Source organism: Tachysurus vachellii, chromosome 7 (assembly GCF_030014155.1).
Source record: "Tachysurus vachellii isolate PV-2020 chromosome 7, HZAU_Pvac_v1, whole genome shotgun sequence".
NCBI classification, from domain to species: domain Eukaryota; kingdom Metazoa; phylum Chordata; class Actinopteri; order Siluriformes; family Bagridae; genus Tachysurus; species Tachysurus vachellii.
In genome coordinates this window covers 8,800,955-9,089,312 of record NC_083466.1, presented here as the reverse complement: position 1 = coordinate 9,089,312, position 288,358 = coordinate 8,800,955, and the positions used below count along the sequence as shown (strand labels likewise).

At 37.9% G+C, this 288,358-nt stretch overlaps 9 protein-coding genes across 14 annotated transcripts in view; 6 read left to right on the top strand and 3 right to left on the bottom strand.

The window, feature by feature from the left end:
* Positions 1–66,433: 66,433 nt before the first annotated feature.
* Positions 66,434–72,743, bottom strand: adcyap1b (adenylate cyclase activating polypeptide 1b). Of its 2 annotated transcripts, XM_060874166.1 has the most exons (5): positions 72,348–72,743; positions 71,812–71,916; positions 70,594–70,728; positions 70,081–70,185; positions 66,434–69,275 (listed from the first exon to the last, which is right to left on the bottom strand). In XM_060874166.1, exons 2-5 carry the CDS (start codon positions 71,913–71,915, stop codon positions 69,092–69,094), a joined length of 528 nt encoding a protein of 175 aa, XP_060730149.1. In that variant the 5' UTR covers position 71,916; positions 72,348–72,743; the 3' UTR covers positions 66,434–69,091. The 2 variants fall into 2 exon arrangements, with proteins under 2 accessions (XP_060730149.1, XP_060730150.1); XM_060874167.1 differs by lacking the exon at positions 70,081–70,185 and having other exon boundaries at positions 72,348–72,724.
* Positions 72,744–82,136: 9,393 nt separating this feature from the next.
* On the top strand, positions 82,137–114,757 carry yes1 (YES proto-oncogene 1, Src family tyrosine kinase). 2 transcript variants are annotated; one of them, XM_060874116.1, is made up of 12 exons: positions 82,137–82,486; positions 95,463–95,753; positions 98,033–98,132; positions 98,509–98,607; positions 98,988–99,091; positions 99,226–99,375; positions 103,052–103,207; positions 105,678–105,857; positions 106,648–106,724; positions 107,490–107,643; positions 108,976–109,107; positions 112,045–114,757. In XM_060874116.1, the coding sequence occupies exons 2-12, from the start codon at positions 95,471–95,473 to the stop codon at positions 112,251–112,253; spliced, it is 1,644 nt and encodes a 547-aa protein (XP_060730099.1). In that variant the 5' UTR covers positions 82,137–82,486; positions 95,463–95,470; the 3' UTR covers positions 112,254–114,757. The 2 variants fall into 2 exon arrangements, with proteins under 2 accessions (XP_060730099.1, XP_060730100.1); XM_060874117.1 differs by lacking the exon at positions 82,137–82,486 and adding an exon at positions 87,594–87,659.
* A 3,178-nt stretch (positions 114,758–117,935) lies between these two features.
* clul1 (clusterin-like 1 (retinal)) lies at positions 117,936–127,457 on the bottom strand. 3 transcript variants are annotated; one of them, XM_060874144.1, is made up of 9 exons: positions 127,409–127,457; positions 123,547–123,676; positions 123,296–123,446; positions 122,534–122,704; positions 121,323–121,740; positions 120,092–120,214; positions 119,780–119,994; positions 119,499–119,692; positions 117,936–118,698 (listed from the first exon to the last, which is right to left on the bottom strand). In XM_060874144.1, the coding sequence occupies exons 3-9, from the start codon at positions 123,362–123,364 to the stop codon at positions 118,683–118,685; spliced, it is 1,206 nt and encodes a 401-aa protein (XP_060730127.1). In that variant the 5' UTR covers positions 123,365–123,446; positions 123,547–123,676; positions 127,409–127,457; the 3' UTR covers positions 117,936–118,682. The 3 variants fall into 3 exon arrangements, with proteins under 3 accessions (XP_060730127.1, XP_060730129.1, XP_060730128.1); XM_060874146.1 differs by having other exon boundaries at positions 123,543–123,676; positions 127,409–127,451; XM_060874145.1 differs by having other exon boundaries at positions 123,547–123,672; positions 127,409–127,438.
* Positions 127,458–131,677: 4,220 nt separating this feature from the next.
* Positions 131,678–183,211, top strand: LOC132848455 (collectin-12-like). The gene is made up of 23 exons (XM_060874171.1): positions 131,678–132,170; positions 134,700–134,750; positions 151,677–151,799; positions 159,178–159,264; positions 159,379–160,422; positions 160,513–161,013; positions 161,726–161,868; positions 162,028–162,137; positions 162,230–162,313; positions 173,790–173,890; positions 175,583–175,667; positions 175,788–175,863; positions 176,521–176,616; positions 176,701–176,847; positions 177,244–177,334; positions 178,504–178,699; positions 178,864–178,958; positions 179,172–179,260; positions 179,504–179,591; positions 179,696–179,750; positions 179,887–180,037; positions 180,226–180,359; positions 180,943–183,211. Exons 1-23 carry the CDS (start codon positions 132,164–132,166, stop codon positions 181,133–181,135), a joined length of 3,747 nt encoding a protein of 1,248 aa, XP_060730154.1. The 5' UTR covers positions 131,678–132,163; the 3' UTR covers positions 181,136–183,211.
* A 4,462-nt stretch (positions 183,212–187,673) lies between these two features.
* On the top strand, positions 187,674–193,405 carry tmem236 (transmembrane protein 236). Of its 2 annotated transcripts, none has more exons than XM_060874068.1 (4): positions 187,674–188,054; positions 188,723–188,795; positions 189,598–189,721; positions 190,532–193,405. In XM_060874068.1, the coding sequence occupies exons 1-4, from the start codon at positions 187,801–187,803 to the stop codon at positions 191,125–191,127; spliced, it is 1,047 nt and encodes a 348-aa protein (XP_060730051.1). In that variant the 5' UTR covers positions 187,674–187,800; the 3' UTR covers positions 191,128–193,405. The 2 variants fall into 2 exon arrangements, with proteins under 2 accessions (XP_060730051.1, XP_060730050.1); XM_060874067.1 differs by having other exon boundaries at positions 187,676–188,054; positions 190,529–193,404.
* Positions 193,406–206,482: 13,077 nt separating this feature from the next.
* cacnb2b (calcium channel, voltage-dependent, beta 2b) lies at positions 206,483–221,923 on the top strand. The gene is made up of 14 exons (XM_060873420.1): positions 206,483–206,596; positions 209,532–209,609; positions 213,565–213,687; positions 213,785–213,924; positions 214,088–214,149; positions 214,375–214,397; positions 214,609–214,689; positions 215,477–215,535; positions 215,696–215,805; positions 216,071–216,079; positions 216,600–216,751; positions 218,021–218,116; positions 219,117–219,287; positions 220,654–221,923. Exons 1-14 carry the CDS (start codon positions 206,579–206,581, stop codon positions 221,368–221,370), a joined length of 1,839 nt encoding a protein of 612 aa, XP_060729403.1. The 5' UTR covers positions 206,483–206,578; the 3' UTR covers positions 221,371–221,923.
* A 1,205-nt stretch (positions 221,924–223,128) lies between these two features.
* mrc1b (mannose receptor, C type 1b) lies at positions 223,129–242,864 on the bottom strand. The gene is made up of 31 exons (XM_060874065.1): positions 242,696–242,864; positions 242,017–242,403; positions 240,655–240,834; positions 240,404–240,556; positions 240,163–240,276; positions 239,861–239,998; positions 239,156–239,335; positions 237,540–237,697; positions 237,291–237,407; positions 237,074–237,189; positions 236,801–236,949; positions 236,467–236,666; positions 236,103–236,227; positions 235,096–235,168; positions 234,826–234,979; positions 233,398–233,433; positions 233,130–233,296; positions 232,964–233,022; positions 232,766–232,866; positions 232,054–232,196; positions 231,033–231,135; positions 229,983–230,134; positions 229,052–229,069; positions 228,829–228,934; positions 228,504–228,730; positions 228,225–228,390; positions 227,769–227,927; positions 227,498–227,614; positions 227,088–227,255; positions 224,384–224,422; positions 223,129–224,129 (listed from the first exon to the last, which is right to left on the bottom strand). The coding sequence occupies exons 1-31, from the start codon at positions 242,769–242,771 to the stop codon at positions 223,915–223,917; spliced, it is 4,296 nt and encodes a 1,431-aa protein (XP_060730048.1). The 5' UTR covers positions 242,772–242,864; the 3' UTR covers positions 223,129–223,914.
* Positions 242,865–250,734: 7,870 nt separating this feature from the next.
* On the top strand, positions 250,735–279,740 carry si:ch211-106h4.4 (MAM and LDL-receptor class A domain-containing protein 2). Its single transcript, XM_060874056.1, has 51 exons — positions 250,735–250,889; positions 256,047–256,163; positions 256,327–256,455; positions 256,542–256,641; positions 256,817–256,979; positions 257,116–257,359; positions 257,452–257,574; positions 258,027–258,154; positions 258,236–258,470; positions 259,484–259,746; positions 260,256–260,346; positions 260,555–260,695; positions 260,849–260,980; positions 262,011–262,138; positions 262,247–262,415; positions 263,635–263,754; positions 263,867–264,021; positions 264,148–264,243; positions 265,045–265,135; positions 265,335–265,457; positions 265,548–265,650; positions 266,049–266,199; positions 266,346–266,562; positions 266,875–267,001; positions 267,116–267,245; positions 268,198–268,276; positions 268,416–268,580; positions 268,903–269,028; positions 269,397–269,612; positions 269,719–269,838; positions 270,123–270,275; positions 270,463–270,542; positions 270,727–270,897; positions 271,014–271,193; positions 271,322–271,430; positions 271,528–271,650; positions 271,812–271,911; positions 272,245–272,407; positions 272,726–272,840; positions 273,451–273,594; positions 273,687–273,874; positions 273,969–274,134; positions 274,469–274,687; positions 274,954–275,132; positions 277,002–277,233; positions 277,345–277,504; positions 277,637–277,751; positions 277,840–277,957; positions 278,779–278,878; positions 278,973–279,039; positions 279,164–279,740. Exons 1-51 carry the CDS (start codon positions 250,817–250,819, stop codon positions 279,176–279,178), a joined length of 7,152 nt encoding a protein of 2,383 aa, XP_060730039.1. The 5' UTR covers positions 250,735–250,816; the 3' UTR covers positions 279,179–279,740.
* Positions 279,741–282,249: 2,509 nt separating this feature from the next.
* The window catches only part of plxdc2a (plexin domain containing 2a), an 11,077-nt gene continuing 4,968 nt past the window's right edge, over positions 282,250–288,358 (top strand). The window contains exons 1-10 of the mRNA XM_060874064.1: positions 282,250–284,450; positions 284,551–284,691; positions 285,917–285,986; positions 286,073–286,195; positions 286,299–286,417; positions 286,501–286,600; positions 286,705–286,806; positions 286,999–287,080; positions 287,258–287,318; positions 287,413–287,581. Coding sequence (XP_060730047.1) covers positions 284,307–284,450; positions 284,551–284,691; positions 285,917–285,986; positions 286,073–286,195; positions 286,299–286,417; positions 286,501–286,600; positions 286,705–286,806; positions 286,999–287,080; positions 287,258–287,318; positions 287,413–287,581 — 1,111 coding nt within the window. The 5' untranslated portion in view covers positions 282,250–284,306. The remainder of the gene's footprint in view (positions 284,451–284,550; positions 284,692–285,916; positions 285,987–286,072; positions 286,196–286,298; positions 286,418–286,500; positions 286,601–286,704; positions 286,807–286,998; positions 287,081–287,257; positions 287,319–287,412; positions 287,582–288,358) is intronic.

Genomic DNA, 288,358 nt, shown 5'->3' with positions numbered 1-288,358 from the left:
TTATAATTCACAAAGAAATACAAAAATGAGCCACAAAGATCTGGAACTGAAAATACCCAAATGTGGAGAAATAAAGGATTTGATTATAATCATCACTCAAGCATGGTGGTGGTAGTGTCATGACTTGGGCTTGCATGGCTGCTTCTGGAGCAGGATCACTCATACATGCACACATGTAATTTATGATTGTAGCAGCAGAATGAAATCTACAGAAACATTTACAGAGAAACACATTCTAAATACACTGCCAACACAACAAAGGGGTAAAAAGCTGAAGGTTTTAGACTGACTTTCAATCAGCAGACTTTAACCCTTCTGAGCAAAAATTCTCTTATTAAAGAGGAGATTGAATGAAGAAACCCCCAAAACAAACTAGACTGAAAGAGGCCAAGTGGTGGTCCATGAGTGCTTATATTTCCTATTACCATATTGGGATGTTTCACTGTTTGTTTCACTCTACCGCTCTGTGTCGTCCATGTAGAAATCCACTTCCTGTTTTAAAGCCATTACTACATTATTAGACATCACCAACTGACATGGCACATTTTCCTGAATGTAACATTTGACATAAAATATGAAAGCTCCTCACAAGAAGATGAAAATGAAGAAGGGAAGACAATTTCCCACCTTAAACAGAAATGTCATAGGCTAACTAACCAGCTAGCCGACTTGCTAGAAACAGACTGTATTTTCTTCTGAATCTATTTCTACTAGCAGACTAAAAATAAGCAAAACATTTGGCTATAATTTTCTGTGAAATTTCGGTTAGTTAATATTCATTTCGTATTTATACGATATTGTGTGTACAGTATAAAAACGGTATCGCACTCACAATCATGTGGTTACACTGTTTATCAGCATGACAGATTAGCAACAAAGTAAACTGAATTTACACTTAGCACATATACTGTATATTTCACATATACTGTAGAGAACAGTTAGCGCTCACTTAATAAAAGTACATTATATTGTGAGGTGATTTTAAAATATAGCAGTTTTAAAAGGTGCAGTAGCTTCATGTGCCTTGGAGGAAGCCTTGGTTGTTAGCTACCTACAGTATGATACAATAAGGGAGAGGAACATATATATAATATATATAAAAAAGCAGCTGACAAAACAGAAATCCCAATAAGCCTTTATGTACACTTTATGTAGTTTTATGTAGGCTTATGTCAAAAACCGTGAAGGCTTACCCCATCCAATGTCTAATAGAGAGCACAGATGTTTGAAAAGTAGCTGGTTAGATAGGGATATATAATTGAGAACTCACAGTGAAGCAAGATTTAAAATCCTGAGGGGACTCTTAATTTAATGCCACCGCCTTTCACCCTTTTAACTAAACACAACTGACTCCACTCTGTGCTTGACCAGGACCTCAGGTTCTCCTTGGTGAACAGAAAGAGCTTTTCATAACAAGATTCTGCTCCCTGGTTGATCCACAGTATATTGTGTTTATATGGTAGGTCAAGAGTTTGTGTGAGTTTAGTGGAAATGTATTTCCTGATGTATATTTCTGTTTAGAGTATCTAGGATACTCAAGAAAGTATGCGGACCTGTGTTCTGTCAAATGGATGAGAATTGTGGCATCATTATTATATGAAAAACACAGTGATATGAAGCTTTTAGCTCACGGTTTAGCAATTTTATTTAGTGTTTTCTAAACCAACAATTTGCTTTACTAGGAAAGAATCCGAATGGATTTGTTTGTAGACTACATTTTCTGTGGGCTTGTTGATGAGCTGCATTTAGTATTACATTTCTCAGTATAATTGAGCCATATGCTTTGACGGAAAATGGCAGCATTTTAATGAGTCTGGTTGTTTATTTTTTCTTTCTGGGGATTCACTCTAACTAATAAGTATGCACGTCCACCTGGTTATATATTTTTTTGTTATAATTATATATTTTTTTATAATCTTTTCCCCCTAAGTATAGGCATCTCAAGTCTCAAAAAAATAAATAAATAAATAAAAAAAAGCCTCCTGAATGCAACCAGCTCGATCAATGACTCCCTGCTCTGTTACCGGCTCCTTGCCAATCACTAAAATAGCATGTGAGCATTTGAAGCTTGATTTATCTGCCACTATTCTTAGACTAGACCTTTCTCCTGACCTAAAGAGAGAAGAGAGCTGATGAATTAGCATCTATCCAACAAGATGTACATTGTCTTGAGATCAATACTGACTTTTCCTCAGCTGGGCAGCTTAAATGCATTTTCGAAGAAGACTGCCAGTCGTATATGGATCGCTTAACACCACTGGCACTCTGTCTTTCTTTTACCCGCAAGCAGCTACAAAACTGTATAATGTTTCAGCTGGCTGCCAAGTAAGTGCAATATCTGCATTCAGAGAGGAAGTGTGTGACTGGACTGAAGTATAACAGAGTTCATGTTGTTCCCCTGTTATTTGAAGGAATTGTTTTTTCAGCATGACGGTTATTGTGCATCCGGAAGTAGTGACTCACTAGTAATGTCGCAGCATCACTTTACAGGGGATGTCTGATGTGTGAGAGTGGGCTGACTTTCAACAAGTTTGAGAGAAACTGTGTGGTAGTGAGAAGCGAAGCATTACTCAAAGAAAATATTTCTAGAATATTTTGTAACTTTGACGTACTTTTATCCTTATATTGTTGTTTACGAACTGCCAGAGGATGTACAAAGGAGAAAAAATATTTCCTTGTACCTTGCAAATTTCATTTGCAGAAAGTGGTAGTTTATGTTGCTGCTGCTAATGCAAACTTGCTTCTCAACTCTGCTCATTAAAAAAAGCCCTGTGTGTGAGCAGAGTGTTGCTGTGGCATCGCTATAGTCTTCTTATCTTCTCGGTAAAATCAGCCTAACGCAGGAAATGATCTATACAGATGCCTTATCTAAAAGCACAGAACAAACCTGCAAGGCAAATGTGCTATTACACTGACTGTAGATCCATACAACAAATTATATCTCTCTAATAAAACGATGATATTGAAGTCATCCAACAAACGTAATTGGCAGTGGTGTCATGGCACTGCTCCTCAATGCTCTGTAATGCACCAGTGGGACTTGGACAGAACGAAGCCTTATTAACAGAAACATTCAACATTTTATGTGTTTTATTGGTTGGAAAAAAAAAAGATGCAATATACATCCAAGAAATATTTGTGCCTCCCACTCAGGCTGTTTTACCTTTGAGGAATTTTGGACACATACAGTATGCAATTATTATGAGCTAGAGGTAAATATTATTATATTGTGGATGGAAAGAATTGACTTTTATTACAGTGATCACTACTAAATCAGCTTTATGGCACTTTGCAGTGTTGCCCTCAGCTGTCTAACATGGATTAATGTATTTTACGGCTCTCTTTCATTCTTTATTTTGAGCAACATTTCCTCTCTTTCCATTTTGTTTACTGGAGAGTTAAAATTTTTTAGGCTAAATATGACTCCAGCTTCTGTCCTGAATCACTGACAGTTTACTCTGTTGAGGGACCCAGATCACCACGCCTGTGAATCTAACATCTGCTGTCAGTGCTGTCTCTCTCTTTCTAGTGTCCCATCAGTCCCAAGTAATGCAGTGTAACAATCACTGGCCTCATTAGTTGTGTCTCTGACATTTGGCTTGCATTTATAAGGTGCAATTAAGTAAAATGTCTCCTTTCCAAGCCACAGAGGACCGGATGTTATGTGAAATTTTAGCAAAGACAGGTTTGCACTAATATTGTGTTAAATGCCACAAATTAATCACTTTCTTTTTCGGTTTCCTGTTGTTTAGAAAGAGCTAAAGAACAGACTTGCATTTCTCTCATTAAAATTACACACATCAAATGAGATCTAAATTAAATCATGGAAATGTAAGTCAATTTAAAAAAAAAAAAAAAATTCGAAACTGAATTTATGATTAGCAAATTGGCATGCATATGTCTTGTGACTCACTGTCAGTTTCTCAAAGGAAAAGCAATGCTGCATATCGCTGGTGTATTACCGGGATTTTTTCATTTGATTATTCTGTGATTCATGGAGAGGAATAAACACCTAATGAGGAGAGTCCCAGTTTACACGATTTAATTCATGAGAGCAACTATTTAACAAAAAGTATGAGAGCTAAGTACGGGAATTCGATGGAACTGGAGCTGTTACAGACTGTGGTGGATCTGGTTGAATTGCTTTACAATCGAATATATAGAGTAATTTTCCTTTAAATGATCTTTTTATGCAATATAAAAAGCATAAAAATGCGATATTTTCTTAAATTATATTTTATTGCTACATGAACACAAATCTGTTTCTGGTTGTTGTCTTACAGAAAGCCGGCTTCATTTTGCTTTTGTATTATAAGATGGACAAGCACCACTCCATAGTGTGTTTGATTCTCTCAGAATGTTATTTGACTTGTCAGGGGTCTCAGTGGTTGGTAGTGCCACTCATAAATAGTGACCTTTTCATGTAACTCTCAATATTTCCCTCATGCTTTTAGTTCTTTGTCTTGCCTAGACCCGTTGAAAGGACATCCATTATTTATTTAACTACGACAGGGAGAATGCTTTATAAATTGGATTTCTTCTACGTCTTCGAGATGCGGGTTATAGATCAATCCCCCATTCAAACCGTGTTTCTTTCACTCACGCTCTGCCCTGTGTACATTGCCTAAAAGCATGAGTGAATTTTCTGAATATGGTCTTATTGAATGTATTCATTTAATCATAATCTCATGTTCATGGTTACTGTTAGAAGATGTTAATCAAGACACTGTCGTGTATGGCTACAAAGCCTGAATATGTAAATAATTATGGAGCAAATAAAAATAGCAGTATGTTTCTAGAGAAGCAAAGCATTCAACCGGCTTTACCTCCTACAGCTTCAAAAGCACTTTTGCCTACACAGCCGATGAGGGGTTTCTGTTCAAGACAACCAATTTTGTTGTCTAATCCAAACCAATCTTCTGCAACTTTTACTCCCTTTTCAATAATTAGTTTCTCCATGGTTTCTTCTTGATCTTTATGCAAACGAATGACAGCAGAAATTGCCACGGTTTTATAGTATTTTTTTTCTCACAATGACAGACATGGAATTAGAAACCTAATAAGTACAAATAAAATAATTTAAATGATCCACAACTACTAAAAATTAACTATAGTGAAACATATTACAATTTTTGGTGAAGTGGGATGTTTGGATGCTGCCAGCTCCTCTCACTCTTACGCATTTAGTTTTGGTGACAGTGAAGAGGCTGGCTGTTTTTGTTCCAGTGTGCCCTCATGTCTGTGTTACCTACTGACTCATCCTTTTTATTTATGTTGTTATGTTGTTATAGTTAGTCTTGCTCGAGTCCCTACTAACACTCTGCACACTATGCACATTGTACTTTAACCAGTCTAACTTCAAAGCAGCACATTCCACAGAGACTGGCATTTTAGATGCCACTGAAAAATTACAGGCTGCTAGATCAGCCAAGCTGCCGTCATCCTTGACCTTTTGGTGGCGTTTGACAAAATCAAATACAAGCCTCTCTTGTCCAACTGCAGGAGTCTCGGAATTCTTCAGTATTGCAATTGTTTGTTTCCTACCTGGGAGGAGGTTTATATCAGGTAACATAAAGGAGATTGACATCTGCTACATGCAGATTCTCCACTGGTGTCCCACAAGTCTCACTACTTGGTCCTCTTCTTTTCTCTTTTTCTATATAATCACTCTTCTGGCAAAGTTATATTCTCACATAGGTTCTCTTACCACTGCTAAGCTGATGACACTCAGCTTATCTTCTCCTTTCCTTCTATCAGTTACCATGACTTTTGTTCGGATCTCAGCATGTTTGGCAGACATCTCATCATGGATGAAGGCACCTCAGCTGAAACTCAATCCCAGCAAAACTGGACTGTTGGTCATCCCTGGTGATTCATCCCCAGGTCATGATCTTCCAATATTCTTGGATAACTCTAAGATGTTCCCTTCAGGAAAATGGACCAACACCCTCAAAGCTCTCATACCTAATACTTTCTCTCTCCCTCCCTCTCTCTGTCAAGTCACACATGTTACACCTGAGATATAAGTGCTACTGACCCCTTTCTTCTCCCTAGACCTGCCTGATCGATCCTGATTCCTGAGTCTCATCACTTGGAGGCCACTCACTGTTGCTGAGGAAGTTCCCACATGGACAGCTTGGAGACACATGAGATTAATGTGGATGATACCGCTTGTACCACAGAAACCAGATAGCTTGAAGATAGCTTTGGACTGAAGTTGATAGGAACACTTTTGGTACCATGGATTTGGACTATAATGTTATAATGTTAGTCTATTGTTAAAAGCACTATATAAATAAAATTACTTTCATTTGAATTCAGTGTTTCATTCATTCATACATTATTTGGCTCAAAATGTAAATGTGAAAACAAAGAAAGAGTTTTTCATTGTCTATTTTCATGCCAGGGGGGGGCACGGTGGCTTAGTGGTTAGCACGTTCGCCTCACACCTCCAGGGTCGGGGTTCGATTCCCGCCTCCACCTTGTGTGTGTGGAGTTTGCATGTTCTCCCCGTGCCTCGGGGGTTTCCTCCGGGTACTCCGGTTTCCTCCCCCGGTCCAAAGACATGCATGGTAGGTTGATTGGCATCTCTGGAAAATTGTCCCTAGTGTGTGATTGCGTGAGTGAATGAGTGTGTGTGTGTGTGTGTGTGTGCCCTGCGATGGGTTGGCACTCCGTCCAGGGTGTATCCTGCCTTGATGCCCGATGACGCCTGAGATAGGCACAGGCTCCCCGTGACCCGAGGTAGTTCGGATAAGCGGTAGAAGATGAATGAATGAATGAATTTTCATGCCACACACCTAATTATTATTAGTTTTAATTAAACAAATATTGACTCATTATACATTTTTTCTTTGTGTACTACATTACATTTTAAGTTCACCCTGGATGTATAGTAAGTAAACAATTTTAGAATCTATATTCTAGTAAAAATCATTATTCTTTTTTCAAAATATGCAAAAATATTCTTTGGATGATTAAAATATTCCTCAACTGCAGTTGAAATGGTGAAAAACAAGCAACATCTTGACAAAAAAAAAACAAGATTGAAGACTCTACCTGTTACTTCTATATGTTGGTTAAGTTCATTCTTTAGGAAATGTAAGCTTGATGTAAGATGTAGACTGTAGGCAGCAGCATCAGAAGATATCTAATTATAGAAAATGTTTGTGTGTGTTTGTGTGTGTGAGAGCGAGAGAGCAACCAACTTCGCTCTTCTCTTAATCACACAATCTCACATGGAACACTGACTGCTTGTTAGCTGACCACCTCATTATTCTCAGGCAGCATGCTTCAAGTACTCCTCTATAACCCGATTTTCCCACGCAGCATCATGGAAACAGACAAGTGAATTATCAGACGTGCCTAGTGTCATTATCTATAATTAAAATCCTTTTTTTTTCTTTTTTAATAAGTCATGTTTAGTTTTTGATGCATTAGAATGTAATGATTCATTATAAATGTTTAATATATAGTACATACAGTGCAATATACAATCAACTTTATTAGGAAACGCTAAACACTTGTCATACATGCAGCATTTACCCAATCAGCTAATTGTGGAAGCAGTGCAATGCATACAGTCATGCAGGTATTGAGGCTCGGTTCACATCAAACATCAGGATGGAGGGGTGAGTATTTTATAAACTGCTCATCTCCTGGGATTTTCATTTTTCATGCACAACAGCATCAAAGTTACACAGAATAGTGCAAAAAACCCCAAAACAAAACATTAAACACCCAGTGAAAATACGTTCTACAAACAGAAACATTGATGAGAAAGTTCTTAGGAGAATTGCCAGACTGGTAAAGCTAACAGGAAACCTACAGGGACTTTCTGAATCTAAAACTGATTCCAAACATACATCTAAGCTAAAAAACAATCAATGTCAATTTTCATGTCTTTTCATTTCCTGTCAGTAATAATAATAGAACAGAGACAGATTTATTTTAGCTCTTCATTATATTATGTACCTTTTCATTATGTTAATATAAATTATTAATGTTTAAATGTTTATGTACACTTAGTTAGTATTTGATGGTATTTTCTTAAGTAATTGTTAGAACTAGTATCACACACTTGGGATCAGCATCCATAAGCTTCTCACGACATTTTTTTCCCATTTGTCCTGACAGAACTGGTGTAACCCATTCAGACTTGTAGGCGTTCTTGCTCAGACATTTTTCTTTCAGTTCAGTCTATACACAGAAAAAATAATAAAGGATTCAGGGCTTTTGACGTTCACTCCAAAGAGTTATGCTTAGCATTATTGTAGCCATGGAGGACCCATTTGGGGCCAAGTTTTAAATTTGTGTCTGATGTACAGTATGAAGTTCACCAGTTCTTTTTCCAACAAAACACCTCCACAAAATGATACTGCTTCACATGGTGTTCTTCAGATTAAAAGCCTCAGGCATTGTTCCTCCCTACATAACCCTCAGCTTTGTAGGCAAACAGTTATTTTATTTAGTTTCATCTGACAAGAGAACACTTCTCCAAAAAGCTGCCAATCAGCTGTAATCTTAATTTTAAGTCTTAATTTTCTATGCTGGTTTCAGAGTAGGGACTTCATTACATGACAGGCGTTTAGGTCCATGGTGACATGGTTCCTGATGTCTGTTAGTCCATCACCAGTTCCACTGTTATTGTTTTGTGGTTCAACCTTTTGGAACAACATTTGTTCATCTCTGGGAGTAAATTTGTACCTTTCTCGTGAACCATCCAGTGTTTATAGTTGAAAGATTTTTAGATTTGCATACATGTGTTTCTACAGATGCTCATAGTAACTTTCTTTTGTTTGGAAATTGCTCCCAAGAAGCAACTGTACTTGTAAAGGTCCACAAATCTTAGTTCTTAATTGCTTGGAAATGCCCATGGTATAAAGAAGATAAATAAACACTTCTGCTCCTAAAAAACTCAGCAAAATCAGAAGTCATGAATTTCATGAATCGTGAATTTCTGGAAACTTTCACACTATTTAAATATTTCAAATTTATTCAACTTGGAATCGAATTAATTGTTATAAAAATGACAGATGTAACTTTTGGCCTCAACTGTACACTCTTTACAATCATATTGCGCATCCAAGAATGTACAACCACCTTCAGATGGACGAGCACACTGGATTCCAAGAACATGACTGTAAGGGCTACAGAGGTCACTGGCTCAATAATACTTGACAGTTTTGTTTCCTGATCTTTTTTCAATCTTTCAGTAAATGTATATAGTAATACATACTGAAGGTACAATCCTGTATCTTCTGTTTTTATGCATTGTGCTGCTGTGACATGGTTGGCTGATTGTTTTATTGCATGAATATGCAGATGTGCATTGCAGTGGCAATACGGGAATATATACATGTAGGCACATCTCACTTTAAAATACTTACACAGCCTTCAGAGTGCAGATATTTAGGTTTATTTTCCAAGCGCTTAGTTTTGCTTATGTTTATGGTATTAGGCATATTCGCATTCATAGTATTTCATTCTGAAGCTAAATTATTCTGACAGTAGTCTAACAGTAATCAATCATTTCAATGTCTTTCAAAGTGCTTTTGGATTCAGTTTAGTAGTAGTGTTAGAGGAGAATTACTTTTGTTGAGTTCACAATATATGTTTGATCGAATGAATTATTTAAGAATAACATCTATTTTATGCATCCTGAAGAATATCGTAAATGTCACATGGCTTGTCTTATTTAAATTGATCTTGATTTTTAGTACTGTGTGTGTGTGATGACAGGCAAGATTGTAAAAATGTGAAAAACTCCCTGTCTCTACAGCACAGTTAGCTCAGCACAGCACTCCTTTCAGATGGGGGGAAGCTGAGTGAGATTTATTGGTGTAGTTCGCTCATGGGGTGCTGGGTATTTGTTGGCTAATTCGGCCGCATGCCCTGCTCAATTGGGAGGCACATAAAGAGAGGTGTTGAGGGGGAGAGACTGGTGGGTGGGTGGTTGAGGGTGAGTAACATGGATGTAAGACTGGGAAGGGTGGTGCTGTCCCTGCTTTAGAAAACAGGTCTCGCCTCATTAGGCTGTGTAAATGAAGGCTGCTCTCTGTTTGGGTCAGGAATCCACACGCTGAGAGTAGGCCACCAGGGAATTGGTGCATGCCTCCGTGAAGAATGACAATGAATAAGCCTCAACTTCATGTAATTAATGCGTTCACGTGCCAGTTAATTTTCCTGAATTTGTTCCGAGTTCTTGAGAAAATGGGGAGTGGGCTGAATTTTGATTAGCAGCCATTTGCTGATGCGTGACTGAGAGGGAATCAGCTCATATGCTCCATGCCCACTCAGATCTGTATTTTATTTTAGTTAAGGGAATGGTGCAGAGGATCTTACCCTGATCTAAATTGTACATACGAATCTGTCATAAGTCAATTAAAATCTCAGCATGCCCCTTTTAAATTATGTGGCCTGTTAATTAGGCTGAATGTTTACCAAAAGTGTCATGGGCCTTTTTATCCTGACTTTGTCTTGTAAGAGAGCTGGGGTTTGATAGCTAATTACTGGCACATGAAACAGAACATGGGTGGCACTTTGACATACACACAGCGGAAATCGTGCAGCAGGAGCCTTAGCCGAATTACAGGCAGGGGATCAGCAACAGGAGGACCTGCTTCCTTGACTGGCTTACAAAACTCCACCAGAAACTCGCTCTTATCAGTCTGATAGAAATGCCATACAGTCAACTGCCAGCTCATCTGAATGTCACCGTTTACTAGGTTTTATTAAAACATTCCTAAATCTTATGTGTCTATTTAGGTTATATGATCAACGGAAACAAATCATTTGCTGGTTGAACAAATTACTGAACATAAATGCATTCATTTCATGTGTGTTTTATAGTTATATTAAAGGTACTGGACCGTCTCCCACTCTTTTTGCTAATGGATCACTGATTTAACACATTGCTTGATGATTTTAACACCTTCATAGCAGATTGGCCTGACAAGTACTGTATCAGTTAATGTTCCTGCCTATATAAGCATAAATAATTATTGACACCGACTGTGAAGTACAGCAAAATGGAATGTGGGAATCTGTCTGTGTGGAGTTTTGCAAGTTATATTGTGTCAGTGTGGGCTTCCTCTTGCTTCTTCATTTTCTTCCCACCACCCAAAACATGCTGGTGGGCGGATTGGCTGTCCTTAATTTCCACTTGGTGTGAAAGAGTGTGCTAATGTGCATGTATGGTGCCCTGTCATGGATTAATCTCTTATCAAGGATATATTTTCTTCACCCAGCTCCAGATTCATTATGATCCTGACCAGAATAAATCAATTACTGAAGATACTGAAGATTAACATTAAAATCATAGTATCTAACTAAATATCTAACCTAGATATTTTACCTAGATATTTTGAGCTAAAAGTTGTATGATTTTATTTGAACACTATCTTTTCAACCAAAAGTGGTTTTTAAGTATTGATTTTTCCCCTCCCTGCAATTTAATGGAAAATTCTCAACTCTTTCAGACATTTTAAGGTTGTGGATGTGCTTAATGGTATTTGTGGGTCAAAAAGCTGCTAACTTTGTTATATTTAAAGCTCTTTGGTTTTCACCATGGTGATGGCTGACAAATAGATTTTTCACAGAGCTCATATTTATACTCCAGGGAAGCAGGAATCGATCAATAGAAATGACAGAAAAAACATATATGCTTTGATGGATGACTAGGACCATGACAGGGATTGTGGACTGTCCTAATCAATATTAATGTCATGATCACAAGAGTTCTAGAGCAACCTATTTCACTTTCTGGATTAACATTATACAGTATATATATACGTATATATATATATATATATATATATATATATATATATATATAGTTCATGGACATACAATTAGGGTGAAGCCTTGATGATATCTAATATTCCCTAAGTTGATGTGTACAATCCTTAGCTAGGGTGTCAGTGTTGTGTTTTAGATTTTGTTTTGATTTCTCTACAGTCTGTAATATTGATTTACAAAAAAAAAGAAGTAAATACACAAACAATGAAAAAAGAATAAAATTAAAATTAAGTTAAAATGAATGAAATGTGGGGGGCACGGTGGCTTAGTGGTTAGCACATTCGCCTCACACCTCCAGGGTCGGGGTTCGATTCCCGCCTCCACCGTGTGTGTGTGTGGAGTTTGCATTTTCTCCCCGTGCCTCGGGGGTTTCCTCCGGGTACTCCGGTTTCCTCCCCCGGTCCAAAGACATGCATGGTAGGTTGATTGGCATCTCTGGAAAATTGTCCCTAGCGTGTGATTGCGTGAGTGAATGAGTGTGTGTGTGTGCCCTGCGATGGGTTGGCACTCCGTCCAGGGTGTATCCTGCCTTGATGCCCGATGACGCCTGAGATAGGCACAGGCTCCCCGTGACCCGAGGTAGTTCGGATAAGCGGTAGAAGATGAATGAATGAATGAATGAATGAAATGTTGAAAATTTAAGGTATAAAATAACATTGAATTGTAAATTATACAGTTGTATGTATAGCATACACTTCTTGTGCATGTTATTAGGAAAACTTTAATATTACTTTCAAGGTAACGTGTTACTTTGGCATGGATTCCACAAGATACAGTAACTGGGAAGGAAGCTGCAGAACACAACTTATTGCCATGTTCATGAAACTAGTTTGAGATGCTTTTGCTTTGTGAAATGGTGCATTATTATGCTGGAAGTGTAATCAGTAGAAGATGGTCAATTGGTGGCCATGAAGGGATACATATAATCAGCAACAATACTCATATACAGTAGGCTGTGACATTCATGCAGTGATTGATTGATTGATTGATTGATTGGTATTAACAGCTGTGGCCAAACAGCTGTGGCTTCTGCTAGGTTGGAATGAATACCTGCTCCCACACCAGCTAGGTTCTCTAGGTTTTTATTTTATTTTATTTTATTTTATTTTTTTTTTTTAAGAAAGGTGCAATAAAGAAAATCCCAAGAGATCAGCAGTTATTGAAATACTCATAACAGCCCATCTCGCACCAACAATCATTCCACAGTCAAAATCACTGAGATAACATTTTTTGTGAAGTTTAGCCAAAACTGCTGACTCTATGCACTATCTGCATGACTTTATGCACTGCACTGCTGATACATGATTGGCTGATTAGAGTGTGTATTAATTGGTCCTAATAAAGTGCTCAGTGGGAGTAGTTATGCTAAACAATTTTACACCTATAGCTACGATGCCTGAAATATTTTATGTTGCAGTTCTACACGGTGTAATAGTATTTGTATACAAAATATTATACATCTAAATTTTTCTGCACATGGACCTGAGTCCCAAATACATCAGTGGCATTAACTATTACCTTATAGCTTAGAATACAGACATTAGCCTAAAAACTGGGTTTATAAGTAGTTGTATCTAGAGATGACATAAAGAATCAAATTTTAGCATTTTAGCAATCTTTCATTCCAGTAAACACACTGATTATATATAAGTTTAGATAAATATTTAGCTTACATTTGTCTTGGTAGGAAGGTGGGACGTGCTTTGATTTCCTTCTGTTTTTGCATTTTAAAGAATACATCAAGAGTTTGTATCTCAATCTGTATTGGATCATGAATTTTTCATCACCATGCTTTGAGACACTAGGGAAATGAACAAAGCCAAGGTGAGCTGGCAATTTCATCTATTTATCTATCATTTATTTATTCTTTTTTTTTCTTCTTCCTCTTTCCTGTAGGGCTAATTTTTCTTTCCTCATAGAAATGCAAAAGTGAGATGCCTTCCTCAATATCAGGGCACAGTTTCATACCTGCAGTTTCACTGACTTTCACCACAGCTATTGGAAGTAGATGGTACAGTAAATAAGGCTTGAATGTCGTAATTTAGTGTGGGGCGGGCAACTCTCATCAACTTCCACCACTTGGCATGTGCAGTTCTGGCTGACCTTGTCTTGGTACTGGTGACTAATATCTGAACTCTGTGAAAGGCTAAAGAAAACTGGCATGGCTCCATTAGCTGAGTTCCACAACTCAGCAGTAGGCACTCACACTTAGCCAGAGGATGCTAGGCATGACTGGTGACAGGGAAACTATCCAACCAAACCAAGCCAACATGATATTCCCGATTTATAAACCTCCCCAAGACTAGCAGCATAATATCTTCATTTCTTATCTTTTTCTAATAGCATTGATTTTTTTTTTGTATTGGAACTCATTGGTGGATTTTATTCTGCATCAGAATATTTGTTGGAAAAAATAAATACATTTTGCATACAAGAAAAATAATACACTTGATACCAGTATTTAATACGACAGTTTTTTTTGTTTTTTTTCCTCAACGTTTTTCTGCCACTCAAGACTTGAACAGAGATGGATCATTCAAGATCAAGACAACAATAATTTACTTTATTTGACCATATACAAAGTCTGGCTGATCTTATAAATACACAAACACAATTTGTTTATATATTTTCATACAGACTTTTTACATAATGTTATAATATTGTATTTATTTTGTTTAGATGGTGCTGGACCGTCCCATTGGCAAGTAATGACTCTGAATGTACTGTAGCTGCTGTGAAGTGATATCCAGTTTTCCATTTGATTTTTCTGGCTTTAAGCTTTAGGACTCAAGGTTATTGATTACTATTAATACCTTTCTGTATTCAGGGAAACAATAATGCATCTCTGTTACATATAAGTAATAAAACAATGTCCCCTTTGGTTTTGCCTTGGCATGAAGCCATGTTAATTTAGTTTTAAATCATGCCTTTGCCAATGAAATCTTGAGAAGGCAATCCGTTATTAGAGTATTTGCACAATGAGCCCAGGGAATCACTCGACATCTAAGTTTTTGAACAGCATGAACAGCATCATGAACAGCATCAGTGCCAAGTCAGACAGATGTACATCTCTGCAGTTTCTCTCCCTTCCTTTATTGGCACCCAGTGCTGCACTGGCAGTGGGATTTAGCTGTGGTATGGCGCTCCAGACGAATGAGTCACACGCTAGCCCTGTTACACATCAAAATCCCATGCTCCACCACAACAGTGAGCCCAAACCGCAAGGTGAATATTTTGGACACCGATGAAAATAAACTGTTTTAGCTCTATTTTAATTACAAACAGGGGAGCTAGAAAAGCACTGATAGAAGGCACTCATTTGCCATTATCCAACTGTGTTCTCACATAAGGACCAAGAATTTTGCAATTTGCGTATACATTATATTGAAAATGCAATTAACCAAGCCACAATGACTGAATATTCCTTAATAATCGTTCTATTGGTGATCATTGGTTTTACTTTGTACGGAATGAGAGATGAGAAGCATCACATGCTAGCTAACTATTTGGTTTCGTGGATTTAGTTTGTGAATAATGAGTGGGTGTGTTTATGGGTTCATTATTGCACAGCATTATCCCTCTGTGGTCCCTGCTTATAATTCACTTAAACCATGTTGTTCTTTACTATTATGAAGAGTAACTACTGGTTTTATGTCACCATATATTTATGTGATTTAGGTAATGCAGAAGCTTCACTAATATCTTTTGGATTCAGCAATTAATATTTATTATATTTTAGTGGATGTATTTAAACAGTGCTTTCTCAGGCATGAAACACTAGTGTGAGCTCTGCAATACTCCACCAAAACTTTCAGCCTTGGTGGTATCACTATGCTAAACTCGTATTGTTCCCATGGAAACAGGTTATTGCTACCTGAAACAAAGATGGTCTCCAAAGGCAAATGTACTGACTTCAACAGGTTTTCTGCATCTTTGACTGTCAAGACCTCTGTTTGTCAGAGAGGAGTAGAAGACTAATGGAGTGATTTTGTCTAAAGTGAAAATACGGGCTGTCCTCCTTCAGATTACCTCAGCAGTCCCCAGCTACAGAGCTATATACAGCCTTGTTTTTCATTGTCACATCTTGCCTCCTAAGTTCATGCATATATGTATATAGTATATTACCCAATTAAAATACAAGTTGACACAGATTAAATCTCTAACTGAAATATCTGTTTTCTGACAAATTATAGGTGTATAATGCTCTGTATCTGTTTTGTGCTTAAAAAAACATATCTTTCCTCTCTGTAATTAATGTTGCTCAGAATACAGATTTATGTCAATATGTCAATAATTTATCAATTTCTAATTTTTTCTTTTTTTTTTTTTACATTCCAGAAATATCATCAAAACATAAAAAATGATTAACATTTGCTGAACACAGTACTAGAATCTAGTATAAATCTTGGCCACACTCACATTGTATCAGCAACATAACCTTCTGTCTTTTCAGCAGCTTGTCTGTGTAATACCTTTAAACTTTTCTAAGAAGATCTTTTAAGATCTTTTTTATGAACAACAAAAACAAGCACGGGTGAATGTACAAATTTTACAATATTTTTAACATAAGTTTAACAAATTATTTTGGAAAACCCCTGCTGAGTATGCAAGCTGTGTAAATGATATGGAGCAACAATTTAAAATGTGAATGCAGCTGAGCAAGGCAATGTTTAAGATAGTTTTAATCTCCCTTTCGTACAATGTTAACAACAGCAATTAAGAAATGCAAACCACTTGTTCCCCTAATAGACAATAAAAAAAATATGAAAGTCTCTACATTTTCCACTTCTTTTGTCTTTATTTCTTTTTGCTTATATGATCTTATATTATTGCCAAGTACATTTTCTGTGTGTATGTGTGCAGGGTTTGAGGTTGTGTGCATTTTAAAATGATCTGGAAAATTCTTTCTTTTTTAATAAAGAATGGTGAACCCATCTGGAAACTAAGTCTCTTGAATACTGAGAAGCACAAGAGTATATGGTATAAAGCCTGTTTGTTTTACATGTCAGAGTGTGAGTAAATTCTAAGCATTGGTATTCATTACTTGAGCTTTGGATAATGTTAACGAATCACCTTGTTACGGACACCTTATTAGACCTTGTTTGCCAGACAACAGAGATCTGGTGTTACTGCTCAAACTATGTTGCTAGGCACCCACAAGCAGCAAGTCGAGCAAATGACATAAGCTATGAAGGAATTGGTCCAGGTCTGCTAAGATATCACAGGCTGCTGCGAACCCTCATTTCATAGTAAGCAAAACTACAATGATTTGTTAACCAGTATTAACCACAGTGTCACACTCCCCAGTATAACAAAGTGAACAATCTACCTAATAATCCCTCTCTGTTTTTGGACCTCCACTGAGATGAGGCCGACTCTGTGATAATCCTGAGACATCTACAGATCTACCAGCTCCAGTTGGACTCTGTGATACTTGTATATTTGTAACCACACCATCTAGTGTCACCCAAATGAGGATGGGTTCCCCTTGAGTCTGGTTCCTCTCAAGGTTTCTTCCTTTACCAATCTAAGGGAGTTTTTCCTTGCCACTGCTGCCTGAGTCACCTCAGACTTGCTCATTGGGGACAAATACATATACATACATACATACATACATACATACATACATACATACATACATACATACATACATACATACATACATACATACATACATACCTACATACATACACACTGTGAACTATATATATCTTGAATTTTTATTATATTAATTCTTTATACTACTCCTTATGTTTATCTTTTGTTCTATGTTTATGTTCTGTAAAGCTGCTTTGTGTCAATGTCCATTAAAAAGCGCTATACAAATAAACTTGAATTGAATTGAATTGAATGTTATCCTGCTGTGCATCTGAACCCCTACATTGCATAGCCTACCACCTGTCCTATCCTGAGACAAAAGTCATAGAAGCTTACATCACCAAGGACCTGCACTTAGGATTTATCTGTTGTGCCAAATCAGGAGAATAAGCAGCTGAATCAATTTGCAGGGTTTTACTAAGGATCATGCACACATGATGCAAATGATCCATGTCAAAAGGCAAATATCAGCAGTCCAGAAACAGGGTCAGAGCGCAAACAATAAACTATGTATGTATGAAGGGGAGAACACTGATTAATACTTCGTGTGGTGGTGACGGTGGCGTCATTTAAAAAGTCCTCAAAAGCGGAAGTGAATGTGTGAAACGGATGTGGTTACAATTCTAGGGAGAACTCCCTCTGGTGCATTGGAGGGGAGGTTGTTGCATTATACACCCCTTAACATTTCTGTTATTAAGCAGATCATGCACTAACCATAGCAATCTTAGAGATCAAACTGGTTCTTCATCAATTTATTCCTAAAAAACATATAAACTGATCTAAATCTAAGAACAAATGAACTGAAGGTGGTGCCCCATGATGTCCAGACACTATGAATATCTGTTGAAGCATTATCTACTGGACAATGCCTCTTTCTTCTTCTAGGCCTTTGTAAATAATGCACTCAGTTTATACAGATGATGTTCTTTTGATTCCTAGAACAAGAACACATAAAACATGTCAAGTCCTATCTAACATACTAGACATCGAATTGAATAGCTTCACCAGTGCTCCATATATTTTTTTGGGGTATATTTTCAATGAGCAACATATTAGGATGAATGACCCCAGTCTGCAGCCTACAGAATCACTACAAATCTACAACTCAGTGACAGTGCTTCAGTGATTTCCTGCGTTCCTCAATATCTATAAAAGGTTTATCAACCCCTTCCTTATTGAAATAGAAAACTAAGATGTTAAAATGTCGTGCCAAGCCCACTGATGCTTCCACCTATGCCTTCACTTTGAGACACCTCAAACTTTTTAACGCTGAACTCAGTTAGTTTTCCTGGACGTCAGAATCTCCCTCACTTTCTTAGGTATTTAAACTCATCCAAATGTTTTAAGCTCCACTAAGCTCTACCTGGTTCTGCTTTATCATTATCTGTAGGCTTGGCACCAAGAATGGCAAATCAGATACTCTCTCCAGATAATTGAATTTCCAAAAGAACCATTTCTAATCCTTAAGCCCACTTTTCATGGATATGGATGAAATGACCTCTGCTAAAGCCAAGCTTGGGTAGAAAACATTTAAAATTCCTACATTATGCCATAAGACATTATGCATTTCCAGTGAATTCCAAAATACTGTACAATTTTTTTCGTGGTGGATTCTGTCATTTTTTTCGCGGTGGATTCATTCTGACATAATTTCAGGAGTGGATTATTGCATCTCGCTCCTGGCAGGTCTACCTCTCAGCACCCCTTGACCTCTGCAAATGGTCCAGAGTGCACTTTCACAACTTCTTTTCAATCTTCCTAAGGTTCTGCAAAATCAAACTGTTGCTACATCCACACTGCACCATGCTCTCTAGCACTACTTGACTGGTCTTCTCTGTCCTGGGATATAGCTGGTGTAATAAACGTATAGATATCTGAACAGCTGACTCGCTGGCTGTCTTCAACAGATGCACAAAGATCAAAGTTTTCCTGAAGTTTTTAAAATAGCACTGTAAATCTTTTAAAAATAAAACACAACAACAACAACAACAAAAAAACATTGTCGTCTATGTGCTTTCCTTGCTGTATTTCTTTCCAACAGAGTTTTTAGACTGATTGTATTCTTAGTCTGTGACCTACTGAACCAGTATTGATGTATTCATTGATAGAGACTTCAAAATCACTTCTGTATTTCACTCTGGATAATGGCATCTGTCAGATGCCATAAATGTAAATGATATAGGGGCGTGAACACATCGAGAACCTTCAATGTAGCATCCATTCCCAGAAGATTAACATGGACAGGTATTATAAACCATACCCACAGCTAGATATCTAGTCAGAAAACTTGACTTCAAATGAATGACAAAATACCATAGTTACTTTTTGTAATACTGTATGAAAAGTTTACACACCCCTGTTAGAATCTGTTACCAGTAGTTTTCAGGTTAAAAAAATAAAACAAGGTAAAGCAAGTCAGAACGTTTTTTTTACCCTTAATGCGAAATTACTGAATTTATATTTTTAAACATTTTAGAATTTATAATAGCCTGGAGACAGAGTAAACTAATTACATTCATCTCAAGATCATACATAATTAGCATACAGCTATTTTCAATAAAATGATTTTGATTAACATCAAAATGATGAACTTTTTTCTTTGGATTTGATTCACATCCTCTTGGTTTCTTGGAAGCCATTGACTTCAGAACTTCAGCTCTTGCTGGCAGTGTTCAATGGTTTATTGGTACATCTAATGTTTGTTAATTCTTTTATACCACTCTCCTGATCGATATCGATATCAGGAGAGTGGTATTAAAGAATAAAAAAACGTTAGATGCACCATTGAACTATGTATAGGCCATCACCACCAAATAGAGAAAATGTTGCCATCACCAATCAAGGTGAATGACATCACCAAGAACAGGACGTCCCTCTAAAATTTATAAAAGAGCAAAAACAAAAACTTACAAGAAGCTGCAGGAATATCTGACATGTACTGATTATTCTCTGCATGTGACAACAATCTCTATCACAAGTTTAGGCTATGCAGTAGAGTGCCTAGACAGAATCCCTTTCTCACAAGCTCATCAAAATTACCCCAAACCATGTGTCAAATTGTGTTATGGTCTGATAAGACCAATTCCAAAAGTAATAATATTTCCAAAAGGTATAGTTTGATGCAAAAAGGTCACCTCACCAAAAAGAACACCATGTCTATGTTGGTGGCAGCATCATGCTTTAGAACAGCCTTTCTTCAGCCTGAACTGGGGCTTTTATTATGGTGGAGTGAATCATGAATAGCTAAAAATACCAGTCAATTTTAGTGCAAAACCTTCAGGTGTCTGCCAGTATGTCGAAGATGAAAAAGAATTTCAATGTTCAGCAGGACAATTGCCTGAAGCATACATCCAAATCAACAAAGGAATGATTTAACCCTAAAAGAGTGATGTTTTTAAATGACCTAGCCAGAACCTAGACCCGAATACAACTAAAATCAGTGCGGTGAGCTAAAGTTTAAAGGTGTACCCACTTATGCAACTAAGTTACTGTTTTAGTTACTGTTATAGTTTTTTATTTGTTCATCTTTATTTTTACAAGTTGTAATCTCACGCCGATGGTAGAAAAAATTCTGACATTGTTTTTCTTGATACTTTTTACATCTCTGAAAGGCCATAATTTCAAAGGTGTGTAGACTTATTCCAGCCATTGTACGAGGACAGTGCAAAATCTCACCAACATTTCATATTTTCTTACTTATGTCTGTTCAGCATTATTGGAACCAGATTAATGTGATGCAAAATCACACAAGCAAGCCTTAATCAAATGATTCCCAATGAATTACATATGATAGGTACCATAGTGCCCAGATATGATGTGTTAGGTGTTTCTGTGAGCACATGGAAAAGGATTCCACATACTCACACGACTCTTGTTCTCTCATAAAGGCCACTGACACTTTTCTGTTTGTGTCCAGCTTGAAAAAGGTCATGCAGGGAACTGATGCTCTACTTGAAATGGTGAATGTGAATAACAATCTCACATAGACAGTATGACATTATACCAAATCAATGCGACATCATGTTAGTGACATTTAGGTGCATTGTCAAACCTCTTGGAAGTGCAAAAGGTGCAACCATACTACTTATTTCAAGTGGCTAACCTCTGCTAGTGGGATGCTATACTGTATCATTGTACAGTGAGCAATGCCTCCTCAGGGAACAATGCATAGGAAAAGAACTATTATAGTTCACATGCTTTGAAGATGGCTCTAAAGATCATGCCCTATTTGAGTGTGTGTGAATGTGTGTGAGAGGTTTTAAAGCTTTCTTTGGCAAGGACTTTATCTTGTACAAGCCTGCGTGCATTTTACAGAGCCAACATTTCTTCCTTCTCTGCATAACCCCACCATCAAGGCAGTGATATTATGAAGAGCTCTAGGAGCTACAGTAGGATCATTATCAATTAATGTGCCCTTTGGACAGGTGTTAACACAAGCACTGCAGGAGAAGCAGCATTAGTTACACCTTCTTTGTGATTTGTTTTTAAATTTACAATTCTTAATCATTTAATGTTGATTTCCTTGATGCATATTCTCTTTCAACTGCCTACAAACATCCTGAATCTCAAAATGTTCTCTGTAAAGCTTGTACAGTTACACCCACTTGCCTACTAAAATTAGCCAATGTTTTATGCATGGCATGTAAAAAATTTAAAATATTAAAATTTCCTATATTTAACGTCATAAATCTTGCAAAAATGTAAACAACTAAAAATAAAAATAAAAATAAATCATACAGTAGTCTGTGTATATGCTGTGATTTCTTTGTCTTACATGTAACCAAGGCATTTACTGAGTTTTTCATAATGAGATTTATTTTTTCTGTCTTATATTTAAGTGTGCTGGTGCCAATAAATATCTTACTCTTACCTTTAATAGTAAATCACATTCAGGGTAATAGTGAAATTTTTGTTTAAATTAGTTACAGTGTAGGGGGGTACGGTGGCTTAGTGGTTAGCACATTCGCCTCACACCTCCAGTGTTGGGGGTTCGATTCCCGCCTCCGCCTTGTGTGTGCGGAGTTTGCATGTTCTCCCCGTGCCTCGGGGGTTTCCTCCGGGTACTCCGGTTTCCTCCCTCGGTCCAAAGACAGGCACGGTAGGTTGATTGGTATCTCTGGAAAAAATTGTCCGTAGTGTGTGATTGCGTGAGTGAATGAGAGTGTGTGTGCCCTGCGATGGGTTGGCACTCCGTCCAGGGTGTATCCTGCCTTGATGCCCGATGACGCCTGAGATAGCACAGGCTCCCCGTGACCCGAGATAGTTCGGATAAGCGGTAGAAGATGAGTAAGTGAGAGAGTTACAGTGTAATCATGAGAAATTGCACATACTGTACAATGATTATTATACATTTCTGTAGGTATAATTAAAGAAATTGCAAACGTATACTATACCTGTCCTGGTGTAAATTGATACCTCACTTGGCTAGGCATGAGAGATAGAGAGACAGAGAGAGAGAGAGAAACACTGCAAATGGAAAACATGACCAAAGCTGTGATCATACTCAAATATTACTTCACTATGCGTGATGAGAAAGGGAAGACATAATCCCTTGGGCCCCATGATGCAGCTCTGAGCTGAGATTCTGCACGCAAGAACATATGCGTCAGCTGCTAGAGTCTGGGGACATAAATGCTCTGTTCAGATAAGTCACAAACTGATGCATGTCAAGGTGTCACTCTGTATTGATCTTATTTTGAAAGCAGAGGCTTGAAAATAAAGACAGCTATCTGTGGCACCGGGAGCCTGGCTAAAAACAGCTCTCTAGCTAAATAATTGATGGTACCAGCAATTGTCAGTAGTTACAGACTGAGTGCTGATGGATGTGTCACTTCCTACTCCAAAAGAAGCACGGTGAGATTCAGAAGGTTGCCTTTCAATAGGTTATCATAAAGCAAGAAAAAAAAAACATTTGCTGACAAGACTTGAAAATTTAAAATGACTCAAGATCATACTTGAGTTGAGATACTTCTCACCAGGTGATGAAAAACCCACTTTTAAACTTCTTTCAACTGATTATTATCTATAAGATCATACCAACCCTTGTAAAATGTCTCGGGCTTGTCATGTGATTCTTCATGACACTGACTGAGATTATAGCAGGCCTATGAGCTGCATATGCTGGCAGTTCTAAGAAAAACATTATTCATTTTTAATCCTTCTGACAAGCCCACGAGCTGAGGTTTGATGCAAGAATACAAATTTCACATATAATTTTTTCTATCTGGCAAATTCGCAGAACACAGTGTAGAGATACTACCACATTCGATCCTAAGCTTGGGTTACTGTCAGTGCAAACAGTAGCCTATTCTTATAAGGCTAATATTATAGGTATGATGACCAGTGATAACAATAATAGAAACAGAACCAACACCTCACTTCTTTAAGAAATGATATCAAAGTATCCAGGTGAATAAATTCTACAACATGGAACCATTAAAACTGATAGAACCTGTTGAATCATTTTCAACAGTATCTGGCACAAGTTAAATACTGCAAAGATAAATGAATGGATAAATAATCCATAAGTAGCAGTGTTTCAGTGGCAGTGCTGTGATTTAAACAATGCTACATCTCAGATTATTATTATTTCCACACATTTTTTATGCGTATTTTATATATTTATTTGTAGAAAGTTAAATTACCTGCCAATAAAATAAGGAAAAGTACAATATGCCTCAAAATAGGCTTAATAATGTAATGTTTGCTTTATTGTACTCTTATAATAGGAAATACATTTTTCAGGAAAAGCTGATTTTTTTCCCTTGATAAAATGTCATTTTTCTGCAGTGAACTCAGAAGCTTCAGCTTACTAGCATGAACCATTATGCTGAGCTACCATAGCTACCACAATTAGTCGGATGCTTTGTAAAACTCATCATCATTACCTTACCCGACAAACAAAAGGTTTCATCAGTCGTGAGCTGCTGTCACTCGGCTGACTGCTGTGGGACATCAGCTGCTATAAAGATCATGAATTATAGAAGAGGGCACACTCTGGCCTCAAAGTAGTGCTAACAATTAATTATTAAAGGACCATTTGCTGGAAATATATGAACGGTGCTGTAAGGCTGTTACAAAGGGACGTAGCTACGACTAGAGATGTACACTTGTTTTATAGAAGTTTGCAGATTGTAAACAAAACTGATTTGCCAGGTGAAGCCCCTCAAGGGGCAAAGAGCATCTATAACAATAATAATTGTGAAGGCTTTATGAGCGTTAAATGTATTCAGATGGCATAATGCCCACATTAGAGAAGATGTATCTATATCGGTGGAACTAATTGCATTTAAAGATGAGGAGCTGAGATTTTTTTTAATGTACATTGCATTAATACACACATTATTGTTTTATTACCAAACATCGCCTTAAAGCCTGGATAATCATCATTTATGGATCAACAAACTGAATGAAGATTTTGTCATTCAGATAAGTGTTATTGAGAAACAGCAAATCAATGTTTAGAGATGTAATAAAGCAATCAAGCTTGGCTCGCCGAGACAGGACTGACTACAGTAAATTGCAAATACCATTAATTTCTCTACAATATGACACAAGTGTAGATGTAGATGATGTCTGTTCATCGTTTAGCTCTGTGGAATATCTGTAGCTCATTTTGTGTTGCATTATTATGGGCTAATACATATTTTATGAGATGGGTTATTAAGAGCACTTCTCTGGCACTTTATATTGACACTGATCATTTCCTATGTGCATTCATGTGTGCCTATTAAAGCGATGCCTAGTCAGTAATTCATTGCTATTTTGTATTGAGGAAAAATGTTGGAGAATAACAATAATATACAAAAGTCACTGATATGAGACTGATATTGAAAATAAAAAAACATTTAGATCCAAAAGGAAAAAAAAGGTTTTTTTCTTTTTCACTGTTGCGTTTCTTGCGGTCATAAATGCACAAGCTGTACTGAATTGGGTGGAAAAGTTCAAAACAAAGGGTAACATTCAAGATTGATTTAAAATCAGATTTTGGTGCAAAATTGCTCATGTGCTGCTGACTTCCTGAGACCCCTTAGACTAGGGCAGTTTTAAGACTAGTTTTATAATATTAAACTTTGGTATTATGTTTCTTTGTGCTCTGTAAAGCTGCTTTGAGACAATGTCCATTATTAAAAGTGCTATACAAATAACTTTGAATTGAATTGAACTGAATTGAAATTAAATTAATTTAATTTCGCACGGCTGTGGATCACTCATTTTTTTCTATGATAATGACAGAAAAATCTAAACTTAAATGCTGTACATTTATTTTTTTTCCACTATAAATTGACATTATAAAATAATGTAAATAAAATATATTCCTGTGTTCAGTATGTCAAGGGAATGAGAGTAGCTGATTTGTTTGAATATCTCAGCACTCTTGATAGTGTATTATTTAAGCCTATTTATTTATTTTTTTCATTTGTGCCACTCTGCGTCGAATGGAGGCAGGTAAATGGAATATTAATGATATGACAATTATAAAATAATGATTAGTCATTAATCATTAATGAAACTGTATGACAACTATATCGCATCACTTGCTCTTGCAAAACCTTTCAATTCCCTTGTTTTTGACAGCGTATGACAGTCTAGTTGAAATTCCAGCAGAAACACATCCCTCATATTTACACAATCTATCGACTAACTTGAAGCTGCTGTGAATTACATCTTTGCCTGCAGGTGTGTAGATTCCAACACCTAGATTGAACCATAAACTCCATTTATCATTGTTGTTGAGACATATTTTGAAATAAATCATAGGAGAAGATCACAGTCCCAACCAGCATCACTATATCTAGTGTAATATAGAAGGAGGCGTGTCTTTTCACAGTAGGCTGTTCATAGCACCATCTGCACATACATACGTGCATCTTAAGTGCTGTGAGCTGCTGTGGTGAATTATTTAGTAGGGCAATAATGTGAGAGGTCTGTTTGGAGGCTGATGGCATTCATACTGAGGAGTAAACACACCTTTAGGTGAACAATTTCATATGAAGCCTCACATATGTATGACTCAACCAGCAGTGAACCACCATCTCCACCCCATCACCATGATGTTTACTGCATACTAAACAATCTGATATAAGGGCTTTAATGTTTATTGAATTATTTTTTTTCCAGGATTGACTTGAAACAATTGACCCTCCCTTAGATAGCTTCCTTTTAAAGATACATGACATATCACACTAGCAAGTGCTGAAGGAAAATGTGCCTTATGTTCTGCGTATGTAGCTCAGGGCTACCGTCTTTTTCAGGAGGTAATAAATGAGAACTCGACTAAGGTGTTGGGGTTAAACCTAAAATACCAGGAGACCCAGAAATCTCATTTACTGCCTTGATCTGTCAGTGTCATCAGTGAGCTACAAGATTAATGTCCTTAATGTGCTCTGCGTCTGCTGCCATGGGCCTTCTCATCTTGGGCATAAGTGGTGAGAACAATGGTTATAGTATATTACAAAATGCAAATCAATTTTTGATCTTTTCACACAGAGTGACACTAGGTAACACTAGGAAGTGAAAAGAAGAAGGAAAAAAATCACTATGTTCACCATTTAAAAGGTGAGTTATTCCATTTTTCATGTGTATTTTTAATAGAAATTATATATATATGATATAGTAGATTTGACTGGATATAATTTCATCTATTATTTTCTAATCTGATAAAATCCGATTATTCTATTGTTTATTATTATACTTTATCATCTGAAACAATTCTAATAAAACACGCACAATATTTAGACAGACAGAGAGAGAAAATCTCTTGATTTGTCAGATTAACACATTTTGCACACTCTCTCTCTTCTCACCATTGTCTGGCATGTGAATGATATTTGGCTATGATAAATTAGATTTTTTCCAATAATAATAATAATAATAATAATAATAATAATAATAATAATAATAATAATAATAATTTTTATTATTATTTTTATTAGTGTTTTTATTATTATTATTATGAAGCCAAATTTTAATAAAGTATATTGTGTTTAATGACTCTATACATACACAATATGTCAGGTGGACTGTAAACATTCAGATGTATTAATAAAAGCATAAATGAATAGAAGCACAATATAAATATTTGTATTCATCATGTTTTGGAAACTAACTATCAAATATTCCTCATAATCAATTATACAATCAGCTCATAATCAAATTCGGTGTTTTTTTTTTTTTTTTAATAAAAGCACCAGACTGCATCACTTTACCAACTAGGTTGATGGTCATGAAGATACTAAAAATATACATTACGTCAGTATTATACTTTGTATTGCATGTCCCCTTCTTCCATTTTAAAATATGGTTCCTTTCTTTGCCTGCTATTTATAGGGTGGTACAAAGCGGCACATTCCTGCTCTGAAGGAAATTGGGTGTCTGCGACAGGGGCATTTGCACTGCTTCTTGTTCCATCAGATGCACTTGCCTGCTGTATTGCTGTACCCTCCGCCTGTCAATTTGTCCAAATCACATATGTCCAACCACACACATGCACATATGGTTGATGTCCCATGAGAATGCAATATATATGCATGTAGTGTCCTCAACTCTGTGTCATGGTGGCCTCTGACAGCACTGTGTGTGAGTGTCCGTGTGTGTGTGCATGTGTATGTGTGTGTGTGTGTGTGTGTGTGTGTGTGTGTGTGTGTGTGTGGGCTTTGTGGTAAACTTAGTCAATCCTGCTTGATGTGACACTTCTGCCTCCCACATTTCTTTTCTCACGCATGTATTATTCATTTTTTCCTGCCATGTGGAAGAAGGAGTGTGAATTGTATGTCAGGGGGTCTTAATTCATCCTGTTCAGAGTGAAAATTAACTTCTTATCAGTGCCTTTCCATTAAGTGATCACTGAAATTATAGCATAATACTGTAAATAAGAATTTTTAAAACAAATAGAAAAGATAAGATAAAAATAAAAATATCAGAGACTGTATTAAGATAATGCGTAAATGTGACGTATTGATGCTTCAACAAGGCTTTCAGAATAATAATACAACAATGTTTTAAACGATGTGAAGTCACATAGCGACAAGTAATTACACACATGGTTTACAACAGAAGACATTAAAGTCTTCTAGATAAAAGGATGAACTGGTAGCTTGGTGTCATGAAAGTGGATGAACAGATGGATACATACGCAGGTAGGCACACAAAAGGACTAGGAAGTACTCAAAGGAAAGGCAAATGGTCAGGCTAACAGGCATAAACTAGTCAAGTCTTGAGGGGTACACAGTAAGCAGGCTATAATAAAAAATACAACAGAGCAAAACATGCAGAGAACAAAAGTTTAAAATTGTTACTGTATAGGCCTAATGCTGGAGCAAGACAAAATGGGAGCCTGGGTTTTTTATGAGTAAGTGACGTGACATACGGCTAAATATGGTGACCCATTTAACCCATCCAAAGTGCACACACACAGCAGTGAACACACACACCGTGAACACACACCCGGAGAAGTGGGCAGCCATTTTTATGCTACGGCGCCCGGGGAGCAGTTGGGGGGGTCGGTGCCTTGCTCAAGGGTACCTCAGTCGTGGCCGGCCCGAGACTCGAACCCACAACCCTAGGGTTAGGAGTCAGACTCTCTAACCATTAGGCCACGACTGCCCATTATGGGAAGACAAGTGATCATGACGGGTTATCATGGAAACTTCAAGGCATTTTTTTGCACATGGTTGGATCCATTTGGGCCATTAAAGGAAAATAAATAAATCGAAATTTGTTTTGATAATCTAATCACCTTGAACTGTTGATGAAACCTTTCTATCCTGATGGGTGTGGTCTCTTCCAGAGTGACTCCACCAACTCATCCACAAGGTACAAGAAGTCATGGAAACGTTTGATGAGTATAAGAATTAGGCTTAGATATCGTCCCAGTGGAACACCTAGGTCATTTTTTGTTAGTCCTATTGGACTTGTATATGTAGAAAAAAATGAAAATATTTTGCAATATTGTATCTGAATCTCGGTTGCTCAATATTTGTTGTTTAAAGAACTGTTGTAAAAAAAAAAAAATCTGGTTACCTCTAAATGTGGAAAAGGACATTTTTATCCCAATAAAATTTTTAATTAAGAACATTGAAATTATGTCAGTGTCAGTGAAATTATGTCAGTGTTTTTAATGTACGTTGTTTTTTATAGCTTTAAGCCTACTGCTATTTTCAGAAGTCCCTATAGTCCAGTATTCATTGTATGTTTTATAATAATATCAGTTATAATATTAATATTAATTATTAGTTATTAATATTAACTGATATATTAATATCAGTTTATAAAAATACAAATAACATTTAGAAAGCATATTTATAATCTAGATCTTAGCTGGAATCATCTTAGCTGGAATCTCCACTACAAGATTATTGTTGTAGTTTTTAAAGCACTACATAATTTGGCGCCACCATATCTTTCAGATTTGTTGTCGGTATACACTCCGTCTAGGTCGTTGAGAGCTGAGAACCAAAATCTCCTTGTGACTGTGAGAACAAATTCTAAACACAAAGGGGACAGAGCATTCTCACGTGTTGGTCCTTTACTATGGAATGACCTTCCGCACTCCGTCAAATCGGCAAAGTCGCTGCGTGTGTTTAAGGCCTTGTTAAAAAACCCATTTATTAGAGGTAGCATGGGGGGCAGTCTGAGGGGGCTTGGCCTTTGGGTTTTAGCTAGTGATAGGATAGCGTTCTGTTGTTTTAATGTCTGCTTGTTTTTTTTATTTTTCTTATATTGTATTGCGATTGTATGCAACTCTTAAATTAAGTGTTTTATATGACTTTTTGTGAAGCACCTTGGGCAACGTCAGTTGTATAATGTGTGCTATATAAATAATAAAAAGAAAGAAAGAAGAAAGATTTTATTTGGTCCTGCATTGACAGGGCAAATCAAGCAAATGCCTCTCATTCCTCTCACTAAAAGAAAAACACTAATGGTCAAATAATGGCCGATTCATTTAAAGGATGAATGTCCCATACGATCGTAGGTTAATTAGACATTTTACTACTTATGTGATGCAAAACAACACAATGAGGAAGAAAACCATTCTGGCTCCAAAATAGTGACTATTACCTTTTAAGTCAATTGTCCAATGTTAATAAAAAACACAATGCTAAAATTGTTCGAAACCACAAAGGTAAACCTATTTAAATTAACAACATGAAGTGAATCAAAAGAAGTGTGTGTCACAAAACTAGCATGGCAGATCAGCTGGATTTTGAGTAACAGGAATAATATGTACACTTGTGACCAAAATGTCACTTGGATAAAGGCAGTCCACGTTTGCGTGACCCAGTGTTTATTCGGTGTGATTGAGCTAGTAAGGAAGAGCCCTCATTGCTCCTCTTGTGTATTTCATGTTTAGGGCAGTTTTTTGAGCCAATCAAGAGTTCACGGCTTAAATTTCATAATCCTACTTTTTGCATGTACAGACACGTCCACTGCCCACAAGAACACCCATCTCAAAGAAATTAATCCATTGATCCTTTTCCTCCATGTCAGTCATGGCACAATTTAGAATAAGATTTCTGGGATTAGTGCGATACTTGTTTCTCTCAATCAATAATTAAAAAGTCATATTTTAAGTAAAAAATGTATTTTTTCAAATAAGCCAAAAGAAGTGACTTTGATCAAGGATATATGAGGTTGTTTTTATATATAATATAAATAAAAAAAATAAATGATATATGTTTAAGATGATGTGTTTGAATAGTATTCAAATTACCAATAGTTCACTTCTTCTTTGGGAAGAGAATATACCTCTAAATGTTAGATCTATGGCATCATCCTAATGAAACATAACTCATATATAAAATGTCAATTTTATTCACACTGCCTATATTTTGACAAACCCCAATCAGTCGACCAAGAATAATCTTAGACAAAGTGGTCTTCGGGTCAAGTCATTGTTTTTCTATAAATAATTTATAAATAACATGACAAATAAAATGCTATTCAAGTCCTAAGTCCAGACTTGTTTGCAAGAGGTTATCATTAAAAACCAGGTAAAGTCAGCATAATGCAGGATTCCATGGATTTATACAGTTTTGAAAGGTGCTGAATTATGACTATAAAAACTAAGTTCAAAGTTACCTGACATTTTCACTAAGCGTACATGTATATCAGTTCAATCTGAATATGCCTTGAAGTGTGGAACTTCAAATGCTGAAACTTTTCTTTACTTCTGATATTCTGCATGTTGTTGCTAGCAACATTATCTTTGAATCTGAATCTTTGAAGGTCAGATCAGCAGTCTACCTGAATGACCGGTGACCTTGGAAATGAAAATCAACGCAAATTTGCTGAATGTTAATTGTAAAATAATTGGTTTATAATTTTAATCTTTAAGCCTTTGACCTGTCTATTCAATCAATGAAACTCCAATTGAAGGCATAATTCCTTGATGTCAAATTCAAAGTTAGCATATTTGTGACTCATGTCCAAATCCAGACATGTGAGTTTAGTCCACAAGACTAATAATCCTTGCCATTTTCCCTGTGATATGTTTCAGATCCACCACGATCATGACCTATTGAATAAATGAATGATAAATAAGTATATAGTCAAAGTATGTGTAATGTGTAACTGTGTAAATCTTTATTAAATCTGTAAAGAAGCATATTTAAATCCCTGGAGTTGATAAGAATAACAGCAACGATCAATCCATGGCTTGATGCAAATTTCTTTGACCTTGTCTTTTATAATGAGAAAAATTGGATTTGAGTTAGGACTAAGCTTGTAGTGTTGATTAAACACAAAGGCCTGTAAAACTAACAGACTTCTTAATTAATTAAGGAATAATCTAAACAGACAAATAGGAGATAAGACAGCATGTCATTGATTCCCAACGGAAGATGTGTTACAGCAGCATAGAAACAATACAAATACCTCAAGACAGCAAAAGTAAAAAGAAATAAGTGTGAAATGTTTAAGATAAAGATATAATGAATATAAAGCAATAGCGCTGTACAGCTGTGTTTGTCTGTAGACTCCTGTAAGCATCATCCTGGCTCATTCATTATATTTGACAGCAACAGGATAATATTGTTAGCATAACCTTTTCACACAATCCACACTGAAGCTATCAGTAATACGCAACACAAACAATTACACAGCTTTTTTCTTATATTTCTCCACATTCAGTTCATGTTGTTCTTCAATTCGAGTCAGCAGAGAAAGGAAAAATACAGTATATGCGAAAATAATATTGTTATAATGACAATAACAGAGCACTTTTTATTCTACAGTGGACTTGCAAAACATGAAAAACTGATATTAAAGTATTTGCATTTCTAGCATTTGCTCTGTATCACCATAATATCAGAAAACTTGAAAGACTGTTTTAATAAAGTCAGGAAGTCAGGGCAGCTAGTAAATAAATATAATACACAAATTATAATGCAACAAAAAAGTAATCAACTTTACCATTTAAGATGTTTAAATTAAAGAGTTCAAAAACTACCAAACTGATTTTTGAACACTAGGGCATTTCTTGCTGTTTACACTTTTTTGTTTGTGGAAATTCATTGCAGTATTATGTGGATACATATGTACTTCATTGTTAAGCTTGAGCTATAATGAACAAAAAAGTAATTAGTAATTAGTGTTTATTGCAGGTTTTATTAAATTTACAGCTAAATGATTCCAATACATAAAGCAATATCCAAGTCAGGATAAATCAGGGCAAAAGACCTGGCTCATAAACCAAAGAAGAGAACAAGAATTGTTGTGTAATTGAGTCCAGGATTGTGTAATTAGTAGAATGGTGATCATGATGGAGTTTGTGATGGTGTTTGAATTTTGTGGTCTTCGGTGGCCATGTTTGTAAGCCATAGCTACAGTACACAGATTGCAACCTCACACTTGTTCACTTCTCTTGTCATGTCATCGACAAGTCAGAGGAGCTGGCAATTGAAGGAAACAGGGAAGGCTGATGGCTACAACACACTGGAACAAGGGTGGAAATGACTGAAAGCTAGCATCATGATGGGTACATACATAATAGAAAAGCGGGATACAAAATACAATCATGCAGCACGATCAGACAATGTTCCAAAAAAACCCAATAGTTCAGTATGTTGTAATGACATTTTGAAAAAATGCACATGACAAATGTATATTGACCTGTGACGCCTGCAAATAGATGTCATGTCTAAATTTTACTGCAGTTTCCTTTAAAGGGGGGAACTGATGTCACCTGCACCTTTTAGTTTCTGTATGGATCAGGAAAGGGCGAACTAAAAGCAATTATTATGCAGTGTCACTCCCACTGTAGAATGTTTATTAAAATTAAAAACTCTGATTAAAATTTGATTCGCTATTTGAGAGACGTCTACTCTGATAGTTAATACTCTGTTGGAGATGCTGGTACAGCATGCTCTCCAAAGGACTGCTCGCATATTCAACACGCTTCCCCCACTCAAATATTAATTTCAGAAATTTTCACATATAAATCTTTCATTATCTCTATATTTCCTGTGTTTGCAGGCATTACAGGCTTGGGTGGTCACCCATATTGAAATTAGATTTCAGCATTGATTAATAATAATAATAAATAAATAAAAAAATAAAATAAAATAAAATAAAATAAAATAAAATAAAATAATAATAATAATAATAATAATAATATTAATAATAAATATGTTTCATTTTTATAGCACATTTTTAACAACCAAAGTCACTTAGAAATGCAAAAAAAAAAAAAAAACCCAGAAAAAAAACAGAAAAAAAAAAACAAAATAATGACAAACAAATAAAGGAAAAATCAAACAGACAGAGAGACTCCTTCAAACGTTGCTCTGGTTTAATTTCAGCAGCGTAGATGTTTATAGTCCCACATAAGCTCATGCCAAAGAGATCAGAAGATTCACTCAGTCCAGAGCATGTGGGTGGACAAGCATCACTCACAGGGAAATCCGCTGTTTAAAGCTTGAGTCTGGAGCTCCATCACAACTGACACAATAAGGGCAAGTTTCATTAATGACCAGTTGCATTAAAACAATACATGAGAAAAAATACAACAAACATTCAACTGTGAAAAATGGGGGGAAAAGGAAGAAATAATAAAAGAACATAAAACTTGGAGCAGCAGGCAAAATGTATTGTAAGAAAAACATTATTATTATTATTAGTAGTAGTAGTAATAGTAGTATATAGTAATAATGTATTGTATAAAAATTAATTGTAATGAACCTTCTAACTGTTTTCTTTATTCTGGACTATTTCAGTTTTATCTTCCATTAAGTTTAGCAGAGACTGTTCATTGAGAGGCTCTCTTGATAAGAGTGATTAGATAGTGAGGGTGAGAAATATAAGTTAGTTATCACATTGTCAGGAGGCAGAGATGGATTGTAGACCATGTCACTCATGTTTGTAGGCCATGGTGTTCTTTGGGAAATTGCATCTGGTGCTGACAGAATTGATGTGACAAGCATCAGCACTGTCTTAATAGAGTAAGTATACAAAATGAAAGGTAGCAGCATGATAGGTACAAACAAGATATGAATGTAGAATAAAAATTTTAAAAAAGCAAAATGATCAGTAAACATAAAAAAAAGCTATAGTGCAGTATCGAAGTAATAAACTCACTGGCTTATTATAGAATAAATTTAAATGAATGCAAGTGCAATGGGTAGCGGCAGATGTTTTGTTTATGTTTTTGTTTCGCGTCCACCTCCTCAAGAGAGTCAATTGGGCAAAGGACACAGCTACCAAGCAGACAAGGTCAATAAATAAATAAATAAATAAATAAATAAATAAATAAATAGATAAATAAATAGATAGATAGATAGATAAATAAATAAATAAATAAATAAATAAATAATACATGGCTGAAGCCGTAGAATTGTAAAATGTACACTGCAGATTCCAAATGATCTCTTTCTCCTAGTCAACGTTGGCCTTTTCTGTATGTGGCCTCATACAGATTTTTTTTGCTAGTTTATTTTTAAGAATTATACTCAGGTATTTATAATTGGGTAACATTCCTTGAGTGATGATAGAAGTGGAAAGGTTATGAAAGATAATGATCCATAACAGTCCCACTGAGCATATACTGTATGCTACACACCAACCTCTTGGACATTCCTAATGCTTCAGGATTCTGGAAATGATGAAGCGGTCCTCTGTAGTTTAGTCACATGGCAGTGAGATCTGATTTGTGTTGAAGTGTTGAAGTTTGATTCTTTGAGGTCAAAGAATATGGCCCTAATAGTTTTCTCCAAATGAGAAAGGGTTCTGTGCAGCAGGTAGATATGCATCATCGATCACAGTGTGTTGCTGGTATGTAAACTGCAACAGGTTCATTGGTGGGCTAGTTAGAGGACTGGGTTTGTGTGAATTTTTCATTGTCATCATCAAGTGTGACGCTAATGCTAATAGTCTGTAGTTATTGCGGTCTTTTGAGTGTGCAGTGTTTAGAGCACCTTCCACAATTTCACTCCTGTCTCACGTTAAAAAATGTCTTGCACATATCTTTTCTGCACATGCCTTAAGCACCATGTAGCTGATGTCATCTGGTCCGGTGGCCTTTCTCACACTGATTCTCTTCAGTTCTCTATTCAACTGACAGGCTGTGATGGACATCATGAAGGAAAGTGATTCAATTTCAGGAGGATAGTGAGTGGGAGGGGCAGAGAGAAGAGCCAACACATACTGAAAACAAGATCAGCTTGTTGCCCCTAACCACACCCCCTCATCCTGCTTGTCAATGGATGTGTCTATGATATTAATAATTTCCTTCCATACGTCAGCCACATTCTTATTTTGCTGTCTGTCCTCTGCCTGTATTCACCCCAGGCTCTCTGATTTTCCTCTTCTGTATTCATTGGTGTTCCTTTTCTTTCAAAGGTTCTCATTTTGCAATTCAAGAGAGTCGCCAGTTCAGAGGTGACTTAGGGTTTGTTGTTGGCTCATACAGAATTTAACAATGCTGTGTAAGACTGTTACAAGCCTTCCTATGTATCTTACAGAGTTTTGTCAGTTGTCTCAACCTTGCACTACCTTCAGCTGAGGACCTCCATACTATCTTTGTGGTTACCAGTTGATGCTGTGAAACAGAGAACTGTACAGTGACAGGGGTAGAGGTAGTAATTTAACATTTGAAAAATACAAGCCTAGTCATTGTAGCAGTCTGCATACTAACTAATCCACTTTCAGGGAAACAGAGTTAAAATTATAATAATAAGGAAGGCTGGCTGCGATTTGCTGGGTCAGTATTTGGCCCATGCCTGTTGATAGCTCCTCTTCTGTGTGTTAGAATATGGTATAGGTCCTTTATTAGAACCACAGAGAAACATTTAGCAAATGATGGTGCTGAAACCATGCATTCTTGTTCTTATTTTTATTCCTATTACTGTTGTTGTTGTTGTATGTTATGTATGTTACCTGTACATGAGCCTTATCAAGATATTGAGTTTGAGTGAATGTCTAAGTATAGGTAACTTGAAAATAAATATGGGGTGCAACAAAATAAGAGGAGCTTCACATATTGATATGATGGCTTATGGTCAACTTGACTAATCTTATAAAATAAAAGTTGACCATTTAAATATAACAAACCATTAGACTACGGATATCAGATGACTCACAACATGATTCTGCAATAACTTTTCAGGTGATAGGGTTTTAAGCTGAAATCGATCTGATACCAACTAACTATAGACTGATGATTGTACTGGTATAGTATTGGTGATGTTAAGTTGGTTAAATTGGTTAGACCTGCTCTCAACCACCAGGCCAAATTCAGCACTTCCGGTAGATCTGTTTTAGCACCATCTATTGGGCCCTTAGAAATTGCTGCTATATTGTTTTTTATTTTTTCTCATCCTTCTCACTCCTACTGTGTGTGTTGTCTATTCTGGGCAGATACAGCTCAGTAATAAAATGTGTGGGCAGGAGCAGGTCTTAAAGAGAAGGAGATAGGATTAGGTGTGCCTGAACATTGCTATGTACATTCAGGCACAGAGGGATCTTTAGCATCAATACACATGCTTAACATTTAAAAAGGACACACACGCTCTTCTTCCATTATATGTTATTATACCTTTGTGGGTATTTCAATTTACTAGTGTTTTACTGTAGATAATTGGTTAATTGATGCTTTCTACACCAAATCCTAACCTTAATCTCAATAAACAACAACAAATATTCGGCTTTTTTGAACATATAAAAACATTCCCGCAGAATACTCTTCTTTATTAGTCGTACTTGACCACATATAACACACATTTGTACAGACACTCAGAATGTTCCAGGGGCAACTGAATTTTTATTTATAACTTTCTAGATATGTCCAGTATCCAGTGCATGAGTGTCAGCCAGAGGGATAGAGTGCACAAGTAGAGAGCAGAAATAAGAGATGTATGAATGTAATTTGAGGCCAGAGGTTCACTGTGGCCTGAGAGCTGACGTTGTTTATTGGTCTGGCTCTCAGCCCTTGACGCGTTAAGCACAGAGTGTGATGAGGCTATGGTGATTAGCGGAACTGGCTACAGTGTGTGGGACATCAGTGGAACACCAGTGGGCTCGGCTGTTATCGACAAACCATGCCGTTCCTGCTTATAAGGAACAGGGACTTAGTACATCCACCCACACACTTTCATACACGCTGACACAGACAGAAGACTCAACTCTACTGTGGTCTTAATGACCAGACTTATTATAGGTGTCTTTATTTTGCCTGCGTCATCATTTGCAAATGCAAACAAATGTTAGCATATATAGGAGGTGTTGTCTGCTCAAACATCTGGATTTTTCAACATGTTTTAGCCAAATGTAGAAAAATTTCTTCAGCAATTTACATTTCTGCACCATACACAGTTTTGTTACTGGAATACCTTTGGGGGGGGAAACACAATTTTATGATTACTCATGTTCAAGGTTTATAAGAAAATATTCAGAGAGAGTAATAGTTCTTTTTTCTCCTTCTTCACGAAAACACGTAATTATATTCTTTTCGTGTATTTTATTGTTTTGTTTTTTCCACTATCATTGTTGTTGTTCAGATTTTAGTGGGCTGACGTGTGTTACCTTATTTGATTTCTCCAAGGGGAGTGCCTGTCTCACATGTGTCTGACAGTTTGTACAGCTAAATGGTGCGTAAAGCTGTAAAAAAGAATGTCCGCTTTCTCTGGGTTTGCCACCATCTCACAACGAACTCACAACGGAATCCAATGCCCGCAGGATTCCTCCATTCCCTCAGATTTCTCATGTCAACTTTAAGGACAAAAAAGGAAGAAATCATTAAACTGGCTAGTCATCCAACAGGTCAAATGGGGCCATGGTGAGTTTCATTTATCGGTGTCAAATAAGCACACATCTTGTTTGAATTTGTCAGGTCTGCACAAACCTTGAATACCCCCTGCTACAAGCTTGCAATTCAGCTGAAATATTTCTTGTCAATTATTTTCCTCTCCGACTGTGTGTGGTATTATTATTTTTTTTTTATTAAACCTATTAAACATTTTCATGCCAGATGTGGTTCTCTGAGAATATATACTGTAATATATAATATATACTTCACATATATACTGTAGTGCTGCCACATTTGCCCACTTTAAGCCCATATGGATTCCTACATTTTTAATGAATTTTATAAATGTATATAATGCATATATTTTAACCATCGTGTCCTCATTTTTCTTGTAATATTTAACATCTTCTTTGTGATTGGATACAGCTGTCCCTTCCTGTTCTTATTCCTATTTAATATTCTTGATTTCCTGCTAGTTTTGAAGTCTTGCTTTTCTCCGTAGCAGTGATTCTCAAAATGTGGTCCAGGACCCCCAGGGGTCCATGAAGCAAAGCCAGAGCTTTGTGATATTTTTGTTATGTATTTATATTTAAACATCTATAGTTATTAATCTGTTGGGTTTAATAGAAATTTCACAAATACAAAAATTCAGAAAACAATATACTGTAGCAACAGCAGTTTTGCATAATGTGAACTGCCATTGAAAAGATCAGGAAGAAACAAATGCTCTAGCATTCCAATAAAAATACAACAACAACAACAAACCATTATGAAGAGAGTCTCATATCCAACCAAATAACCCAGTAGCACTGGTAACTTGAAGTCAACCGCTTCTAGTACCATTAGATTAAGAGTTCCAGTACCATACATTGGTATCAAGTTCAAAATATGTCCTCAGCTTTTAAAGATTTTTTTTCTTAGATTTCTGCTTAGATAAAGTCCTACTATGACAGTTCATCCTACTGGGACTTCTATAGACATGCCAGACAATGGCAAGGCTATTTGTCTGCACTTAGGGGGTTGACATTTTGTGCATTGCCAGACACCGTTATCCGGACCGCAGTAATGGCAGCTGAGTGGTTGTGGGATTTGGACTCACAATCTTCTGAGCAGTAGATCAACATCTTGCTCAATAAGCTAATTAAACGATATAGTTTCCGTACACCTTAATTTAACAACTTTGTTACTAATCCTTATGTAGTCAATCCCTTCATTTAGCAGTATGCTATGTTAAATATTTACATTTACATTTACATTTACAGCATGTGACAGACGCCCTTATCCAGAGCGACGTACATAAGTGCTTAAATCTCTAACATTGAATACATTAATGCTGGCTCACTAAGTTACATACTTAAGATACCATGAGTTTAAAACATTTGTTCAAAGTTACAATGAAAGTGTCAAAGGTGTTTTTTTTTTTTTTAAATATGTTAAGTATGCTATGTTAAATATGGTGCCACTAAGGAAGGCTACCTACATTAATGCTCACAAACTGCATTACAAATTTTGCAATAAGTTAGCCCATGGACATACAAGATCCAAGTGACTTTACTCACCATAGCTGTTGCTAAAGCTTTTTCACTGGAGCATGAGCCACACAATTTTTTTTCTAGGAGCATTTTTTCTAGTGTCCTAGGACCATTTTCTTGAAAATTCAGAGATCAGAACAGTATCACTGATATTATTTTAACTATGTTCAACTATAAATATAAATTGTAATGCCAGCTGAAGCGAAAATACCCTGTCCAACCTCTTCAAACTTTGACTTGCAATCGGATAATAATTGATGATAATGATAAAACAACATTGTTCCTGAGGATATTGGCAAGGTAATTACTAGGGTTTTTTTTTTTATTGTTGTGTTAACGACTAAAATGTGAGTTTGTATTTAGTTTAATAAGGACATCCCATTTTTCAAATCTAATTTACTTCTCACACATTTGATCCCACAATTTTATCTTGTTAACTGCTAAAAGAATGATTGCGTATCTCTTGTAATTTGGCATTCTTCCACAAATTATGTGATTTAGTCATCAAGAGTGGAAGCTTTTTGAAGTGATTTGGCCATTTAAGGGGTTAATAAGCTGTTAATGTTGTTAGTCACTGTGTAAAAAATACCATTGTAAATCAGAGTTGAGATGATACAAAAAATATGGAGTTTGAAAATGGCATCAACCAGACTGTTATGATACTAAAAAAATATATTTAGGCAATTTTAGCAAATCTCTTTAAATTAAATAAAAATTTGAACTAATGAAATGATCTGCAGCACATACATTACATTACAACAATGTGTATTCAATGTGTATTACACAATGTGATTAAATAAATAAATAAATAAATAAATACCACTTAAAGTTGCTACAACTGAATGCAATTGAGTGATGCTTTTGCAAAAAATCTTCTTCCTGGGGCAACTTACCCTTTTAAACATAATTTTTTGGGGGTCTACAGGACCCCCTTTACAGGACCCCCTTACCCCCTACAAACCCCCTTATTTTTTTATCACTACTGCCCCAGTAGTGATAAAAAAAATAAGGCATCACATCAGTGCTCAGCATATAGTTAGCTAATTTCCCGTCTACTGATAACAACTGGATAACCATAGAGCCCAGACACAGCAAAGACCTCAGTGCTTACAACACTTTTTGACCCACCAAGTCATGTCTAACGCACATACAATTACAGACCATGCTGTACAGATTCCTAGTGTTTTATCTCTACTACACAATGACATTAGACTTCTACACACATCAAACCTGCAGCACTGGTGATTATTGGTGACTTCAAGAAGGCTAACTTGTAGAAACATCATGTTATTTCTTTCAACAAATAACCTGCAGTGCATGGGGAGTAAGGATGATGGATCAATGTTAACTTCATTCATTCATTCATCTTCTACCGCTTATCCGAACTACCTCGGGTCACGGGGAGCCTGTGCCTATCTCAGGCGTCATCGGGCATGAAGGCAGGATACACCCGGGACGGAGTGCCAACCCATCACAGGGCACACACACTCTCATTCACTCACGCAATCACACACTACGGACAATTTTCCAGAGATGCCAATCAACCTACCATGCATGTCTTTGGACGGGGGAGGAAACCGGAGTACCCGGAGGAAACCCCCGAGGCACGGGGAGAACATGCAAACTCCACACACACAAGGTGGAGGCGGGAATCGAACCCCGACCCTGGAGGTGTGAGGCGAACGTGCTAACCACTAAGCCACCGTGCCCCCCCTCAATGTTAACTTATTATGTTAGAATTTCATACACATTTTGAAATGCTATAACTCAATAAATACACAAAGCTATATTCCAAGTTAGACCACGCACAATGTATAAAACAATTCTCACAAGCCATGCAACAAGTGTACTGACGATGCAGACTGTGAGATGTTTCAGTTCAGCCTTGATGATTTTACAGTAGAGATTATAGAGACTATTCTTACATGCTCTGTCTTTTTCCAGTCAGAAGCCATGTGTAGATAGATCTGTTCTGAAAGCTCCAAATGTGCACACAACTGCCTACAATGCAGGGCTACAGACCAGCAACACGGATGAATACAAAGCAGCTTCCTATAACTGGGGGGAAAAAACTAAGAAGTAAGCAAAAAGTAAATGTAGGAACAAGATTAAGACCCAGTTTCAATAGTTAGTCTCCAAGTGTTTGTGGCAAAACAAGCAAACTGCTGCAGACTTCAAACCTAAGCCCTCCATGCCTGGGTCAAAAACCCCTTTCTGTACTCCCTCTACACCAGTGAATATCTGCAAGACTAAGGGGATGAGTATTGATTAAGGGGAGAAAGCAGATCACACCCCCTGATAAACGAGAGGAGCAACAGTCAAGAGGGTAAGCAGCTTCAAATGGGCTTCACCTCAAGAAGACCCCTCCTTGTCAACATTCACAAACAGCTTTGTGACATGAGTGTGTCAGTGTGTCTAACATCTATGGGGCTGAGGAGGGTCTTCTCACGGGGAGCATCATCACCTTGTTTGGAGGTTACATGTACCAGGACTGAAAGGTGCTGTCCATGAGTGATGAGCAGTGAAAAAATCCAACAGGGCTTCTCGCCCCTTCATCACAGACCTCTACACCCAACTATGGAGGACCAGGTCAAGAGGATTTTCAAATATTTTCACCATCTTTGACAAAGTCTCTACTCACTGTTCTCATCAGGAAAACAGTACCAGATCCTGAGGACCAGCAAAGAAAGACTCAGAGGTTTTGACTGAACCTCTCTGACTGAACGTAAATACTTGAGAGGGTCTGAACATTACTGTGGCCTATACTGGTGTGACATATACTGGTGCAAAACAAAATAACATATCTGGAAACAAAAAAAAAACATTAGAAAACAAAACAACAATACAGAAAACAAAATAAACAATCAGAAAAGAAAATAAACAATCAGAAAACAAAATAAACAATCAAAAAACAAAATAACAAAATATGAAAACAAAATAACAAATCAGAAAACACAAGACAGACAAACCGGAAAAAGTAGGTATAGTTTGCTAATGGATGTCTTACTGTTGATTGGATGATACATCTGTCACTCAAACTATACAGGCAGTAGGAAATTGTGTATAACTTTATTTCCTGTGCATGTGTGGATTTCTGTGTTAACATTAAATCTAAGAAAATAATAATTTCCATTGTCAAGCAAGAAAAGGAAGAACATTCATATGCCGTGATTTTTAATATACTGATAGCATATCATGGCATAAAGATTAGTTTACGATCTCTAAAAACACACCTGAAGTATACAGGTATGTTTCGAACACAGCTCTAGCTCAGATTAAACGATGTAAGGAATGCTAAAAGAGCAGAGCTGCTTGGACAAGGAGAGTTGTTCATTTATTGGACAATGTGGTTAGCACTTCAGCAGAATGCTGAGTCTTTGTGTTTTGGTGTGTTTTGACATGTCTTCTGGTTTCTCCGTTTTATGTTATACCTGCATTTGTGACTAAATCATCTCCGTGGAGGCACCCGTTTCCTGACAGAAGGACTCAGAGACTATTCAGAGGCACAGACCCAACAGGATAGTCTAGCACCTAACAATTTTTGGAGAGTCTATTCTGGACTATTCTTTCTGGCCCTTTGGGAATTCTTTTTCTGGACTTTGGGTTTTCTTTTGCTTCCATGGACATCGCTCTGCATGTGTTCCTGTGGGGAATGCCAATGTTCTGCTTCCTGTTTTCCTGCACCACCTTAATTCTTGTATGTGGAGAATGTGACAGGCCTGAATCTGTCCTTTTTTCTTTTCTTTTTTTTTTAATATAGATATACATTATATATTTTCCTGCACCTGTGGGGGAGATCCTTAGTTCAAGCATTTGGCAGAGGATTTTTCTCTCCCTCCCTCCTTTTCTGGACATGGATCTGGACATGATCCATTTTTCTCTCCCTCCCTCCATTTCTGGACATGGATCGCAGCTTGGCTGTGGATGTCACTCCGTGCTTCTGTTGGGCTGTGGACATCGCTCTGCCCTTCTGTTGGGCTGTGGACATCGCGCTGCCCTTCTGTTGGGCTGTGGACATCGCTCTGCCCTTCTGTTGGGCTGTGGACATCGCGCTGCCCTTCTGTTGGGCTGTGGACATCGCTCTGCCCTTCTGTTGTGCTGTGGACATCGCTCTGTCCTTCTGCTGGGCTGTGGACTTCACTCTGCCCTTCTGCTCGGCTGTGGATGTCGCTCGCCCCCTCTGCTCAGCTGTGGACGTTGCTCTGCCCTTCTGCTCTGCCCTTCTGCTCGACTGTGGATGTCGCTCGGCCCAACTGCTCGGCTGTGGATGTCCCTCAGCCCTTCTGCTCAGCTGTGGACATCGCTCGGCCCTTCTGCTCAGCTTTGGAAGTCGCTTGTCCCATCTGCTTGGCTGTGGATGTCGCTCGACCCTTCTGCTCGGCTGTGGACATCGCTCGACCCTTCTGATCAGATGTGGACGTCGCTTGTCCCTTCTGTTTGGCTGTGGACATCGCTCGACCCTTCTGATCAGCTATGGACGTCACTCGTCCGTTCTGCTCGGCTGTGGACATCGCTCGACCCTTCTGATCAGCTGTGGACGTCGCTCGTCCCTTCTGCTCGGCTGTGGACATCGCTTGACCCTTCTGATCAGTTGTGGACGTTGCTCGTCCCTTCTGCTCGGCTGTGGACATCGCTCGACCCTTCTGATCAGCTGTGGACATCGCTCGGCCTCCTCTGGCTACACTTGGACTATTCCCTGTCTGAACACCAGGGGGATGTATCTGGGAGGCTTTGTTTATCTTGTGACATGTGTCTTTGTTTTTGCTTTGTGCTCAAGTGTGTTTGCCCCACCCGATCCTTAATCTGCCTCTAAAAACCTGTTACTTGTGTCTCACTGATTGTTCCACCTATTTATACCAGTTGTACCTATTTATACCATGAATGTGCACATCATGAATGTGCACATGATTTATTCATTTTCAAGAATTTTCCCTGTTATTACAGTCATATGGCAGATGTGTAGAGGGGTGTGAGCCATTGTGGTCCTTCTGTAGTATCCTGCTGACATTTAGAAAAAGCTTGATGTTCTTGCAACATTAATCTCTCCTATTTCCTTTTTCATAGACTACTTAATTATTGTTGATGGTTAGTATGACAGTGGTGTCACCACCAAACAGGGTACAATGTGGTTTCTAAGTGTTGTGCTCAGTCAAACAGTAGGTAAGTAATTAAGTAATGTCTACAGCAGAGGACTCAGTAGACCAGTTTGGCAGATTTTGGTGTTTAGTGTGACAGAGAGGGGTGATCTATAGTGGATCCTGACTGTCTGAGGCTCTGAGGTCTGAAAAGCTCAGACCAGTTGAGTGGAGTTGGTGGACCAATGTTTTAGGTATGAGGGTGCTGAATACTGAGCTGATGTCAATGAACAGGATTTTAACTTAAATGAATTTGCTCCAATGGCACAAGATATGGCAAAAGATATGGCATATGATCACATTCCTCCAATGTCTGGTGAGTAATAAATTGTGCCCTTCTAAGCAACTTCAAATAGAAAAACTCAGCATCAAATAAAAAGTGGTGCAAAAATACAAAAGAAAATCTTTGGTGGTGCGGTGGTGATCCTGGCATTAGGTCACTGACTGAGATTCACATGCATTTAAACTCCCTGAACACCTTACTGGGACCAGCTTTATCTACTAATTATTGCAATTATCTAATCGGCCTGTCATATGGCAGCAATGTGATGCAAAAAATCATGCAGTTATTAGAATGGGGGAAAAATGTGATCTCCCTTTTCATAAGAAAAAACATTGAATGGTTGTTCTGCTCTTCTACTGTTTTGAGCTGTGAAAAATGCTACAATGACTCAGATAACCACTTTGTACAACTGTGGCGAGCAGAAAAGCATCTCAGAACGCAATAAAGGTCAATAAATAAAAGAAGTCAGCAATTAAAAAAGTTATTAAAAAGAGCTACCATCTTTATCATTTTGAAGGTTTTTGTGTACTTTGATGAACTTCTAGTACATTAGGAGCTTTATGCTACTAATGGAGACACCATTGTTGAGGTAATCTTAATAATCCCAATGAAAGACTAAGTGTACTGTAAGTGTGGTATGGACAGACTCTTTGTGACACTCGTTGCACCAAGGAGAACACAGATGTAAGGCATGGAGTTGGGGATCGAGTAAACTGGGTCCTCTTTATTTGAGTTTTTCACAAGGTGAGTAGGAGAAGTAAACAGTATAAACAAGTGCTCAGGCAGAGGTTACGGTGCAGTAGTGTTTGTAGCTTTTGCTGATTGTGGAGGTTGTGATGGTGAAGCAGCAAGCCAGTGAGGCAGATGCCAGATGTGTGGCTTGGGCTAAGCAGATCAGGGAGCATCATCCTCTTCACTTGGCTAACTCTCTCTCTCTCTCTCTCTATATATATATATATATAGAGGTATACCCAGGAGGATGAGGAGTTGGTGGGCACTCCTGTTTGGCACTATTATGTTTTGGTGCACTTTTGGCTGCTCCACCTTGCAGCCACACTCAGATGCACAGGCATTGGGGCTGAAGTGTCTTTGTTGTTGTTAGCACCACTGGTTCAGAGAGGAAAGGAGCAGTTTTGTGCAACTTCAATAAAGTGGTGCATGAGCCACTGTCACAGCTCCCACCTAGCAGCTGTCATGCCCAGTGGGTGTAGATGAGGGACAGGCTACCTGCATTCTCCACCAATGAGACACTCAAGAGGAACACAGATGGAAGTAAACTTGGTGCTTTTTATTTGTGGTTTTTGAATAGGATAAGTTAACAGTCAGCATAGTGCAGTGCAGTGGTGCTGGCAGCTTTAGCTGGTGGTGGTGGTGGGTGTGCGGGTGGGGCAGCAAGACAGTGAGGCAGCGAGGCAGATTCCAGGACCATGGCAAAGAAAGGGAACATATGAAAAGAAAGGGAAAATGCAGCACATTAGTTACTACCTGGAATACCACCCCTTACCTCCCTCTACTGCTGTTCCTGGTTCCCTCCAGGAATCTGAGGAGGTGAGGAGTTGGTGGGTGCTCCTGATTGGCCCATAAAATTTTGGCACACTTTTAGCCGGTTCGACTTGCAGCCACACTCCAAAGCGCTGGCCTTGTTGTGCGGTCATTTCAGCACTTCTGGTTCAGGACGTCACAACTTGGAATGGAAATTTTAATGATGCAGTCAGATGAGGATGCTTTTCACAGCTCCTCTAACCTCTTATGCCAAGAACACAATTTAAGATTACCTTAGGGTAAGCATCTTATTGCAGATGACAGTGTAGAGACAACACTCAAATGAGACATGGTTCCTGACATAAGCAAAATCATTGTAGTGACAAAAAATAGGGCAAAGTATGGTCGTGGTAATGGTCAAACTGAAGAAGAAAGTAGGCTGCAAAGGATTTGCCACACAGTCTCTCTACTGGTCTCTCAAGCACTGTGGCATCCATTTCCAAATACACCCCAGAAATATTGATTCACCATATTTCCATATGGTGGTGCTTATTGACTTCTTTGTGTAAGGCTTCTGTTTATATTTTTCCACCCCAGAAATAGGCTCCACTCCAGCTGAAGAAAAGCTACTCAGCTCTGAGTAAGAACGTATCCGTCTGAAATTCTGTTATTAAAGTCAGTTTCTCCACCTCTTCTGATTGAACAGTCTGTTTGCTGTATTTTAGGATATAAAAAGTGGAGAGAAATGAGAAACAGTTCTATGTTTAGTTTTAGATGAAGGTGCTACCTCTCATCATCTTCCCTCCAAGGACATGCTGATTTGCACATAACTCTCAGTTGTTTCCCCTATTCCCATTTTTTAGCTCATTGCAAGGAAGGATACTTTCAGTGTCTGAACAAGCTGGCATCTGGGATCATTTATTGCATGTTTCTGCTTTGGTATTTTGAATATTCTATGAATTGTAGCTTTTGTTCCTCTTTAAATCAACGAAGTTGCCTTTAGCTGTTGGGAAAATTTGTGATCTTTTTTGTAACATTGACTTTATGTTCATATTTGAATGAATTTAATTATAAAACGTGTTTATCTTCACTATGATTTATAGAAAAGGGAAAGATTATGGCAGTGATGTTTAATATCACTTATCACTTATGTATGTAGTTATTTAGAGAAAGATTGTGAAACTTATTTGATATAACTTTGTCATGTTTTAGAAACCAAAATATTATAGGCAGCATATATAGTGAGCACCTGCGATGCAACACCATCTTTGACTAATATCATTTACTAAAGAATAGTGAAGAAGCGTTTTTTTTAAGCATTTTTTTTTAAGATTAGAGTCAATATTATAGTCTATTATTAATTAGACTACAATCTACAACCGATAGTTGTTGTACCGATTGCACCTTGCCCAATGTTGACAATTATTTTCATATTGGACTTATAATGTTAAAACCAGCAAGAAACAAAATTTCCACATTACCTGTGCCTCTTTTCATTCATCATAAATGTGTGTGGCATTTCACTGTCTCAAACTCTCTTAAGATTTCATTTTGCTTGAAGGAGAAGTGTGAACAAGATAAACAAGTTCACCATCAGGAAAAAAAATGAGCTCACAGTGTGGCTTGACGAGCCATTGCTAGGCAACATTGCTTTGCAGCCATCTGTTGTGTGTGCAGCCATTGTTGCTCCCGGGAGCGTGCTTGGGGAATTCCTCTAAAGTAAGATTCAGTCAGTAAATGGAGAGATTTACAAGTCAGACATGAAAAATCTCTAACACTTCTAGAGGAAAACATCTTTCTTTCTCTCTCTCTCTCTCTCTGCTGGGAGTATCACAGTTTCCAGGATGAAGAATTTCATACGTGTTTTGGGTTTTGGTTACAGATCTCATGTGTGTTGCGCGTTTTGTTTTTTTTTTGTTGGTGTATGTGCTTTTCTCATCTCAGGAGGCTGAAACCATAATGGGTTTAAAGAGCATATAACAGATGACCTGTGGTATTTTAATACACTATTTAAGAACTGGACCAAAAAAAAAGGATAAAATTTAAACATTGTAGACAAATGTCCTTTTTTTTATGATGTTCAGACTATTATGAACTGGGGAAAGGTATACTTGATTGAATATGCCATGGGATTTTGTTTGTTTAATTCACAATTTGCTGCAGTTCACCCTGATTAGAAGTTCCCTGCTGTTTTCCTGTTTAATTGTGTTTTCTGTTTTTCACCTTTCTTGTGCTACCCATCACACTGCTCTGCTACTTCTGGTCCTTTCTGGCAACCATCTTGAGCACATACAATTGAATCAAATCTCGTCACCATTTTCTCCATTGGTGGTAAGACTCTGATGGTTAAAGTGACATAACCCGTACACTGACTGAGGGAAGAAAGTCAACTAGATCTTCTGTCCTTCCAACTGTGTGCAGTCTGCTATTCCTCCCACTGAGAGTGCTGTAGCTTCACCTGTCCTGGGACCACATGATATGCCGACAATTCTCCCCAAGTACCGATTCTTGACAGAGGTCTTTAGCAAAGCACAGACCAGCAAACCACTCAAATGATTGTAGCATAGACCTGCTCCCTGCTCCCTCCATTCTGTCCTTTATAATCTGTCAGAGAGCGAGGCCATAGAGCAATACATCAATGGCTCCCATTGGCATAATCCGTACCTCTTCTTACCCCCTGAAAGTGCCACTTGACCACTTCTTGTACGTACATGGTCCTCCCTTCCAGCCTCAGCAAGGCACTATAGATCTTCTAAGCTCTTTTACATAATGTCTTTTTTTTGTCAGTGACGTGGGGATAAAAACGACCCAAATGCAGGATATCATTTAAAAAAACAGGATTTATAAAAAAAAAAAAAAAACACAGAACAGGAACACGGACTCAAGACAAGACGACAACCAAAGACAACAGAGGATTCTGCGCTGCTCAAGGCAAGGCGGCTCAACTAAATACTAATCACAACAATCAGACACATGAGGATCAGGTGTACAGAGGCAGGGAGAAAGAGACAAGGGCGGGGCAGACACGTGACACGTGACACAAACAAATGCACATGGCCAAAGTCCGGGTTGAATCCTGACATTTTTGGGTACATTCTGACTCCCTTGGTCTTTGAATTCTCTTTCACTCAGTTTGTTTTGACCACTAATACCAAAAACATTCACCTCAGCCCCAGTGTTTATCCTGTCAGACCTCTCTGTGTAATTCATTGTGATGAACAAGAACAAAAACTTCATATTTGTGCTTTTCTTTCTACCTGTCTTCCTCCAAATGCAAATATAATGTTGAGAATTGTGAGTTGATAGCAGTTAGTCTGTCACTGGAGGAATGGGGACAGACAAACACCTATTCATTGTGGACCAAACATTGATTCATGGTGTGGACCAATTGTGTTGTACCAGTCATACACTAGATCTGGTGAATTGACGCTTACATTAGCCAACCATGGACACAGACTACAGGGGCTATTTTTTCTTTGACTCCTTGTGCACCCATTGGAAAGCCTCTCACCATCTACCTGCAGGTTTGCTTGGACTGCCTCCCTCTCTTGATAACACCACTATCCTCACCATTTTTCAACATTTATGCAAGGCAGTGCATTTCATAGCTGTCCCTATCCTTCTCACAGCCCATGGACCAATAATCAAACATGTCTTCTGCCTGGAGGAAATCAACCTGGACCTTTTCTCTGACCAGGGACCACAGATTATTTCTCAGCTATGGAAATCTTTCTGGAATGTACTTGTGTGTCTGTACGTTTGTCTTCTGGTTCTCGCCTAAAACTAATGGGCTGGCAGACCATGCCAAACCAAGATCTAGAAGCCAATAACAAATAATCCCTCCACTGGTATGGCTCTCTTTTAATGCTTTTTAGATTATCTGCCTGCCCCATTTCCTGTCATGGAGAACAACACTGTGGTTTTACCAGCTGCAAGATTTGGAGAGAGGCCCGCTTAGCCCTGCTCCCCTCAGTTGACCACTACCGCACCTTGCTACCCACCATCAAACTCCTGCATCCAATTAACAACCAGGTCAGAAGGTTTAGATTCCCTCTAATGATATCCCATTTGAGACCTATACTAAACATCTCTCTCCTTGCTACCCGAGAGTATCATTAACCCATCCACTGTAAAGCTTAGATTACCTAGGTCCATGAGAAACCAACCTTCCTCACAGCTTAAACCAGGCCATGTCAGCTCTCAGCCATTGCTTCACCATACTTGGGGCTTGTGGTTAGAGTACCACTAACCCACTATCAATCCCTGGCCTTGACAGTAAACTAAGTCAAACATGCATGCCTTTCACTCCACCACCAAACCTACAGGCCCTCAAACAGCCAAGCACCCATTATATTGTATGCATATTATATAAAGTAGATAATATTTGGGGCATTGAACTTATAAGTGTCCTTGTGTAAAGGCAGTATTTAAGTATCAAGTTCTATGGAGGATAACTAATAACAATTAGTTATGATTTCTAAAACAATTTTTCACTTTTCATTTTCAGTTTCAGTTTCTTATGCCTATTGGCATATGAGAAAGATATCTTTCCTTTGAGACTAAGATGGAAATGAAATTTGTAAGGTGAATGAGGTTATGAGAGATTGATTTGATTTCCCACAAGTTTAGTTCCGCTGACAAAAACAAAAGTCATTTCTATAAATATATTCATTCTTTCCCAAATGCTATGACATTTTCAACATTGCCCATTGTAGTCCATTTTTGTAAATAATGTTTAGAATACACTGATGAGAAGTCAGAAGCCTCTTACCAGTAAGAGCCTTTGTCAATAGACTGAGAGCTTTCTCATTTAGACAGGACTAATATCTTTGTTTATGTCCTTTTGCTTTCACTGCGCTGCTGGAAGTTCTTTTGATTCCATGGCTTGCTGCATCATTGTGCAATTTGCTATAGACTCAGGAGGAGAAAGAAAAGGAAAGCATGCCTTTGGAATTTTGCAATGGCTGTGATTAGTATTCTGGAAAAGGGTCCCATCTGCTGAAGTGAGGTGACTAGCTAAAGGGGGGGAATTCCCCCAGGGGTGCTGGGATTAACCACTAACACCAGTGACACGGGGAGCCTGTTAATAAGGGAGCACACTTCTCACAAGACCACTGAAGTGACAGTCTGAACATGCACACACACATACACACACGCCCGCCCCACCCAACCCCCAAGCTCTGTCTCACATCTATATTGGATTTATACATGGGCCTCATCTGCTGCAGAACTCACAACAAAGAATAGCATCCAAATATTAACGGGGAAACCCCCACCATGCCCCCTGATAGTGCCCTATGAGGCTATAATATATTAGGTGGGGCCACATAGCAGATTGTGTTAGGTTTAAATTGGGGGGTCTCAGGTGCGAACATGGCTCTCTTATTTAATTAATGTTGGGGAGGAATTACCAAGTCATTGATACTCAAATGTTCTGGTCGTTAAACATTAAAAATATTGTTCTGTTTGTGCTATATTTACAGATTACTGTACTGTTTCAAACTGCTTGTCCAATTTATAACACATCCTATGTTATGTGTCATTTCTAAACATTGTTTTAAAAACCCTTTGACTATGTACTGAAAAACAACATACAGTAGGCAGTACACCATTTTTTGTATGATGCTGACATCAAACTCACTGTTCCTCATTAGTGTATGCCTCATCTGCAACGCATAGGTAATCTGCCACATGTGAGTCTAAATTAGTATAGATTGTTTTCCCTAAAGACTGCATAATTAACATGAATATAGAATGTCCTCAATTATATTGACAGCTCACATAAGGTCTGGTAAGAGATTCTTTATTTGGGATGTTTATGGTGGTCTTAAGTTTAAAAAATAATTTAAAAAACGTTAATAACAGATAAGATGCCACAGGTTTTAGCTAAGACATAACCTGAGTCACTTCCAAATCATTTTAGTCAGCTTGCTGGTAAATGATAAATATGACCAGAATGCTGAATTTCAGCCCAGCTCTTGAACTGAAATGGAATTAACCCTGGTGCTGCTTCCTGATGTCTCATCTGCAGCCTGCCGCATGGCATGCTTAAAAATAGAACTTTGCTGACAAAGGTTGTTGCTCATGAACAAGCAATCAATACATTTGCTACTGCATTCAACAGGGGCATTTGTCTTAGCAGGGCAAGATGTTTAACCCTGTTGGCATAGCTTTAACTAGTTGCAGTCTAGTTCTTCAGTTCACTATTAACAGCCTACTAATTTGTGATTGGAAAAAAATATATATCACAGACATAATGTTTGTGAATGAAGGGGCTTTTACTTTCCCTAAGCATTTTTGGCCAAAGAAAATGGCACTTTTTGCATTTTCCACCTTTTATTCTATAAGGAAAGGGTATGACCGTTGACATTTAAAAGTTCAACTGAAAGCTCATAAATCAGATCTTGTATTGAACGAGTATGTGCACTGGCTGACTGAATTATCTTTTAAAATTAGAAATGTCTGTAATGTGGGTGTGAAAGTATTAAATATTATTTCTAATAGACTTCAAGCTGGTTAGATGTTTGAGATACAGTACATTTGTTAAATCAATTAATTATTGTGTTAATAAACAGGAAACTGTGGCATTATACTCATGTATAACAAAAAAGACTTGGGAAAATGTATTTCCTAGTACAGTTTGACCAAAACTCACATATTTGCTCACATCAACTACAAGGACATTTACTTACCCTCCTTTGAGAACACTGACGTCCAGACCTTGTTAGTTTTGAAAGGTTTTGTTGTCTTTGGTTTTACCTCCCATGTTGTCGATAGACAATCTCCAATTGTTAAATTCAATAAAGAAACATTGACGTCCTGGATAACTTGAATATTCTCTACTATGCAAAAAAAAATCATGCATTTCAAGACCCAAACATCAGTGATGACACTACGGGAAGAACATTAAGGATGGTTCCTGATCGTGCAATCACAGATATTACAGGCCATCATAGCTATGATATAAATATGTCATTACTTTTAAAACATACGATATAAATGTCGATTCAAGAGGGCAGTTAGTATTTTGTAAACTACTACAACTAGACAAATCAGTCTGCTGTGTGTGTGTGTGTGTGTGTGTGTGTGTGTGTGTGTGTGTGTGTGTGTGTGTGTGAGTTCAATCTGAAAAAGATTTGGATTTTTTTGGAGATGTTTTTCATTGGTCTGTGGATGATTTGCATGTCTCCTCCATGATTAAACTCAAACAGTCAGAAAGCTTTGACAGTAAAAATGACTCCTGAGTTCACAGCAGGTTTCTTCCCAATAATTGCATCACCTGGCTTCCCCTGTTCTGGCACCAATGCATGGAGAAGGTTTTTAAATGAATGTTCTGCCTAAGGCTGTCAACCCAACACACATACCAGCATGCTAAATAGCATGTCCAAAATAGACATATTATTTTAACATAGTGTTTAGCTTACAACTGTGGGCTTTATAATACAACCTTAAAATCTTAATTTTTCAAAACAGACACTACAATGAGCTTGTACTGGTATTACACTCCAATAGGTGTCAACAATAACAATTTAGATTAGATTTAGATTATAAAGTAGAATTTAGAGTATGTTTTCATCCTGGTGGTTCTTAATCGTTAGAGCTCTTATAACTGGTGTCCATGCAGTCAGGCACCTCAAAGTGCTGTAAGAAATATAAGCTGTATCAGCTTTAAAAAAACATGAAATGGAAAAATGACAGCATTTTCCTTTCAAAGATGAACCCCAGCTCAAGAAAGTCTTCAAATAGATGTGCAAAATGTGATCAAACAAGGCCATGCAAATGTTGATTATTGAATCCCTGATATTTCATGCGAAAGAGCTCCTTTGCCAATGGGTATAAGAGCTAATCACTGACAGTCAGTAACCATCATTTAGGGATTAAGTGGAAATTAGCACGGAGCTATTTTGCCATAAAGCTCCGACGCTTAACACATCTTACTGTACAGTAATCCTGCTCTTATGTATGGTAGATGCTATTGTAGTGAAATCTATTACAGTATGTAAAGCTGGAGATAAGTATTAAATAATTTAGGGCTCAAATGACAAAACAATTTACAGAACATGTAGAGACATGTCTCACCATCAAGTCTCTTGTTTAGTTTTTGCAATTGACGTCTTTAATTCACCTCAAAAAACTTTTTATATATTTTTTGTTGCACTTTTTCTTTTATTCTATAAATCTTGAAGCTCTTTTACTCTTATCTACCCATGAATGTTCGCTATACTGACTAGGTCTGGTTTAACTGATTTTAAAGCATGAAATGTAAAATTATCACCCAATTCTGTGAACATTACCACAAAATGTAAAATCCTTTTTTGTCATTTATGGTCAACAGACCTCATTTCCATCAACTAAAGGCATATTTATTATATAAAAACATTATTTGACACAGTTTGACCCAAAGTACAACAACAGGGTTAACATGTAGAAAGGAAAAACTATTAAGGAAACTGCCAAATCATCATCTGGTGTAACCTGCTCATATACAATTAATTACCGCTGTAGTTATCGGTGGGTGTTTTAAAATGGATAAGCCAACAGAGTTTAGTTAACCTGGAACCCTGCCTGTATCCCACTAAAAAGTTACAATATGCTGAAACAAGCAAAAATCTCATATGAAATGTATCTGTTGCCTCTCTAGAAGGCATGAACTCAATCATGGTGATCATGGTAACTAGCTAGATGTATGTATTTCATTCTGTTTTCTTTGCAAATACCAGGTTAATCTTCAATAATTTCAATAGGATATATTGGTTATTTATACAATATATATTTCCATTATACAATAATTACTTCAACTGGTGTAGAGTTATTTTGAATGATGTTTTGAGAAAAACAATATACTTGATTTTAACAGTTTAAATAAGTAATAAAAGTTTGTTTTTATATATAAAAAAATTGTCTTTTTTACTATTCAATGCATGAGTACATTTATAAGGAGCTCCATTTTGACTTGAGTACATTTTTGATGGATACTTCTACTTTAGTAAATCAGTATAATTTTATTTATACTTTTTTGATCTTTTCTAGTTTTTTAGTTCTTACTACTTGTCCACGGTTCCTAGTGTTTTCTCACCCTTCTATACTCAGTTGGAAACCTGGCAGTGCAGTTACAGAGTAGAAAACACCTTTGAACACTCTTATCTTTATATTACTGACCACATAATCTTCACTGTAGGTGTCATGCATAGGGAGAATATCATCCTTCTAGTATTTCACACCCCTGGTTACAACAACATAATCTTGTATTAGACTGCTAAATGGTGAGATCATAAGCCAGGGTCACAGAGCATGCATCGAAAACGTGTTGATTTCATGTTCATGTCATGTGCTTTTGTTCACATCACCATGTTGTTTATGTGTTTCTGTTCATGTGTTCTATATTAATCTTGCATGTAACATGTCTATTTATATCCTGCTGTTTATTGTTTTAGTGCAAAATCTAGAAAACTAGTGTTTTCATTACAGATAAATCCAAGCCTTTTGTGCCTAGATTTTACCTTATGTGTTTTATGGCATTGATTCTTGCCCATGTTGCTTGGTTTTGATTATAGATATTTCTTCTCTGATGTTGCCTGCCTGTTCTTTGACCTTTGTTATGAACCATGACCATTATTATTCGATTAACCCTAATAAGTTTCCACACACAGGGGGGCACGGTGGCTTAATGGTTAGCACATTCGCCTCACACCTCCAGGGTCGGGGTTCGATTCCACACACACTTGTGTGTGTGGAGTTTGCATGTTCTCCCCGTGCCTCGGGGGTTTCCTCCGGGTACTCCGGTTTCCTCCCCCGGTCCAAAGACATGCATGGTAGGTTGATTGGCATCTCTGGAAAATTGTCCCTAGTGTGTGATTGAATGAGTGTGTGTGTGTGCCCTGCGATGGGTTGGCACTCTGTCCAGGGTGTATCCTGCCTTGATGCCCGATGACGCCTGAGGCACAGGCTCCCCGTGACCCGAGGTAGTTCGGATAAGCGGTAGAAGATGAAAGTTTCCACACTTGAGTCCTGCCTCTGTCTCAGGAATGATACAGCAAGGTCAGTATGTGTTGCAAAACTAGGTAAATGTTTTGGTTGTTTGCATTCCATATTCCCCACATTTTTTAATCTTCTTCAGTGGATTCATGTAGCATTTATACTGTCTGATTGGCTGGCAAAGAGCTAAAATATTCGACCGATCATCAAGCGATGGTGAGTGCCAAAATTAGGAGTTTTGTCAATAGGTACAGTCTAATTTGTTGTTAAACAGAACAATCATGCTAAAGTCTATCAAAGAAAATTGTGTTGGAGGTGCCAATCCTACCTCCTCATTGAGATGAAAGATTTCCTAAGACTGCAGAATTCTTCAGAAAGAGGAAATGCATATAATCATCCCAGCAGTTATAACATTAACCGAAAGAGCTGATATTCCCACTATGTACAGTAAGATGAGGATTCCTTTGGACATTCCAGTCATCACATTATTCAACTTGGATGTCATACTTCCATGACATTTTCTAGGATCTTCCTGAGTGGTAGGACTCGGGCCATCAGATTATAGAGATTGGATAGGATATGCTGGACAGTCTGCTGTGTGCCACATCAAAAGCTTCAGATAGTTCAAACAATATAAGGATTGAACATTTGTCAGCCCTTCTTGCAGAACAAAGAGTGTTCACAGCTGCCAACAGGAAAGTTGGGGGAAAGTGACAGCTCACTTTCTACTGGTAACTTTATCCATAAATGCATAAAAGCAATGATTGACATTAGACTATGTATTCTGCTGTCACTAATACAGGATACACATCTAAGTTGGAATGGTTTTCATATCCATTTCAGAAATACAGCTGTATATGGTGTCCAAGCCAAAGAAACAAACATCTGAGTAGGTGTAAGCTCTATAAAAGCGTGTGATATTTTTGTATGATAAACTGTTAATGAAGACAGGATGAGCTTTTCATCTCTTTGAATTATTTATAGTTTGCGGTATGAACGTAGGTAATTGGTTGAACTTGACTTTTCCCCTATAATGACTACTGTGATGGCAATGTTTGACAAGCAGAAAGAGTCTTTTTTTAGACCAGTGACTATAAATGTTTGCTTCTTTCTCAAGCCTTCTTCCACCAATTTCAGCTGCTTGTGACAGTTTGAGTTTATTTGCAGCCATATGGCAACATATATGGCAGTTTTCAGTTGACTTTTGTTTCTTAATCATGAGTGAGTCTGGAAATGTGTTTCCGTGCACATCCTGGCTCAAGTCAGGGAGTCTTGTTCATTATCACAATTTTTCATTCAAGAAATCAGTATGATGTCAGGTATTGGATGATGTGGGTGATAATGGGAGAAGGTGAGGAAGAGGCATGCTTGTTTTATTTTTATTCACAAAGAAAGATAAGCACATGCCCTTCAAGCTTGGTAGATAGATAGATAGATAGATAGATAGATAGATAGATAGATAGATAGATAGATAGATAGATAGATAGATAGATAGATAGGCTCACCTGCCACTTTATTAGGAATACTAAAACTAAATCTATTTCTGTTTATGATCACTTTCCCTTAGAATAGTCCAGAATTCTAACATAGCGTAGATTCTACAAAGCATGGGAAGAATTGCTTTGAGACTCTAGTGCATGCTGACATGAAGAGGTTTAGCAAGTGCACATTACTCTTTAAATCTCCCATTCCATCACATCCCTAATGAATTTAGATCTGGTGACTGGGGAGGCCATTAAAGTTCACTGAACCTACTGTCATTCTAATGGAACCAGTTTGATATGACATGCATTTTGACATATCAGTAGTGGTTATATAATAATGTGATAAAGAGTTATAAAGGGATGCTATGTGGATATTAACAATATTCAGATAGATGATTGATAATTTACTGGTGAAGTGAAGTGACATGACATACGGCTAAGTATGGTGACCCATATTCAGAATTTGTTCTCTGCGTTTAACCCATCCAAAGTGCACACACACAGCAGTGCACACACACACCATGAACACACACCCAGAGCAGTGGGCAGCCATTTATGCTGCGATGCCCGGGGAGCAGTTGGGGTTGTTCGGTGCCTTGATCAAGGGCACCTCAGTCATGGCTGGCCCAAGACTCGAACCCACAACCTTAGGGTTAGGAGTCAGACAATATAACCATTAGGCCATGACTTAAGGTGACCACGGTGTGACATCATTACAACGCCAACAGCAGCCTGACCTATTAACACATTGCAAGTTGGATCCATGGATTCATGCAGCTCAAGCCAATCTGCATGCAAATCATGTGACTTATCAGACCAGGTGATACGTTTACAACCTTTAACTCTCCAGTTTCAGGTTTCTGTTCTTGGCTGACAAGAGTGTGTAATCCATTGTGGTCATTTAACTGTAAAACACAATACCACCAAGTTATGTGAATTTATGGGTACTTGAGTTGAAAAGGAATCTTCAAGTTTAGTTTACTCACATTTTAAGGCAGCAGGTGAACTTTCTGTTGTTGCCAATCCATATTAAGGTTCAATGTGTGCATTTTCTGTTCCCTGCAGGTGTAAAGAGTGAATATTAAAGTGTCCATACTGTCAGCTTGAACTAGTCAGGTCAGTTTCTTCTGACTTTCTTCTGAAGTCATGAAGACAGCAGAACTGCTGCTCATATGTTTTTTGTTTTTCTCACCATTCTGTGCAAACTCCAGACACTGTTGTGAATAAAAATCCAAGGAGATCAGATGTTTCTGATATACTCAGCTAAGACAATCTATTTAACCAAAGCTGTTCACTAATATCTGCATGATTTATCCATTGTTCTGCTGCATGTGTTTGTCTAGTTGGATAATTGAATGACTAATGTGGATGTGGTAGCTTATTGCTTAAGGTGTTGGACTACTGATCATAAGGTCATGGGTTCAAATCCCAACTGTCCAGCTTTTCCATTTTCTTGAAGAGGAAGGTGGCAGAATTTTGTTTATTTTCACACAAAGAAGCACTGAAGGACTGGAGAAATAACAAAACTGTTGCAACAACATGACAGACAAATAGGCATTATTAATAACAGCATAATATAAAATGATAAATAGATGAAAGATGCAAATATAAAAATACAAACAGTGTAGTATTATTTGCTTTGGGGACTGAGCTTTTACAGTGGACTGTGTTTATGATGTCTACAATATTTCAAAATTGTATTGAATAAAGAATGTACATGAAATTTATTACTGGTAATTCAAGCTTATTTTACCAAAATTGGGAGGAAAGCAGTGAGCCATCTGTATTGGTTTTATTTTTTGACATACCAGCGTAGAAGGAATGTATTACCAACTATAGGCCGACAGCTTAATGCATCCCATATGGATGACAGATCAGCACCATGGAGAGCTCAGGCAGCACCTGAGCTGTTGTGGTTTAAATGTCTCAACTGCCAAAAAAGTGCAGACACGGCCTGCTTGTTTCGGAAACACACTTCATAAGTACATAGTAATTCATTATAGCTAAATATAGAAAAAATTCTGAATCATCCAACGGCTATAGGTGTCCTTGTTTACTCCTAGTTGTTTGTTGCATCTGAAACTTTATGATTTTAAGTTTATTAGTGATCTTGCCAGGTTTTTTCCCCCCTGTTCTGTTTTCCATAGATGCATTTCATGTCAGATTTTGTACCTGCAGTTTAGCAAGTTTAGTTGAGTTTTTCATCATTTGTTTCTAGCTGCTGTGTCTCCTTATAACACAGTGACAAATGCATGATACAAATGCTGCCAAAATTAGATATTACTGTTTGATATGCAGTTGGCAATTATGCTGATATCATGCTGCATTTGGACAGTAATGTGTGTCTGTGTGTATGTGTATGTTTAGTTGTTCCTCTGGAGTGTGGTACATGCAGAATAATATTAATATTTATTCTTTGTTTGTTTGTTTTTTTATCGAAGACCTATCTTTCAAGGTCAGGTTTAGTAATTCAGATCCAGTCAGTGATTCTGGAATTAATACCGGCTTTATACTTCTGTATTCCATTTTGTTTCTTATTACTGTACGAAGCTGTATCTCTGGGTTCATTTGTAGTCTCTGCACAGGCACAACAGGACCAGTCTTAATTGGAGACTTGTTTCCACTCTTATTGTCTGTCACTGATATGTAACAATGTGAGGATGAAGGAAATGTTAATGTAAGCAAACAAGGATATAATGGGGCTGAAAAATGCAGTAAGATTAAGTCGAGATAAGATTAAATCTGTCAAGGAAATAGTCTTACCAAACATAAAAAATATTAAATATAAATATATGCTAGTAGGTACTTGTAAAGTCTAATGTGATTTTAGTATAATTAATATTTTATAGGATTTTTTAAGTATGCTTAGAACTTTTTTAATCGAATAAGGTGCTTTTCTAGGAATAAATGAAAGAAATGTAGTGATAAGCTCAGTAGGTTCACACTTATTTCTCAATCTTGTAATATACCTTTCTTCTTATTACTTAAGAGTTCATAGTTACTCAGTGCTGTGATTTATAAGAAATAACTGAAAAATAAGCCAAGTAAAAAGACAAAGAGGGCAAGAGGGTGGCCTGGAGTTAGTATGTCTGTCTCACACATCCAGGATTGTCGATTTGAGTCCTGCCTCTGCTGTGTGTGGTGTTCACATGTTCCTCCTTTGCTTTGGGGGTTTCCTCTGGGTTCTTGGCTTTCCTCCCAATCCAAAGACATGCATTGTAGGCTCATTGGCATTTCTTAATTGACCGTAGTGTGTGAATAGGTGTGGGAATGTGTGCGATTGTGCCCTGAAATAGACTGGCATCCTGTCAACCCTACCCTGCCTAGTACCCGGAGTCTCCTAGACTAGGCTCCAGGTTCCCTGTGACCAAGTAGGATAAGCAGTAGAGATAATGGTTAAGTGAATGTTTTCTCAAAGAATCTCTCAGTTATAGAGGTTACAATAAAAATTGCTCAATTATAGAAGCTAAACCAGTATTTGATTGCAGTTGTACAGTACTACAGCAAACAGTGATATATGAAGCAAATGTAGAGAAGAGAATACAATGCCATGGTTGAATTAGTGCCAGTGCCATTTGTTTAACTTAATTTTAATTGCTGGTGGGGTGACAATTATCGAGCAGATAGATATGAGTTCAGGATTTTGTGTCTAAGAGCCTGTGTCCAATAGAGGCCAGGGTCTACATATAGCATGAGTAAAGCAATGGTACAAATATTGCTATACATATGTTTAAGTATATTTACTGGTGGGACCCAGGCTGACAATAGAGAAAGATCCCACTGGCAGATGGGATATTTAAAAGAGATTTCTTTGGTATTCCCTAAGTTTGTGGGGATATCACAATCTCTGTGTAACCATTCAAAACAAGTATATAAGCTAAACCCAGTCGAGAAAAGAACCTAACTGTTATTGACAGTAAGAAACCATCAAATCATTGTTGTTTTTTAAGCTATAGCTAACATTATGATTTTTATTTGTTTTCCACATCTTACAGTATGTATCACCTAATATCACACTGTGTTGTTTACTGGTCTGAGTTAGAAATGACTCAAACGTTCAGTATTATTAAACTAATTCCAGGCTGAATCCATTAGGGAAGTAATCAAATACAAAATGTTTTTTGAACAGAGATAAGATTCCTGTTCTGCAATCTCTGTAATATATCCAGGTTCTCAAGATCAGCTGAGAACCAGCTCAGGCATTCTGTAAATCCAAATGGCAAAATTGAATTAGCACCAATCCAATTGGCTAACGTATCTTTACTGCTGGTGTGTTGTGACCATGGTCAGATGTTAGGTCCCTTGAAATGTACTGAATATTTCTTATTCCTACCCCAGAGCACTGGATCAAAATACACCCTGATCCAAACTCTCAGGGGAATTCTGAGGCTATGAAAGTGATTATGCTGTCAAGTCCTAGTGTTAAGCATGACTCTTATTTTCCAGTTCATGCCCTAGCCTGCCTGAAAATGTACAAACATGCTATAAATAATCATTCATTCATGCCATTTAGATGAAAATACTTAAGTTTGACAGTCAATATGCTTATTTTGTGTTCTGACACAATGTGCAATGTGTCTCTAACCAAGCGATAGGACAAATTCAGGTTAAGTGCCTCCTTGTTTAGCAGGCAAAGGGTTGACAAGAAGTCACTATTCATGCGTGTTATGCTTCATCACTCTTTCCTCTGTGTCACTGTCTCTCTTGAGGAAGGCCAAGTGTCAGAGACAGTGCAGCACTTGGGGTTGGATGTGAGAGCAGCAGGAGAGGAGATCCCAATTTGGACTGCTGTATATCAAGCTCCATGCCACCAAAGCAAAGACCAGCCTTTGGGCCCATTTAAAACCATCTAATAAATTCATGACACTACAGGGACATTACGTCACTGCTAAGTAGTGTTTGTATTTAACAGTACAGTAAACTCAATATTTAGGAGTAGAATCAGAGGGTAGCTGGTTGCATCACCCCACTTTTTACCTTTGACATACTGCTCTCTGAATGCAAATTACTCCCACTGGGAGAATGCACACGTACACACGCGCACACACACACACACACACACACACACACAAACACACACACAATTGCATGCATGCGCATAATCTAGTTTTTCTCCAGCAAGACCAGGCGAGACTCTGGAGGTGAGTTAGAGGAGTTCCCTTTACAGAAATCCCAATTTTACAGCCTTCCATCAAACATTTGAGACCTTAGGATTGGAGTGTGTGTGTGGGGGGGAGGTACAACAGTAAGATGGAGTCTCCCCACATGGCGCCTGACTGGCTGCTGTTTTCACAGCTTTAATTGAAGGAAGAAAGGTTCAGAATGAGCCACTCAGCTCCTTCCTCGCCAGCTCAGACAAAAAAAAAACCTGAATGATGTATTTGGAACATGTTTATGTAAAGGTGTCAGTGGCACTACATTGAATGTGTGACTAACAGATTAAGGTGAATGTGGGATATAATAGATTTTAGCTTTTTGTCACTGAAAGGCATAAAGTGGTTAATAGGTGAAAAAGACCACTTCTTCCTGTGAGGATCATTCCTCAGAGGGAAAAATAGCTTGCACACAATTCAACTCACGTAGGGAACAAACCTTGGATTTTACCAAATGAAGATTTGGTGAAACATCTTTCCCAAGTTCTCCAGGAGCGGTCACATGCTTGATCACGCATAGGTGAACGCACATACACTTGCTCCTCTGTGGCCTGTTGCTCAGCAACACTTCCCTGATTAGGTTAGCTGGCTATGGGAGTAAGGATCTGGTATCTATGTGGAAAGCCGGATCAGATCACACTAATGGAGCTGCAGTCACATGCTCATTCCTGTCCCATGGGTGGTAAAGCACTCTCCGAGTCTAGATCTCATAAAGCCCAGACTCTCCAAAGGCCAATGGCAATGCAATGGAACAAATATTGCTATATTTATGTATAAAGCATATTTACTGGAGTGGAACAGGCTGCCATCACGGAAAAATCCCACTAGCAGATGGCTTATTTAAAAGAGAATTGAGAATTGTTTAAATTTGTTTTTCTTTTGCATTATGTGAATCTTAGGGAGGAAAACACAAGCTTAACATTGAATGAATACCTGCACCTGTGTAAATAGCTGTTATTTTCCATGATATAGGTGATTTTGCCTTTTAATCAAACAAAATGAATGGACCAGTTTAAAAGCGATGCCAAGATGTATTAATATTAAGCCAGAAGGCATCCATAAGAAATATTTGGAATATATATATATATATATATATATATATATATATATATATATATATATATATATATATATATATATATATATATATATATAATGGTTTTACCAAGTAATATTAGTAATATTAAGCAATATTAATATTTTGCTGGATATCCCTGCTATATTTCCATGAACTTTGATTTAGCTGAGAGCCAGCCTGTGCACTTTACAAATCCTGGGTTTTCTTCATTCATTTCTTTGTATTCAAGTCCCCTTTTGGAGTAGGAAGCATCTGATGGAGCTTTCAAAACCCAAATCCTCAGTTCTCAACAGAAGCAGATGGCGCTTCTGCCACATGTAGGCTTACTCTGAGTGATTTCCCAACCCACTGTGAATACAGTTTCAGCAGTCTGAGAGACTGATAGACTCATCCCAGGGTGAGAGAAGGGGGAGTGAAAGGATGAGAAGGAATGGAAGTGTAAGGGAGATAATTCCTGGTGAGGTCAGATACTGATACTGGTGTAAGTGGTAGGACTGCAGTAGGGTTATAATAAGGTTAATTTGAATTCATTTACTACTTGTGCAGGCTGATGGGCATTAAAGAGGTCTTTCTTAACCTTTAGGACTGACAGCAGCTCTTGGCATGGGAGAGTGAGTCAGTAACACATTGTGACTGTATGATGAATCCTAGATTGCAGCACAGAACACACATGATGTGTAACATATAAAGCATATGTTCATACTGCTCATTATTGTTTGTAGAAGTGTGAGAAATCACCCTGCCTCAAAGAAAGAGGATGTAGTAAACAACACAAAATAGTCAGTGCAAAGCCTTAAACTTCAATGGTGCATTAACTTCACTTACCTTTTACGCTTAGTTCTTTGTTACAGTCTTTCAGAAATGGGTTTGAAATTTGTCTTTAATTTAGTCTTGAATTCAAAGCTTTAAATATCTAGTTGAACCATCAACCCCTTCCTTATAGCTCCCTCTTGTCTTGCAACTTGTTCATTATTTCAACATTGTGACGCCTGATAACTATTAATCATAAATACCCCCAAATGTGCGTGCACAGGAAATAAGCCCCATGATAAGTTCTTATCAAGTTCTCCAAGCTCTTCTTAAAAGTGTCTTTTAGAAATCATGAGATTATTTCCAGTCTTGCATATTACATTGTAATACAGATTAATCATTAATACCAAGATTGTTATTCAATTTACTTCATTAATGATAATCTGCATGAAATGTGTCTGTGAAAGCATGTTTTTCAGCTTGTGTATTTTGTTTACTCTCTCTCTCTCTCTCTCTCTCTCTCTCTCTCTCTCTCTCTCTCTCTCTCTCTCTCTCTCTCTCACACTCTTTCTGTATTTGTCTTCTCTGTTTGAGCATATCTGTATTTGTGTGTGTGTGTGTGTGTGTGTGTGTGTGTGTGTGTATTTGTTTGTTTGTGGACATCTTCCACCAGACAGACTGGCATATATGAATGTTGTGGAACAAGTACATGTTGTTGGGACTCTATCACACACTCTTTGTGTATTGGGCCAATCCTTCTTACTCTCCTGTCTGATGCTACTAACTGCAATAAGTGAAGAATAAGTGTCCTAAGGCTCTTAAGAAAATGACAAATTAGAAACAACATGGAATATATTGTGTATATCTCCTCTAAGATTCTTCTACTGTGTTTGTTTAGAAAGATTAGACATGGATTAGAAAGTGTGTTGTTTACAAAAATTTATTCATACAAATCTTACAACACTTTTTTCAACATTTAAAAACGTCACCCCCTAAGGAGTTATGGGTTAATATCTCGACTTCACATTTGCTAATATTCACTTCTCACACATAATATTTCAGATATAGATAAAACTTTCACATTAAGGCTTTTGGCGCTCTTAGAAATGTACACAAGTGGCTGGGCTGTGGGCTGCACTCCATCAGGCTCTTTGCTAGCTGACAAATAACCCTCAAGCGATGCGACAAGAAACAACACAAAATCAAGCTAGGCTTCATGGCCCTCTACGTAAGCTTGGGATATGATGAGTCAGTTTACTGAGAACAATGAAACAGGAACACTTTACTTTGCCACAACAACACATTCATTGAACTTATAACAGCCTAGAGACAGTTAATACTTTTGCCATTTACATCAGTTCAATATTAAATTGGATCACAATGTAACGCTGGCCATGCTCTTGAATGGAATTAGATATCGGCCCAGCCAAATTTTGAAAAAAAAAAGAAGAAAAGATGGTTAGTGAAATGTAAGCTAATAGTCTGCAGCATTATAGGGCCACTAAAAATTGCCATCCATATTAAGTGGCGATTTTTTATTTTGTCATACGTTGTAGCAAGGCACCAAAGCCAGAAGCCATGCTGTCTGTCACATACCACTGTCTGGTTCATATTTTACATGCTCACACTCTTGCAACACGCTCACACACATTCACACATTGCTCTCCCATGAAAACATCTACACTCATAGAAATCCTAGGAACTGATGCCGATTTTGGGGGTTTGGGGGTTAACTGAGTTCATGTCTGAAGTGAAATTATTGGGGAAATAAGGGACGAATGATATGTATAGAATACACAAACCATCAACTTTAGTTTATAGACAGAAAAAAAACCACAATTTGAATAGTACTGAGAGATAAAGGATATTCCAGTATTTAAGTGCTGCATAATACTTATCACTGACTTAAACCTACAAGGGTTCAAATGGATTAAGGGATGCTATAACTTTATCTGAACATCTGACCAGCTCTCTGTATGCTTTGGTTTCCTGATCCTCTGTCCATGCATCACTCCTATTACTTCCTCCCTCTTTCTTTAAAGAGATGCATAACGCAAATGACTTATGCACATAGAGAACATAGAGGTTAATGGATTATCAGAAGTAATAACAAGAAGTGTTAGCCAGGAATGCAGTAACACTGAGCTGGAGTCTATAAGGTGTGTAGGCAAGTGTACTACTATATCTATACACTGGACCTATAACAAAGGACATTTTAAAGTTCATTTTTTTAAACTCATTCATTTTTTTTTCTCCCGAATAAGAATTCATTCCAGTGATTAAGTACACGTGTCTATTTTTCCCAACACATACACAACTTCTACATTTTCAAACAACATCAACAGAAAACAAATCAGATTAATACAAAGATAGAAATGATGCAAACCATGACTAGGCTCACTGCATACATGCCTAAAACTGATAAAAATGACATGCTATATAACACTTTTAAAAGGCCATCATGCATGCACTTGAAATTTGTTTTTGTGTTTTTTTTTCCTGAAAGGGGGGGCAGGGATACCATTCGTTTCCATTCATCCTGAAGAACTCTGCAGTAGGCTGCATGAACATGTCTTTAGTCTTTAGGAAAGCATGTCTAAGAGATACAACAGAAATATCTCCAAATAAAATAAAAACAGCCATTCTCGAGCATATGGAACGGAACAGGGTCCGTATTACATACAATGCACAGAGGATTGTACATGCATCATGCATGTAGATGCAGGGAAGATGGGATTTTAAAAAATAATAATGAAATAAATAAAATGACAGCACTAATAAGCTAAATTCCAGTGTCAATCATTTTCAGTCACAAATCCTAACTTTTAAAACTCAAACCATTAAAAAAAAATGTTGCATTTAGTCAGACAGGTGACTTGCATGTCTAAAACACTTACACAAATGTAGTTGTGTAATGAGGGACTCATGTTGGCCAGTGTGTATCTCTCCCTGACCCCTCCATAGGATCATTACAGCCTGTGCTTTTTTTTTTTTTTTTTTTTTTTTTTTTTTTTTTTTTTAATTCATTATTTTTTTTTTAAACAGAGTCAGCCTTATGGTCACTTACATCCCAGGGCCAACTTTGCACAAAATAAAAACTCTATTCATTATTCCTTTTTTTTTTTTTTCCCCTTACAAAAATAAAGTATAACATTCAGAACTTTGATTGTCTTTTTTAAAATCTATTTATTTTTCTGCATATGATGAATTCGAAAAAGATATCAAGCGCATAACGTTCAAGGTGCACATTTGTCATATATATTAATATATAGATATATTTTTTTTCTAGTGTTATTATTATTTTTTTTAGTTTCGTTTCCAACATATAAAGCTATATACATTCAACTGAACGATTGGTCCACAAAGTAGAACTGTGCGGTCTCAAGTGCTTTTATACAAAAAAAGGAACAAAAAAAACATGTTCTTACTAAAATATTTTTAATGGCTTGACTTCGTACATAAAATACATGTTTAAAAGAACACAGGCGAGATCCACCGACTGCTCAGTTTTAAGTTAGAATGACTTTTGACCGTATGATTGAATGGACACAAGGGAGGGCAGTTGCTCGATTTTGTCTCGCGCGCTACAAATAAGCAAAGCGGCGTCCTTTGTTTCTAAACCTCTGTCTGTACCTTCTTCCCAGAACTGCTGCAAGATATTTTTTTACTGCCATTTGTTTCCGGTAGCGGCTGTAGCTGTCCGTGAAAATGCCGTCCGAGTGGCGCTTGGACAGTGGCTCCGAGTCTTCTTCATCCTCCTCTTCCTCACTGCGAACACAAGCGCGCGCGTTAGTTAGCCTAAAGCTAAAGAAAATGCTAGCAAGCTAACAGGTTGAAAATAAAACAACAATAATAATAATAATAATAATAATAATAATAATAATAATAATAATAATAATAACAACAATAATAACAAGAACAAGAACAACAACAACAACAACAACAACAACAATAATAATAATAATAATAATAATAATAATAATAATAATAATAATAATAATAATAATAATAATACAACAACCGGTTAAGGAGATTCGATAAATGTCCACATATTTCGATAATGGTATCACCGAAAAAAAAAGAGCTTAGGATACAGAAAGCTTTATAATTGATTGTTTTTAGGCTAATAATGAAATGTATCCTGTTCACGCGCCGTTCTATTGGCTGCGTTTGCAGGTTAATAAAAGGCTCCCGAGGATCAACAGCTCGCACCGTGGATAAGCTATTGAACTTTTTTTGTTCTTCATTTGTCTACTCACAATTTAACCCAACCCATGTGGCACACCCGAGCTAGTGCAAAGACAAAGAGACACCAAATACCGGGGAGGAAAAAAAAGGGGAAGGGGGGGAGCGAGAGAGAGAGAGAGAGAGAGAGAGAGAGAGAGAGAGAGAGAGAGAGAGAGAGAGAGAGAGAGATGGGGGGGCAATCAAAAATAAATAAATAAATAAATAGATAGATAGATAGATAGATAGATAGATAGATAGATAGATAGATAGATAGATAGATAGATAGATAGATAGATAGATAAATAAAGATGACGGCAGGTAAACTCTTAAAATGAAGTCCCCTTACCCTACGCGAACTGCCGTGAGAGAATGCAGATATTTTCGGGCTGATAACTGAACCAGGATGTCCCTCAAGGCTCTATCTAACAATCCTTCTGCATGCGATTCGGCTCTGAGGTAAAACGCCAAACACACACAGGGGTAAAGCAGAAACAACAAACACCAAAGGACAACGTTCCGTTTATGTTTACGACTTGTTTTACGCCGGTCAGCGGTGAAACGAGCAAATCAGAGTAGCTCACACAGAGTCACCAAACACTGCTGTCATCTTTCTGATCAATCGATCTGTCTCAGTGTCACGTGCCTGTCTCGATTTCTGTCTGTCTGTCTGTCTGTCTGTCTGTCTGTTTATTGCATTTCTGCATCTACATTATGACCTTAATCACAAAAAAACAAAAAAAAAACGCGCATCTTAAAATAAGAAAAAACAACAGTATGAACGCGAATACATGAATGCATGTATAATACTTAGGTTTTGGGTATATATATGTATGTGTATGTATGTATATATATAGCTCACCTTCTCTCGGGCGGGTAATACAGTGTAAATGCATCCTCCGGGAGTGCAGGAGCACTGCGCGCGCTCATCGTGTCGGGCTCATAGGAGAGCTCATTTAACGAGTTTTCCTCGTCCCCAAACACGTCGTTTTCTAGCCTAAAAACCGCAAACAGGAGAGAAAATGTATTCCATTTTAATAGCACCACTTGCCATTTGTCATATAGGCTATATATATATATATATATATATATATATATATATATATATATATATATATATATATATATATATATATATATATATATATGTATGCAAGTAAATCGAAGTAAATCGAAGCAAAAATAATGTGTATATATATATATATATATATACATATATATGTGTGTGTGTGTGTGTGTGTGTGTTCTTTCTTTTGCTTCGATTTACTTCGATTTACTTCGATTTACTTGCTTTAACGGTGATATTTAAGGATTTAAGGAGAAATAAAACATTACCCAAACAATAATAAAAAAACTGAAAGAAAATAAAATGCACAATTGAACGATGCAAATTGACGCAATGCTTAAAATACAGCGTCTAAAGGTCTACAATATTTCTACTTAAACGAAATTCACTTGTAAAAAAAAAAACACTTTCGTTATCACGTTTATATTTATACTGTTTTTAATGCTGATTATTATGATTATACGCTAGAGGCATTTTAATACAACACACTCATATTAGCCTTGCTGCTTGTAGCTTGCACGTTGCGCTAGTATGAAAGCCTGATGCACAATAACGAGTTCACACCGTCTTCCACTCACACCAGCTTCCTATTCGTTTACTGCTTGTGTTTGCAGTGTGACGCCACTCGGCCGTCATTCCAGATTCATTCTCATTTTCATATAGGCAAGTCCCCATAGAAATATACTGTCTAAACCCTAGCGTCAACACTCCGGGGAAAATGCTTTGCTTCCTGTAGAAACAACTTGGATTAAATTGGCAGTCCTTTTCCAACAAAAAAGCAAATCTATTACGGTGGGTATGGACCATTTTACAGCAAAAATAATCCATGAAAAAAAGAAATATTCGGAATAATTAATTGCTCCAAAATAAAATTCGCATATTTGTGTCTTCTCCAAAATAAGATAATTAATAATTAAAAAGATCTTCGAATTCTGAAGACCAGTTGATAGTCTTTAAGACGTAAGATTGACCAATAAAAGGAGAAAAGACAGGATTTTGGCAGTGTGTACGTACCTCATGTTGGGGAAGCCCATTCCGATGGGTGTGCATTGAGCGCTGTAGCGCATTAAGATCCCGTAGATGAGCAGAGCCAAAGTAGCTCTACTAGATTTGGCCATGCTGTAAAGGGAACGCGAAGAAAGTTAAATCACTTATACGCTTCAACTCAACACTGTAACACGCCTTAAAATGTAGTCATTTTTTTCTTTGTTCTTGTTGTTTGCTTTTTTTTTGCACCGTTCTATCGCCAATTTCCAAGCTTTCTAATAACGCAATAAAACTTCTGTCCTGACACGTCCTACAATTTCCAAACGACGTTTCTTTAACTCTCTAAAATCCGCTCGGGTCTGAAAACTTTAAGGAGAGCCTTGGAACGACGCACATTCAGTCCTTCTCCGTAAGTCGACAAAAATGCTAGTAATAAACTAGAAATACACACACAAAAAAAATAAAAATAAAAAAAAAAACATGAAGAATCCTGGAGTTTGTGTTCCTTCAAAGCACGATTTTGTGGCTTAAGCTGAAATGAAACAGGCAAAACGGTCACGTACCTACGGCAGGTTGGACAGAGAGCGAGGCTGCGGGACGCGCTTCGGGTGCGGCTGCTGAGCGTGTGTGTATGAGTGATATAGAGAGAGAGGGAGAGAGAGAGAGTGAGAGAGAGAGAGAGAGAGAGAGAGAGAGAGAGAGAGAGGCAAGGTAATCTTTCTCACGGCACCTCTTCTCTGAAGCGCCACCGCCGTTTCCTAATGGGTTCGTCCTGATCAACCGCGTTTGACTTTTATACAATAAGTAGCTTCGAAAGCAAACAAACAAACAAAACAAAAAATAGCCTTTGCGAACAAAAAATTGTCGGTGAAATTCGTCGTTCACGGCTTATTCGTTCGTCCACATGTCCTTTTTTGCTCAACTTTCACCCCCCCTCCAGTTTCCTCTGATTTTTATCCATGAATGGAGACTCTTGCCCTTTTTTCAATAAGTCCCATTAAGTATGCCTCAGACGTCATCAGCCCCTTCCTCCCGGAATATAAGTGTGTAATTTCTTCCTCATCGACAGATAAGTTACTCTGACACGCCTCAAATGGAACTTTTCCCTTTTAAACTCCATTTTTTAAGGCATGAAACAAATTGCATTTTTTTTTTAAATACGACAGGAAGCTGAGATGGCACCATTCTGGGAAATTACGAAATTGCATTCTCATCCGTCTTTCCGTACAGACATTTTTTTTTAGCATTTAATCCTATAACTGATTAATAGTATTTAAATAAACTGACAGAATGAATTAATTAATTAATGAATACAGAATTTAGCATAAATAGGGCAAACACAGGGAGCTGTCCACTATTGTGGTGCTGATGTTTCGACGCAATACTGTAGTTCATTATTTATCTTCCTAAATTGTCCTTCAGTTCTTATTTAATCGTTCATTAAACAATTATGGGTTTTAACCTTTTCTTAATCGGTAGCACTCTGTTGTATATGCTTTACAGAAACTCAAGGGTTTCTTAAGTGAAAAGAACTGTTAAATGTCTTGGTTTCTCTAGCGAACGTGTAGAATAAATCGCCCCTTAATCGGATAGGTAATTGCATTAAAATGATAAATTATGCTTATAGATTATACATAAGACAAAACCACTGATCGCGTACGGCAAATGGTTTCAAATAAATACTGTCATTAATAGGGAAAAACACTTTTTTTTAACTTAAGTGTAAACAGGCCTTGCTACAAAGACAAGTGCAAAAGTAGTAGTTCCACAATCTTGATTTCACCCCAACCAACAACTTCAAACAGTACTTAAATTCATATTGTTTGCATGCAACCCTCCGCATTTAACCTGTGCTTCTATATATTCAATACATTCTTTAACTCAATGCACTGACAAGTGAATCATGCGATCCGATAACAATAATTTAATAATTCACGTCGACGTCTCGTTAAATGTGACGTAGTATGACGTCAAAAGCCATTCATCCCGTCTGCCGTGCGTGAGTTCGGTACAGCACGCTGCATTGTCAATATTCGTGGATTTGTGTGTGCGTATATGGCGTATATATGGCGTGACACATTTAAACGTTTCAAGAGCGCCATCGTGCGGTTGCAGGTTGGGCTACGGTTCGCTGTTATGAAATTGCATATATGAATGCACAGAGTACAATTTCTCATCTCTGGTAATTGAGAAACTCTTGTTGTGCATATTTAAATTTTTTTGCTGATGCCAACAATATTTGATTAACAGCTAATTAATAAGCCCCGTTGTGAGCTGTTGTGGATGTGTAAGAGCCCAGAAAAACACATAAATTGATGGTGCAGTGGGTACTCCAGGACTAGGTTTGGGACTCTGTGAAATCTAATAATTTCCTCCTAAGAACTGGAGGTTTGTCCACCATTTCGTTTCAGCCTTCAATTTGCGACATATAAAAGGCTCATGATTCAAAGCAATTTAGTATTGTCGTAAACATAACAGCTTATAGCTTCTGTAAGTTTTTGTGTTTTTAATTGTTCCTTAATTTATAATAATTTATTAGATCCACATTCAATAACGCAAAAATTCTTGAAAGGTCTCTTTTTGCTAGAATATGTCGTCTATGATAACCTTAAAGGCATTGGTTTTAGTTTGTGTTTTTGTTTCATACAGCTTTAAAATAAGTGTTTTTCATATTTATAAATGATTATTAGGGCTTCAATTCACTTTAAATAACATTGGTTTCGAGATTTGTTGTTTGTTTGTTTGTTTTTCTTTGTTAGCACTATCCTGCTTAATTCTAATAAATATAGAGCACACTGCAATCTCCATCATTTGAAAATCTTAATCAGGTTCACTCGAATCACTCATATCACAGCTTGCCTCTCTTTCTTCTCCCTGTTTTAATTAAGGGCCATGCTCATCAGTTTTCTCAAAGAATGTTGGGGAAGAAGCAAGGGGAGGGGCATGAAAAAAATGAGCCAGGATGAGTCATTGTTTCAGCCCACATATGGGCCTAGGCTAAGAAATTTGTGCTGCAAATGTGGTTGCTGATGATGTGTGTTCTGAGACTGACATATGTTACGCAGTGTTATACATTAAAGAAGGTTCTTGTGTGAGGACTAGGCTGAACAGGTTTAAATGAAACATATTCATCTGAATTACTCATACAATTGTGGATTAACCAATATATTCATAGATTATAATACCAAAAGATGACTGATGGGGTGTCTAATATATGGGGTTGCAAGTATAATGCCATTATGAATCTAAGAATCCATTCTTATTTATTTTAATCCATTCTTATTCAATTTCAACTACCACAATCAAATTACACACCTGTTCTCTGCTGATATGACTACATACGGCAGTGCAGACAAACACGTAGGTTCCATCTAACGTAAGATTTCTTCAGTTTGTCTCACTGGTGTTTAGTGTATTGCCTTAAAACACATGGTTTCTGTTTCAGAGTAGAGCCACTTAACCATCCAGAAAGCTCTTTAGAAAGCATTTTTGTGTGTAGTGAGCTTGTGTGCCATCCACCAGTTTAGCGAATAATGTTCATTTTCTAATCCATTATTGTACACTATTAGGTTGTTTTTAATCATTGTGGAATTCTTTTTATTTATTCAAGTCTCCAACAGTAATTATGTATATACCTACATTATTATATATTATATTATATATTATTATATATTATAACTTGAAGACATTCTATGTGGCATTTTTAGGTAAGGAACATACTTGAGATCATTTTACCTGCACATGAAGATAGTACACACTTCAAGTTTCCAACAACCCATTAGAAACAAGTGCAAGATAGTTTCCAAAGTGCTAGTATTCAGGTGTATTATACCATCATCAAGGCATATATGTGCTTCTGTACGCCTTGAACCTTAATTCATTTTGCCTGCTTGTCATGCGTGACAAGCTGGTACTTAACTGGGATTGTAAGACCAGAATCTACACAAAACCTGTATTTTTTAAATAGGGGTAAGATTGCAAAATTTATTAAAAAAATAAAACCCTTTAATTAGTCCTGCTGCAAACCAGTTCTCTTTAAAAGTCATATAATTTGCATAATGGTGTTAACTTGCTTTCGAATAAAGTGTCATCTGATCTGAAGTGCTTGTGGAATCACTCGGTTATCTGAAGGTGAGGGAACAAAACATGTCTAAAACAGCATTCTGCAAAATGATCATTCAGAATTGTTTGTGTGGAAAAAAAAATCCCAAATTTTCAACATCAAACCTATGATTTCAAAAAACTGGAAAGAATTCTGCATAATTCCACATTGTAATACGGTAACCCAGTAAGTTCAGGAAATTCTTATTCAAGCCACAATTTAAACCATTAAGCCTACAAAGTTATGAGTTGAAACAAGCTAATTTTACTTTTTTAAACAATACACAAATATAATTTCTTCACAATTACAGAATAACAACAGTATAAATGTGTTACTGTGATTATTAGACCAGCAGGTTGTGCTAAAGGTAAGTGAATTACAGCATTTTAACACTGCTGTAGGTGGGGCTACAGGACTATATACAGGGACTATCGTTTGTGGGCACTGCTACTGCTGATAATTTTATGTACAGATGGTCTGCCATAGTCAGCTATAGGTTCAATAAAAACCTTAACAGTCTAGTGTCGAAGCCCCAGTGACAAAACTGGTTAATTCTACCACTTCATAAATAATAAATACATTTTTAAAAAATGTTATGTTTGAAAAGACATGTAGGTATAGAAGAACAAAAACTACATACATACCTGAGTTAATTTCAGCATGAACCCATGTTCAGCCCTTGATATTTGTTGTAACTGATAAAAAAATAAATAAATAAATAAAAACTGGGCAAAAGAAATTATGTAAAAAGTAATTAGAATGAATACTGTAACAAAATTCATGACAAATCCGATCAATCTGCAAGATCACAATTAACTATAAAAAATGTCAACTATTAGCTATGACATATATTATTATGAAGAGCAAATAGAATGCATATTTATTTATTTTTTATGCTTACATAACAATGAATTCCATTTCTAAAATAACACTGTATAGAGTAGAACTGTGTGTGTGTGTGTGTGTGTGTGTGTGAGAGAGAGAGAGAGAGAGAGAGAGTGTGTGCATTAATTTCTACAATAGAAATTCAAGTAAGAACATGAGTAGTATAAAGACAAGTCCCAATCAAAAAATTTTTACATTGTGTTCAAAACATTTTTGAACATTATCCTCACTAAAAATAAGCCACATAGCTTCAGTTTATTTCATTCTTTATTAAAAATAAATAAATAAATAATAGGGCACCATAGAGATAAAAGGTATTTAAGATACTTACCAAAATTGAGGTAATTATGCTAATATAATAGTTAGGGTAGTAGGTGGCTTAAACGGTTAAGGCTCTGGGTTGTTGATTGGATTATCAGGATTTATTCCCCAGCACTGCCAAGCTGCCACCATTGGGCCCTTGAGCAAGACCCTTAACCCTCACTGCTCCAGGGGCCCTGTATCATGGCTGACTCTGCACTCTGACCGCAACCTCCAAAGTTGGCACATGTGAGGAAAGCATTTCACTGTGCTGTAATGTATATGTGGCGAAATAAGGGCTTTTATTCTCTTTATTTTAAAAAACGAGGCTTAACAATAAAGAGCTGATGATAATGTTGACAGCAGAGCTTAATATTGTCTGTTTGTATTGAAATGAATTCATATATGTCCTTTCCTTGTGTAACCATTATATTATGGAAACATCAAATACAATTGTATGTAATACTATACATCTTATCTAGGTGTGATTGTGGCTCAAAGGATTCAACTCCTCAGAAGCTCTCCTTGGCCTGCAATGCTCAAGGATTCTGACTTACTAGTAAGTTGCTTTAGTCACATATTGTACTGCTAATTAAATTAATAATAGAATATTAAATATTAACCAATAATATAATAGAATATTAAATAATAATCATTCAAGATAAAATGTAAAACATACAGTATGAGGTCAATATTAAATATATATTTATATATATTTAAGAAATGAATAGCTTACTGAAGTATAAATTAATAATGTATGATGACTGTGTTTGTGAAAAGGAAAACTAAAAAAAAAAAAGAATTTTTATCTTTACTGCTATGACCACATTTGCTATGATTTTTATCATCATATTTTGCATGTTATTATATAAATATTATATTATATATAAAGTCACAGCTTATTATTCAGTTACATCTGTAATTTTTAAACACATTGTTCAGTAATTACTGTGGATTATATAAAGTATGTAGTTATAAAACTAAAGAATGTTAAGTCTCAGAACAGGTTTTGTGTTAAAATGTTCTTTGTCCAAGCTCTTTCCTAAATATTTCTAGTGATACCAGCCTACAAGTGTTTTCTACGGATCTGCACACGTGCTAAAATAATGACAGAGATGACACATCTGGGTGAGTACACAAGTTTTATATAGAAACATAAAAAAAAATTGGGCCTGCTCCTCATAGAAAAGCAAGACAGCAGTCACTAAGCACTTTCTAGTCATTTTACAGTTGTAAGTTCGATGTAGTTTTCTCAGCTGGTGTCTTCATTATTATGTCTAGCAGGTTGAGGAAAAGCATTTAAGGTACTTGAAGCTGTGAGGGCAGCAGAGTAAAACAGAAGGTTTCATTTAGAGACATAAAATAGGGGACAATGACTTGTAAGGCTGAAATGTAGTGTTAGTTTTATTCATTGGGATTAGTGGTTATTAGCAGACATTAGCTTACAATATTAAATATTTCATATCTCTATAGGGCTTTATCAAATGTATGCTATTATGATGTTGTGTGCCTTGCTAGATGACAAACAGATCTGACATCTTTAACCTTTCTCTATGTCTAGCAGACAAGTGCTTATGCTTAAAGGGTGCCACCATTATTCCATTTCCCAAGACACCATCTGTCTCCTGCTAGACTGATTCCTGCCCCTTTGTGCTGACCTCTGCTATTATGAAATGCGTCAACCAGCTAGTTAAATCCTATATCTGCTCACATTCACCATGCCCCTACGGACTCTCTCCAAACAGATTTACAGACTGATTCACTGGCCTGATGATGCACATGGTTTTCTTACATTTGGAAAACAGGACACATACATAAGAATGTTTGCCCATTAATTACAGCTTGGCCTTTAGCACAGTTGAATCAGTCAAAATAATTACATCCCCACAACACCCTTGTGTAGTAAGGATGCCTGGGGGATGTGTAGTAAAGATGCCTGTCAAACATCTAATGCTGTTCCATACAGATGATCCTGACTGGTTGTGTCACTGTAAGGTATGGCAGCATGGATGGTTTAACATATGGGCTAAGCAGGGCTTAAGCCCTGGGGCCCAAACATGTTCAAATCTCACTGACAAGTAGGGGAGGAAGAAAGTGTGAGAAGTTTACTTAGTGTAGATCTTTCAATAGATCAGCAACAACGAGCTAATCAACATACTCTCACCAACAGCAAGAAAAAGGAGTATATATAACAAAATATTATCAAAGCAATTAAAAGAAAAACAAAGAACTAAAACACAAGCAAGCAGTCAGGTAATGTCAGGGCTCCAGTGTGCAACCTTTAACTTCACAGATCTGCATCTTAGTTCAGATCTGTCTCTGTTACAATTTGGTCAGGCCATCTTAGCCCCAAGACACTATTTAGCTTTAATCCAGGGTTGGTGGTGAAAGAAAAGATTTAATCACAGGAAGCAATCTTCCAATTTTATTTGTGGCATTTATCAGTCATACTGGATGAGGAAGGCTTCAATATCACATCAGACGTGTGCCTAACCAGAACAGCCGGTCACAGAAAACCAGGCTAATGATCAGTTCTTATGTGGACACTATCAGGGCTACTAAGTAGACTTGAGTCCATTCTCACCACCAGGTTTTCTCTATGTTTATACACGTATCCATTTTATATTGTAAATTAGTCACTTTACAACCACTGACAGCTGATAAAACATTGCTAATCTTGTGGCATGCATCTGTCCAGGAATGGGCATTGTTTTGCTGGGAAAGCTTGGAAAAATCCATGTGGATTACTTTGTGAGTTACTTTGACACGTACCACGTTAACTAAACATTGCTGCAGACCAAGTACAGCACCTCTTCATGGTTACAGTATTCCCTAACAGTAGCTGCAAAAAATAGTTCAATAATGGATTTAAGAACATGATAAATGTGCCTCCAAGTTCCCCAGATCTCAATCCGATCGAACACCTGAGGGATGTGCTGGGCAAACACATGCAATAAATGAAGGCTTTACCTAGTAACTTACAGGACTTTAAGGATCTGCTGATACCTTCTTAGTGCCATATACCACAGAACACCTTCAGAGATCTTTTGGACAATATTACCCTAGACAATATTACCTCTAACCCTAGACAATATTAGACATATAGCTTTAATGTTGTGGCCGATCTATGTCTGTAAGCTAGTTTAATGTCAATTACATCTGTTCTTAGGACATCCACAGCATTACGATTACATTTACATCTACAGGATTTGGCAGACGCTCTTATCCACAACAAAAGTGACAGCCCTGACATTTCATGAAGCTGGGCTTTATATAAAAGTGATGAGAAGATAGCAATCAAGATTTGGCAAACACATGGAAATCTCTGGAATGAGGATGTCTAAAACAGAACTTTTTGGCCTTGGTACAAAGCATTTGTAAGAAAACTGCTCATCTCCAAAGGAAAACCATCCCCATATTCAGGCATGGTGGCATTAGTATCACATTTTGAAGATGATCTTTTACGCAGAAACTGTAAAATAAACAAACAAAAAATACATAAGAAGAAGAATAAAAGAATACTGAATGGCAACATTTGAGTCACTACATTTCTCACTATATGATATAATGAGTGTGATAACAGCAAACAAAGCAATATGTACATTTATTAAAATGTATTATTAATTTGGTAACATTTTCATTTGTAAAGGATTCAGCATCTGCATACATGAATAGTAACTTCATATTTCCCATGTCATTCAGTGTGAATGTAATATATAATATAATCTAATGTATAACATATTGTGCCTTACATACATCTGCACTATTTTATTTATGTGTATCTACATATACCCTACTGTACCTTCTGTATCTCTCTCTCTCTCTCTCTCTCTCTCTCTCTCTCTCTCTCTCTCTCTCTCTATATATATATATATATATATATATATATATATATATATATATATGTATATGTATGTATATTTCGTGGACCTGTTTATTCAACTTGCACATTTTCTTTCAATGCCATAGCCTTAGAACCACTTACTTGTACTTTTCAACAATGTCCACACATCTCTGCACTGCTATAGCCTTTATATTTATTCACTGTACATATGTTTACATATATATCTATATCTCAAATGCTGTACATATGTTTACATATATACCTATATATTACATGCTGTACATATGTTTACATATATACCTATATATTACATGCTGTACATATGTTTACATATATACCTATATATAGTACATGATGTACATATGTTTACAAATATACTTATATATTCCATACTATATATAGGTATATATGTAAACATATGTACAGCATGTAATATATATATATATATATATATATATATATATATATATATATATATATGTATGTGTATATATATATATATATATATATATATATATATATATATATATATATATATATATATAAAATTACATGCTTTACATATGTTTACATATATACCTATATATATTACATGCTGTACATTTTGTATTCTATTAATCTTTCTATTATTCTTTATATTAACCTTGTGTTCTATGTTTATGTTCTATAAAGCCGCTTTGAGACTATATCAATTGTAAAAAGTGCCATACAAATAAACTTGAATTGAATTGAATACTATGCAATGACAAAGTTCTATCTATCTATCTATCTATCTATCTATCTATCTATCACATAATAGTGTAATATCACTACTAGTGTCGTTTAAACAACAATATAGAAGTTTCCCTCTGAGTCCCAGTGGAAAAGGGGATTAAAAAACAAAGCTTCATTAAATGTAATCAACAGGCAGGGGGCGGTATAAACATAATTTATACATTCACCAAAACGTTCCTTACGTTAAAATACGTTCAAATTTGCTGACAAATCATATTTGCTTTCCACTCGCCGATTCGGATAGATATTCTCCCCGGAAGAGATTCCCGAGGCGGCCATATTGTGGGATGTTTTGGCCCAATCCCAAATTCCTCCATATGGGACATGAAGTGCGCTAGAGTGGTTTTAGAAGCCATTGTTTCACAGGCGACGTTGCACACTTCTGCAGGGGGCAAGGGTGCGGTTTGGACTACAGCCATTGGTGCAAGTTGAATCAGGGTAAAAAAAAAAAAAAGGAAAAGGAAGCGTCCGGCTTTGGGAAGCGTTCACAATTCCTTAGGCTGCCTTTTTGTCATGCTAGCATAGCCATGCAATCTCTACCGGTTCCGGTTTAGGCTGTTTTTTTTTTGTTTGGTCTCCATTTCTGTTCTCTTGTTAGTGACGCGAGCGGATTTCTGTAACGGATTTCATCAACAATAACCTCCAGTTTGGGTTTCGAGCGTGTTCAGTGAAACATGGAAACACCAGCGCGGCAGAAAGGGCTTGTGATTTAGTAGTGAACAGTGTTGCACTTTTCAGTGTGTCCCGAGTCTGTGGAAGTGAAAAGACGTATGAAAATAAAACAGGTTTGTGTGAAGGTAAGGAAATGGGAACTTGGGGGCTTTGGAAGTCAATCTGTTGTCTGGTTTATTTTTAATACTGTGGTTTGGATCCATTTGTAGTTTCTCATCGAGCTAATAGTCATTTTGGTGAAATGTGCGTCGAAAGTAGTTGTGGAGAAAATGGTTAAGGCACGTTGTCTCACTCTGTCTCATTTTGTCTCTCTCTCTTTCTATCTGTCTCTGTCTCATTTTGTCTCTCTCTCTTTCTGTCTCTCTGTCTGTCTGTATCTCTCTGTCTGTCTCTCTATTTTCTCTTTCTGTTTGTCTGTCTCTCTCTCTCTCTCATTTTGTCTCTGTCTCTCTGTCTCTTTCTGTCTCTCTCTCTCTCTCTCTCTCTCTTTCCCTGTGTCTGTCTGTCTGTCTCCTTTTCTCTCTGTCTGTCTCGCTGTGTCTCTCTCTGTCTGTCTCTCTCTCTGAGTCTCTTTGTATCTCTCTGTCTGTCTGTCTGTCTGTCTGTCTCTCTCTCGGTGTCTCTCTGTATCTCTCTCTCTCTCTGTGCATCTCTCTCTCGCTCTCTTGCTCTCTCTCTCTCTCTCTCGCTCTGTGAAAGTTCATGACCGAGTTCTTAATGTCCATGCAAACATTAGGCCCAGGGAAGCAGGGGCCTTGTGATAACGCTCCACTGTTGTTGTTTTTACTCTTTCTCTCATCTTGAACAGTAACATCATTTCAAATCTGGGTCAGTTTCCTCAAGATTCCTTCAGGTCCAGAGGATAACAGACATTGACAAAATACAGGGTTGATCTCAGTCTCTTTAAAGTTCTGACACTGTGGACTATTAGATTTATTGCAGTTATCCTGATCACTGCCAGGGAAATTGTTAGATACATTATGCACAAACGCATGCACACACACACACACACACACACACTTTGCATGCTCTCCCTTAGCCACTTTCACAGTCATGCTACACAAACGTGTACACACACAACCTCGCATCCTTTCAGTAACATTTTCTCTCCTTGTTATCCAAGAAGACTATGAGTTTGGCTCACCAGCTGAGTGGCAGCTCTCTGTCCTAACATCAGGCTACTTTGTGACAAGCAATGAACTAACTATCCAATAAGTCTCTGAATGGAGCAAAACTCTTGCCAGTTTCAGAGCGGCTGCACTTTCCATTCGGTCTAAAAAAAAAAACGAGGCCACTTATTTGAGGGGAAAAAAGCGTGTAGTGTCCCAGTTAAGCAAGATCTTAGTTAAACATATATGAAAGTGCAACTTCAAGTCAGATGGGTTTCAAGCAAGGGACCGCTGAAGAACAAACACAAAGAGCTTCCCGAGTCTCAGCTTTCTGTGATTTTCTCAGGCTTTCTGGTGCAGTTTTTACGCTTGAATTTCAACGTCCTTGAACCTCCTTGTGTTGCTAATGCATAGTGTTATGAGCTCTATGTTAAGTGCTGGAGTTGTTGAGGACTAGAGGCTCAGCGGTGGCTGAATCTCTGTTGCTTTCTAAAACGGCCGCTGTTCTGTGTCGCTCTGCAGTCGATCATCTCGGACATGAAAAGAAGGACAACAGATGAATCAGAGAACACCATAAAGGGTGATTTCCAGGAGTTAGGATTTAATAGACGAATAGAATGAAGCTGTACACTGTTTATTTATTTGTCAAGTGATTCTTTCAGACAGACGCAAACTGCTCCTACACAATCCCTCAGATCGTTTCCTGACTCATTTGGAGCTCTGAGTCCTTTTAATCAGATGGTCTGAGCAGCAGCAAGGCAAGTTCGAATAATGAGAGGCAGAATGCATTTACCCTGACACACATCTGTTTATTATGGAGAGCTTATGCAATGCAGTGCCCAGCCTTTCCCTCCTTCCTTTTAAGTTTTCCTTTAACTTTCTCTCATCTTCCATTTTGTGATCCTCCTTCTCCCCCCTCACCCCATCGCTCCAGCTTTTGACAGGCACAGCAGGTGGCTTTTGTGGTATGAATGGACTCGGAAGGAAGTCCCCCCCACTTTCTTGGCTCTGATTGGCAAGTAGCGGCAGGATGCCATGGCGATTCTGCAGTGCTGTGAGAAATGGCAGCTTCATTTACAGAGTTGCACGCGAAGCCTTGCTCTCGCGCTCTGTCTTTCTATTTACAAACACCACGTAATCCAAGCAGCTCCTCCGTCGAAGCTGATGGTCTGATTCAGTTCATCGCAAGCAGTATTACAGCGGGAAGAGCCGTGTGAAAGAAAGGATTCTGTTTATATTGCAGCTTCTTTGAAATTTTTGGATGCTGAGTACAGCTGTAATTAAAAAACACTTCTCTAAATTCTCAGATTAAAAACTGTCCACGGAGGTTAATGCGGCTGGCAGCAGAATTAAAGGGATTAAGCTTGTGGCTTAGATTATTATATAATAGCATGATGGTTTTGCATTGGTTTGCTGCAGCATCGAATATCTGATCTTATTCAGGTTGGCTCTGGCTTTTTTAGAGGAAAAACGCTGTGGGATATATAGCAGCACTTCTCGCAATTACTACATTCGTCTTACCTTGAAACCAAGAGCTTCTTAGAAATATTCTGCCATTTTCAACCACACTGTCTTCAAAGCTACAAAGTAGGGGAAAAAAACCCATGGACTCAACCCACGTTCCCTTTTTGTTAGCCAGCTAAAAGTGATGCATATTTTCCTCTGCAAAATATGGAAATACTCAGCGTTTCAGCTTTAAGAAGCCGTTGTATACAGCAGGACTCGAGTCACTTGCTGAACTCAGAAGTGCAGAAATCACCCCAAGTAACGATTAAAGGGATTGCGAGACCGTTTGTCGAACGCAGCATATAACCACAACAGTGTTCTTACAACCAGATTAGGCTGTTTGTCGGACTAAATAAAAATCAGTACGTCACAGCACACACTGCGGGAAGATTTTGATCCGATTGGTCTTGATTTCACTGAGGCTTTTCTGAAAAGTAAAGTTTTAACTTGTTTCAACTTTGGCAGCACTCGACAATAAAGCAAAAAAACAAAGACAGAAAACCTGCGGGCAGAAACTCTATTTAAAACACTGCATCCCATAGGATTACATCTAAAATATGCCCCGCAGTTGAGAAAAGCAAGGCCAAGTGTGAAAGCAGCCTAAATCATTATCTGATTCCAAGTTCTTGTCTGTACTTGTTCTGTGCACACACTCTTGCTGGGCGAACTGAAGGAGAAGTTGCCCTTAATCTTTGTCGGTTTCTGTGGTATTACTGGCACAGAGACATTTCTTTCTTGTGGTATCCGTTGTCTATGTGCGCGTACTCGCGTACCCAGTTTGCTCGAAGCGCTGTCTCAGCTGCGTGCTGTAATAGAGGTCTGTTCAATCCTGCCGCGTTAAGCAGCAGCTTCCTCAGTTTGCTCCGGAAATTCTAACTAAACCGCTTTGTCTATTGTCCAATCAGCAAACCATTCTTTCTCACTTTTGCTAATCACCACGGCTTCAATATTCGAGCACAGATTAAGTAAGTACTCTGTAACATGGTTCACAACACTCCCTGAACGGGAGCGTCGTTCTTTTACTGGCGTCTCTGATAAGGCAGAGCTGGCTCGAACGGTTTCACATGACACGTACACACACCTACTTTTTGTAGCTCTGGCGCAAGCGTGTGCTTGTGTGTTATCTCCTTATGGTTTCTCCCTTCGGTCTAATCTTCAGGAGTTGAAATGCTGCTTATTTGGGTTGAGGTCTGCTGATTTACCTGGCTGCTTTATGACCAGCGTGTTTTGAGCTCTTGTTCCTCCCAATTAGATTGGATACGTCGCTCTAAAATTTGGCAGACAAAGTTTCTTTAGAGTTCTGACTTTTTTTTGTCACTACCACCACCATATTTCACACATGAACCTGTATGCTTTAGGTTATGAGTAGATTTTTTGCCATTTTCTGTTGACATGCCTGAGACATTTCTGTGACAGTGGCCACTTCAACCCAACCAACAGCAAGAAACAAACTAAACTATCTATATATAAATGATAGGTGACTCGTTGCTTAGTTAGAGTGAACGTTAAGGTAAGGCATGCTGAAGCAGCGTCTCTTGTCGAAACTTGTGGTTACGGAGACAGGGGAAAGTCCGTAACCTAATAGGATATACAGCCGCTCTTGGGATTAACTGGAAAATTGTTTGCAGGAGTTCTATCTAAGCTCATCTACATCACACTTAATCACACTCCAGATTTAGGAATGAAAGAAGTTTACCGCATAGTAACAGGTAAGAAATATACCACATAGTAACAGGTAAGAAGTTTACCGCCTAGTAACAGGTAAGAGGTTTACCGCCTAGTAACAGGTAAGAGGTTTACCGCCTAGTAGCAGGTAAGAGGTTTACCGCCTAGTAGCAGGTAAGAGGTTTACCGCCTAGTAACAGGTAAGAGGTTTACCGCCTAGTAACAGGTAAGAGGTTTACCGCCTAGTAACAGGTAAGAGGTTTACCGCCTAGTAACAGGTAAGAGGTTTACCGCCTAGTAACAGGTAAGAGGTTTACCGCCTAGTAGCAGGTAAGAGGTTTACCGCCTAGTAGCAGGTAAGAGGTTTACCGCCTAGTAGCAGGTAAGAGGTTTACCGCCTAGTAGCAGGTAAGAGGTTTACCGCCTAGTAGCAGGTAAGAGGTTTACCGCCTAGTAACAGGTAAGAGGTTTACCGCCTAGTAACAGGTAAGAGGTTTACCGCCTAGTAACAGGTAAGAGGTTTACCGCCTAGTAGCAGGTAAGAGGTTTACCGCCTAGTAGCAGGTAAGAGGTTTACCGCCTAGTAGCAGGTAAGAGGTTTACCGCCTAGTAGCAGGTAAGAGGTTTACCGCCTAGTAGCAGGTAAGAGGTTTACCGCCTAGTAGCAGGTAAGAGGTTTACCGCCTAGTAGCAGGTAAGAGGTTTACCGCCTAGTAGCAGGTAAGAGTCAGCAACCAATCAGGAGAGAGAAAAAGTCTGATTTGGTGTGAAGCTAGTGGATGAAGGGAGATTGATGTTCTGTGTTTAAAAAAAAAAAGTTTAGAAGTTTAACAAAGAGAGCTCTTGATAGCTGGCTTTTAACCACCGGGAGGTGTCTGTACACGTCTCTGTGTATTTTAAACTTTGGCACAACAGGTGAGGGTGAGTCATCTGGCACATTTGCTTGAGCTCTGCTGTTTAATATGGGTGGCTGCTTGCGAAAACCCTCCACATGACACAACTGTAGTCTTCTCTACTGGTAACACATTTTCTAGTAGTTCTGAAAACTTCAAGTTATTTTCTCCGAACATAATCTGGTAACTGGGTAAAGAGATCGTTCTAAGATTTTCCAGGATATGTAGGAGGTTTCATTTCTTTTCGGAATGAAACTACAAATCGAAACGAAGCTGCAGGATGTATGTTGTCCCGATATGGTCTGTATGTTTTTATCCCACTTTATGGACATGTTCGGCAGCACAGGTTTCATAATCACATCCTGCCACACCTTATGTGCACTAGGGGGGTAGTTACCTAGCTGAGTTGAGTCACAACAAACAGCTTTTTTAGCAAACTCTACAACTGGACATGTTGCAAGCATCACACTGTGTGTTGCCAAGTAGATTATTCAAATTAAAAAGTAGGTTTTTCATTTTTTTAGGTTGTATTTTTGATGATTAGTATATACCTATGTTCCATTTCACCAGCCGTGCTGAGTTTATCAGTGGTTATCAGTCAGAGTTATTGCTCTGACGCTGCCTGCTGTGACACAGCATATACAGCTCTGTAATGATTAACCAGTGTCCTCTCGCTGACTTCAGGAAGGGTCGTGTGCAGACGATGAGCATTTGGCTTTTCCTCAATTGACTCATTCTGTTTTATTTTATGTTCTCACTATCGTCATTCTTTCTAGTTAGAAATAGAAACTTCCTGATGTTCCTTTACCTACCGAATAAGTCATTGAAACGTTTTTTGGAGGCAGATTCTGCTCACGTTACTTTGAGATTTCGGGTTGGCTGTAGATTAATCACTGTGCTAATAAACAGTATGGAGTTATTATTTATGGAGTAGATGAGCTATTAGACTGAACTACTAAACTACTGACATTAAAGTCACTCGGGAAGCTTTAATAAGACACGTATTTAATGTTTCTCCACAAATGAAGCGTATCATGGTACCGAACCAACCAAACCAGCCTTGGAAAATACAACATATTACAATTATACTGTTCTAGAATCATCCATTTTTACTTCTGTCTATGACTTAGGAAGTGTCACATGTATACATGTGCACTCCAGACAGGGCCGACATTATCAGGACTGAGGAAAAGCACCGACGTGACCCATCAGGATGCTTATAACCGTCACACGCAGCACCTGTAAATTAGGCACTGACCTCAGGACCACATGATTCACTATCATACTTCACTCCATCGTCAAGTGAAACACAAACTCCACGGTCATCCGTTCAGCTCACACACTTTCACTTTGTATTTGCTGTGAACTTAAAAATTCTTTTCTCAATTCAAAAAATCCTAACCTGTTAAATCCGTTTGTGTTTGTCGAGCGTCAGTCTCGTTACATCAACGCGAGGAAGTAGAATAAACGTGACTATGGAGCAGGGCAGCAGAACCTCTTTCTCTAATAGATCTTAGCTCTTCTTTGTCATGCTGGTCATACAGATAACGCTCTGCTAGTCTTCCACATATGGAATGAGCTGGGTTTAGATGGAGAAACTCAGGGCGGTGAATTGGAGCACATGAGCATGTCGTTTATAGAATTGTATTCGGTTTCCAACCCAATTTAGGATTATTTGCTGTCTTGACCTAAAAAAGATAAATGAAACAAGATCTAAATGCTAAGGCTAGACACAACAGTAACTGTTTTTTTAAAAAAAAAAAAAATCTGTCAATGAGATTCTTTAATGCGCACTAATGCATGCCATATTTCTGCTCACGCCCAACTTGCATCCCTTTTAAACCCACAAGAGAAATCATCAGTCTGTGAAAATTAGGAGTCAAGAAAGGAGTTTTTGTTTTCACGTTTTTATGATCTACCTACACTATCACCGTTGGAACCGTACGTTCTGACCGTATGGTTTCGGCTTGCATCCGTTTGCTATGTGACAAATCAGCTCTGCAATCAGTGCCCTAGATTGACCGTAATAACCTAGAGAGACAGTGCTTATTAATTTGGGATGGTTATTTGATTCTGACAGAAGTAATCTGGATCAGTCATATGTCCATGACAGTGTGGAATTTACTGTATATGAACCAAAGCTCAAATGTCTCGATGAAGCATTAATGGGGTTGGTGTCGGACTTTAGTGAATGAAAAGCAGTAAGACGGCACGTGGCAAAGATATTTAGGGTTTGTTTGACTTCGCTAACTTATGCTTAGGGCTGGGCGATATGGCTAAAAACTGTATAATGATATCAGTGTTTCATATCGGTCGATATCGATAATTATTGATATTTTTTATGACCCGTTTAAAATAAGGACCAGGAGAAAAATATATTACATTTAAACATTTTTATTTTAAACTTAACCTTCCTCTGACCATTATCCCCTCAGTTATTAAGACAGAAATGTCAACAACTATGGAAAACTCAAATAATTAAAATGTAAACATAAGTCGAAAGTCACAATGAACACTTAACAAATATCTCTTAACATTTAAGGTGCAAAATAAAAAACTGCCATACTGGCGAGCTGAATTTTTCTCTTTTATTTACAATTTCCTCGCTCGCTGCTGCACTCATTTTCTGCTTATCAGTCGGCGGTTACTGATGAGGAATCCAGCAGACCAGCACGAGACAACAATATGGTGCAACCAAACTTGTTTTCCTCCGACAAAGTATAAAAAATATCGAATGTTTTATCGAACACATTTTTTATTGATGTCGATCACGTGTCTATCGCGATACATATCGTTATCGGTTTATCGCCCCCTACTTATGCTAAAGATCCTATTTTAATGCGCTTTGGAATTTTGATATCACAATAGATCAAGAACATGGATCAAGAACACGATTCCTGATATTTACCTCTAGACGTCACACACAAATGTGGAAACGTTACACATTTTGAACATCAAATGATCACCCAATTTTTTTAGGTGAGCAGAAGTATAGGAATAAATGGTCTTAAAGTAAACACCACTTCAAGTCTGATTACATAGCTCTTGCTTGCAATAACCACACCAAGCAAGTGACCCACTGACCCACCAAAACTGCCTCATTCTTCCTTCATGGTGCTTTTCCAGTCTTGACCAACAGCTTCTTTAAGTGTCTTGTTGAGGAGGTGAACTGCAGCTCAGCTGGGTTAAGTTCTGCTGATCGACTTGTCCAGACTAAAACCTTCCAATTTTTTTTTCCCCCTCCATGAAGTGGTTTGTTGTGTTGGCATTGTGTTTCGAGTCACCGTTTAGCTGCACGACGAAGTTCCTCACAATTATTTCGGACACATTACTCTGTAAAATGCAGACTGAATGTCTCCTTGGAACGGTTCTGCTACCATCATGAGTTACATCATTGATAAAGATTAGGGTGTCTGTTACAGAAGCAGCCATACAAACCCAAGCCCTGACACTACCACCACTATGACTGACCAGTTTACCTTATGTTTTGTATCATGAGCAGATCATGTTTTCGTCTTTCCATCACTTTCGTAGACGCTAATCTCGGTTCCAGTGTTTTTTTTGGCTTGTCTCTTTTTTTTTTTCTTCTTTGTGCATTCACACTTGGCCATCTGAGTCTTAGTGCTGTGGAGTGGTTTGTATCTTTCTGCTCTCAAAGTCTTCTCTGAACACTGGATTGTGATACCTTCACCCCTGCCCTGTGGAGGTTGTTGTTGATGTCACTGACTGTTTTGCGGCTTTTTTTCTTTCTCTGAAAGTCACAAATTCTTTGCCACCAATTGCTGCTGTTTTCCTTCGCTGACTTGTTCCGTTATGAGACTGACTTTCTTTCTCTGAAAATCCCAAAGTTTTGTATTCACTATACCCAATGCTTGGGCAATGGCTCTGATCAGTTCTCCCCATTTTCTTTGCTTTACAATTGCTCACTCCTTTCCTACTCACTCGCTGGTTTATTCTTTTGGTTTAGAATCAAATGCAGTCACATGTTCAACCTCTGCTTTTTTTGGTCTTGTGAAAAACGAATGGGTTTCAGCGTAAAGCAGAAACATGCGCATCGGCCTCACTGGTTCAGTACTTCAATAGGGGGTCCATGTATGTGGGCCCCGAAACTTTAACACATGAACTGTACGACTAATTTAAAAATGTGCTATAACATTTAATCCAAGCAGTGAAATCCTCCACAGGGATTGTTTTAGAATGAATTGTGTATGTGTATTGTTCCTGTTAGTTTTGATAAATCTTTAACGGCTTTTCCATACGTTAGGGTCGTTTACAATTTAGCGGTTAGTCATCGTGTAGTCCAGTTCACGACTAACAACTTTTTTCCCTTTGTATCCACTCTGTTTCATTTTAATATAAGTCAGGAATACTGATAAAGTAGGAGATATAATGAGCGATCAGATATCTTATATCCTTAAAAAAACAACAACAAAAAACGTTTCATGATTTTTCTTTTTCTCCAATTTTAATCACAATCCAGGGAAGTGCACTTTGTCCTTGTCTCTTGAAAGCAAATAGAAACCAACTATTGGCTGAGTGTAGACCAGGTTAAATGAAGAATATTAAGATCTAGATAATGCCATTTTATAAGATAAGATATACCTTTATTTGTCCCACAATATGGAAATTTCTCTGTTACAGCAGCAAAATAAAGTATTTATTTTGTAAAGACATAATATAATATACAGTATGTACAAAAACATAAATGTATAAAAAGAGTAGTGATTGCACATTTTTCAAAATTTCTGTTATTGTGTATGTTTAAAATACATTGTTATTACGTTTAATACGTTTATTATCGCAGTCAAATTCAGTGACTTTCATTTGAACCCAACTAAACCTCCTAATTTGGAAAGCTGAAGACTAAAAAAGCTCTCATCAATGGCAAGAAACTCGTATGCATTCGATAGGAAGAGTCGAATCTTAAGAATATTAAACTAAGAGGGTGCGATTATTTCTTAAAATAAAATTAGATAAAGTATTCCCTGGATGCATGCTTGATATCAAGCCGTGAGAGTAAAGTACACGGAGAGGACATGTCCTCATCGCCCTTGAAAATGCAATCTGGCAGAAGAAGAAGAAATCGTTTTATATAACGGCTCACAATATAAACCGATCAAAATGCTTTCTAAAAAGATCACGTTAATCCTCTCACCGTGTTCCTCAGGGTTTGTCGGTAATAAAATGTCTCCTCTGTGATTAAACTCTGGCATCTGTATGAATAGGAAAAAGGCACGAGCGCATTTCTGCTTTCTTTTGTATGTTTTCGGGGTTTTGCCCAGTGCAGCAGATGCAAATTGAAGCATCTATCGTTGGTGATTTTGTACATGTTTTGCAACCTACGAGTTTCATTCATAATCCTACCAAAGTTTGTCTGTCAAAGGATCAAGTTAGAATCATAAGATGTTTCCTGATTAGTCAGGAATCGTACAGCATCTAAAGTATCCCTGTCTTTCTTCTGATATAATTTACTTTTAAATACAGTGACCTAAAGTGTTTGTATCAGTGGACAGAGTGTCCTGTAAGGGATTAACCTATCAGACTAGGGGGATTAAACAGGGGTCAGGAGATCTGAGACGAGGAACCCAACACGGACGTATAGGCCACATCATGGAACTACATGAAGTTAGCCTTTTGTTTTATCAATAACTGACTCTTGATGTTGTCAAGGTTTTTTCTTGAATCCTCTATGAAAGTTGGTGGATTTTCCTGCTTGTTTAGTCCATGTTTTTGAGTTGAACGTTTATAACGATCTTAACATCTTACAATGTAAAACGTTCTCATTATAACAGTGTTGTAGTTACTGAGTGGATTTCTTTTCAGCTGTCAAAGTGATATTTCAATGTACAAATGCATCACATCATCGAAGTGCATCACTTCTCCTTTTCTGTGGACTCTCCTCGCTCATATCTGTCTCATTTCATAACTCTCAGTACGGACATCACGTACGGCATTCTGGATGGCCGAAAGAAGATGATGATGAAGTAGTAGAAGATAAAAATGTCCAAATGTCCAGCAGTGTCAGTGAAACCTGGGGAAAGCTACCATACAAATGTTTGTCACTTGTTCCCATTTATTTCTTCTTGCTGTTTCCTACCTGCCTCCTTGTTTAATGGAGAAGAAAGCTCGTCCTGTTGACCGCTGAACACTCAGGGCTTTACTGAAGATCGTTTTGAAAGTAACGGCTCTCCGGAGTAGTCCGAGTAGTCGTGTATAGCTGCATGAGGCAAACTCCCAAGTATACAGTGTTCCCATGAAGACGGCGTTCTGCTGCTTCAGAGCAACTCCTTATTAGAGCCTTTAAACATACAGCATGGATGTTATCTGATGTACGTAACTCAGAAGTTCAGATCTTCTAACTCGCATGCTCGTTGCTGTTAAAAGCTTCAAACTCTTGTTTTTAATCCAAGAGCTTTTAAGAATATGATGTTCAATCTCAGAGGAATGTGCTTGGTTTCTTCTTTTTATATGCACACAATATTCATTCATTCATTCATTCATCGTCTACCGCTTATCCGAACTACCTCGGGTCACGGGGAGCCTGTGCCTATCTCAAGCGTCATCGGGCATCAAGGCAGGATACACCCTGGACGGAGTGCCAACCCATCACAGGGCACACACACACACTCTCATTCACTCACACAATCACACACTAGGGACAATTTTTCCAGAGATGCCAATCAACCTACCATGCATGTCTTTGGACTGGGGGAGGAAACCGGAGTACCCGGAGGAAACCGGGTACTCCCCGTGCCTCGGGTTCTCCCCGTGCCTCGGGGAGAACATGCAAACTCCACACACACAAGGTGGAGGCGGGAATCGAACCCCGACCCTGGAGGTGTGAGGCGAACGTGCTAACCACTAAGCCACCGTGCCCCCCATGCACACAATATAATCCTAAGAAATAATGTGGAATTTTCTCCCTGCTCTTACGCTCCCATCTTGTCTGTTCCACCTTTTTTAGTTAGTTATTTATTTTTTAAAGAAGTGTTTGAGGTTTATAGATGTTGATGATAGAACAGTAGAAATACTGAACACACAGCAAAAGCTTATCCAAACGTCGGCTCAGAGTGTGACCCTGCCGTAGCCGCGTGCGCTGTGTCATCGGCTAAAATTCATTAAAAACATCCATTTAAACACATGACCCGAATTTGCCATGTAAGAGTACAAAGATTTTCAGCTCCTGTGTTTTGTACATGTGGCCAAACTTTTATCACAATGTGGATCCTTTTGTATCATGAATCTATATGAAAACATTATCTGTGATAGAACTGCATGCATTCATGGCTGCTTTTTTTAATCATATTGTGAACTAAACATCAACAAAAGACAGTTTTTTTGTTTTTTTTTTTCTTCTGTAACTTTCTTCCTTCATGTTTGATTCGTTTCTGTTCCAGCAAACTTCCTAAAGCTCCTGGCTATTACCTCATTATGAAAAGTGGCTGTTTGTCTCAATTTGTGTTACACATGACTATTTTTTTGGCTCCTCGATTTCAGTCTCTACCTTGTCCCTTGCTGTTATTTGTTCATACATTTGAAAAGCAATCGCTCTGTCCGTCTGTTTCTAAAGCCTGCTTCATGCTTCGACAGAGCTGCTACTGAAAATGATGATGATGAATCTAAAAGTTCGAAGCACTCGATCTAACTTTTACATCGAACGTTAGTCTATTACTTCCACCTGAGAAACAGCTGGAAGTTGTGTTTCTAATCCATTAAAGTGAAACCGTGCTGATTTGCGTTATCTGCTTATGATTAGACTTAAGTTTCCTGCTACGATGTCAGCATAAACAAGAGCCGAGGCTTAACTGAGAAAAAAGAAAGGAAGTCAAAACGTGACCCTGTGCAACAAACATGGCAGTTGGTGTATTTTAAGTGCAGAGCTGCGGTTCTTAATTCGAGGATCTTAACCTCTCAACATCTCTCTCCAGGCTTGATAATGGGCTGTGTCAAAAGTAAAGAGGACAAAGGACCATCGCTGAAGTACCGACCAGATGCTTCTAACCCCACCTCTGTTCCCTCCCACATGGGTCACTACGGACCAGACCCCACCCAGATGGGCCAATCACCAGCCCTCAAGGGTCCCAACAGCAGCTACAACAGCCACGCTTCCTCCATCACTCCGTTTGGCGGCTCCTCGGCCACCATCACTCCATTCGGCGGAGCCGCTTCTTCGTTTTCCACCGTGGCCGTAAACAACCCCTTCCCCGGTGGCGTCACAGGTGCGTGGTTGAGGATCGTCATCTTGTACAACATATGAACAACAGTTATAAAGCATCTATTTATAAATATTTATCTACAAAGTTAGCTTGTCCTTCATCTAAAAAGGATTTGGAAGAGTCAGTGGGCTTGAATTTTTGGGCTACACTTTAGAACAGGGAGAGAGTTTGTGTACGAGTTATTTTAAACGGAATCAACAGTAAACATGTCCAGTGTGGAAACCACCAAATTTTAAGATAAATGCTTGTGTCTACATTTCCTATACTTTTTTTTTCCCTTCCTGTTGCATTATGGTTACCAGACTGTCTTATGTGAGATGTGATAACCAGAAGCTTCAAATCTTTTTTTTTTTTAATCTGTGCAACCTGACTAGAAACACAGTGGCGAAGGCTTCCATGTAAAAACAAAGTCCAGGGAATATTGATCTGGCAACACACTGAGGCGTAGTGGGAGGTTAGGGTTTATCTACAATGAAACACACCAGCATGTTTTGATGTGACAAATGTTTCACATAGTAAGGAATAATAGAAAGAACCGTCTAAAGATGACATTTTACTTCGGTTGTAAAGATAGGATGTAGGAAACGGTTGTAGTAAGGAAAGGAGTCCTAAAACATTCCTAGTTAACAGTTTGATGCACAAAACACGCACACACGAGACAAAACACATTTTATCTTGATTAAATGGATTAAAACGCAGTTTTAGAGCTTGGTCATTTCCTCAAGATTTTTTCCAAAAGTAGGTGTTTGTTACTGTTACATCAGCGATTTGTAGCGCACGCCTTACGGGGGCCAGAATTTATGCACATGTCTCCACTGACGCAAATCCTGTACTAATATGTCACGCTCGATTCCAGTTGTGTGTGTGTGTGGAATAAAGAGTGATGCTAATGTGATTTTGTTTCTGTTCAGCTTTCTCTATGAGAATCGCTTCATTTTTTTTTCAGGCAAGACTGTTAGTGAATAGCTCTATTGATACTGCTCGTCTCTTTTCAGCGCGTTTCACTGGAATATTTGTTGTAATGTCATGTCTGCACCCAGAAAGAAGCGGCTGATAACTAAACCTTTGTCTGACATGCATAAACCTCGCAGACATCGCATTCATCGCGTTTAGTGAGTGAATTCAGCCATTTGGTGCCCAGGGACATGAGGGATTCAGAGGTTAGCCGTGCCATTTACAGTTTTCCAGGCTACTGGAAGAGTAAGAGCGAGAGCCTCTTTGTCTCTGAAATAGCTGGAAATCTTCACTACGTTCCAAAGAGCTCCAGAAACGGAATGGTCATGTTGTCTGTTGTTGCGATTTCTGCGCTAACTTTGTTAAAACACAGCAGCTTAATGCTTAAAAAGACCCATGTCATGTACACTGATACTAGCGGCGTAACGCAGTGCTGAGATCTGGATCTGCTTATGCTTTAAATATCTGTATCTGTGTTTGGCTTGAAGTGAAAACTTTGCTGATTCTTTGTTCCTGTATGAGCAGAATTCATAAATACATAAAAAAAAAATTTTTTTAAATATAAATTTAATATATTTTAAATAAATATTGTACAAATAATATTTAATATTATTAAATAGGGGGGCACGGTGGCTTAGTGGTTAGCACGTTCGCCTCACACCTCCAGGGTCGGGGTTCGATTCCCGCCTCCACCTTGTGTGTGTGTGGAGCTTGCATGTTCTCCCCGTGCCTCGGGGGTTTCCTCCGGGTACTCCGGTTTCCTCCCCCGGTCCAAAGACATGCATGGTAGGTTGATTGGCATCTCTGGGAAAAATTGTCCCTAGTGGTTGGCACTCCGTCCAGGGTGTATCCTGCCTTGATGCCCGATGACGCCTGAGATAGGCACAGGCTCCCCGTGACCCGAGGTAGTTCGGATAAGCGGTAGAAGATGAATGAATGAATGAATGAATATTATTAAATATATCAATTCTTTTTTTTTTTTTTAAATAAATAACCTACCTGCAATTATTTTTTTAATCGGTCAGAATTTTGTGATTAATTTTTATTGTTGCTGTGGGGGTTTTTTTTTTTTTTTGCTTATTTATTTATATAATTGCAAGCACAGAATTCTACTTGTGAAGAGACACGTGTAATTACTTTCTATCATACCTGAACTCATGTTCAATGTACAATAATCGAAGAGGACTTTGGCTGAATGTGTTTTTTTTTTTTTTTTTTTTTTTTTTTTTTTTTTATAAAGAATTTGCTTTTGGGATTTAAGTGAATTATAGCGAATACTGTGAATTCAGTGTCTTTGTTTTTTTTTTCCCTCTCTTTATCGTTTTTAGGTGGTGTGACCTTTTTTGTGGCCTTATACGACTATGAAGCCAGGACATGCGATGACCTCTCGTTCAAAAAAGGCGATCGATTTCAGATCATCAACAACACGTGAGTGTGTAGTGTGTGACTAGGACTAGCAGTGATCAGGGTTTGTTTCTGCTTTGGCCTGAAAGACGATCCATCAGCCTGAAATGAATTTGACAGGATTTACTTTACTTTAAGCTGCTATCGCATTGCAGAGCGTTACAGAAGGATATCTGGGTTAATGCTCGTCTTTAGCGGGCCGTCTGTTTAGTCGGGCCTCTAGATTGTGTCTTAATAACTGCATGATGGATGAATTCACTCTGCTGTTCATGAGGTTTTGTTTAAATGCTTTGGATACCCAGATGTCATTGCTTTGCTTTTTTTTTTCTACCTTGCTGGCATTGAAAGGCTGTCTGTGGATGTATATTAATGCTGTTTATGTGCTGGCTCACTTCCACAGAGAGGGAGACTGGTGGGAAGCCCGTTCCATCAACACAGGCAAGAAGGGTTACATTCCCAGCAATTATGTGGCCCCTGCTGACTCCATCCAGGCTGAAGAGTAAGCTTCTCTTCTCCTCTCCTCCTGCTCTCATGTCATGAGCTGCCACTTCCATCCTCACTGTAATTAAGAGCGTGTGATCGACATCACGCTACAGCGGTCAGGCACTCACAAAACCCCAGGAGTGCACATGACAAGATAACAAATGGGTCTCTCTCGCTCGCTCATACGTATAGCACTGCGTGCTAATAGCAGTGTTGTAGTTTGAACGTTTAATGCTGGTGATAAATAACAAACACACAGGTTTTTAAAAGGCTCTGCGTATGCTATCAGTGTTATCAGTTGTAACCTTTACCTCACATACACATAGATTTCACTATTTTATAAGCTGTCAACAGGCCAACAGTGCAGCATCTGTGACAGTAGGTTCTGTTTTTCAGATGGTACTTTGGGAAAATGGGACGCAAAGATGCTGAGCGACTGTTACTGGTTCCCGGAAACCAGCGAGGGGCGTTTTTAGTCAGGGAGAGCGAGACAACAAAAGGTGAGCCCCAGTCTGGAAACTTTGGAATATTAAACGTGGTATGTAAATATTAACAGCCGAGTTGACTTAGCACGGTGTGTGTCGTGAACATTTTTCTTGTGTAAGAACGTGTGTGCATTCGTTCTTTCCGACAGGTGCCTACTCCCTCTCGATACGCGACTGGGATGACCTGAAGGGTGACAATGTGAAGCACTACAAAATCCGCAAGCTTGATAACGGTGGCTACTACATCACCACAAGAGCTCAGTTTGAGACACTGCAGAAACTGGTCAAACACTATACAGGTACAGGATTGCCGCACAACACGTTAACAGTACAGTAAACATGACGTCTGTGTGTGTGTGTGTGTGTGTTACCATTTTTGTGGCCTTATACGTCTATGAAGCCGGTTCAGAAAAGGCGATCGATTTCAGATCATCAACAACACGTGAGTGCATAGTGTGTGTGACTAGGATCGCAGTGATCAGGGTTTGTTTCTGCTTTGGCCTGAAATACAATCCAGCAGCCTGAACTGAATTTGACAGGATTTACTTTACTTTAAGCTGCTATCGCATTGCAGGTTGTTAACTTGTTAAAGGGTTGCAGGTGTACAAGTAGTGACCAGACCACACGTTTAAAACATCCCTCACTTCCCTTACGCACGTGCACATATTAACCTCATGCTTTAGATCTGTACCTAATAAAATGATCATTTTATCAGGGAGTTAGTCAGAAACTTAGTCAGTTTCCCTATGGAGCATAAAGGAATTCAGGGCAAGAAGGATAAAAAATAGAAGTGTGTATGAAGGGATTTTATTTTTGACCATATGGGTTTCCTCCCTTATCTCTGGTTTACTCGTGTAATAAAAACTCTAGTAGGCAAAATGACCTCTAGGTGTAATTGGGTGTGTGTCCATGGTGTTCTGTGATTGACTTCACATCCCATCCAGGGTGTTTTCCTACCTCACACTTGCTCCTAGAATAGGCTGTGGATCCACCATGACACTCACTCACCAGCATAAAGGTACTGATAAACGATGAAAGGACCGATGAACTGTTGCATGTTTTAACAGGGTTCCCACGCGTCCTGGAAAACCTGGAAATCCTGGAAAATTTATGACCAATGTTCCAGTCCTGGAAAACACATGGAAAATGAAAGAAAACATAAATTGTCCTGGAAAAAATCTTGTTGTCCTGGAAAATGATTATTTTTAAATAGTGATGCTCCGATTGATCGGCCACCGATCATGATCGGCCGATATTGACTAAAAATAGCTAGATCGGTGAACCCCAAAAGCGCTGATCAAAAAAGCCAATCACGTGACGTAAATTACTCGCGCGACTTTTTCACACGTGCATGCACGCGCACAGGTAAACAACAGCAGAGCGGCACTTACCAGTGGCAACATGAGTTCTCCCGTCTGGAAGTTTTTCAAAGTGTCCGATAAAGACGTAAAGTTAGCCGTTTGCAATGTATGTCGTGATGAAATCCCTCGACGTGGAAGCAAGCAACGGCATTTTAATACCACTAACATGATTAGGCATCTTAGAACACGCCATACAAATGAATATGCAGAGTATGAGAAACTAAACCAGCCGAAGCCAACAACATCCCCATCCCTCAACCAGCCGACTGTGAGTGATGCATTTAAACTAGTAGTGATGTGAGTGTGACTGATGCCTTTTGTGATTGAGACATGAAGGATTTTGTACTCTGTATTAGTAGGCCGAGGCCCAGCATGTTTTGGTCTGAAACATTTTGTGGCCAATTGTTTAATTTTAATATATTAAAAATTTTATTTACATTTTACAAGTAGCCTGGGCCTATGTAACCTCATACCATCCCAAGTTCATCTGGTTGGTAACTACCTGCTTGGCCTCGTTGTTTCTCTGCCTTGTTATTTAGAAAGGATGGCATTGGCTTACAGTAGCTTTCATTATTTTATTTTTTGGATCTGATGTAGTTGGTTCCTCAACTACATCAGACGTTCATAATAATAACAGAAAAAAACACTTGCCATAGTTTTGTCCTTTGTGGCAGTAGCCAGTTTTGGTGTAACAAGTTTTACATTTTGCTGCCAATTATAAAATGTAATCAGTGTATTAAGAGGCGACATCCTATTAAGCTGATCTGATGTGTGTTGGTCTGCCTGACCCCTCTTTGTTTGGAATAATTTTACGTTACTCTGCCTTATTTGGGAAAGATGGCCTACAGTAGCTTTAAGTTCTCATTTTCTAAAATAAACACTTGGTGGTTCTTCAAGATCTTGACTGTAGCCTATTTCTACAGTTTTTTTCTCAATACAGTTAATTTAGAGTTAATTTCATTTCTAAAAATGGTGCTCTGCTAGATTATAGATAAAAGATTCCCATTCCTCTGCCATTCTGTGATCGGCAGTGATCGGCAATCGGCAGATCATGATCTTGGTGATCGGTGATCGACCCCAAAAATGCTGATCGGAGCATCTCTATTTTTAAATGTTCTTGATCATTTAAAGAACAGTTTACAACTGGTCGAAACAATTAGTAACAGAAAGCGCTCTGTTCAGGGATGCTGAGTTTTGACGGGTTTTTTGTTATGCTGTTTAATCTTGCTGTGACGGATGACGCTGGCGGTTTCAGGTGCTAGGAATGGTTTAAGTGCTCGAATGTTTTCAGCAAATGGTGACGGGTAAGCAGGTTATATTAACCTTGTTAATCTGAATATCATGTGCAAGGGGAATGCACAGCAAACTAAAGCATGCATGACGGCATTGGCCTGAGAAAGGAAAGGGTATTAATATGTGCAGTCTTTTTATTTTATAAATGTTGAAATTTCATTCACATGACAAAATTACTTTAAAAGTATAGTTAAGTAATAGCCATAAAGTGTACGTTGTTTTTAAGACTTCTGGAGAGAAGAAAATATTACTTTAGGCCGTGAATCTGTGATCCTTGTCTTTTTTGCTAAATTTGAAATGTCCTGGAAAAGTCCTGGAAAATGATCTCTGAAAAAGAGTGGGAACCCTGTTTAACCCTGACTGTTAGTCGGATGCCACCCAGTGCACAGTTTGTTTAACTAAGGAAATTTCGTCCTGTAGTGTTCACCGTAAGCTGTTCTTGTTGATCTAATGCTGAACATGTGTGCTTACTGAGTAGGCTTGTTCCTGATCAGAGTTTTAAGGAGGGTTTTTTTTCTGCTCTATCCATTTAAGAACAGAGAGCAGAGTGCTCGCGGTTTCAGGAGTATCAGGTCAACAATAACATAATATATTAAAAAAAATCTTAATATAATATGATGTAATATAAAAAAACCAATATTGAGAAGCAGCTTGGAATCAGTTACAGCTACAATATTTCTATTCGGCGTTTTTTTTTTTCAAAAAAGGGTTTTGTTGAAAATATGTCAATTTTTTAACTTTCTTAAATTCTTGCTATGGTCTCATTTTGTTTTAATGACACAGATGTCAGCATGTCGCCTAAAGACGTGCTTCAAAGAAAGGGATAAAAGTTTGAGTTGATTTTCCGAATTCTAAAACTTTCTGTTGATTTTTACAGTTTTAAATTTAAATAATAAAATCAGACTTAAGTTGGTTTCAGACTTTTGGACCTCATGCGTTCTATTATTTTTTTTTTGTTTTGAGGCGAAGTTTGCAGTCGTTTTATCGTTCAAAATGTCTTCCCATTAGAGTGGTAAACTACACCACTCTAATGGTAATAAATAAGAAATACGGTCGAGATTAGTGAGCCACGTGTCGCTTTTTCTCTTGATGGTCCCAAATAAACACATTATCGTCACACAGAACAAACACTCACCTGCGATTGAAACATTACACCGCAGGAATGATGCACTGACTCTCTGCACACGAAACTGAAATCAAAATCGAACACACAAATTTTAGAATAATGCATTTTAAAATGTAGAAATTCCCTTCCTCTGTATTATATGGTTATAATGTTTACTTGCTTTAACCCGGGCCACTGTGTGTTGTTTGTGTTTAGAGCACGCAGACGGACTCTGCTACAGGCTCACTACAGTCTGTCCGACTGTGAAGCCCCAGACTCAGGGCCTGGCTAAAGACGCCTGGGAGATCCCACGTGAATCGCTTCGGCTGGAACTCAAACTGGGCCAAGGCTGTTTCGGAGAGGTCTGGATGGGTAAGAGTTAAACACACACACACACACCCCTTCACTGTGTTCTTTGCCATCCTTTTTACTTATCAGGATTTAAACAGTAATCAGAGTGTGTTAACGAGCAGGCCGACTTCTACATCCCCATTCATGTTTAAGAACAAAAGTTTTTGCACATCTTATAGTGTTACGGCCTTCAGCGAAGGGCTGAGGATGGTTGATCTCATGAATATTCATAGTGCTCATTGTTCTTTCCGTCCCTTCACGCATTTTAGACCATTGTCAGGACTCATTCGTATTCAAACGGCTTCCTATTGTGATTGTGCACCCAGCATGGAAAGATTAGCAGTTTGACTGCATTCTCCAAAGCCTACGGTGTTGGGGTGGATTTTCATTGTGTTCTGTATTTATATTTATTCTATATAAAGTTCCATCTTGGAACATCTTTTCTTTTGAACCTTATGATTTGGCACGTGTGAGGCCAACAGACCCATATATTAACGAGTCCCTCCATGATTTCACCATTTTGTGATCGCAGAAACGAAGACAATACAAACTTCACAATATTCCGAGGTGTTTGAACATTTTCCACACATTTGGGCCAAGACGCATTGTGTGACGTCATCAGAACGCACATTCAACCAAAGCCCTCGTTGATTCATGTGCATTCATGTGTAAAGCCATCACGAAATGTGTGTCTTCGCTGGTGCTTGTTTAGAAGCTTGCTTTTCCACAGGTTCCAGGGACCAGTAGTTTTCTGCAGAAAAGAAATTAAATAAAACTTTGAGAAAAAAACTCCATGACTCTTAACAGTCATAAAATCTGCTTCATGGCTTCAGTGGTGCATAACATCATTTTAGAAGGTATCGAAGACGTATTAACATAGTCTGCTTATTTTGGACAGCGAGCGATGCAGCGTTCTGGTTAACATCCGTTGGACACCCCGGTCTACTTCAAATAGCCGTCAATAAGCCACACAAACATTACGTCCTCACCCCCTGTGGTGTTAAACTACATGTCCCGAGCTTACCGCTGTTTACAATGAGCTGTTTGAGGCTCACTGCGGCTGTCTCTGGAGGAGTGTGATTTCAGCAAACACATCTTAACTCTTTCATCTAAGTTCACCCTGCAGCATGTCCTGGCACACCACATGAGATCCTGCAATCCCAGGAATGTTTCACCCCACACGCCGCATTCCAATTTCAGCAGAATCGACTGACTATCAGGTTCAAACCCGTTTTTGACGTTCAGTGGAAGTTCCTGCGTATTTCATTATGAATCGTTCTGACGTAGAACCGGGATATAGATAATGGGATTTCTAGTGACTGCCTTGACCTCAGAGAATTGTGTTTTTGAGGACGGTTCCATTCCAGTTCGTCAAGCCTTAAGGGCCGTGTGTTTTTGCCAGTGTTGTGCTTGATAATTGAATGGTTGTGATTTACTGGGTTTACAAGTTCCAGGAACTGGAATTTGAATTAAGATGCAAAGAGTAAGTTGTTATAAGAAATGGATTATTGACTGGCTGCTGTGATGGCACAGTTGCCATCCAAATGTTGTTGATTTCCATATAAAAGCTCATACCAGTCTTTTATTCTTCATATACCAGAGTGATTCAACAAATTTGCAAACATTTTATTATACTTTTCCATTTCTATTTACATTGAATCTGGTGTATGATCCTGTTTCACCTATTTTACAGTAGCTGTAAACAGTCATTCATCTCTTGATGTAATTACAATAAAATACATTTCCATAGAGACAATAAAAGTGCAGCTTGTCACGTTCCAGAGAAACCAAAGTCCTCCGTCCTGAAGAAAACTCACCGACCGTTAGAAAGCTCGGACTTCCGTTCCTTCCACGAATGTTAAACGAGCATCTCGTTACAGAAAGCGTTCGATTACTGTGCATTGTCCCTGTGAACGGAGGTAGGTTTTCAGTAATGATCTGATCATTCGCTGATCATTTCTATTGTCACTTAAATCGTGGCTGGGAACTCTGTCCGAGCTTCTGAAAGCTCTAGAAAGTGAAAACCCGGAAAACTTCCCGGATTTCAGGAGTGCTGTGGTAGAATGCGATACATTCAAGTTTTTTTTTTTTTCTCTTTCTTTTCTCTCCTAGTTTGTAAAAATGGCAGTAATCTGAATGCAGTAGCTTCTGCTGCTTCTACTACGTTTCTTGTGGTTGTAATACTTTAATCCCCTGTTCTTTTATGGCAATTTTACTAATTCTTATAATAGCTTGACTCCATATGCTTTTGAATTGTAGTTATGGGTGCATGCCTCATGGCTTTGCATTTATTTTATGTAATTGTATCGTCTTCCCTCTCTCTCTATCTCTCTCTCTCTCTTTGTTTCTCTCTCTCTTTGTTTCTCTCTCTCTTCTCTCTCTCTCTCTCTCTCTCTCTCTCTCTCTCTCTCTCTCTCTCTCTCTCTCTCTCTCTCTCTCTCTCTCTCTCTCTCTCTCTCTCTCTCTCTTTCTTTCTCTTTCCCTGAACCAGGCACTTGGAACGGTACCACCAAGGTGGCGATTAAGACACTCAAGCCTGGCACCATGTCCCCCGAGGCGTTCCTTCAGGAGGCACAGATAATGAAGAAACTCAGGCATGACAAGCTAGTGCCTCTGTATGCCGTCGTGTCCGAGGAACCCATTTACATTGTGACTGAATACATGGGCAAAGGTAATAAACACAGGATGTACACTATAATTAGTATTAATACAGTGTGAGCATTTTAATGCGCAGGTCTAGCTGCCATGTCTAGACTTTGACAGGAATCATTAAGAGTCAGTCTGTGTACCACATAATAAATAGTGCATTGCGTGCGGGTGAGCCGATACATACCTAAAATCGTGTACTTATCCCTGTGTTTACTCTAGCATAGGACAAGTGAGACGCTCGAAATGCGTCACTGTGCGTATGGAGAGAGAGCTCACATCATCCTGTTCCCATTAGAAACTTTTCTAACCAAAATGTGTAATGAAAAATTTACTTATAAATCAAAATAAATCCATTTTAAACAAAAGAGATGTGTATAAATTATGTTGTAGGTTTCATACTAGGTTCTGAAGCAAGCTATCTACGTCTACTTAGATGTTTTGGGGGTTTTTCCTCTCGATATGATCAACGATAGTAAATGGGAGATAATTGAAGCTCCTAAAAGTGTCACTACACACACCATAGGATGGGTCTTATGAGAAATCATAGAAACATTTGTCAATTCAAAGCATCAGGTGGGGGAGGAGAACTTTCTCACCGCTGCTTGCCTTGGTGACTGAAATCACAGCTCTATATTGTGCACATACAAAGAGGATGAATAGTCACTTTGTCTCTTGCTAGTGTGAAGGTTAGCATAAAGTTTGATCTGCTTAAACATGACTTTGCTTAAAAGGAAACCAATCCAAACTGTAAAACAATGTCAGAATATCGAAGTGTTTGTGATTTATATAATAGTTGTTTGTGTCTCTCGCAGGGAGTTTGCTGGATTTCCTAAAGGAAGGTGAAGGGAAATACCTCAAGCTTCCTCAGCTAGTGGACATGGCAGCACAGGTACGAGTACATTTACTCCTACTGTTCCTTCGTCCGCTCTTCACCGCCTTTTAGTTCCTTCGTTTAGACCTGACAAGTTGTATATAGAGGCAGCTGTTTTGGGCTACACGTGTCAACAGAGGAATCCCTGGCAGAACTTTTTTTTTCCCCTGTCTGCATGACACAACTGTGTTATACGCTGTAACATTTCACCATCAGCAGATCCCTCCCCGTTCTCAGGAGCTCTCTTCTTCATTTCCACTTAACGCTTGGAGCACTTAACCTCCACTCCTGAGGGACCACTTCACTTTAATGTGCCAATGCAGAGTTTCACATTTGCTCTTAAACTAGCATATATTTCCCTCCAACCATGCACCCCCCAACCCCCGTCTGTCCATTTCTCTTTTCTCCTCAAGCTGCTGTCACCACCAGCTGTCTTAATTAAGCCTTCCAGCATTCAGTCTCGTGTCTGCCACAGAGAAGAGTTTTTGCTGGATAAACATAAATCATCTAGACAGCTTCTAAAATGAGTGCCTGTCGGTGATGCACTGGGAATTTGACTAACATTTCCCATGTCCTTTTATGCCTCACTCTCGCTCCGTCAACGCTAGAAGCAGAGGTCTTTAAGGTTGTTTCCTAGTCAGCCGAACTACATCTGGATGTTGTAACTGTCTCAAACGAGTTTATTTGTGTCCTTAATTAAACTCCTGAACGTCCTTGTCTGTAAGTGGTTGTGTGCTTTGTCTTTTCCTTGAAGGAATCTTGATTCTCTTTGAACTCCTACAGATTGCTGATGGTATGGCCTTCATCGAGAGGATGAATTACATCCACAGAGACCTTCGGGCAGCCAACATCCTAGTCGGAGAAAACCTGGTGTGCAAGATCGCTGATTTTGGTCTGGCCAGGCTGATTGAGGATAACGAATACACCGCTAGACAAGGTCTGTGTGTGGCTGCATAAGATAAGGTGGTCTTGCCCCGTCCTGGAACTGTTCCACATTTTGTAGTGTTGTAACGTAGAATGGACCAATCTGAAATCCGTGGAAAAAATCACCGTCAGGGAAATTATTTAGAGACTAATAACCTGTGATGAGCATAAATATTCACCCCTATCGGTGTGCACCTCAACTTTTGTCACTGAAGCTAATAGTTTAATGTGTGCAATTCAAATACTAATCTGAAAATAATTAGTAAATATATTGACCCCCACTCCAGCATCATGGACTACTTTTGTATAGATTTGTGATTTATAGAACCAGTGAATACAAATTTTTCTTCCTTACTTATGAAGAAATGTATATAAAAGCATAAACCAGGCTTTCAGAATCTTTCAGTATAACTAGAGGTTTGTCCTCAGCAACAGCTCGCTTTGTATCCCTGCAGCTCCAAATGCCCCCTGCTGGAAGACCTGATAGTCTGATTAGAGCTTTGATTTGCTGTCTGGCTTCCTCACTTCCTCCAACCTGGAATAAACCTGTTCAGTAACAGCTACTTGTTAAATGAAAAAATTCTGGCCACTGGACAGCTTTTGAGTTTTTATTTTTTACAGCTGCCCTGTAGTAAGACTTCCATTTTATTATGTAATAATAACATCCAAAGTCTCAACGTAGGCACTGATTTATTGCGCTGAATTCTTTACATGAAATAAAATGCACATGATGTATAAAATTCGAGAGTCCTTGGATTAGGGAGTCACATTCAGAAGCGCTTCATCTGACCGACTTGGTGAGGATCAGGTGTGCTGTCTGATTACTGGGAGTCTGGAGCTCAGCAGCGAGCTGCTCTGTAAACACTCATTACTTTGGACAGGTGAAGCGACTCTTATCAACCCAGAGACTACGCTTTTTTTGTGTCACTCTGTTTTGATTTATGCTTTTTAGTCATAATCATGGTTTGCTAAATGATCTAGAATTCTGGTTTTACAATGATGTAACATTATCTTATTAAGAAACAGTGCATGGTTTGGCTATACATGTTCCCTCATGCACCCAGCAGGAGATTGTTATGTAACAGGCTGCTGTGGATGTGTTTGTAGCGTTATAGTATTTGTGGCATATTGCAGTGTGTCGCATAACCTTTATCGCCTTCATAACTAGTTTGTCACTCGTGGAGAAGAAAGAATTCTCAAAATGAAAACCATAAACGACAACGACAAAAATCCATTCAAAAAGCTTTAGAAACTTTAGAGGACATATGAACGGAGTTCTCTTCCTGCTTTCTGACACACTGAGGGTTGGAAACACATTCTGACAGCAAACTCTCTGTTCCACTAGGAGCCAAGTTCCCTATTAAATGGACAGCACCCGAGGCTGCTCTCTATGGCCGCTTCACCATCAAATCTGATGTCTGGTCTTTTGGTATCGTGCTGACTGAACTTGTCACCAAGGGCAGAGTGCCATACCCAGGTGAGACACAATCGCGCACACACAAACACGGCTAGATTGATGGGGGGGTGTATGTTATGCACGCAAAACACAAACCACCTTCTCACCTGCTCACAGTACAAAATCCAGACCAAACCTAGAGCAGAAATTTTTGTTCTACAACATTAAGTTTCTTAGTTAGGCGATTTTTCACCCAGGCCTATAGAGTGCAGCTGCTGTTGTAATGTGACCCAACTTTAATTAACACCTTCACTGGCAGACAGCTTAACAAAGGCTGCCTGTCGATCCTTTTCAAGGACAGTGGTGAGTAGTATGGTGACTTCAGTATGTGCTCACACGCGCCACCTGCTGGATACTGTTGTGTGTGAGAGGACCGATCATAGGCTGCCATCTGGCTGAGACAGACACGGAGGCTGACTGGGCACCAGTTCTTATTTATTGCCATCTGTGTTGGCCAGGCCTGAAGCCCTCCTGCTGCCTTCACCACACCCTTCTAGCTACTTCAGTAACCAGGTTACTCATCCTTGCCTATCTGTTCCAAGTGTCCATCTTTCAGTTCTATTTATTCCTTTTTTTTTTTTTTTTTTTTAGAGAAAAATTAAAATTTCACTGTAATTTATTTACTTGACAGCTCCCTGCTGTAAAGGGGAGCAACAATCACCTGCTTCTTCCAAGACTTTCAAAGTCAACTAACTGCATTTTTTCTAACTGCTAAGAGCAGAGTAACACATTCTGGGGAAAACCTATCCACCCTCGTCCGAATGCACGAGCTCCCAAATGTCCACGATTGAATAGTGTCTCTGTGATTGCCTGGGGAAGGAGAGAAGGCCAGTTTTGCTGTGGATGGCTGTGACCTCGTGGGATACAAGCTCATGATTCTCGGAAAAATGTTATTGCACCACTTTTATAACCCCAATTAAATTTATTCGGATTGCATTTTTACAACAGACGGCGTTCCTGGAATCTTACATCTGATGTAGATTTATATTTAGAACCCTAACAAGCAAGCCAGAGATGACGGCGGCAAACCCATCCTCCTCTGAGTGACACCAGAGATCGATAAATAAATAATACTAATAACTGTATACTATAAACTCAGTATGAGCACATTGTGTACAAGTCCTGGGATGATGACAGGACGGTCTGTGTGATTACAGTAGTGTCTGTCTGTCAGGTGTCTGGATGTGTTGCCATTAACTATTGCATGATTGCACTAGGCATGACCTGTCATGGGCTCTGTCTGAAACATACCGCCAGACTGAAATGTGCTTTAAATTAGTACAGCTCTAGAATTCGAAAGACTTATTAACTACATTACTTGTTCTTCTCTAATTTGAAAGCGCAGGATTGCCAGATTAATCAAGAATAAAATTACTGATTTTTTTTTTTTTTTTCCATTTAAATTCCATCCAATTTAAGTTTCCATATGTGCAAATTGAGAGTTAACAGAAACCCAGGCATGACTACGATCCCTCCGCTTTCTCCGTCTATGCATTACTTCGCCTCTCATCGGTTCAGTGTCGTTAGAGCTCATACGTATTTGATGAGCTCCTCGTTCATGTCTGGAATGATCAGGCGCTCATGTAATCAGTTACGCACACTGAAGGATTTAAACTTCCACATTAGACAGCTCATGACTGGCTAAGCTCAGCATTAGCTACTGCACATCAGTGATTAGGAGCAGCATGCGTCAAATGTCAGACAGCTGCCTCAGTCGAGAAACGATGGCCGGAGGATGTCAGGAACCAGAACGAAACAACCCGTAACGATGACTTTTAACTGACGCAAAGCTCTCATTAGGTGGTCTCGAGCAGGCACTTAGACAGCACGCGTGAAACATTCTGAAGTGTGCGTGCCGCAGAGAGCAGCTTATCAAACATCCACTTAGACTAAATTATGTAAGAGTTATTGATGAAATGTAGATGGCACTAATGGACCACTTTACTACACATAATATGTTAAGTCATCCGAGTAACGATAAGCCCCTCGTCTGTCAAAATATGCAGGCTCAGAATGTACAGTAAGCTCCAGAATTATTGCCACCCTTGGTCAGAATGATGAAAGGGAGGGGTCATTAAAATGTCTGAGATTTTTATATAAGGACAATTAAAAAAATACATGCACAAGTATGTCTGGAAAAATACCTAGTCACCTGACCGTCCCACCCATATGTGCATGATCTACGTTTTATTCCAGTCGGTCCCCCATTTTTGCTCTAACAGACTCCAGTCTTCTGGAAAGCTTACCACTAGCTTTTAGAGTATGATCGTTCAGCCACAAATGCTTTAGTGAGGTCAGAGACTGTTGTTGGATGAGGAGGCCTAGTCCATAGTCTGCACCCAAGTTTATCCAAAAGCTGTTCAGTGTGGCCACTTCCATACCAACCAAGCCGTGACTTAGTGAACCTTTCATCGTCATTCTGGGACGGTTGTGTTCCAAATGCAGTTTTGGAACAATGCATGTAATAAAAGCTTTGTCATGCTGGAACATCAAATGCACAACATTTTTTTTCTCTCTTTGTGAGGGCTCAGTACACTTGTCCTCTTCCTGACAGCTTAATTACAGCTCTGGCCATTTTAAACCAATTAATTATTCAGTCTTCAGGCATGTAGCGCTCTTTGTAATTATTTCCTGATTTCATGGTGCCACACTCAGCTTATTTGGACCTCCGAAAAACAGGAAGTCGTGGATCACTACTTTAATGTTTCTAAATACTCAAGTGAACTTAATAAGAACATGCTTCAGTTTCTTATGTTTTTCTCGGAATTTGATCGGTGTTTTTGCTAATTATTTTTCTGTTCTTATGTGCTTCAATTAAGTAATTTTTTTTTTTTACACCACTCTTCACTACGGGTGCCAATAATTCTGCAGCTGACCGTATACTGACTGTATATTGGCTGGTCACATATACTGTACATCTACACATATGTTGATCAGTTGTGTACATGTTTTGTGTAGGCATGGTGAACCGGGAGGTTCTGGAGCAGGTAGAGAGGGGATACAGGATGCCGTGTCCTCAAGGCTGTCCTGAGTCACTGCATGAGATGATGCATCTGTGCTGGAAGAAAGACCCTGATGAGCGACCCACTTTCGAGTACATCCAGTCCTTCTTGGAGGACTATTTCACCGCCACCGAGCCACAGTACCAGCCTGGAGACAACCTGTAGAGCCGTCAGCCTGGTCCCAAACCAGCACGCTGCTTACTTCCATAAAACCATCCGTGCACACTTCCTGTTCTTCTGCCTTCGCTCTTTTGATTTATTTTTTTTTTTAATCTTTGTGCAACGGTGTGGGAAGCACCATGTAACACCTTTCTGCGTTTCGTTAACCCTCTACTGAGTTCAGGAGAAGTGTGAAGTGAAGTTCAGTAGGGAAGCAAGCATGTGGATTTGGAACAGTGAGGGAGCTGCGGAGAAAGTAACGACCATAGTGCTGATTGCATAAATGTCTTTTCTTTTCTTTTTTTTTTTTTTTTTTTTTTTTTTTTTTTTTTTTTTTTTTTTTTTTGCTTTTCATCGTTTTTAGTTTCCATGCAAACGTTTTGTTTTCTGACTGTTTTAAGATCAAGAACTGAGTGTTATTTTCATTGATTTTTACTTTTCATTTAATTTCCTCTTTTTTCATTAATATCAATAGTTTTGTTTTAAAGAAAAGGAAAAAAAAAGTGACCAATAACTGTGGATGAAAACGACGGTATCGCCTAAGACTGTCGGTGATGCTGTGAGACAGAGAGAGAGAGAGAGAGAGAGAATATTTGCCATTATGAATGTATGAGTAGAGTGTAAGCAATGTGAGCATGAGAGATGGAAAAATAAAAGAATTTGATTTTGTAAGTTAAAATAGTGATGGGAAAATAAATGGGTAAGATTTTTATGAATTGGGGTAGAAAAACCGATTTTTTTTTTTCTAGTAATCTGTTATAAGTTGATCTATAACTGATGATTTATATTTGTGAACTTCTTTTAGTGCCACCCAGAAAACTATTTTAATAGTGCACTAGCCATAAACAAAGACCCTTCGTGTTCACCTTGTCATTTCAGCCGAGTGCCAGTTCTGGGAAAATATGTGCACGTGATGTGTACCACATTTTTTATTGTTTATGGAGCCTGTAAATTGTACTTCTGCAATTTCACCTGCATAATATTTTCAGGAGCACGGTTGCATGTGTTCATTTCCTGGATTATCTGATTCAAGTCAATTTGTACTTAATACTAAAACACTACAAACTGAGCCCAACACTAAATACTTCAGATCTGCTGAAACGTTTAGTCACGTGTGGTGCCGTAGCTTTGTTATGCTGTGTGAGACGTTTTGGGTGAGTGCACATCAATACAATGATCAATTTTCTATGATTGAACAATTCTATCCTGATGGCTGTGGTCTCAATATCCACAAAGCATCAGCCTCCCTGAATAATTTAACCAGGATGAAAAATGATGCTACAACTTTCACACTCACCAGTTCTCATCTCACTCGAACACCTACGAGAGCTTATTTCAGAGCGATGTGTTAGACAGCGCTTATAGCAAAGGACCAATTTTTTGGAAAAGCGGAGTTCAATCTTTACAGTACGGTTACAGAGGGTTGTAGAATCGATTGCCAAGAATCACCTCAAATGTTCTTGTGGCTCAGAATCAGATTTTTTTAATTACATTTTGTTAATTGACAGTACCCTTCAAAATGCCATTTTAAATCAAATAAGCTTTTCAGCTTGACAATTCTGTAGTGAAGGAGGATCTAATAATTCATCGATTTTTTTAGTGTTGGAATCAACAATAGAGTCTGTGCTATTTGTTCATACTGTGTTATGACAAAAGCAAGGTTAATTTCATGGAGAAATACAATCCCTACATTTCATATTGGAACAGAACCAGTTTTTGTATCACTGAGATACACTTATGAAGAGAACTCGCAGCTCTGTCTGCTTTGTCATGCTTTTCTGAAGCTGCTTTATCACTTTCTGTGACTCTGTCGCCCCCTACAGGATAATTAGAATTACAACTAGCGATAATAAGGCCACTGTTACACTTCCACTGGGTGTAATGAGGGATGTTAAACAGAAGTGCTGAAAGAGATGGGAGAAAAATAATTGCTTTCCATTTTGAGCACAGAAAAGACATTTCAAGGTGGTGTTTTAACACTCGCTGGTGTTTAAATGTCACCTTTCAGACAGTCAAATTGAAATACACTTGGGCGCAAAACTATAAAGACGAATTTACGTGGTGTTTATAGATCAATTATCATCAGCCCATTACCTCAGTAACAGTTTTTACAGAGTAATACAGGTGCTTTACATAGATTTGTGTCTCCCGGTGGTTCAAAACATGTTTAAATGCACTTCATGTGTGAAAGTAAGCAAGTCCTCTCTACTCACAGAAGTCTTTTCAGCTTTTTGTTCTCCTGTGTCATTATCTTTTTGTTTTGGGTTCACAGGATTTTGTCATAACAATGAACCCCTCCCTCCCTCTTCCCAGAAATCTGTGGTTTTCAAAGGGCTATGGACCAGTTTGAGGAATCTCTTTTGTTCTTTCATGGAGACTTGAAGAAGAGAACTGAATCACTTCGGCTGCCGAGTTGAAGTTATGGAGGTGGTGTGTACCGTCATGTTGGCAACAAAATACTAACCTGAATAATTTGTACAGTAAAAAAAAATAAAGTTGTATGTAATGCTTTTGACTTGTCTCTGGTTTTGTCTGCATGACAGCCCACAGTTTTAAAGCTCACCTCTGTTCATGTTTCAGTAAAGAAACATTCATTTATTGTGACTGACAATATTCGTATTATGTTGTAATGCATTAGCACCGTTCGCTCTAATTATAATTTTGTAAATCTTCTGTACCTACTCATTCTGTATCTAGAATCTGCCATGATTGGGGGATTTTTTTTTTTTTAAAATTCGTACCAAATTATTCATATTAAACGAATAACAAATTACAATGGCTGCAACACAAAGCATTTTCATTTCTCAAATGCATTTTTAAGTGAGTAATGAGGCACCACTGTGAGCAGTGGAGGCTCAAGTGGTTAAGGCTCGGAGTTGTTGATTGAAGGATCAGGGTTCAAGCCACAGTACTATCAAGCTGAAACTGTTGGGCCCTTGAGCAAGGCCCTTAACCCTCACTGCTCCAGAGGTGCCGTATTATGGCTGACGACTCCAAGCTCCTCAGTTAGGATATGAGAAGAAAAGCATTCCACTGTGCTGTAATGTATATCAGGCTCCAATAAAGGCTCCAATACCCCAGTTTTATTCATTCATTCATAACTGGAAATAAGAGCTCCAAAGTTGGCTAAAATGCCCAAGTTCTGCTGTCTCTTTCTCAGGAACTGTAAATCGTAGAGGCAGTTATAACATGGCTGTGTAAGCATATAACACATAATACAAGGCATTTATTGCAATCTAAAGCTATTGGTTACTTCATAAGTGCAGATGGTTCTCTGTAATGGTGCAGGCTGTCCATGAAAGAGCATAAACATGACAAGCACGTTCTCTATATACTGTATGTCTATATAGCTGAACCTCTGAACCTTGACCTCTGGTGTTCAAACAGTACAGTTTACGCATTATATACCTACAGTGGTGTGAAAAAGTGTTGGCCAGCTTCCTGATTTATTTTTTTATTTTTTTGCACATTTGTCACACTTTAATGTTTCAGATCACAAGATAACAGAAGTAAACACAACATGCAGTTTTTAAATGACGGTTTTTAATATTAAAAGAAAACAAAATCCAAACCCATATGGCCCTGTGTGAAAACGTGGCTGGCCCGACCAAAATTACCCCAAGAGCGCAGCGACGACTCATCCAAGATGCCACAAAAGACCCCACAACAACATCCAAAGAACTAGAGGCCTCACTTGCCTCACTTGCTGTCAGTGTTCATGACTCCACCATAAGAAAGAGACTGGGCAAAAATGGCCTGCATGGCAGAGTTCCAAGACAAAATCCACAGCTGAGAAAAAAGAACATAAAGGCTCGTCTCAGATTTGCCAGAAAACATCTTGATGATCCCCAAGACTTTTGGGAAAATACTCTGTGCACTGACTAGACAAACATTAAACTTTTTGGAAGGTGTGTGTCCCATTACATTTGCATTTCAGAAAAGAAACATCATACCGGGGGGGCACGGTGGCTTAGTGGTTAGCACGTTTGCCTCACACCTCCAGGGTCGGGGTTTGATTCCCGCCTCGACCTTGTGTGTGTGGAGTTTGCATGTTCTCCCCGTGCCTCAGGGGTTTCCTCCGGGTACTCCGGTTTCCTCCCCCGGTCCAAAGACATGCATGGTAGGTTGATTGGCATCTCTGGAAAATTGTCCGTAGTGTGTGAGTGCGTGAGTGAATGAGAGTGTGTGTGTGTGCGCTCTGTGATGGGTTGGCACTCCGTCCAGGGTGTATCCTGCCTTGATGCCCAATGACGCCTGAGATAGGCACAGGCTCCCCGTGACCCGAGGTAGTTCGGATAAGCAGTAGAAGATGAATGAATGAATGAATGAACATCATACCAACAGTAAAATATGGTGATGGTCTGGGGCTGTTTTGCTGCTTCAGGACCTGGAAGACTTGCTGTGATAAATGAAACCATGAATTCTGCTGTCTACCAAAAAATCCTGAAGGACAAAGTGAGGCCTTCTGTTCGTGACCTCAAGCTGAAGTGAACCTGGGTCCTGCAGCAGGACAATGATCCAAAACACACCAGCAAGTCCACCTCTGAATGGCTGAAGAAAAACAAAATGAAGACTTTGGAGTGTGACAAACATGCAAAAAAAAAAAAAAAACCAGGAAGGGGGCAAGGGTGCACGGTGGCTTAGTGGTTAGCACGTTTGGATCACACCTCCAGGGTTGGGGGTTCGATTCCCGCCTCCACCTTGTGTGTGTGGAGTTTGCATGTTCTCCCCATGCCTCGGGGGTTTCCTCCGGGTACTCCGGTTTCCTCCCCCGGTCCAAAGACATGCATGGTAGGTTGATTGGCATCTCTGGAAAATTGTCCGTAGTGTGTGAGTGCGTGAGTGAATGAGAGTGTGTGTGTGTGCGCTCTGTGATGGGTTGGCACTCCGTCCAGGGTGTATCCTGCCTTGATGCCCGATGACGCCTGAGATAGGCACAGGCTCCCCGTGACCCGAGGTAGTTCGGATAAGCGGTAGAAAATGAATGAGTGAGTGAGTGAGTGAGTGAGTGAGAGAGGAAGGGGAAAATACTTTTTCATACCACTGTAATTAATAAAATGCTGATTTCTCACATTTCTGTAATGAACAATAGTATGTTACTTTTATCCTTATCGACTTACATTTTTTATCTTATTTATGCAACTGAGGGTTAAGAGCCTTGCTCAAGGGGGTCAGCAATGGCAGCTTGGTGGCCCTGGGATGCAAACCCATGATCTTCTGATCAGTAGCTGAACGCCTTAACCACTAGGCTACTACGTCCCCAGTGTATTATGGTGTATCTTGGCACAGTGTCACTCAATTTTATTATAGAAAATAACTCCACACTATGAAGTATTTTTGTGATATATCTCAGATCTTATATGTAATACATTATGTACTTCAGATTCCTATCCACTGTACTGTATCTACTGTAGAATTAACTTAACTGTGGCACAAAAGGATGATCTAACAACACAAGGTTAGAATGTATAGCAAAAGTGAGATTGTATAGCATGAATGTTATAGAAGAAAGTCTAGATTATGAGGTCTGCCATGTCATACAAAAGCAAAACAAACAAGAGAAGTTTGTCAGGAAGAAAAAAAATAGAAAATGTTGTAATGTCTTCCTATGTGCGAGTGTATAAAGTAATTATTTAAGCAGTGTTCAGGTACAGCTTCATTTTATTTGAGAAGCTAGGTCAGGTTTGTTACGTCACACAGATCTACCGCACATACAGTTCAAATTATAATTAAAAAATGAATTAAGCCTAAAAATTTACATTCTTTAATATTCGAGCATCGTTACAATAAACACATCATAATACTATAGATCATACACCATAGAGCAAGGATGTGTGGAGAAATCGCATTTTTAGCTAACATGCCACATTACACCCAGTCCCATGTAAGTGACCAATGACACATCGACAACTCACAACAACAATGTGTTAAATTACAACATTAATATGAAATAAAGAACAACTGAAGTACATTTTGAATACACAAACGGAAATATACACAGACTGCAATACGTTATTAAAAAACAAACAACATCCCCTCCAAAATTTCTACATTGTAATTTACTGTACAGTATTCGGCTCCTTGAACCTTTCTGAATTTTATAGAGTTACAACATGTAAATTAATTGAGATCTTACTGTATATTTTGTCAGTAGCTTTGTGGTTTGGAGTTTCACTTTTGTAGACTAATTTGTCCGATTATTATTATATTTAATATTCATTTCAACATGATTTGAAATTCATTTGATGGACTGGATTTGATGGACTGTATGTCTGACACCCTGTTCAAGCTGATGTACTGTATTTAACCATTATGTTAAAACCTTTATTTTGTAGTTTATGTACTGGAGAGGTTCATATGTATATTAACAGCTATTCTACAGCTACATTTGTGTATCCAAGTGTAAAAGATATATTTCTCCTCCAGACTCCAGTCTCAAGCATCTTCTGGCCTAAAATCAGAAAGGTGACATCGTCAAAAGTGATATCCAGCATCCAGTTTATACAACTATCTAGAAATTTTAAGCCAACACCATCATTTCAAACAGTCTACAAAATCCAGATCATGTTAATATTGTGATTACAGTGGTGTGAAAAAGTATTTGCCCCTTCCTGATTTTTTTAATTTTTTTGCATGTTTGTCACACTTTAATGTTTCAGATCATCAAACAAATTAAGGTTTTATTATAAATATTTTATAATAATTATAGATTTATTATTAGAAATAAAGGTTTTTATTATTAAGGGAAAATAAAATCTAAACCCACATGGCCCTGTGTTGAATTTAGTTCAGGTGCGATGAACCATAGATAAGTTACGTTTTAACAGGGAGGGCAAACAGTTTTTCACACAGGGCCATGTAGGTCTGGATTTTGTTTTCCCTTAATATTAAAAGCCTTCATTTAAAAACTGCATGTTGTGTTTACTTTTTTTTTTTTTTGTATCTTTGAATAATATTTAAATTTGTTTGATGATCTGAAACATTAAAGATTGACAAATGCAAAATAATCACAGAAAAACACTTTTTTCACATCACTGTATAAAATGATTCTAGAAATGTTCATGCTTTTTTAATTTTCTTGCACAAGCAGTGTTTTATATCAGGACCTCTAGAGTCCAGTGCAGTTTGGGGTCAAGGCATTTGGTGTAATTGATCGTGTAGAGAGGGTTTGGGCAGAGAAATCACTAAACAATGTTGAAATCTAGAGCCTCAGGACTGTGGAAGCTTATATCATCTGCAGGTTTATATTACCTCATCTTCTGTTTGTAGAACCCCAAAGCCTCATTGGCTATGTACTGGATGAAAGCAGGATCTTGTGGCTGCAGGTTGCCTGGAACAGTGAGTGTAAGAGGAGGAGCATTCAGAATGTTCACCTCAACCTTAGTATCAGCCATTGGAGCCTTTATTTGTTCTCCTTGGATGTTAACCACCTCCTCGTTCTCCACCTGATGTGAATTTCAATCGATATAACATTAATTTTTCATCCGTTTTCATGATTTTATTTTTATTCTTCAGGATCATTTTCATCTCACCGTAGTGATGTTGAAGATGTTCTGATCCATGATGCTACCATCAGCAAGCTCTACCACCCAGCCAAACTCGGCAGCCATGTTGTTGATCCAGCTGATGGTGTCCACAGTGTGACGCTCTACGATACCTAGAACCTCGTCATACTGCTCCTTAGCAATGTCCAGAAGCTCAGATACTTCATTGAGCTCAATATGTAATTCACGCATGCTTGGACACTCTGAGAGAAGAATCAACACATGTTTCAGTAAAACCGTAAGACAAACCATATGAAACAAATCCCACTAGTCAGAGTGTTGATATGGAGGCACCATTACCAGAAAAGAATGGTCCCTGGCAGGCTTGGCACTTGCTCTGGAGCTGCCAGCACTCTGCTGACTGTCTGCGCAGATCTCTACACAACGTCTTGCTGTAAAGGAATCCAGGGAGCAGCTGCTTCTCTGAAACAAAGTGTCACTAGATATTACAGTACACCATAATATATGGGACGACAAACGTTTTTTTGGAGGTTGGTTGTGCTTCTTTTTTCTGCCTAATAATTATAAACAAAGGTGACAACTCACTCACTCACTCACTCATTTTTTACCGCTTATTCGAACTACCTCAGGTCACGGGGAGCCTGTGCCTATCTCAGGCATCATCGGGCATCAAGGCAGGATTCACCCTGGACGGAGTGCCAACCCATCGCAGGGCACACACACACTCATTCACTCACGCAATTACACACTACGGACAATTTTCCAGAGATGCCAATCGACCTACCATGCATGTCTTTGGACCGGGGAGGAAACCGGAGTACCCGGAGGAAACCCCCGAGGCACGGGGAGAACATGCAAACTCCACACACACAAGGCGGAGGCGGGAATCGAACCCCCAACCCTGGAGGTGTGAGGCGAACGTGCTAACCACTAAGCCACCGTGCCCCCTCAAGGTGACAACTGAATCTCCAAATAAGTTTTCATGAACAACTTGACAATTTTATGACAATCTAGATTACAAAGAGTATACAGATAATCACAAAACTTCACTTAATCATACAAGAACATTTCAAAATGTTTAAGAAGACTGAAGGCTGTCACATCAACACTGGAATCACCAACAAATTCAAATCCACTGAACACCTGGCTGCTTAAAAACATGGCTGCCCTGGAATACAACACCAAAGCCTACAAGATCACTGGAACACTCCTGCTCACCTGACTGCAGCACCCCAATACACACACACACACACACACACACACACACACACACAAACAATTGTGAAGTAATTCTCAATGCATCATTGCTTCTTTTGTACCACTTTTTGGTCACAATCTGGTTTCTGTCTTATTTTTTTCTGCCTGTTTCTTGACCCTGAAATTGTGTCACATTTTTAGATTGCTATTCATTTAAACAGTGCCTGCAACTGCAACTTTCTCTTTTTTTTTTTTTTTTTTTTACTTTACTGTCTCCAGCTTGTTTGTAGGCCGCAGGACATTCTGTGGATTGAACTTTTTTTTTATCAGCGATTTCTGTATTGACATGACAAAGACCTTCAGACACATCTACCTTGTTCTTTCTCAGCTTCCTCCATGACCCCATGTAGATCATCAAATGCCTGTGTTATCACAGTTTCAAACTCCTCCAACACGCTGCTTGTAAAGTCAACAAAGGACTCCAACATATCTTTGAGCCCTACTCCTAATCCATGCAAAAAGTCAGAGTCTAGTGCTTTCATCTCTTTATCTTCCTGTAGCTCTGGAGTGAAGGCCTGCTGCAGAGTTTCATCCATCTTGCTGTGGAATCTGAACACCAGCGCCGTGCTGCGGGTTACCAGTGTGTCAACTTTGGAGACCAGATCGTTAAATGAGTCCTCTATCCTCTTCAGCTGCAAGTCAGGCATCTCTGTACTCTTGTTTATAGTGAACGCGTCTTCGGTGTTAATCAAGCCAAAGTGTGTGCTTACCCTGTGGAAGAAGCCTTCCAGCTAAAAAAGAAATAGAATCAGTTTCATACTCTTTAAAATAGTAACTCAAATGAATAGAATGGACAAAAAACATAAAAATTAATGATTTGGTTTATTTATTTTTTTTAACCATACTGTATATTTAGTTTTACATATACATAAAACCCGAACACTAAATATATAGCATGGTTAAAAAAAAAAAAAACAAAGCCTGCTATTTGAAACATTATGCTCTGTTAATACTCTTATAATTAACTGTTCGAGAAGTCGAGTAACTGAGCACGCTATCATAAGAAAATGATCTGTGCCACAATGCTGTGATTGAAATTGATGATTTACTTTGAGTGGCACATCCTATAGTGTATTATTCCTCTTATATATCAATTTGCTAACAAGATTGTAGTTTTTTTTATCTGTTTACAGTCATTTCTGGGGAAAATCTAGAAAAACAAATAAGTTCCTGTTCACTTACAATACAGTAACTATAAACAATTCTTCCTTCAGCAGTCTCACTTTTGTTCTCTCTCTTAAAGTGAATCAAATTTAGAAATAATAATAATACGACTCTTATCTGGCTAGGCAATGGGGTGTTCATAATTATTAATGCCAGAATTATGATTTTATTTCCGTAAAATTCCATAGAATATAAAGCAACTGTGCTTTAACATGTTTAATATGTTATTGCGTATGTATACAATTATAAAAAACTAGTCAACACGTTCTGACCAATGAGAATGAGAACTGAACGATGTTTTGATACAAATAAATGGCACGGTGTGGTCAGTATGTATGGTCAATCCAGTCTTCATCCCACCTTACTGGAGAATTTAGCAAAGCCACGACGGCAAGTGCTGTTGTAGAAGTTCTTACAAGCGTCTTGCAGGCAAGGCTGACACTCATCCCACAAGGTTTTCAAAGTGTCCTTACACTCCTGCTCAGCCTCGTCCAACTTCTTTACCACATGCTGGGCCATCACTGACACTTCCTTTTGACAGACAGAGGGGTGTTATATTATATTATATTATATCACTACATCATTATGATTTATATTAAAGGCTATAGAGATACTCGTGACACTCATCAAAGCTGATTATATTTCACATTTGATATTTTAAGCATTAAGATATGTTTTTTTATCTTGGTGGTGTTGTTCCCATGTTGAAAGCTGAATTTCTTTGTCAGGTTACACTCCACAGTAGTGCATAGTAAAGAATATACTCAGGGATGTAAGAATTTCATTATTATTCCTCTTTTAACTTAGCCTACTTGGGGCAATATATTAATATAAAAGAAGATTGATAAGCTGAAAAAAATGGAAAAATTCTAATTGTTTTTGTGCATAAGCGTGAAGGCTTTATATCCAACCACTAAAATTCTGTGTACGGTTATCCCACCAAGTGTAACAACATCTCACACTGAAAACCAACATTGTCCTGACTGCCATGAAATAATTAATTTGTTTATACTGATTGAAAATGTCCTTTCTATTCTGTTGGCAGACATTAAACACCAGTTCGCTGGTAAAAAAAATTGTTTGCTGGATTAATACTGAGGACTGCACATATTAAAAACTAACCTTCTTCTTTTCTCTGCTGTTATGAAGTGTCTTGATCAGTTGCTCATGTGTCATCTCATTGCTGGCCATCACTTCTTTTATCTGCTTAACACCATAAAGAGCTCTCAGCACCTCCTCATCCACTAGCTTCACCCCTTCCAGAGAGAGAGTCCTGAAACACACAGGATAAACATCCTTCAGCAGTATGGTACCATATGTGACAGTGGAATAAATGTTAACCTCATGGAGAGATGTTATAGTGTCAGACTCACGACTGAGGGTTTCTGTTGTAACAGCTGGTGGAACACGACCAGGAGCTGAGTGGAAAATATTCAGACAGGCCAGGAAAGCCAGAGAAAACAGAAGCACCCTCATCTTCGTCTTATTCCACACTCGTACTGTCTAGATAAGAAACCAGCATTTACACATACGCTATTTAATTCAACTGATATTAATGTCACATTTAGAATCGTAATGCGTTTTTTTGCTTTGTTCACTGGGAAGTTTTCAGATATAACGAGGATATCTTTTTCGGATAAAGATTTTTACCTTTTTTTTTTTAGTTAACTTCGGAATGTCGTAATGTTTATGTGGCTTAAAGGTTATATAGCTATTACAATTTTTTTTACCTGTTGAGCAGGAATTAGAAAAAGTAGTTAGTCTTGTTTTCCATACATACCACAAATATTTTTCAGGACTTTGCTATATTTATTCTGTTTATTTGTGAAGCAAATTGCAAGTCAGCAGCCATACACAAGCTACAAAGTCAGATTTATCCTGACAAACTGAATTTAGTATACAGGGAAAGGTCAAAACTCATGTAACCAAACGCATACAGTTGAAATGCCTGATAGAAATAACATGACTTAATTCATGTGATCATCTTAGGATGCTGACCCCAAAATGATATATGTTTTATGTTTGAGTCCTGACATACGTATAGTCTGTATAATTATAATGCATATAAATGTGACGTACTACTGTAACAAGGGTTAGGGTTAGGTTTAGGGTTAAGGTTAGTGTAATATTAGTGCAAATCATGGACAAATTTTCAAGATTTTCCAAATACCCATCTGATAATAGAAAAAGATGACGAGTAAAAATGTCTAGAAATGGGTTTAGATCTTAATTTTATAACTGTTTTGTAGTTTTTTCCCATATGGAGAAATATTGCTCAGTTCTCATAATATCTCATACTATACTCAATCCTCATACTATTACAGCCTGAGAAGCACTTGTACAGCTGATGAAGTCCTTTTCTTTGGAAATTTTCTTTCTTTCTTTCTTTCTTTCTTTCTTTCTTTCTTTCTTTCTTTCTTTCTTTCTTTCTTTCTTTCTTTCTTTCTTTCTTTCGCAGTTGACTACATTTCTTTTACTGTTTGCAGCTGTTGTTAAAGTGCACACTCAGTATATTTTGTACAATGGATTAAAAATCCATAGCTCAATATAAGTTTTAAAATCTAAACGTATTAAATATATAAAATCAGTCTTTTAGAATTCATTTGGTAATCTAGAGTAAGAGACATTGGACATCATGTGAAATAACAACTTTATAATGACCACTAAGGGGAGCTGGAGCTCAGGTAGAGGACCTGTAGTAACAGTGCAGGCATTGAGCAAGCAGTGCTGTATTCTTTCCACTGCAAATCATCAATGAATAATATGCCATGCTATTAATGATCTTAATCTTGAACATCAAAAAAGTGTTTTTTATTAAACAGGTCTTAAGGAAAAGACATGCCATTTTTCTCTGCAAAACACTGGTTTCAAAATCACCCCATAATTAATATTTGGTGAAACCTCCACTGCTGAGAACAGCAGCAGTCTGCACATTCCTGTGATGTCTAACAAGGTTGGAAACACTTGCAGAGAAATCCTTCCAGATGCGACAGAGTTTGGGGATAAAATATCCTGGTACTCAGCGGAAATCATAATACCATCAATCTTCACAAGAGTTCCAGGACCAGCTGCAAAACAGTCTCCAAGCAGCAATAATCCAACACTATATTTTACCGGTGATATGTGAGCTTTACCTTGTTTCCAGTCACTGTTTTCCTGTCCTGATACTTTTTTTGGTATTTGACACCAACACATGAATCCAAACACAAGCTGTTCCACTGTTGGTGAAGTTCAGACTCTACATTTTGCCAAATGTTCAAAGGAAAGACTTTTTCTTGCAACCTTTCAAAAAGCTCCAACATGAAAGTGTAATATTTAACATGTAATGATGTATTGACTAAGGTGGTTTGATGACAGGTTGCTGGCAAACCTGTTCATGATAATGGTGATGATGATAATTCATGTTATTAGAAATTGTATATGAATTATTACTCATTTAAATAGTAATACAGTAATGAACGTACTGAACTTACTGAACTTACTACTCAAAACAAAAATAAAAATTGTCAATAAATTCAGCTTAACTTTGTTTCTAGAATTGCTGTTCATTCATTCATCTTCTACCGCTTATCCAAACTACCTCGGGTCACGGGGAGCCTGTGCCTATCTCAGGCGTCATCGGGCATCAAGGCAGGATACGCCCTGGACGCAGTGCCAACCCATCGCAGGGCACACACACACTCTCATTCACTCACGCAATCACACACTACGGACAATTTTCTAGAGATGTCAATCAACCTACCATGCATGTCTTTGGACCGGGGGAGGAAACCGGAGTACCCGGAGGAAACCCCCGAGGCACGGGGAGAACATGCAAACTCCACACACAAGGCGGAGGCGGGAATCGAACCCCAACCCTGGGGGTATGAGGCGAACGTGCTAACCACTAAGCCACCGTGCCCCCCTAGAATTGCTGTTTTTTTTTTTTAAATTAAAAAATAACAGGTTACACATTTTTATAGTTATAGTCACCTTAAAATTGTGGTATGTCTGCAAAACAAATAAGTTTCTGTTATTACTTATAACATCTAGAATTAGCCATTCCCTCAGAACGCTAACGTTTCCTGTCTCGAGAAATTAATACAACAAGAAATGAAAGCAGTATTTTAGAGAATTTGCATTTATCCTAAAAACCCATGTCTGAGACATTAAAGAATCAGCTTTATCTCTAACTCTTATAAAAACACTGACACTCAAGACTCACTCTAAAAATGCAAAATAAATATCACCGGAAGTCTTATCATGTGAAAAAAAAAAGTTCTCCCTGGTTTTTGTTGCAACACACTCATTTATTTACACTTTTCCACATACATGAGCTCACAGATGTCCACAATCGTTTGGTATTGCTCTGATTGGCAGAGATTGGTGGCAATTGGGAGCAGTTAACCAGTTTTTTTTTCTGTTGTCTGGAGCAACCACCATACAAGCCCTGCTGCAGGTCATTACTAAATAAATCACAACACACATATAAACCTTGCATCTGGAACTACTGACTGACTCAAACTGTTCTAGAAAATAAAGCACCTTCAGACCTATCAGAATAAACTGTTTAGCCCTGCGTTGTCTAAACTAGTTTCTAAACAGACTTGACATTCGCCTAGCTACATTCACACTAATATTGTAACATTATCATTACCGATGACAGATAAGTTTGTATGCTGGTAGTATAATTATCTCATCAGTACTCCACAACCTGACATGTAGTGTTCCCCTTATTCACTAGCTTACACTTTTTCTTGCACTAGCTTACACTTTTTCTTTTTCTTGAATGTGTAGTATAATATAAAGGATATTCTATACTAAATATAGCACCAGTGCTTAACCAATTAATTAGCTAAGCTCTAAGTTGGACATAAAATTATTTGGGACGTACCATAAACATGCTCAAAATGTTTTATTAAACTTCATCTAAGATTCTCTTTTTTTTTTATATTTTATTGAAAATCTAATCGAATGCATTAATGTTCGTGTTCATCACAGATCAGTATGGAGCCAGAGGATTCGTGGTAAAATATACTCCTATATATAAAACAGTTCAACAAACATATATATATATATATATATATATATATATATATATATATATATATATATATATATATATATATATATATTTAAGATTCATTTGAATAACAATCTCACAAAGAGTTTTTGAAGTACTTATTGTTTATGATTAAAGCACAAGTTTAGAAAAGACTTTCAAGTGATAATAATAATTTAATCACCAATACTCACCGGAATTGCGAATCTATGTGTTTCAAGCAGGATGAATGTGAAGTTTATCTTTACCTCAACTCTTCTATTTATACTGTGATGAGCCAGAGGTAATCCCGATTAAAGGTTTTAATGCCTGCTAATCCAAGAGTCAACAAGTAACTCAAGCCTTCTTTCATCACCCTTGTTTACCACATATACTGTTTTACATAAAAGCCACCCAGAGCTAGTAATTCTGGAAAACCTGAGATTTTACCTGTAATGTGGAACTGCTAATTATAAGATTACAAAAAATACAGTCATGGCCATGTTTTGCTTGGTGTCAGCTATTAAGACAAACATAATAGTCTCTAGTAGTTAATGTGGATAAATACTTTATTTTATAGATATATAGATACAGTTACATACATACATACACAAATACTAAATACAGTAAACTTGAAATTAATAATAAAATATTATTATAAATTAAATATTATCTATTAAATCTGTTTTTAAATTGGTTAAAGGGTTGGTAAATAAAAAGGGTTGTTTTCTTTAGGGTAGAATTTTTAAGTGTGATCTTTTTAAACGTGTGTAAACTACTTAGAATGTTGAACTGACCAAATGTCTGAAGATTTATGCATTTCTTTTGTAATCATCATTATTGAATGCAAGACTTTTTAAGCATGCTGTTTTTGTTCAATAATCAAACACCGCACAAAAATGCTGGATGTTCATAACTTCTCCCAGCACCAAGCCACATGTTTCCCATAACCACTAACTGTACAGTTAGAAACTTTAGCTATGAAAAAGAAAGCTATAAAAAAGTCCTCGGGTGTTATAGTTAAAGATACACGACATAATATAATTTGGATATTCATGGAATGGTCATGATTACTTGCATATGAATGCATACATACAGGCCGAAGGTGAGCAGTGAGCGGTTATTGGGAAACAGTGGGGATCAGGGACTGGTTGGTGTAGAAAATGTGGATCAATGATCATTGGGAATAATTGTGACCAGGGATTGGTCATTGGGTAAAAATGGAAATCATGGATTGGTTATTCGTAAACAATGATGATCAGGAATTTGTCATTTGGGAAACAATGGGGATCAGGGATTGGTCACTGGGAAACAATGGGGATCAGGGATTGGCCACTGGGAAAAATTGGGATAAGGGTTTGGTCATTGGGAAACAGTGAAGATCAGAGACTGGTTGTTGGAGAAAAAGGTTGATGAGTGATTAGTTGTTTGGAACATAGGCTTATGCAAGCACAGTACAGTCACGCGTAAAAGACTGATGATAATCTGAGCAAACCTGCTCTCACAGCTTGTATAACTAGCAGCTGTGATATAAGGGAAAATGTTGTATAAAGGACAGGACAGAAACCAATATCTGATAGATTTATCACTAACTCTTTTTTCACTTTTGGCTAGATATTTGTTCTTGGCTATCTATTTACAACCCAACAGTGACACAGGGACATGTATGTATTATAATGAGTCTGTGGAGTTTCCATAGCTGTATCCTTCTAGCAGTGCTCAGATTACTGCCAACTAGTGACTACGGGGGTAAGAGGTGCTTTGAAACACAAACTTGTAATAAATCCCCCAAAAATAAAAAAATAATTCATGAGTGAGCCAAGTGGTTTGTGTACACCTCTCTTTCCTCAAAAAAAAAAAAAAGATCAACATAGCAACGCTGGAGCATGCAGCAGTGGTGAATCTGGTTTAAATTAGTTTTACTGTACCCACAATTAACTGCCATCTGTGCTTACTGGCTTATTAACCATTTATGGTCACTAGCTTAATTACTTTCACTCATGATCATCCAGACACAAAGATAGACTGTGTGAACAAGAAGCCACTTTGATTTTTATGGCTGGGTTAAAGAGGAAACTGATGTAATCTGATGGTTAATTCTTGTTGATACTTTGGTAGACATAGCACCATTCATTCATTCCTTCATTCATTCATTCATTCATTCATTCATTCATTCATTCATTCATTCATTCATTCATTCATGTTCAGTAACCATCTACCAACAAATTGGTGATTTTTCTAGTAGAAAAATGTATGCAAATAATATGGCATATGCCATGCAAATATATTTCTTGTATTTCTTGCATATGTTCTTGTTCATTAAATTCATTGATGCACAGAGCAAAATTATAATCAGGTTGCCAGGTATCACCTAAACACTCATACCTTTTGTCTGCTGGAGAGAAGGCAAAGGACACCCTGGATGGGGTACCAACTAGGGACAATTTACAGATACTGTACCAATCAGACTACAGTGCATCTTTGGAAAATAAGATAAAACACATAGGAAACCCCCAGAGCACAAAGCAATGAGATTGAAAACTGTGGCAGATGTGGGAATGGTACGTCCAACCGTGGAGGTGCAAGGCAAATGTAAGTTATTTTTTTCTTTTTTTCTTCTATATTGTTATTATTAATAATAATTGGACAATTTCCACCCAAGAGCTACAGTATATGACATGTGAAGCCAGCAATCCATTGCTCATACTGCATTATAGAGGGGTGTGATTGACAGGGAAGAGTAACAACATCCCACCCAAAGAGCATGGCCAATTTTGTTCTCTTGGATGGCTGTAGGATCAATATTGTTAATGCACCACTCGGAAGCCACTGGGAGCCATTTTTTCTCAGTCCTTGCAAGGGAAACAAATTCACCTTGGTGAAGATTTGATTTGCAATCTGCAATATATACTTTTGTCATCAACTAGTGTAGACACTCCATAAACCCTCTTTCTCTCCCTGATCTTCACAATAAAAAATACTGTACAATGTTCCCACCTACATGTTTAAACTTTTCCATAGCCTATATTCACAAAAAAGGATTAAATTGTATTCTGTTTATTTGTTTTAAAACAAGATCCAACCACCACAGACTAGTTTTAAACGAGCACAAAAACATGATCCACAAGCTTACTTTGTCTTTATAGAGTCTATAGTCTGTCTAATATAGAAATAAATATGTGCTGGTTACTTTTTGTTGGCAGTCTTGACAAATGTTAGAGTAAATTAGTGCCCTTTATTATACAAATTACAAACCATTGAATCACCAGAATCAAACCTCAAATCTTTCTTCACGTCATAGATTTTTGGTTCCTTGTTATTGAGGCAACTCACTGTGTAAACACAGTATCCGTGTATTTCCTCTGGCCATGCTGATACCTTTTTTAAACAAATTTCATGACTTTGATGTTGGACAATTCCTAAAAAATATATTTGCACATTATTTTACGCATATATGAAATATATGCAATGTACCTGACCTTATCTTGACCTTCCAAATATTTCAAATTTCAAATATTTTACAATAAGGTTATTTGGAGTGATCCTTGGAGAGTCTTTAGATTACTGTATCCCTGACATTCTTTTTCTAGTACCACAAAGAAAAGAAAAAAAAATAAATAAATATAAGTATTGTGTGTAAGGTCCATTGTGGTGGAACATTTTGTGGCATCTAGAATTCTTTTTGTTAACTCAAAATAGATTTTTGGTCTCTTTTAGAAAACCAAATATAGGCAGTGGCGGTTCTAGGATTTTTCTGTAACAGGGGCCATTAAGGGGCCACATGTTACATTCAGGGGCCAAGTACAGGGTACATTCAAGCACACAAAATAATTTATTCAGTCGGTGCAAATACATTTCCGCCAAGTGCCGCCAATTGCTTCGGGGTGGAATTGCATCTGTGATCGTTGTGGAAAATTCTCCGGTTGCTCTTCTTGTCTACGATTGATGGAACGGGAGCCAATCAGATTTCAGCAGGGGCCAGGGCCCCTGTGGCCCCGCCTCTAGAACCACCCCTAAATATAGTTATAGATTTTATACCATAAATTGTGCTTTTCCCACTCTGTGTGCAATCCCTATAGTGATCAGGTTAAATGGTTAAAATGTGATCAGTTAAAGTAGACCACATAAAGTAAAAAACATAATTTGAACAGAGCAAAAGAAAACTAATTTGTTATAATGTATGAGTGAATTTGTGAGTGTTAAAGTTCAATAATGCCATATTTTGGGAGTTAAATGAAAACAAATAATGCAACAATTTTTCCATTACTGTCTGTGTGTGCGTGTGTCTGTGAGTGTATGTGTGTGTGTGAGAGTGTGTGTGTATGTTTCTCTGTGTGTGTGTGTGTGTGTGTGTGTGTGTGAGAGAGAGAGAGAGAGAGAGAGGAACATTTACAGTGTGTGCATGAGTTAATATGTGTGAGTGAGTACAGTTCTGGGTACGCGCGCGCGCTCGTGTGTGTGTTCCCTCCCCAGGGTTTCGGGGAGGAAGTTGGAACTCCAGATGTGAAGTTTTACACACTGAGCTTTAGTGAGCCTATCGGCTTTCACGTGGCTTCTCTTTACTATTGGGTGCCTAGCTAAAGGTTCTCTCGTAATGTAAAAACCAAGTGGGCAACAGACAGGCTGCTCACTACTCCACAACTCCTGCTGCGCTTTCGGCATCCTTCCTTTACCTCAACTTCAACTCTATTCCCCGCGGATACGTTTGCACAGAGATCGAGAATTTTGAATTCTTTGAAATATCTATTAGTTGCTCTTTACTGAAGAACTTTGTGGGCATTGCTGCAGGACTCGTATCCACCTCCTGACCAAAAAAAAGTACATTACCGTTCCAGGTGACCCTGCAAATATTGGACATCTTGCGTAAACCAGGACTTTCAATTTTACATTTCTTTCTATTTTACATTAATTCTGCCATGCAGTTGATGTGAACATCGTTAAGGCAAAGGTGCTTTCTGCTTCAATCCACAATGAAGGGTAAGTTTCACAAAAAAATATACTATCTTTTAACTTTACAGAGCTGTATTTTCTAGATCTTACTATTTGACACACTATTTTAGTACCTTAGTATCTAATACGAACAGGTTTGTACCTACTGTTGTACATGCTGATAAACATGATAGTATGAAGCACAAACATCTAGTGCTATTAATCTACTAACTGTTGAATGCATGAAAATGTATTAAGAAACATCTGGCGGAGCAATGATTTGATTCTTTAGGCTATGACTGAACTATTTAATACGTTAGTACGAGCGAGGCATAGAAACCTTTGTATTTTGCTATAGCCTACTCAGCAGTATGGTAGTGTGTGTTTTATTTTCTCTTTCCGTTTTAAAGAATGTGTGTTACTCCAACATCTGGCATGCATTAAGCGCCCGTGGTGTGTTAAGGCTGGTTGGCCGCGTGTATGTTTTTGGCCGAGTTGCCTGCTTTTAGAAGAGTTGAACTCAAGCATCTGTACACAAATCACGCTCTCACTGACCTATGTCATTTTTAGAAAAGATTTACTCACAATAATAGAAGTTTTATTGTTTAGACAGAGAACAAACGTTCCAGCATCTGCTTGGCTCAAAACTGTCCTTCTGTGACCTCATATAAAACACATAATATTGAAGTATTTAAGTATATTTATATCTGTTTTAATTATGTCCATCGTGCAAAAGTACAAGGATTGATTTTAAGAGAGACCTTATGATTATGAGCATTCTTTTTTTCTGCCTTCGTGCTCTCTCTCAGCTCCAAGACAGGTTGCATGTATATTTATGAACAGTGGAAAATAAGAAGTCAGAATTATGCAATCCAAAAAAAAAAAAAAAAAAAGACTCGGTTTGTTCCTGAAAACCAAAATGGAGAACTGGGGAGCAACAATGTTTGGATAAATGAGTCATGTTCTTTTCTACAAAGGACAGTCTGAGAATCATGTAAAGTGTATTGGGAAGCAAAAACATTGGGGCATTTTAAGTGACAAAAAGGCACACAGATCATTTAGCAGTACAGCTTTGACAGATATTACAAACGTTCTGTAATCCTGGACTGATATTTATTATAGTCTTATTTACATGCATTCATCTTAATGCTTTAATGACTTATATGCTAAAACAATTGCCAGGTTCTACAATGTCATCTCACGGTTATGGATTCAGTTATACGTCCATTAACCTTTATGTACTTCTGAAATTTATAAGGCTGCATTCTTTGTCTGCATCTTTGTGTGTCTGTGTTTACAGTTCTGGGGATTATAGGGGAGGGGGACATGAGGGTGTTTGTCTACCTGGGCAGGAGGAAGGGGCATGATGTAGGCCACAACTCTAGGATAGAATTATATAATAGATATAATTACTAGATATAATTATTTCTTTTAAATGCTCTTTATTGAATTAGGTCTCATGTAACTTGGGGTAAAGGATAACACTTGAGAAACTATATATTGTATGTAGTATTTACATAAATGTTGTATCTATTTACAGTATCCATTTCTAATCAGGTAGTACTCTGTCTTGAGTTGGTAAGTTTTTGATCTGTAAATCATACTTATTCATAATTTATCACTTGTGTTTTATGCAGACCCAGAACATCTGGAAACTAGTCTAGATTATTTTACAGTGACTTCACACTAGCAAAATTATGGATTATTAAATGCTTAATTCTGGGTATTTGTCTATAATGGCAGAATAAATCATATGACATTTTTTTAATTGTAAAAATAATTAAAAAAAAGGTGTTCAGACTATGTGGGATATTGCTGCACATATACACAGCAAGTGGGAGTTTATTCCTGTTTATTGTCATTCATAGTCAAAATATTGTGTATCAAGTTGTAACTACAGTATGTGGGAAAAGGCGTTACTCCTTCATGACTAACACATGATGCTTGTTTTAGTTTCCATTTGCATTTTAATGCGTTTTTGCAGGTTTGTTTTCAATGTCTGTGCAATTACATGAGTCACCAGAGGTGGTTAGGTGCAGGACTGTCTCATTTAAACATCTGTCCCATGTCTCTGTGTGTGCTGTGCAGGTTATAACGCTGAAAATTATTTCTGATTTCCAACAAAGATACACAGTTCTGTTTTCCTTTTCTCATACAGGTGTATATTTGTATAAAGACTGAAGTCGAACAGGAAATTAGGATAGTGTCATTTTGTTAACTTGAGAATGGACTTTGCAGCCAGTGTTAATTCAGTAGTAGGAGGACACATGTTTCTGTAAAGTATTTCTGCCCTTGGAATCATAACACTGTTATTACATGCTGGGTTTGGCAGATTTTGACTGAGAATATTCCAGATAAATCCTGTTAGTATTATTACTGGTTGGCCAAAGTAAGTCTTCATTTTAGACTTTTTTTATACTACAGTTATTTTTATACTACAGCTAGTTTTACTGTCAGAAAGATTGTTCTATTAACGCATTTACTTCCTCATAGTAGCTTATAAAGGAACCTTCAATGGAAAACCATCATAGCACTAACACTGTCGTCTAATATTGTTGTCCTTTAATTGTTCCACAGACGACTTTACTGATGAAGAGGAAGTGCAGTCCTTTGGCTACAAACGCTTTGGTGAGTAGCTTACACACCACAACACTGTCAAAACATAGATTATTTGACACCGGAATAAAACAGAAAAAGATCACTTCCTTTAGAACTCTGTCAAAATGGAGTATTTTTATGTTGACCTACATTTACATTTACAGCATTTGGCAGACGCCCTTGTCCAGAGCGACGTACATAAGTGCTTAAATCTCTATCATTGGATACATTAATGCTGGCTCACTAGGTTACATACTTAAGATACCATGAGTTTAAAACATTGTTCAAAGTTACAATGAAAAAGTGTCAAAGGTTTATATAAATGCAAGAGATAGGGAAAGAAGGGCTAGTTGAAGTGTTTCCTGAATAAGTAGGTCTTCAACTGCCGTTTGAAAATAGCCAGTGACTCAGCTGTCCGGACCTCTAGGGGAAGTTCATTCAACCACCTTGGTGCCAGAATAGAGAAAAGTCTTGTAGTATACTTGCTTCTTACCCTGAGAGATGGTGGAACCAGTCGAGCAGTGCTGGTAGATGTATGCTGAATGGATAAAGCAGATGAATATGGGGTCATGTGCCAACATTTAACACACTTCTCATCATATGCTTGAGTCATTAGCCTGAGGTACACTGGTGTGAACAGACCTTCTCACTTTTACTTTGTTCAAAGAGTGCCGTTTTCTATATTTAGCATGAGTGAGCAAAAGCTATTCCTTTTGTATCAGGCACTGAAAAGTAAGAGTTAGCCTTAAACCTTTCCATATTTTGCTATGATTACATCTTTCTGCAACCTTCATTGGCTTCTCTAATGACATACTTAAGGGACTTCTTGGCCATCTTGAGTTTACACAGCTTTCGCATTTCAGATTATTGCTTAAGTTTCACATTACTCACACATTTTCACACATTGAGTCACTGTTATTCTATTTCTTGGTAAAAACAATGCAGATGTTCTCACTATGCCTTAAAAGTTATAAAAATAATTACAGTCAAGTCTAAAGGTAAATCTCTATATTATAATACATTAGCCCTACTTCATAATAATAATCGGATATTGTGTATTCTTTAACCCATTCATCAAGTATATATAATGAAGTGTTTAGAGGTGAATTACCTGAAATATATTTCTTAAATCAACTGTCTATGTCTTTGGACATTGTGCATGAAAGGGTTAAGCAGCAGAGGTCCTGGATCTAAGCTTCATATGCAGATTCCAGATGCCTGTGCATAGCTGTGTTCATCAGGGAGCCAGCAGGTTGGAGGATTCATGACAGGAATTGTGATGTTTGTGACGTGAGAAGATCCAGGCAAGGGATCAAAGCGCTTTAATCATGCTTTCCTAAACTGGCAGGCAAGAATTGGATTCTGTCTTTTACTGGCATGCAAAGTGGGAATGATGGACCTGCAGAGATCTGACAGATTTGTGAGAAAACCAGACCAGTTTTGGATCTCTTCTGGGCTGTTTACTCCAAATGGTTTTGATTTAGAGACGTGTGCTTTAGTTAGGCATGAACATGATGTGGGTATGCTCTGAAGCAAGCTATTAGGAAATGCAAAGGCTCTGGAGAGATGATGTAAGTGCCATTATCATCATCATCCTCATTTGGGGAAAAAATAGCTAAGCAATTTCATTCATCACAGTACTGACAAGAACACTATTATTTGCTCGGACTGTAGATGTTATAGCACATGACCCTTATACACTACAGAAAAGAAAGAGGAGAAAAAGAAAGCCGAGCCATGAAATTTAATCCTCCAGTTACTAAACAAACTAAAAAATAAATGTATGAAGTAAATTCCAGCATCACAGATGGAATATGAGTTGAAGAAGAACAGAACTACAAACGATTTAACCAGCCATTAGAACCACTAGTTTCCCTTTTATGTAACTTTGAGAGGACACACTGTGCTTTTGGGGTTTTAATCTGAATAAAGGTTTATATACGATAATATATTTTTGCTCTGGTTATTACAGTACAAATGTCCGAGTAATTCAGTGATTCAAAATACAGATGAGTTGTCATTCATTTAAATGCGCAAGGAAAATGCAGCTGCCGTGCTACTGATGTAAAAATTTGATAAATGCGCATATTGTTTCATACAAATTGTGGTTTCACCGGGTGTGGCCATGGGCTGAATTTTAGTTTGATGTTATTTCAAGTGATTTCTTACTACTGAGTCAGCAGCACAGAAATACCACTGCAAGAGTACTGACTTTGTCCCCTAAAATGAAGTGTCATGAGACCGAAAGCAACTTTTCATTAATGGTCCGATGTACAGAATTCAATGAGACAAGAGTAATCAGATCCACCTTGAGATCTGAGCTGTTTAAAAAAAATTGTGTTCCATAGACAGACTTTAAATCCTGTTTCTTGCAGCAATCTCAGGGGGTTTGTTTAACTGGAGCTCATATCGGCTGAGGAGGGGGCAGGGAGCCGGAGAAGCTGGAGAGCGTGGGGGTCGATTGGCCAGGATACTGCTGTGTTGGTGCTGGAGCAAGGAATTGTGGGGGTGCGCTTTCTAGTGGATATTCAGCATCATAACGCAGGCCTTATTTTGGAGCCAGTGAAAACATAGACAGAGAAAAATATGCAGTTCTCTTTCCTGCAGTAACCCGCATCCTGAGCAAAGGAGAGGAACCATTCTGATAAGCAGGTCTAGGTCCACTTTCAAATCTCAGCACATTGTTTTGTCACAGTTGTGGGCAAGAATGTATTAGTGATTAGTTACATTCAGTTTCCTGCACTGATTTGCAATGAATTTGATTGCAACACTCAGCTCGTAGTGTACTGTAACATTACCGGATTTCCCCTGATGGTGAAATAAAGTACCGTCTACTCTACTCTATTCTACTCTACTCTATTCTACTCTACTCTACTCTGTTCTACTCTACTCTGTTCTACTCATCTGGTCATGTTCTATTCCACCTTTGGGAAGTTTTCTGAATATATTAGTAATAGTATTAGTAGCTTTCTGTAGCATGTTGTATTTCCTGATCAAATGAATGCTTGACAGGTGACAAATTAAAGGACAATCAGTGCTTTTTACTTGCGCTGTTGGAGATTTTTTTGTCCCTTTAAAATAAGGTTACGTCTAATCTTCTGCGTACTATATGTATATATACACAGCTATATGTACATATAACACTATTTTATTTTATCACCATTAACCTACGACAAAACATTTCTATTCAGACGGGTGAGTTCTCTTCCAGAAGATCATTTTATCCCATCCACAGGGTATGTGAGGACTCACAGATTGAATGATGTGTATAAAAGTGATGCAAATCATATGCTATGGCCTTCACAGCAATCAGAGCACAGCCCAAGTAAATAGTTATGGGAGATTTGGGACTGATGTGTTTGACTGATGACTTTGAAGTGATGTTTTTAAAAAAAAAAACACTAATTGGAATATTAGTTATATTTTAATAATTATTAATAATAGACATATAATATTAATAACAGACGCTACAAAAGCTTTTTGTGGAGCAACACCTTGCAAAGGCAATTTGTTGCATTTTCCTTTCATTTGCCACTCTGTAATGTTATTTAATCCCAACTGATGGTTAATTAACATTAATCTGTGGCTGAATGTACACTATTTCCAGGGTTACAGTATGTCATTGTCAATATAATATTTTCTAAGGTGCACCTACAAAATTCTCTCACTCTCACTCATTTTCTACCGCTTATCCGAACTACCTCGGGTCACGGGGAGCCTGTGCCTATCTCAGGCGTCATCGGTCATCAAGGCAGGATACACCCTGGACGGAGTGCCAACCCATCGCAGGGCACACACACACTCTCATTCACTCACGCACTCACACTACGGACAATTTTCCAGAGATGCAAATCAACCTACCATGCATGTCTTTGGACCAGGGGAGGAAACCGGAGTACCTGGAGGAAACCCCCGAGGCACGGGGAGAACATGCAAACTCCACACACACAAGGTGGAGGCGGGAATCGAACCCCCAACCCTGGAGGTGTGAGGTGAACACTAACCACTAAGCCACCGTGCCCCCTACCTACAAAATTGATTACATATATTATTTTAAGCATTACGCATTGTTGATATCAGATGCCTCAATGTTTGTTGTTACCGTAGGTTCAATAAGGTTCTTACATCTGTGTCATAGGGGAAATTCTCACCCAGAGTAAGATACGGTAATGGTAAGCATTTCTGCCAAGGATTGATGTTGAAAGCTGCCTGCATTTATAGATATGTTACTGTTATTGTTTTGACTTGCATTGCAGAACCTTTTCTTGTGGTCTGTCTCAGCCACCCTCAAATGGCTTTAACTGGACATTGGTTAGAAGTGTGTTTGCAGTGTAATTTGATTTTAGTTCTTTCATGGAGAGCAGAGGTACAGAGAGAACATTCCCTTATCTCCAAGTCAGAGAGTCTACAGTTTAATCCCTCTGGGGGTCTGGTCTGTATAGCTTTTCCTTATCTCGTTCCCCAGGATCAGGAGAATGGAACAACCACTTTTCAACAAAAATACACAGGTCATACTATGACCACTGGAACCATGGTTAGGAGATGTGTGGTCACAGGCCTTGTGGTCGAGGTCGATGGGAATAAGCCACCAGTGATTCCCTAACACTCTGTTATGGACAAATGGACATAAATTGACATTTCAAAGCAGGACATCTGTTGTTGCCTACACCAGATGTGAAAAACACGTTCAGATCCAGAGCTGAGTTAAGATACGCAACTTCCAAGAAACAGCATCACAGCAACAGACCTCCAGGGATAATCTTGCTCATAAACTGCACCCCTTATTACAAGCTTTGTGGTATGGAATTGTGCTGTTCTATGATGCATGGACATAGTGCCTCTCTTCCTCAACAGGCAACTAGTCAAAAATAACACACATGTGAGTGTGCTGCTTTTATATTATTGCAGGTCCAGAGTGCTACACCCTGTCTGATATATTAACGAAAGTCTTTTGGCTCACCCACCAGCCAAAATCAACTCCATATTCCCTGTTCTGAGAAGAAACGTACTTATGTGCCTGCATAAGTAATACTGTATGTGTATTTTCATTTACCCTGTTTAGAATCAAAGGCATTGCAAACTGGACATCCCATTTTCAGAGCTGGCCAAGACAGAGGCACTCTGCCTTTATTTTCTTTACCTTTGATTACTTTGGCAGTCAGAAAGACCTTCCTTCAGCTCATGTTTCCTTCAGTTTTTCTCCAATGTTATGAATTCAAAGAAGAATTTCTAAATCATAGTAAAGTGATTTAAAGTGGTGATCATAAACTAGCTTTCCATAGGCCTTTCTGATGAGATGTTTGTATGTAGGCAATCTGGCACTTCGTCTATAGTCCTGTAGGACTACAGTAATACAATACAGGGCTCGCACAAGCAAGCAGCACTGTAATTTCAGTTATAGCACTTTTCTTGAGTATTAATTGCACTTTAGTATGATGAATGGTGCTTACTGTACAGGCTTAGATGACACAGTGCATATCGGGGTCTAGCGGTGGTAGTAACAGACAGCTTTTTAATGCATTCAGAGCTGAGTCAGGAAACAAGGCATAAGGGTGGACCACCCAGTGACATAAGCTTCTCGTGCTCACACCACCAAATCTCCATACTTAGTGTGGGTTGAAATGAAAAGGTCAGGAGATTTGAAACTCTTAGCACTCCCACTTGGCCAAAAGAATGTCTCAGTAAATCATCTAGGGATGATTTTTTTTTTCATATTTAAACCGATTTAATAAAAAAAAATCTTGGTCTGTTTTGAATTTTTACAGCACAAGTTTTGGCTGTTTCTGAACATGATTTCCTGTTTGGGATTTTTGTTTTATTACTCGGATTTAGTCATTTTATGTAATCGTCCGTTTACTGCCATCTTTTCTGGCAACCTTGCTTTTTTGGAACCATTTGCCTCAGTGATGTCATACTTCCAAACAAAGGAAGCTATGGTAGAAGAATAACACTACTGATGTAATGTTCTAAATGCACCACTTTTTCTTCTGATTCTTACTTCTGATGAGTTCGCATCTTGTGGTACGGTCTCCATATTTTTCGTTATACCGTATATGTATAATGGGTTGTGATGCCTTCACCCCTTTCCTGTGGAGCTTGTTGCAGATGCCTCTTACTGTTATTTTGCTTTTTTGTTCCTCGCAGTTCTCATGAAAATCTATCATAAAAAGTTGTGGTTTCTTTCTCATTCAGGACATTTCAGTTTGTTGTATTGCCTATACCCAGTGCTGGTGCAATGCCTCTGATTGATTTTCCCTCTTTTGTCAGCTTCAAAATGGCTTGCTTTTCTCCTATAGACAGCTCTCTGGTCGTCATCTAGGATTATCCTTTTTAACAACAAATGCAGTTTTCACAGGTGAAGCTTAAAGCTAAAACCAAGAGTAGACATTCAGAGGTATTTATTGTTTAAACAGTCTAATAGTCTAATCTAATAGCACACACCTTGGTAACAGGAAACACCTGGCAGTGACGTTGCTCACCTAAAAATTGGGTGGTCTTATACAAAATGTGCTATGTTCTACAATGTCATTTAACACATCTACATATAAATATCAGGAAATAATATGTGAAATTCTAAAATCTCTTCTCTTATTAATTTTTTGATCTCAAACCCAGATCTCTTCAGTCTTAAACAAAAACAAATAAATTGGCCTCGCCATTCCAGTAGTTTTAAAGGGGAATGTAGCTATAACTGTTCCTTCACCAGTCTCTGTGGTGTATGTTTGTCTCCCATTAGTTTAAACATATTAGCAACAAATATTTAATCCAGCATTTTTTTTTATTTTTTTTATTATCATTTAGATCATTACTATTATTTCCACTTGAACTGCTTTAAACTAAACATTCTTCCAATGGTTCTGACATCAATATCATTTATGTAATTTCCATGTGCCTGAAACCTGATAGATGTTTTGTACTCAAAGTTTAATATATCGTCAGTGTGCGTAAATGGGTACATTTGTTTACGAATGTTTAGCTGCCTCGCTACACTGTAGGTGGTTAGGACAGTGTGTTCCCCTCAGGCCTGTTCTCTAACTTTGCCTTGTTGTAACATATGTTCTTGCTTTTCTGTATATGACCTCATGCTTATATGCTAGCAAATGAGACTAGAGAGCGAGATGTGGTAGTGTGCTGTGTTTAGCTCTATTAAAGCACTTTATGGTGCTGTACTGATGTTATGCAGAGGCTGGTGTTGTACATACAGTCTCTCCTTAAGACTATTCTCCACTCAAGATGCTCAGCATGCACTGTAAAACAACAGATTTTAAATATATATGTATATTTACAGTCAAATATTGTACTCATAGTGTATACATAATGTAAAATAACACATAATCTAGTACACTGTTCAATTGGCTGATGCTTTAAAAAAACAAACAACTTACAATTGATCTGGAAAACATCTGAAGCAGAAAGGTCTTGCTTAAGAATCCAACCATGGCAGTGCTGAGATTTGAATCTAATCTGTAACACGCAGCCTTAACCACAGAGCTAACATGACTAGCACAAATGGTTACTTTAATTCAAACACTTGAACCACTGAATTAGCTTGCACTAAAAGATTGCACTGACACGACGCGAGCTAGCTGAGTTAATTGTAGTGCTTCGGTGATTAAGGCTTTGATTGTGTGTTCAAATTCCCAGCAGTACCAAATTACCCCAGCTGTGTTCTTGATCAAGACCCTTAGCTTTTAGCTCAGCTGTATTTCATTTCACCTGGAAATGAGCAAACGCACTGCATTATGTGTTATTTAATAGGATGCAATATATTATAATACTTTACTAAAAATATGTTTAGTTGTATAATTTACATTTTACAGTATTTTATCAGCAAAATAAAATTTACAGCCAATTTGTTTTATGATGTGGAAGAGAATGCATTTATAGATCTTACAGGACACCTGGTACTGTATAAGTAAATATTTGAAGGGATGTGAGCAGTTGTGTGTTAAGTCTCTGTACAAGAACTCATCAGTGGGACTGTTGGTGCTGGGATTAAAACTCACCACCTTCTAATCTGTTGCCAAGGCTTTAACCACTGAGCCACCACTGTGAAATCCTATTGTCTTTGATTACCATTGGGAAACTCAAATCATTTACAGATCCGTTGTTGACCTTCACAAGTCAAGTAATGGAAATAAAAATACCTAGGCATTTTATGTTTTCATTATATTCATATGGCAGACAATAGAACAAATCTAAAACTTATAATAATCAGATTTAAAGCCAACATGTCCTTGATTAACTCTTTTTACTAGAGGCCAAAAAAATGCAGTTTGCACCTGCTTTGGCATGCCCTTGTTCAGCATTATATTTCTTATCATGTCATATCACACGCCACAGGTGGGTTTAATGGATCATATAAAAAAGGGCTTTAAGAATTTGTAGTTTTTCAGTGTTTCTGTTTTACTTAGCCCACTGGGGCAATAATTTCATAGAGAAAAGTTCAAAAACAATCATATACATTTTTTCTTTTTTTTTAGAGTAAATGCTGATATCGAACCTATTTCTGCTCTCTGAGACACCCTAAGTACTTGTTCATAAGCGTTTAATATTTGTAGTAAAAGAAGTAAAAACATCTCACATAGAAAGCCTCTAGACAGTGTCCCGATTAAATTTATATCAGACTTGCAGCCATAAAATAATTCAACTCATAGATCCATTTTGCTGTATAAAGGAACTCCAGTGTATTGGTAAAAAGGCTTAAAGCTAAAAAGGCTTGGAAGCTGTTTTGTGGCAAGTGGTCTAAGGGCTATGGTATCATGAATTTTTACTACAGGAACCCAGGATATTTAAGCAATAAAGAAAATAAAAAATTGGTCGACTGTGCTAGGAAGTTAACAATAAATCATAAAAGTATCTTTCAAGATGTAGATGACCTCAAACATAAATTCAGTCAACAAATAGCTGCACAAACACAAAATCAGTATTTTGCAGTGACCAACTCAAAGATGGTCTCCAGATGGCCTTGTTAAAAATTACTGGAAGTTCAGTATGATTATTCTTTCTTTTCTGTTTGGCAGTACGGCTGAAGATGACGCTGGTGTGTCCTACATAAAGTTTAAACATAAAGTTTAAATAGTCTAAATGATTGGCATCATCTGGAATAGAGGTATAATGGGCTTTTGTGGCACTCCAGGCACATTTGAAATAATAGTGCCTGCTTTTCAAGGCAATCTTGACTTCCGGTCAGAGATTTTAATCGGAATCTGTCTTCCTGGTTCTGAATGATTTTTTCTTTGAATGTCAGATTTTCTGCACGTCCTCTTTCCTGCCTGCTGCTTCAGATTAAAATAAGTGACTTGTTTAACGGTGGGTCTTATGATAACTGAAGGCAAATGGCTCCCCTGGGGATGGACATAATCACCTCCAAACCTGCCACTAAACTGAAGTCTTGAACGGCGTCCACTCTGTCACGTGAAACAAACAATGGCAGCTGTGCAATACGGTGTGACGTAGGGACTAGCTCTTTCTGTTCATAAAACATTTTAAAAAAGAGACTGGATTGGCTAGGTTCCTGCCAAATTACTTTTTCTTGCATGAGACCATGATCACATATGGAAGAGATTGGAGCCGAAAACAGTTCACACATGGCCTAATAACCATGCCAGTGTATAAGCAAGAGCTTATTGCCTAGCTTGAGCTCACGAGAGGACACATTCCTGCTCCTCTTCTCCCTGTATTTCTGTCTTTCGTTATGTGATGTCATTATGGCTATTGAAGTTAGAAAGAAATGATTTTTTTTTTTTTTGCTCTAGGCAGCACTACATTGGTCTTTTCCTCCGGAAACATCTTGTTTATGATGACATCCACTTCACTAAGATTTATTTCTCTTTCTCGAACAATTGCACCACCATTATAATTTATGTCTTTGACCAAATCATAGCCTGTCTTTTTTTTTTTTGCTTTCTTGTTTTGTTGCCTGTGTGATCATATACCTTGTACAAAAAGTCAGCTTTAGGTCAAGTGAAGCACGTTTCCATGATTAAAATGCATCCGCTACATTGAGAGGAAGCCCAACCCACAATGGCACCATTTAGAGAAGCGCTCCCTGCATCGCAAATGTAATTCGAATTGACATTTTAGATGTTTATCCTTCAGTCCATGGCATGTTGGTGTATCAAATGTTCTCATGCATACTTTGATTCATGCTAGGTTTAATGAGCTCCAGATGCTCTCAGAGGCCTGGCCTATTTAAAGAGTCATAAACCTGTTTGGAAGTTTTTGTAAAAAAAAAAAAAAAAAAAAAAAAAGGCAGATTTAAAAAAGACAGATTCCAAGCCGTACAGTGCAGAGGATTACTGACATAATGGTGTGGTAATTTGTCTCTGTGGTTATATGCAGTTTTTGTAAGTGTTTACTTGTTAACATTCTTCTGCGTGATTGTTGATGTATGTGTGGAGGGGTGGTTATTAGTCCCAGTGCACAGCGATACAATGCTTGTGGAATTGGAATGATCTTGTGCAGCATCACTTTGGGAGTTGTGTAATGCTTACTTGAGCTGATCACAAAAAAAAAGGAAAAAGAAATAAGAAAGAATAGTGCAAATGAAGTAGAGGTTCAGCAAGCTAAAATATGTGGATTTACCCTCCAGGCCTAGTGCAGATGCTCATTAAAACAGGCAATGCCAATCACTGCTGTGTTTAATAACATTTTAAGAAGATTAACTGAAAGGAGGAATGTTTTGTTCTTTGTAAAAAAAAAAAAAAAAAAAAAAGCCAGGGGGTCTGCGGTTTCTAGGAAACAAAGTGTATATTCCTGCATGCCTTTATTAAATCTATAACAAAGAATTGGCCTTTGCAAGATTTTCACACCTGTGGTGCCAACATAGTGCTTATAACTCCTATTCAGTAGGAATAAAATAAAAAATTAAATTAAATTAAATTAAATTGAATTGAATTAAAACCAACAAATAAATAAATAGATAGATAGATAGATAGATAGATAGATAGATAGATAGATAGATAGATAGATAGATAGATAGATAAATAAATAAATAATGTTAAGTTAAATTATATAAAAAGTTATATACAGCAAATATACATATTTTTAGTTTTGACAGAAACTCTGCATCACTTCCAATTCCTGAAATTGAGAGAAAAAATACAATGTGAGATGTAACAGAACTGAAGTTTTAAATAAAACAAAATAAAATATTTAATATTAAAAAAAAAAAAAACAATCAAAGAGTAGGGTGTGGTATTGCAGTAAGTTTTTAGCATTTGTTGATACAGTATAAGCAGCAGACATCATCAACAGTGTAATTAAGGTAAACAGCGATTAAATGAATAGATATAAAGTGCTGTATACAGTGAATATGAGAAAAAGAATGGAAAAAGAAAAAAGGAATAGAAATAAAGTGCTATTTTACAGTATACTGGATATTAATATATAGTGGAAAGTGGCAAATGTCACACACTGAGCTGATCTTAAGACTGGCTCAGTGCACAATAATGTCTCAGCACAGTGATGAGGTGTTGTACGCTGTGATCTCTGTTGATACAAACAACCTTCTGTACCATTATAATCTACAGCAGAGCTAAACGTGTTTTATACTAGAAGCGATGTGCTTTTTAACCAGTGGGTCATTGAGGGAATGGAGTTAGTGGGACAGTTTATTTACACCTGCATGAAAAACACACCCAATTTTCATTTAGTCTATGTTTCTGTCATATGTTGACATGTTTACTCACCAGCCAGCTCTTCTCTATCATACATGAACTACTAACCACAGAGGGTAAAGGCTAACTCATGCTTCCTCTGATACATGTGAAATCAGCCGACCACTTTTTTGTTGTTTTTTTTTTTTTAATTGTTGCTCATGCTGCATCACAGAGCAGCATAACATACTCGGAGGAAAGTGTTATCTGCCATCTTCTGTATACATGAGCACACACCCATTAGGAATTTGAGAAGAACAACCTCTTACACTCAATACACAAAATAACATTCTACATATGCTGTATCTCCATCATTTGTAGGCTTTAGCATTGAGAAGTTGGTGTTGAATCTATAATAAACTCAGATGATTAGCTAATTTATAAGTTAAGTTGTATACAGTTGTACGATTGAGGGCCTCACTCAAGGGCCCAGCCATGGCAGCTTGGTGGACTTGGGATTCGAACTCACAACCTTCATAACCATGACCACTAATCGTTCTGTAAATGCAATTGAAAAAACACCCACAATTGGCTAATGTCACTGTGACTGACAAGGGAGAGAGTGTATCACATCCCTCCCACCCAGAGGAATTTAAACAAGTTTGTAATGAGTAGACTGAATGATGTGGAGTGAACAATGTGGAGTTTAGTCCATTTATTAGATTCATTAGATTTATTAACATAAATCAATTACGTTGTGATCTCATGAGGATGTTGGTACTGATAGGGACTACATTAATACTATAGTGTTAAATGTATGTGATTAAAACAAAGAATAAGGCAGTCGTAATATCTGCAAATATTGCAAAACACCAGTATTATGGGTTTGATTCTCAGCTCAGGTAAGAGCTCAGTGTCTGATTTTATTCAGGGCTTTGAAAATACCTGATCGAATCATGTTGGGTGTTTGGAATTAATTATATTCGTGTTACTCCTTTCAATCATGTGGAACTGATTCACACATGTGAATTAAATAAATTCATTGAGATTTTTTTCAGTAAACCAATAAAATGAGTGTACAAGTGTGTTTGGATGATTCCTGGCTGACCAAGAACTCACACAAGGCTGGTTTATATAGAAGATCAGAAAAGCGCTGAAGCAAAAACATCTGGCGCACCTCTGCAGTGGTTGTCCGATAGCACAGTAGAAATGATGGATTATTGGTGGGAGTTTTGACTTTAATGATGTACAGATACAGCATATCCTGCTGCATAGCAGAAATCATGATGTCTTCAACCTTTACAAGAGCCCTGGACACCGAGCTACAAAACTAGACTTAGTACCAAATGTAACAAGTATGAATGTTCTTTCTTATATGCAGCCCACTTATTTTCCAATTCTGTGCATATCTTGGTCTCATCTGACTTTAACACGTTTCCAGTTCTGACAATTCATGAAGTTTAGGTGCTGTATTTTGTGGGTTGATCTCAGGACAACTTTAATCATCTAATAAACATCATCTAAACATCTAATAGCTACAGTAATATCTAAATACAACACGTTAAGAAAACCAATTCATACTTCCATCTTGTGCATGGGAGCAATATTCACTACATTACATCACATCTATATAATATGTACATAATATTAAATAATACAAACCCTATACACGCTTTAATCTAAAGCAGAGCCTGTAATTAGGGCAGCATTTACAAGACAGTGTGCAAAGAAAATAGACTTTCTTAAAAATAACAAACATGGAAAGAATGTACGCTTTGATGATTTGCATGAGTATTTATCCAGTTTTTCTTCTGAATTCGCTGTGGAGAATTTGTTCCTGGAGCGTCTGTGGTTGGATATAGCTGTCTTTTTCTTTCCATCACCAGTGTTTTTGTGTGACTAGGCTCTTGCACCAGGTACTGACAAAAAAAGAGAGAGAGAGAGAGAGAGAGAGAGAGAGAGAGAGAGAGCGCAAGAGAGCAAGCAATACAGGAATTCTGTCTCTTACTTCCTGAGTCCAAATGAAACACAGCTGTTTTACATGCATTGATGTGAACCTCAGCATTCTTTCCCTCTCTCCTCTCTGACTTTATCCTTCTTCCCCTTTCCCCCCATACCCCTCTGTGCCTTCTATGTCTCCACCACCTCCTCCACACATCTCTTTCACAATGCTTTCTTCTTTCATCAGACTCCATCAACAACATAAAATGTAGAATGTTTATGACTCCCACCTGCAGTGTATTGCCTTTATTGCTTTAGTCACAGTTCTGAGTTTTTGGCCAGTAAGAGAATTGTGATTTCTCTCAAACTTGTTCGCTGTCAGTTAAGCCACAGACAGCATCATGTTAAGTGCTGCCATACCTTAACCACAAACAGGAAGCTCTAGTATTTATTTACTCTTTGAGAATTTCCTGGCTCAGACCCTGCAGTTAGGGGCACTTCAGCTGATAGACACATCTGGCTTCCTTATAGCCTTTATTTAATGAGCAAGGCAGTTTATTATACCTAAACTGAGCTGCGTGTTGACCTCAGAGACGATCCGAAGTGCATCAACACTAACGTCTAACAGAAGCACATACTCATACCTGATTGGACAAGGCGTATGAACGTCACAATATGTTTTTCGGTCTGGCTTCTAGTTAACCTGCCAGTGTTATTACAGTGAGTGCTTTCTTCTGAATATATATGTTAATGATACAGCTTATCTAAAATCTACATCATATCTAAAAATAAATAAATAAATAAATAAATAAATAAATAAATAAATAAATAAATAAAAAATACAAAACTCCTCGCTAGAAAATGTATTTATTATTCAGTTTTACTGTGTACATCATCCACCTCTCTGTTTCCTCAGACTCCCAGAAAGACACATGCTTTAGCCAATCAGCAACGAGGATGTCCCCTTTCTGTTTTGAGTTAACGTTGATGTGGTTTTGATTTTGCTGATGTGTTTTCACATTTTGTTGTAGTGTTTTTGGTTGGCTGTTATGTTTTAATTTGGGTGTTTTGTTTTATTCAGTTTGCTCTTGCATTTTCCGATTTGCTGTTATGATTTTGCTACATTAATGTGGTTTGCATGTTGTGTCAATCTAGAACCGTGAGCCAGATGAAGAATTGGACGTTTAAACAAAAAGTTAGAAGTATTTCTGTATACGTCAGAATAACTTCAGACAGCAGTGTGTTGTTCAGAAGACTGAGTTATGCCCCAGATCAAAGGATGCTGAGAGAGTGGATGGCATCTCTGGGAAAATACTTTTCATTCAGTGGAACAAACAGGGCTGTAAATACATAAAGGGCAGTGCAGTGTTTTCCGTAAAGCTCTTGTGTTTCCGTCCTGTTTAGGGACAGTGCTTGTTTATGTGTTGATGTTAAACTTGAGCTCCTACATGATAAGATCTTAAAGGGGAGTGTTCATCCCCCCACATAGAGACCACCTTACAGAGGACTTAATGTGAGCAGGGCCACTGGGGGCCGCAGTTACCACATCCGGGGCCCTTTGAGGCACTGTTTACACAGATGTTTGAGTCCAGAGATGTGACCTGCCCTCTTCATCCCCTTCATCTCCCTCCTGGGGCTCTTATTAGAGGACAACCTAGATGCCAGGGCTGCCACTGTGACCATCTGCTGATGAAGGCTCACATTCTGATCAAATTGGTAGAGGGGGGAGAATGTTAGGTCAGCTGTGGAATGTCTAAATGTATTGTGGTTGTGAATGTTTATTTGATGAAGCCTGACCACATCAGCTTTAGATCCACATGACTCCTCCCCTGCCTCCACAGACTGACTCTGCTGACTCTGCTGAGTGTTGTTGTTGTTGTGCGGCTGCTGAAGCGTGAACTTACCAGTGGATTTTGACGTTGCCCCATGATTCACATGTAATAAAAAACTAGATACACAGGACACCAAAAGTCTAAGCTCCTTATGATTTTGATTCAGCGGTTACAAACCTTTTTTTATTTGGTTTCTATGTATTAATCATTATACTACAGCGATAATGAATGGACAGGTTTGTTCGGTCAGAAAGTGTTCTTTTATTTTCTCTAACAGCATTTCAAGATTTAAAGTAATGCACTTTTACTAATATATTATGATTTTTATAGTAAAACATTGGCTTGTATGGCGAAAAGGCCACATAGACACCTGTGTAATCTTTGACATGGTGAAACTGTCTGTCAGGAAACCTGAAAGTCTTCAGGCTGGAGCACTTTGTGGTTTCTTGGGTTTCTTTTAATATTAACATCAAGTTGGAGAATAAAGAGAAGCTAGTGATGGAACGACTTTTTATATGTGATATATCTGAAGTGATAATAGGAACTAATTTGCTGATTAAATGTAATGCTATCTAATGAAATGTAAGTATAAATTAATTGAATGTAAATCATCTCATTCTTTAATAAAAAAAATTGACATATCGTCTCTGTCAGGCGGAATCCTCGTATCTCCAAAAGCGTTATTTTTCAGCAAATGAAAAAAACGCCGTACCTTATCTGCAGTGCACAGGGTTTAGTCCGCGTTGCAGTGGATTGTCTTGCGCTAAATTCCTGTCCTCAGACGAGCACCAGAACTAGCGGGGGTCAAGATTTTTTTTCTTTGAGCCCAGTGTTTTGAAGACATTTACCTCAGAAGACGTGTTGATTCGTTGCGACTCTTATTAAGGAGAAATATGCCGCGAAGCTCTCCTGCGGAGTGAGGAAGAGGTGGACAGCTGAAGTGTCCAATGGGGTTATGAGATTTACGCTCAAGCTATTTTCAAGACTTTAGATTGGTTAATAACTTGTAAAAATAACACACCCACGTGGGGACTGACCAATAGCATCGATATGTGAAAAAATATGAAAATGACAAAATTTGGACATACGAGGTTTCCGCCCGACAGCGACGATATGCTCGTAAGTCACTCTGGTTTGAAAGGAATTAAAAATTCAGACATGATTTTATTGAAAAACAAAAGCTATCGTCAGCATTTTCTCATCCCTAGCATCATGAGTGTAAAGACTGAGTGATGATACACAGAGAGTCCATTTATTTGTCAGTAGACCTACTGAAAAAATACATTATTTCTTTTGATCATAATTGTTAAGAAGCTGTGAACATTATTGGGAAATTCTCTGCTTTGGTAGTTCATCTTTCAGATGATTCTCCGTTATTAAACTTTCCAAATAAAGGAAGTTGAGATAAGGGTTATGCTGACTTTTTAGATTTTGTAACAATGAATTTTTTGTCATGCAGTAAAGAAATGTTTTAAACTTTGCAGAACTGAAAGTAATACAGATTTCCATAAAATGAGCATTTTCTTCTCTATTGTTTTCCAGTACTGTGAATCTGAGATGACTTGCTTTTTTTTTTTTCACAGGTATCCAGGAGGGAAACGAATGTACTAAATGCAAAAACGACTGGGCCCTGAGGGCAGCCATTGCTCTCCTGTATGTCCTGTGTGCACTGCTCACTATAGCTGTGGCTGTATTAGGATACAAAGGTATGGACAGGGTTTTTATATAATGGATTTGTATAGATTACTACAGTACAGGTTATACTGAAAAATATATAAGTTACACACAATCCACTTTAACAGTATTAAAGCAGCGAGGCCAATTCTGTTATTTTTGCTAGAAAACATAAGACATTTAGCTTTGGGATCAGAAGATGAATATGAGATGATAGATCGGAATTTCAGCATCACTTCCTGATATTCATATCTAAATGTGTTAGACCTTAGACCAATCTTTGGTGGTGATTTAAAGTAAATTAAAGGAATTAATAGTTAATATTTGATTGCATGTCCCTTGTTGGCAAAACCTGCATCAGGCCAGAGACCCACTGACAACACCAAACTGTTGTATTCTTCTATTGTGATGCTTTTCCAGGCTTGTACCACAACTTCTTTCAGTTCTTGTTTGTAATGTGAGGTTTCTCCATTCTGTCTTCTCTTTAAGAAAGGAAATGTTGCGCAATTGGGTTAAGCTTTGGTGACTGACTTGTCATAAACCTTCCTTATGTTCATAATTTTTTTCCTTCTCACGATGTTCTTCCCAATTAGACTGGATTCATTTCTCTGTAAACTGGGAGACAGAATGTTTCTGTAGATTTCTGAATTCACCAGGTTTGAACCCTGATTCTCTGATCAACAACCCACAGTCTTAAAATCTGATGCCCTTACTTCCAGAAGCAGCCATGCAAGCCCAAGCTAAAGGAACTGCCTCCTTCATTTTTTCCTCACTTTGACCTTTCTATCACTTTGGAACAGGTTAATCCTGGTGATAGAACATTTGTGGACCATCTCTGAATTTCTTTGCGAATTCCAATCTGACTTTCTCATTCTTATTGCTGATGAGTGGTTTACATTTTGTAACATGGCCTCTAAATTTCTGCTTTGTAAGTCTTCTTTGGACAGCGGACTGTAATATCTTCACCTCTGCCTTGTGGAGGTTGATGGTGATGTTGTTTTGGGTTTTTTTCCTTACAGCTCTCACAATCTTTCCCTCATTATCTGCTGTTGTTTTGTTTGGCCGTATTGGCAATACCCGAAGCTTGTGCAATGACTGATTTATTTTTCTCTCTTTTCTCAGCTTTAAAACTACTTGCTTTTCTCCTAAAATCAGCTCTCAGGTCTTTATATTGGTATATCATTTTTAACAGATTGGGCACGGTGGCTTAGTGGTTAGCACGTTCGACTCACACCTCCAGGGTCGGGGTTCGATTCCCCCCTCCACCTTGTGTGTGTGGAGTTTGCATGTTCTCCCCGTGCCTCGGGGGTTTCCTCCGGGTACTCCGGTTTCCTCCCCCGGTCCAAAGACATGCATGGTATTTTGATTGGAATCTCTGGAAAATTGTCCCTAGTGTGTGATTGTGTGAGTGAATGAGAGTGTGTGTGTCCCCTGCGATGGGTTGGCACTCCGTCCAGGGTGTATCCTGCCTTGATGCCCGATGACGCCTGAGATAGGCACAGGCTCCCCGTGACCCGAAGTAGTTCGGATAAGCGGTAGAAGATGAATGAATGAATTTTTAACAGAGAAACCCAGCACTAAGATCAAGAGTAGACAATCAGCGCTATTAAAGAAAAGAAAAGATTTTTTTTAAACATTCCAACATAAAAAAAGGGATGTGGTACTGTAGCTTTAGGGTGACCAGAAGGTCATGAGTTCAAATCCATGAAATGTCTGCTGTTGGGCCCTTGAGCAACACCCTTCACCCTTAGTTGTACAAAAAAAAAAAAAAAGAGTGTCTGCAAAATGCTGTAAGTCTAATTAACAGGAAACGAAAGCTGACGTCCTGATCTATCATCCCATGTTCCTCTTTTGGTCTTGCAAATGTATTTGGTGTACTGTATAATAAAAAACAATTCATTATCCTTGCACCTCTAATACTTTACAGTTCATTATTCTCGTCAAGAAAATGTAGCTGAATTATACACAACAACAGTAAGTTGAATTGAATACAGTTACATTAATGTATGATGTATCTAGGATTGATTAATGTTCAGGCAAAACAAAGACTTCTGTCTAAACATTTTGATTGTTTAGTCTATAAACAGCTGAGAATTGTTAAAACCTTTCCACTGTTTGTCAGATTATTTGTCTTACACCGACATATTTTTTTATAAACATTATCTTTACGACCTTTATTCTAGTGACATTTCTACTTTTTGTAAGCTTCAAATGTTGTGAAATACATTTGAGAATCATGTAAATAATAAATTTTAAGGACTGCTATTAACCATGGCTTCAAGACATAAGGGTTTGAATTGAGTATCTTCCAAAACTCCCCCTGGACTTAAAACAGCTGTGAACATCTTGAAGGTTTGAGATGATTCAATCTAAACAGCGTTCAGTACAAAACTATTCAAGGAATTGTTTCAGCGATAAAAGCATTTTCTATTGGAGTTCCTCCTGAAACCTAAATCAGAATAGTTATGTTGGCCAGAAGAAAATACAAGAAAACAACATTAGTTGTTTATAGTTTGTAGAATATAAACCTGTTCCTATTGCACGGTTTCTGTGGTGTTGTTTCTGAATTTAATGCCATTAAATATTTGTCCAGCAAAACAAACAAGAAAAAACTGCTAGTAAATTCCATTTAAACAAAATATTATAAGATTCTTATGAGATGCCAGTCGAGGGTCTTTTGTTTTCTTCTGTGAATATCATTTTGGTGGCCTTTGATCCAGTCAAGACCCGATTTGGTGGTCAGACATGAGGCACTTCAAATCAGTCCCATATAACTGTTGCTTATTATTCGTGACTTGAATCTCCACTCGCTTTCCTGAAGACTGGGATGTAATCAGTATATCAGTAGTTTAAATACTTATAAATAATATCCTTTGTTAAAATTGTTCTTGAATAACCATGAGAATCTGATGATGGTGTGCTTAAAACACCAGATTGACTAAAAGACTTTTTGACTTCAGTCAGAATATAAATCAGAGTGTTTCGTCAATACAATTTGGCCCTGTGCTGCTGACGATAGAGGTGAAGATGGAGACAGACAGCAAGACAGCTTTGGCCTCCCACTGATGGACTCCCAGTGAGAGGTCGAACAAACAAGCCTTTGAAATGAACCTCCATGTTCAATGCATGTTATTGCTTTGTGTTTGGTTAAGTGTTGTGTGGAATTACAACATTTAATTATTATTATTATTTATTTTATTTTATTTTATTTTGCAAAGCTTTCCGTTTTATGGAAGATGAGAAAACAAGAGTAAATGAACTGATGATGAGTCACTGCTCTCTTTTCTGAAGTTTACTAAACTGGTATATAAACTGTGCACTAGTTTAAGAAAAAAATAAGTAATTAGAATGAGTCTTGACCTGTAAACACAGGAAACTGAACTGTTGTTTCTCTTAAACTTACGCTGTTTATGCAATCCTGTGTAATATAAGCAAAGGATGAATGTTGCACCCTCTAGTGGTGAAGGAGATGTCTGCAAACATTTATTTATTTATTTATTTATTTATACTAATTACTAGTAACCAAGTTAATCATTAAAGCTGACTAAGATGGTTGAGACCAAGACAGGTGGCATAAATGTCTTATACCATTTTGAAATTTATTAATGAACAAATAAAACATGAACAAATGTCCCTGTTGTTGCTTAAGGTATAGCATTTCTAAACTCTCACCAGCCTTTCTGTATTCTGTCAACACACAAGTAATTAAAGCTCTTCATGTCACAGCAGAAAACAGAAACAGAATAGAACAGAAAACAGAAAACTTCTCATTAATAAAAAAGACATTTTTATTTCTTAGCCCTTTCTAGCACTACACTTATGTCCCATTTTGGGGGTTAAAACTGATAAATTTATATAACATATTATTTTTAATCAGTAAAAAATTAAAAATGAATAATTTTATATTTTTGCAATTCTGTAGAATAGTCAAGGGTGTTTTGTTTCTGTACTGTATGTAGAGTATCATGATTTGTTTAGTGTTTAGTTGCTGGAAAGAGGAGGGTTGTGAGCCCCCTGCTGGACAAACACTTCATTTCTATCCATTCTATTTCTATTATATAAAACAGACAGCACAAATAAAGCTTTTAAATAGTATACAACTTTCACAGTAAAAATAATAAAATATAAACCTAAATATAAAAGTCTAGGTAAAGAAAAATACTTATGACAAACTTAAAATTTGTGTCTCCTTTTACGTAAGACCACTACTGTCATGTGTGACATCACAAATAAATTTAAAAGCATGGCCTATGGTAAAAAGAATTATAAAAGAACATGTTTAAGTCTGTTTATTATTAGCTTTAGATTATGTTTAGCATCTGCAATATGGGTTTCTGTGAAAGAGCTGATACTATTAAAACAATAGCATATTGGAACTAGATTTGTAAAGTTCGTCGCAACAAACTTTGATGTTGGATTTGACAAGGCAAGTATTCGCAAAGGCCGGTGCTTGTTGGAGGCAAGTGGACATAAGGGTCAGTGTTACTTTTGGAGGCAGGTGGACACTAAACTTGTGAAATCTAGTGGAGCGCTAGGGTGCCAAAACATTTGGAGGCAAGTGGAGACGAGCATGTGATGTCATCCGAAAACCTGTGACGCAATTCCCCTCCTTGGGCTGAGTGTTTGGATATGTCACATGCAAATTTTTTATTTTCACGTGACATCGCGTGACATCACGTGAGGTCATCAGAATACCCGTGAGGAAGTTTTCATCATTGTTCTGAGTGTTTTGATATGTCACATGTCCATGTTGTAAAAAGTTTTTTGATTTTGCATATATTGGGGGCGGAGCTGCGGCACAACCGAAAGGCCAGTCGATACACCAATTTAAAACTTTGTTCAGAGTATCACCCTAAAGGAGCTGGCAGAGTTTGGTGTAGATAGTTCGAAAGCTTGCCGAGTTAAAAACCTCCAAATTTTATAATGGGAGTCTATGGGAAAAAAGGCCATTTTGAGACCCGGTACGGGAAGTACTGGTACTCAGATCGCTTAGAAAAGTAATAGCAACAAACTTCAGACCAGGGTCTACAACATATCCGAATTTGGTGCATGTGGCTCGAAAGCCCTAGGAGGAGTTACTCTTGATAAATTTTTGTCTAAGCTTAAATAGGAAAACAGAATGTTGGCTTCTACAAAGCCAACATAATAAAGATTTGTAAAGTTCGTCACGACAACTTTGATGTTGGCTTTGACGATGCAAGTATTCGCAAAGGCCGGTGCTTTTTGGTGGCGAGTGGACATAATGGACAGTGTTCCTTTTGGAAGCAAGTAAACAGAAAGCTAGGGTGCCAAAACATTTGGAGGTAAGTGGAGACGAGCATGTGACATCATCAGAATACCCGTGAGGAAGTTCTCCTTATTGTTCTCAGTGTTTTGATGTCACATGTCCATGTTGTAAAAAGTTTTTTGATTTTGCATATATTGTAAATTTTTGTCTAAGCTTAAATAGGAAAACAGAATGTTGGCTTCTACAAAGCCAACATAATAATACTGGACAATAGTGCTTATGTCAGAGACATGCCACCAGAGCCGATCGGCCCCATACGCTCACTACGCAAGTTGCGTAGGGCCCCGCAAATTACGCAAGGCCCCGCCTCCCCCTGCCGCATTTTACAGCGCGTGTTAATGTTTACTGTATAGATGACAATATGAAACGGAGCTATCCATCTGGCCATGGAAAGAGAAAAAAGAAACAAAATGAGAGTGAAATGCGAGAACAGCAATCAGGTAAACTTGTGTTCTCTTCAAGTTTGATGTCAGCAAGAGCAAATAACAGTAAAGTTAAGTTGATGTGATTCTGTCTCTAGTCTCTATCTGACTAGCTAAATTAGCTGTGCAGTGCTGCCAGTGCAAGTGTGAATGTGTGGCAAATGGTTTACATGGCTCACGGGTCAGGTAGGAGGGCCCTTTAGCAGAATTTTGCTTAGGGCCCCAGGGAGGTCAGGATCGGCTCTGCATGCCACACTGTGGTATAAATCAGAATCATTTATTAAATTAGGAAATACATTTAATCAAAGAAAGATCTCCAAATTCTGACAGTGTGTCCATGTAGTAGAGAAATGTAAGAACAGAAGAAGAGTGGTTTAAGAACGATGTTTCTTTAAGCAGTAGCATTTAAACCATAGTGGTGGTGATGAAGAAACTGACTGGGAACACCAATGCATTCTAGAAGACACCCAGACACCCAGAGCTTGACCGATTAATGGCTACTCCGCATTCCAGAGGAAATTAAATGTCATGCATTTGCTGTGTGACTGTGCATACAGAATGGTACTCATTCCAATTGTGTTGTATGCTGTGTATGTGTGTAATTGGCAGTTATTAAAAAAATAATTTACCTTATACGATGCATTACATCGTATGCCTGATTTGTAAGCCTGACTGGTGGATGGTAAACTGAATCAATTTCCGAACATTCGTTGCTGTCATAGTCAATCATTCTTTACAATCAAGGTTTCATTTTTGTTGCTGATAAATGTACTTGTGTAAAGTGCTTTCATTCTTTGGTCTTTTTAAACATTATGACTTAAAAAGTAATGTGCACAGTGAAATCATAAAAATCACCCAAGCATGGAGAACACAGAACACACAATAAATTACTGGCTGTCTTTTGGCTCAATTTGTGCCTTGGGGTTTAATCAGCAACTCTAAATCCACAGCAGGTTTGATTCTCATTGCAAACTCTCATAGTAGTCAAAACGAATAAACTAGAGATAGGACTCTCGAGTTGGCTAAAGTAGGTAGACAACCACCGGACTATTTCGGTTGGATCCGGACTGCGTAGGTATAGTGATTGCTGTGTTCTTGCTCACCAAAACAGACCACACCAAAAAAGGAAAATATACCCGATTCTGAACAGACCAACTGTTGAAAACTGTGTGGTTCAAACTATTCTGAACCAAGAAGAACCAACACTCAAAGGTGTTATAGGTTTGACAGGAAGGAAGGCTGGTGTTTAAAGTCATTCTGTATCTTTAGTGAAATGTTTCTTATTAAAATTCCAATGTAAAAATACGGGGGCACGGTGGCTTAGTGGTGAGCATGTTTGCCTCACACCTCCAGGGTCAGGGTTCGATTCCCGCCTCCACCTTGTGTGTGTGGAGTTTGCATGTTCTCCCCGTGCCTCGGGGGTTTCCTCTGGGTACTCCTCCCCCAGTCCAAAGACATGCATGGTAGGTTGATTGGCATCTCTGGAAAATTGTCCCTAGTGTGTGAATGCATGAGTGAATGAGTGTGTGTGTGTGTGTGTGCCCTGCGATGGGTTGGCACTCCATCAGTTTGTTCCTCTGTTAGATGAGTATTTTACTCTATTATATTTATTTATAGTGAGCGTAATAACTCACTAATAACCCACAGCATACTGTAGTGTTTATGGTGTTTCTATAAATGTCCTTTTTGTGGGTTTCTCAGTGGTCCAAAGGATGGATGATGTGACTGAGGGGATGGAGACATACGAAGGCAAAATATCTGCTGTAGAGACAGACTTGAAAAAGCTCGGTGAGTTCTATCTAAAGACATACCATAACATTGCTAAATTTATATTTATAAAGTGCTTAAATTCAGTGCAATTAAAGTTTATTGTGTTTAATTTAATTTAATATTTCTATTCAGATGATCAAACAGGAGAGAATTCAGAGAATGCCACAAGTGAAATCCTATCATTCAAGGCAGAAATTCAGACATTGCAGAGCCAACTTAATGATGTTGCCCTTAGAGCATCTAACAACAAGGCAGCTTTAGATGAGCTACGGGTTTTAGGTGAGGATATGCAAAGTGGCCATGTATCACTGAGAGACCTTCTAGAGAGCAATACCAACACCATCCTCACTGTCAACCGTACACTAACCACATACAACAGCCTGATTGGTAGACTGAAGTCAGATACGGAACGGCTCCAATCAGATCTTCACGTACAGACAGGGGAGCAGAGTCGATCCACCCACAGCCTTAATGTTCTTAACTTCACCCAGAACCAACAAAGAACTCTGATCAGCTCCCTCCAGAGTTCAGTGGAGGATACCAGTCAGGCAGTTCAGAAGCTCAAGAATGACTACCAGAATCTACAGCAGGTGGCCAGGCAGACAAAGGCAGATTCTGATTGGCTCAGAGAAAAAGTGCAGAACCTCCAGCTGCTGACTACTAACAACTCAGCACTGGTCCGTTCCAACAGTGATGCACTTGAAGAAATAGCATCGCAGCTCAGTTCACTGTCTGAGCAGTATCAAAATGCCTCAGCTATTACAGAGAATCATGACCAGAATCTGCGTGAGCTCATGGATCATCAGCGTGATCATGACAATGCCACCACCAACAGGTTTGATGCTTTGGAGACACGCCTGGATCGCAACGAGGAGGACATGGACCGCGTCACAGGGAACATGACCGTTGCTACACAGCTACTAGGATCCATCAACACTGACTTGAATGGTCTTCGGACCTGTTCCGAGACAGTGATGAGGCACTCAGACCTGCTGCTGGCCCTAAACAGCAGCATTGTGGAAGCCAGGGCAGATGGCACTGAGCTCAAAACCCAGCAAGAAGAGCTTGCTGCCAGGCTCGACAAAGAAGTGAGCAGCCTCTCCATAGTCATGGAAGAAATGAAACTGGTGGACAGCAAGCACTCCCAGCTCATAACCAACTTCACCATCCTTCAAGGTGGCGGTTAGACATTTTAAAGGTTTGAATATTGGCTTGAGGGATTGTAAAGGAATGAACTAATGGAACTGTTTTTATATTCTGTTCCAGGTCCTCCTGGTCCTAGAGGCCCTCGGGGGGATAGAGGACCCCAGGGGCCTGCAGGAAAACAAGGTGAGAAAGGTGACAGTGGAGAAAGGGGTGCTCCAGGTGTGCCAGGGCCTAAAGGAGACAAAGGCCAACCTGGAATCCCAGGGGTCCCTGGTTTCAAAGGGCCACCTGGAGCAAGGGGAAGCCCTGGGTCAAAGGGGTCAAGAGGATCAGGGGGTCGTGCTGGGCCACCAGGTGAGAGGGGTGATCCTGGTTTACCTGGTCTTGCTGGTAGAGATGGTCAACCAGGTCCTCAGGGACCTCAAGGGCCACCAGGGCCACAAGGGCCAGCAGGACCTACAGGACCACCAGGAGCTCGTGGCCCTGTTGGCCCTATTGGTCTACAGGGACCACCTGGCCCAACTGGACCTCCTCCTCAAGGGGCTAAACCTTGGCGACCAATAGGACCACAAGGCCCAATGTCCCATCAAGCTTATGAACCTTCTCCGACCAGTACACCAGGTAAAACCTTCTTGGATGCCCTTGAAGTAAAGTTGACAAATCATTTTTTAAGAGTAAAATTTCATTAAAAATTACATTATTAAATGTTTAATAATTAGGGTATTTCGTATATATCTGTGTGTTCTGGCTATAATGAAATGTTATTATGCAAGACACGGGGCAAACACGTAAACAATGTAAACAAAAAACACATGTCAAAATGTCTGGGCTAGATTCTGACTGTGCTTCATAAGAAAGTCATTTTTGAAAACTATTACCAAAACTAAGACAATTGTAGTTCTGTGATAACTGAATTTTACAGTTATACTGTATATGACATTATGTTCATATTCATACACATTACTGTACCTACCATATTCAGTTACTACCTCTATTTCTTGATATATTTATTTCTTCTTAATCGGTACCTAACTTGGGCCTTATTTTTATACTTTTACTTTATTTTTTAATCTGTACCTTACAGTAATTCGCTATTTTTTTTATATATTTATATTAAGAAAAAGTCGTAAAAAGAATTTCACTACGTTGTACTGAGTATGATTGTGTAAGTGACAAATAAAATTTAAATTTGAATTTCATTTATTAAGAATGATTCTGTTATCTATGCCATCTGTTTTTAATATACATGTTTTTCAATCCTATTTAATGAACATATTTTACTTTACTTTTATTTAAGAGATAATTAATGGTCTTCATTTTAACTCACTCTTAGGATGTCCACCTCATTGGATGGCCTACAAAGCCAACTGCTACTACATTTCAGCTCCATCTGAGAAATTGAATTTCAACGAAACGAAAGAAGAATGCAAAAATAAGACTTCTACTATGCTCACTATCCATAATGTGGAGGAACAGGTATTTAAAGTTTAATATTGTACTTTGAAAGTAAGCAGCTAGATTCCTGAAAGTCTACATTTTTCAGGTGATTGCACTTTTTTAAATTCTGAAAGACACAACACAAACCTATTCATATGTAAATGTGTATGTGTGTGCATCTGTGTGTTTGGATAATAGGTTTGGATTCGGCAGCAAATTGCAGGAAAGGGTTACTTTTGGCTGGGACTTACAGACACTGCAGAGGAAAACATTTGGAGATGGGTTGATGGGACAATCCCCTCCTTTACGTGAGAAATGCTTTTATATCGTTTTTTTCAAATCGTATATCAGCCTTTCTGCAAACCTTTGGCATACTGTGTATAATAAATATATCATATAGGAATTGGAAACCAGGGCAACCAGATAACTGGAGCCATGGCCACGAAGAAGGAGAAGATTGTGCAGGACTCATCCATGATGCCAAGTGGAATGACTTTTTCTGTACAGACCGCATTGGATACATTTGTCAACGTCCAAAGGAAAGTAAGTAGTAATTTCACTCGCAACATATATTTATGTACAGCGGATATAAAATGAAATATAGCTGCAAGCAGCGATGACGGGCCTTCGCACGTTTGTTCATCGCTATACGGTGCCTTCCAGAAAACAATGCACGGTGGGCAAGTGCATCAAGTGGGTAAATATCAGTGGACTATTTTATGTTGTTACTGACCCATTTGGGGACTGTAGGTAAATGAAACCCCACATTTTAGACAAACGGGGGCGCTAGTGAGCCACTTAAGAGACACACCTTTGTCTGACCTTTTTGTCCACACTTAACAGCCGACAAATGTGATGTATGTGTCAAATTTCAAGTTAATCTAAGCACGCCAAAAGACTTAAATATGCCTGAAAAAGAAAGTAAAGTTTGACACGTTACCATGAGAACAGTGTTTGAGATATCAAAAATCCGTTCGCAATTTCGCATCTGCAATATCTCTGCACCATGTTGGCCAAGTCTGGTCTCAATTGCATGAATCCCCTAGGAGGAGTATTTAAAAGTTTACTGCATGAAGCTGACAAAAAATCCACCTTTGTGACTGACACACTTCCTGGGGCCTGTTGGTGGCGCTATACCTGGGACTCACAATAAGCACATAGATGCGATCGGAATCCTTGGCCGAACATACACACCGCGTGTCATCACAATAAGACATTTTTTGCTTTAGATATTAGACACTTTCTGTTTCTCTGAATTCGCCATAATTTTGTCGCCTCGCCATGGCCACCGCATGCACTTATAAAACAATCCAAAATGGCCGACTTCCTGTTGGGCGGAGCTCATAGTTTAGAGCGCGAAAGTTGTTCGGGTCGATGAGATCTATATGCGTACCAACTCTCGTACATGTGCGTACATAATTGCCCGATCTGTGCACCAATGTTTGTTTTTGCATTACAGGGGGCGCTACAGAGCCCCCCTGCCACGCCCGTATTCCAACCTTTGTCCAATCCTAGTGTCGCGCGACTCTGACGTGTGTGCCAAATTTCAAGAGTTTTCGAGCATGTTAAGGGACCCCAATTGGCCAATGTGTGGGAAAAAAAAAAAAAAAAAAAAAAAAAAAAAAAAAGTGCCTTCCAGAAAACAATGCACGGTGGGCAAGTGCATCAAGTGGGTAAATATCAGTGGACTATTTTATGTTGTTACTGACCCATTTGGGGACTGTAGGTAAATGAAACCCCACATTATAGAGAAATGGGGGCGCTAGTGAGCCACTTAAGAGACACACCTTTGTCTGACCTTTTTGTCCACACTTAACAGCCGACAAATGTGATGTATGTGTCAAATTTCAAGTTAATACAAGCACGCCAAAAGCCTTAAATATGCCTGAAATAAAAGTAAACTTTGACACGATGCCATGGCAACAGTGTTTGAGATATCAAAAATCCAATTTCGTATCTGCAATATCTCTGCGTCATGGTGGCCAAGTCTGGTCTCAATTGCATGAATCCCCTAGGAGGAGTATTTAAAAGTTTACCGCATGAAGCTGACAAAAAATCCACCTTTGTGACTGACACACTTCCTGGGGCCTGTTGGTGGCGCTATACCTGGGACTCACAATAAGCACATAGATGCGATCGGAATCCTTGGCCGAACATACACACCGCGTGTCATCACAATAAGACATTTTTTGCTTTAGATATTAGACACTTTCTGTTTCTCTGAATTCGCCATAACTTTGTCGCCTCGCCATGGCAGCACCGTTCGAGATATCAAAAATCCCTTAGCAATTTAGCAAGTGCAATGTCTCGGCATCATGTTCACCACGTTTGATGTCAATTGCATGAATTCCCTAGGAGGAGTATTTGAAAGTCCATTGCATGCAACTGTGAAAAAATCCACCTTTGTGACTGACACACTTCCTGGTGCCTGTTGGTGGCGCTATGTCCGAGATTCACAACAGGCACATCGATGCGATTGGAATCCTTGGCCGAACATAAACACCGCGTGTCTTCCCAATAAGACATTTTTTGCTTTAGATATTAGACACTTCCTGTTTCTCTGAATTCGCCATAACTTAGTCGCCTCGCCATGGCAGCACCGTTCGAGATATCAAAAATCCCTTCGCAATTTAGCAAGTGCAATGTCTCGGCATCATGTTCACCACTTTTGGTGTCAATCGCATGAATCCTCTAGGAGGAGTATTTAAAAGTTCATTGCATGCAACTGTGAAAAAATCCACCTTTGTGACTGACACACTTCCTGGGGCCTGTTGGTGGCGCTATACCCGGGACTCACAATAAGCACATCGATGCGATCGGAATCCTTGGCCGAACATACACACCGCGTGTCATCACAATAAGACATTTTTTGCTTTAGATATTAGACACTTTCTGTTTCTCTGAATTCGCCATAACTTTGTCGCCTCGCCATGGCAGCACCGTTCGAGATATCAAAAATCCCTTCGCAATTTAGCAAGTGCAATGTCTTGGCATCATGTTCACAACGTTTGATGTCAATCGCATGAATTCCCTAGGAGGAGTATTTAAAAGTTCACCACATGCAACTGTTGTGACTGACACACTTCCTGGCGCCTGTTGGTGGCGCTATGTCCGAGATTCACAATAGGCACATCGATGCGATCGGAATCCTTGGCCGAACATACACACCGCGTGTCATCCCAATAAGACATTTTTTGCTTTAGATATTAGACACTTCCTGTTTCTCTGAATTCGCCATAATTTTGTCGCCTCGCCATGGCAGCACCGTTCGAGATATCAAAAATCCCTTCGCAATTTAGCAAGTGCAATGTCTTGGCATCATGTTCACAACGTTTGATGTCAATCGCATGAATTCCCTAGGAGGAGTATTTAAAAGTTCACCGCATGCACTTATAAAACAATCCAAAATGGCCGACTTCCTGTTGGGCGGAGCTCATAGTTTAGAGCGCGAAAGTTGTTCGGGTCGATGAGATCTATATGCGTACCAACTCTCGTACATGTGCGTACATAATTGCCCGATCTGTGCACCAATGTTTGTTTTTGCATTACAGGGGGCGCTACAGAGCCCCCCTGCCACGCCCGTATTCCAACCTTTGTCCAATCCTAGTGTCGCGCGACTCTGACGTGTGTGCCAAATTTCAAGAGTTTTCGAGCATGTTAAGGGACCCCAATTGGCCAATGTGTGGGAAAAAAAAAAAATAATAAAAAAATATAGCTGCAAGCAGCGATGACGGGCCTTCGCACGTTTGTTCATCGCTATACGGTGCCTTCCAGAAAACAATGCACGGTGGGCAAGTGCATCAAGTGGGTAAATATCAGTGGACTATTTTATGTTGTTACTGACCCATTTGGGGACTGTAGGTAAATGAAACCCCACATTTTAGACAAACGGGGGCGCTAGTGAGCCACTTAAGAGACACACCTTTGTCTGACCTTTTTGTCCACACTTAACAGCCGACAAATGTGATGTATGTGTCAAATTTCAAGTTAATCTAAGCACGCCAAAAGACTTAAATATGCCTGAAAAAGAAAGTAAAGTTTGACACGTTACCATGAGAACAGTGTTTGAGATATCAAAAATCCGTTCGCAATTTCGCATCTGCAATATCTCTGCACCATGTTGGCCAAGTCTGGTCTCAATTGCATGAATCCCCTAGGAGGAGTATTTAAAAGTTTACTGCATGAAGCTGACAAAAAATCCACCTTTGTGACTGACACACTTCCTGGGGCCTGTTGGTGGCGCTATACCTGGGACTCACAATAAGCACATAGATGCGATCGGAATCCTTGGCCGAACATACACACCGCGTGTCATCACAATAAGACATTTTTTGCTTTAGATATTAGACACTTTCTGTTTCTCTGAATTCGCCATAATTTTGTCGCCTCGCCATGGCAGCACCGTTCGAGATATCGAAACTCACTTCGCAATTTAGCAAGTGCAATGTCTCGGCATCATGTTCACCACTTTTGGTGTCAATCGCATGAATCCTCTAGGAGGAGTATTTAAAAGTTCATTGCATGCAACTGTGAAAAAATCCACCTTTGTGACTGACACACTTCCTGGGGCCTGTTGGTGGCGCTATACCCGGGACTCACAATAAGCACATCGATGCGATCGGAATCCTTGGCCGAACATACACACCGCGTGTCATCACAATAAGACATTTTTTGCTTTAGATATTAGACACTTTCTGTTTCTCTGAATTCGCCATAACTTTGTCGCCTCGCCATGGCAGCACCGTTCGAGATATCAAAAATCCCTTCGCAATTTAGCAAGTGCAATGTCTTGGCATCATGTTCACCACTTTTGGTGTCAATCGCATGAATTCCCTAGGAGGAGTATTTAAAAGTTCACCACATGCAACTGTTGTGACTGACACACTTCCTGGCGCCTGTTGGTGGCGCTATGTCCGAAATTCACAATAAGCACATCGATGCGATCGGAATCCTTGGCCGAACATACACACCGCGTGTCATCCCAATAAGACATTTTTTGCTTTAGATATTAGACACTTCCTGTTTCTCTGAATTCGCCATAACTTTGTCGCCTCGCCATGGCAGCACCGTTCGAGATATCAAAAATCCCTTCGCAATTTAGCAAGTGCAATGTCTTGGCATCATGTTCACAACGTTTGATGTCAATCGCATGAATTCCCTAGGAGGAGTATTTAAAAGTTCACCGCATGCACTTATAAAACAATCCAAAATGGCCGACTTCCTGTTGGGCGGAGCTCATAGTTTAGAGCGCGAAAGTTGTTCGGGTCGATGAGATCTATATGCGTACCAACTCTCGTACATGTGCGTACATAATTGCCCGATCTGTGCACCAATGTTTGTTTTTGCATTACAGGGGGCGCTACAGAGCCCCCCTGCCACGCCCGTATTCCAACCTTTGTCCAATCCTAGTGTCGCGCGACTCTGACGTGTGTGCCAAATTTCAAGAGTTTTCGAGCATGTTAAGGGACCCCAATTGGCCAATGTGTGGGAAAAAATAAAAAAAAAAAAAAAAAAAAAAAAAAAAAAAAAAAAAAAAAAAAATACTCCCGAGGAAAAACAATAGGGCTTCGCACCATTCGGTGCTCAGGCCCTAAAAAGTGCCTTCCAGAAAACAATGCACGGTGGGCAAGTGCATCAAGTGGGTAAATATCAGTGGACTATTTTATGTTGTTACTGACCCATTTGGGGACTGTAGGTAAATGAAACCCCACATTATAGAGAAATGGGGGCGCTAGTGAGCCACTTAAGAGACACACCTTTGTCTGACCTTTTTGTCCACACTTAACAGCCGACAAATGTGATGTATGTGTCAAATTTCAAGTTAATACAAGCACGCCAAAAGCCTTAAATATGCCTGAAATAAAAGTAAACTTTGACACGATGCCATGGCAACAGTGTTTGAGATATCAAAAATCCGTTCGCAATTTCGTATCTGCAATATCTCTGCGTCATGGTGGCCAAGTCTGGTCTCAATTGCATGAATCCCCTAGGAGGAGTATTTAAAAGTTTACCGCATGAAGCTGACAAAAAATCCACCTTTGTGACTGACACACTTCCTGGGGCCTGTTGGTGGCGCTATACCTGGGACTCACAATAAGCACATAGATGCGATCGGAATCCTTGGCCGAACATACACACCGCGTGTCATCACAATAAGACATTTTTTGCTTTAGATATTAGACACTTTCTGTTTCTCTGAATTCGCCATAACTTTGTCGCCTCGCCATGGCAGCACCGTTCGAGATATCAAAAATCCCTTAGCAATTTAGCAAGTGCAATGTCTCGGCATCATGTTCACCACGTTTGATGTCAATTGCATGAATTCCCTAGGAGGAGTATTTGAAAGTCCATTGCATGCAACTGTGAAAAAATCCACCTTTGTGACTGACACACTTCCTGGTGCCTGTTGGTGGCGCTATGTCCGAGATTCACAACAGGCACATCGATGCGATTGGAATCCTTGGCCGAACATAAACACCGCGTGTCTTCCCAATAAGACATTTTTTGCTTTAGATATTAGACACTTCCTGTTTCTCTGAATTCGCCATAACTTAGTCGCCTCGCCATGGCAGCACCGTTCGAGATATCAAAAATCCCTTCGCAATTTAGCAAGTGCAATGTCTCGGCATCATGTTCACCACTTTTGGTGTCAATCGCATGAATCCTCTAGGAGGAGTATTTAAAAGTTCATTGCATGCAACTGTGAAAAAATCCACCTTTGTGACTGACACACTTCCTGGGGCCTGTTGGTGGCGCTATACCCGGGACTCACAATAAGCACATCGATGCGATCGGAATCCTTGGCCGAACATACACACCGCGTGTCATCACAATAAGACATTTTTTGCTTTAGATATTAGACACTTTCTGTTTCTCTGAATTCGCCATAACTTTGTCGCCTCGCCATGGCAGCACCGTTCGAGATATCAAAAATCCCTTCGCAATTTAGCAAGTGCAATGTCTCGGTATCATGTTCACCACTTTTGGTGTCAATCGCATGAATTCCCTAGGAGGAGTATTTAAAAGTTCACCACATGCAACTGTTGTGACTGACACACTTCCTGGCGCCTGTTGGTGGCGCTATGTCCGAGATTCACAATAGGCACATCGATGCGATCGGAATCCTTGGCCGAACATACACACCGCGTGTCATCCCAATAAGACATTTTTTGCTTTAGATATTAGACACTTCCTGTTTCTCTGAATTCGCCATAATTTTGTCGCCTCGCCATGGCAGCACCGTTCGAGATATCAAAAATCCCTTCGCAATTTAGCAAGTGCAATGTCTTGGCATCATGTTCACAACGTTTGATGTCAATCGCATGAATTCCCTAGGAGGAGTATTTAAAAGTTCACCGCATGCACTTATAAAACAATCCAAAATGGCCGACTTCCTGTTGGGCGGAGCTCATAGTTTAGAGCGCGAAAGTTGTTCGGGTCGATGAGATCTATATGCGTACCAACTCTCGTACATGTGCGTACATAATTGCCCGATCTGTGCACCAATGTTTGTTTTTGCATTACAGGGGGCGCTACAGAGCCCCCCTGCCACGCCCGTATTCCAACCTTTGTCCAATCCTAGTGTCGCGCGACTCTGACGTGTGTGCCAAATTTCAGAACAACTTTTTATACAAGTATTTATTGCAAAAATACTCCAGCTCGATCAAATACAAATTGAAGTCATTCCACAAGATTTTAATAGGATTATCATCTGGAGTTTGACTGAGCCAACATTTCCAAACATCTATCTTAACTAAAGCCGCACTCTTGGCTGAAGAGAAGTAGCCACATTGCATCCAAATCTGCTCTAAACATATCGTTTAGAATCATGCCAAAATTCATGGTCACATCAGACCATATCACACATTGGTACATGGTTTGGCAAAATCTAGGTAGTCTTGGAACTCTGTCAAGAAACCCCCATCAATTCAATTCAGTTCTGTTTATGACTATAAAATGGACATTATTCATAATAACACTCTCCGGTGTTTATAACAATTTATAATCACACCCACTAGTGTCAACCAAATGATGTCTGGTTCCTCTTAAGGTTTCTTCCTCTTCTATGTAAGGGAGTTTTTCCTTGCCACAGTTGCCTCGGCTTGCTCATTGGGGATAAATACAAACACATTTAAATATAAGTCTAATATTAATCTTGAATCTTTTATACAGTGAACACTGTCACACAGATGAACAAACAAATACAGCATATACATTTTAAATGTATAAAATTGGCAGTCTCTCTGGTCTCTCTCTAAGTTTTGGTCTATTTTTTATCAATTTTGGATGGCCATCACAGTGTTCCGTGGTGCATCTAATGTTTTGGAAATTCTGTTATACTTTTCTCATGATAATGAACTTACATCCTTCACATACTTTGTAATCCTTTTTTGGACCATGGCTTCAGCAAGCAGAGTATTCAGAGTAAATCTTCATTTTGGGGTTAGTCAGAATCACTGGGTTTGAATGTGATTAGTTAATTCTGAGCACAGTCACATACACCGATATAAAAGAGTGTGCTTTTTCTCCTAAAACATTTATATTCCTTTTTCATTTGTCCACATTACTTCTGGAAAAAAAAAGATCTTACAGGATGTATCTTGGTTTATTTTTTTCCATCACAATGTATATTTATATCCATTGTATGTTCCTGTTCTATTTAAAGCCTGTATGAAAGTTTTAAACCGGTTTATTAAGGATTTCTTGGTTTCCTTCCAGTTCAAGTTCCGGTTTTATAGCATCCATTGATGAAAACCCCAGAAGAACAGACATGACAGTCATGGAGAATACTCAGGTGGTCACTGCTACAAAACATCCGTCCAAATCAAGCAGCAATATGGCTTTGCCAAAAGACAATTTTATATGATACTAAAAGGACAAGAAAGAAGACAAATTATAAGTCATTTGCTATATCCACAAACTGTGGTACATTTAAAAAATTGCCCATCATGTTCATGTAAAAGTGGAAATGCTGTAATGTATTATAAGCACACGATTGTAAATAACGTTTATTAAATCTACCTATGTAATAAACAAAACTCTTTTCAGTTATCCTGTGCAATATATCAAGCTTTATTTACTTTAATTGCAGTGAGCTAGAGTCAATTATCATCAGAATCTACACAGATAAAAACAAAGAAGGCTGTTTATTCTATTGTGAATATAGTGGGGTTTTTTTTTCTTGTCTAGATTAACAGCAGTAGGATTTATTATAAACAAGTTAAAAATAGAACGGTACATTTGAATCTGCAATATCCATGTAATCATTCTATTTTTAAAAAAATGTATTTTTTGCTGTATTTTTCAAGTAATTGTTTATAAATGGATTGTTTTGGCTAAAAATGGAAATAGTCTTTAATGTAATGTAATAAATGAATGAATGAATAATTGAATGAATAAATGAATGAATGAAATCACAACTACTACAGAGAAATGTATGCCAAATTTCTTATTTCTTTGTTTCCATATAGATGATGGACGTTGAATTTATTAAAGTATTTTTAATACAATCATGAGCAATTATATTGTTTTTAGTGCACATCTTCACATAGCAAACATTTTCAAACCTATCGCTTTTTGTAACCTGATTGTGTGCAACAAATGAAATCCAAAATGTCAATGGAAGCACTGAAGGAAGTGTTTCCCTATGTAATATATCCGATCTAAACAAACACAGCATGTGTCCTAACCTGAAAGGGTTTTATATACTGCAATGTTAAATCATTGGCAAAGCATTACATTTTCTTAACTGACTCATTTAGATCAAAACAAACCATTTTTAATGTGTGAACAAAGTAAACCGTTTTCTCCCTACAAAATAAAACATGTTTTTTGGGTTTCATATATGAACAAATACAATAAAGCAAATAATCCGTAGATTCTTGAGTCACACCTGATTCTCTCTTTTATCCTTTTACAGTTCTAGTTCATTGAATCAAATTTGTGATTCTCGGGTCATTAATTGTAAATTTGGTTTGTGTCACTCATTAAATAAACCGATGTTTTGTTTTGTTTTAGTTTTGTATAAATCCATCAGCATTGTACATTTCGCGATTCCATCCTGGTCGTGAATCAAATGAATCAAAGCTTGCTTACTCCAAATCAATCTTATTGCAATAACTGAAAATGAAATGCACTGCTGAGTTTTCAGCTTTATTGCCAGGGCAATCAAGTGGACTTGACCAGGGAAAAAATTGTCATAAAACAAAGACTTTAATGGGCCCACACCCAAATTACACCCAAGTTTAGGCATGAAATACAGAATGATTGGCATGAGTGGATTCCACACCAATCAGATGCAACACAGTGAAAGTAAAGAATTTACAAAGATTAATCAGAGTGAGTATAGTACTAGAGGAAAGAGAGGAAAAAGGATTCATGACTGACATAGTTGTATTTTTTTTCTTTCTGAACAAGGAATTTTTTTTCTGAACAGAATAAATATTGATTTTTTTCCTCTAACTTGGTTTAAAACGTGAATGATGAATGATGGTCAACTGATTTGGGAATGTGTACCATCACTTTAACAAACATATAGTAGAATAGAATTCACTTATAGGGTTGTAAAACATATACATCTGAGGTAATAGTTATGTTTTCCACACTACAGTTGAAGTTAGCATAAACCATGAACTGTCATGATTAATTTCCGTGAAGATGCTTCATCCAAAACATTACCCTATGGCTATCACACCCATATTTACTTGATGAATATCCCTTTCCAGATTTTCCTACAGTATGTGCTGTTCTAATAACCTTTGCTCTATCGGGGGAAACTAGATTCCACTAGATTTTGTAATGTAGCTGTGGGAATTTGTGTTCATTCAACCACAAAGCATTAGTCAGAGCAGGCACTGGATTCTAGTTCATTCCAAAAGGTTCTGTACAGGCCACTCAAGTTCTTCTACTCTGGCCTGGGCAAACCACGTCTTAATGGAGCTTGCTTTGTGCATCTGAATATTATCATGCTGTAACAGGTTTGATTGCTTAGTTCCAGCGAAGGGAAATTGTAATTCTACAGCATACACACATTCTATACAATTGTGTGCTTCTATTTTTGTGGCAATAGTGTTGGGAAAATCAACATATAGGTGTAATGATTAGACGTCCACTATATTTTAATAAATTTTTTTTCATGTGTTTTTTTTTTTATTGTATTCTCATCTTGTTGTCTCTGTCTACAAGAAGTATATGCCACTAAAACAAAATTCTTGGTATGTGCAATCATACTTGGCAATAAAGTTCTTTCTGATTCTGAATCTGATTCTGAAATTAAGAAATTAAAGAAAAATTAAAGTTTCTAGACTCTTGGAACACTGGAGCTTCAGTGAATAAGTGAATGCTGTGACTACATCTATTACAGCATCATCCATTTCAAGTATAGTATACAGGTTTATATACTGGTTCATAAACCTCAGTCTTAAAAGCAACATTAGTTACATTGGCATGTGATTAAATCATATGATTAGAGAATTTTCCCTTGTACTCTTATTTTAAGGGGATTTATAAGGAATAAAAAAAAATACTAAATATGTTAAATGAACCAAATAGGTACAGGATGTATACTGAAAACAAAGTAATCAGACATAAATACACGATAAACACTTTCATATTTGTGTATTCGTTTTGTTTACCACCCGTATTCTTTAAATCCCGCCCACTAACTAGTGATTGGCTACAGGTCGTGTCTGTCAGTACAGACGAGGCCGATTTAACCTGTGTGATTGCCCAAGAAACCTAAAGTAGGTTGGTTTTTTGTAGAAATACGGGTGGAAAACAATGCAGCTTTCCAAAGGCTTTCCCAGTCACCAGTCTTTTTTTTTTTTTTTTTTTTACCCATAATGCACCATCTGAAGGCTGCGAAGGAGTGACTGTCTGAACTGAACTGTTCGAGCTGCTACAGTTATTATTACTATTATTATGTCTGTTCATTTATTAAAGAGCTAAGAAGTGACCGAGAGGAGAAAAGAAGAGGGCCGAGATCAGACCTGCCTTGCTGTTGTTCCTGTTTATATTCCGGCGATGCCTCTTTTCACGTCCAATCCTTTTGATCAAGATGTTGGTAAGTTGTAGAAATGTCGTGGAGCTTGTTAGCGAGCTAGCTCACACACACACACGCACACGCACACACACACACACAGATAACTGATGCTGTATTGTTGTTAGCTTAGCACCTGTCCTGCTACATTTTGCCTTAGATATATGTTTGTTTCTTATCACTAGGGGTTTTAATGTGTTTCTGGCCGATTAGCTAGTTAGCTTCTTGTTGTTAGCACTTAGCATTTATCATGGCACGTCATTTTCACTGTATTTACGTCCACACACAATATCAGCACAACGGGTGTAAGGTGTAAGAACACGGCTTCAGTCCTAGATAAAAGGTGGAGTAAAGGTTGTCATCGCCAGGCCTATTTATATGAGTCTGTACGCTTTATTCAGGAGCTACAGTGACACTGCAAATGGTCTGTGAAGCTAGGGAGCGGTTAGCTAACGGAGCTAACCGGCTTTATACTGACCACTGGTGTTGTTCTGGATGCACCGCTATCAGGTCAAAAGGCGGTGCTACCAAATCTGAGGTCACCAACTCATCTGCATATTCATGAGGTCGAGTTGCTTAATTTGCATATCAAAACATGTTAAGTGAAAGTGGGAAATTAGAAAGGAAAGTGTTAACAAAGCAGTGCGGGCTGTTATATGATAATAAGTTAATTCTATTTTTTTATACAAACTTTTCCGAAGGTGTTTAATTTCTCACACATCCCTGTGAATGAGCTGTTACTATAACCTTAATGTTATAGAAGAGTAAATCAATCAGATTAATCTGACCAATCAGATTTGATTATTCATATGTGCTGTGGTATAATGGATTAGAATTTAGTTCTTATAGGAAAAAAGTGGTTTTGGGGTTTTGGTTAAACATATTCATTCATTTAATAGAGTCATAGATCATATGACAAGATGCACACAGTTTTCTGCTTTCTGGTTAATTATTAAACCAGTAGTTATGGTGGTGTTTGTTACAGGAGTGTTTTCTTTACTAAGGATTGTGGAATTTTATGGTTTTCATGTTTATTCCTGGAAAATTCAGCAAATATCTTGTGGAAAAAAAATGTCAAAATAAGAGAAGGTATAACACACAATCGGCTGTCCGGAGATAGTATCAGATGTCTAGAGTTTGGCCTGTTTTTAAGATCTTCCTGCCCAAAGACACCTGATCCTACTTGCGTGGTTTCATGGTGGGTTCAAGCAGAAAAATCTATGCTGCACTTTACCCCTTGAGTCAGACATCCCTGTTCTACACCAATACATATAATGTCAATTTTTATTTCCCACAGTCCCATGCTGTAAACATTGACTGTAATTTTATTTTCCCCATATGTGTCATATGATTGTGCTGATAGTACTATGAAGCAATGATGACTTTTATGAAGGTTAATATTTATGGAGGAAGTGTATATATAACATATAATGGAAATATTTTAAGTTCCCAGGGATAATAAGCAAATGTACGGACAAAATGCTATTGTTTATTATTTAAAAAAGTTTCATCATATGGTTTTTAATACAGTAAAGACTGAACTGTATGACATAAATATATAATGAGGCCTGAAAGCCATGACGCAAACAAGCAGTTTTGGGTATATAATTTATTTTTATGTCTATAATAATAATTTAGTATTAATGATTGACTTTAACAGTCAGTCATAAGCACTGAAAGCTTCCAAGTATTTTTTAAATATATATTGCCTTGTAGAGAAAGCAACCAGTGAGATGAACACTGCTGAGGACTGGGGCCTCATACTGGACATATGCGATAAGATAGGACAGTCACGCACCGGGTGAGTCACATCAGCCTCCTGTCTCGTCCTAAATTCTATTCATCTTCTGGCTGATTGAGTGTCTCTATACACTATATCAGAGCGAATAAGCGTTGATGGTTAGTTTCATGCATTTTATAGACCTAAAGAATGCCTTCGCTCCATTATGAGGCGAGTCAACCACAAGGATCCTCATGTAGCCATGCAGGCTCTGACAGTAAGTTTGTTCATCATTAAGTCTCTCTTTCAATTCTTCTGTAGTGGTTTTGGTTTTTCTGACCTTTTTGTTTTTGTTATACCATGAAGACATTTGGATTTGAGATACGAAATATGAGAGAATGGATCAGAATTCCAGTTTCATAGCTCTGGATGGCTACTATTGGTTTGTTGATTGGGTTTTACATGCAAAGACTGCATTTGTTGTTAAAATGAACACACTTGCATGTAGAACGGAGCACTTTTTATAGAAGAAAAGCATTTTGAAGCTGAGAAAAGAGAGAAAGTTAGTCAGAATGGTTCAATGCTTGTGAAATCGGTATGTATAATACAATAGAACTATAGCCAATACAATTCTGTACAAGCTGGGACGGCAGCTTAATGCACTTATTGCAAGCAAGGGATGGGTTATCAAATATATAAATCTTACCATGTGAAGCAACTTAGAACAATTTTTAGGTTATTAATATCACGAAATGAAAGCTGGATTTCTGATCTGTTCCATTCATGTCAGTCATTTGTTGTACTCAAACCCAAATGTCTTATGTAAAGCAAAAACACATTGCCCTCGCTGTTCCAATACTTTCGGAGGGGACTGTATGCTGTTGTCCTGCACTTTTCCTAGTGAACATCCTTTTTTTTTCCTCCTCCTGTACAGTTGTTAGGGGCTTGTGTGTCAAACTGTGGGAAAATCTTCCATTTGGAGGTGTGCTCGCGAGAGTTTGCTAGTGAGGTTAGCAACGTCTTAAACAAGGTATGTTCACTGGCGTATGAGAGTATGGTACTTCAATTCGTTTAGACAACACTGAGACTGAGAAGTTGTTGTTGTTTTAATTAGGGCCACCCAAAAGTATGTGAGAAGCTCAAGGCCCTCATGGTGGAATGGGCTGAGGACTTCCGAAATGATCCCCAGCTCAGTCTAATATCGGCTATGATCAAGAACCTGAGAGAGCAGGGTGTCACCTTTCCTGCTGTCGGCTCCCAGGTTGGTACATTAATGATGTCTACATTTTCCTCGCCTGCAGCTCTTCCATGATTTCCGTAAACAATGGCTAGTAGTAACAAGCCAAGCAGAAGCACAACGATGTTTAGAATGACCCGACCGCTAGTTTTCCTCCAAGCTCCCTTGTGAAAAGGCATGAACAGCAGCTTAAAAAGATGTAGTTAGCCATTACCCTTCCCTGTTGATAGCTGCGATGTGACAGAAGAGACTTGGCTGGTGGTTGGGAATTATCTGCTCATCTATCCATCTTTTCATTCCTCCTTCCCTACCGCCCTCACTCCAAAAAACATGAAATTGTTGGACAAGTATCTAAACTGTAATTTAAAGGTTAGGAATGTGTAACTTGGTAAATAGCTGGTGTGCTGTTGTGTTTTGCAGGCAGCAGAGCAAGCTAAAGCCAGCCCTGCTTTAGTGGCCAAAGATCCAGCAACATCCACCACCAAGAAAGAGGAAGAGGACCTGGCCAAAGGTGCACCTCTCAGACAGCACTTCTATAGTCACCTCATATTTTATTCTATTCTTTACGTTCTCTGGCAAAATAAAAAAAGGCCAGACTTCATCTCCATGGAATGTAGTATATTTAATATAGTAAGAACTAAAAACTGCATAAACAAGCATGGACTGAGACAATGTGCAACAAAATTAAATACAGAATAGATTTGCTTGTAGATGTTTTCTTATAATTAAATTTTTGTGATAAACCTACAGAAGGCCATTTTCTCACCTGTATCTCAGTATTGTTCCATTCAGTTGTAATAGCCCCAGATGACCGTTTTTTTTAAGAATTTGTGTTAAATGTACCGGGTCCTGACTTTGAGCAGGTCTTTCATGGTAAAAAAGAGCATTTTTTTTTTTTGTCCCGGTCCATACGTTCTGTGAAAGCATGTGCACATGGGTTGGCTATGAGTCATTTGGAAAGAACACAGAATATGAGATAAAGGGGTTGTTTCAGTGCAATACACAACTACACTCTACACTTGAAATAGTCTAGAGCAGGGGTCGGCAACCCGCGGCTCCGGAGCCGCAAGTGGCTCTTTCATCCCTCTGCTGCGGCTCCCTGTAGATTTGGAAAATAAATATTTAATTTAAATGTTTTTTATTTTAGTTAGTTTAAAAAAAAAAATGAAATTCTAAGATTATGACGCTCTTGTAACATTAAAATAAACCGTGTTTAATTTTTTTGTCGCTCCAAATATGCGTCATAACTGCCGACTTGCGAAATCCGACACACAGAAGCAGACGCATTTTTGGTTTGCTGCAGCCGGCAAGTTAAAATTTTGATGTCATGAATACGAAGAGGACTCAATTAGACATTGAACATTTTATTTGAAAGTAACCTTCAACCCAGCATCTTTTTTTGTTAAGGTTAAATATTTTTGTTTGCCTAAAATTTAGTAAAATTTCGTTTACTCGGTAGCAGTTCATTGATTTAATAAATGCAACACACTACAGTTTTTTAGGTAAAAAAAGGTAAAAAAACGATATATGCAGTGTTATCTTCATTTTAGATGTCAAATGGGTTTTGTGGCTCCCTGTGTTTTTTATTCTGTGGGAAACGGGTCCAAATGGCTCTTTGAGTGTTTAAGGTTGCCGACCCCTGGTCTAGAGCCTTGACTTTGATTTTGTCTCCTCCTCCAGCCATCGAGTTGTCCTTGAAAGAGCAGCGGCAGCAGAACCAGACGTCGTTTTCTGGGCTTTACCCGAGCGCCAGCAGCATCCTCACCTCCCACAAAGCCGAGGGAAGGAAAGTCCGGGCTATTTACGATTTCGAGGCAGCAGAGGACAATGAGCTGACCTTCAAATCTGGAGAGATCATTACCATCTTAGATGACAGGTGGCCCTTTAACTTTGAACTGTGCTGGAATAGAAACTTCATCTGGCTTTTTGGTGGATCTGTGCATGCTTGATAAGCACTGCTTAATGTCAGTAGGGAATGCACATATGGTTTGGTAATTTTTTTTATATTTATTTATTTATTTATTTATTTATTTATTCTAGTGACCCCAATTGGTGGAAAGGTGAGACATATCAGGGCGTCGGCCTTTTTCCATCCAACTTTGTCACAGCAGACCTTACAGCAGAGCCAGAGATGAGTGAGTCAAGGGATTTTCATTGTTGGAGTTTGTCTGTTGTCACTACTAACCAGCATGTGTGCATTTGTGCAGAGTTTCACCCATTTCTTCATGTGATCAGTTTGATTTTCTCCCACTGTATCTATGCGTTTCTTTTCGACGATTTCCTTATAAGGTGTTATATACTTCCAGAGCCGATTTCATGCACGTGTCTTTGTAACTCTGCTTACGCAGTGAAAACGGAGAAAAAGACCGTTCAGTTCAGCGAGGACGTTCAGGTAGAAACCATCGAACCGGAGCCTGAGCCTGTCTACATAGATGAGGTGAGGGTTCTTCCTATAAGGAAAGGGTTTTACACAATAAAATGCACAGTGCTAATTTGGGCTGCACAAATCAATGATGTATGTACTAGTTAGGAGTCGTAGTTCCTGTGTATTATGTCTTATAAATAGATTGGGCTTGATCAGTACTTGTATAAACTCAATAAAAGGTTCCTGCTGTCATTAATAGTAGCTCAAATGGACCATCCATGTGGAAGTAATTTTACAATGCTGTAATGCACACAGGAGAAAATGGACCAGTTGCTCCAGATGATCCAGAGTGCAGATCCGACAGATAACGAGTTAGACGCCTGCGAGCTGCTGCAGCTGGAAGGTAGGGCACGGCACGGCACAGGGTGGTCTCGGCTATGCATGCTGTGTGTATTTTATTTGGATCTATGCGTTTTTTATATAATATTTTTTCCTGTTTCTATTTAGCTGCCTGCAACCAAATGGGTCCACTCATTGATCAAAAACTGGAAGAAATCGACAGGTATCGAGAGAAGTTTTTTAAAAATCTTTTTTGCTTTTTTCTTTTTGTTTTAAATAAAACAGATTTTTTTATTTTCTCTGAGATAAAAATCTTACTTTTTCATGACAACCGTCATGTTCTTCCTGGTGCCTTTCAGGAAACACTCAGAGCTGTCTGACCTTAATGTGAAGGTGATGGAGGCGCTCTCATTGTATGCCAAGCTGATGAATGAGGACCCCGTGTATGCCATGTATGCCAAACTGCAGAGCCAGCAGTACTACTTGCAGCAGCCTGGCACCTCACAGCAGGTGAGTAACAACCTCAGGTTAATTTTACAAGGTTGAAAATAAAGCCGGTACATCGATCATCATCGTTTGGGTGATTCATCACAGACGCTGAAATATTTACTCCCCGATTTTGGGCTTTACCCAGAAAAGGAGTTCATCTCGGTCCAAACGGCGATGCCCCATGTTTGAGTAATGCTGTGTGTCTGCAGGTGTACCCAGGGCAGACAGCTCCAGGACAGTATGCAGTGGCTGCTACAGGGGTGCAGGGTTACAGTGTTCCAGTGGAGCAGATTCCTGCCATGAACCATGTGCCTGCTCCTTTACAAGGACAACCAGCACCCAGGTAAGAACTGATCATCGCCAATATATCAATACGTAATTATTATCGTCAAGGCTTGAAGCGAACATCCGTCCTACTCTGAATTAAAATGTGTCCCTGCTTATGCTAGATTTTTTCCCACTCAGCTTGACTGCCTCATAGCTAAATAAATAAATTGTGATTTCTGTACTAAACCTTTTGTACAACAAATAAGCTATTGGTTTGTCAAGTAAGTGCTAGAAATCATAAGGTAAGAAACATTGTGTGTCATACAATCTTCAACAAGTACTAAGTATGGAGTAAAACACACATGACATACTGTTATAGAAAAAATAATAAACAACAGGTTAGTGTGATTGCCATCCTGATGTTTATTCATTTTTCTAATTATCTTTTTTTTTCAATTTTATAATTGTTCCATTTCTAATTACATTTGCATTTTGTAAAAGAAGTTACTTCAAATTAACTTAATAAGACAGAAACCACACACACACCCACCACCACCACCACCACCATTAAGGGGAAAGAAACCTACTGCGATGTTAATTTCATGTTCAATGTAATCCCTTTAACTGAAAAGCATTCAATGTGTCTGTTTCTTTACCAGTGACGTGCACATGTACATAGGCCAGGCGCCTGTGTACAGCACTTCTGCAGGCAGCATGGCTCCTACTGAAGTGCAGCAGGCATACCAGAACACCGCCAGTGGACAGGCAGGCCTGAACCAAACTCCCAGTTACAGCTGCAACAATCCCACAGACCCTCAACAGAGGCCTTACCCTGAAAAAGCCCTCTTATAGGACCCACGTACACGTCTCTCTTCTCCAGTATACATACACACCCTTGTCATGAACAAAGAGGTTCGAGCTAACACTAAAACAACATGGCTACAGGGCACGGTACAGACTTATCCACGCTCCTAGATCTCTGTCATTGCACATGTCCATATACACTACTCTGTCTCATTAATGCACTCAAAAACACAGAAACAGTCTGACCAAGTAAAAAGACACCCATTATTGATTTACTTCTGACTGCTAACATTCTGCAGTTTGAACAAAGACAGAGGAGTCAGTCCCTCCCTCCCATCCCGAGTGTCCATACATAAGGGAAATTAACATGATTTGACAACAGCGTGACGTGTTGTGCTTGCCTGGTTTCCTGTTCAAGTCCGTAGCTACCTTGCATCATCCAGCTGTTCTTCGTTTGTCAAGGGAATTCTAGGAAAGTAAAAAAAAAAAAAAAAAATTAAAGTATGAAATATTTTGGGAGGGAAAAAAAAAAAAGTGTAATTTCCCCTGTAGATACTTCGGGAAGCTTCTGTATAGATCTCTCTCTCACTCTTGTCATGAAATATAACACTATTTCACTACCACTCTCACACACTCATGTCTCGCAAGCTTCAGCTTTCACTCCCTCTCCGTCATTCTCTCTCTCTCTCTCTCTCTCTCTCTCTCTCTCTCTCAGGATAGAAAGATATATATATCTTTCTATCCTGGATGCTATTTCTCTCATTCTTAGATATCTGTATCATATCTCCATCTTTCTTTTTTATTTCTCTACCTCGCTATCTCCATCCCACCATATTTGTCTCAATGTCTCTGTCGTTCACTTTCGCTCCACATCTCTGTCCTTCTCCGTCTGTTATTATTTTACTATCTATGTCTCTCACATTCTGACACTTTTAAGTTATTTGACTAGTTGGTGCAACCTTAATGCCTACTAGAGACTAAATACTAGTTCTGGGAAACCTGAGCATGCACATGTACATAATTTTCCCTTCTGTTATAGAACTTCTGAGTCACAGGTGTTTGTTGCTAAAGGGTTTATTAGGAGAGGTTTTCATTTGTGTGTGTGGAGGTCAGTCGGCACACACAAGAGCACAGCCTTCACGTGTCTTTCATTTTTAGAAAGTATTGCATCCAGTCCACCTCTTCCATGGGACCGTGTAGCACAGCACCAGCATGGTCCTTAACAGAGTGGTGTAGTTCATCCAGAAATCCCTGCAGTTCTCAGCAGGATGGCGCAGTCCATCCTTGTCCTAGGATCTTGAAGCATTTCTTTTGAAGCATTTAACACAGTGTTCAAGCGATTCTTAATTGTAGTACGTCTTTATTTATTTTGACCGTCGTTTTAAAATGCACTGTACTTTGATATGAGAAGAAGGATGATATTCTGCTTCAAAAATGTAGATGTGTATATATGAGAACTTGTGTTACAGCAGCTGCTCCTTCTGTTGAAAGAGCACAGTGAAAGGCATGTAGTAATATTACTCGATGATGTTATGCACTTTTATGATTTAAACTCACAGTCTCAAGTTTCAGCTCGCTTTTAAGTTGTAAAACATTTTTAACCGCAGAAGGAATAAAGCGGCTAACTGGAAAATCGAAACCTTCAGGCACTGGGAATTTCGACACACTAAAAGTTGAGTATATTTTGGCACGTTTGATTCCAACACAGCGAGAAACCGTTGTGTATGATGTATCTACACCACGAGTGTGGTCCACCCTTCGGTCACTACATTTTGAATCATTTTGGGAGATGCCGGAGGCTAAAAGTGACTTGATTAGGATGTGTAATTTGGATCAGGGGTCATTTCGTTTATACCCTGGTATCATCTGCGTAGGGGGATATCTAAATATTAAAGAGACGCTAAAAAGATCTTGACCTGGGGACAATGAGCCAGTTCCAACGTGGTCTCCTGCCTTTAACACACAGCTGTGATCCCGATATAAACTTTATTTACAGGGAGAATGACCGTTTTCATGTTTTAAAGATTCTTGGTGTATCAGTTCTGTTAAGTGTACCTAGTTGTTTATGATACTATTTTAATCATCCGAATGATTAGTATTCACAATAAAATTAGCCCAAATGTACATTGTTGTGTGAAGTGTTTGGGATTTATTACAGTGACAAATAAAAAGGGAAACATGAAATGATCACGGTAGAGGTTGGGTGTAAAATGATCTTAGCTTCAGTTCTTTAGACTGGCTTAAATTAGAACTTGGAAAATATAGAGTATGTTTAAAAGAACTATACTGCAGATATATACATATTTACAGTATATGGTGAACAAAATACTCATTTATTTATTACTAAAAATTATCTCTAGTAGCGTTTACACTTACTGACCAGTTTATTAGGAATACCTGTACACCTGCACATTTATAGCTATCTAATCAGCCAATACTGTGAGCAGCATTGCAGTATAAAAATAAACCAGTCATATTCAGGTCAGGTCAGCTTCAGTTAATGATCACAGCAAACATCTATCAGAAAAGAAAAGGTGTGAACTCTATGGGGCGGTTTCCCGGACAGGGATTAACACTAATCTTAGAATTAAATGCACATTTAAACTGGATTAACTGAAAAAGCATTTCTCAGACATGGTTTAAAATAGTCTCAGACTTTCCTTAGTCTTAAACTATAAAGTCAGATTTCCTAAAGGACGATCAGAGGTAGTCTAGGTTTAAGTGATGGCATAATTTAAACCTGGCCAGAGGCAGGTTTAACTTCAGATTAACCGATTTTGGCCTCCAGGTTGACATCAGTAAACGAAGAAAATGGATTACTTGGACTACTTTAATGATGATGAAAGGGTACCACCAAGACCAGATCGTCGGGCAATTATAGACAGGAGCAACCCACTGAATGAGTGCTGACATAATTATTTTGCTTGAACCAAGGCTTTCATCTCACTCTTTAAGGGGAAGGCCTATCCCTCCTTCCTTACAAATTCTGATTACCTTGAGGTTTTTGCCATGTGGAACATTCCATCGTGAAACAGGAGATTTGTGTGGCGTGAGTGAACCAACAGTGTGCAAAATAGTCCACAAAGTCTGCAATGCTATATGTAAACTAAAAGATGACTACATTAAGTTCCCTGATGCTGCTACCCAAGCCATCTACTGTACAAGGTGCAGTTCTATGAATATGGCAATTTCCCTGGAGTCATTGGCTGCATTGATGGGTGTCATATTCCCATAATGCGTCCCTCTACACCAGATGCTGAAGAGTACAGGAATCGTAAAAACTGGTTCTCAATAAATGTGCAAGGTGTGTGCACTCCAACGATGCAGTTCTCCAACATTGTTGCATGCTGGAAAGGTGCAATTGATGATTCAAGGATTTTCCAAAGCTCCTCTTTGTATGCTCATTTGGAAGGAGGACAACATAGTGGAATCATACTTGGTGACAGTGGGTATGCACAGAACAACTTCTTGTTGACATCTTAATGCAGTCACACCAGAGCAACAGAGGTACAACCAAGCACACATCCGCACTAGAGGTATAGTGGAGCGCATGTTTGGTGTGTGGAAGAGTCATTTCCAGTGTCTCAGACGCACACTGCGCTTTGAACCAAGAAGATGCTGTATTGTGATAATTGCTGCAGCAGTGCTTCACAATTACATTAAACAACATGGCTGGCCAGATCCTGAAATGGAAGATGACAGTGACCTAGATATTCCCATTGTTGAAGCCAACAAAGACAGATATTGACTAGCCTGCAGAGATGTTTTTGCTTTGCAGCATTTTTCACAAAGACAATGAATTATGACAACAATTGCCCTGTATTGGTTTCAAGATTATTTTTATTTAAACAAACGAAATTTCAGAACCCAGAACTGGACAGCATTTGTTGCTGCTTCATGTTTCTCTCCTCCTCCTTCAAAGCCAACTCAATATGACGGATTTTCATGATAGTCCATGGCCAGTTTCTCATGTATGGTCGGTCTCTTGGTCCTTTGGCCCAGATTAGCGACACCATCTTCCCTCCTGGCTGCCTCAGATGTAGTGGGCTGACATGTACCCTTTCTCGGGCCTTCCAAGCTTACGTGGTCATCTGAAAAACATTGTATTGATGATGCATCAGAGAATAATACTTGAGTTGAGTTCTTTGCTTATTTTTGTTTTTTGGATATAAGAGATGACGGACAGCATTACATATTCACCGAAGTCTGAGGATGGCACATGTTGCCTACCAAATGAAGATTGGATAGGTGCCCCATCTGAACTGTCCATATGGTCATCATCTGGGATACCTTCCAGGGGTTGCTGGCTATCAATGAGGGCTTACTTTTTCATTTGAGTTAAATTCAGTGCAAATTTTACTCCAGACATTCTTTTTCTTGCTTTCTGTTGATGAATCATGCTGTTTCCAGAACGTTTCCTTTTACCTTTGTCCATTGTTTGGTTGGATGATTTACTCCAGTTCCAAACAGCGCTAATGTGTTTCAAGATTCCATCCCTGGTTTTTGAAGTGTCCTCAGGTAATCACTATGCGCTAGTCATTAATATAATCAGGCTTCACAAAGAGTAGCCTGTTAGTCCTAATTTAGCTTAGCTCTAGTCTACAACTAATTAATCTCAACTTAAGTAGTGTTTCAAAAAACCTTTTTTTTTAATTCTGAATTAATTTAAGAAGAATTAGGCTAGTTCTGACTTTATTTAATCCCTGTCTGGGAAACCGCCTCTATGTATTTTAACTGCGGTGGCATCGTTAGTGCCATTGAGGCTGCTGATCTTCTGGGATTTTCACACACAGTGTTCTTAGTATTGAATGGGTGAGAGCATGACATTGCCAGGAGCTTCATACTGCCTCCGCCAGCTTGTTTTCTTCCCATAGTGGATCCTGGGGCCATCTTTTACCCGGATAACAATGCACACATGCGTAGCTGATCCTCTTTCCATTGCCCCCTGGTCATTTCTGATACTAACATGCCGCTTCTAGGCATTTTTGATTGGTGTACATTGATCAGCATGATCAGTCTGACCTGTCTGCAGCGACGCAGCCTCATACACAGCAATACCGTGATGCACTGTGGGTTCAGACCCCTTTCTCCTTATAGCCAGCAATTCTGTGCTACTGCAGCTCTTCTGTGGGATCAGACCAAAAGGTCTAACCGCTCTACATGCACAAAAATGATCCTTGGGTGCCTACAACTCTGTCACCTGTTGTCATATTTTAGACCACTTTTGGGAGTAACTTACCACTGTATCCCACACCGACAAGACTGCTCTGATCCAGTCGTCTAGCCTCTTGGCTCTTCTTCAAGAAACTCAGTTCCTTATACTTGCCCATTTTACCTGCTTCCAACACATCAATTTTGAGAACTGACTTCATTTTCTGCCTTAAATATCCAACTCCTCAACATGTGCCACTGTAATTAGATCATCATCTACATTCATGTCACCTGTCAGTGGTTTTAATGCTATAGCTGTTAGGTGTATATGCACATGTGAACAAAATTGTTGAACACACCTTTAGAGTAACATGTCCATATGGTCAAATCATTTTCAATCTAATTTTCCATCATTTCTGTCCAGGCCAGTTTCATTAGTTTGTTTTTTAAATGTGTCTGATTTAAATGCCCCCTTTTAGTGGGTCGCCTCACACCTCCAGGGTTGGGGGATCGATTCCCGCCTCCGCCTTGTGTGTGTGGAGTTTGCATGTTCTCCCCGTGATTCGGTGGTTTCCTCCGGGTACTCCGGTTTCCTCCCCCGGTCCAAAGACATGCATGGTAGGTTGATTGGCATCTCTGGAAAATTGTCCGTAGTGTGTGATTGTGTGAGTGAATGAGATTGTGTGTGTGCCCTGTGATGGGTTGGCACTCCGTCCAGGGTGTAACCTGCCTTGATTCCCGATGACGCCTGAGATAGGCACAGGCTCGCCGTGACCCGAGGTAGTTCGGATAAGCGGTAGAAATGAGTGAGAGTGAGTAAATGCCCCCTCCCCACCACACCACACCAAACCACACACACTTGTTTATATGGAACAGCACAATCCCAACAGACAGCTTTGTGGCAGCAGTATAATATATAAACCATAACCCAGACTAGTCATTCTCCTCTGTAATCTCTGATCAAGGAAATGTTTTTGGCCACAAAATTGCCACTTTTTTTTTTTTTTTTTTTTTTTTTTTTATTACATGTGTTGTGTGTGAAAATCCTAGGAGACCACGGGTTTCTGAAATACTCAAACCACTCTGTCTAGCACCAACAACCATGCCAAAGCCTATGTCAGTTAGATCACATTGTGATGTTTGATTTGAAAATAAATTGAAGCTCTTGACCTGGATCTCTGTTATTTTCTACACTGTTTTGATGTCACAGTACTGGATAATTGCATAAATGAGCACATGTACGAGCACACGTTACGTATCCATCACCTCCCTGCAATTTCTGCTTACAAAACCAAAAATACACAAAGTATAGTTTATAGCTACTTGAGTGAATTTTTTGTGACCTTCATAAAAAGAGAAGCATGACTTCTTCATTGTTATACCAATAAAAATGAATAGGACTGATAGTGCAGTGTAAGCAGTAGCAGTGTCCAGAGTCCATAGCAGCAGTCAGTTAGTTATGTGTGAACAAGTGTGTGTCAGTGGGGGTAGTGGATGCAACTGACACAGCTCTCACTCTGACTGGTAACTCTTGGACTATTTTCACTCAGACACGAGTCAGAATGCCTTCTGGAAGGACAATCAAGCTTATCCTGTATGAGCTGTTGGAGTTTGCATGTTTGTGTGTGCCTGTGCTTGTAGTTCTAGAGCGATTTGCATCGCTTATGATGTCTGTGAAATGCAACGACACTACTGCTTACTGGTTGGTGGTAGCAGCTTCCATAGCCTATGTGACCACTGTGTCTCTGCTTGTTTGGGTGCCACTGAAGTTTTTTATCCTGAAGTCCAGGGGGTTCTTTAAAGACGTTACTAACTGGTAAGTGTATGTTGCCTTTGTATATAATGACCCCTCAGTTACCGTCACCCCTTATATTTTATTCACTACCTTAATTTCATCAAACATGTCAGAGATTTTCAGTTGAAATACACAAGATCTTTTTGCATGCTTAGAGATCCTCTTGATAGCTTGTCTGTGTGACGGACAAAATTACCTTCATCTTCCCAATTTTTTCTACTCATACTAAAATACTTTAGATCTCCAATCCTTCCTGCATTCATCTTCAGTAATCAGTTTGGTCAGGGTCATAGTGAATCCAGAGCCAGTCCTGTGATACTCCCTGGATGAGATGCCAGTCCATTGCATAGCACAATGCACACACTTATTCACACTTCAACTTTCATACTATAGTTAAATTAAGGTAAGGTAGCATAGCCCAAAGGCACTGGAGCTGTAAGGTAATAATATACTGATAATTATCATTTTGAAATTTGCAAATGCACATGAAGTAATGTCATGAAAAAAAAATCGAATTTGTTTTTGAACAAAATATAAAATATAGGTTATAATCTGGTGTTTTTAGCCTATACTTATAACCAGTACGAACTGCATACAGTGATAACATTATTTAAATACCAATAATGTTAGCTGTGTATCTTGATTACACTGTCCATGCTAACAGCTGGTCAATCTGTGTGCTTTCACAGGAGACCTGTGACTCTCGCACACGCACTACTCTGCACGCTACCATGTTTTGCCGTTCTTATTGCCAGCTCGAAGGTAGGCCACTTAGCATTCTGTGTAACATTTTGTCATTAGCAGATTCCAAATCATATGTCACTAGAGGCCTATTTGTGACAATGTTGAAATCTGACCCACCTCTTGATGGAACTGTTCAAGTGAAACAAATTTTCAGTTGGATTCGTATAATAGTTTTTTTTTTTTTAAAGTTACTGTATGTAAATGTGGATAATAATTCAACACAGGTATTCTACAGCTTAGACTAATGTAGCTAATAAAACAATTAGCCCTAAACTCAAAGACAAATCAATCTTATAAACTCTTTGCCCTGCTACAGATAATAGTAAGAAAATCTAAATCTGTAGTTTGATACTAGAGTTTAGTGAATGGGTTGAGATTTGGTGACTATACTGTTAATGTTCATAAACCGTTCACTATGTTCACAATCATCTGAGGCAAAGGTATAAAGGACTTTTGAAAGAAAAGAAAAGCAAATGGTCTTGTGTGCGTTATTCAGTAAGCCACACTAAAAACAACAGTTTTATCATTAACTTCAGTTGTACATGTGGAATGTCAGTGGTTTTCTATTACAACCAAGAGAAAACATTGATTAGAATTGTTTAGGGTTATGACTATGAGGCTGACGATCATAACAACTTCCTTGATGAAATTGACCTTATATGGCTCAGTACAATAGGTAGATTTATTTATTTATTATTTAGTTTGTTAGTTAGTATTTATGTAATTATATTTTTTTGAATATATAACAGTTATTTTTCAGATTTTCTCACAGGTAGTGTTGAGCAGCACTTTTACTGACTCCTTCTTTACGTCTTGGCAGGTTCAGTTGGACAAAGGAATTTTACATGACCACTTTAGTGAGCTTCCTGTCTCACTAGTGCTCTTTGCCCTCATCTGCATGGACATTATAGAAAGAGTTCGTCCATACCGCCTGACAGGAAAAGGTATGGCTTACTAAAGTAATTTGATCTGAAATAAATAAAATGCTATATTTCTACTTTAGCAATATACTAGTCTTCAAATACTTCAATTGTAGACAAATATATAAAGGTTATACACACGCTATTATGTTAATCATGCTAATCATGTGGCTGCAGCACACTGCATAAACTCATGATCATGTCAAAAGCTTCAAGTTATGTTCACATCAAACATCAGAATTGAGAAAATGTTATCTTAGTGAATCCGAGGCTACATGGGTACAACAAATCTGGACAGAAGAATAGAAAAAAAATCCAGCAATGATTTTTTTCTTCTTCAGTCTTTAATGTACAATTGAAGAATGTATGTGAACCTGTGACCACCATCAGATTCCTGTTCTTGGCTAACAGGAGTGGAACATGATTTTTTTTTTTTGTTGTTGTATCTGGTTGGTTCAGCACAAGATTTGGAATCTTTTGCATGGTATATGTTCTAAGAAACATTTCTAATCAGCTTGAACTATCTAACCATTCTCTCCCACACTTCCCCATGTGAACCCTATAGTCTCTGGGCATGAAAGTTTTTTAAGTACTCAAACTGTCACTAACTCCCTAATCATAGTGAAAATCATTGGGTTGTTTTTTTTCCCCCACATTCTGATGTTTGATGTGAACATTCACTAAAGCAAGTGATCTGTAGCTACATGATTTTATGCGCTGTGCAGCTGCTACGTGACTGAATGATTGGATAAATGCTTGGATTCAGAATTTCTAATTGTTTGCTATATTCTTTATTAAATGGTTTCAATTAAATGGTTTTGTTTTATGAAGCAGGTAGTCTGTACCTTGAGGCTCCTGGGCCTGTTCTGACTCACCTGGAGCAGGTGTCCACTGTGTCATCGCAACTGCAAAGTAACAGAGCTGCAAATGGCTCACCACTGAGGCCAGAGGTCATGAGTACATCACCATCAGGACGCTGGGTAGATACGAATAGCATCTCACGTTCTTCCAGTATGGCCTATTTGTACTCCTCCCACTCTGATTCAGGCTGTTTCCGTTTCATCTGTTTTCGAGACCCTCGCCATGAGCTCTTCCTGGAGACGTTTATTTTCTGGCTGGACACAGTGGAGATGATAAGAGTGGCTGGGGTTCAGGATGTCTACAATTCAAACTGGGTCTTTCCTATATACATCCTAAGCTTTTTCTCCATCCTGCGTGTGGTTGTAACTCCTAATAGTCCATTGCTGACTTTTTTAGGAGTGGTAACACAGGACCTACCCTTCCTGGTTTTACGGCTCTGTCTGGTGAATATCTTTGGTTACGTGACTCCGATACTCTATATCATGAAGAACCTGCTCTCATGCCTAACTTTTGTTTACTTTCACTTCTTGACCAAGTTGAAGGTGTTCAGCAGAGGAAGTATGTTCTGAATCAACTGGAGGGGAAGCTACACAGGACCATTTTAGGGTAAAGAAATGTATGGGGTCGATATTAACAATGACTAGTAGCACTGAACACATTCTTTTTTTTATTCACATTACTCCAGAAATGACAAAGTAGTAATGTGGGTCCGCACATAGTTTTGTTGTTGTTGTTGTTTATTTGTATGTTTTTTTTAAGTAACTACTGCAAGCATATGTTTCTGTATGTAATTCATAATGACATTTTTTAGAATTGAAATAGCAGAAGTTCAGTTATTTTAAAGCAGTATTAATTGAAATATCAATTTATTGATTAATTGCTATTAATCTCAATGCACTACTAATGCAGAGTTTGTTTTCAAGGACATTGATGCTAAACACATTTGTCAGAAGAACAATACCAATATTTTAGCTATAGTAGGGTCCATAAATAGTTGAACATTAAGAAAGGTCTTATTTGAGGTTTCTACTACAGTATATTAAAGCTGATTACATCCAACCATTCATCCATCCATCCATACATCCATCCATCCATCCATCCATCCATCCATCCATCCATTCTTTACAGCACTTATCCTACTTTTCAGTGCCCAGGAGACTCTGGGCACAAAGCAGGATACACTGTATATCACAGTGCACAATCATACACGCACTCACAACCTACAGACAATTTAGAGATTCAACCTACAATGCATGTCTTTGTCCTGGGGAGGAAACTCCACACAGAGAATTGAACAGTTTATTAGGAACACTGTATTTGTTCTGGTTAGAGTCTCTCTCTGCTCACAAATCAACCTCAATTCTGCAAGAATGAATGGCATAAAATAATTCCACAAGATTTAGTAAAAATTTCTTTGATATTCTGGTCCATACTGATATGTTTGCATCACAGAATTCCTCATGATCACATTTTCAGGTGATCTTTTATACTGTGAATCTTATACCACATCCCAAATGAGGATGGATTCAGATTTAGATGCAGTCACTGGAAAGAACATTTTATCATGCTTAATGTAGCCATTAGAAGATGATAAATTGTGGTCATGAAGGGATGCACATTTACAGCAACAAGACTCTATAGACTGGAACATTTAAGTGATGATTTATTGCTATTAGCAGCTCCAAAGTGTGCTATGAAAACTCACTCTATTACCTCACCTCCACCAGCCTGGATTTCACACACAAGGCAGGTTGAACCTATTGTCTCCTGCTGTTCATTCGAGAATGAATAGATGTCAAGATAATACTAAAAGAAAAGTGCTCAACGATTAGAAATACTTTCAAATTAAAGTCATATTAATTACTTAATTTCACTTCCAATATTCTGTGGTAGATATAATATAATAATAACTTTGTAAAGGTCTGAATATTAAAGGACCTTACTGTATATTGGTGGTTAAAGGAGATGAATTAAAGAATGAATAATGTCAAGGTTTATAAGCTAAAAACTATACGCTGAAAAAGGTCAGACTCTTCTAAACAGTAGTTTACTGTACTGTGTTACTACACAACACTTATGATTACCAGCAAATATGTTTCCCCTTAGTTTATTTAAATACATTTATTTTAATTAACAGTAATTTACCTGATTTTCCGTCAAACCAAAGAACACACAAGTCAATCCTTATTGCCATTATGTATTTATCACACAAGATAAAAACCTGAATCTTCATTTATTATGTACACAACTTTACATTAATAAAAGCCTGGTCACTTTTACTTTCCTTAACTGACTACAAATTAAATTTCTACATATTTCTCTTTTTTTATATCATAAATTTTTAATCTCAACGTTGACTATTGGTCAGCAAATATTTCAAAGAAAATTAAGAAGATTTTTACCCATTCCAATTTTTTGGAAGCTTCAGATGAAAGATGTTTCTTTATAGAAGGACATATAATTGGCCTTAAAATATTAAAACCCATTTTTTAAACAGCCACGTTGTTGAGAACACTAGCTAGACAAAAATATATTTTTAAGATACATACAAGAAGGTATTATAACTGCAAAAACCACACCACAGCACCAGAGGCTTACATTCCTAAGGTTTTTAACTATTACCTATGCTGAATAATTTCAATTCTTTTGAAATGTTATGAGAGAACAATAAACCAGGAACTATTCAAGTGCCTCTTATGGTTGTATAAAAAGATGTGTAATTTTAAATAATTAATTCAACTATTTAAATATATGCAGTATGTTAAATTATTCATGCTCTCGTTTTTTTCTTGTAAGTAATCGAAAATAGAGTGAGTGAGTGAGAGAGAGAGAGAGAGAGAGAGAGATGCTGATGCAGTACACAGGTAAAAGAATCTGATAAGATGGGAATGATGAGGAGAGAGTGTACTCTGATTGGCTAAGAGGAGAGTGCATTTAAATGCAGGCAGCGTGTCTCATGTGCTACCTACTCTGTCATGTCATTAAGCAACATGGTTGGAGTACAAAAACTGAGAAAAAAGTAAGTAGCTGCAATCCACAATATAGATATCAGGGGGGACTGAATGAGAGAGAGAAAAAGAGAGAGAGAGAGAGAGAGAGAGAGAGTTGTAAAGGAATTATTGTGAGGAGAATTAGGCAAAAAGAGAGACAGATCTCTGGATAGGGAGATTTGTAAAGGACTGGTAAAGGACTGGCTAAAAAGTAAAGAGAAAGGGAGGGAGTGGTAGCTCAAGCCTCTGCCTAAATGGACTGGAGACAGAGATGCTCACAGAGACGCGGCACTCCTCTCTGCTCTCATTGGCTAGAGTGGGAGGGAGAGACTGACGCAGGGAAAGTCAGATGGGAAAATGACATTTACGCTGCCGTGAATCAATCCTTAAACCCTGAGCTGGTGTGTGTGTGTGTGTGTGAGTGTGTGTGTGTGTGTGTGTGTGTGTGTGTGTGTGTGTGTGTGTGTGTGTGTGTGTGCGCATGTGTGCGCATGTGTGTGTGTGTGTGTGTGTGTGCGCGTGTGTGCGCGTGTGTGTGTGTGTGTGTGTGTGTGTGTGTGTGTGTGTGTGTGTGTGTGTGTGTGAGTAAATAAATAAAGCTGGCTCACATCAGAGGTATTATAGGGATGATCACAAGGACGAGACACACACCTGAAGCCAGCTAAGTGTGTGCCTGTGGAATCCCAAGAAGATTTGAATTTTTGTTTTTGAACATAACACACAATCTGTTGGTTCGACTCAACCACCAGAGGTAGGCTGGAGTTTCTCAGCTCTCTTTTTGTGATGCAGATATGAGTGGAGTCTGTGCTGTGATATGAGTGATATGAGTCTCTCAAGACAAATCTAATGGTTCTCCCTTTTGGGAAATTAATAGCTCAATGGGAGCTGTGAAGTGACCGGTGCCTCGCTTTGCCTCATCTTGACCTCTGGATGTGCTCTTGATGCTTTGCTGTAGTCTGGGACACTGGCGTAGAGAACTGTCCACCTATGTAAGTTAATTGTGCTTGATTTGATTTATTTAAGAGAGAGATGAGGATTGAAAAGAGAAAAAAAAACTCTTAAGCACCTGGTAACATCAACATAATTTATTCTTTTGAGAGTGAAGAAAAGTACAAATACATATACCACACAGGTGTTGAAGGTTCAGAGATTATCTCATAATGTCATACTGTATTTTTAAGTTGTATTTACACATTTGGCTGAAATATATATTTTTAAGGAATTCTGTGAATGGAAAAATACCAACCTGTTCCTATAGAAGACAGATGTTCAGATGCTGCTCTCTGTGTGACTCTTCCCAATTTAACCAGCCGAGTCCCTGTAATCTATCTATAGCAAAACTGCTACAAGTATATATATGTATGTGTATGTACTGTATATATCTTCCTAAACTGCACTATAAGACGCAGAAATGAATCAGTGACCTGTTTGGCTAAATCCTTCTGTGCATTGCAAGCACTAAATTTCATTGAAAATCGTTTGTGTCTCTGTATTTAATAAAAAACCTCCACTTTACCTGATAAAGTTTCACCCACCCTGAAGTTCTATGCTTTTCAGTTCACTGGATCCCAATTGGGCTATACCTCAAACCTCACGCTAACAATGATTGATTTTTAATAATATCTGCCTAGTCTACTCAAAATGATTCATGCAAGTACCTATATGAACCTCAGCAACAAGTTGTTTCTAAATACACTGTCCTGATAATTACACAACAGTACATTTAGTTTTAATTGTACTGTAGGTGTGCATGGCACTGCAGAACACTGGCAGACTGGCCACATTAAGGTGTGTGTCTGCGTTCGTCACATCATTATGGCTGTTTGGACCCTTGGAGATGCTTCAGGCTGTGATATGGAAATCCATTTGGCCTGTAAATTCCTCAACAGCATTTACTTAATATACAAATATATGCCTTTGATGTGACAAAAAAGAAGTCTTCTGTGAATTAAACACATTTATTGCATGTTTTATTTAGCATAGTGCTCTACTGAGTGGCTCAATCCGTTTTTTACTGTTGTTCAGTTCAGAATTTAGTTTTATATTTACTTATTAAATCTCTGCACTTATCTCTGCATAAAAAGATTCGCCTTAAATATTTTACAGGCAACTTTTGTTCAGTGATTAATCAACATGATCAACATTTTAGGGGTGTTTAGTCAGTAACAGAGAAAGTATAGTAAGAATAGTAAGAACATCTATCACTTGTGACCTTAAATGACATTGTGTTGATGTCTAACCCATAGGCAAACCAACCTGCATGCAGTGCTATGCTGTGCTATGATGTGTATGTGCTGTCTGCCTTAAGCAGTGGTGCAAATCAACAAACTACATGCGCTCTCATTACAGTACTTTTTTCGCTGAAGTATGATTAATCCATGGTACTTTTACTTGACTTAAATACATACACACACACAAACACACACACACACACACACACATATATATATATATATATATATATATATATATATATATATATATATATATATATATATTCAACATTAAGTTTTGATCACTATTACAGAATAACTAAATTTGCATTTAATTTAGGAAAACTTGTAAACCAATTAGAATACTAACAGCTGAATACTAAATTTTATCCTCCTTAGGACAGTTCACCACAATGCCACCAGAGGGCATCTGTCCAGCCATAGCATCACTCTCTCACTCAATCACTCATTTTCTACTGCTTATCCGAACTACCTCGGGTCACGGGCAGCCTGTATCTCAGGCATCATCGGGCATCAAGGCAGGATACACCCTGGACGGAGTGCCAACCCATCACAGGGCACACACACACACACTCTCATTCGCTCACGCAATCACACATTACAGACAATTTTTCCAGAGATGCCAGTAAACCTACCATGCATGTCTTTGGACCGGGGGAGGAAGCCGGAGTACCCGGAGGAAACCCCCGAGGCACGGGGAGAACATGCAAACTCCACACACACAAGGCGGAGGCGGGAATCGAACCCCCAACCCTGGAGGTGTGAGGCGAAGGTGCTAACCACTAAGCCACCGTGCCCCCCATAGCATCACAGGGACAGCTATTAAATCAACAACTCAACGAAAATTTAAAATAGTTCCCCACAAACAACACAAAAAAATTATGTTACAGATGAAATATTTTCCTTCTGTGTGCTCACAGTAGAAATCTGATTTTGTCAGGGTCTTCATTAAATGCTACAAATCTTGCATGTTGTGATGAATCTCTATCGCTCAGTCCATTTATCCAGTTGGTCATCTGCATGGACAATCACACACCTTTTACCTAAAGAAATAAGAGATAAGGTGTAATGTATAATACAACAAGAGATTTTTGAGGTCATATGCAGACCAAAAGGGGCAATATGTGACCATGTGAGTGAACATCTTACACCGGTGAGGGCAACCGGAAGAATAAGTGTACATTTACAGCATTTGGCAGACACCCTTTTCCAGAGGAACATACATTTTTGCAACTGAGCATTAAGGGCCTTGCTCAGGGGCCCATCAGTGGCAGCTTGGTGGATCTGGAATTCAAGCTCACAACCTTCTGATCAGTTGTCCAACACCTTAATTAATAGGCTACCACATCCCGACACACACGGTTCCCCTGGGCTAGTCTTTTGTGACCATGGCTTCATAAGCACCTCTGCAGCTGTTGGTTAGTTCTTCTCAATCATCTCAAACCCATGAAACATCTGGTTATGTTCAAACATAGATCACCAAGTGTACACTATTGCCTGTATATCCAGCAAGTTATAGAAAACATGATCGATGTGTGGATCGATGTGTATACCCGAAACCTATTTATGAAATCTGTAAATATTCTATTTCTAATATTGAATCCTAATAATAATCTGCATCAATAAATTCTGAATGTACTGAATACCAAATTAATTAAAACCAAAAGGTTACCTGTGACTTTTGCCTAGTACTGTGACTAGGAGGTGGATTTAGACCTGATCCAATGCCGATAAGGCTAATTGTATTCAACAAGATGATCCAAAATACAGAATAACACACCCAACAACGCCAGAATGAAAGAATGAAACACACTGAATATGTCAGGTAGTATTTTTCCATGAGAAATGTGAAACTAAGTAATTACTGCTTAGTTAGTTGTAAGTGAACTAAACCAATTACAAGCATTTAAATGTGCAATTGTCTCTGACATATTGTGCACATGACAAAAGAAACAGTATTTCTTGGTATTTAATAAAGTGAGTTAAGTGCTAAAGAAGCATTCAGTCTTATTAATTAAATAATTAATTCATTAATTCATTCATTTATTCATTCATTCATTCATGCATAATTACATAGTAATTATGAAATTGTATTTTTAAAGGTTTCCCAAGGTTAACTTTAAGGCTTATTTGTATTGTCAAAGCAACAGCATTTTTTAAGATTAGTATTAAAGAATGATTAGAGTCACTTCTAAGAATATGACTATAAGATAAACACCTTTTTAAACAAATTTTTGGTTTGAAGTTTTATTTTTTTTATTTATAGTTTTAGTTGCCAATTTGGTTGAAGTGTTTTTTTGTTTGCTTTTTTGTTTGTTTTTATGTTTGTTTTGTAAGAAAGTAAAATTAGCTGTCAATGAAATACTACAACTTCAATTTGGTAGATTATAAAATAGATTTTATATGTATATGTGTATATATGTATACATATTGTATTATATTGTAATACATACATTTGTTTATAGTTCATTTCTTGGCTTCATTTTTGCAGTGCATATTACATAAGTAAATCAATGTGTTTATTTATTGAATTAGTTTATTTACTGAACAATTTAAAGACATATTTCTTGTAGGATTAAGCTTAAAAGGTGCAGCAAATTGACGGCTATAAGTGATTACGTACTTCGTGTACAGAATTCGAGAGTACGTAAGTACGTAGGTGAGGAAAACTGACCTCTATGCTCAGTTTAAGATTCAATTCATTGGCCCTAATACAACACTCTCCTTTCCCACCCTCACTCATTTGTTGGCACTGAGGGAAGTTGAATTATGTTAAGTGTTGGTCTGGCTGTCTAGCCACTAGCTACTGCAGGATGATTTTGGCTACTGTGTAAGTATCTCTCTCTCTCTCTCTCTCTCTCTCTCTCTCTCTCTCTCTCACTCTCTCTCTCTCTCTCGCGCTCTCTCTCTTTCTGTCTCTCTGTCTCATCTCTCTCTCACTCTCTCTCTCTCTCTCTCTTTCTGTCTCTCTGTCTCGTCTCTCTCTCTCTCTCTCTCTCTCTCTCTCTCTCTCTCGCTCTCTCTTTCTGTCTCTCTGTCTCGTCTCTCTCTCTCTCTTTCTGTCTCTCTGTCTCATCTCGTCTCTCTCTCTCTCTTTCTGTCTCTCTTGTCTCTCTCTCTCTCGTTTCTCTGTCTCTGTCTTCTCTCTCTCTCTCTCTCTCTCTCTCTCTCTCTCTCTCTCTCTCTCTCTCTCTCTTGCTGCACCAGTGTGACAGGCTACGCAGAGCAGAGGTGAAGGACATACTTACATTAAGACCTGTTTTCGACACTCCAATATGCCATATTATGTAATGAAAAAGCTTCAGCAGGATTGAGATGCTGTTTTATTTGGCACAGACATACACCTTTTGTGCAACACCAGTCCTTTTTTAGTCCCTGCTAACCCTCTTCTTTTACAGCTTTGGCTGGCATGGTCCATCACGTAATATCCTTATAGTACTCTAGCAGTGTGCCAATGGACTTAGTGTTCTTGTAAAAAAAAAAAAAACTGTATGCATCGTGTGACATACTGTAAGAAAGACACAAAGAATGATTCACAAATATAAAAGCTAAATTTACTGTTGAGTTGCATAAGCATAGTCAGTTTAAAACCAAAATCAGTATTTGGAGCAAAGATGTAATTATAGACTTATGCACTGAGTAGTCTGGGCAGAATTTGATTAAAATGAAGTCTCATTTATGCACAATTCTGACCCTGAATTTAAGGGCTTTATTCTAGATTGATATTGGCTCAAGTGAAGAGCAAAATTAAGTCCAGTGCCACTGACTGACAGTTTGATGTGACCACAATATGTTATGTTTTGGGATGTGAATACTAAACACAAAAAGACATAGACCTTACTTAGATATATATTTTACATCTAAGAACTTACTTATCTATAGGTCAGATTATTATATGTGTGTATGTAAATGTAAATGTTTATAAATAAATGAAATAAATGATGTAAAATAACAGGACAGGATTTTCTAATGCTTTTCATATACCATGCTTTTCATATACCATTTTTTTAATGCTTTTCATATACCATCATTACCATCATTATGTTATTTCATAATACATACGAGGGAGGTGTTCAGTGAAGCACAGTCCACCCAACTTCCACCTCATCTGCCATGGGACTGCACCATTGGCTCCTAAACTCCTGACACAAGGGTCAAATTTACCCATTTTCCTGGCCCCTTTTCCCTTTTCTTCGTCCCCTTTGTCAGTAAGATTCTCAAGGAATTTCTGAACCAGAAATAAACAATATAATTGTTTATATTGACATCCTCATTTACTCATCTATTCAGGAGTCCCATATCATTCATGTCTGCCAGGTTCTACAAGTACAACAGCACCAACTGTTTGTAAAAGGGGAAAAATGTGAATTCCACCAGAACACAACTTAATTCCTGGGGTAGATAATTAATGGCCAGGGGTGAAAATGGATCCCAAGGAGGTCAGCACTGTGACAGTGTGGCCTACTCCATCCAGCATCAAGGAGTTACAAAGATTTCTCGCCTTTGGAAATATTTATCGGACGTTCATCCGTAGCTATAGCTTAGTGACCACACCTTACATTGCTACTGTGCAGAACCCCACACAAGCTGCACTGGTCAAAGATGGCACAAAAGGCCTTTGACATCCTTAAACACAGTTTCACCACTGCCCCTATTCTACGATACCGCATAGAGGAAAATTCATAGAGGAAATTCAAAGAGTGCAACAAGACAAACCACCCCCACCTGAATGCCCACCCACACTACAGTATGTACCCACAGGTCTCAGAAAGCGCACAATTGTAATGCCTTCTGGTGGCCAACATTGGTGGCTGACATCAAAATATACATTGAAATCTGCCCCATTTGTGCCCAAAGCAGTACTCTCCCCACCTGCGGGTCTTCTTAAATCACTCCCGATACCCCAAAGTCTCTGGACCGACATTGCGGTGGATTTTGTCACCATCTTCCCGAGCTCACAAGAGCTTCCCACAATCCTCATAGCCGTAGACCGCTTTTCTAAATCCTGCAGACTAGTGCCACCTGAAGAACTTGCCAATGGCCATGGAACATTTGTGAAAGTCTGGGAATCAAAATAAGTTTGTCGTTGAGCTAACATACCCACTCCAATTGCCAGGCAGATCGGCTAAACCAAGAGCTGGGAATTTATTTACGAACATACCGCAGTCACAACCAACAGCAAAGAAGCGAGATCCTACCATGGGCAAAATACCCCAGAACTCTCTCACCTGTGCAGCCACAGGCCTGAAACCCCTTCCAATGTGTCCTGGGATACCAGCCACCCTTGTTCCCCTGGTCTGGCGAGGCAACGGATGTCACAGCCATAGCTTACAGTCAGTAAGCAACGTCTTCTGGCAAACCGTAGGAGGCGCCCTCACCCTCAGTATTAACCTGGGCAACTGGTATGGCTGTCTACTAAGAAGCTACGTCTAAAAACAACATGCCGCAAACTCAACCCAGATACATCGGCCCCTTCAAGGTACTGAGACAAATTAATCCAGTAACATATTTATTACAACAGCTATCACATACCATCCTCCTTCCATGCCTCACTTCTTAAACCAGTAGCATAACATCCAGACCAACACCCAGATCAACCAGTACCAGACCTCGAGCTGGAAGGTTTTCCTTTCCATGTGCTGTAGCATTTTTGCGTATCAAGCCGTTTGTTTTGCCCTGTGTTCTCTTTGCCATTTTGTGTATGACCATTGCTATTTGTTCCTAGGATTTATCATGCTTTTTCCTTGCTCTTGTCTGTTCTGTTTGCTCCGCTGGCTACTATTCTGGTTTTTGATATCTCTGCCTGTTTATTACGAGTACGAGTGTGTTTTGCGATTTGGAACTGTTTACATGGATTATAATAAATCACTGTATCATCCTGCACATGGATTCTGCCACTCAATCATTACGCTTATTCTTAGACTGTATATGTTTCTGTCAGTTAACAGCACCAAACAGGTTAAGGTCCCACCTTATTATCTCTGGTTTTGATCTGTCATACTTGAGAGGATTATATTGAGCATTGCTGAATTGCGATGCTTAAGGGACAGTTAGCCAATGCTCCAGGTTTATTTTTCTCTTCATCTCTCTCTAATCTCTTCTCTTAGCTGTTGACTCACTTGGATTGGCCATTCCCTATTGCCAGATGTTGGGTCAGATGTTATGAGTGCAGGTTCATAGTACAGTGTTTTCAGAGAAACCTGAGTAGGAGAAGGTGAAGCTTTACAAATAAGGAATTTATTGATGCTTGGTAGCCCTGCATTGACCACGATCTGACGGATGTAGTATGTGTGGTCTCCAGAGGTACTGCTGGCCCTGATAGAGAGATATGAGTTTGAGAAATCTTGAAACATACTCGCTTTGTCCTGCAGTCTGACGTAAATGAGTGTCCTGGGTGAATATGCTTAATAATGTCTCTCTAGTCAATTGGTGGAATGTTAAATCACTGTCCTGTCAGCTTCTTTTACACTTATGGTGGAGTGCATAATCATTGGCAGCCCTTGGGGTAAGGTAAAGTCAAATATTACAGAATAACTAGTACCTTAAAATATTGAAAGTTATATTAAAGTTAAAATTATTATATCAGATATAATAAAAAATTGCAGTTTAGTTTCAGAATATAAAAGAAGTCAGTAGGTAGAGTGGTCCTCGATTGCTCACCAAATTTCTTTTATATACTGTATATATTTATGTGTGTGTGTGTGTGTGTGTGTGTGTGTGTGTGCATGTTTTATTCATTTTATAATAAGAGCTGTCAATAATTTTGTGTTATAATTATTTATAATATTTTATATAATATATTAATTATATTCTGCCTCTGGGGGGGCACGGTGGCTTAGTGGTTAGCACGTTCGCCTCACACCTCCAGGGTTGGGGGTTCGATTCCCGCCTCCGCCTTGTGTGTGTGGAGTTTGCATGTTCTCCCCGTGCCTCGGGGGTTTCCTCCGGGTACTCCGGTTTCCTCCCCTGGTCCAAAGACATGCATGGTAGGTTGATTGGCAAAATTGTCCCTAGTGTGTGATTGTGTTAGGGAATGAGAGTGTGTGTGTGCCCTGCGATGGGTTGGCACTCCGTCCAGGGTGTATCCTGCCTGCCTTGATGCCCGATGACGCCTGAGATAGGCACAGGCTCCCCGTGACCCGAGGTATTCCGGATAAGCGGTAGAAAATGAGTGAGAGAGAGTGATATTCTGCCTCTGCCTGTGAGTTACTTTGGATGAAAACTGATGAGTAAATGTAAATGTTATACAACAGATTTCACCAGGAATAACAGAAGTGACGTAGTAGGAAATATGGCATGTTGTTACAAGCAGAGATTATATATTATATTATATATATTATGTAACATAAGTTAGACAAGGTAAAATAATACAAATTCTGGAATATTATTATTAATGTTTATTTCCAAGGCTGTATGAACAGCATTGCTTGACGCTAGGAGGCAATTATTTTGGCTGGTATTTTTAAGTTGATGTTAGTATGACCATGTCCTGTCCACTGTGTATTACAAAGCAGCGACAACACTGACACACCATGCTGTAAGAAGCTTACAGTCTGATATGTGTATGTGTATGGTGGGGGTTGTGGGGCACAATCATACCTGGAGATGTGATTCATAGCATATGCACAAGCCATTCGTGGCACTAAATGAATTATTATTGTTATTTGAATTATTCTAGACTGTACAAGATTGTGATATTTTTTTTATTAACCCTGTCTGTCTGTCTGTTAACATGCCTTTCCTTGACATGGTGTTGTTGCCCACACACATTTCATGGTGTTTTGCAATTATCCAATCCATAATCCCTATTTCCTTCTCCTAATCATTGCAGTATATCTGACCACAGAAATTATTCTGTACATCTTAAACCAACTGTCTGTGCTTAGACCGTGTCTTTGTTTGCAAAAAAAAATATCATGTGCCCTCTCAATTACCCAACAAAAAGGTTGAATCAAATATTAAAAAAAGAACACAGACATTTATTCATGTGCTTATTTTCATAACTAGCTTCTTATTAATAGGTGTTGCATATGTGGTGATTGTATTTATTTTGTTTTGATTGGTTTGTTCTTTAGCTAATAGAGTGGCAATGGAGTGCAAAAAAAGCACAGTCTTAATAACTAATAGCTTTAATAAATTAAAATAATTGCTTGTTAGGGGGGCACGGTGGCTTAGTGGTTAGCACGTTTGCCTCACACCTCCAAGGTTGGGGGATCGATTCCCGCCTCCACCTTGTGTTTGTGGAGTTTGCATGTTCTCCCCGTGCCTCGGGGGTTACCTCCAAGTACTCCAGTTTCCTCCCCCGGTCCAAAGACATGCATGGTAGGTTGATTGGCATCTCTGGAAAAATTGTCTGTAGTGTGTGATTGCGTGAGTGAATGAGAGTGTGTGTGTGCCCTGTGATGGGTTGGCACTCCGTCCAGGGTGTATCCTGCCTTGATGCCCGATGATGCCTGAGATAGGCACAGGCTCCCCGTGACCCAAGGTAGTTCGGATAAGCGGTAGAAAATGAGTGAATGAATGAATGATGAATTACTTGTTCCTATAAGAGGAACAAAACACTTTGTGAGGTACTGTTGTAGGACAGTAATAGAGATAAATGTACATTAATATTTTAATAAAAAATTATATTCTGAATTGTTAAATTGCTGTAAAGCACATTTTTATAAGTGCTGTATAGATACAATTGGATTGATTTAAATGAGTAGTCTGTGGAATGTTAACATATAAACACCATGTTATATAGCTTATATCTCTTCAATTTCTTTAATTAACGTAATCTAATTTGACTATTTATTTACTATTATGATGCATCATGATGCGATAGACTGTGATGCAAAAATGTAACGAAATGTGCAATATCAGTATTATATTAATTATGAAAGTAATGTAATTGTATTGTTTAAACACCAGAAGTCCCTTTGCACAACCCATTTATTTAGAGACCATGATGATCACATGATCATGTCATTTCTTGGCGAGTCTGCCGTGTAAATACCAGGAATTATCTGCACTTGTGAAGTAAGCTATGAGGCAACAGCACTGGATTGCAATCTCCAGAATACATTATAGATTATATGGTTACACAACCACATTATAAACAGTTAAATAGTTCTCTTCGGTAGGTTTAAAACAACATCAGACCCACACTCACACTTCTGTCATCTATAGTACCTAAGAAAGGTACCTTAAAATGGCCATTTTAGTCGACTTTGAAACTCTACAGATAAAAAGCACATTGTTTAGCATTTTTTATGATATGCAAAATGATAAAAAAGGGATCTTTTCACTCATAATTTTTCTTTCCTCAACTTCTATTCAAATATTCATTCATTCATTCATCTTCTACCGCTTATCCGAACTACCTCGGGTCACGGGGAGCCTGTGCCTATCTCAGGCATCATCGGGCATCAAGGCAGGATACACCCTGGACGGAGTGCCAACCCATCACAGGGCACTCACACACACACTCTCATTCAGTCACGCAATCACACGCTAGGGACAATTTTCCAGAGATGCCAATCAACCTACCATGCATGTCTTTGGACCGGGGGAGGAAACCGGAGTACCCGGAGGAAACCCCCGAGGCACGGGGAGAACATGCAAACTCCACACACACAAGGTGGAGGCGGGAATCGACCCCGACCCTGGAGGTGTGAGGCGAACGTGCTAACCACTAAGCCACCGTGCCCCCCTATTCAAATATTCTTTGAATCAAATTGAATCAAATTGTGACACCAGTATTGTGACTAGAGCGTATTGTTGAACCCTTCTTATTTTCCATATGTATATTCTATCCCACTAGAATACTGTGTATATCTTTAAAGTCCTTGTTATGTTTTAGATACACTCCTACTCTAGGTCCTGTGCAGCAGTGTTGAAGCCTGGGGTTCAGGCAGTTTGCCAGATTGGACAGAGTTCTATCCAGGTTGGCATGAATTTGGTTGAATTGTCCAGGGATAAAAATATGCTTGGGTATGTGGACAAAAACTGAGCTCTTTTGTAAGGATTGATGTTTGATACTTTATATTGTTTACTGTATTTTTTTTTGTTTGTTTGTTTGTTTCATTTTTTTACACAGTTTTACTACGAAATAAATAAAATGTTTATTTATTTAAGGCCCTCAGTAGCAGATCAGACCCAAATGCAAGGATTCAGTACATGCACTTCTTGTACTTACATTAAACATAAATTATGACATGGAAATTTTGTTAATCTAAACAAAACATGACTAAAGTCTTAAAAATAACACACTTAGTCCTACATTACTCATCAGTAGCTTTAATCTCAATACTCGAATTCTTTTCCATTTGTTTGATTTTATTTGTTAGCTGTTCATTTTTGTTAGCTACCTTAATTTGGGTGAATCAGGCTGTGAGTTGATTGCTGGAGTTCAGGTCATAGAAGGATGCAGGGAGAAAGCAACAGATGCCATGCTCGAAAAATAAGCCCTCAAAGCCGTTGAGTGCCCCCACCCCCCAAACACACACACACACACACATATACACACACACACTGGCAGAGTATGAGACGCGCTCAAGCTTTCTGTGTTGCCGGTCAAACGCTCCTTTTTTCTTATTTTTCCTTTTTTTGCATTTGCTATACAGCAGCAGAAAACAATGGTCACCAAACACAGAAAGCGAGCCTTGCTTTAGCACACACATTTGAGAAATTGGTCATCTGTACTAGAAAGGAGTGGATTAAAGGGGATCTCATGTACTTTACTGAGTGAGATTGTGAACAGTTCACTTGTGCAGTAGTCGTGGAGGGACAAGCAACAAACAAGTATTGTCGGTATGCCACCCAAGAAAAAGGTAAGATGACCTTTGGAGTATTGCTTGTGTTTGTGTGAGTGTGTGTTTGTGTGATGGTTGATGAGGTGGGCTATGCATGAAGGTGCCATCTAAGGAGAGGGCCATCTGTTGCATTCAGACATAATCCATGTGAGCCTGAGCGTCTCCTCTTCACTGATTGTAGTTGCTATGTACTGAGATTGAGACTGTATTGTATATTGTATATTGTTTAGCTTATGGTGGACCTGGAGCACATACCGGAAACACTGGTCGGAAAAACAGCTAGGAATACACTGGATGCCAGTTCATCATAGGGCACCATGTCCACACACCCACATTCATATTGCAATTTTGCATAGCCAGTGCAATTACCGGCATGATTTTAGGACGTAGAAGAAAACCCAGGAACCTAGAAGAAACCCAGATGGGGTTTTATAAGGAGAGAAATTTGACACTAAGCTTCCTTTACACATCAATTGTAATTTTGCAAACAACATATTTTGCAACACAGGGTTATTTAAACTCCTTTGTGAGTGTGGAATTGTAGGCTGTAGTAAATGAAGGAAAATTTTTATTCAGTTATTATACAGTGAGATTTAATTCAGTAGAAATGTCTTTATAATTAAGTTGAAATCCATGGCCTTTGAAAGGTTTTTAATTACATACACACTGTTGTTGTTGTTTTTTTTTTTTTTTTACAAAGCAAACAGTTTATTCATTCTTGAACAGTAAAAAACACCATTTATTGCTAGATAGAAGGAAAAGTTTTCCTGGTTTTTGCAGTGACTCTATTTGCAGTCTCATAAGGCTGCTTGACCAAGAGGATTTTGCATTTGTCTCTCCCTCTGTCTCTCTAAATCCTGGACTGACCTATGTGATCTTAATCTCCTTACAGAGAAGCAATCATGACTAACAACAGTAGGGCAGTGATAGAGGGCCTATCTAGCTCAGTCTGGTGTTTCAGTCAAAACACTCATCATGTAGTTCGTTCATGTAGTTCATTGTTTGTTCATCCGTTCATCTGTAGCAACCACTTTATTATGGTCAGGGTTGAAGTGGTTCTTGATCTTATTTTAGGAACAGTGGGTGTGATGCAAACATATGGCTATCATGTAGTGATGCTCTCAACAGCAGTGAGGAAATCAGGATCTGGCAGCACCATGATCGGAAGAAAGTGAGAGCCAGAAGTTAGCACAGACATGTGACATAACATGTCCTGCCACTAAATAATCTAGGAATAATAAGGGAATACTTGTTGTGGTTAGAGGCTGATAAAATCAGCATATTTCTATTATACAAGTGTGTTGTGGAAACCTGCGCAGGTTACTTTACATCCTAAACAAGTGTTGAAGTCAGAACGTGGAATCATGGCAAAGTTCCAGTGCAACTGAACTGAATTCGGACTAAACTACCAGATTAAAATCTCCCTAAATTAATATGCAGGCAAACTGCCAGTGTTCATTTAGTCACAGGCAGGAAATTAGTCTAAATTTGTTTACTAAGGTGTTTTATTAGAATGTATTGAGGAAGTATTTTTCATGTTTGATCTACGCCACACAAGCCTGAGCAAAATATCCCACTTTCAAATACACATTGTTCTTAGCTGTTATTAGTCAGTTATTAAGTGTTAAATCAAGCAAAAATATCAATCAAATATATTTTGCAAGCAATGGGCCTCATTTGTCAAACAAGATGCAAACAAATTTATGTGTAAATCTTTTACAGGAGCATTTAAATGTGGCATTCGTGAAAATCCAGTTATTTAGGGGGAAAACGTATCCCATAAGAGCCCCTGAATTTAAAAAAAGAAAAAAGTAAATTAAAAATGAAAATAAATGTAAGAGTCTATCTATTCAATTAGGACAGAATCAATATTGAAATATAACAAGAGATGTTGCTGAAACTATACTGTAATATGCAAATATTAACACAAATATGTCTGAACATAGATGTCTCTTGTAGTATATATTGAATATACTACTACATATCAGATGCTATTCCACAGAGACAAAAGCTTTGTTCGCATGACTTCCTGATTGCCTGAATTTTCCATGTCATGACCCAAAGGAAGCGACAGAATAAGTAGCATGGCCTTTTAGCAGCCTGAGCAGCTTATATTGTTGTTTAATAATTCAGCACTGTTTTGTACTGTGCTTGGCATGACATTGAGTAGCAGGAGGTGTGATGCTGGGCGAACAGATGCCTATGGAATACAAGAGTTTAAAAAAAAAGCTCCTATGCATGACTAAGAAATTGGGAAACAGGCCTTGCTGTGCTCTATTAAGATAACACAAGTAAAACATATGAAATGAATTATACATACTAAATCACTACTGAGAACAAACTAAGAGTGTTAAGTGATAACCTGGTGAGCAAAATGTAATACAAACATACAGTATGAGTAAACACTCACAAAAGAGAACAGAGAAGAGAGAAGAGAAGACCTTGACCTTCTATATCTTATACTACCTTTAAATATCTATATTAACTCGATATTGATGCCATTGACCTCTTGTAGATTATGTTTAGAAATGTTGATTAAAAATAAAAAGTTCTACATTTATGTCAATAGCATCATAGTACATTGTAAATGATAAAGAAAGCAGAAAGCTCATCTGTGTCATGGCAGTCTGCACTTCACTTTAGGTTTTTAAAGGAATTTGTAAGAAGGAAATTGAAATGATTTGATATTACAGCAGTTTGACAAACACACCCACACAACTCATGACCTGTTTACTATTGTACTATTATGGCAGTGGTATATGCATAATTATCACTTGTATAGTTACCAGACTGTTTAATGTATTTTCTTTTGATTTAATGTCATCTGTCTATTTTTGCATTATATGGTGAGTATGACCGACCTGGACATAAAGAATATGATAAGTAAACATGGAGGTTAAAGGTATAGATATAGAATGATTTTAGGTTCACCTCTTTTTCTTTATTCTTTCAGGGTTCGGCGGACCGTCAGGACTCAGGGGCTACTGAGGAGAAGGAAAAAAATGCTCAGGTCCAGCTGGATAAGGCCAAGGTACACTTCATTTCATACAAAGGTGCAATAAATGCATGTATTGTTTCTACTGCACTGTCCTGTGGACATCTTTTATATACAGTCTAAAGAGCAGACACAACAATAAAGCCATTGCAGTGATTTGTGATGGGTTGTCTGGGATTGGATGCAATTGGTAAACTCAGTGGATTATTTATGAAGGACAATTTAAAATGTCATCATCAATGTTCTTAGCATTCTCATGTGAGACAGATCCATGACTGAGACAAAAGCGCAGCCACAATTTGGAAAAATCAGAAAATACAGTGGCAGAAAATAAAAATGATAAACACACACTAATAACAGTGTCACACAGGGACAAAGAAACAGGAGGGTATAAATATGGAAAGTAATTAAATGCTAAAATGAGAACTCATTATGGAATAGACCAATGATTAGGACAGGGATGAACATAATAGTGACCAAAACAACAGTCCTAGTAAAAGCACACACAACAGCAATCATGCTGATAAACATAGCGTTCAGGGGGAATTTGTGACAGGTGTATATTTTAACTCCTGGTGATATCCACCTAAGCAGTCACTGTAGAAAAAGACACTTACTGTAACTAATATCTGTAACTCTAAAATTCATGTTCACCTCAATCCTTTCAGGGCTACACTTCACCAATCACCAATTCACAAAAGAATTTAGGAGGTTGCATGTTTATTTAATGGCTGTTACTTTAACCTCTTGAGACCCGAATGTCCTCATATGAGGACATAACATTTTCTCACAACTTCATTGTCTATATATATTTATTGTACCAACCTTATATGAGGACTGTTAGGTATAATTCTTTTTCCAAACTGCTTCCTTGAAAACACTGATTAAATTTATTGTTATCAGCTATGAATTAAGAGAAACAGTCAGTAGAAATTGTAATGTACACAACAGTAGCGTACAGGTCTCAGGAAATTAAAATTACTTCCAAGTAATCTGTTCTAATGTAGGTGTTAGCTAGTTTTTCCTATTTACTCTTTTCTGTACTACATACCAAATACTAATGTGTTTCATTATCTTGTGTGAAGTAAAGCAGTGATTTTTGTGTATTGACTTGTTTGTATAATGTTATTCCTATTTATGCCAAAGGTATGGCAGTGTTATCTATATTTAAGTCTGATGTAATGAGTAGGTCCTGTTATATGCTCATACTGCAAACAACAGGTCCTATCCAATTAACCCAGTTCCAGCTGCCTTGTGAACATGAATCATATTTTTGAGGGACTAATTAAATCACTCAACCAGTCTATCCCTCTGGGGATGGTAAACACTTCACACTGCAAATTGGCCAATAATTAGAACAATTTGAATAGTGTGTGTGACACTACATGAAAGTGGTGCCTTGGTCCTCCAAAATCTCTTTTGGGATTTCCGCTCCAGATTCCAGATTATTTGGGAGAGTGACTCTAACTAGTAGCTAATACTAAACAATAAAATCTGCCACAAACAAAAAAGAAAAGTCTGCCCACTGGTTGCCATGATTAGTGGACAGGTCTTCTTGAATGCCAACACTGTAATGGGGCACTAAATCTGGACATAGCTCGGCTCCCTGTAGTTCCAGCACAACTACCCAGGCTTTTCCTTGGCTATGTTCTTGAGAAGTGTACTCTGTATGGGGAGAGAGAGAGAGAGAGAGAGAGAGAGAGAGAGAGAGAGAGAGAGAGAGAGAGAGAGAGAGAGCAGGAACAAGAGTAAAGGATGGGAAAAGATGATGAGGGAAATGTGGCATGGTGTGCCAGTTATGAGGTTAGCAAGAGGAATTTGCAGACCTCTCTTGGATTCTCAACACTACCTGTCTTGCTAAGAAGGTCCTTTGCTTGAGAGGCAGCTGGTGAACATGCTAGGTTATTGGGATTTAGCATGTGGCTGGATGCATTAGAAAAAGGGGCAGCAGGGGTGTAGTTGGATACAGAAGGATGCATGGGACAGACAAAACAAGCAGTTAAAGAATAATGATTTGCCCCAGTCAGCAACTTGACTTCCAACGTTTCAAGGCATTAGCAAAATAGCAAATTGTGAACTGACAGGTGCCCTCTGCCATTCTAGCTGAAGCTATTTATTGTCCATAAAGGTACTGTCCTACACCTGGTTCTGTTGATCTGTATAGTCAGTGTGCATTGTCCTGTGCATTTATTGTCCAGTGTGTTTATTGCACTATACTTGTCTAACACTTTTTTGTATTTGCACTTTATGTAATCCCATGGAGGAAGCCTGAGAATCCTTTACCATCTACATGTACTATTTTAAACAGTGTACCAACTATAGGATAAGTAAGGCTGTTGTACTGGGGTCACTCAGTACTCAGTACAAGACACCCAGCCTTTCCTTATCCACCTCTGAAAACTTGGTTCATGTAATCTGTAACACTTATCCATAGACGTGCTAGACATCCTCCTTGGTTACAGCTTTATATACAGTATATTTACCATTTGCGGTGTTTAATCTTACCCAGTCTTCCAAACTGCTTCCAGTGGGGGCTTAAATGGTAAATGATCTCTCTGAGCAGTCACCAATCTGTATTGTAATGATATCTAATCGCTTTATTTAATTCTAAAACAAAATTGACTGTGAGGCCTGAATTATGCTGTGACTTTACCTTATTAGTGAAATTCACAATGCCTATTAAAAAACAAAAACACATGCAGTGTTAACTGGAATACTTCACCTCTCATATGCCTATAATGCCATTTTTTTCAGACTGTATGAATTTAGCTATTCACTCTCTCCTCTTGTCTAAAATGGAGAATGTAATTAATTCACCTGATGGCATTTCACTGCTGTACATGGAACCTGAAGCATTTGAGTTGTGAATTAACCATGAGTATGATACAGCCAGCATTAACGAGTATCAGATTTGCTTTGACCTGAAGAGCATTAACATTGAAGAACACATTTTTTCTTGCTGTAGTAATAAATATTATACCATTATCATTATAACATTATAAACATTCTTATTTCTTATTACATTTGAACAATAGCACATGTAGTCAGTAAATGTTCTCTTGGAGTTCTGATCTAATTTGACTGCATTACTATGAATTAGTCAGCAAAGAGCAATCGTGAGATTTCACTCCAACTTCACTCACTCACATACTTCCAGTAAGTGCTTTAGCCTGATCAGGGTCACTAAACCAACACTGGGAGCACAACATGGGCATAACATGGCAATTCATGGGAAGTCCATTACTTGGCACCACAGAAACCAATGTTCACACACTCATTCACACCTAGGGACAATTTATCACAGATAATTTATTTACTGCTATGTTTTGGAGATTATAAGAAACTGGGGAACCTGGATGGAATCCACATGGAGAACTCCACACAGATATTAACCCAAGCTCACGGTCAAACCTAGAGATCTTGGCTGCCTGTGAGGCAACACACCACTGTACCAACCTCAAATTAATCAAACAAATTACTTACAATTCTGAAACCAATTGATTACTATGTAATCAGTTCTCAATTATCAGTATCATGGATAGTAGATTGATCGATTGACTGAAGTAGAGAATTATGGCTGTATTTCACATTTCAGCTATGGCTGTATTTCACATGCAGCTTCTCGATTACAGCTGATAACATTTCAGGTGTCAGAGACATGAGCTGAAAAACATAATCCCAAATGGGGATCAAATCTTCTCTTTTCACTGATATGTTTATCATGGAAAGAACTACAGTCAGGGCTAGAAAGAAATCAGCCCCATCCTCCCTTCTTTATATCCTTTTGTGTATTTTTCACCTTAAGAGGTAGTGTTGTGCTTAGTTACACATAAGTCAAAAATAGTCCATGAAAATTATTAACACAAAAAAATTAGAAACATGCAAATTTGTAACAGATATTTTTCTTACTTTTACATTTTTCCCTTTTAATTTATTTACATTTCTGGTTACCTAAAACAAGCAAATTTAATTGCCTGTTTCTCGTCGGCAGTCTAAACCTGTTGCATTTGCTGTACGCACAAACTACACCTACACCCCTGCCGACGATGACAATGTTCCTATCCCAGGACATGGAGTTGCTTTTGAGGCTAAAGACTTCCTTCATGTCAAAGAGGTGAGGACTAGACATTGGCCTGAGTTGCCATTTTGGACCATCTATATTATAGAAACATAAAAATGATTACACTGCATTCCCATCTTACTGTTTACAGAAATTCAACAACGACTGGTGGATCGGGCGGCTGGTGAAAGAAGGTGGAGAAGTGGGATTTATCCCCAGCCCAGTAAATCTGGAGACTATTCTCATTCGGAGAGAAGTGCAAGCCAGAAAGGCTGCCAAAGCTCTAGCCAAGTATAGTATATCTCTCCTTCTTTCCAAAGCAATCTAATGTAACCAAATAAGTCAATCACTGTTTCTGTTGTCAGCTGCTAAATACCTTTTGTGTAGCAGTGTTTCAAATATAGACATACTGAAGGTTTCTACAAATGATCATTTTTCTTGCTTGTCACTTCAGTAAAGCAGCAAGCTCTACCAAAGATGATATGAACTCAAAGAAAGTCACTCCTCCTCCAACAGGTGAGCTCAGATATACAGATGAATCACGGTTAACTTGCTGAATGCTTGCAGTGAATAAGCCTCCTCCTTTTTTTTATCTAGCCGAATGACTAACATATAACTAATAACTAAATCCAGAAAACTGCACATTTTATTAACAATGAGAAGTGAGTAAATTTTGTTATATTATTTTTTTTTCATGCTTGCACTAAATATAATCTATTTTCTCTAAATCTTACACTACAGTTCAGCAAGTGAAGAAGAAATCAGTAAGTATGTCGCTCTGGTGCTGTACCTCCAAAGCTAATTCCAGTTCCCCAAAATGTTGTGTTGTTATTGATGTGCCTCTTTTTTAATCACCCATAAGGTTCACTCTGCTTGTCAATCAGTTGACTGTCATCAAATAACTGCACTTATAGTTTAAATCCTAACATCTAAAATGTATTTATCTTATTTGTCTTATTTAAATGACTTTGGTAGGGGGAACAACTGGCAGCATATGACGTCGTGCCTTCCATGCGTCCCGTCGTGCTGATGGGGCCTTCACTCAAGGGTTACGAGGTGAATGAAGCTCTTTTACTGTCAGACTCATGGTTAGGGCCTTCGTTTTTTTAAATAGAATTCAGCTTATTATGGGATGTCTTGATGTTGCAATCGAATCCATACAACAAATGAAGCCCCTTAAATCTAGCCATCTTAACTCACTCCATTAGGACATATCATCTTATATCACTGTATCTCCAAACCAATGCAAGACATAATAAATGCAGTATGCAGAATTTGCAGAATGCAGAATTTTGTCATGTTTTACTCATGTGTGCTGAACAAGGGCTATTTGACATGGTGGTTATTGCACCCTCTGCTGTACCACTTGTATTTTGCAGTTTACATATTCAGTACATAACATAAGCAGAGGGGGCACGGTGGCTTAGTGGTTAGCACGTTTGCCTCACACCTCCAGGGTTGGGGGTTCGATTCCCGCCTCCGCCTTGTGTGTGTGGAGTTTGCATGTTCTCCCTGTGCCTCAGGGGTTTCCTCCGGGTACTCCGGTTTCCTCCCCCGGTCCAAAGACATGCATGGTAGGTTGATTGGCATCTCTGGAAAATTGTCCGTAGTGTGTGATTGCGTGAGTGAATGAGTGTGTGTGTGTGTGCCCTGCGATGGGTTGGCACTCCGTCCAGGGTGTATCCTGCCTTGATGCCCGATGACGCCTGAGACAGGCACAGGCTCCCCGTGACCCGAGGTAGTTCGGATAAGCGGTAGAAGATGAATGAATGAATGAATGAATGAACATAAGCAGATTATGTGCTGATTAACAAAAAAATAAATAAAATATGTGCGTTTGCAGGTTACAGACATGATGCAGAAGGCCCTCTTTGATTTTTTAAAACACAGATTTGAAGGCAGGTATGTAGTTACTTCATGTGAATAGAAAATCTTTTGCAATAATGTTGTGTTTAATCACGTTTTTAGTCGTTTTTTTATTTTTATTTAATTCAACTTTAAACGATATTGTAGTGTATTAAATCTATATGGTGAGAAATCTCTCTCTTTTGTCTTTTGATAGAATAACCATAACTCGAGTGATGGCAGACATTGCTCTTGCTAAGCGGTCAATCTTAAACAACCCCAGCAAACATGCTATAATGGATCGCTCGAACACACGCTCTAGCCTTGGTAAGATACCAAACTATACCCTGTGTCCTGATTAAAAAGTTATTAAAGTATCAAGAAATACTGACAATGAAGCAAAGACAATTCACTTTTATGACTTAGAATAAATTATAGTATTATAGTATTTTAGACACAATTACAGAGGATTACATTATGTGATTTAGGATTAAATAGAACCCCTTGTTTACTAAACTGTAGAAATAAGTACTGACATTCTATAGTAGAATCTAATTTGGTTTTCTTCACTCTGTTCCACATACTGCTTTAGATGCCGCTGGTATGTATTCCTCCTAATCCTGTTCCAGTTTGCTTTTTGTATGATCGCTAGTATTAATCAGAAAATTCTACAGAACCATTATACAGTTATATATGTATATTACATATATTTTATATCTAACAATCAATATAATCAATCTCGATGAATTTATTCAAATATAAAATGTATACTATGGCTACTTATGTTTTCTTTTTATATATTCTGGAGAAACTAATATTTTCACAATTAACTGAGTTTTTAGTTTTAATCTTGTGGCCTTATGCAAAATATAATCTGCAGATCTTGTATTATGTATATCATGGTTGATTGTTCCTCTGCATTGTAGTAGAAAAATAGCATATACAGTCTGTTAATCAATAAACTACAGGTTTCTGTTTTCTTTGAGTAGAAGCTATGACAGTCTCTGGAGCTGTTGAAGTTTTTTTATTTATTTATTTATTTATTTATTTATTTATTTTATAAATACTCTTTAAATAGGATATTCTTGTTTCATCTAAAGCACCTCTATGTGTGCCTGTAGCTCAGATCCAAGGGGAGATTGAGAGGATCTTTGAGCTTGCACGTAGCCTGCAACTAGTGGTTCTGGATGCAGACACTATAAACCACCCGCTCCAACTCAGCAAGACCTCCCTGGCCCCAATTCTCGTCTATGTCAAGATCTCCTCTCCCAAGGTCTTAATTCACAGTCACAGAGTAATTGTACTTAATGTAGATTTTGTAACTGTGGTTCAGTGGAATCTAGATAACTGCCAGGAAGCACCTGGGTACCAAGATTTTTAAGCCACAAATTATTACACAGTAATTGTAATAAAATACATGTTTTTCCTCAAACTTTCTTTCACAGGTTCTCATCAGGTTGGCACCTGTTTTGAATGACAAGGATTCGCAGAACATCCAGTATTCAGAGAATCACCTAGATAATGTATTTATCTCATAATGTTAACAAACTGATACATCTTAGGAATAACTGGAAAGCTTTTGGAGATGCCTGTCACCTGATATCTTGTAGAACATAAATAATGCGCATGATACTCAGGCATGTATAAATCTTGGTAGTGATGTTCACTATCCAGGTAACAAGCTCAATGTGTCTTTCCTCTGGAACACAGGAACAGTTGGATGGCTGCGGTTTGGTCTACAAAGTACTGTAGATCATGACTGTAGATCATGACACTCCTTAGCTTCAAAGTACACTGCTAGGATAATGGATTGATCTGAACTTAAGAAATATCAAATTCCAATACAAGATCAGTGATCTGGCCAAGAATGTGAGCTTTCAGTTCTCTGAGACTTTCTGCTGAAGTGGTCATTAACAGAAAGTCAATTTTCATTGTCAGATCCATCTTGCATGGTGTTATAAAGAGTTGTGCAAGGATGAGATCCCATGATGAGCTCACAGAGATGCATGGTTTTGCTATTGCCCATGTTTGTATTTTGCCCTATTTGTCCATTTGCCAGATCTTCTTGTGGAGGAAACTGCCAATGGTGATGTTTTAAAACCAGAAAGAATAACATGAAGAATTATGAAGTGATTAGAAATGAAGATATATAGAGTGAAATAAATTGAGTGCATAGTGATGGATAATGGAGGGTGGATAATGGTGGAAACTCACTTTTACAGTATTGCAGTAGTGAAAGCACAAGCCAATTCATGGCTAGTACCATGTAGCGATGAGCATATAATGCATCATAAATACACTCATCGGGGCAGAATAGATGAGTGAAAGTTATTAGGGGCATTAAAAAATGGCTTGTTACATGTTGCTCCAAAATGGAAACTCAGGGAGATCTATATAGAGTTTCAGGTGCAAATAGTGTTATATATTACTGTTTTGTGCTTTTGCATGTCTCAGGGTTCAGGATATTCTCACTGCCTCTAGTGGTTCTGAAAGGTGAAACAGAACAAGTCTTTTTTGTCTTTTTCTTTATCCGGTGCATCAGGTTCTCACCAGGTTGATAAAGACCAGAGGGAAGTCCCAAACCAAACATCTCAATGTTCAGATGGTTGCTGCAGATAAACTTGCACAGTGTCCCAATGTAAGTTTTCCCTGAAATTCTATAGCATTATATTTTAGAATACGAATGTATTTTAGAAAACGAATGTATGTATTTTTTTTTTCATTCCATAAAATTTAATGTCTAAGCCGAATTTAAATATATGTCAGAAAACGTAGGACTCGTTAGAGCAATAGACCCCACTGCATACATATAATGAAGAATATTAACTCTCCTGCAGACCACAGGACAATTTGACCCCGCTGGAAAGTTTAATGTGTCATAACTTGGGTTTTCTTCCACATATTTGCCTGATATTTACCAGGATTGTTCCAAATGATGAACTTTGCAAGTAAAATTAATTTTGTCTATTTTCGTTGAACTATGTGTTCGTAAAATAAATACTTTCCTCCTCAAGAGCACGGGGTCAACTTGTCCCAGCCACATTTAGTGGGGCAATAGGTCACACTTTTGCCCTTTTCAGCGCAATGAACATACATACAGACACAAAAATGCACACATAAAATGTCCACTAACACTCGCACCCAAAACACACACTCACACACCACACACACACACACACACACACATAAACTTGCACAGTGTCCCAATGTAAGTTTTCCCTGAAATTTTATAGCATTATATTTTAGAATACGAATGTATTTTAGAATACGAATGTATGTATTTTTTTTTTTATATGCGTTTCATCTGGGTTTTGCCTGAGCGCTTAATTAGAGACTTGCTTAATGTTATAGTGAAGCAACTGTTATTTTTAAATGTCCTCATTGAATTTGCACTGTCAGAGATTTACTTTTCATTGTTTTGCTATGCTACTTAACTAAAAAAATTAAGATATAAAATGACAGCAAAATGTTAGTTTTAAATTTTGTTATTAGTTTGTTTGTTAGTTTGTTATTGTTGCACTTAGCGTTACAGTATACACATTTCATTACAATATACACATTATCTTAATTACTTTCAGTACACCTTTGCTACAGATTCATTCTTCCCTCACATTTCTTATTGCTTTGTCATCCTTTAGGAGATTTTTGATGTTATCTTAGACGAGAACCAGCTGTCAGATGCTTGTGAGCACATAGCTGAGTACTTGGAGTCTTACTGGAGAGCCACTCATCCCCCAGAGAAAGAGACAGCCAAGCCTTCACAGGAGCCTATAGAGAGCACGGTACCCAGCAGCCCCACGCCTGCTAAGGTACACACATGCCGTATCGCAGTTTTTGGGGGTCCATTCGATTTTTTTGTTCCATTTTTTATTTATTAAGTAGTTGGGAGAAACACTTTTGCCATTATGTGTGTTGTCATTTGTTACTCTTTTTCTTTCCATCAATTAACACTATTTAAAGAAGACAGATATGAGGTAGAAGAAACTCTGGTGAGTGATAATGCAAACGCTCCATATGGGTGTCTTTTTTTAGGAAGTAGGCTTAGTCTTTAATAGGATGTCCTATTAAATAACAGTAGATTTGTTTAATTAATTAGTGCTACATAGAGTTTCCTCTTCCCCTATATTAAAGATATACTTTTCATTTGTATGCATTAACCTGACTGAAGATAATGGATGAATGGCATACAATTTGTTTGTCAGCTTTCCAAACTAAGACTCTCAGGAATATGAAGTGTCAGGAAGCATCGTAGAGGCATCAGTCTTAAAATGATCTGATCACTTTTCTGTAACCCGCTATGTATAACAATGAATAAATAGCAAATTCATAACTGTATAGGAACCGCAGGACACTCAGAAGACTTTCAATTATGCATCAAAACTGGACAAGTCTAATTCATCATGTGATGCTGCTTATTAATATTATGAATCCTATTTAGGAACACTTTTCAATCAATCATTCTATAAAATTTAATGTCTAAGCCGAATTTAAATATATGTCAGAAAACGTAGGCCTCGTTAGAGCAATAGACCCCTCTGCATACATATAATGAAGAATATTAACTCTCCTGCAGACCACAGGACAATTTGACCCCGCTGGAAAGTTTAATGTGTCATAACTTGGGTTTTCTTCCACATATTTGCCTGATATTTACCAGGATTGTTCCAAATGATGAACTTTGCAAGTAAAATTAATTTTGTCTATTTTCGTTGAACTATGTGTTCGTAAAATAAATACTTTCCTCCTCAAGAGCACGGGGTCAACTTGTCCCAGCCACATTTAGTGGGGCAATAGGTCACACTTTTGCCCTTTTCAGCGCAATGAACATACATACAGACACAAAAATGCACACATAAAATGTCCACTAACACTCGCACCCAAAACACACACTCACACACCACACACACACACACTCACACACACATGCACACACACACACAAATTGGGCATTGCATTTCATTAGGCCTCCAGAAAAAAAAGCTACACATTTGAAATTAATTACAGACAGTTTTTTTATTTTTGTTCCGAGCTAATTTTGGTAAAAATTATCTCAAATAACTCTAGAAAGAATGAATAAAAGTGATTAAATGAACAGATATACAGTAGCTAAAATCTTTTAAAAGGTGCAATGTCAAAGGATTCATTTTGTGTTGTTATTCTAATCTCTGACATTAGGATGAATCCAAAAGCAAGCGGACGATGGCTACTAAGAGGAAAGGATCTCTGGAGAACCAACTAGAACATCCCCAAAATGAGGAGCAGAAAGAGAATGAAAAAGAAGTAGTGAGGGAAGAGGCAGCTGAGAGGGAGCGACTCCTGAAGAGTGAGCCGAAGAGATCCCAACATATCCACCATCACCATCGTCACCACCACCATCACCATCACCATCACCGCCGCACCAGTACAGAACACACCGAACAGCACAATCACCACCCTGCCCACTTACAAAGCATGGACATCGATAACATAGCAAGTAAAAACTCAGATCCTCAGAGCCATCTTGCACTACTAGACAAAGAAGAATTGGACCAAACTGAGGCAACACAGATTACAATCCATAAAGACCAAAACCACCAACACCACCAACACCACCATCACCATCGCAAGAGCACAGACATTCAAAATGACTATAGACAAGACTATAAGCTGAAGCACAATCAGCGCAACAGGCAGCATAGTCATCAGAGACAGCTACGCTCTCCTAATGAACAGATGCTGCACTCTTTTCATGAACAGACACTGCCTTTACACCACTATGAATCATCTAAACATTACTACAGCCATGATCACTACCAGGGCCAAGAGCGAAACAGGGACAGGAACAAGGAGAGGGATAACGACATACATGATGAGGCTGGAAAGAGGAGGAGAGATGTATACATTCATCACTGATGTGGAATTGCAGTGTGCTGATGCTGCTATGTGAAACACAGAGTTAATTCCAATACTTGTACTGTACAAAGGTCTCATCGAGAGCATGCACAATGTAAAAATATTTTATCATGACATCTATTTACTTTCACTGGTAGGCTAGATCTTACCAGAATGCTTTAATGAGAAATATCGCTAAAAACAGTGCTTTGCAAGAAAAACCAATCAGTAACAAAGCGTCTATATGGCATTTTCACCGTAGCCATTTTACAGACGTACACTGTTTCAACAACCATGAAATTTAAACATTAGACAACCTTTTGCTTCCACACACTGCTTTAAGAAACTCCAGAAACCATTATATTATATATTTTGACAAAGCTTCTTTTACTGGATTTGTATTTATTGTCCACAATCTGGCATCCCAGTGATCTAATCATCAAATGCTGTAAATGTTGTTGGTGTAGTTTTGGATTTTATAAGAACCCAATACATGTAAAATCCTGACATGCTAGCTTGCTAGCATGAATCTAAAAATGAAAAACATTTGCACATTAAAAATGCCTCAGAGGATATCGACGTGACTGTTGATCGATTGGCACAGTACATCTATTGGCATTTACAATATGCACTTTGTTTGCTTTCTCTCTCTGTTTATCACTTCCATTTCTTACATTTTCATTCTTTCAGCTATATTCTTTCAGTCATTTGCAACCTCACAGGCTTTCTGAGGAAGCTCATATAGCAGCTGGTGATTCTGAAAGTACATTTTCCTGATCAGTTCATAAATATAATAAATATGGTGCCATTGCATACTTCTTAAATTCTGTATGACTGCATCATAATATTGCACTTTTTTTAACTAAACTGTCTGTGATACTGTTGTAAGTGTTTTAACCATTACTGTATTTTTTTTAAATAATTATTTAACAGTATTGGAAAAAATCATAAGGACTGGATTTTGCCCTGGAATTCCACTTACTGTATTTAAAGATTTTGCACTAATATTGACTTCTAATAAAGATTGAAGTATTTGCACACATTCAGTATTGTCCCAGGGCATATCCCTTTACTTCTCTGACACAGATAACAACAGCTATTTATTTATTTATTTATTTATTTATTTATTTATTTATTTACCCATTGCCTTAATATGGTAGTATTTTTATATTCTCAAACCATTCTCAAGATCTAATAAAGATGATCTTAACACCTACCTAGCATGATCATTAGTTTCTGACAGGATTTTAGCACACAGCTTTGTTCACAGTCTTGGTTTGTTTACAGCTATTGGCAATTCAATGTTTTCACACTTCAGTATGTGCTCCTATTAACTAGTGATTTAGTAACATAAACTCCCATGGAGCACTCTGGTATATTTCGTTGTCTTTACAGTCATCCCAGTTTTATAATTCATCTCAAATTGTACACCATTTAAACATTTGGCACAACTTGAACTTGAGCACTGTTCTTGTTTTCAGGCCTAGAGAATATTATTACTCTATGCATAAATTTGTAATAATTTCTATGCATTTGTGTATACCTCATTAATGCCTTGGTAGATTTGGATTGATAGTGAATAGAGGATTGTGTGTGCTGTAACATCCGATTTATCAGAATAAAACTTGCTAGAATGGTTTGCTTATGTATACTTTTCTTTATTTTACATTTACCTTTAAGCCACTTGGTGGCACATGTCATTATCCAGAGGGACTTAGAGACTTTTGAGGTCTCGTTCAGTAAACACCTCAGTACTGGTTCACTAGGTCATGGATTAATAATACCATTAGTCTTATTTTAACATTCTATAATTCATTGTCATGCTTTATGATCCTCTTCAGTGTTTTTCTTATCAGAAATTTGATCCACAATTGATAATTAGTCAATGGTGTAGATGGAAAAACTTATGTAGATGGAATACTGGCAAAATTTACTTAAGCATATACTGGATACCATTTTTATTCAAATGTTCTATTTTAAAAAAAAAAAGCAAATAAACAATCTTATTGGTCTAATGAAATTATACATTATTTATTTATTTATTTATTTATTTATTTATTTATGTATTTATTTATTTATTTATTTATTATGTAGCACATTTATTTAATAAGTAGCACATATAGGAAAGTTTTGTGCAGATGGACAAACAGAAAGCTAATAAATATAGCATTTTTTTTTCCTATGGAAAATCAACCCGACTTTTCACTTATCCGGTTAAGCTGTGTGCCCTTGCCATACATCAAATGACTTCAAATAACTAAAACCATGTTCATGTTTACTTGGATTAAAACATGCTGTGTGCTTAAATGTGCCATAGGTTTGCACTGAAGCTACATGTCACCAGAGTATGAGCTCACCGTCAGAAATGTGATCTGATACAACTGTGAAATTCACGAAGAGCTAATAATAATCTAGGTACATGTCTTTATATATAATTTCAAAACCACTTACTTAATACCCCAAATGTGGAAACATTTAGTCAACATTCAAGTTAGTTAATGTTTAATGTAAAGAAAAAAAATGATTAATACAAAAAGAACTAATTACAAAAGGATGGTATGAAACTTATTCATTATTTTCCATGTGGTCAACTAATGTTTTGTTATCTTTGTCGTCTGACAATGGGGCTTCTGTAGTATAATACATTGGGTTCTCGTATGAAGGTCCAGCAACCCGGCTGTTGATCCTTCTGTGGTATATATAAGCCAATCCGGCGAGCACAAACAGCACTGCAATCACCACAGCCACAACCACACCAGAAAGAGTCCTTTGCTTTACAACTGCATATATTGAGAAATCACATAATACAACACGAGACATGAGATGCATGCAGCATTATAACTTAATTAATAATCAGGAAGTAATAAATGTTAACATAAATTCAGATAATCATTAAAATCAACAAAATTAAGCATATATTAGGCATTCTGATTAAAGACATATTTAAGTGATGATTATATTTCCAGGGCATGATTTTTTTTCCATTATACAAATAAAGTATTTATTAGAGGTATTAAAATAGCTGGGTTTTTACCTGTTGGACTAATACTTGAAGATGTGGTTGGCTTTGGAACTGCAGTAAAAATAGTAATGGCAAAAATGTGTTTAGGATCAAAATACATTAATTAAAATACATCTGCAGACTAAATCTTCCCCTGTATAACAGAAGCAATTGTAAATAGACTTCCATCATTATTTTAACTATAGCATTTAATATAGAATTACTAAACAAACTATGCCTAAGACTTGCCTTTCTAATTCCAGATCACTGGGACTGTAACAGTAATACTTGTGGATCACCTTGTCATCCCACATGGGTAGCCTTAAAAAGGTTCCTGATATATTACAGTCATCTTCTTTAGCATTCTCTTCTTATCAATGAGCTAAGGAAGTGGATTCAAATAGAGCTCTATCCTTTTATATAATACTATATTATATTATAGTATATTATTGTTACATTGTTCAGTCCAGAGAATTTGCATTGACATAAACACACATATTGTGTGGAATATTCTTACCCTTATTTACTGTGTAACTGTTTGTTAATGTACATCAGCATTGGCACTGAAGTTGTAGAATAATGGACACATGTTTACAAATGCCAAAGTGAACAGTGGCAGAAAATACAGCTCGTAATCACATCAGCGATACTTAAGCAAGCTAGCCAAGCCAGTTGTGAAAAATGTATCTGGCTGCTTACTGCTTACATTAAATTTCAAATATCCTGTTAATAGTCTGATCAAATTCACTGTCACTCATGTATATAAATAGTGGCAACAAGGATGCTGCTATTCAGTACCAGATATTACAACACAGTTGTTGCAAGAACATCTGTGAGCCTATTGTCTAAACTCGAATAATAGACACCAGAGCAACCTACATTTTGTTTTTTTTTAAGGGTCTTTGTCTCAAGGACCCAACAGTGGCAGCTTGGTGGACCTGGGATTCAAGCTTGCAACCTTCAGCATAACCACTAGGCTACCAAATCTAAAATGTGTGTTGTATCATTAACATAGATCGATCGACTTTATTGTCATAGCATAGTGCAGCTACATAACAACGAAATGCTGTTTAGCATCTACCAGAAGTCCAAATAGTAGAAAAAATGTGCAAAGGGAACAAGTGCAGATATATATGTCAGTATATGTACGACAATAAATAAAGTTATGGCATGTAGTATGTGCATGAGAATAGTATGTGCATAAGAACATGTGCCAGTTGTATGGACAAAATACAATATGTCTAAGAAAATATAATTACATATCCTATCGGTGTAATGTAGAGTTCAGTAAGTTTATTGTTTTTTTGGGTTTATTGTGATAAGATTATTGTGGGGAAAAAACTGGGACTGAACCTGTTGGTTCTGGTACAGATGGTCCTGGGCTACAATTACTGCAATTAGGACCATTTAAGTTTGATGAGGTAGATCACTGGTATTGTAGATGAGATGCCAAGTTAGCTGTCACACAAACCATTGTCAGAGTGTCAAATTAACTGCAAGTCTATTTATTTGTGTCTCTATGTGCTTTCTGAGACTTACATAACAAGTGCAAGAGCGGGATTGTGAGATTATACTCGACAGTGCTTGTGAGATACACACACACTTGCCAAGGAGACTGAACTTGAACCGGTGAGGGACCATTTTAAAAATCCATCATACTTTATAATTGTGCTTTGGCACTAATAGAATCAGCTAGAAAGATCTCTTTCTAGGGTTTAACCTAAAAGATTACATGAAGCACAGATTGATGGTTTGCAAATGGGAGAGCATAAATTAGTTCTACAGGGGGACAGTTTGTGCAAGATGTCATATTAAGTATTAGAAGCCAACAATTATAAATTCCCTTGACGAAATGACTGGCGAATTTAGTGTGGTCAGATAAGACCACAAATTACATGTGCCACGGTCAGCATGCAGTGACTGTGATGTAGATGAAAGCTCTAAAACAGAACCTGCCAAATATAGAGTCACAACAGGGCAATAACTGATTAAGCATCTTATCTGCTATTGCAAATGAGAAAGCACCCAGATCAGTCCTGTGTCTAGTGAGGGCTCTCATGAATTATATGGAAGTAGCCAACCATGTGTATGGAAGAAAACTTGCTTTGAAGACAGCTTAGATCTTTGGGTAAAGAAAGTGACTCGCATGTAGGCCAACAGATGCCTCTTTCTTCTTGACATTCCATTTGACACATCCTCTTGGCTAGAGCACCACTGTTGATGGTGTTTAGTCTGCTAGGCTTACTAGGCTTGTGACATCACATACAACATACCATTGTCCTATTGCACCTACTAATTACTGGTGATTGATGAGGAATTCTGCGCTAACCTGCAGAGTATACTGTATGTTAAGCCTGCTTTAAAAATGTATATGCAAATTCTTTTTAATAAAATGTTATAACAATAATCCACAATGTAAATATATATAATAAAATGACTCAATCTGGTTCATGTGAGAGGTCAGTGATATAGTGAGGGGTCAAATTCATAAAGTTGGTCTTTGTTATTTGTAGTCAGCAGTTAAATGAGCGAACAATAATACTGTTATTCAAGATGGAAAGGAAATTTTCGTCTTTCCGAGAGCAATTTTCAGTCCTCCACTCATAGTCATTCTCATAGTATCCCCATAGTGTTAATAATAGACCGATGGCCTTGCTTTTAAAATTTGAAATTGAAGTAATTTGACCTAATTAAAAAAAAAGATTTATTTTGTGTACAGAACACAGCTCTGACTTACCCTTGGGTGTTTTGCAGATGAATGGTGAACTATCATATACGCAGTGCCGTTTGATCCATCGTTTAGTTGTAATGGAGATAAATGCACATTCACCGTCATAGTAGTCTTCTGAAGATTCTTCCCAATTAGTGTAATCCACAACACTTCTGTCCAGCCACAGCCAATGTTCTGTGAAGAGTGCATTCAAAGGCAAAATGAACAAAGTGTCAACGCCATAAACATATTCAATTCAGTTCAATTCAATTTTATTTGTATAGCACTTTAAACAATGGACATTGTCTCAAAGCAGCTTAAAAGGAACCAGACTCAAAAGAGGACACTGGCAAGTGTTATTAAAAATAATGCCTTTTTTTCAACTGTATATAGTCAAGAGGAGTTGATTAGTCACATTATTATACAAATAGTATTACCTGCATGTGTCTTGAAGAGGCCTATTGAGAACATGTCATGTTCATTCCCAAGAAAAGTAATGTATTGCTCTATAAACTTTGCTTCCTGTGTATCTTCAATACTGACAAGAGTGGAACCTGTTAAAAAAAAAAATCTTATGGATACAAAATGTAGAAATGATCATATGTAAAGAAATATCTAAACATATTTAAGTAATAATAATAATAATAATAATAATAATAATAATAATAATAATAATAATAATAATAATAATAATGCTTTTTTTCTTACCTCTTGACAAACACAGCTGAGAGGCTCTGCTCCATGATTCACCTTGAGTCACAAATGCATAGCAGTGCCCTCTAAAAGGCAGCCAAATCATCTTTGGATAAGTTTCAATAATGTCAGGGCATGTCCCAGGGTACTGCACTGGTGGAGTTGGAGCAATTTCTGTGACAAAAATAAAAAGAATGCAATCATCCATTTTATTCAACAAGACTCCATCATCTATATCTGCACACTGAGGATCACTGTCAGAGATTTCAAGGTTGTTGAATGTAGAAACGAAGGTTCACCTCTTGTCTTAAAATCATTGGTCCATTTAGCCTGAAGATTCATCTCACAAGCAGTCAAAACACTTTAGGTTTAATTTTTGGAAACATTTGGCATTAAACTATAGATTATAGCCTCCATTACCGTATTAATCTAATTAATTTATGTTGATGTTACTTTGGCCTTCGAGTATACCTGGTGACTTTTTACATATGCTGTAGAATTTTTGATTGCAGTCTGCAGTTTTCCATTTTCCATCCACATCCACATAAACACAGGTGTGGTTACTATTTGGTTCATTGTTGTTCCAGTTTTCCATATTCAGCTGCCATTTATCAATCCACAAAAAGTATCCATCCGTCTGCACACAAAAATATATAAAATTTTTATTTCTTTTTGATGTATTTACTAAAAATTGCCAAAAAAGACTGCTCCTACAATATATTCTCTTTACTCATTACTGTTTAATTTTACCTCTTTGCTGTTAAGGCCGATCCATAAGGGCTGTTCATTTATTGAGGTCTGCAGCTCAATGTAAGCTTGAGCACGCAAGTCCCGAATACTAGCCAAAGTTTCACCCTGTAACTCACACTCATGCTTTGCTTCACTCCAGGTCAAGTTTCTCTGTAAGACCTTGTAAGAATCATTTCCAAGCTTGACATTTGTGGTGATCTTAGTTGGGGTTGGTTCAATAAAGTGATCTGAATAAAAAAGATAAAGACTATTAACTGTACATTAATAAAAAAAAAAAAAAATGCTCACAACAAAAATAGAATTTGAAATACTTCTAAAGATTTACCAATATCACGACTGCAAATGAATCCGAAGGTGTCATTACAGTTTTTTGTTACCCACTTGCCTATCTCAGGTTTTTCCATGCTTCCCAGTGCAACACAAGTTGGTTCCTAAATTAAATAAAACAAATCCCCAAAATGTAAAAAAGGTTGCAAATAACTAACTAACTAACTAACTAACTAATTAATTAAATAAATAAACAAACAAACAAATAAATAAATAAATACCTCATTTTCCCACATCCACTGTAATAAAACATAAGAAGTATTGGATTAGTATTAGGCACATGCAAAGAAATGTTACAGTGAATATTTTAACAAAGTCAGTATTTGGTGTCACAACCCTATGCTTTTTAAAAACGTATCAGTAGATTTAGGTACACTTTGAGCAGTTTTATTATAGCTTTATTATAGCTCAATACAGTTAGTTGTACTTAATTATAGAACGTTTTTCTTTATTGCACCATTTTGACAAAACTCTAGAGGCTGTAGTGAAAATCCCAGGAGCTCAGCAGTATAGAAATATCATACTAGCTTGTCTGATATCACACTTTCCCCATTCTGATAGTTGCTGTGAACATTACCTAAAGCTGCTGGCCCCTAACTGTATCTCCATACACTGCACTGCTGCCACATGGCAGGCTGGTCAGATAACTGGATAAATAAGTGTGAATGTGTTCCTAATAAAATGACCAGTGATTGTACAGTATGTAAATGCATAAGTAATCTGTGGGAAATGCTCTTTCCACACATGGATTTAAGACTCTACAATGTTCATTCTGCTCAGGTAATGCATTTCCACAAGAAGGATTGTATTTACTTTTATTGTACTACAAATAAAAAAAATTGCCTGCTTGTCCTGAATGCCTTGGCTAGTGATTTGTTTAAAGTTAATCCCCAATAAGGGCCCATTGTGCTATAAACTTATATTTTAAACCTATGGCCTGGAAACTACAAATAACCAGTAATTTAATTTCATATGCTGTGTGGTAGCAGTGTTATATAACCAAATGATTAACAATAATTGCCTTATGATACCTTGATAAAAGTTGAAATTTGATTATTAATGATTTAATGGACATCAAGTATGCAAAATGTGCATAGACCAATTGATTAAGCAGAACTGTTCTCTTTTAAAAACAAAATGAAATCATCATACCACATATCCTGCTCTCTTTGGTTCTCCTTTGGCCCAGTTTACATATTCGATACTACTTCCATCTGTCCACTTAAATACTTTTTTTGCCAAGTTACTGAAGCCAATCCATAAATCTTCGAGGTTATCGCCATCCATCAAAAAGGTTACAAATGCTATACATACACAATAAGAAAGAGCAATGAAATAAGAATCACTGTATGTTTAAATCAAACAAAGATTTACTTCCTCTTGATTAAAAATGGCAAAAAGTCCAAACTAAGTTATTAGAGGTAAAAAAAAAACAAAAAAAAAAAAACGATGGGCATGACATACTGTAGTTACTGAAGAGTGAGTTAAAAGAAATACCTTTTATTATGAATGACATAAATATGAATATTAAAAATGACATAAATACCTCTAAATATTTATTTTCAATTAAAAATCCAATTTCTTGGAGCAAGAACATGTAACAATTTACCTACTGTATTCCCAATTGTACTCATACAAAACCTCTTAGGGGGATATCCAAACATATCCAGAGTGTTTTAGTTGGACATTGGTAATTATATTAGCTCTGAACAGACTACATTGTGTCATGGTTATGCCAAAATTGGTGCTGAATTACATTACCCATCAGCCCCAGCAATTCTCATGGCCATGCCACATGTCACTGATGACTCACACAAGTATGCTACCCCTCTTTAGCATTCCTATTTAAAGATGGGGCATTAATGCATATTTAATGTTATAATCCTCACATATTCAGTGGCTTACATGCTTGCTTCCGATGTTCTCATTTCCTTCCTCAGAGGATCTACAGCCAATTATTAAAAACACTCTATTTATTACAACATGAAGCTTGTATTTGTAAGCACACCGAAACAGTAGTGAGATACTGATATTTTCCAAACATTATGGAATTAAGCACAAGCAAATGTTAAAAATTTCCCAGATAATAGTGTAGGGGCCGAGATTACCTGTTTATTAAATGCCATCGGTTGTAAGAAATATTGAAATGAATTAAACCAATAAAACTAAGCATGAATGTTTAGTTTTATGATTAGACCTGACCTTGCTGAAGTCTGTTATTAACAGAAGCTAGATTTCCCCCGAGCTGCCTACAGTATGATCTGGCTTCAGTCCATGTTTTCAGCTCCTGTTCCATTTTGTAACACTGTAAAGCAAATAGTGTTACTCTGCACTGACCACCATTTTTATTATCAAGCAAATGACCGTTCAGCATTAGCCACTTGTTGAAAATGTTCATTACTTTTTCACATGAAGTACTTATTTATACAGCTCAATATTAAAGCTTATAAATAAGTATATTTACACATTTTTACTTTTCGTATTGTTGGAATGATGAATGACAATAATGAATAATAATGATAGGGAAATTTAACAAAAAATGACACAGAACTTCAAGAGTAATAACAGAATCCAACTCTTTATCCAACTGACTATTTTAACTGTAATCTTGAACTGACCTGCATGAATAAGTATTACATGGCTGTTTGACTGAATATAGAATAATTGCAATGTACATTACGTATATGCAGTGAATGGCCATTGGTGTGAAAACAAAAGGGTGGTCCCTGATTTCTGCACAGTACTATATATAAACAAAACCATAAGTAAGCAATTATACCATCTTTGAGTTGTATTCCAAGCTGAATGTCAATCATGTCAAAATTACTTTAAATACTTTTCCCCCATTACTATCAAATAAAATGATCACATTAGTCTTAGACTTATGTCTTAGTCAAATTTGGTTCGGTTTAACCAATAAGTTATTTTTAATCCATCATTCAACAGCACAAAGAATAGTACTTGATTCAACATAGTGTATTGTTCTGCATTATTTTTTTTTTATATCATGCTTCACAAATACTTCAGTATTTTGTTTTTAAAAAATAATTAAACAAATGACAATAAAGTTTCTTAATTCAAGCCTTTAAAATAATTCCTCTATATTCACTCCTACTGTATATGAATAGTGAATAAGTCTAATATAGTCATGTTTTACAATGTCTTTAGTCCAGTTATCATTACTGTTATGTGATAATATGTGTTTAATGTAAATGTCATTCACCTTTGTCTGAAACTTCACCCAGTCTGGAGCACAGCCTCCTTTGGGTGGCTCAGTTGGAGCAGCAGTAGAATTGACTACAACAGAGCCACTTCGTTTACAGATAAAATTTTGTTGGTCACCACAATTTGTACTCTCCCAGAACCCTTGAGAAGATACAAGTCTGTTACCCAGATTGTAGAATTTCAAACATTTCTTTATAAGCAGTATGATTTACACAGATATGAGCAAATGTTTGTGGACACCTGACAAATCACAAGCACATACTGTATATACTCTTTTTAAACATCTTATTATTGATTACGTTCTTGTTTTTGTTATAATAAGCTCCACTCTTCTGGGAAGACTTTTCACTAGGTGTTGGAACATAGCTGTGAGGATTAGTGTTCATTCTGCCAGAAAAGCATTACTTAGGTCAGATACTGACATTGGGCAAAAAGGCATGTGGGGCCTTCAGAATTTCAGTTCATCCCAAAAGCCTGACCTTAATTTGTTTACAGACATATCGTCATTCATGCGCAACAAGTTTGAACTCCTTAGTTCTAGTAAAGGAGAATTCCTAATGCTATAGCATGTGATTGTCGGGTGATCACAAACGATTTTATTTTCCATACTCATTTGACTATGATTACAGTCATAAAGCCTTTGCTGCTTTATAGAATAATAATTCTAAGTATTTAGCACTTTAGTTTATCATTTAAGATGATTGTTTTACCTTGCAAAGGAGTTATGGATACACAATGCTCCTCACTGTTCAGAAAAGCGGGCTGATTCTTTTGCCATGCCTGAAATACCACTGGAGATCCATCCATCCACCTTGTAGTGCATACACGTAGTGAATAATAGTGAATCATTTATTTTTGTTTTAGCAATGTTTTTAATGTACTGTAATACCAGTAGATTTACAACTCACGTGAAAGACTTATCCAGATCAACTGTCATGCCAATATAATAATCATTACGTACTCGTACCTAAAAAGAAAAAATAATAAAATATACAATAAAAAACACTTACAGATAGTACAGTATATACAGTATGTAGTCAGGACATAATACAGCTCTCTAATAGCAATAATTACCTGATGCCACAGAAATTGATTTTCTTTCTCATCATTAATGGACACAAGATCACCATGTCTTTGCTTACAGAACCATCTTGCTGCTTCCATAGTTAAATGCATGTATTTACTGACATAATACTGATTATCATTGTATATAATCCACCCATCGTCTGTTTTATTATATGCTGCAAACGTAGGGAAAAAACAGAATTTTCTTAGAATGATTTTCAGTAATCAATGGTGATTTAAAAGGTAAAGTATGTTGCAGATTTTGAATAAGATTTACTTTGAGATTTAATTTCCACTTCATTTGGTGTAACACCTAGAAGACAACAGAATTCACATTTTCAAGAGAAACTGAAACAAGAAAAAAACACTTTTGAAAAATGAATAAAATAATCTAACAAAATTATTATTAAAATGCATATTAAATAAATTTTGTTTCTATTTAATCTCTATTCCACTTAATTTCTTGAGTTTCTAAATATAACAAACATTGCAGTGCCTACAGTATTTATACAATTTTGAATTGCTAACATTACTGTTTCAACAGTGTTAGTGTAAGAAAAGTAAGTGCATTTAAATCTTAAACCTATCAACACCATTCAGTCAAACAAGGACTTACAGAGGGCTAATAGTATCAGTTGCGGTTTGATTATATGCATTTGTTTTTAAAATTACTTGGTTTTTTTATCGGTTTAGCTAGCTGGCCATTTCCTACTTCAGTGAACGTTAGCTAGCTTAGCTAGTAGCATATCTGCTATTTGGCACAACATAACTAACACTGCTAATGTTGTCAAATGTTGTCCTGGAGACAACATTGTTGTCAAAATGGGCTCTTTTAGCTCTCTCTGCAGATTAAAGTTGATCAGTTGACTGGTAATACTGTCTACATACATACTGTCATGCTGTTTGTACATGATTAACCAGAAATACTGAATATAAATAGTCTTATTGCAGTAAAAGAGACCCAGTGCCGTTATCTTAGCCTCTACATTGCCACACAGCACACTCTACATATGGATTGTTAACAGACAGCAATGTGGCCCATAATAAATGGCAGGTTAAAACTAGTCCAAATCAGATCCAGAACATCAAATATAAAGACTGTCCTCAACCTTAATTCTGTCATCGGGATGTGTTACAGAGTTTATAAAATAAATCCACCTCAAAAAAATAATTCCATTGTTATATTTTCTAGCTAGACACAAATAAATCTGCATTCTCTCTAACTGACTAAAACCTGAACCTATAAACACAAGCCAAAATATAACAGTGGCAATATATCTGAAAGTTTAAATATTTTTTTGATACAGTATAGTTTGATTAATCTGAGGGCCACAGCCCAGAGTAGCCTGTGTATCTCTGGTCTGTTTAAGTCTGGTCCTGTCCTCTATATTGCATCCTGTGCCTTGATTATGCACTGGTTTTCATAAAAAGATTCAACCTCAGCTTCACACAGTTTTTCTGGGACTGCTCTGTATACAGTAGTCTTTAATTAAAAGCTTTTTTATTTTTTTTTTTACAGCCCCAGTACAAATTAAATTTACAGCACTACCAAGTTACCTCAGCCAGACCTGTGCTCTAACAGTCTGTGACTTGAAATCATTAAAATAAATGAATCAGTGCAATTTCCAGTTACTGTATGTAATTTGCTGTGGCTTGTTAGGTTCTAACTAAATGTTGTTTACTGGATTTTTAAGGGTCTGTTTACCTCTTCGAATCTGACAAAACCAGTCCTTTCTGTCTTCACAGTGCAGGTCATTCCATTCTCCATTTTTTCTCCACCACGAATAGGCCATTTCAACACAGTTTTCCACATTGTTGTAATTGTTTGGTTCGTCCTCTTGCCAGTTTTCATAAGATGTCTGTATGAAAGACAAAAATCAAAGCTAAACTCACAGTCCATACTAGCCTATGCTCTTCAGTCAATAATTTAAGGAATCGGTTATGGGTTTTAGATTAAAAAAGCAAGTTTGCTTACAGAGGATCCATCACTCCATACATAACCAACAGAGGGATCTTGGATACTATACCCAATCCATGCTCCACGGGTGCTGCAAAAATAAATATGGTACTGGATTAGTGTCAAACAGCAGAGCTAGTCTGGCGTCTTTTTGAACAGTTTCCCTATACCAGATTTTAGGAGCACATTTAGAACAAGAATAGGTTAGATATGACAAAACTTATGTAAGATCAAGTGGTTCATATTCAATTCTATTTGGTCCATGTGTTTTTAGCTTAGCTAACACTGGGGGACATTTGGAACTACACTGCTACAATGCAAATATCCATCTACACTATTCCTAAAATCTTTATTTTAGTAAGGCCTTGCATCTCCAGCAAGCAAGAGGCTGGGCATCTCTTGCTAAGACAAGAATATGTTTTGTGTTTGTCAGACTTATCAGCTGTAGGTTGAGGATCCATTACCAAAAAGCTTATTGATTAGTTTTGTTTTTTTTTTTATTTAAAAGCAAAGCTTGAGAAGCATCTGAATTTTGTGGTGATGGGATACGTAAATAAGTGCTTTTCAATCTTGGGACAGACACTGCAAAGGATAGCCTTTAGCTTTCTGTCTAGACTGTGGAACAACTCACAACAACCTCAGAGACCTTGGAGAAGAGTGATGGCACAGTAATTCAGAGAGGTAGATAATTTAAAAATAATCCATGCAAGCTACACACTGACACCGAAATAAATCACTCTATACAAGATTTCCATGTGTGCATGGCTAGTAATTTTGTTAGCAATTTTTTTTTTATTGTTATTACATATCCTGCACTACTCATTGCCTATTCATTATAATTATTGGTCATATAAGTTTTTTTTTGAAAGCCACAAAGATATTTTTTCATGCATTCTAAAGGTGAACTAAATGTGATCTAAATATGAATGAATGTGTGCTTAATCATACAGAAACATTTAAAAAATAATAAATAAATAAATAAATAAATAAATAAATAAATAAATAAATAAATAAAGCAATCTCACTAGGTATCGCGAATCAGATGCAGGTCAAAGGGACCATGGATACTTAGCAGATCACCCCCAAGTTCCCGGCAGAAACTGCGTGCTTCGGACCAAGTCTTCTGTTGTTCGTCTGGTACATTAAAAAGCTTGAACAAAAACAAAAGTGTTTCATTGGCCAGCAACTGGTTACATCTGAGTATGAATATCATTAAATGTGTGCACTGGAAAGTGCTAAGCATATTAAGACGTGTTGGTAAAACAGCCCTAGACAGTTTCCTACTATTGATTTCCAGTCTCTGATCATGTTTTTATGTTGGAATTTTTTTATTCTTAATCCCCCTACAACTGCCTCATGATCAGGGACTAATGTCATTCTGCAATATACCTTTAAACAGAAGTCTCTGTTTGTAATTGGAAACCATTCTTGGCTGCAGTTCGGAGCAGGGGTAGTCACAGGGGCTTCAGTAGTGATAAGATCCTCAGCCATACATTTACAGATATATTTTTCCTTATTAGTACAACTTAGTACATCCCATAATCCAGCAAGTGTTCCCGTGGCAAAAGCGACACAGCCTTGTTTTCCCCCTGTGGATTGAAGATAGTTATCGCATGTACGTCCAGCTTTGTAGCACTGACTACATAAGCATTAATGGGTTTGTAAAGTTGTACAATGTTACTGACAGGATACTCAATTCTCACATTCTATATTTAGTATTTACCTGGCATTCCAGCATTGAAGTGAGTGTATGGAACCTTTTTGCTGTTAGTCCACTCAAAAGTGTGCCGATCCTTGATATTGGACAGTCCAGTCCAGAAGTGCTTCTCTGGACGCATCCCTACCAAGCTGACCAGGAAAGCGTTATCAACTCTGATAAGATCAGAAAAAAATACAGAAATAAAGATTTGTTTAAAAATGTTATGTTAAAATGTTAAAAGTGTTATTAAATTTGAATTATTTTTATGGCATTTTTCATGACAAAAAAAGCCCTAACCTGCTTGTGATGTCAACCAAATAAGAGTCAGTTTTTAAACATGTCTGTTTTGCCTCTTCAAAGGTTTTAGTTTCTGTTCCTACAAAGTAGCAGTAGTACCCATATCTGGTCCAGCCCTAAAACAATACATTTTTCTTCTCTGGTTATGTGCCAGAACTAAATTTCCAAACAAAATTGGCAAAAAATAAAGATAAAAAATAAAAATAAAAAAACTTACAGGCTTGCAGCCAGGACTTGTGATGACTGTATCATTAGTGGATGGCCTTGAATTGACATCTTTCTTACAGATGAATCCGTACTTGTTTTTGCAGATTTCATCAGCCCACTTGCCCTCCTGGAAAAATATACATTTGAACGAGTCATTGTACTTCCTAATGCTACACATGCTAATTTATATTCTTAAAATAATTACTGATGGTTCTGTGTAAGCCCACAACATTCAATGTATGTGTTGAATAGCTTTTACCTCTCCTCTTATTAAAACACAGTCCTCTTTATTGTCAGAATTATGGCTTGGTTCGTTCTTCTCCCATGAGACAAACGGCACATTGGAATGGTCACTCCACTCAAAAAACATCGCAGTCTTGAGGTCATTTAAGCCAATCCACAACTCATCTGTTTTTACTGTTTAATTTGGTTGGAACAAATGACAAAGAGTCACAGACATATCATTTACATTTACATTTACAGCATTTGGCAGACGCCCTTATCCAGAGCGACGTACATAAGTGCTTAAATCTCTAACATTGAATACATTAATGCTGGCTCACTAAGTTACATACTTAAGTTACATATTAGACATTGAAAAAAATGTATTTGGCCATTGGAAAATTTTACTTCATCCAATGTAGTATTTGTTCAACTACATAATAATTAGAAAATACTTTAAAGAAAATTACAGTAAATCAATTCTAAATCATTAAGTTTGCTTAGCTAATTAGCCTAATCTACTAAACTACTAACTAACATGCAGAGAGTAAATGTGACTTACAGTATGTACATGCGACAAGGCAATTTCTATTCATGCACTATCAGCATATCAGCATATCAGCACTATATCGAAAACAGGCAATTGCTTTGAGACTACGTGGCAAGCCGAGCCTCCCCTAGACTTTCATTAAAATGTGTCAATAAAATGTTTGTAATTTAAATGTAGAAATATCTTGTTTTTTTAATAATCATAGTGAAATTCAATGTTTTTGCAATATTCCATATGCTTTTGAACCAGCACTTGAGGAAAGTCTGTTTTTTGACTTCTGGTAAAAAGCGTTAAAGGTGCGTAACTAACTATCAGGCACTAAGACACAAATGAACTGACATCTGAAAATTAAACTGATCCGTGCCAGACTCAGAGTTTGCAAATTCATATCAATTTTAAATATCTAGCAGAGCTAGCTTGTTATTTGATTATTGTAATTGGTAAATATTTTTCAAAGAATTGCATGTATTACATTATGTTGAATCATTTTGCATTCATTTTTTATTGTCATTAATGGTTCTATTATTTGTAGGTCTAGATATGTTTGTACGTAACAGACACATCTACTTCTCCTTTTTTTATAAGGTGCCACTGAATTCAAAGTTAAAATGTCAGTACATTCACTGCTAGTTAGTTGAAACAAATAAAAGCGTCATTCTTCTAGGAACGTCCTTGAACTTCCTGCTAGGTTGAACTTTCTGCTTGGTTCTTTGGTAGAATGAATAACCACAAATTATTCATATATATTTGATTCAGATTCATGAATAGAAATTGCCTTGTCGAATGTACATACTGTAAGTCACATTTACTCTCTGCATGTTAGTTAGTAATTAGTTTAGTAGATTAGGCTAATTAGCTAAGCAAACTAAATGATTTAGAATTGATTTACTGTAATTTTCTAAATAATTAGAAAATTCTAAGTATTTTCTAATTATTATGTAGTTGAACAAATACTACATTGGATGAAGTAAAATTTTCCAATGGCCAAATACATTTTTTTCAATGTCTAATATGGTGTAAGGTTCTTCATACCATAAACAGATCACTATGAATAAATGATTGTATTTAATGTAACACTGAGAAGCAGCTACATGGAAACTCACAGTATCCAAGTTGAGTAATGGCAAAGCTTTGTTCCTCGACATTAAGAATGCTCAGCAGGTCTCCACCGTCGTGTCGACAGGCATCTCTTGCCTCCAACCATGTTTTTTTAGAACGATGAAGGTAGTAGCAGTGACCCGAATAAGGTATCCATGGTCTGGGGCAAGATCCTGTGTGCACCACTGGACAAGAAGTGACATGAAATTATATGACATTTAAAATGACAGGTTAAACACAGAATAGCTATGTATTGTGAAACAAATCATTTCATAATGAAGACCAGGGGCATTGCTAGGGTTGGAAGGGATGCACAGCTTAACCCTCTGACACTATGATTAATCAAAAGTTGCATTATTATTATTACCTCAATAACTTTTCCAATGAATGAATTAATGAATGAATAAATGAATGAATGAATAAATGGCGATTGTCCAATGGCCCTACACTAACAACAGAGCCACCGGGTGACCAGGATAGGTACTGTTCTGTTTAACACATAAATTGTAAAACTGCATATATATATAGAATGAACATGTAAAATAAGAGTTAATGGACAGATGTGTTTCTTGTGCTAGTAAGTCTTCTACATTATTCGTGGTGTAAAATGTTTTCAGTCTTTAAATGACCAGGAGCTTTTGACAGTAAATAAGGAGCTTAAGCCCCCGAAGCCCCACCCTTACAATGCCACTGATAAAGACACTGATTACCTGTTGGAGTAGTGGGAGTGGTAAGTGCTTTTTGGCAGATATAGCCATGTTTTGCAGAACAAACATCAGTGGTCCATTTTGAATCATACTGCTGACTTATCACCCCACAGGCATGACCTGGGTGAGAGGATGGTTGGCCTTTTCCGAAGGAATAAATTAAAGAAATGAAGTAAAAGTATGAAATCAGAGATTAAATCATTATAGCTGTATTATGGCAGACACTGAATATTGATGAGGTAAAACAGGGAATATATATATATATATATACAGTATATAGCTGTATAGTGCAGCTAAATACTCACCACTGAGCCAGTTTAAATAACGTAAAGGATGCCTGTTGATCCACTGCCATCCGCTTGATTCATCTAAACTGTTTAACCCTGTCCACAATCCTGGACCATTAGCCTGAGACAAACCTAATTGAAAATTTCCATTTCATATATATAAATTACAAACATTTACACATATCATATACATACCATTATTACGTGACCTTTTATTTTTTTTAGTGCAGCACAATTTTTTCATGTTTTTATATGATACCTGATAGGAAGGTTTGTTCGTGGGGCTCAGTGATGCTTGAGAGTTCTCCCCCCTGCTGATGACAGCTTTTCCTGGCCTGATACCAGGTCAGTGCAGACTCTTTGTTTACCTGGTGATATATGCCTGTGAGAGGGTTCTTTTTCCAGAAATCATCTGTAAAGAAAATCAATCTGTAAATATTCACATTTTTGATTGTTACATGCTACAACATGTGTATAATTTATGTTCATATACATGACATATAACAGTACCTATTTGAAGTGTCGGGCAATAACCCCAGAGATGATTATCTTCGTATTTACTTTCAACTGCACACCACAGGCGTTTGACAGAGGAGTCATCTCTTGTACAGTCTGTATACCATTTATTTTTATACATGAATGGAAAATAACATGGGCGACCAAAGCCATTTCCACCAAGTGTATATAATTCTGTGAACATAGAGATAGATATGTCTAAATATTACTGTTGCATATTACCTTCTAACTCCACAGTGTAATACTTTACAATTGAATGTAATTTACAATGCATTATATATACTATAATAAAAATGTGCACGTTTTGGATTATTGTTTTAATAATGTTTAATAATATGCATTGTATACGTTTAATAATATGCATTGTATATCCTTAATGTTGTCCGTGTGAAAAATCATAACATTTTATTGATGCAAATAGTAGAAACAAGTTTCAACACATTTTACAGCTACTAATGCATGATAGCATGCTAAACAAAAATGTAGTTCATTTAATTTTCTATTATGTTTCAGTAAATGCAATAAATAGCACCAATGATTTAATTATTCTCCTCAAAATGTAAGTATATTATCTAGCAACTTGATTTATTTCATTTTGCCAGAAATGAACGACAGAAAGCTTAGTGCTTGTATAAAATACATATCATTTAAACTGTATCTTTATTACTTAATGGTTACTTAAAGGTTCCTGATTAAATACCTTCACATCAGCTTGACCTAGCAGAACGTAATACCAAATTAAATGCCTGTGAAACACAAAGTGGGTGAACCAGAGCATTTACAGCTGTTGCTCCTAAGCACTGGAAATCACTGCCATTGTCAATGAGTCTGTTTTTAAATCTAGTCTTAAAACATATTTTTATTCCTTGTCATTGAACTCAGTTTAAAAGTGTATGTTGTCTTTTACTTTGTTTTTTGTTTCACTTTTTTATGTCTGGATGTACAGTACTTTGGTCAACTTCGGTTGTGTAAAACATGCTCTAGAACTAAAATAAACGTAAAAAAAAAATTTAAACCAAAAAAAAAAAAAAAATGACCAAATCGTTTGATGCCTCAGTCCATAAAATCTATATAAAGGAAGAAATATTGAAAACAACCCATCCTCAATTCTCACAATCAAATCAGTTTCAGTAAACGAATATGCAAATTGAGTTCAAAAACCACATTCGACATATCTATGTAATCAGTTCAAACATACGTCATTTTCTAGTTTATGAGCAAAATGTAATCCAGGAAGTAAAATATGCACATTAAGTATTAGACACATGTTTACACAAATGAATGTAGCAGATGACTATTAGTGTAGAACAGAACAGCATTTAATTCATTCTAGTCAAATGAGATTTGTGATCATACCTTCATATGGTCGAGAGCAAATGCTGTCCGTTGTTCCATGTATCGTCCACTGGCTCTTTTCATCCTGATTTTTGGACAGTGTTAGAGCATAAGTGTCTCCCTGAAGGGACAAGTACAGTGACTCATTCTTCACACTTAAATGTAAATTGTCAATGCATTCCCACTTTTGGAGGTCATTTTTAGCATTACAGAGATACCACTGCAGTTTATTTCCCTCCTTCCTGCTCCCTATGCCAAGGCATTTCTTCTGGGCAATGTTCAAAATTCGGTCGTCAGTTGTCCAGCGAAACTGCTGTTTTGGGTTGAGAGAATTACAAACTTCTAACCATTGCAGGTTGTCCGTCAGACATCTGTTCTTATGTACGTTGTAGATCACAAAAATTCCATCTACAAAAATAATTAAGAATGCACTGCATTAGAAAAACAGCAGCACAACTAAATGTTTTTACTTTACATTTTTGTGTAGTATTTTTGTGCTGCTGTGTAGTCACTGTTAATAAAGCAGGATCATATCATTTCAATGCTATTTTAAAAAGAGAAACTTTATACAGTAGGCTATTTTTATTTCTTTAATAATCATAATTTCTATGCATTTTCATAATTTGCTGACTTTTTTTGGGGGGGCTTCATTTTAGACTAATGTGATTATAAAGTGATTCATAAGAAAGAAGCAACTTACCTAGTTGTGCAAAACAGTTGGATAACTCAAGCATAAACACAATAATAGCAATTAGTTTTATCCTCTTGTTGTCCATTATCTTTTAAGCCTTACGCAAGACAAATCCTGTGTCAAACCTGCCTCTGTTCCAGTCTCACAGTGGCACTTTGGCACTGGTGACTGTTTTTCTAGTAGAGCACACATCTTATGACACATGTATTTTTTTACTCGTGACCATCATATTTCATCATATTCTTCATAAACCCATTAGAATTTAGGGTAAATGACCAAACAAAAGGATGATGAATTGTATATTGCTCAAGTTGTGGCTTTGAAAATCTGCCTTTTCAGCAGTTTTTCAATGAGGCATTTTATATATGTCTGCGTTTTCAGTGAATGAGTAGATAGAATGAGCGCAAAAAAAGTGAATACAAAAAATAAAAGTTCAAAATTATAAATTTACTGTCATGTCAGGATGCAGAATGGCACAGAATTTTATGATTTGTTTGTTTGTTTGTTTGTTAAGAATAGACTCATTTCATGAAAAAAAATCACCTGATAAGAAACATTTAATATTTAGTATGCATAAGCAATTACATTGACGGTTGGAGGAGTCTTCCTTCAGGCGGAAGAGAATCCAGGGTGTTCTTTACCATTATAGCCAATAAAAGAAAAACAAACTAGCGCACACTCGTTTAATATCGGGGGAAATAAATATGGAATCATTAGACATGGAATCAAATCAACAGATTTTTTTGCATAAATAAATTAAATATGATGGATTCAGAAGGATTTCAAACAAAACAAAACCAAAAAAAAACCAGTGTGTGATGCATCCCAAGGCTTATGTCAAAAGGTCTTTCCGAGTAAATGTTGATAAAATGTGTCAAAAGGTCTTCCACAGGAAATGTTGATAAAACATGTGCTTTTACTTCCCCTTTCTCGAACCTTGCATAATGTAGAAAGTGCTGAATTAGCAGTTCAGGAATCCACATCATCCAAAGGTCTGAAAGTTGCCACTCTTTTAAATCCCAACCACACACTGTGTACAAGATTACAATGGTCTTAGCAGGAAAATTAATTTTTTTTCAGATGACTAAAGCATATGTAATTAACACTGAGGTCTATTTTCTGATTACACGTTTATTTATACTTGTATTTTAATTTGTTAATCATGCATTAAATAATGCAATAATGCAATTTCTACAGCTTTTCTTATATAGCACAAGCATATACTGTACTGCATAGTAATATCACTCCTGTGTTCTGTTCAGTGTTCACCTTTTAACCAAGCTAACCTCTACCAATATGTTATTTAAATAAGATCGATATGTAATAAATAAACCATCTGATGATAAATAAATAAGTAATCTGGCTTGCAAACCCGTTTGTATTTGCAGAGAAGAGGAGAAGTCCCTGCAAATCTGATCATACATGTATGTTGTGAAAGGCACAAACTTTATGAATGAAATGGGCCACACTCAACGTGTTACAAAAAAAAGAAGTAAGAATATTTATAACATATTCATTTTGTTCAAATAGTATATTATAGGTTAGTTTAGTTGTATGACATGAATGTAGAATGTGATACAGAACATGTGATATAGGTTGCCTAGGCAACCAGGCAAAATATCCGTCTTTAATATACTGAAGGTGCATGAACACATTTTCTTTTTTTTTCATAGAGACAGAGTTAAAGAATTCACATCCTTGGCTATAAGGATTTAAAACTCAAAGCCAAAACTAATCCTGAAATATACATTTGATGCATTTAATCTTTAAAATAGCTGATTAACAAGCGCCTGGAAATATTTGAACTTTAACTAAACTGCAGTTAAATAATTTGACAATTAAATTCATGTATAAACATGATAGCTAATACAATACTAGAGATAATTAAATTAATAAAGGACCTGGTGCTTTGCATCTGCAGGAAACGATTTCACTTACTGTGCCAAAATTAAATTTTTTTTACTGTAATGATGTGATGTGCCAAAATATCTAATTTTTAACCCAGACAACTATGATTCATTGATTTATGATTCATTCATTACGAAGAAGTGTAGTGTTGGGAAAAGACTTATTATTTCATTAGAAAAAATAATATTGTGAAAGTTACATCAATACATATTCTATTTTCTGATATGTACCACAACAACAAATTACAAAAGAAAGGTTCCCATAATGTCAGACACTTCTTCTTTATGTACGTTTTATAAATGGATGAATAATCCAAAATGTACTCTGTAATTCTTGACCTTTCCCAACTATAATTCTACTTCCTGTTCACTGCTGTTGATGCTGAGGATGACCCACATGGAGATACATGGGACTTGGATTGTACAGCTTGGAGACCATGGCGGAGACTTTGAACTGTTCTTGCCATGGTTGTTTTTCTGCTCGGGTCTCCATCATTCAGTCGTTGAAAATTTGAAGGCTTTGGCAGGAAGGAATTCACTATGAAACTATAAGGAATTCATAAATGACACTGATGCTCATACTTATAAGTTGCTCAAAAGTTCCTGGTTACAAAATTGTGACTTAGTTTGTGTCATAGTTTGTTTAATCTTCCCCATATCTTATCAGCGAGTTGTTTACTCTTCTCCATTGTCCTCGGCTTGCTCTTTAGGGATGAAAATAAATTGCAAATTCAATTTTAAACGTTGCAATTTATATCCTATTTTTATATTCCTGTAAAGCTGCTTTGCGACAATGTCCACTGTTAGAAGTGCTATACAAATAAAAGTGAATTGAATTGTAGAACATCTCATCCTACTTGAATGTTCAAAATATTTGATTTGAAATAAGTTGAAAAAAGTTCAGCTAAGCTCTAAGAGAGGCTACTGTTCATATCTTTAAAAGAAAAAATATCTATTTTTTTTGTATGACTTACTGATTACTAGCAAAACTGTGAATCACTCATCGAGTTTCCTTTCTACAGAGTTGGAAAAGAACATCAAGAAATTCTTTACAAAAACTGCTGTGTTGTCAGTTTGTGTTTCTAGAAGTACTTCCTACAATGCAAACACAGGCTGTTGTTGTAATGCTGTTGTTAAGGGGAAGTGGTGGCTCAAGCAGTCAAGGCTCTGGGTTGTTGATCAGAGGGTCAGTGTTTAAGCCACTGTTTCAGGGGTGCTGTATTATGGCTAAACATGCGCTCTGACCCAAACCTCCAAACTTGCCATATGTGAAGAAAGAAATTAGTTGTGCTGTAATGTATATGTGACAATCTAAAGGCTTCTTTTTCTAATGTTTGACTACGACCATTTTCACATTTGTATTATGGATATTTACCATACTGCAGTCTAACATGTAACCCAGATTTTCTGAAAGAACCTTGATATAATTCCTGATAACGTGCTGTGATTTCTGCTACACTCTCATAAAGATAAGACATGACCGAAATCATTTTCTGATTGTGACTCTAAGCCTCTGCTGCATCTTCTTGTATGACTTTCCCTGACAACCTCTTTCCTCTCTTTACTCTTAATTTACTGCCTTTTTTTTTTAACAGTTCCACACTTTCAGGGAAGTACCTTGACTTTATTACTCTTGCATGCTTTTCCTGTTTTTTTGGCTCTTTGCGGTTAGGGTGGGTAGCATTCCTCTTGTGAGTGATTTATCTGCAAGGTTCTAATGGTACAATGTTTATTTATCTTCCTTGCCAGTGCACAAAGTATGCACAAATTCTTCTGGTTTAACTTCATTTTTTTTAAAGAATATTCGTGTTCATTATATTAAACATTGTTCAATATGGCATGTCACGTTCTTTCTTTTCCAGTTTGATGTTGGATACATTTACATGGTCCTAAAGATCCATGGCCATGTGGACACAGTTTTGCAACCTTGCAAGTCTAAAAGTTTAGGTTCTTGTTTTTCTTCCTTCCTGTATAACTTCCAGAACTTTCTCTCCTCTTGCCCTCCTTTTTTTTTTTAGCAATCTGGTTCAAAGGTGAGGAAGCAGTAACGCAAATCAACAGCAAAGAACACCTACAATTACAAAGTTAACACACTCTCCAAATAGCTAATAGATTTTAATTTAATAAACACATTTATATTGGTGAGAGCTCACACAGCTGGACACATATTCCATATCTTATAGTATTACAGTACATGCAAGACCCCCAAACACAGCTGGCCAATTCAACAGATGACAGCAACACACCAGTGGGCAACATTTTTAAATGCTCTGAATAAAATTAAATTCAATTAAATTCAATTAAATTCAATTAAATTCAATTAAATTCAATTAAATTCAATTAAATTCAAATTAAATAAAATAAGCTCAAGCACCAAAATGGAATACTCTGTAGATAATAAAGTACAAATAAGTTAAAAGTACACATTTTCAGCTTTAATTTGTAGGTATTTACATCCAGATCAGGTAAATAGTGTACCATTTTGTTAAATGGGAACTTTAAAGTCAGTGGATCTATACACATGGGGGAAAGTCAGTGGATCCGTACACATCACCAGACTGGATTTCTGATGCACTCCTGGGCTGTAACTGCAGCTGCATTCTTTTCCTGTTTGCTGTCTGGGTGTTTTGTTTTTTTCTTCAGCAAATAAAATGCATGTTCAATTGGATTCAGTTCAGGTGACTGATTTAGCCCCTCCAGAACATTTCACCTCTTTGCCTTAAATGTCATGGGTTACTTTTAAAGTACAGTATGCTGCATCTGCAGAATTCATTTCCAGAACTGTGCAGAGTTTGTTTTTTAAATATTTTTGGCAAACTTTGAAAAATTCTTATTTTTGAAGCTTACTAATGGCACACATCTGTCCCTGGCAGTCCATCTGCCATGATGGTCCTTCATCATGGCCTAGGTTTGTTTCCCAAGCAGGGAACCAACTTACCCAGTGAGGGATTAACTTTCAGTGCTCATCTCTATCCAATATAAAATGGGAGGGTTATACTGTATCAGGAAGGGCATCCAGCGTAATACCTATATCAAAGAAATCTTTGTGTTCTTTCTTTTTTTAAGTACATACCATACAGATGATTTGTTCACACTGAACGTCTCTCTAATAGGTTTGATTTTTCAGTCTAATGATGGTTTGTTTCACTGACAGTTAACAATGTACAAATGTAAGTGACACACTCTAAATTAATTCATTTTATGTTCTTACTAGTAAGTTATTTTAATTTTTTATTTTTTTATTGAAAAAAATCAACAATCACAAATACAAGAATGTATACAGAAATTCTACATTTTCCTTTTTCAAAAAACAAAGAGCAAGCACCCCCACCCCACCACCCAAAAAAAAAAAAAACCCCAGACAAAGACACACACACACACACGCACGCACAAACACCCCACATCCCCCTGTTAAAACAACTGAAGAAAAGGAACAAAGGTTATGCATACAGTCAAATTTTCAACCAAATTAGAACTTTAATCAGGTAACACCCGCAGTCTCCTAAAATAAGAAATAACAGGTTGTCACTTGCAAAAAAAGGTGTCAGTAGAACCCCTCAGTGTATATTTTATTTTTTCCAACTTAAGAAAAAACATCAAATCCTTAAACCACTGAGAGATGGAGGGACATCTTATTGCTATCCAGTGTAGAAGTATGCAACGTCTGGCCAACAAAGATGAGAAGACTAAAACATATTTGTGTACAGAACTCAGTGATACTGACTCATTGGTAATACCAAATATAGCGATCAGTGGGCATGACTAGTAAGTTAAATAATAAGGGAATAATAAACACCTGGCCATGGAACAGCTGAGCTGAAAAAAGGTCAGAAAGGTCTGATTGTATGTAAATATCCTCTAATTAGAGCTGAGAATCTAAACTTCTCAGCTTATATGTACTGTGGCAGACAACTACAATAACGAACAATAAATAATAATTTCATTTAATACAGTATGTATTCACATTATTATAGTATTTTATCAGAGCAACATTACAAAAATTACTGGCAGCCCTGTGTATCATAATTTTCTTAAATTCCTTTATGTAAATATAAGAGCGTTGAGTCTTCTTCTAATCTGTGAAATTAGATTTGAAACTAAAGGAACCTGAGTACACAATATTTCTCCAGTTTCTTACATGTTGTTGGGGTTTAATTTGTATAGCTGTGTTTTACTCAGCCATGTTCTGCAGATTTTGATGCATGCTTTGGATTTTTATCGTCGTTATTGTAAGATTCAACCTTGAGCCAACTTCATGACTATTAACACAAACAAAATGTGGCAAGAAAAAAATAACTGAAAAGTGCATACAGAACAATTATTTGAATGTGGATTACTGCATGAAACTAAGAAGAAATTGTTAAAATAAATCACAGTTGAAGAGAACACTGCAGCATCACAATGAGGCTGCTGTGAGTATGTTGTTAATATGTCGTATAGATGGTATATACCCGTAAAGCATGTCTGCTCTATCGCTAGTTTAAAACTGTTCTGTTTGTTCATTGTTTGCACTTGTTAAGAGCCTGGAATCTGAAGGATGTTTTACTTAATGAGACATTAGTATGTACAATTATATCTGGTATATACTTATTTGTACGCTCAAATCCAGAACATATGGCTCAAAGTATATGTTTTTTTATTTTTTTTTTAGTTCTTCTAGAATATAACATGTAGTAAAAATAACTTACATTTATTACCACATAGGCTTATCTGTCTTCCTGGGGAAACTACAGGAAATTCTATACATCCACATCTATATAAAAACATTTTACAAGAGCAAAATTCACCCCAGTTTCAGATCAAATCAATTGAATGAACTTTAATAGCATGACTGTGACTGCAGATATTAATACAAATAGCAACTGGATAACTCAAACAGCTGCACACCAATAATCAGTCAGTGCAAAGGTCAACACAAGGTGTTAATGTATGTGTGTCTCAGGCTGATACCTGCTGTGCTGCCACAGCTTCAGTTACCTCTTTACTCTCTTGATCGAAAATCTTAATCAACCTAATCAGAAAGAAATGAAGTATGTGATAGAAAAAAAATAAGGATATCTCTGGTACTGAAAAGTGCTGTGGAATTTGCAAAGTCATTTCCCCAAGCTAGGTCCTCCTTCCTTTATTTATTTCGAGTGAGCAGTTCTCTTGATGGCATGACTTTTTACCTTTTTTGCTAGGGAAAATAATGGTGATAATAATCTTGGTGTAATCATGTTTGACAGACCAAAGTTGAACTTGTTACTTTCAGCTGTGTGTGTGCGTGTGTGTGTATGTGTGTGTGTGTGTGTGTGCGCGTGTGTGTGAGTGTTTGTGTGTGGGTGTGCGTGTGTGTGTGTGTGTGAGTGTGTGCATGTGTGTGAGTGTGTGTGTGTGTGTGAGAGAGAGTGTGTGTGCTTGTGTGTGTGTGTGTGTGTGAGTGTGTGTGTGTTTGTGTTTGCGTGTGGGTGTGCGTGTGTGTGTGTGTGTGTGAGTGTGTGTGTGTGTGAGTGTGTGCATGTGTGTGTGTGTGAGTGTGTGTGTGCCTGTGCGCGTTTGTGAGTGTGTGTGTGTGATTGTGTGTGTGTGTGTGTGAGAGCGTGTGTGTGCTTGTGTGTGTGTGTGTGTGTGATTGTGTGTGAGTGTGAGTGTGTCTGCCTGTGTGAGTGTGTGTGTGAGTGTGTGTGTGATTGTGTGTGAGTGTGTGTGTGTGTGTGAGAGAGTGTGTGTGTGTGTGATTGTGTGTGAGTGTGTGTGTGTGAGAGAGAGAGTGTGTGCGCGTGTGTGTGAATGTGTGTGTGTTTGTGTATGGGTGTGCGTGTGTGTGTGTGTGCATGTGTGTGTGTGTGAGAGTGTGTGTTCGCTTGTGTGCTCGTGTGTGTGCTCGTGTGTGTGTGTTTGTGTGTGGGTGTGCGTATGTGTGTGTGAGTGTGTGCATGTGTGTGAGTGTGTGTGCCTGTGTGCGTGTGTGAGTGTGTGTGTGTGAGTGTGTGTGTGTGTGATTGTGTGTGAGTGTGTGTGAGAGAGTGTGTGTGTGTGTGTGCTTGTGTGTGTGTGTGTGATTGTGTGTGAGTGTGAGTGTGTGTGCCTGTGTGCGTGTGTGTGAGAGAGTGTGTGTGTGTGTTTACAGCTATACAGGACAGTAATATATTTAAGGTTAACGAGTGCACAATGGACTCTTGCAACAAAGCATTATTAAGATGAAAGCGTTAAGATAAAGAGTTGCATTCGGTCATAGTGACATATGCTTACACTCTCTATCCTTCACACCACTCTGTGTAACTTCAGAATGACAGGCTTGTTCTTTCTACTACTTGGTAAGGCAAAATGTCTTTGTGTGCTTTCATGAGCATTTCATATTATATGTGGTTAGGTGTTCACACAGCAGGCTGAGATTTAGAGGAATTTACAAGACTTAATAAACACCAGAGAACAAAAATGATTTAAATAATGTATATAAATTGTTTAATTTGTAAATTTGTTATGTAATGTGTGCACTTGTTTAACAGTTTAGAATAGTTCTTTCTAGGGAAATTCTTTCTTCATATACTTTGGAGGTTGGGGTCAGAGTACAGGGTCAGCCATGATACAGCATGCCTGCAGCAGAGAGGGTTAAGGGCCAAGTGGCAGCTTGGCAGTTCTGGGGCTAGAAATTGAGCCACCACTGCCCACTATAAACACCTGGCATAAGGCAAGGCAAGAATGGTATATAATGTTATGTAGTTGGGTTATATAGACACCATGAAATTGATTTAGTTTTCTATATAATTTAACTTTTAAAATCTCACATCCATAATCGCAGCTTAAACCAGCAGGGTCTGTCTTTGCTTACTACGAACATTTCAATGATCCTGGACCATATCTACATTTACACTTGCAAATTTTCTAGATGCTATTTAAGAACTGTTTGTTGTAGAGGCATATGCAGTGGTTCAGTAAACAGTATTGGTCTTGGTTTGATCCAGCTGTCAAAAATATGAAAATATTCAGACTGGCTGAATGTTTGTGTTCATGATAATTGGAAATAGACTGACATTCTGACTCGGAATGAATTCTTTTGCCTTGTACCCAGTGTTCCTGGGATCATGATGCAATGGAAAATCATTTGTACTATTATTAAGAAACGTTAAGAACAAATTGTGACAATGTCATAGCCATCCTTGGCTGGGAGTATTGGTGGGAGGGATGACACACACTCTCTCCTGGTTACTCAGTGCAACATTAACCAACTACACACTCATATATGGCCATGTAGCATATCAAGGATTTCCCATGTGATTATAGCATGAGCAGCAGAAGCATAGATTTATTCTAGTGTCTAGTTCTAGTCTTCGTCCTTCCTGCTTTGTACTATAGATATCTTGTGTTTGAATCTATCATATATGATTTATAATTGTACTATCCAGTGTCACCCAGAAAAGGATGGGTTCCTGTTTGAGTCTTACTCCACTCAAGGTTTCTTCCTCTGGTTGTGTCATGGAGTTTTTCCGTTCCGCAGTGACCTCTGGTTTGTGCAGAAGAAATGTTTGTTGTTTGAGGTATATTTTTTATGTTGTATGTTTTTATGTTGTATGAGCACACATTTAGGGCCTATTAGAGAGCATCATGTCAAACCTTTACATAAGCAATACTGTGGAAAAGTTTATTGGAAGGTTGGCATCCTATGACAGCACTGAAAGTCATCTAGAGATAGAAAGTCATAAAATACATAAAAGTTCAAACTTCAGCTGGACAAAGCCTCAGCTTGGACAAAAGCAAACTAAGGTTCTGTCCATTACGACACTCAGGCTACTGTTCTGCAGCTGGACCTCAGACAACAGAGCTGCACTCAACATACACAGTGGTGTGAAAAAGTGTTGTTCCTGATTTTTTAGATTTTTTGGATGTTTTTTACACTTTAATGTTTCTGATCATCAAACAAATTTAAATATTTGCCAAAGATAACACAAGTAAAGACAACATCAGTGTTGTATAAAGTACTAGAAAGCAATACTTGAGTAAAAGTACAAGTATCATACTAGAAAAAGTTACCTTTTAGAATATTACTCAAGTAAAAGTCTTAAAGTATCTGATATATACTGTACTTAAGTATCAAAAGTAATTTTCTGATATTTAATGTACTTAAGTATTTGAAGTAAAAGTAAAAAGTAAAATTTCAGTGATTTTCAGTAGACATACAGTAAGAGCAGGGGCGGTTCTAGGATTTCATCTTTAGGGGGTTTTAGCCCTCAGTGAGAATTTAAAACAAGAAGAGTTTTATATTATATATTATATGACTACATAGTAAGCCAAAAGTTATGGTATTATTAAATGGCAAAAGTGGACACCAAAATCTTATGCATGATGTAATGATGCTAGTTTTGAATCAAAATCAGTATGTGTGCATTCTCTACAAACAGTGTGTCCAATGAATGCAGTCATTAATAAAAAAATATTCACAAGACCAAATCAATAAATGTTATTTTTATTTAGTATTGAATGGATTGTTTGCATTAATATTTTGTTTGTGCTACAACTCTGGTAATAAGAATAGTGAAATTTCACAGCTTTATGCAAAAAGTGGTAATGCAATCTAGGAGCAGTGATTCGCCAAACCTCCCTTATTGCAGTCGCACACATTTCTTCTGATTTTATCTTGTAGTAACGAGTCACAAAGATGAAATATAACAGAGTAAAAGTATACATTTTATCTAGGAAATGTAGTGGAGTAAAAGTGAAAGTTGACATAAATTTAAATAGCGAAGTAAAGTACAGATACGTGAAATTTCTACTTAAGTACAGTAACGAAGTATTTGTACTCTGTTACATTACAACACTGCACAACATGCAGTTTTTAAATGAAGGTTTTTATTAGGGATGAGCGAGTACAGCATTATCTGTATCTGTATCCGTATCTGTTAACCATATGAATTATCTGTATCTGTATCCGTACTCGGAGTGGGTGGGGGAAGTAGGCTTGTCTTGAAATGGGCGGGGCTTTAATCGGTAATAATTAATTTGTAATATTTATAACACTAGCTTACTACCTGTATGTTTTTATGAAATACAGCAAAAACTTGTCAGACACTCAGTGTCTGGTTACTGGTTAGAGACAGCTGAAGGTTTAAAAAAGAAAAAATCTCCGACAGGTAGAGACGCAATGCGAGTCGCATTCTACCAAGCAAGCACCATGTCTGAACAAACCCACGTTTACCAGAACTCTACTGGTTAGTAAGTACGTATTATTAACGTTACAACCCGAAGTAAAAAGCTGAAGAAACCCTAAACGTTAACGGAAAAGACCCGCGAACCCGAGTGAGTGAGGGAGAGACAGAGAGCTGTTGTGTGTGTGACTGTGAGTGAGCAGAGCGAGACACAGCAACACAATACATCTGTATGTGTGTAGGGGAGGGGCGCTGTGACTAGCCTATCACTGTAGGGGAGGGGCGCTGTGACTAGCCTATCACAGAACGCTGACACAATCAGATACCCAATGATGATTTTCATTCAATCCGAGCACAGATATTGACTCGTATTACTCGTACAATACTCGTACTCGGCAGAAGTGCTTTATCCGTACCAGATACTCGTTTCAGCCGAGTATCCGGCTCATCTCTAGTTTTTATTATTAAAGGAAAAGAAAATTCAAACCTACATGGCCCTGTGTGAAAAAGTGTTTTTCCCCTAAACCTAATAACTGGTACAGCGCTGTGGAGGAATTTTGGTTCACTCATTTTTGCAGAATTGTTGTAGTTCAGACACATTGGAGGTTTTCGAGAATGAACTGCCTTTTTAAGGTCATGCCACAGCATCTCAATAGGATTCAGGTCAGGACTTTGACTAGGCCACTCCAAAGTCTTCATTTTGTTTTTCTTCAGCCATTCAGAGGTGGACTTGCTGGTGTGTTTTGGATCATTCTCTTCAGCTTGAGGTCACGAACAGATGGCCGCACATTATACTGAATGAATGAATGTATGAATAAATGAATGAATGGTTTCATTTATCACAGCAAGTCTTACAGGTCCTGAAGCAGCAAAACAGCCCCAGACTATCACACTACCACCACCATATTTTACTGTTGGTATGATGTTTCTTTTCTGAAATGCAGTGTTACTTTTACGCCAGATGTAATGGGACACACACCTTCCAAAAAGTTTAATGTTTGTCTAGTCAGTCCACAGAGTATTTTCAAAAGTCTTGGGGATCATCAAGATTTTTTCTGGCGAATCTGAGACGAGCCTTTATGTTCTTTTTGCTCAGCTGTGTTTTTCATCTTGGAACTCTGCCATGCAGACCGTTTTTGCCCAGTCTCTTTCTTATGGTGGAGTCATGAACTTAACTGACCTTAACTCAGGCAAGGCCTGCAGTTCTTTGGATGTTGTTGTGGGGTCTTTTGTGACATCATGGATGAGTTATCGCTGCGCTCTTTGGGTAATTTTGGTCAGCCAGCCACTCCTGAGAAGGTTCACCATTGTTCTAACAATCTAACAATCTGCAAATATTGTATTTTTATAATGCACAGTGAAATACACAAATTCAATGTTCAATTCTTTTTTAGCCCATGCATCAGGTTTGACTTTCTCTGACACTAAACTCTGAAATATGATATGCTGGAGTAAGTTCTGTTTTATAAAGTTGCTAATTTTTACATTGTATCCTGTTTTTATTTTACATCATATTGCAATTGACTGCAAAGAAAAAACGAGCGCAGTTTGCTTTATCAGTTATTTTGCTCACCCAGTTTTTTTAGGTTTAAAAAGAAATTAGTGTTTTTTAAAGCTGTAGATTTCTGTGGTTGGGGCTGCCTGGAGACTGTCACATCATGTTTGAACTACTGCTGAGTCAGTCAGCTTTGTGCTGGGATCTTCATCAGCGATCATTTGAAGTCTTCAGCAGGAAGGAATTAGTGTTGGGACAGTTGTGAAAAATTGCACTGACCCATTAGTTCCTCATGAGCTCTTGGTTTCTTAATTCCACTCAACCACAAACTGTTGTAGAAAGGACATTATTTACATTGACATTATTTCATGTCCAATGTCACCCAAATGAGGATGAGGTTCCCTTCTGAGTCTGGTTCCTCTCAAAGTTTGTTCCTCATATCATCTCAGGGAGTTTTTCTTTTCCACTGTCACCTCCGGCTTGCTCATTAGCGATAATTGTTAGAGAAATATAGTAACATAACTTTAAACTTCAATTTTTATATTCTGTTTCTTTACTTTCTAAAGTGACGTGACATACGGCTAAGTATGGTGACCCATACTCAAAATTCGTTCTCTGCATTTAACCCATCCAAAGTGGACACACACTCAGTGAACACACACACCGTGAACACACACCCGGAGCAGTGGGCAGCCATTTATGCTGCGGCGCCCGGGGAGCAGTTGAGACTATGTGAATTGTTAAAAGCGCTATACAGTATAAAATAAGTTCAGTTGAATTAAATGTAAGTGCACTTTGTCATAGAAGTGTGTGTATTTGCTATGTTATTTCCCTAGGTCTTGCTACCTGCTCTTCTGGACAATTCCACGGTGTTTTGCAGAACTATGTGTCTTATAAAAAAGTGTGTGACTTCAGTGCCAGCTATAATGAAGAACCAGGCCAAGAGTTCTATGGTACGTGATGTACTGTACTGTAGTCCTTCTTATTATCTGCATTATCTCTTCCTATAATCTTTTTATAATATCCTTGATATTCTGCATTAATACCTCCCTGCTGAAATGATGATAGTATATACTGTTTATAGTGTTTATAAAAGGTGCACTATTGTATCTGCAGGATCTTGTAATTTTGAGAAAGATGCTTGTGGATGGAAAGATATCAGTAAGGATGAATTTCGGTGGAGGCTTGAGAAGGCAAACATTAGCACCATCCCGGGAGTGGATCATACCACTGGAACCCCATGGGGTACAGAGCTATTGTTATGCATTATTTTATACTTATAGAGAAATTAAAATGTACTGAAACTGCATATGTGTAACTGTCTTTTATAGGTCAGGTCATGTATGTAAAGGGTACAAACAATGGGATTTTCTCAAAGGCAGTTTTTGAGTTTTCCTTTCCTCAGGACACTGCACTTGGGTGCCAGATAAGGTAAATAAAAGTTAACTCCACCAGTTAAAACAATTCTTGCTGGTGATAAGTCTGTAATGCCACAGTACTAAGAACTGAATATGTATTTATTTCTTTTTTCTGATATTTTCTTACATAGTGTCAGATCAGTATTTTTTATCCATGCTAAGAATGCTAAAAATATCTCATTTTGTAGCTTTTGGTATCATCTACATGATCCTGTTGGTATATCCTCTCATTTTGCCCTAAGTCTGGACACTAATAGCACATCTGTAGTCTTGTGGGAGATTAAACAGGGGCAGACTAATGGTTGGGTAAATGCAACTGTGAGAATTGGAAATCGTCCTAAAGGATCCAAGGTATACAGCGTTAAACATTTCTTGTTAACATTTCTCCAACTTGTCAATTCTTGGATTATAGCTTAATTTTTTTTTTATTTGAATCTTTGCTATAAACATCTAGTCATCAACATATCTTACTCTTATTTATATGCAGATGACGTTTTCTATCGATCCAACTTCTATTGGAAATCAGGATGTAATGCTGGATGATATTGCATTGATGGGCTGTGCAGAAGGGGATATTCCAGCAGGCTCAGAGCAGCTCAGCTGTGACTTTGAGAGTAACACATGTGGCTGGTACATTGACCAGTCTGCCAGTCTCACATGGGAGCGGAGCAAAGGTCAAAAACCCTCATACGACAATCAGGGACCAGGATATGACCAGACAACTGGATCTGGTAAAACAGTCTTACATTTTTCTTACAGTTTTTATTATTATTATTATTATTATTTACAGGCCATAAAATGCAAACATTTTTATATTTTCAAGGTTATTATATGTTTGTTGGAACAAAAAAGAACTCAAATCCATCACAGACTGCAAGACTAATCAGTTATCTCCAGCAAGTCAAATGTGTCAGCTTCTGGTATCATATCTATGGCCCCAGTATTGGTGAGTGATGAGTAAATAATATGAGCAATGAATCAACACTTTCTTTTTGTTCCTTTATTTTGTGGGTTAAGGAAATATCATCACTTTGTTCTAAACTGTCATTTTGTTATTTTGTTCAATTGCAGTTTTAATAAAAAAAATATATAAGGGCTGGTTGATGTATGTTTTATAACAATTCTTGAAATGTGGGATGTGGTAAAATCCCACAAATTCTTGAAATTGGGGGATGTGGTAGCTCAGTGGTTAAGGTGTTGGACTACTGATCGGAAGGTCATGGGTTTGAACCCCAGGTCCTCCGAGCTACCACTGCTGGGCCCCTGAGCAAGGCCCTTAACCCTCAGTTGCTCAGTTGGCATGGAAAGATATTTAATATTTTAATGGTCGTACTGAAAACAAGGTGTTGCCCCTTACTAAACTACTTACTATAACAAGGTTTCCTGTGGCATTCACAGGCTCTCTCAGATTTATTATTAAGAATACTAATGGGACAGAGACAGTTGTGTGGACTAGGACTGGCACACAGGGGAACAAATGGCGCTTTGCAGACTTTAGCTTTGCCAGCAATGACAGTCCAGTACAGGTACTGAATTTGATATATATTAAAGCTGTTACAGTTGTGTACAGTTGTAAATAATTTGTGTGTGTTTGTATGTGTGTCTAGTTCATCTTTGAGGCTATCTTGGGAGGCACTGATGGAAGTATTGCTCTAGATGAAGTGCAGGTCTGGAACAGTGTAAATGGGTCATGTCCACCTGAGAGAGAATGTACGTTCCAGAGCTCTCTGTGTGGCTTAGAAACCGATCCTTCAGCTGACTTTCCCTGGGTCAGAATCACAGGGATGCAGGCTGCTGGTTCTGCAAGCCCAAGCAAGGATCACACTCTTGGCACTGAGCAAGGTGAGAAGTTCAGCATCAACCACAGTTCAACAACAAAACATATTTTAAATGTTTCTATTTGTCAGGCCAGATGGTCAAACTTCAATATGCTATAGATATACGGTAAGTTTAGAAAAATATCAGACTACGATGTGACAGGTAGCAGTGAATCAACAGACCTATATACTACTATAATTACAGAAAAACAAATTGAGGATTGAAAGTATTTGTGTTTTTTCTTTCTCCCTTCAGTGTCTATATCAAGCTACACAAAGCTAACTTTTATTATGTAGAGTAATAAAAAAAAATACACAAATCAGAAGCAACCATAAATTATTGTTCTTTAGACTGTACTTTAGCCACCTAGGTAGATTTAGTGAGCTTGCTCCCATCTATTGGCATTGCAGATGCACAGAACTTAGGGTAAAACCTAAACAGCCAATTTAGAGCTAATATCTATGGAAACAGATGCATAAACCACCGCTTTATCTTTCTGGGGGTCATCCTGATGTACACTATAGAGCTAAAAGTATGTGGCCACCTTCAGTTGTTCTAAAACCATGGTCATTAATATGGAGATGTTAATATGGAGAAATATTGATGATGGAACAAGTTTATCCTTCTTAGTTTATACAAGAAGTTATAACAAAGGGAACCATTTAATGTTAAAGCATTCAAAGACATTCAAGACTACTGTGTCTGTGTGCTTCTAACCTACTGGTAATAATGTGGGGAAGACCCACGTATGGGTGTGCTGGTCAGATATCTACATAGATTTGACCATATAGTGTATGTTAACAGTTTATACAAATCTAAAGGATTTATTTTGGTAATAATGGTCTAAACATTATCTATATCTTTTCAATCTCCAATTTTAATGTATTTTTTATATATATATCAAATAATTTTATGTTCATGTTTCAAATTTTTTAGAAAATTGGTGCATAGGTTTTGTGCTAAAATTTTTTGAATGTTCCGTTACTTAAAATGATTAATTCGATGTATGGTACAGTATTTATATTTCCTTCACTAAGGTTACTACCTGAGTGCGCAGCTGTGGGATCGACCGAGTGGTAGTAAAAGTCGCATGGTGACACGTTTTTATGAGCCAAATCTTGAGAGTGAGGAATGCTGGATGTTCTGGTATCATATGAGTGGCAGAGATGTGGGAATGCTCAACGTGTACCTGAACGAGTCACACAACTCTCAAGTTACTCTTTGGAGCCGGAGTGGCGATCAGGGAGATCGGTGGAGACCTGGTCGAGCCACTGTAATCAGCCCTCTCAGCCCTTACCAGGTAAATGTCCAGGCAATATTATACAACTGGAGCATATCTGAAGATACATATACTGTATAGGGCAACACTAAATAGACAAGACTGCTACTACTGTATTACTTGTTGCTATTCAGGACTGCACACTTGTATGGATTTCCAACTTTATGAACTTAACCTTGTAATCAGAGTAATTAAGTAATTTCAAAACAACATCCTGTCAGATAAGGACCAGTTGGATATGATATAATTTTTATGATTGGAGGAAATATATCATCAATCAAAAAGATTAAGCAGCCGTCCCTTTGGAACTGCTGTTTAGCTGATGTGGCTTACTTAGCTTAAAATGTGACAAGACAGCAATGTTTGCATGACGTTCACAAAGGATATGACATATCTCATAGAAAATAGCACAAAAAGGAGGAACAGTAAGAATATTTACAATGTGTATATAAAGAAAGAATTGTTGCATACTTACATCGTGTTAAGACATAAGAAAGACTATGGATCTGATTTTTTTGGTCTTCTATCAGATTCTTTTTGAAGCAGTGGCTGGGGAAGGTCAGGTTATGGACATTGCCATTGATGATTTGAGTGTGTTAAATGGGCCATGTCCACCTCATGGTATGAACTAAAAACTATATCTCTAGTTAAAAAATGAACAACTCCACAAAATAATTTTTTCATTTAGATTTTTTTCATATTTCAATGTATTACTTATTATAATAGCACATTAAAGAAAAGAATAAATATTTGAAATAAATTGTGTGCGCGCGTGTGTGTGTGTGTGTGTGTGTGTGTGTGTGTGTGTGTGTGTGTGTGTTTCCCACAGGGCTGTGTGATTTTGAGATGGACCTGTGTTACTGGGTAAGCAGTGCTCTCAGCATCCACAGTGTAGCCTGGAGCTGGACATCTGGAGTCAGTGCATCTGGATTTGCACCTCCAGTGGACCACACCACCAATTCAAACCTGGGTAAAACTCTGCATAAATTCTTATAAAATAACTAGCAAATACAAATACACCACAAAAAGCACAATAAACAAGTTCTAAAGGTCTATTGCTTGCTCATGCAACGTTATCAGTCTCTCTAACAAAACCGGAGCTGACAGTTTATCTGTTCTTCAGGACATTACTTGGCCTTTGATACAAAGGGAAGCAATGATGAGCAAAATGCTTATCTTCAGAGTGAGGTGATGCAGCCTGTGGACCGTGCATGCCTGGAGTTCTGGTACTATATGGAAATGTGGTATTCCATAGGTGAGCTTTATGTATATTTAAAAAAAACTGCTATATGTTTATATACATTTTAGGACATAAAACTTTATACCATGGCCACTAATATCACTCTGGCTGATGGAGACGCATGGTTGCATTCATTTCTTAACCTGAGGCAGGTCTGAAGTAGATCCTTGTTATAACTTGTAAACATATAGAATGTATTTTAAAAAAGCATCACGTTTTATGCCCTTCCCTGATATTGAATTAACAGCAGTTGTCAGCTGCCTTCAGATGCTTCGGAGGAAGTCTTTGAACATCCTAGTTTTCAACTGTTGTGTAATAATAAAGAGCTGTCTGATGGGTGGGAAATGCCTATGACTAAACTACATTGAAAATTGAATAGGAAAAAAAAACTCTTAATAGAAGTTTGGACTAGGCTTATATGCCAAGCTTACCTTTAGCTCTGCATTCATGTTTCTAAATAAAACTTTTGTGTACCCTTCTTCTATTTGTGCCCTTTAAACTTTGTTACATGATTTAAAATAGTAAGTAATTAAGCGAGATTTATTTATTAAGCACATTTAAACCTATTTATTAGGCACATGTTTTCAACAAAATATTGTTCATCAAATAATTAGAATAAAGAAATAAAATAAAATAGCATCAGAACAAACAGCAGGTATGCATGTTGCTTCAAACATATTATAAAAAGAAACATACAGTTTATAAATGTGATAAGGTTTTAAATATTGCACCTATTTCCAACAATAAACACTGATACAGCCTGTCTCTTGACTGCCCCCTGTTGGTAATCCTACACAGACCTAAACAACACTCTCCCCATAATGCGCAATAAATATTCCTCCATTTGTTTTTTTTTTCTTTTTAGAAGGTTTCTTCTCTTCTATTGTTGCACACATACTCATCATATGTCTAAAATTATTCTGCAACACAACAACTCAATCCATAATTAACGGCTTAACTACACAGTAAACTACACAGTACACCGTTCACAACAGTAACTAAAACTCTTGAGTAATCTTTAGCAAATGTTCTTTGTTTTTCACAGAAAAACTCACACTATCTGTGTACGTGAATGAGTCAGGGATGTTACACTTCCTGTGGAATCAGACTGGCACTCAGGGCAGTGTGTGGCACAAAATCACTCTGGATTACAGAGCATCCGAGCAATACCAGGTATGCCATTGTTTACTTCTGAAAAATCTCCAAAGCTTGCCTTCTGTAGATTGATTCTTCTTAATCATCATCATCCTCATCATCATCTGTTTGCTTAATAATCTACAGCTTGTGTTTAAAGCCATACGGCCTCCACGTCATGGAGGAGTTATTGCCCTGGATGATATCTACATCAAAGAGAGTGTGAGCTGTGCAGACACGATTACCACCACACTAACCCCAACAACTCATCCCACAACACCACCTGCATCTTCTATGGACTGCAGCTTTGAGGAGGGTGAGGAATAAATGTGTGCTTAAGGCTAATTGCTAGTCATTTGTCTGATATTTAAACATGAATTTCACAGTGACGTTGATTATGATGATTCAAAATTAAGGTCCATTGACTGGCGCCATCAAAATATAGGTTAAGCCAGATTCACTAATATGTTAGAAAGGTTGTATTAACTTTAAGTTATATTTACACCTATAATTATTTAGTCATTTTGATGAGTGTCACAATTATTGTACTTTAACAAAAGTACTGTTTGGATGGAGTTAGATTTCCAGACATATGTTTCTTTAGTAATTATTGGGGAATGGAGAAAAGCGATCTGTATAAATCACAGAGTACAAGTGTCTTCACAATGCAAACAAAAACCTCACTGATTTTAAACTGATTATTTTGATGCTTGTTACAAGGTGTGGGATTATCAGTGGGTGCATAAATTGCACTCAAATATAAATGAAGTACAATATGCTTGGTCATGGCCAGAATGTACACTTTGCTCTTAATAAAATCCCCAGATGCATAATTTACAAACTCAAACCATCTGACAAACTCATATCATCTACATACCATTGTTCTGCATTTTAATTTTTCTGGGTGGATATGATGGAAATGTTCGCTTCATGAAGTGACTCCATACTGAAGAAAAAAGCAAGAAACCTCCTTTCCCACAGAATATAATGGAATCTCCAGATGGAATACAGATTGCCTGCCATTTTCCAGAAGATAGATTACTGTGGAAAAAATATTGGAAAAAACAAACGACTAAAGCAGCTATTTCTTTCCCAGACATCTACAACCATTGCATTGTAATCCCTAAAAAGCTCCTAAACCACTTCAAATGACCAGCCTCAGATGTGTATCTCAAACACAGACGATGAAACGGTATTATAGGTTGCCATTGATGTACATGCTGCTCAAACATATACAAGACCGGGAGCGCAATTACATCTTACATTGATTTGTATTGGGAAGGTTCATCCTCAGATTTGTTAGCTTATACCTGTCTTGTGCTGTCATTGGTCACTTTTACATAGGTGGATCTCTCAACTTAGTGTTTCAGAGACGTTAATTTACTGCAATGGTAACCTTGTTAAACTCAGTTTAAATAAGTGATTCTTAAATAGAAAGTGAACTGGTTACTGGTAATGAACTTTTGTGTGAAGACCACTTAATTGCCATTTATATTAATAGTGAAGTAGAGTTATAATAACATTTCTGCCTATAGGACTATGTGACTGGGTTCAGGAAAGTGATGACGGATTTGACTGGACACATCAACAGGGTCTGCAGGTAGACACAAGCAACAAAGGACTCCTTTATGACCATACCATTGGAAATAAGCATGGTACAGTAACTAGAAACCAAGTCGAACTTTTTTGATCATTTGCTCCATTTGTGTGTTTTATTTTGTGTAACAATTACACTTTTGATAATCTTTAAATGTTTGTCATTTCTAGGTTTCTATATGGCACTAAACATGTCTGGAGACAAAGATAGTGAAACAGCAGTCCTATCTGCCCCTGTAAATATTCAAGCCACAACTATGTGTGTTCGATTCTGGTATTTCATGCTAGGAGCATCCGTGGCAAACCTGGACCTTGTGGTTAAGATGGTACTGTACCTAAGAATAAGTATTCTTACTTACTAACTTAAAGAAAATAAGTAATACATATTTTTAGCTTTTTATTTCCTGGTTAACATATTTTCTTGAAAATAAGATATTTCTTTTTCATCTCAGAAAATAACAGAATTGGTTTTGTGGACTAGAAGAGGAACAGATGCTGCTGAGTGGTTGAATGCACAAGTCACAGTCAGCTTGTTGGATGCACAGAAAGTAAGAGAGATCTCTTTATAATAGCTATGAGTCAGTACAGTATGATTTATACAGCACATATCAGTGACAGCTGGTGGTGATATTAGAAAGAAGGACTGAAATCTAATCTATATATGAGCAGCTTGACAGTGAAACTATTAAGTTTTAGCAGTGCATTATATCAAGCCGTCTCACTGATGGCATAAAAAAAAAAATGATGTGGGGCAAACTATTACACATCATTGTATTCAACAGACATGACTTTAACAGATAGGCTACATGAATCTACAATGTGGGCTAGAGCGAAATCATCCCCAGCATTGCTTGTCCCTACAATTCTGTGTGGTTTTCTTAAAATCGTCAGTGGTGCTTGTCATAGACACCATGGATGCAGATGGTTGCAAGTGTTGAATTCAGTTTATACTGTATACTAACTATAAGTATTTAATATTAATTCTGAGAAACAGAATTAATGCAAAACTAAGTAAAGTATAAAGTTCAGAAATACACAAAAGCTAGATCAAGGCTGGACTTGACAAAGTGGCTTAAGTCAGGTGGCTAATTACACAACATAAAAGTGTTGAGGATAATGAATAGGGGAAATGAAACATACAGCTGAAGAAGAGTTCAAATGCTGCATTTGGTTCCACAAAGAAATCCACCTTAAGGCATTAAAATGCATATAATCCGATGCTGATGACTAAAATGAAACAATATATTGATGTGTTTTAATCTTTCAAAGAGAGAGAGAATCTCTGCTAGGCTATTTACACCAGCCAAAGCCTATCACACATTTTTACAGCATTTATATATCCCTTGCAGGTGAAATTCATTGGAAGTAGAAATGCCAAAAGTAGCGGATTCATAGCACTTGATGATGTGAGAGTGACCCCAGGTGCCTGTGAAGATCATAGTAAGTACCTCACTTCCAAATTTTTGTTTGTATGCAGCACAATCTATTTCTATTTGTCAATTTGTGACTCAAGTACATCCCTAATTTCCAAACAACAGTAAAAGCGGACCAGTCCTAGTTCCACAACCATTATTACCCACCAGTATTACTAAGAGTACAATTATAACAGAGTTTTAATATGACGTGTCTTTCTGTACAGGCCCATGTGGCTTTGAAAGTTCTTCCCTGTGTGGATTTGATCAGGACATCACTGACAGCACTCACTGGCTCCGTGTGAACGGCAGCACTGGTCATGTTGATCACACATACCAAACTCAAATGGGTCAGTCCCTTGCAATATATGGAATTATTAATGTCTTATTGATTTTTCAAAAACATGTTTAAAATGTTCATTCTTTTTGTGGCCAAACAGGTCATTCAATGGCGGTTTTGGGAAAGGGGCTTCTAAAGCCAGAGATGACACACCTCCTGACACCAGCTTACAGTAAAACAACTGAGTCATGTGTACAGTTTTGGTAAGCCAAGCATATGTTTAATATGGACACATTTAAAAACACATTTTGTTCCCTATTTTGTCCCTAAATTAGAAATGTCCCAATTCCTACCCACCAGTCAGTTTTCCCCATCATATAACAGCTACCGGTTTAGGAGGGTGAGGGCTAACACATGCTTTGTCTAAGACATATAAAGCCAGCAAACTGCATTGCCACTGCAGTTCATTCTGTGTCACATGGCAGAGTAACACATTCAGAAGAAAGCACTTCCTGAACTCTTCCACATAGCAGCATTGCATAAACTGGCTCAGGAAGTGTGTGCTGTCTGTGTACACTCATTTATTTTTTAAATGGCAGTTTATATGTAGAATTACTTGTCCAACATAGTCCAAACCAAATTAAATATACACACCTTGTAGGTACTGGTTGTCTGCTGGATCTGGTGATGCTCTCTCTGTTCATGTTTACCTAAACGGAGAGCTGGGTCCTGACCTCTGGTCTCTTTCTGGAGTGGCTTCTACAGGTTGGGAGGTGGCAGAGGTCACTGTTTCTTCTCCAGACAAATTCAAGGTCAATTCTCACACCCAATTTCTCATTCTAGCCCATTTCATTAAATAGGTTATATGATTGTTGTTTTTCATGGACTACACTGCATTAATCAGTCATTAATGCCAATCCTCTGAAGAAGGTCTTTAATAAAATTTGATTTTATACAGGTGGCATTCAAGGCAAAGTTAAGTCCTGGCCAGGAGTTTTTTATACTTCTGGATGATGTGTCAGTAAGAAATGGAGCTTGCCTTTCTACAGGAAGTTGTGATTTCGAGTCAGGGCTGTGTACATGGGTGAATTCAGACTTGAATAACCACGATTGGTTCCATGCAGATGGGAATGCGGGTGGTCCTCTGATTGATCACACTACACACACTACAGATGGTGAGGAACAAAAAATAGAAAAGAAACAGCATTCTAATTGATTTAGGGCTGGTTAACGACCTTGTGTCTATCCACCCTCACACATATAAGATCTGTGGGCAGACAGAACATTGCTCAGAATTGTGGACTCAACGGAAATACATGCAATCAGTCAAAGTCATTATTCATTAGTCGAAGAAGTAATATTTACATTATTAATATTGGCCTTATTAGTATGGTGCGCTTATAAATTGTACTTTATTGTTTCTACTGCCTTTATCTGAAGACTAAAAAGTAGGAAGAGTACAAATTTATGTCTTGCTCTTCACACAGGAAGGTTTATGTTGAGTCTGTCTCAGATGAGCAGTTCAGACAACAACAATACGGCTAAGCTCATCTCCGAACAGATCCAGCGAAGCTCTGACTCCTGCCTCTCGTTTTGGTATAACGTAAATCACAGGTCTGAAATTGTTTTAGTGTTTTAATGTTTTAGATCATATAGAATTGTATTAAACCTGAATTGTAGAATTAGAGGCCTGCTACTCATTTCACTATGGGTATCATTTTTCTGCAGTAATTTGGGGGCCTTGCGAGTGTTCTTGGAAACAGAGAACTCATATCAAAGGCTGATTTTTAAAACAAGTGCTGCTGAACACAGCTGGAGAAACTTCTCAACCACAGTGTCTGAGACCAAGCCGTATAAGGTGAGAGGTAGAGACGAGCTTTTTCCACACCATGGCATATAACGTATATATATATTTAATAGGAACACATATACACGTATACATATAACCTAATACTTTAATAGGAAAACCTATTTGCTGTGTGTGTGTGTGTGTGTGTGTGTGCACTTTGGATGGGTTAAATGCAGAGAACGAATTCTGAGTATGGGTCACCATACGTACTTAGCTGTTTGTCACGTCATGTCACGTCACTGTTTTTATAAAAATAAACTAAGAAAATCTTTAGTTAATGGTCATCAGACATCAAAATCTCTGTGATTTTTGACTGTGGCATGATTACTGGTGCAAGACAAGCCGGTGTGTGTATTTTGTTTAAACTGCCGCTCTCCTAAGATTTTCAATGCAAACGATGTTTTTTCCATCTTTAGTTTCCAGTTTCAGTGACCTGTTCCCAGTGTAGCCTCAGATTCCTTTTCTTGGTTAAAAGGAGTGGAGCACAATGTGGTCTTCTGATGCAGTAGCTATTGCAACATATGGTTAAAGGTGCTGTGCAGCCTGAGATACTTTTCTGCCCACTATGTATGCATAGAGTGGTTGTTTGCATTACTGTAGATTTCCTGTCCATTTTTAACCAGTCTCTGACTGCTCTCATTAACAATGCTTCACTTCCTTCAAAACTGTATGTATGTTGTCTTTTCTATGCCACAGTAGAAGCTATTGTGCATGAAGATTTCTAAAGGGCTGAACCAAACCAGCCCTTCTCACATCAACAACCATGCCACAGTCAAATTCACCGAAATTAGCGAGTTTTTTGGCCATTCTGTTGTTTGATGACTGATGTGAATATTACCTGACACTCTTATCTTTTATTTGCACGATTGTATGCATCATGCTGGCCCACAATTGGCTAATTTGATAAATGCATATATGAACAATGGTACAGGTGTTCATATAAAGGTTTCACTTTTTTTAGATTGTTCTAGATGCCGAGTCTGAAAATGGAGGATTTGTTGCTGTCGATGATATAACAGTTACAGAAGGGCAGTGTACAGGTATGGCACATTTGTCCTGAATCGTGTTATAATAAAGAGACTGTGTGCACTGTATATTGCTCATTCAAAATAAGGAAAAAATTAATATTAGAGAATTTGTGATTGTTTCTTTGAAAAAAAAAAATCCTGTCTTATGCAGATCGGACGGTGGAGAGTGGGGTATTTGTTGGGTGCCATTTTGAGATAGATAGCTGTGAGTGGAAAGATGTGAGTGTGGGACAGTTTTCCTGGCAGCGGGACCGCAACGGTACAGCTTCGGATAACACTGGACCCTCAGTTGATCATACTACAGGAACAGAACTGGGCAAGTCACTCGAGTACACACCTTTCACCACTAGATCATATTTTGGTGCCCTTCTGTGAAAACTGAACAAAAAGACAGCTCTATAAAAGTTAGAGAATAATAGGGACATGTTTTAAAAAAAGAAAAGTATTATTTTTATTATTAATATAATATAGACTTTTCCCATTTTGTGCTATGTGCAGGTTAAAGTGAAACTGCTCTGATAGCAAGAATTATATTAAAATGATGATTTTCTATTATTTTCTCCACTTCACACCACTTCTTTATATCTAACCAGGCTGCTTAAAGTGATCATGTGCTAAGTGATTTTCTGTGTTGTTAGGCTGGTATATGGCAGTAGAGGCCAATAATGGAGACCAGAACAGCTATGCTGTTCTTCAGAGTCTGGCTATGAGACAAGCGAGCGCTGAGTGTGTGCTTGAGTTCTTTTATCACATGTATGGGGAAGGTAAGATAAACGCTATAGTACATATCAAAGGAGATGTTATGCCTATGATCATTCATTCACTCATCAGCTATGTTATTCTAGTCAGGGTCAGTTTATATAGCCATACACTTCCAGGGCAGGTCATCTACTGGCAGATTTTTGGGAGGTGGGAAGAAACCTGAGAACCGGGAGAAAACTTACACTGTATGGGAAGAACATTGGAAAGTTCTCGTACACAGTAGACAGTAACCAAAGCTCAATGTCTAGGTCTTTTGCCACAAGATTTAATGTTTGATTGATAAAACCAGATGAGTTGGTGTGATTTAATGTAAATACTGTATGTTGTGTCTTAGTTGTAATAGAGTGTTTGTGATTTGTCCTATCTGCAGGAATTGGCGAGTTAAAAGTGTTCCTCCAGGAGGGTCTTAGAAAAACTCCCATATGGTGGAAATCTGGTGATCATGGAGACAAGTGGCATAGAGCAGAAGTGGCGGTTGGTCGAACTCACCAAGTCTTTACTATCATTTTTGAGGCCACCAGAACCTTTAGTGAGCTTGGTGACATCGCTGTAGATGACATCACTTTCCTAAACTGCTCTCTCCCAGGTACAGACTAGATTAGTATTTGGAATGGCTCACAGCTAACAGTCCAAGATGATGACAGAAATATATCTATCACTTTATCAAGTCCCCTTAACTCTCTGTCCTTAAGAGCCTCAGGAGTCATGTTCACCAAATACCTTCACATGCTCCAATCGTGTATGTGTGGATGAGAGCAGAATATGTGACTTCACTGATGACTGTGGAGATGGAAGTGATGAAGAACTATGTGGTATGAGCCCAATTTGATTATCTATGGGACTAAAAGAATTTTCAGCAATTCAATATTACTTACTCTCTTAGGACGTTATATATTTTATCGCTCATACGTGATGAGTTAGCAGTTTCATTATGAAATAATGGAGCACAGCAGATGAGTAATGAAGCATCTTTAAGTTTAAGGAATTGATCTTATTCTACAAGTGAACTGGATGAGAGAGTTAAAACGTGAACAAATATGCCTGTGAGGTCTTTTACATACAATTTATTTGTAATGTTCTATGTGTGCATGGACAGATGAACAGGCATTTAAGCAGCGCTGCAGTTTTGAGCAGGGCATGTGCTTATGGGAGTTTAGTGAGAAACGGGCCAGGTGGATGTTGGATATAGGTGAGAGAGCATGGCCACAACTTGGACCACCCAGAGATCACACGCGCAACATAGCAGCAGGTATGTAGCACCATCCATACATGCTGATTCGAAAATGGGATGTCATATAAATGACTTTGCTAAATTGACAAAATTGTGGAATTATAAGATTTTTGTGAAGCAAAGGCAGTAGCAGAAATACCTGTTATCAAATATCCAGAGCAAATCAGTCAATACCCTTCTGATAAATTAAATATGACTTTTTTAGGCCATTACATCATCCCTGCCAGTCAAAGCCAGTCAGCTGAGATCATCTCCAGCACATTGCTACCTAGTACCAACTGCACTGTGAGTCAAATGCTATCTGCTAAAAATTGAGTACAGTATAAACAATATATTACATTTAATTGAGCCATAAGTATTCTATTATTGGTTTCACCAAGATGTTTTGTGGATTTACCTAGCATCTACATTTTGCACACTCCCAGCTCCCAGACTGAATCCACACTAAATTGTACAAGTATTCTCACAGGTGACCTTTTACCACTTTTCCCATGGTAACAACTCCACCACCAGTCTCACCACGCGACTGCGGACAATTCTCAGTGGAGATCAGGACATTACTCTCTGGCAGCAGAACATGACTTATGAATTTCACTGGCGAAGGACAGAGGTCATCTTTTCCTCCGTAGTAAAGGCTAAGGTCAGAAACATTAAACTTTAATTATGCTTTTGAGTTCACATCAAACGATTTGATCAGGAATGACAATAGGAATTGTTAAGCTGAGCTTGTGGTGCTAAATGACATATTTTTTCTAGATTGTGTTTCGGTATGATGGAAGTGGCAAGAGCCATGAAGAATACATAGCTGTGGATGATGTGTCTTTTTCACCAAACTGCATTCATGACCCTGAAAATAGCCAGCTGCCAATCACACCCCCTACAGCTCCCCCTACAGTCACACCGAACACTCCTACACCCACTGAGTATCCCTGCAAGGTGACATTAAATTGGTTATGTTGTTAAATACCTTAAATACATTGTTGTTTTGCTAAACTAACTTTTAGTGCTTTTGTCATGTGATGATAATATGCACTTCATTCCTATTTACAATTTTTCTTACTTAGGAGAATGAGTTTCACTGCTGGAGATCAGAAGGGAAGAAATGCATTGCTACTACAGCTTGGTGTGATTACAGAATAGATTGCCCTCTGGGTGAAGATGAGGAATCATGTGGTGAGATAGTCTACATCTTAAAAATACAGTATATTTATAACCTTGTCCATTTATTAAAGACACTCACTTGCCTTCTCGCTGGGTTGTGTAACTCTAGGACCCTGTACATTTGAGTATGGCCTTTGCAACTGGAATGACACAAGCCAGGATACAAACAAGTGGCAGAGAGTGAAAGCTAGTGAGGATACTGTACCACCAACTGACCACACCACAGGAAAAGGTAATACCGTATTACAGCACAAATATCATAAAAAAATCAAACAAATATTTCTAGCTGTTCTTCACAGAACCACAAAGTTCCTACTTATTCACACTGGACCCAGTGATCTACTACATTTTTGCACCTATGGCGTAAACAATCCTATTATTATCTCTTCTCAGGTCACTACATGTATGCAAATTTGAATGTAATGCCATCTGAAAATGAGGTGCAGTTTACGAGCCCTTCACTGCCACCTACTTCACCATACTGCCAGCTACTGTGAGTAACTTTATACCCTAATTAAGCCCTGTTCAGACTGTGTTAGTTCCACTTGGAAACTGGAAAATTTGTTCATTATGGGTTTATTCTGTCCTCAGCAATGCTGGTGTTTTTCACCTTCCATCCATTGAGAAGATCCAAAAATGCATTCAGCACTAGATATATTTTACTTCCATACTATACTTACTAATGATCATGCACTTATCATGCACTTACGGACTTATCATGCGCTTCAAAGCACTCTAATATTCACTTTATTTTAACAGAAAGTGGACTGAATAAATATCACCATTTACATGATGAGGCTTTACAAGTCTCTGTCATTGTGTTTAGGTTTCATTTCTATCTGGATAGAGAAGATGGTTTTAGAGGTCTAAGTGTGTTCATGCAGAATGAAGAGAATGACAGGACACAAGTCTGGACTCGTACCAACAGCACTGAAAAGCACTGGACCCTGGCGCACCTGGCGATAGGAAAACAACAGCAGCACTACAAGGTGTGTGTGTGTGTCAGTGTGTGTGTGTGTGTGTGTACAGTTTCAACCATGGTGTGTCTGAATACTCAATAGAATGCACATTGATTTCCAGACAGATTAATCTTCATTCTAAATTTAATGCGCAGCTTATAAACAATTGTAATCCAAGTAAAATCATTATAGAGATGAGACTATTTGATGAACTAGAGAAGAAACATGGCACATGAATGTAACACAAGCCTAACTGAACCAGATAAAAGGCATGAAAAAAGGTATAAATGGATGAAGTTATGCTGGATAGATAAAGTACTAATGGAACTTTTTTCTGTCTTGTCTCAGATCATCTTCAGTAGTCAAACCACATCAACATATAACAGTATTAAATCTGTCTATCATGGAGCCTCTCTAGATGACATTTCTTTCCTGAACTGTGAGACATCATATCAACCACCAGGTGGGAGTCAAAGTCCACTGTCTCCCTGTCCCTAATGGTGCACTAAGAGTCGCAGTCTTTATACAGTATAAGCTTGCAGTCTTCATATAAGCTTGCATGAAGCTTAAGCTTAGCATAAGCTTGCATATAAGCTTGCACTTATAAGCTTGCAGTCTTCATATAAGCTTGCACTTATATGTATACGGTACATGAGTGATCAAGTGGTTGATTGCTATGAGCTCCAGTTTAGATTCAATTGGCTGTATGGACAATGTAAACGTTTCCATTGGACAGAATGCAAAGGCTCTTGAGTATGTGGAGCTCATTACCTACATTGTAACTCAAATACTGCTTAAATACAAGAGAAGATCTTTTTTTTCCTGTTTAATATGGCTTGATTTCTGCCAGTACCTTCACTTGTAAATACAAGACAACACTACTGAGTCTACTTGGGGTATTTGTGAACTTTTAAAACCCAAAATGAGAAATGGGACACCCTCCGGCTTCAGAGAGCATTTATTACTTAAATTTATTTAATAGTAGTACAACAATTTGTACGGCTCAACCCATTTACCGATAAGCGAACTGTGAGTGAATCATGTGAGATCATAGTGTACTTTTTGTGGTTTAGCTCTGTCGACATTTAGCTGCTCCTTTGACGAAGACCTATGTACGTGGGTGCATGGAAGTACTGGGGAATTCCACTGGCTGAGAAAGAGTGGACCAACTGAAACGGTCAACACCGGCCCTGCAGGAGATCACACCAGTGGCACAGGTCTGTCAGCCACATACACTGTCCATCTGAATCCTACATTTTCATTATCTATTATTTGTGAAAACATGTTTCATAGCTGTGTTATTTCACAGGATATTATCTATATATTAAAAGCTCAACTCCTGATAAAAAAGGAAGCATAGCTCAGCTGGTGTCTCCTGTACTCCCCCCTGCTGGAGAGAACGGATACTGTTTAAGAATTCAGTACCACATGTTTGGAGCAACAGTTGGCCAATTAAATATTATTCTACACTCTGTGGAATCCAGGGTGTCCACGGTGGTGAGATGGCAGCCATTTTTTTCCTAGCCACATAATTGTATAAGCTTTTGCCTCTAGGAACTGGATTGATCATGCATGCTTTCTACAACACCAGGTATGGCAGAGGGTGGGCTCTCAGGGAAATGAGTGGCATGTGGCCCAGAGACATGTGACTCTACAGGAAGTTCACCAGATATTGGTCGAGGCCTCAGTAGGTGGAGAGGCTGGAGATATTGCTATAGATGACTTATCATTTACTGAAGGAACTTGTGTTCACACAGGTACATACGAACATTACTCACATCTTTGCTTTTGTTTAGAACAGCCTTTTGCTACTGTAAAAACACTATGAAATGTGTAGTATCAATACTATCTTCATCTGTGACCAACAACAACATGGGCTAGCCAGGGATAATGCTTCATATAGTGAAGGATCTTCTACTTTATACAGTACTGCGTTCTGAAGACATAAATATAAAAGTTATAACTCTGGCTTTTATTCAATGCTCAAACTGAATAATTCATGAAATGAAATATTCAGTTTGAGCATTGAATAAAAGCCAGAGTTTTAACTTTTATATTTATGTTGCTTACGTCATGGCATTTTCATTTCAGATGGCCTTTGTGACTTTGAAGAGGGGAGCTGTGGCTGGGCACAGGAAGTTGATGATGATCTAGATTGGGTTAGAGGATCAGGAAACACTCCAGTAAAAAAGATCCAGCCGTGCTTTGACCACACAACCAACACAGACAGTGGACATTACTTCTATATGGACTTCTCTTCCCGTAGATCAGGACACACTGCTAGGATGTTCTCTCCTCTCTTTACTGCAGGTACATTAGGAAATAACAAGCTTCCTCCTTTCCCTTATCTGTAAATTCAATCATTCTGTCCTTTTGCCTTTGGGAACTGGTGTGCAGTAATAGTCCATCAGTTAAAATAAATCATACTCTATATCAGATTCCAGGTCTTGAGATAAATATACTTGGAGTTCACTAGGATTAAATTCCTTAATATGTTCTACCTACTGCCACATATTAGAGGCAACCTTTATACTCAAATGTATGAATCTTTTTCAGACTTGTGCTTGATTTTACAGGAAACTCCCAGTGTCTCCATTTGTGGTATTATATAAGTGGAAAGGACACAGGGATGCTGAATGTGTACCAGAAATATTCAAATGGAGCTCATTCTTTGCTGTTAAGTCAGTCTGGAGAGCAAGGCGATCTGTGGAGATTTGCACAGGCGCCACTGCTCCACACTGGTCCAGAATACAGAGTGAGTCCGTTAATCACTTTAGCTTCAGGTCACTGAGCCCATCCCAGTATTACAGGAATTACACTCATATGACATTAAAATGGATGAGGTAGTTCATGTGATTATACAAGCTGTTCTATTCATGGGGTGCCAGTAACACAGTGGACACTTAGTTTAGATCCGGCCATATATAACCAAATGTATGCGGACAAATCAGCATGGAACACCTCATTCCAAACCAATGGTATAAATATTAAGTTCTTTTTATTGGAAGGCTTTCCAATAGTTTTTGGAATGTGACTGTATGTAGTTGTGTGTGTTCTTATAATCTTATATTTTGTTTATTGTAATCTTATCCTAGGAAGTTTAGATACTGTATTTCAGAAAAAACAGAGTTCTGTGACAATGAAAAGGATTAGATGGATGCAAGTGCAGTTGAGACAGTTTAATGAAAATCCAAAATGTAACGCTAGACAGGCAGAGTAACCAGAATAACTAGGAAACAAACCAGAATAGTAATCTACAAATAAAGGCTTGGTCAAAGTAGAAGTAGACATTGAATGTCTTTTAAACAGTGTGTGTGTGTGTGTGTGTGTGTGATTAGGCCACTGGAGACTGAGAATGTGCAGGTGGTGTGTTTATGGCAGCTATGTTTAAAGGCTGGGGAGTTGGGGAACTGACTATTTCTTGACCTCTGCATATCTCTGTGATGTAATGATCAGCCTTCACATACAGGATTTTAGGGCGTGAAACCATTAATTTAACACGCTAAGCTTCTCCCACTAGGTTGTCAAAAATAATAGCTATATAATGTAGATTTTATTTAGTCTCATGAAAAGCATAAAAAGGCAAACGCTGGTGCTGTAAGGTGTGAATGAGTGAATTTCTCACTACTGTAAGATGACCTATTTCTGAAATCAGATGCAAATGTTTCATATCACAGCATCCTCTAGACTTTCAGACTACAATTTTAGCCTAACCTACCAGAGGACATTGTGTGATTTTATAACTGTGTTGGACGCTTTTAAACATGACCTTTAAGAAGGAAAAAAAATGCCTAGAGAATAGCATGTGGTTTGGAGAAGGTTTTAAATGGATTTGAGACATTTAAATGAATTATGTCATTTACTCACACTACTCTTAATTCAATTTCATCTATTGTTTTATTTTGTTCTTCTGATTCTGTCTACAGTAACATAATTCATTGCTAAATAATCTTTTTTTACTAGCTGTTTTCTTAATGTTACTCAGGTATCTTATTTAGATTTAGATTATCTTATTTAGATTTAGATATTATTTATATTTAAATAAATAAATAAATAAATAAATAAATAAATAAATAAATAAATAAATAAATAAATAGGGGGGCACGGTGGCTTAGTGGTTAGCACGTTCGCCTCACACCTCCAGGGTCGGGGTTCGATTCCCGCCTCCACCTTGTGTGTGTGGAGTTTGCATGTTCTCCCCGTGCCTCGGGGGTTTCCTCCGGGTACTCCGGTTTCCTCCCCCCGTCCAAAGACATGCATGGTAGGTTGATTGGCATCTCTGGAAAAATTGTCCGTAGTGTGTGATTGCATGAGTGAATGAGAGTGTGTGTGTGTGCCCTGCGATGGGTTGGCACTCCGTCCAGGGTGTATCCTGCCTTGATGCCCGATGACGCCTGAGATAGGCACAGGCTCCCCGTGACCCGAGGTAGTTCGGATAAGCGGTAGAAGATGAATGAATGAATGAATGAATAAATACATGTTATGGTATTCACAATGTAAGCAGCATATAAATAAATATAAATAAGACATTCCTGATTAATTAATAATTTAAATAAATAAATAAGTAAGTAAATAAATAAATATTGTTATTTAGTGTCTTTATAAAGGATGGCTTTTGTTTCAGATCATAGTGGAGGGGATAAAGGGAGAGAGTGAGCAAGGCACTGTGGCTGTGGATGATGTGCTGGTGTCACACTACCCATGCACCGGTCCAGGCCACTGTGACTTTGAAGCGAACATGTGCAGTTGGCGCAATCTGATGGCTGAGGATGATATGGACTGGCTCCGAAATCAGGGAAACTCTAGAGTTCCCAGCACAGGGCCAAGTGTTGACCACACTACCAACTCCACCACTGGTCAGCTTTTAAAACTATTAGTATACACACACTGCATAATGTGTAACACTTAGTATCCACACACTTCTATAATACTGGGTATATAATGATAAACTTCTGATGTTTCTCTAGGTTATTATTTGTATGTAGACACCACAGTGGGGCGCTTGGGAGACAGGGCATTGCTGCTCAGTGAAATATTCCCCCCAGGCAACAAGGGGCAGTGTTTTACATTTTGGTATCACATATATGGCCAAAATTTAGGGACTCTCAATTTATACATCAATAACAGGTAAAAACGTGAACATGAACACGAAGAAAAAAGTGCCAAGAGCAGGCATGTTTAAAATACATGTTTAAAATACATGTAAAATACATGTTTAACGCTTCTAACTCTCTCTAATTCTAACTCTCTTTCTCACAGGACGTTGCATGATAATGGGAACAAACTTGGACATCTGATATGGACAGACTCAGGAGATGAGGGTGATGTGTGGTGGAGTGCCAGAGTGAATATTAATCAAATAGAGCCATTCTGGGTATTAACCCTTATGCATATTACAGATGATTTCACCTTGATATGAAGTCACAATGATTTTATAACATATATTACCTTTTATTCTGCAGTTTGTGTTTGAGTATCACAAAGGCCAGGCCTCTAAAGGAGATGTGGCCATTGATGATGTACAGATTACCTACTCTTCTTGTCACCCAGACCCACCTACTACAGGAGCACCAGCTAATGGTAAGACATATTGTCCAGAAACACATAATCAGCTACAGTTTGGTACCACCACAGGGTAAGATAAAATAAGGGTAGATACTTTATTGTCATTGTATACAACACAACAAAATTTAGTGTGGCAACCGCCAGACAGCAACTTGGACACTCTGAAAGGAATTAAAAAAATAATCATAAATGAAGAATGAATAAAATAGAGAACACTGCAAAATATATACAAGATTGCGCAAAAGTAATGGATAACCTTGATAATTGCACATTGCACATTGCACATAGTATAAAACCATAAGAAACTTACTGCATTGAATAATGTGACTGTGAACTGTAAACTGAACTATAGTGTATACAAAGTGTACTGTAGCGCATATACTGTAGCAACAAATAATAATCTTAGCAGCCTTAGTCCTTTAACACCTGTAGAGGACTGGGGAATTACGGCAGGGATTTGGGAGTTTGTGTTGGAACTTCTTCCCAGACGGTACGAGGATAAACAGCTACTGCAGTGCCCAAAGTTCTCAATCTTCATTTAAGGAATTATTTTTTACATTAAACCGTCATTATTTGCTGAAAGCAGTAATGATTATATATAGCTGTACGTAGTGTACAGATGACATTAATTGTGTCAATAACAAATTTGCTGTTAAGAGTAACTGTTAATAGATATTTAGACAATGGTTTCATTTCAAAACTCTAAAATATGTTATATTTTCAATTTCATATAATAATGTGTATGTAAAATCTGAAATAAAGCTAGTTAAAGGTAGTAGACTGCTGGACACTATTGTGTATATACTCAACTGTTTATCTTATGGGTTACGTTTCAGAAATAGGAACAGGAGTGGCCGTTGCAGTGGCAGTAACCTTACTGGTGATAGCCATAGTCTGCAGCACCCTATACATGCTACAGAGGAGACGCACAAACAGGTGAAATGACGGTAAATGTTAAGGATGCTAAATATTATTTTAAAAGAAATGAAAGCAAAATGGGCTTGAATACTTTGTACTCGGATGTTAACAGATATAACACTGAACATGATGTTCTGGGAAGAAATGCAGTCTACGAACTTGATGACTGTGAACTACAGGTATGTATTTCTGCAATTTTGGTCATACAGTTTTTTTGTTTGTTTGTTTGTTTTGTTTCTAGAAATTGCTGAACATGATAGTGTATACTGTTTGTCTCTAATATGGATAATTATTCTATTCCAGGATTCAGAGTCTTGAAGGGTGAAGAATCAGTTTTATACAATGAGACAGACTGAGCCAGAAGAAACTGATAATCTCACTGATAATAACTCAATGATAATCTTTATTCATATCTGATTCATTTGTTTTATAATATTCAGTAGAAGTAAAACTCTATCAAAGGCCCAGTAGATGTAAATTCATTTAAGACTAGATGGAATTCAGGAGGGAAGAAGAAGGAAATTTCTTGATTCCACATGGAAATATGTCAAACATCTGGAACTAACCAAACTGCAGTGGGAATGACCCCAACTCTGTCCTAGACAGTAATCATCCGGAACAGATCTTTCCCTGACCACTGGGTCTCTCAACCTTGTGAGACATGTCACACGTTCCTAATCCTCTCATTCTTCACAGGAACCAATTTCCTCACCAGTGAGCCAACACACACACACACACACACACACACACACACACACACACACACACACACAACACACACACACAACACACACAGACCACAACATCAACATGGAAAATGTGCAATGGGGTGATTAGAAAATAGAAAAGATTTTGCATCAGAATAAATCTGTGGATTTGAGATGTCTGGTTTTTATTATGAATGGTTGTATTGACTAAAACCTTACCCTAAAAAAGTGGTATTTTTTTTTTCATAGTGCTGACACAGGGTCGGCCATTAACTTTCAGGAAACACTTAAACCACTACACTAGACTGATATGGGAATTGTGGTTCTGATGCCTAATAATTAAAAGTGTCTAGAGAATGCATAAATCATTAGTCATGGAAGGAAAGTTTCAGGATATCTCATTTATTACTTGACCTGACCAAAGATCTCAGATATCCATGCTGGGAAAAAAAACCTTTTAAGAAACTGACTGAGTACATACAGAGATCGACAGTAGAGTTATTTTTCAAGACAAGATGCAACAACAAATGGATGCCACACACAAAAAAAAAAAAAAAAACCTAAATTTTAAAAGTGATCAAATAAAAAGTGATTTTGTTGTTGTTGAAAATAGGTTGAATTGGCTCACAGTCTGAATAAAAAGTCCATTCTGGCTGCCAGAGGGCTGACCATCCCCGTTTGGTCAAATCAGTAGTTGGTTGTCTGAGCTGTATGTAGGCACTGTGTATGTCAGCAAGTGTCAGACGGAAACACTCCTGTGCTGCTGATGCCACTCCGAGCTGCAGATCTAGCGGAGTTAGAAGTCCACGAAGGTGCTGTTACAAAGCACAGTTTCAGGATTATTGAGCTGTCCGTGTTGGAAATGGCAACAAGATTCAAAGTGTTTCTTGGACTGTTCATAGCCATTCAGATGAGGCTTACCATTGAGATGCTGTCTACAACTGGTGAGTATATGATCGAATTTTGCAGTTTGCAGACAGGATACAGTATTTACTTGCACAGAAACAGGTAATGGCAAAATCATTTCCAAGGGAAATGCTATAAATAATTGCTAAAAAAAAAAAAAAAAATCATTAAGGTTGCAGATTTTGTGTGATTATTATAGGTATAATTTAGATGCAAGCTGGGGATATATCCTCACCAGGTTTTTCATGTGCCTGATTTTTATGTGACTGGTTTTGTCCACAACACATATTTTCATATGCCCCAGGTTTGTCCATACAGCATTTTGTTATGCCCTTTTCTGTCCGTACTATGTTTTTGTCTACACAATTTTCTGATATGCTTGGTTTTGTCCCCCACCGTTTTTATATGGGAATGTTTTCTCCTCACTAGATTTTTTTTGTTCTTTTGACTTTTTTGACATGCCCTGTTTAGTGACATGTCTGGTTTTATTCCACTCCTCCTAACTGCTAGGGGCAGTGTTTTAAAACCTGCATACATTGTTATAAGCTTGTATGCACATGTCAACAACTTTACCACAATAAACATCCTACTGTCAATGGGAATCTGTCCTCTTTATTCTTCTCACCTTGCAACAATTTGGGTAACAGATTGTGATTACAGTAACAGCTAGAGATAACCTGTCCTTCTAAGTCAGCAATAACATTAACGTCTTATGATTTTACTTTTACTAGTAATTGTAGGTTAATTTACATAGTGTTTACCTCTCAGATATTGCTGAGTGTAACATATGGAGCTCTCTCTCTCACACACACACACACACACACACCGCACCACAATCCAGACCACCACATACTCACCACACAGATTGTTCAATTGGAAGATTTAACCTCAAATATTGAGTCAAATCTTACTTACGTGCCAAAGTCCAAGAGGTCTGCTAGTCATAAGAGTAGGAATGTCCTGGTTTCAGAAGTGGTTGAGCTGAAATCAATAAACAAGAACACATTTCTTCTAATGTGGTGGGGTTTCCAAGCATGAGGCATACCTCTCATGGTTAACCACCACAGTTTATATACATCATTGGCTCTGAGTGATTATCTCGCCGGAAGCCAGAGATAATCATCAGCAGTATGTCCACTGCCTGTGACTACATCGAAGAAAGGGTTTTCAGTTTAGATGTACTGTATCCTATGCTAATTAAACAAAGATATTGACCCAACTGGGAGAATTCAATTTTGATTCTGAGCTGAGAAAGCATAGTCTTTCTTTTATTGCACTATGCAGCGGTGTCTGGGAGTAAGAATTATTTAGACTTCACCAGACTTAGGGTACTGCTGGCAGACTTCAAACAGTTTGAGAAAACCAGGTGGACATGCCAATGACTCTTAGCGCCAGATAGCCACAGCCTTGGCTATCCTCTAAAGGAGACAAATTATACACTCATGTCAGATTCCTGACAGACACTTGAGCACCCTTAACCTAGCAGTTGGTTGACCACCAAAGGATGTCCCCTACTAGCAGAACCACACTAACATGCCAGAAAAGGGCATCAGACCAGGCATTTCTGTAGTTCAGGGCACAGAATTCAGAGCTTCCGGCCTGACCAAATTTCAACCCGATCATGCAGCCATTCCGTATGAGACATAAACAAAAAGGTAGGCTCATGGTAGAACCTTGACCATGCATTTTGTTGTTCAGAAGAAAGACTGCACTCACTGTCTTTAAATCCCTTCCTTTATGTATGCAATCCTATCAGATGTTAACTATGTTGTGAAGCCACAGACTGGGTCCCATTGCTCAGTGTACATCCATGTGTGTTTTTTAAATGTGTTTATTTTCCCTAATGGACTCAAACAACCTTTCAAGATAAAAGACTATAGATAAAAGACTCAAGATAAAAGACTTGTATGCATTCCCATGTCATTCACTCAATCACCACACTACACAGCATACAAAATTTGAACTGCAGTAGTCTTCTCAAGGTCCCAAAAGGACAAACACACTCCTGCACTTCGCTAGGGGTTGTGACACTTCCCTAGGTTGTACACATTGCAACATAAGAACGGAATGGTGTAGACTGCCAGGGTATTTGCGCCCTGTCATTTGGCTGCTTGAAGCTTTGGAGAGACCGATGGCTATGGCACAGCAGCTCAGGAAATAATACAGAATGCTAGAACCCTAGCACAAATTCTTTTAATGCTAGGCATTCTTAAGCTCCTGGACGTGTTTCCGAAAGGGACCAGACACCCTGCATTGTTAACATTCTCTAAGAGTTAAAGAGTCCAATAGTCCCCCTTGTGTTGAAGTCAAGTTTGCTCTGTATGAACTCATAGAGGATACTTGACTAGAATCATTGTAGACAGCCCTTTGTGCCGGTCATCACCTAGGCAGAGAACCGCTAAGGTGATAAGCTTTTCTGTCTGTTTTGATGGCTGGATATCTTTTCAGGCAAACCCAGGGTTCCTTCCTAAGGTTATAAATCTAAAAAGTTTTGATTGACTTTGCAGTGTTCTACAATGGTTAATTTGTAGAAAGTTCACTACCATGAGTAGTAACTGAGCTGCAAAGAATAAAGCAAAGAGATCATGAAAATTCATATTAATACTATTGCCCCTGGCTTGTATAAGGTCCCACCAATCCACCTGCAACTATGAGGAATGCAGAGTATGTTTCACTCTTTCTTGTGAAAAGCTGATGATTTGTCCCTGGAAGAATGTAACAAATGCATTAATCTAATCTGTATTTCAGACAAAACCAGATACACGCATTACTGAATCTCATTCATATATACAATTATGAAAATGAGTATCAAGTTGGATTAACAGTTTATTACAAACACATATCTAGTAGTGTGTTGTGTCCTAGCATGAATTTGCTTGTGTTTTAATATACAGCTATGACTCTTGTGCTCTGTTGTGTTGTACCACACAATGGTATTCCATGAATGTTGCACTATTGTGCAGTTACTGCAAAATTTATCTCAAAGATGAATATCTCTGAAGGAAAAGAATATTTCTCACAGTGTATGTCCTAATTTGTGACTGGGAACACATTCCCTACGTCATCACACTGCCACAGATCTTCTTCACACTAAACAGAGAAACCAGGCAATGTCAAAATCAGACCAAGCAACTTTTTGTTCAGGTTTGATGCCCGCTGGCATTGTTTTGTTGTTTTCTGACAACATTATCCCCTCACATGAGCTGTTCTAGCATTTCCTCCAGTAAGTGGAGCAATTTGAGAGTACATTCTGAGAGTACATTCTGCACACTGATGTTGAATTTGGTTATGATTTGATGGTTGTGGCCTGTCTGTGTGCTTTAACGATTTTCTGTATTTTCCTATTTGTAGTCATGTGAAATATGACTTAATGAAATCATGATGATTGGCAATGATTTGACAATACTGTATTTATATGCATCTATAAAGGTTGGCAATATGACTGCGTAGTTTTTGTTATGTTGGAGTGTCATAGCAAAGTACAGTCTGTCTACAGCCTACAGTGTTATTTGAAGACCCAGGAGAATCAGGAGAAACTTGAATTATTTACCAGAAAATTAACATCCAAAGCACCCTGCATGCCCTTGTAGCCATTCCTGTCCTTCAGCCACCAAATATATACAGAATGGTAGTAAAGAGAAGCATAACATATTTAAAATGTACTGAATTCTTTTCCACATAGACATGAACTGAGACTGAAATGGAATATATAGTACCAGGTGAATTTAATTCCTTATTTATCAGCAGTGACCCATGCAGCATTTGAGACCATTCATGAAAGACAGAGTGCAGCAACACGTCTAAAAATCCAAAAAGAGAAAGAGAAGACTGGGATGCCCTCCTCTACACAGCCCAGTCTTGGTTGGGCCGGTCATTTTCAGGAACATGGACATTACGAGGAGCATGGGAGGTCTGGAACTGAACACCACCATGAAGTTTTAACTAATAAGAACCACCTAAACAAATCTCACACTGAGGTATTCATTTATTTTTCTAACTGAAATCTCAAGAAAAAATCCCAGCGATTTATATTTGTACCTGTTTCACTTACATATAGTATATGTCCTTTCTTGACAGAAAGATATAGATCATAGCTACTATATTTCCAAAATCTACCAGCCCACAGATGCTGCAAGCAAAGATTTATGGGTGGATTTAAAACAGATGGATAAAGGAAAGGTTCATGGAGTCCTCTCTAATACCCACAGACAAGCTTTGGTATGGCCACAAATCCTATTATAAATTGAAACACTTTTGCTCATCAAATGTTGGATGTTCTTCCACTAAACTTGACGAGTTATTTAAAACATCTAGATGTAAATATCAGGAAATGGAAGCTGAAATATTGATCTGTCGTCAGATATTTATCTTCTGATCTCAAACCCAAATGCCATCAGTGTATAACAAAACAAAAGATTGGTCTTGTCATTCCAATACTTCTAGAGGGGAATGTATATTATTAGTATTGACCTCATAATAAATAGTGTAGCTCAGGGCAGATTCTAATATGGGTCTGTTGTGAAAAGTGATGAAAACTGAACAGTGAAAAAAAGTAAATGCAGTCAGCTGATTTCCTCTGTACATGTTTATAATAGCATTAAGCTCATGAACTGAAATGTTAAAAAATTAGTTTTATAGTTTATTTTTTTTTTGTGATTGATTTTCCTCAGGTATACGAATAAACATGAATCTTTTATCATATAAAACATAAACATATAATTCATAAGAGCTGAATATTTAGAGAACAACGCAAGGAAACACAACAGGAGACTGTATAAAGGCTGATAGTGATGTGTTACTTGTGTCAGTTGCAGAATAATATCCAGGAAAAACCCACATAAACCCAAACATGTTAAATCAAGGGTTTTCAAGTTAACCAGATACTGTTTTGTGTGCAATGAATTGTCCTTTAATATAGTTCCAAAATAGCTATAAGTTCTACCAGGCTGTATCATTATCATTATCATATCAATTAGCAGCTAAGATGTGCATGGTTTCTTGGTTCTTCTTTTATCATCTCATACCATTACAATTCAGCCTAAAGCATATTGCAGCTGAATATCTTAGTGTTTGATTATTATTTATACCTATATTGCTAACTGTAAATTGGCATAAATTGTATAATTTCTTAGCAGACAAATGTATTTATATAAAATTGTGACTGGAAATAGTAGTATGGTGTTTGAAAAATCAAACTAGAAGTTAAAACTATTACAATATTACAATCGTTCCTGGTTTTCCCTATTATAAACCTGAGCTTTCTACTGTATATAGAAAACATGAAAATATATTATGCCGTTGCATGTTTGACTTTTGATTGAGGTTAACTTAGTATAGACACAACACAACAAACATACTGTTAATCCAAATACATACTGATTTTTTTGTGGGACTTTTCCTGTTCCCTTTGAATGGCATAAATAATTTGGTTATTGTTTTACAGACTGTGAACTTGTCCTTTGAGTTTCCTTATTATGGACATTTACTGAAAGAAATAACAGTGACTACTGGTGGTGAGTTCTTAAAAATGTCCAAAATGAACATACTCTAAAGTAGTATTTGTAGTAAATTACTGTGAAGAATCTTCCCATGTCCACAGGTTTTCTCTACACAGGAGACATGATCCATAAGATGTTGACAGCCACTCAGTACATTGCTCCACTTATGGCTAACTTTGACCCAAGTATTTCCCCAAATTCCACCATCATTTACTCTGATAATGGTACGGGGGAGTGCTGCACATATCCTGTTTTTCCCACCACATTACTTAGACATCAGAATAAAAGAGGTCATTATGCGATTTAGCTAATCTCTCTGGTTCACAGGCACAGCTCTTATTGTGCAGTGGGACCATGTTTACCTCCAGGATGACCCACATTTGGGCAGTTTTACTTTCCAGGCTTTGTTGCACGGTGATGGCAGGATCACATTTGCTTACAAAGAGGTTTGAAACTGTTTGACTTTCATGGATAAAAATAAAATAAAAAAAGGATTGTTTTGCTAACGCTGTTTAAACCTACTTCTCAGATTCCTGCTGATGTCAATGAAATTAGATCAGAGAATCATCCAGTGAAAGTTGGCCTTTCTGATGCATTTGTGGTGCTTCATAAGATTCAGCAGATTCCAGGTACAATATGTCACTACTAAAGAAAGAATTCTGTTAATTCTGTTTAACAAATATCAGTGAATGGGCTCAGACAAGCAGCTCTAAGAACCCTTGAATTTCTACAGACATCGATATCCGAAGGAGAACAATATACGAGTACCATCGAGTTGAGCTGTTGAAATCCAAAATTACCAACTCCACGGTCGTTGAGTTGCTGCCCCTTCCGAGTGAGTTTCTCTCATAGCAAAATGAGATCAGACTTTTTTCTATCTTTAAGACCGTCATGCCCATCGTGTCATTTTTCTCAGTTTAGTGGTGTGTATTTATTTGTTTAGTGTGAGTGAACCAGAATGTTCTTCCACTATTGTCACCTCTGTGTTAAATTATGCCCTGTTTTCTGTTCATCCCAATTGCACTAGCCTGCTTACAGTTCTCCAGCTGTGACAGCTGTGGTACAGCTCGCATCGGCTTCAACTGTAGCTGGTGCAGCCGCCTACAAAGGTGCCATTCATTTATATCCATTTTTTAATCACTTTTTTGTGCCTTATAGTAGTATTTACATCCTATAACTGCAAAAAAAAAAAGGTCAGTGGGAAGATTTGGAGGAAAGTGTGGTCATAATGACACAGAGTCAAGAACTGTATCCTGTACAGACTATTTTATATGTCTGGTGTGCAGATGTTCCAGCGGCTTTGACCGAAATCGTCAAGACTGGGTTGACAGTGGTTGTTTGAATGAGGTAATGACGTGTTGGCATTGTCACAGTTACTGTTACATCATTCTCTATTACTTTTGTTACATTTATTATTGACTAAATTTCAATTAATTTACAGATAAAGAACCAGAGTTGCAGTGAAACAATCAAAACACATGCTGTAAGCACTGGGCCTGCAATCAATAACACTGCAGCCTCTACAGCCACAGCCCAACCCAGCAGATACAGCAGTGTTATCAGCACGGTCTCATCCCAAAATATTCATCTCACTACCATCTCTGTTAAGCGTGAGTATTTAATATGAATGCAACTATAGCAATCTACACTCTACACTCTTCATCAACACGCTTAACAATCAGCGAGGGGTGTATTGCCTCTCAGGGTAAAAACTAGGCCCAAATGCAGGGGTAGCCAAACAAACGATTTCATTAACAAAATAAGAGCAACAAAGACAGGAAACACTGGGGAAAAACAATAGACTAGAAATGAAATCGAAACTCAAATCTACGTAACACAGTACACAGAAGGAGATAACCACGACTCGAAGGCGGGGATTCCATGCTGCAGAACACAATGCGGCAGGAATAAATAGGGGAAACAATTAAAGGCACATAAGGGACAGGTGTGCAGAGGCAGGAAGAATAAAGGCAAGGACAGATGAACATGAAACAAGCAACAACACATAAAATGATACATAAAAATCGCACTACCGGGACACCCCTTAGAGTCCCGGCAGCGAATGTCCAAGCATAACCCTGACAACAATATGACAAAACTCTAAAAATTCTGATAGAGGAATGGACCAAGTGCCCTTCAAACTTACTTAGTTTTAATCTTTTCTTCATGCATTAAAAAATGTTCACTGTAAAAGTGAATATTTAAAACTTTATATTTAGTTAAATAGAAATTAAAATACATAAATAAAACTCAATGTCTCTGCCTATACATACAGTATATGTCTAATTTAGTTTTGACGCATATTGCACATTTTCTGTTAATCCAATAAACCTCATTTCACTACTGAAATATTACTGTGTCCTTCGGTTATTTGATAGATCAAAATG

Excerpts from the sequence above, each read along its gene's own strand:
- adcyap1b (XM_060874166.1), bottom strand. The coding sequence starts at position 71,915 with ATGGCCAAATCTAGTAGAGCTACTTTGGCTCTGCTCATCTACGGGATC. Across the intron at positions 70,729-71,811 it reads ATGGGCTTCCCCAACATGAG|GCTAGAAAACGACGTGTTTG; the intron begins GTACGTACACAC and ends TGCGGTTTTTAG. Across the intron at positions 69,276-70,080 it reads CTCACGGCAGTTCGCGTAGG|TGAGGAAGAGGAGGATGAAG; the intron begins GTAAGGGGACTT and ends TTGTGTTCGCAG.
- yes1 (XM_060874116.1), top strand. The coding sequence starts at position 95,471 with ATGGGCTGTGTCAAAAGTAAAGAGGACAAAGGACCATCGCTGAAGTAC. Across the intron at positions 103,208-105,677 it reads TTTCGGAGAGGTCTGGATGG|GCACTTGGAACGGTACCACC; the intron begins GTAAGAGTTAAA and ends TCCCTGAACCAG. Across the intron at positions 106,725-107,489 it reads TAGTGGACATGGCAGCACAG|ATTGCTGATGGTATGGCCTT; the intron begins GTACGAGTACAT and ends GAACTCCTACAG.
- clul1 (XM_060874146.1), bottom strand. The coding sequence starts at position 123,649 with ATGAGGGTGCTTCTGTTTTCTCTGGCTTTCCTGGCCTGTCTGAATATT. Across the intron at positions 123,447-123,542 it reads ACAGAAACCCTCAGTCGTGA|GACTCTCTCTCTGGAAGGGG; the intron begins GTCTGACACTAT and ends TGTGTGTTTCAG. Across the intron at positions 119,995-120,091 it reads CCAGGGACCATTCTTTTCTG|AGTGTCCAAGCATGCGTGAA; the intron begins GTAATGGTGCCT and ends TTCTTCTCTCAG.
- LOC132848455 (XM_060874171.1), top strand. Across the intron at positions 162,138-162,229 it reads GGGACAATCCCCTCCTTTAC|GAATTGGAAACCAGGGCAAC; the intron begins GTGAGAAATGCT and ends TATATCATATAG. Across the intron at positions 179,261-179,503 it reads AGCCTGTCTACATAGATGAG|GAGAAAATGGACCAGTTGCT; the intron begins GTGAGGGTTCTT and ends TAATGCACACAG.
- tmem236 (XM_060874067.1), top strand. The coding sequence starts at position 187,801 with ATGCCTTCTGGAAGGACAATCAAGCTTATCCTGTATGAGCTGTTGGAG. Across the intron at positions 188,796-189,597 it reads TTCTTATTGCCAGCTCGAAG|GTTCAGTTGGACAAAGGAAT; the intron begins GTAGGCCACTTA and ends ACGTCTTGGCAG. Across the intron at positions 189,722-190,528 it reads ATACCGCCTGACAGGAAAAG|CAGGTAGTCTGTACCTTGAG; the intron begins GTATGGCTTACT and ends TGTTTTATGAAG.
- cacnb2b (XM_060873420.1), top strand. Across the intron at positions 209,610-213,564 it reads TCCAGCTGGATAAGGCCAAG|TCTAAACCTGTTGCATTTGC; the intron begins GTACACTTCATT and ends TCTCGTCGGCAG. Across the intron at positions 214,398-214,608 it reads AGCAAGTGAAGAAGAAATCA|GGGGAACAACTGGCAGCATA; the intron begins GTAAGTATGTCG and ends TGACTTTGGTAG.
- mrc1b (XM_060874065.1), bottom strand. The coding sequence starts at position 242,771 with ATGGACAACAAGAGGATAAAACTAATTGCTATTATTGTGTTTATGCTT. Across the intron at positions 242,404-242,695 it reads CAACTGTTTTGCACAACTAG|ATGGAATTTTTGTGATCTAC; the intron begins GTAAGTTGCTTC and ends TTATTTTTGTAG. Across the intron at positions 233,297-233,397 it reads AGTGGAAATTAAATCTCAAA|CATATAATAAAACAGACGAT; the intron begins GTAAATCTTATT and ends CTACGTTTGCAG.
- si:ch211-106h4.4 (XM_060874056.1), top strand. The coding sequence starts at position 250,817 with ATGCTTACACTCTCTATCCTTCACACCACTCTGTGTAACTTCAGAATG. Across the intron at positions 268,581-268,902 it reads TACTACAGGAACAGAACTGG|GCTGGTATATGGCAGTAGAG; the intron begins GCAAGTCACTCG and ends CTGTGTTGTTAG. Across the intron at positions 272,841-273,450 it reads GACATCATATCAACCACCAG|CTCTGTCGACATTTAGCTGC; the intron begins GTGGGAGTCAAA and ends TTTGTGGTTTAG.